At 47.3% G+C, this 275,851-nt stretch overlaps 1 protein-coding gene across 4 annotated transcripts; it reads left to right on the top strand.

The window, feature by feature from the left end:
• The first annotated feature begins 32,665 nt into the window (after positions 1–32,665).
• On the top strand, positions 32,666–185,530 carry LOC142839679 (unconventional myosin-Ib). 4 transcript variants are annotated; one of them, XM_075955911.1, is made up of 31 exons: positions 32,666–32,846; positions 63,249–63,392; positions 78,962–79,077; positions 105,602–105,696; positions 116,227–116,331; positions 120,171–120,217; positions 124,916–124,979; positions 136,401–136,499; positions 138,070–138,173; positions 139,540–139,687; positions 139,956–140,074; positions 144,324–144,410; positions 145,052–145,117; positions 154,725–154,829; positions 157,883–157,945; positions 159,978–160,178; positions 161,205–161,431; positions 163,999–164,199; positions 165,703–165,796; positions 166,610–166,759; positions 168,866–168,934; positions 170,228–170,314; positions 170,595–170,681; positions 172,350–172,436; positions 175,448–175,522; positions 176,824–176,958; positions 178,040–178,146; positions 180,639–180,771; positions 181,463–181,615; positions 183,024–183,151; positions 184,312–185,530. In XM_075955911.1, exons 2-31 carry the CDS (start codon positions 63,258–63,260, stop codon positions 184,433–184,435), a joined length of 3,411 nt encoding a protein of 1,136 aa, XP_075812026.1. In that variant the 5' UTR covers positions 32,666–32,846; positions 63,249–63,257; the 3' UTR covers positions 184,436–185,530. The 4 variants fall into 4 exon arrangements, with proteins under 4 accessions (XP_075812026.1, XP_075812027.1, XP_075812025.1 ...); XM_075955909.1 differs by lacking the exon at positions 32,666–32,846 and adding an exon at positions 49,775–49,806; XM_075955912.1 differs by lacking the exon at positions 170,595–170,681.
• The last annotated feature ends 90,321 nt before the right edge of the window (positions 185,531–275,851 follow it).

Raw genomic sequence — 275,851 nt, 5'->3', positions numbered from 1 at the left:
ACAGGTCACTTCTGTGAGCGTGTGTAGGGAGAGACTTCTAGGATCTGTCCCACTGAAGGTCTGTCTAACCCTTCACAGCACAGAGATCTCTCTCAGTGACCGTGGTTCACAATAGGACAGGCTGGTCACTCCCATCTGGCGTTGCTTCTCCCGACGGTCAGCAGTTTTCCGTTTTCCCTGACCAAGGCACGTATGGCTTTCGCTGGCTCCTCTGTGATTGTTTCTACGGAGCTGGATGTCAGTTTGCACTCATCCTTTGCTCGAGTCCGGCGCATCTTTGAGTAGTGACCTTGTACCTGAAGCGCCTTTAGACAGTTTAGGATTTTATGTATGGACAAGCTTTGCATGTGGCTGTTTCTAGCTCCCCAGCCCCTTGACTCCTTTTTCTTCCATTATTACATTGGCTAGGGTCTTACAGTGATGTTAATTATAGTTTTTAAGAAATGACACTCTTTTCTTGTTTCCTATCTTAAGGCAAAAGAATTCAGTTTTTTTAAATCACTGGGAGTGGTATTCTCACTAGGTGCTGTGTGCATGGCCGTAGCAACCTGGAGGTCACCAAGTGGAGGAGACTAGAGAGATGGATAGGAGGAAGCCACAGAACTGTGGCAGACACCGAAGGAACCACTAAAAGGAGGAAATATTTGCCTTCAGCTTAGGGGTGCTGAGATTTTGGTCCGCAGTCAGTTTGCACAGTGGCTTTGGACCAAACTGAGGCAGAGCATCATGGCAGGGAAAGGCACAATGGAGCAGCTCGGGATGGCAGAGAAACGCAGAGAGCAAGGACCAGGAGCAGGATAGCCCCTCTGAGTCCCATTCAACCCTGTAAGGGCGAGACTTACTCTGCAGAGTCCTTGCTGAGAGGCTGACTTCTCTGCAGGGTAAGCAATGGTTTAACAGGAGGTCAGGGGAAGCGCCAGGACACTGGGGAAAGAGCCAGCATAGCATATGAAAATGGGGGAAAGGTTTAGTGGAAAAAAACAAAGATCTATAAGTTCAAGTCTTTCAGCAGGAGAGGAAGACTCCACAGTAAATAAGGAATAAAACAAGAAGTAGCTTTGGAGCCTGTCCTGGAACTAGCTCTTGTAGATCAGGCTGGCCTCGAAAGCACAGAGATCCGCCTGCCTCTGTCTCCCAAGTGCTGAGATTAAAGGTGTGCGCCACCACCACCCAGCTTAAGTTTGTATCTCTTGAATGTGTCCTCCTTCCTTGGACTCTCGTGTTGCTCAGTGTGGTCGGGCTGAGCCAGAGATTCTGGGACAGAGGGTGATTCTGGCATCACTGCCCAGGCTGGGGAGCCAACAGTCATCTCCCAGGTAAGTTCTCACAAGAACATGTTGTTCTAAAAATAGCAAGACTGATACCCGTCCCCACCTCTGTCTTCCTGTTGTGCTGCGGAATCCCTGGCACCGGCATGTATGGTGACTTTGATGTCATCCACCATGTGGAGACAGAACCAAAGGGGACTCTCACCAGAGGTCAGGCAGATGGGGTCACAGATTCTGGACTTTCAGCTTCCAAAACTGTGAAATGAGTACCCCATACCCAGCACTCCCCCTTTTAAATAAAGTGCCAACTTCAGGCATTTGCTGTAGCAACAAAATGTCCTTATCAGTGTACTGTTGACCTTTGGATCTGAGCTTTAGCTTTTGATTCCTAGTGGAAAGATCGATACAAGCCTGCAGAAAATTATCAGAGTCTCAGAAGTCAGAGAGGACCCAGATTAAAGAAGGCAGGACAGGAACAGGCAAATACAGCTACTTCCAGGTGCTCTGGTACACCCCAGTGCCTGGCGTACAGATACCCAAGGAGTCTATGATGTTATGGAGGAAGCTGCACCTCAGTCCCTGGCATCGATATACATAAAGAGTATGGAATGTTCTGGAAGAGGCTGCGCCCCAACCCCTGGCATCCAGATACCCAGAGAGTCTGGGATGTTCCTACTCCCCCACCCCTCTCTCCTCAGAAAGCCTGCCACACATGGTCCCTCCCCCAGAGATGCTCAAGACCATTCCCACGGGATATTAAACTGCCCCCCCCCCCGGAAAACAGACACATCGATTTTGGGTCTCCCCTGTTTCTTCTCTGGGGGGCTGGAAAATCATCCAGGAGCATTTTATTCATTACACCTGGGCTTTTGCTAATTGAATTTGATTTGGTCTGAGTTGGATTGCTGTGTCGGTGCAGAGGCTCATGGGGTGCAGGAACTTTTCACAAGGAAATTGCTGAAACTAAGGGGCCATTCAGAAGAAATAGATTTTATTGCATCAGCTCTTCTTTAGGAATTGGGACTGTAAACAGGGTGAGGCGCGCACACTTTAATCCCAGCACTCGGGAGGCAGAGGCAGATGGATCTCTGAGTTTGAGTCCAGCATGGTCTATAGAGCCAATTCCGGGACAGACAGGACTGGAACACAGAGAAACCAACCCTTTCTTGAAGAAGAAAGAGAAAAGAAAAGAGAAAAAGCGAAGTTGGCACTGTATGAATTTTGTAATATTGAAAATATTAAGACTTTATTTTGTTGGCTGGCATATTTTGTATCTTGGCAACTGTGTTCATGGCTCCCTTGGTTTGGAGAAAAGAGGGAAAGCAAAGCCATGGACTTGCTTCCTGGGACCTCCATTTTGTACCTTTTAAAGACAAGTGAAGGAGGCAATGTTTGCTCTGAAGTGCCTTTGAGGGTATGACCCCAGTGTGTAGCTAGCCTACTGACCATGGCTGTTTAGTTCTAAGGTAAGTCTTTCTCTCCAGGTCATAATATGTCGCCTTTTGAATTTCACCACACCCCAGCTTTGTTTTTAAACACAAATCTCATGGTCTTTTTACAAACCGTCTACACAATATCATTATTATTTTCAAAATGTCTTTCCGGAAAGCCCCAACAATTTGAGTGATATTTACAAACCGTAGTTAATTTAAGGCTGTCTACACTAAAAGAGTTTTTAACTTTAAAATAAGGGGTTGAATTAGCCAATTTTATTGAGACAAAAGTCATTAACTTGCAATTTGTGGTTGGCTCAAAAAAAGTCACCCACTGAAAGGTCTGGGTACCGCCCAAGTCTTCACACCGAATCTGATTGGCTGATTTGAGCAAAATAAAATGGTTTGGAAGAAACAGTTTCCATCAGGAAAGCCATTTGTGCCACACCAATTGGCTTTGAAAACCGGTTGGACTTGCTGGATCAGAAAGTAGCCACGCAACGGGACTTAAAAAAAATACACAAAATGATCACTTACGAAATGTCAGGGGAATATAATAATGGCCCTATTTATAAGTTGTCTTTAGGGGGCTGGAGAGATGGCTCAGTGGATTAAGAGCACTAACTGTTCTTCCAGAGGACCTAGGTTCAATTCCCAGCACCCACTTGGCAACTCACAACTGTCTGTAACTCCAGTTCCAGGGGATATGATACCTTCATACCAATGCACATAAAATAAAGTTAAATAAATTAAATAAGTTGTCTTTAGAGAGCCCATATCTTCCTGTGTTCCTCATAATTTAATCAAACAATTCCTCATCTAAAAACTGGTTATTCGCTGAAGTCACAGACATTCCAGTCGATCCCAGTGGTTCCGCACGCCAGTCCTTGGCTGCGGGCCCCTGAGCCTATCCGATTCAATTAGAGCATCATTCATTTCGTCCCGTCAAATAGAAGTGCTGAGCTAGGTATCCTGTTGGTGCCAGACTGCCTCCCCAATGGACCGGGCAACGCAGGAGGATCCCAACAGTCTGCAGCGGGGCTTCAGGCATCCTTGGGAAGGGAAGATGGCATTTGTTGTCAGAAGAGTTAAGCCTAGAGGAGGCCATTAAGGTTAGCTCTGAATGGTCCTCCGCAGTGGAAACTTAAACGAGCCTCAGAGAGCTAAGTGCGGGGAAGGGTTTGGTGTTTGGGGGTGTTTCACAGGTGAAGTCTTCAAGTCTACCCTTTGTGGTGGTTGACAAGGACTGAATCTTGACGCGACGTGAAGCATCCGGAGTTTAGAGACCGCGTCAATGGGTCAAAACCCTCTTCTTCCTCCCGTACGTGTAATGATTATTTCTACTTGAAATTGAGTGGTACTGGGAATTTCCCTCCCTCAGTAGAAGAGGAAATTCTCTAACCAGAATAAGCTCATTTCTATTTGTCCTTTCAAAAGGTACAGTTTGATGGCTTCCATCTGCAGTCTCACTTTTGGGAGACCGAGGCAGGAGGATTGCCGTTGAGTTCAAGGTCAGCCTAGGTTATATAATGAGAGGTCGTGTCTTGAAAAACAAAACAAAGACAATATTTGCATCTCTCTAGGTGACTGGTGGGTGGGAAGGGGCAGGGAAGTCGGGAAGCAGCTAGAAAAATGGATTTTTTTAAAAAAAATAATCCCACCTATTTGAGTGTTTAAATCATAACAGAAATCCATTTATGAGTTATGGTGTATTTTTTGGTACTGGAAGATAGCACAGGTATAATTACAACCTTCAGGACTAGCTGTTGGGTCCTCCCTCTAGAGAGATTCTTTAGGAGTTCTGACGGTGTTTACATTATAAAGTTGTTCTGACTTTGCCTCTTCTTTTGTACAACTGTTGAAACCATGCAGTCTAGACAGGCTACCAAAAACCCAATCCCAACCGAACTCAACACCCAGGGCCTTGAAATCATGATTGGCAGGGAGAGGGAAGTGGATTTTTTACTCCAAAGATTCCCCTTCCCTCCTCTTTTCTTTTCATCCTTCCTTTTCTCCCCCCTGCACCCCCCTCCCCATCTTCCCTCTTAGGGGACCATCTCACTATTTAGCTGGAGCTCAGACTCATAGACATCCTCCTGCCTCGTTCTCCCAAGCCCTGGGATTGCCTTGTGAACTCTGGGAGTGAAGGCACAGCTGTTGCTAAACACTTTCAACCCATCCAAACATGAAACTTTGATTTATTTTTCTTTCTCATGATCACTTTGTGGGGGTAGATGGGAGGAGAACATGAGGGAACGGGATGGTCGAGCTGGGTGACGGACAGAGAGGGAGAGCAAGGAAAGAGTTATCTTGATTGAGGGAGCCATTATAGGGTTAGTGAGAACCCTGGCACTAGGGAAATTCCCAGGATCCCACAAGGGTGACCTCAGCTAAGACCCTAAGCAATAGTGCAGGGGGTGCCTGAACTGGCCTTGCCCTGTAATCACATTGGTGACTACCTTAGTTGTCATCATAGAACCTTCATCCAGCGACTGATGGAAGCAGAGGCAGGGATCCACAGCTAAGCACTGGGGCCAAGCTCCCAAAGCCCAGTCAAAGAGAGGGAGAGGCGATAATATGGGCAAAGGGGTCAAGACCATGATGGGGATACCCACTGAAACAGCTGACCTGAGCTAGTGGGAGCTCACTGACTCTGAACTGATAATGGGGGAACCCACATCGGACCAAACTAGGTTCTCTGAATGTAGGTGACAGTTGTGTGCCTTGAGCAGTCTGTGGGCCCAGGATTTATCCCTAGTGCATGAACAGGCTTTTTGGAGCCCATTCTCTTTGGAGGGATACCTTGCTCAGCCTAGATATAGCTGGGAGGGCCCTGGTCTGGCCTCAAAGTGTTATGCTAGACTTGTTTGACTCCTGAGGAGTGTGGATGAGGTGGGGTGCGGTGGGGAGAAGGTGAGAGGAGCGGGAGGAGGGAAGGGAGTAGGAACTGGGATTGGTATGTAAAATGAGAAAAGATTGATTTAAAAAAAAATGCTCGTGGTGTTGTGGACATTAAAGCAGATTAAAGAGCAATGAAAATTGTGTCCACCAGGTGGCACTCGTCCCTCCAAATAAAGGGTACAGGCAGGAGCCCTTCAGATTGTGTTCTCAGCTCTGAGAAGATTCCAGTGCTTGATGGCCTTTAGTGTACTGCAGATACCCTCAAGCGTGCCCCACACGTTCTGCTAAATAGTGAGGGTGCGCGTGTGGACGAGCACGGCTCTCAGCTCGGCGTAGACGCCACTGCAGAGGGCGGAGTCAGGGCTCAGCTCCAAACCCAGTTTTAACGGCGGTTTTCTTCTGATCTTAGCCCTATCAATCACTAGAAATATCAATATCACTATGCCACTTAACCTTCCTGTGGCCTAGGGTCCTCGTTCAGGAAATGGTGACAATCACTAGCCTCACATTCTCCTGGAGGACTCCTTAATGGCCTTGGATGCAGCAACTTTAGTAGCTGGCTATCAAATACAATAGCAATAGTTCTCTTGGTTCAGAATACGCTGTTGAAGACAGCAACTTAGCTTCCTTTTCTAAATGAGGTTTTAGTAGTTGTTAGCTGGCCGTGAGAGCCAGAGATAATGGTTTTACATCTCCAGCAAGCTAGCTAGTCACAAGCTGAAGACTTAGGAAGGAAGATCGTGACAGAAAAGGAAAAAGTTTTTAAGTAAATAATTTAAAATTTTGCAAGGGAAGGCAAAGCAGCTGGTCCTGCCTGGTTGGGGGTCTGGGAAGATATCTAAGGCTAAGTTCAGGGTGTGGGAGAGGCTGGTACAAAGGTGGTGTTTCCCAGTTGCCCGTGAAAGAAAGGATGTGTGCATAGGCCCTAGTGTGGGAAGGAATCAGCTAAATTCAAACATCTACACAAAGCCCAGGGACAGAAAGGACAGGGTAAAGAAGTTGATGCTCGAGAGACCACTTACAGGATAGAAGGTCTCTTCAGAGGGCTTTAAACAGGGAAGGGCATTGGGTGACATAGCTCTAAGAAGAGCAATTTAAAAAAAAAATTACCGGGAAACCGAAAACAGAGAGGCCTGCTTGATGTGGCGACATTTCAAAGGGACACAGATCTGGTGGTCTGCCTGCTCAAGTCCATCTTCTTCAGTGTTCTGAGCGTGGGTAAGGCGTGAGCTGTCATCACTAACAGCGCAGTCAACGTGAGGTCCCACTGGTCACCAATGCATAGGCTCGAGCTGGCTGGCAAGGCCAGATGACAGGGTGTAAATTTTCCAGGAGACTACTGGCTGCCCCTCTGTCCCCAGCCTTTCCTTCTCCCAGCACGAGATTCCTGGGGATATTTCTGTTTCTAGAGATCCATTGTCTCAGTAGTCTGAGAGCCAAGGGAGAAGCTCACGTCTCTCTTTAAATTGTTTTCCTTCCTGCCCAGATGGTTGCATTTCCCCACTAGGAAGTTTAAGAAGCATCGTGAGAAGGGAACTGAAGAAATGAGATGGAGTTGGAGACCCTGCTCCAGAACACTGTATTATTTCAGACCTGGAACGAGTGGGACATAAACCACAGTGTCAGGAAAAGGATGGAGGTGAGAGGCGCGGAAGTCCTGTAGACTGCACAAGCTTGGTAGACCAGATGTCTAAAGGGTAGAGTCAAGGTCTAAACAGGAGGGTCGATGGTGTTGCCATCTCCCAATACAGAGTCTTGTATGAGTAGCAGTTTGGGAGTTAGGTTCATGGATTCATTTCTAGGTAAATTTCTGTTCAAGAGGAACAGTTGAGTCCAGGCTGTGCCTTCCTCTAAATTACTCCATGTTGTATAAAACAGTGGTTTCCCAGGCTGTGTCTTGTCCTCAGGACGTCCATCTTATGAAATAGCTTTTGGCTCCATTTTGAGGGAAAAAGATGCCTGTAGCCCTTGGGTGGACCCCCCCCCCCACCTCACCATCTGTCCGGCACTGCTGTGCAGAACAAACTAATAAATAATTTATTCCTGGGAGTAGAAAGAGTGGATTGAGAATGGATGGGTGGAGGAGTATTCATGTATTAAATGTACTCGAATCATATCAGGGAAACCAGGACAAAGAACTTGTCACTTACCCCAGACCATGTCTCTGGGGTAAGCCAGAAAAAGGAAAGGCTATAACTTCCCTTTGCCCCCATAAAATGCTGGGTGCGTATCCATGTGGTGGCATGGTGCCTCTGGCCTGACACCCATTGTGTGACAAGCAGGGAGAGGCAGAGCTCTCTCAGCAATTGTTCCTGTGGTTTCAGGTTAGCTACGTCCTACCTGGACCTAGGTGGAACCAGGTGTTCACATCTGGACTCCACGCTGGAGCCTTGCTCTCAGCCTAGACTCTCCTTCGGCCACTGCAGCAACTGGTCTTGGGTTGTCAAGTTAGCTGTACAGACTCCATCAACATTTACGTCAACCCACTTCTGAAACCTTTGGAACTCTGCGACCGTCCCTTTAAGCTATCGTTGCTTGTAAACCACATATATTGTATCCGTAAAGGGATGTGCCTACTGTGTGGTGTGTGATATAAGAGTTACTCCCGGTAATTAAGATTGGGACAGAAGAACCCGTTCTAGCCTCTTCCAGATTTCCAACGTAGGTGAGATTGCCTGACACATGCTACCCTTGAAAACACTGGACCTTGTGAGCTTACTGCTAATCAGTAAACTTGGCTGTGGAGAGGCACAACCATGTTCATTGATGCTTCTGGCACGGGGCGCTCAGGACAAGAATTGTTCTAAGAGGAGGGGCTGGCTCGGTTGTTATAAGTACCTGCTGTTCTTGCCGAGGATCTGGGACCCACATGGCCCCTCATCACCCTCCGTAACCCCAGATCTAGGGTCTGGTCTCTTTTAGCACCAGGCACACATGTGGTGGACAGACATGCACGCACGTAAAACACCTGGACCCATAAAAATAAAATGAAGGAGAAGGAGGAGAAGGAAAGGAAGGAAGGATGGATGCCAGATGGTGGTAGAACACGCCTTTAATGTCAGGACTCTGACAAAAGCAGCCTGTTCCAACCAGGAGCTTGAGCCTGGATTCAGTTAGGCAGGGAATGTCCCCTTCTCTGCTTGAGGCTGTCCCACTGTGCCCGTGGGTTGTCAAAGGGCAGCAGCCATGGTTCCAAGGACTGCAGTTGCACCTAGGGTTTTCCATGCTTAGTTGCATTGCAGAGCTCGGGGGCTGATGTGGAGGGGGGGTGGCTTTGGGAAGCTGTAACCAGCTGGAGAGGGGACTCTTGCCACTAGCCATGGATTAGACACACCAAGAATAATAATATTCACATTAATGTTAACGGGCGTAAAATGCGTCACGTTTTGCATTTTGGTTCGACTGGGTGGCTGGCACTGATGAAGACGATCAAAAGAGGTAGTAGTGACTCACCACGGAGGTTTGCTACCCACAGTCTGAGCCTTGTACCAGGGGAAGATGATGTCACTTCCATGCTATGGAAACATAATTCCTGCTGGTCTTTCCTTCTGCCTGATCATTGTTTCAACCAGACGCATCCAGCCCTTCAGGTGCAGAGACCGCCGCGCATTTTCCTGATTACAGTTGCTAGATTGAAGGACACAGGTTGTTCTCTCAGACGCTGTCCCTCCGGGACCTGCGGCAATCCACAGGAGCCCATTGCTTTCTTCAGCAGCTTGACTGTCCATGTGAGCAGCTGCCGGCGAGAGAATGTTGTTCCTGCATGTTCTTGTCATCTTTTGGCCCTTCTTTGTTTTGAAACTCAAAGAATAAACAGGTGTTAAGCCTGTTGGTGGTGGCGGCTCACGCCTTTAATCCCAGCACTCGGGAGGCAGAGGCAGGTGGATCTCTGTGAGTTCGAAGCCATCCTGGTCTACAAGAGCTATGCGGCAGGAGCTCCTTCAGTTCCTTCAGCCAATAGCCTTTAAGATACCAGCCCAGTGAAGCGTGGTCTCTTATACTTTAAGATGTAGCAGAACCAGGTGCTCTCTCTCTCTCTCTCTCTTGCTTCTGGCTCCCTTTCCAGTGGCTAGACTCTCTTGTTTCCTGTTTGCAACAAGAGGACTGTTGTTTGGGACGGTGATCTGTAAGTTTTTCCCCTCAAATAAATAACCCTTTTATTATCCATAATTCTTAACTGGTGTAGGATTGCTTTACGGCTTCAGAGCTAGTTCCAGGACAGGTGCGAAAGCTACAGAGAAACCTTGTCTCGGAAAATAACAACAACATAAAAAAAAAGAATAATATAAAAAGAATAAACAGGTGTCTTTCTGAGTTGAATTCAAATGTATCAAAGCTGCAGGAAATAAAGTGTCCTCAAGCAAAGCTAATGGTTTCAGCACACACCAATATTCAGGAACAAGATTTCCCACCACACAGGGTCAGTTGGTGGCTCCAGAGTCACAGGCTCTGCTCACTGTCAGAGACCAAATCAAGAACATCAGCTGCCCATTTGCCCCGGGTGAGGACAACAGAGACCTTGGGGACTAGGGTGACTATTCCTGATTCCAGGTAGAGCCCAAGGAGGTTTCAAGAAGCCAGAAGTAGATAGAAGGTGTGGCTCTGGCGTCTGTCCTGCTGCAGGGAGCTGAGGTTGCCTCACAGAGGGCCCTCTCCAGCTCGGTGTGGATGTATAGTGATATTTTATTTATGTTTTATAAATAAAGCTTGTCTGACGGCCAAAAGGTAAAACTAAGCCACTAGAGGCCAGGGAATGGTGGCACACACCTTTAATCCCAGGATTAGGGAGACAGAGGCGGGTGGATCGCTGTGAGTTCAAGGCCACCCTGGGCTACACAAGATCACTGCAGAAACAGATCCAGGTGGTGGTGGCCTACACCTTTAATCCCAGCAGTGGGAAGGAATATGAACCAGGATGAGATAGGAACTCGTGCTCATTCTGTTGCGAGATATTTTAGAGGTAAGAGCTCTTTAGTGGCTTGGCTGCTCTGCCGATCTTCAGATTGAGCCCCAACATCTGTCTCTGGGTTTTTATTATTCATGCTACGTGGATGGGAGAATGGCTCCTGTGTCCTCATCAATGGCACATTATTTCTGAAGTACTCTCCACAGCCCCCAGCCTCACCCCAGGTCCCTGACATGCTGCGACCCCAGAAGCCACTTTGATAGCAGGGTCAGGCCTTTCAGGATCCCATTAGATCTGCCCATCCAACCAGTCCTTTGGGTTGCTGGGCCTCCAAAGACCAGAAGAGGCAGTAAATCTACATCCCCCTGCCTCCAATCTTCCTCCTTCCAAACACAGAGCTCATAGAAAGTGAGGCTCATTGTTGTTTCTGCCACTCAGAAAGCTTAAATACGATATTGAGAGGGGTAGATACTTTCGGCATTAATATACCCTTTCGTTATTGAGAAATGAAACATCATTTTCATACTTGACTTTTGGGGAGGAGATTTGTATTCCACACATGCGCGGTCGCTACCTTTCCCTGCATTAACAGCTGGTGTCCACTGCACGCAACGAGCCTCCATTCATGAGAGAAAGCCCTGCAGCATACGGGTTCTTAACCCATTAGGTCAGAGCATCCAGTCTTTCAGCTCTGACTCCGTTTGGAAAATGCATTGTTTGCCCAAGTATTCATTTCTCCCATTAAGTGCTGCAAAAATATTTGTCCAGTACCTGTCTGTATTAGTCACTGTTCTGCTGCTTTGAAGAGACACCATGGCCAAGGCAACTCTTAAAAGAGTTGCATTTAACTGGGGGCTGGCTTATAGTTTCAGAGGTTTAATTCATAATCATCATGGTGGGGACCATTGTGACATGCAGGCAGGCAGGCACTATAATAGTAGCTGAGAGCTATATCCTAATTGGAAGGCAGAGAGAAAGGGAGGGGGGAGGGAAAGGAAGAGAGACCCAACCTGGCATGGGCTTTTGAAACCTCAAAGCCCATGCCCAGTGACACACTTCCTCCTTCAAGACCACACCTCCTAATCCTTCTCATCCTTTCAAACAGTTCTACTCTCTGGTGACCAAACATTCGTGAGAAATGAGCCTGTTTTTCAAACCACCACACTGTCATAGTCAAGGTCATAGTCCCACGACTTCCTGGGGGACGTGGGCCATCAAGGGACACCTTACTGGAAATGGAGACACGTGTGTTGTAGCTCAGTACACTGGCATGCAGTGACTTTAAGTCCCACGTGGGGGACATTGCGTCCTAATTTTAAACACATATATAATCTGATTGTAGGAATGATAAAGATTGAGTTCAGGAAACACACAAAATATAGAAGCAAACATATTGTATTCAGAACCTCAAAACCAGTAAAACTAGAAATAGTCCATGTTGACATTTGGCTGTGTTTCTCTGCTCAAGCCTGGTTAAAAAAAAATCACGCTCTTTGGAATTTGTTATTTTAAGAAATCTATGAAACAAAAGGTCTCCTGAGGCTCCACCGCTCCCTGACTATGGGCAGTTAGGGTTGGCTTGGTGGATGTGCGGGTGTCACTTTCTTCAGTGATGTGTAAGTCACACTACTTCACCCCAATTAAACTCAGTGGGTCACCTACAGTAACAACTCAAATAGAAGAGGCATTGTTGGGAGAAAAAGAAAGTTTTACTGGGAGAAGGAGGAGAGATGAGAGATGGCCATGGGCGTGGAGACACTAAAATTCATTGTATGCATTATAAAATTGTTAAAGTATAAAAAAAAAAGAAATCTCTAAGGTATGGTGCTTGCATATGTGTGTGTGTGTGTGTGTGTATTTGCTTTCTTCGAACAAGAAGGCGACATGATTCGAGAGTCTCAGCGATCAAATATATCCTGTGATTGAAAGTATGATGTTGATCAAAACCTGGAAAATTAATTTCGGATAATAAGCAAAGGCTTTCCTGTTTCCCTTTTGGTTGGTGGGTAGAATGGGGAAGTAGTGTAACCTAGGGCATCTCTAGCTGTGCTCTTTGGTAGCTATGCGAATTTGGACAAATTACTTCGGCTCTCTGAACTCCTGCTGTCAGCTGTAAAACTATTTCAGAGTTTCAGGTGAAAGTCAAATACGACAATATTTGCAAAATGCCGACTCACCCCAGAACAATGAATAAAAAGCGGGTATTGTTATTACCACTGTTATGGTTGTTATAGAAGGCGCCATGCGGCGCTGAAATTGCTGCGTTGATCCCGTCTTCCTCTCTGGACTGTGATTGCCTGAGTCAAAGAGTTAAACTTCTGTTCTAAGAGTTCACTCATCTGAGCAGAGCGGTTCGTGGGAGGTGAGCCATCAGTACCAGCTTGCTGAAAGAGAAACTAGCCACGGCAAGAGCCACATCTAGGGTCTTTCTCCCGCGGTCCTTTACTGTCCCTGAGGGGTCTAGTGCAGACTCCGTCAACCAGGAATACGCTAGGTACGTCCTTTACTGTCCCTGAGGGGTCTAGTGCAGACTCCGTCAACCAGGAATACGCTAGGTACGGAAGCCGGGTGTCACGTGAGCCAGGCCAACAGTTCGTCACAGAGTTACAGCACCACATCCAAACCTTCAAGTCAGCGTTGCAAGGCTGTTTCTCCTTTCAACTGAAGCTAACAGCATTGAATGAGCCGCTTTCCACGCATCTGCTTTTGCTCCAGAATTTTACATGTTACTTAAACTACTGTATGAATCAGATCCTGTTTAATAGATGAGGGGGACCCAGAGAGGATGCTGTGGGCGCTGGGATTTCTCAGGCTTTCTTGAGGTGCCAGAGTAAATTCTTTGGCCTTTGTCCTGTTTAACTCTCTGGAGAGGAAGTGAAGAAGAAAAACAACCATGCATTTACTTTTCTTTCTTTTTAGTTTAGAATTCTTTTTTTGTTTGGGTTGTTTTTGTTTTGTTTTGTTATTTTTGTTTTGTTTGTTGTTGTTTTTGCAAAACAGTCTATCTGTGTAGCCCTGGCTATCCTGGCTGGGCTGTTACACAGAAAAATCCTGTCTTGAAAAATCAAAAAACCAACCAACTGTTGATAAACTGTTAATGAAAATAAGAAAAGTCATGGAATTCTATTGCTTCCAAACTCCACACCTGTTCTTTTTTTTAATAACATTTTTTAATTAATTAATTTATTATATATACACTTTCCAGGATACAGTGCCAGATCTCATTAGAGATGGTTGTGAGCCACCATGTGGTTGCTGGGAATTGAACTCAGGACCTTTGGAAGAGCAGGCAATGCTCTTAACCTCTGAGCCATCTCTCCAGCCCCCACACTTGTTCCTACTGATCCAAAGTCTTTGACTTCAGAAAATATTTTATTTTCTGGCGAGGAAAGGAGACAGAGACAGAGACCCACATTGGAGCACCGGACAGAAATCTCAAGGTCCAAATCAGGAGCAGAAGGAGAGAGACCATGAGCAAGGAACTCAGGACCGCGAGGGGTGCACCCACACACTGAGACAATGGGGATGTTCTATCGGGAACTCACCAAGGCCAGCTGGCCTGGGTCTGGAAAAGCGTGGGATAAAACCAGACTCACTGAACATAGCGGACAATGAGGAATACTGAGAACTCAAGAACAATCGCAGTGGGTTTTTGATCCTACTGCACGTACTGGCTTTGTGGGAGCCTAGGCAGTTTGGATGCTCACCTTACTAGACCTGGATGGAGGTGGGTGGTCCTTGGACTTCCCACAGGGCAGGGAACACTGATTGCTCTTTGGGCTGACGAGGGAGGGGTACTTGATTGGGGGAGGGGGAGGGAAATGGGAGGTGGTGGCGGGGAAGAGGCAGAAATCTTTAATAAATAAATAAATTAATTAATTAAAAAAAGAAAATATTTTATTTTCCCCCTCCTTTCCCAAATGTCCTAAACAACCTGTATCAGGATGGGAAACACCTGAGCCCAAGTTCTCCTTGGCTTGGAAGAGCTAGCAGGAGCATGTGCTGAGAGGGGCCCTGAGGAGGATGCCTCAGAATGCTGTCCCCAGCCTTCCTATGCATACCTTCTTCATTGATAACTACTGCAGTCACGTGACAGACCGCATGTGATTCTAGACAGCACTGTATTCATCGTGTTTTCTTTACATACGCTACAAAAGACACGAAATCCTCAGCTTTCAGAGATCATCTGTATGGCGCTCTCCGAATTTATTCCAAGGGTTTCTTAGAGTTTATTTCCAAAAGTAAAAGAGTGGAGGCCATGATATTAGCTTGAGAAAAAGTGTGAGAAAATACGTTAATTACAGTACCAACCTTTGCCAGGTTTTTTTGTTTTGTTTTGTTTGTTTTTTTGTTTTGTGGTTTTTCAAGACAGGGTTTCTCTGTGGTTTTGGAGCCTGTCCTGGAACTAGCTCTTGTAGACCAGGCTGGTCTCGAACTCACAGAGATCCGTCTGCCTCTGCCTCCCGAGTGCTGGGATTAAAGGCCTGCGCCACCACCGCCCGGCCCTTTGCCAGGTTTTGTTTTATAAAACTGAGTTGGGGAGGGGGGGGGGATGTGCCTGTAGTATGCCTTCCGATAAAGCTCGTTCATCTTCTTCTCTAATACCAGACACTTTCCGCTTTATCTGTGGCTCGGCGTAGGGTCTGTGGGCCTCTGGCTCTCTGAATTGACACAGTACCAGTCCCACAAAGGGACGACTTTGTCAAGGAGGAGGTGGGAGGCCAGTTCCATCTATTGCTATTGGTCCAGTTTCAGATCCACCCTCTGAGTGATACACTTATGAGGGGAAGTCCCAAGCCAAGGGGCTACTGCAGCCGTCACACATATCAGATCCTAAGCATCCAGCTTGCTGGATTCGAACTCACCCTGCAGGCCCGGATGCTCTGATGTTACTACAGAGGCACGGAGGAACTCGCTTTTCAAGGGCGTCCGTGGTGTTGTACAATCCATTTCCTTTCTCATTTACCGTTCAGACTGGATCCTACAGAACAGGGCATGGCGTGGAGACAGTCACACCTCTAATGGCTCCTCTAATGGTCCACGCGGCGCTCCAGTGCTGTGCAAATGGAACAAGCATGGCTATAAGATCTTGAACGCCAGCTCTGGACCACGTGGCCAGAGGTGGGCGGTGACTGGAGACAGGAGCAGCAGACTGCTCAATTAGAAAGGAGGCAGCCCTTTGTGGGAGGAGCCTGTCTGGAAGCCTTTGAATTAAGACTCAGACACCTGTCGAAAGCCACGGCCTGATTAAAGCAAGGTCTTGGCACAATGAAAGGGTGGAGGGAAGCCCTCGGGTCCTCAGAAAAGGACATCCCTTCGGTGTCCTGCAGATGAAATGACGAGATGGTCAGGAAAGGCACAACCTGGTCAAATTAATATTGGTAAATCATGGTTGAATATTCTTGCCTTTTAATTGAATATTATTACATATCTTAGATTCCAAATCTATATAATTATATATCACATTATAATGAATCATCCACTACTATATAAGATAAATTGTCTTAACTCAAAACAACAAGCATATTCCACAGTTTTTAGATATCAACAATGAAGAAGTTTGTCTAAGCGGTTCTCTTTGGTGGTGGTGGTGGGGGCGTCTTTCAGAAGACAAGTCCCGGGGCAGAGTCAGGGGCCATCAATATTTTCAATAACTGAGACTGTGCTTGAGATGGCTTATTTACATGGCTGCTGACAGGAGACTTTAGTGCCTTACCCTGTAGATTGTCCCACGCATTGCCCGAGTGCCCGAGTGTCCTGACGACTTGATAGCTGCTTTTCCCTGGAGCGAATGACCCAACGGCTGGCCAGGGAGAAGCTGCAATGCTTCTTCGTTCCACCCTTAAAGACACACCCTTGCTTTTACCAGACCCATTCATTAGAAGGCCCGATTGGATCAGACGTGGGCGGAAATGAGCTTCTCTTTTGAAAGAACTGTGGAGGGACATGTGGGCACACACGTGTGGACACACACGCAGCAGGATGTTAAGAACTGTAGTGGAGTTAAGGCTGGTTGTGTGATTTAGAGAAACCCACTGTAAAATAAAAATGCAAAAAACTCCTCTGTAGGCATTGTTAAACATTTTAAGATAGGGACAGAATATTAAATCAAGTGTTGTCTGGACGCAGGGCTAGCAGTTTGAATAGTCTGGGGGAGTGGTCAAGGTTTTGGCAGGCTGTCTTGAGCCTCCTCCGGGAAGGGGTTAAGGCTTGGTGAGCATAGGGATGGGGCCTCCAAAGGTGGAGGCCAGAGACCGGGACTTACAATAGTGACCAAGAGAAAGGCCAGATCCACTGTTTGATAACTAGCAATTCTTGGGAACCGCATTTAATATCTCTGAGCCTTAACTCTTTCTCTAAAACGGGCGTGATTCATTACGCATCCAGTGAGGAAGGATGCTTCACGTAGAGCAATAAACGAAGTCATTCTTGTGTGTGGCTTACTGTGGGCACTTGCTGTTATGTTTTTGGCCCTTTAAAAATGCTGCCGAGTGCCAGGCAGCAGCCGCAGGCAGCAGGGCAGGGGTGGGGATGTGGGGGAGGGGGACGGTGGCAGGGAGTGGGCTTGGCTTGCCCCTTAAAGGGCCAAAACCATAACACTTGCTGACACCAATACTATAATGATCAGCCTTCAAAGACCTCTAGAGTTAGTGACGAGCCCGGCAGAGCACATAAGCAAGGCCGGTTATTTAGCTCCTGGTCTTAAGCACCTTGAAGCAGAAATAGCATCTCGGAAAAAGGTCTCAGAAGCACCATTATTGCTCTTCATCCAGCAGGGACTCGTCGGAGTGTGAAAACCATGTCCTGTACGTTACAGAAAGAATTGCCTAGGAGATGAATTTCTAAAATGGTGTGTGCTCTACCAGGCAGGACAAGGGGCTCTGTTTGAGGAAAACCCATATGGGAAGATTAGGTTTTCATTGGTTGTTTTAAGGAGAGGCACTCGTTAGCACCCTTAGAAATTGTTGCCATGAACTAGCTTCTATGAATAGCTCCGTGGATGAGACTGAATATTAAACAGAAACCCTCTCATAGCAATATTCTCCTTGGGCAGCTCAAAAAAAAAAAAGCTAAGAATAATCCTGCACGAAGCCTTCATTTTTAATAATTGCAAAATCATTTTTACAAAACACTATAGTGTCAAACTGACTTTTCGTCTTCTTTCTTTTTTTTTTTCCTTTTTTCTTTTTTGGATTTTTCGAGACAGGGTTTCTCCGTAGCTTTTTGGTTCCTGTCCTGGAACTAGCTCTTGTAGACCAGGCTGGCCTCGAACTCACAGAGATCTGCCTGCCTCTGCCTCCCGAGTGCTGGGATTAAAGGCGTGCGCCACCACTGCCCGGCTCTGTTATTATTATTATTATTATTATTAGATCTTACGTGTATTAGTGTATGCATGTGCACCCGGAGTCCAGAAGAGGGTGTCGGATCCCCTGGAACTGGAATTAGACATTTGTGAGCCTCTATCTGGGTGCTGGGAACCCCAGGCCTATGGAGCAGCATCAAAGCCACCTGTATGGGTCCCCTTCTTATGCAGTTGACAGGGCCCTGGAAGGACCACAGCAACCCAACAGAGCATGTGCGAACTGAGCAGGGGCCCGGGAGGCCAACAACAATCTCATTGAGCATGCGCAGAGTCCCAGCTACTTCTCCGGAGTGCAGTTATTGGTGCGCCTGAGACCAGAGGGTCTAATTCGTGCTGAGTAACTGGCCCTACCAAAGCGGGCCTAGGTGCTGCTCCTTCACGGGGATGGACAGCTCAACAGAAAGTGGTAAGAAGACAGGCTATGTTCTTTTTACAAATGAATCAAGGCGGGCCCAAGAGCCGCCAGGAGACACCACCATCTGCTTTGCTCCTCTTGCCTCTACACGGGGCTCCTTCTGAGCAACGATCTACTTCTTAGGGAACTTTCTTGTTTATTCCCAGCCCCAAATTAATTTGAAACCGCTATAAACAAACATCTTCTCCCCCCCTCCTCCTCCCCTCCCCTCCCTCCCTCCCTCCCTCTCTTTCTCTCTCTCTCTCTCTCTCTCTCTCTCTCTCTCTCTCTCTCTCTCTCTCTCTCTCTCACACACACACACACACACACACACATTTCCCCCCCTGCTGTTTTGCTTATTCTCAGCTTTTCCCCTTCGTTCACGACACAAGGAAGAGTCTGCGATGGGTTTGACTCTCTGAAATCCTATCACAAGTTTCTTGAAAGAAATCTCCTGAAAGATATTTCAGTTTTATTTTGACAGGAGAGACTTAAATTCACATTAATGTCAATCAATTACTTCTTAAATCTAAACGAACTTCAGCGACATCAAAGCACAGATGGGAGTTCTCCGTGGGGTTTTGAGTCCACTTGAAGCTCTGTCATTTGTTCCCTCGCCCCCCATGGCACGGGAAGCCCCTCTTCTAGCCCGCCTGGAGCCATGCCTCCTCTTTTTCCTCCTCTTCCAGTCTGTACCAAGCCTCTCTCCTTCCCCGACTTTATTCAGCTCACTCCTTTCCCACCACGTGTTAACAGACTCCCATAGCCTTGGCTTTCTTCCGACTCATCCCAACTTCATTTTCCTGGAAGGGAGTCTCTTGGTTTGCTTGGTTTCTTGGCCTTTCCAGGGCTCTGCTCTAACTCCACAGGGGACTGCAGTTTCCTGTTTCCTTGCTGGCTGGCTTTTCATAGGATAAGCCAATGGGAATCTTCAAAGAAGATACTCTGGGGAAAGGCAGACATCTCACTTCATCTTTTCTTTGAGGGGCCTATCTGGCAGTCCATGGGTGCGTTTCTCACTCCGGCACCCTCTTGCGCTGTTTCTGGTTTCTAGTCCCTGTTTACACCTTCTTTGCCTGTTTGGTGGCATAGGTGCAGAGGCAGGAGGATTGCCACTAAGTTCTAGGCTAGCCTGGGCTTCATAACAAGTACAAAGCCAGTCAAGAATTCATAGACAAACACCACAAGACAACCAGTGGTCTGGAGAGGTGACTGAGCAGTTAAGAGCCCTCGTCCCTCTTCCAGAAGACCTGGATTCATTTCCCAGCACCTGCGTCAGGCAACTCACAACTGTCTGTAACCCCAGTTACAAGGGATCTGACACCCTCTTCTGGCCTCCCCAGGTACTGCACACACATGTGCATATTCTCAGATACACACACATGCACGCGACAGTAAACAAAACAATCACAACTTTAAATACAATGACAATGGACCAGACCAACCAAACACACACAAGCAGGGGGACCATCTTAATATCGCCCTGGGGAGTTCCCGGCTTCTGAATGCTCTTGGTTCTGGTCCTTCATCAAACATATCACAAGTTCTGGGACTCCCTCTGAAAGACCCCGCAGTGTGTCTGTATCCTAATTGCATCCTGAATGAAGCAGGGATCCAGATTATAACAATGATCAGAATACATAATATCTCATATGCGAGGTTTTCAGGGGTGGGGTGCTGCCCTGCTTTATTCTATGTTCATTTTGGTTTCTATACATGTGACAAATCATACAAAAACAGCCAATAAAACTTAGTGTTAACAGTCAGCTTGGGGTGCGAAAGCAGAAGCAGCGTGATGTCTTGTAGAGCCCTGATCCTACATTCACCCGGGACGTCTGCTGTCAGCATCCTCCCACGTGTGAACAGGAAGCATCTCTGCCCTGTCTCCCTATGCCGCACTCTCCAGTGATCTGTGAGGCTGGGAGGGGTTCCCTCTGTCCTTCCTGCCCTTCCCGTCCATGCGGTCACCGTCTCAGAACTCTAGTCACGTGGCCTCGGTTGTCATAGCGTTAGCTATTAGCCGTCACTAACAGCACTGCATCCTGTTTATGAATCTGACAGTTGCTGGTTACGGCAGGGATTCTTCACGCTTTGTGTCCAAGCTTCTAGGGATAATTGGGGGATTGGCCAGAATCCTATCAAAGGATTATACACATGAGTGTATATAATTCTGAGTGAGCATACGTACTCCTCTGTGCAAATGCACTGGGTGTGTGTGCACACACGCATGTGCACACACACACACAGAGGCTCCCGGCTATTTTCTCCATATACATTTTAGCTGGCTTGTCCGCCTTAGACTTAGAATTCCACAAGCACCCACTCTGGTCTGTGGTCATATATAAGGCTTTCTGTTCCTAACCAGGATGTCCTGGGTGATGCCTATGTGTGTAGTCATATAGCTTTGTCAGGAACTTCCTTCCCTATCATGACCTTTTAAGTGATAAATTTAGCTTCCAAACACAAACTCTTACACTATTGGTCTGTCTGCTCTTTTGAACCTGTCCTTAGGCAGATAGTCGTAGGCTTTGCTTGTGTTAAAGGGTCCCCCACCGTGATACCAAGGCCCTTGCACAGAAAGCAGCCTCTTTTCTTGTGAGGTATGTGTCTTTCTTATTGCATCACGTGAGGTAAGGTTCTGGGCCTGGAGCAGACATTTCTGGTGTGTGGTTGTCATGCCATGTGTACGTGGTGAAAGGCCCGGGGTCTCGGACTTCCACTTTGCGACTGATCTGGGTGTGAGGGTAGCGTGGTGACCATAATAACTCACAACACACACTGCCTGCTTCCCCTCCTGCTAGAGCAGGGGGCCAGGCTGAGTGGTATCGCGCATTTATTTGGTCTTTGCCATGGCTTGTCAGGGGCTGGGCTTGTGTTCGTTATTCTGAGAAGTGTTCAGCTGTGAAATAAGTCCTGAAAAGATGAAGTGTCATTCATTGATCCTGATCCCCTGCGAGCTCTCAATCTCATGGAAGCAAGAAGTCAGTGTTTAGTGACTCGATCAATCTTTTGGGGTTTGAAAGTTCAGAGATCAAAAGTATTTATGGGTTGACTTGAGCAAGAAGACTAGGAAAATGTATGTATTGGCTCGAAGTGAAGAGAGAGGCCATTATGGAATGCTAATAGAACATTAGTGATAAGCCAATTAGGATCAGCTGAGCAGAGTTGTTTCTGCTAAACTGAGAATTTTCTAATATCCAGGTGTGAGAACTTCTATCCAAAGCACAAGAGGTGTCAATTTAAAGATTTTTTTTAAAAAAAGTAATAAAACAAACAGGCTTTATTCTAAACATTCTAGCTGTTTGTTGTATGTTTGCTTTTGGAAATAAGATATCACACACACACAAAAAAAAATCCTTGGGACTTTCTGTAACAAGATACAACCTTTTAGACTGTGTGATAAAAGCTATGTAGGAAGTGTGAGGGACCAGACTGGAGACACATGGCACTCACTCACTCCTTCACCTGTGCGGTTAGCAAGCCTTATTAAGTCCTTACTATCTTGGTTAGGTTTTCTATCGCTGTGATGGAACAACTTGGGGAGGATTGGGGGCCATTTTCTTTCAAACCACCATAGGTAGGAGAAGGTTCATGTGCTGACACTTCCAGGTATCAGTCCATCACCGGAGGAAGTCAGGGCAGGAACTCGAGCAGGAGCTGATGCAGAGACCATGGAGAGGTGCTGCTTACTGACTTGCTCCTCATGGCTTGCTCACTCACCTGCTTTTTTATAGAGCCCGGGGATGGCACTGCCTGCAACGTGTTGTGACCTCCCCCATCAATCACTAAATAGCTCTACGGGAAGATTTTAATAATCCCTCCCACTCACCGAGGTTACTGATACCATGGCCGCTTCGACACTTAGCGCCTGACAGGGGTTGGGGGTATGGTCATTTGAGTTCAAAAGCCAGGAATTATGGGTAAGTTATAAAATGGAAACCAAGTAGGTGTCATCTCCACAATCACACCAAGCTTAGTGAGCGACTGGTGGGTGGGGTCAGTGACATCGCTCAGGGGGCCTGCATGAAGGGGGAAGAACTGACTTTGACAAGGTTGTTCTGTGGCTTCCATACCTGCGCCGTAGCACGTGTGTATGCATTCGCATGTGTGTGCGTGTGCACACACACACACAACAATAACACAGAAGAAAAAGGAGGAAAATAAACAGCGTGTGAAGATTCCCTAGAAATCAGTTTGGACTGTCGTAATGAAAATAATGAAGACTGGGGACTTAAGTGGCTAACACTCACTTCTTGTGCTTTTGGAGCCTGGGAGGCATGGGCAGATGCAGGGTCTGATGAGGGTCTTGCCCAGCTCTTAGTCCTGGTCATTGTATTTTCTCACACGGCACACAGGACACATGAAGACACATCCTCAGTCTCCCCCTCGCATGAACGCACTAATCTCCCCGCTGGAGTTTCATTCTCACGACCTTATCTGAATTGAATGACCTCCCCCAAACCACTACCCCCATCCCCCTGAGGTTAGAGTCCCACCCGGCATAGTTGTCTTGGGGAAACAGAGACAAGAAGCCTATAGTACCATAGAGTCTTCAAGTCTAAGTGATGGGCTATACTTGAGAAGTACACACCCCTTAACCCATCTCTACTGATGTGCCTAAACTCTCGACCTGATAGGCATTTTGCTCTAGAGTCTGTCTGTTAGATTGGCAGGAGGGGCCTGAACAAAATAACCCATGGTAAATCAGAGACTCACCTTGTCTTATTCCGTCACAGAAGCCCACCAGGCATGGAACAGAGACTTCCCTCGGCCCTCGCCAACGCTCACGCCTCCCGACTCTGCTCACCACAAGTGAGCACAGGGTTTTGGGAAACAGAGAGAACTATGCATGTTTCCATTCTGCAAACACATGCAGCGTACATAAGCCGGGCACAGAAGCTCTTCCACTCTGGCGAGAGCTCTGCCCCAGTCCTCAGTGTAAACCCTGGCTCAGCATGAATTGGTTACATGGTATTCTGGCCACAAAGCTCAGTTAGGACTGGAATTTTCCGAGGGCAACAGTTTAGAACAGGACAATTCAGAAAACAGAGACAAAGATCATGGCCAGGATGGATATTTTGTTGTGTTTGGAGACAGGTTTAGCATTTTCCATCATAAAAGGAATCCACGTCCATCGTTATAAAGTTTAAAACATTATTTGAATAAAAAAGCATTAAATATGTCTTAAAATCCCCAAGTCCGTGGTGTATGGCGGGCACCATTAAGACAGCTCAAGTGCTTGATGGGAGAGGTGACCTGTACTGACTAGAAAAATGTTAAGTACAAAACTTTTGGGCTGGAGAGATGGCTCAGTGGTTAAGAGCATTGCCTGCTCTTCCAAAGGTCCTGAGTTCAATTCCCGGCAACCACATGGTGGCTCACAACCATCTGTAATAAGGTCTGGTGCCCTCTTCTAGCCTGCGGACACACAGACAGACAGAATATTGTATACATAATAAATAAATAAATATTTAAAAAAAACCTTTTGAGACCAAAAATCTTTCTGGTCATTCATTTTCCAGTATTATGAAATTTGATATTTAAATGTTTTGATGGAGAATCTCACAAACACCCTCCCTCCCCTCTCTCCACCCATCCAACTGAAATCCTAATCTCCCGAAGTGCGTGTGTCTGATCTGAAGTGCTTGGGATAGCATATTAGGGTTTGTGTTTGTTGGGGAGAGATCCAGAGAAGCCTGGGAGAAGAGTCTGCCCTGACTTGGGGAAGCTGGAAGAATGGTACTAAGGAAGGAGGGATCCCCAAAGTTCCGAAGGTCTGAAGTGGGGCCTTTCACCCTGGGGTCCTAGATCCTAACAGTTTTGCTTAGCATCCCACCCTTTGGACAGAACAAAATAAATACGGTTGGCCCACCATAGCTGCAGGTGCTGTCATCCCTCCAGTTAAAACAAGGAGGGAAGGACATATTTAGAAAATTTGTGCTTGTTGGATATATACAGCTTCTACTTCCTTATTGCTGTTTGCTAAATAATACACTAGAGTACCGACTTACATACATGGCTAATGTAGTAAGTACATTGTCTGGAGATTAGAAAGTGCCCAGGCAGAGTTTATGTGTAAATACTATGCCACTATAACTAAGTAATTAGTTTTGTTTCTCGAGACAGGGCTTCTCTGTGTAGCCTCGGCTGTCCTGGAACTCACTCTGTAGAGCAGAATGACCTCGGCGGTGTCACTTTTACATAAGGGAAATTCCCGGTATTCCTGGGGGGTACCTGGGATTCCTGGAACCAGTCCTCCGGGATTTTGAAAGATAGCCGGGCTTCTTGATGGAGGACAAATGTCGTTTGTCCTGAGGCAGTGGTGACAAGGATGGAAGGACACTAAGAAAACAACAGAGTTTTTCTTGTTAGGCTAAGTCTGAATGGCGACAGTTACATCTGGCGGATAAGGACTCATAAAGAAAGCTGTCAAGTTAGAAAATATGATGTCCAGTTTAGCAAAATGGCGGAGTTTTAAAACATAGAGGATCCCCGAAGTACCCCCAGGGAGTAGGTAGATAAATGAGAACTCTTCACGAGAGCAAAACCTTCTGAAGCCACCTAATGCTCTGGAGTGGGAGGGGCTTGAGCCTGTGAGTTGCGTCACTACAGTCTCAAATCCAGACTCAAGATGTGTGAATCCCTGTGAGGTTCGCGCTCGCTGATGTGGAAGCGGAGCCTGGCAAGAAGGCCCCTGAGGCTCTAGGACAGAGTTCTCTGCTTGCTTCTCTTATCTCTACCGAAGTTAATGGATCTCTGGAGAGTGCATTTCAGCTTGCGTCTTGTGGGAAAGGACGTTATGTGTGTGTTTCTGTTTCAGTGAAAGCCCTCCTTGTTTTGGGGACTCAGATTTCTGGTCAGTGCTCTGGCCATGGAGGGCTAATTCTTCCATGGCATAAGGTATGTTCTTGCCATGTGTTACTCTTCCTGCAAGTCCCCCTTCCCCCGACTTTATTTGAAGCCTAAATGATCGGTCACTGCTGTGATTCCATCAGCAACACTTGCCTTTGGTTTACCCCGTTCCTCATTCTCAGGAACTGAAGAATGAAAAAAGCTGCTCAGAGGTCTGCCTGAAAAACCTTTGGGCTGAGATTATGGGCTGTCCACTACTTAAAATAGTGATAACATGTGAAATCGATTCTTCATTAAGCAAGGCAGACTGAGTTTCTACTATAATCAGAGGCTCTGGGTTAAGAGTGAATTATACAGACACCAATCCCGTGCTAAGACTTCCTTATCTTTTCCAGGGATCAAGATAGAGAATGCAGCTGGACCAATGAGCAAACTTGCTATTAGCCCTCAACCAATAAGTAAGCTTGCTGTTAACCCTCAACCAATAAACTAGCCTGTTGCTACCTCTCAACCAATGAGCAAGCTTGCTGTGAACCCTCAACCAATGAGCAAACTTGTTGTTAACCCTCAACCAATGAGCAAGCTTGCTGATAACTCTTGCTTCACATCCAGGGTAAACTTTGACTGATTTCGTCAACAGTTACTGAATTGGGTGGTACAGCGTCTTGGTTGTTTAAGATATTTCTGAAACACACTGCTCTCTCTCAGTACTTTTCTATGGTGATATGTTGAAAGAATAAAGGCATCACATACAAATTCAGTTAGTTTTAGGGACTGGAGTTGACACAAAATACAGCTTCATACTCAACTAGGTTGGTCTACATTTAGTGCAGATAGCTAATATTTTTCACTTAGCTGTGCTGTATTGCTTTTCCTTGCAGTCCTCCTCATGTCTCCTCTGCAGTGGGGTGACAAGCTCCCCGGTTAACACTGGGAAACAACAACAGTGCCTGCTTAGGGCTGGAGGGATGGCGCAGTGGTTAAGAGCACTGACTGCTCTTCCAGAGGACCCGGGTTCGATTCCCAGCACCCACATGGCAGCTCACACCTGTCTGTAATTCCAGTTCCAGGGACTCTGACACCTTCACACCAATGCACATAAAATAGAGTGAAGAAGAAGAAGAAGAAGAAGAAGAAGAAGAAGAAGAAGAAGAAGAAGAAGAAGAAGAAGATCGGGGAAGAAGAAGAAGAAGAAGATCGGGGCAATCTTGGAGTTTTTCAGGGTGGCTCATGCCTCACTTCTAGGCTTTGCCATGATTGCACTAATATGCCTCCACCTGAGAGTAAATAAAATAGACGTTTTTTTTTACTAGTTGAAATGTCAAGAGAAAAAAGTTAAGCAATTTAAATTTCTGGCAGGGAGTCTATAATTTATTTGAAGATCAGCGTAACTATGACCCAATGCTGGTTCTCAATTACACCGCTGTATGTGTGTTTTCATAAGGAATTACTTGTTTTGTTTTTAATTTTCAGAGCCCCCCCCCCTTTTTTTGGAGGAATAAATTGTCTGGTGTAGGAGTGTTCTTATTGCCATGGAGCTGGAGTATTGAAGCTGGCAGGTCTAACATGCCTGCCATTCCATCAGGGAAGTCAATGTTTAAGACGGTGTCAGAAGACAGTAGGTGACCCAGAACCAGCAAGTAAGCTTGTATTTTAAAATTCCATCTCTTTATTACCAAAAATGTTAGTGAAACTTTCTATGGAGAAATTCTATTAGTTTTTGTTGTTGTTGTTGTTATTGTTTTGTTTTACCCTCTGCTGCTCTCGTTGCCATTTATCTACAGGGTTTTGTTTGTTGGTTTGTTTGTTTCTGTGTAGTCCTGGTGTCCTGGAACAATCTCTGTGGACCAGGCTGGCCTTGAACCCAGAGATCCGCCTGCCCCTGCCTCACGAGTTCTGGGATTAAAGGCTGCACCACCAACGCCCTGCTAGACACCTCAGAGGGAGCAGGGGTAGTATATCTACAACTTTTTAAATGCATAGCTCTAAGTTATATTTTTACTGCTCAGTCCCGGAGGCTGAAAATTCCAAAGAAAGGTTTTTAAAAGGCGCTATCTAATCTGAATTTCAAACAATACTGTAAGCAGTAAGCACTTATTCTCAAAGTGTTCTTTAATCATGGATAGTTTTTCTTTTGCATGAAGGTATTTAAGAATTCCCTAACTTAGGGCTGGAGAGATGGCTCAGTGGTTAAGAGCACTGGCTGCTCTTCCAGAGGTCATGAGTTCAATTCCCAGCAACCACATGGTGGCTCACAACCATCTGTAATGAGATCTGGCGCCCTCTTCTAGCGTGTGGGCATACATGGAGGCAGAATGTTGTATACACAATAAAAATAAATTTAAACAAAAGTGCAAACTTATAAAAAAAATAGACTTAAAAAAAAAAAAAGAATCCCTAACTTAGTGCTTCAGGTATGTGGAAGACTATGAAAATAACATGATCGATGTTTCACGAGACAAAAGAGGAAAGTGGCTCACAGCTCACATGGCTCCGAGGGGAGCCATGCTAGGAGGATGAGGCTGAACTCAGAAGCCAGAGACTGGAGCCCCATGGAGCACGCTGCTGTTGCCCAGCAGCCTGAGCGAGAGACTTAACTATCCTCACCTGGGTTTCTCCATCTCTAAAATAGTGGGAGAAAGACAGTCCTCTCACGTAAAGGCTGCGTGAGACAGGATGCATGTGAGGCCGCAGGATTGTTCTCTAAAACCGTGGGAGAATGACAATTCTCTCACGTGAAGGCTGCATGAGACAGCGTGCGTGTGAAGCCGGCCACAGGGCTGTTCTCTAGGGCAGGCTGTTCTCTGTAAGATGGTTTGGTTTTTGGAGTAATAAATTGTGCTGGTCAGTCTTACGTCAACTTAACACACAAACTAGAGTTATCTGAGAGGAGGGACCCTCAACGGAGGAAGAGCCTCCATTAGATCCGGTTGTAGGGCATTTTCTTCATTAGCAATTGTTGGGGAGGGCGCAGCTTGTTGTGGGTGGTTCCATTCCTGGGCTGGTAGTCCTGGGTTCTGTAAGAAAGCAGGTTGAGCAAGTCAAGGGGAGCTAGCCAGTAAGCAGCACCCCTCCATGGCCTCCGCATCAACTCCTGCCTTCAGGTTCCAGTTGTTTGAGTTCCTATCCTGACTTCCCTTGACGATAAACAGCAATATGGATGTGTGAGCCAAATACACCCTTTCCTGTCCAACTTGCCTTTTGGTCAGGGTGTTTCAACTCAGCATTAAAAACCCTAAGACAGATTTTCTAGGTGGGGGGGGGGGTCAGTTTTTTCTTCTTTTCATGAACCTGGTGTTTTCAGAGTGATTGGCTGGTTTAAAATATGCAGGCCGATATTACTCAGTTGGAGAAATCAACATTTCTACAAATTAAGCAGATATCATAACCTGGAGCAAATGCAGCATCGAGATGTTTCCATGGCAATGAATTTGAGACTGGTCTCCAACATTAAGTGAAGTGGGCGGAAACTAAGCATCAAGTGGACAGGTAAGAAGGGCTGATGTCGCAAGCACAGAAGTTTCCTCCTGCTTAAAGAACACTTAGGCAGTGTCTTTGTTATGGTCGCCATCACCGTGATAAAACTTCACGACCAAACGCATCCTGGAGGGAAGGATTGGTTCAGAGCACACTTCCACATCAGTCCACCACTGTGGGAAGACAGGGCAGGAGCCTGGAGGCAGGAGCTGATGCAGAGGCCACGGGGGAGGAGTGCTGCTTGCTGGCGTGGTCTCTGTGGCTTGCTCAGCTTACTGTGTGATAGCACCTAATACCACAGCCCGGGAGTGGCACCACCCACGGTGAGCCGGGCTTTCTCATGTCCCTTGTCAATCAAGAAAAAGATCCACAGCCTCTGCCTATGGGCCAACCTGGTGTGTGTGTGTGGGGGGCATTTTCTCAACTAAGGCTCCCTCTTCCCAAGTGACTCTAGCTGTATCAAGTTAACATAAAACTAGCCCTCAGAATTACAAAGCCAGCTCAGCCAGGTACACTAAAGGAATCCGAAATTGTGACATCTGGGACACCCCTGTGCTTGCTAAGAATAAGACAGCAGGTTTTATGGCTCTGCCGTTGTTCTTTTGTACCAGTGCTGAACTCTGTTTTATGCTAGTTTTTTTTTTAAATTATTCGTTATTGTTGTTGTTGGGCGAGGGTTGGAGTGCAGGGTGCGGCACGCCCATCTGCGCTCTGTGTGCCACCATACAGTTCGTGGCCCCAGGCAAGGGGCTGGAGATTGAAACACACAAAGGCACACAGCCATCGACACAGGTCATCCTTGAAACAGGAATGCCCCCTTTATTGTGTCCAGGGGCAGCTTATATAGGGATCCTTAACTGACAGCCATGCCCCAGTCAAAAACCCACCAGAAACCACTCCCCTGCCATCAGGAACTCCTGAGGGTCTCCTGCTCAGAGCAGCTGCAAACATTACAAGTTGTTTACCAGAAATTCAGGATCTGGGAGTTCACAGCTCCCAACAGTTGGGGACAGCGTTGTGGGGTCAGCTCTCTCCTTCTCTCTATAAAGGTTCCAGGGATCAAGCATAGGTCGCCAGGCTTGTTGAGTGCTTTGTCCTCTGGGTCATCTCCCTGGCCCCTAACAACATTTTAAGGGAGCCTAAGTAAAGACAGCGAAGACAGGAACTCCTACAGGATCGCAACATTTTTCACTTCTCTGCTTGTCACAGACGGACAAGACGCCACTGTTGGGGAGTGACCGGCCTCACAGGTCGGCTGGCCCCGCTGTTAGAGTATGAGCCTCTCCACCAGTCTGCTGGCTTCACTCTTACTGTGTGAGCCTCCGCAAGGGTCTGCTGGGTGAAGGCCAGTCCTAAGATGCCCTTGCTCCTCGGACTTGACAGTTTATGTTTTCCACTTCAAACCCTTCATGTAATAGACTTTTTTTTTTATTTCCCCAAAAAGACCAAAAAGAAAGTAAAAAAAAAATATGCCTTTGTAATTGTATTTATCAACTTTCAGCCACTGTTAGAAGAGCTTAATCTTTAGAACTTCTTGGTTGATTGGTATTTTAAAAGTACAGCCAGGGAGGTGAAGGGATCCCAAACCCTGTGATGCGCCCTCAGACTCTCTGAGTCTGTGAAAATTAGGCTAATGGTGCTTTTAAAAGTAACTGTGACACGTTTCTCACTGCTTTTCACTTGGTTTTCTAAGCTTCTTGGCTAATTTTCTCAGGTTTTTATTAGATAGAGTAACAGTTCTTAGTACTTTTTTTTGGAACCCCTTAAGGCAGGAAGAAAGCATCAATCCCCCCCACGATGGGCGATCTGAAGGCAGAACTTCCGGCCTAGCTAGCCTCCCATCCTTCCTAGGGGCTGGCATCCTCAAGACTTCCTCTTAGGTCCTCGAAACAGTCCCACTGAGAAGTTTCTTGTCCCAAATTCTTTACTAAGACCCGGTCAACGTCTATGATGAAAAATTCTAGGCCAGGAGGTGGTGGTGCACACCTTTAATCCTGACACTCGGGAGGGAGGTAGAGGTAGGCGGATCTCTGAGTTCGAGGGCAGCCTGATCTACAAGAGCTGCTAGTTCCAGAACAGCTAGGGCTGTTATACAGAGAAAGCCTGCTTTGAAAAAAAAAAAAAAAAAGGTCTGTGAATGTAGCTGGGATAGCAGAGAGCTTGCCAGGCATGAGGCATGTCTAAGCCCAGGATTCCTCCTCAACACAGCGTGAAATGGGCGTTTGTTTGGGTCTGTGTGTAATCCCAAGGGCACAGGAGGTGGACCCGGGGAGATCAGTCCCCCTTGGCTGCATAGCGAGTTTGAAGCCAGTCTATGACACACAGACTTCTGTCTCAATTTTTTTTTTGTGTTTCCCTATTCTTCAAGCAATTGACTTACAGTCTACGAACCTGTCGTTGGTATTTGCTGTTTTTAGAAAGGTAGCTTGGCCAGAGGGGTTCAGAGGTTCTGCTACTATCCAGTTGCTATAAGCACGTGGAGCCAACGATCAGGGGCAAATTAAAAGTGTGTGTCTACAACACGTTGCCAGGCGGCGGGTCGGTGTGTTGCTTCTCTGGAAGCCGAGGGCTGCTGTCTTCCTCGTAGTAGGTCGTCAAGGCCTGGGCTAGCTTTCTTGCTAGCCTGTGATGGAGGCCAGCGTGCTGCCACTAGGCCAAGCATGGTTGGTTTTATTACTAAACACTCCAATGACAAAGTCTTCTTAGGGCTCCTGTGTCTGGGGACTGACTTCACTTAGCTGCGCGTTCTCTCTAGGTCTCACCCCATGGGGTGGATGGTGACTGAGGTTAGAGTCATCTGAAAGGCTCACCCGGTCACGCCTGGAGAAGCCGACACTGGTACTCTCAACCTGGGCTACCTGGGGTGGGGTGGGGAGGCGGTGTGTGTGAAAAGACATATCCTTTAGGAGCTGGGTTGGCCACCTCACTCCCCTGTATCCTGTCTGTTACAGTTCAGCCGTATGTCCAGCCTGCATTCAAGAGGAATGCAGCTGTCCCCAATGAAAGATGGACCAAAGGATTTGTGGTTTCTCCATCGCTGTATCACTGGAAAGGAAGATGTTGTCTCTGTCCTTGGTTGTCCTGGTCTCTAACACAAAAAGAAGAAAGTAACTCACCTCGCAGATTTTGGGGAGGGTTAAATAATATCGTACCCAAAGCTCAAAATATGTTAGCTTAGACCATTATCCTGCCAGCTGAAGATCTGCCCGGTGCTGATGGTGGCACCGCGGAGCTAGAACACCAAGCAGACACAGTTTGCAGAGTTCCTGGTGGCATCTGATAAATCCCAGCGCCGGTGTTGACAGAGTGACTGACTATATAAGGGCTGAAAGCTTTGGTTCACCTTATTTTAGCGCCGGTTTCCAGATATAGGTCAGTGCATTTAAACCTGGCCCCATTTACGGCAATTTATTTCATTACAGGATAAAGCAGTTCGACTCATGAGTAATAATTACTGTGTCTGTAGTGCTTTTAACACCGCAGCAAGTAATCCTCACCTCACCCCGTGAGTAAGTTTGATGAACACCCTTCCCTCTTCCAGGATGAAGCCAGACCCAAGGTCATGTGGCTCTGTCCTGAATCCCAGGGTGGCCAGGAGAAGCTGGGGGGTCCTGATTCTACTATGATCAAGTGACTGTCAGTCACTGCCCAGTACCCAACGCTATATTCAATATCTATGTGAACGATAGAGACAATACAAGTGTCGCACCACGCGCTGTTTTCTTTTTCAGTAAATTCGCGTTTTGTGATATTCTTTGGCACCCAAACTTTGACCTAGGAGAGGTGATTACACGGAGAGGAATGTTCTCTGTCCCGGTGTTCGAGGCCAAGCCTCTTGTAGCTGTCGGGCTCTGCATCTCTGGTCTGCAATACGCAGATCTCTCAGAGACCAAGGTGAAGGGTCAGCGCGCGTCCCTGGGTGTCCCCAGCCTCAGGGTGCTCACCGGGGGGCGCTGTGAGGCCTGCGCCTTGGTGAGCCGCGGCCGGGGAACGAGGGGCGCGTCCGGGCGAGGTCGCCGCCCCCGCCGGGAGAGGGGAGTGGCCGCGCCGCCGCCGCGCCTGAAGCCAGCGCACTCGGAGCCGGGCCGGCGGACGCAGCGTAGGGACGCGGGGCGCACGGTCGGCTGAGCGGCGCGGGACCCTCGGCAGCAGCTGTGGCACGAGCCCCGCATCGGTTCCTAGCCGCGATCCCCAGGCGGCGGCCAGCGAGCAGCACGCGGAGGCGGAGAGGCAGAGCAGGCGCCCGGGCGAGGTATGCTGCGCTCGCCGTGCCGGGTCCCTTCCCGCCCCGTGCCTTTGTGCGCGCGGCCCTGGGCTCAGCCGCAGCCGGCGATCGGCTCCCGGGGCGCTAGTGTGGGACGCGGCAGCGCTCCAGCGTGAACCCACGCGCTTTCGAGGTCATCGAGAGCGATCGCTGCTCCGTGTACCTTCGGGGGGCGGCGGGAGCGGGGGCGGGGGCTTGGAAACTAAGTTGCTCTCAATATATGATAGCCGCTTCGTAACTATAGGCACCGGGGGACCCCGCTTTCCGCGGGCCCACCCGCACCCTCCCCCCTCCATCCCTCTGACCCACTGGAGTTTCCTAGCCCTGGGTTCTGTGGAAGGACAGGCTATGGCTTCCTGTGGGAGGGAGAAGTGGAGGTAGAACAAAGGGGCGTCCTGGGGAGTGGGGTTCAGGTGCGGTGTGCCATGGCCGCGGCGCACGGGGAGGGGCGCAGGACCCGGTGGGTCGCCCTGCGCGTGCAGCTGCGCTCCACTCCTTTGTTCCGCCACAGCGGTGGGGGCTGCCCCGGGTCCCGTTTCCTGCCCGGGATGGGATTGATTCACAGTCCCAGAGAGGCTTGGGGAAGGGGGCGGGGCTCGAATGGAAACCAGATTGGGAATGGGAGCCCTGGAGGGTGCTGGGCCGGGTGGAGCGCTGGGGAGGGGCGGGGGGTGATGAGAGTGCGTTGGAGTTAATTACAAACACAACCTTCTGTCTAAAGGCCTGTGGAGTTTATTTGCGGTACTTTGTTCATGCTACGGCCTAGCACTAATTGTTGCAACAAGTTCTGTTCTTCCTTAAAGTTGTAGGCTCTGGCTATGGGAGTTTGCTGAGAGCAGATCTTGTTAGTTATAATGGATGAAGAACTTTTCTTTCTTTTCCTTCTTTTTTAAGGATTTTAGAGTAAATCAGGAAGGATATTTGTGTGCTTGCGTATCTGTGGATTTCACTGTGGCTCAAATAGGCAGACCAAAACAAACAAACCAACAAACCACTTTTTTTTTTTTTTTTTTTTTTTTTTGGACACAGGGTTTATTCCCTGGCTGACCTGGAACTCAGAGGCCTCCTTGACCTGAGTGTTGGGACTAGAGGTGTGCACTACCACACCCGGCTAGGGCGTGTGTAGAATCATTTTGACTAAATAGGTGTCTTCATTATCATACAGTATAGTAAGTATGATACATTTCCAAAAATATTTGGGGCTTGGGAACCACCAGAAAACCAGACGTTGCTAAAGAAATGAATCAGGTGATGTAATACTGAGTTGAGAATTCTTTTGTCATCGGTCCCAGAAAAAAACACCCTATATTCTTTTTGGGTTTGGTTTTTGAGGCTGGAGCCATGGCTTCAAGTGCTCTGTGCTTTCCCACTCCCTGTGGACCAACCGGAGTGAGAGACAGTGACCATTTCTCTCGGGGGTTTTTATTTTTTTTGAGGAGTAGATTTGAAGGTAGCGTGTCAGGCCTTAGTGAAAGTGACCCAGTCCTAGATTGGAATCGAGAATCTCAGAAGGATTGGGACTGAGCTCGGGACTGGGGGTGAGCCTTTGGGGGTCTGAGTGATTGGTGCCTTTGAACAGGGCATTCTAAGCAAAACCAAGGAGGAGCTGACATTTCCAGGCATTGATGGTTATGCATGTGGGGTGTTCATGGCAGAGACCCAAAGCCCGGTGCAGTTTGGAAATGCTGGCTGGAACCAGCACTGCCTGCGGGACAAGTTGAGGGCCATTTGTTGTTAAGAGGGGTTGAAGCTGAAAGCCTTTTTTAGCCTTAGAAGGCGAGTTGGGAGCTTACTCTGGGGGGAAAAAATGTTTTGTGCCCACTAAGTGGTAATGGGAAAGAAGCTGTACAAGTCCCTGCTCGTCTTTGTGCACGGAAGTGCGGCCAGGTTTTCGGGCCAGGCTGTAAAGCGGTGCGTGGAACGTGTCCTCAAAAGCCATCGTGATGTGAAGTTGGAGTGGGACGGTGCCCAAGTGTCAAGCTGTTTGTCACGGTGGCTGACACACACTGCTTGGCAGTTTACAGAGGGACTCTCCTCTTCATTGCTGTCCCGCCGTTCTAGACTGTTCATTCATGTGAATTGTTTTGCTAAGTGCAGTTCCGTTGGATTCCCCCCCCCCCCCCAAGGGCTCTTTGGTCCATACATTAACGAAACGGAAAGCGTGTGGGCCTTAGTGCTGCTGCAGACGTGAATGAGAGCCTCCCGAAATAGCCGGCTCCTGGCCCGTGGCTGTCCCCCTGGATGCTGCGGGATTGTGTGATAAGTCTGGCAACGGGCTGCACCCCTTCTGGGATGAGTCATCACTCTGTCAAGCCTGGAGTTCAGGACTGGCTTTCCCCGGATGCCGCAGAGCTAAGCAGGGCAGTGGGGATGGGCTGACATCACTGGGGGAGAGCGTGGGCTGGGAGTGGGATGGGCGGTCCACAGAGAAGAGCGCTGTAGTGCCCTTGGCATCCCTTGGGCACCCATCCTTGTGCTCAGCCTCCTTTGGGGTGAGGTTTGTCTCTCTTCTGTCTCTGTTCCAATGTCTTCAGTAGTACCTAGGCATTTAGATTTTAATTGAACAGTCTAATGCTAATTATAGTTACCATTTAGTAGGTTTATTATGTGCAGGATTTTACAGGCACCGTCGCTGTATATTAATCTCTAAAATAACGTGGCCAAAGGTCTCAGTTATCCCAGGCTGGCCTAGAATTCTCTACGTAGCTCGGGGTTGGCCTTGAGCCCCTGATCCTCTTGACTCTTCTCCCACTCCCAGGCTGACTTTACAGGCATATCCCACTATGCCCGCTTAAAATTATTTTGTTTTTTGTTTTGAGGATGGTCTTACTTTGCATCCCAAGACTGTCTTAGGAATAACTATATAACCTGTGCTGGTTGTTAACTCATGGTCATCCTCCTGCTTCAGCCTCCTTGCGCTGAGATCTTAGGTGTGAGCAAACCTGCCCGCTTGGTGCATTGCCTCTGGCTCTGTTGGAGTGGTGCAGGTCTCTAGTAAGTGACAGAGTTGAGGTTTGGGTGCTTGACTCTAGCTAAACCCTGCAGAATTGCTGGGCGTGGCCACGTGATCGCTCTAGGCCATTAATCCGAGTAACCTGGGGGCAGAGGCGGACAGTGAGTTCAAGGCCATCCTGGACCTGCTGAGTCCTTGGATAGCCCCGGCTCAGAGAGAGAGAGAGAGAGAGAGAGAGAGAGAGAGAGAGAGAGAGAGACCCTGTCTGAAAAAAACAAACAACAACCAAACAAAACAATTACATGAATAATCATAATTGAACTATTAGCTCTTTGCAGATCCCGGGTCACTTTCTTGTGTATTATTATTGATCCTTCCCAAAGCCGCTGTGAAATAGGCTTAGAAGGCCAGATCAGGGACATGACTATTTTTATTTTTTTTATCAATACTTTATTTATTTATTATGTATACAATATTCTGTCTGCAGGCCAGAAGAGGGCACCAGACCTCATTCCAGATGGTTGTGAGCCACCATGTGGTTGCCGGGAATTGAACTCAGGACCTTTGGAAGAGCAGGCAATGCTCTTAACCACTGAGCCATCTCTCCAGCCCCCGGACTATTTTTAAAATATCAATTTTTTTTTTTGGTTTTTCGAGACAGGGTTTCTCTAGCTACAGAGCCTGTCCCGGACCTAGCTCTTGTAGACCAGGCTGGCCTTGAACTCTCAAAGATCCGCCTGCCTCTGCCTCCCAAGTGCTGGGATTAAAGGCGTGCGCCACCACCGCCCGGCTAAAATATCAAATATTTATTTGAAAAGTGTAAATGACTGCTTAAAAAAATACCCCACCACTCCAGAGTCTTATGTAGGCCAGGCTGGCCCAGAACTCATATGTGGCTGAGGATGACCCTGTTTCTCCTGCTTCCCCTTCCAGAGTGCTAGATTACAGGCTTGTACCAGCTCTCTTACGAGGCTGTGGAGGTTGAACTCAGGGCTTCCAGCACTTTCCCAAGGGAACTGCTTCCCCAACTCATTATTGCTGTGTAGTCAAGGCTAGCCTGGAATTTGCCATTTTTACACCCCTTGAACACTGGGATTATAGGTACATGCCGCCACACCCCGTTAACATAAACAACTTTATTTGTAAGACAAACAGGGAAGTGACTTTAGAAAAAGTTAGGCCGCCAGCATCTAAAAATAGGTTCTTCTTAAAAACCATTTCAAGCCAGCAGCATCGAGGTTGACTTTATATAGGATCATACAGTTCCTGTTTCTTGAACGCCGCGTTAGCTCTTTTTATCTGAAAGCCTGCACGAACGCAGCACTTTGCTCCTCAGCTGAGACCCAGAAGGAATGTTGATGTCGAGAGGAAGTGGGACGTCAGAATTGGAAACACGCTGAGCCGCAGGCTGAGGATTTTCCCAGCACACGCTTTTCCGCCCTGGCAGGAGCCTTTTAGAGAGGACATTCTTCCGTAGGGAAGTGTCAAGGGTCTTCCTTCCCTGGATCCTCTGAGATCACCCCATCCCTGCACTCTGTGGGAACACACATTCCACATGATTTGTGTGCTCAGTGCTTCCCCACTGGGAAGTGAACTAGTTTAGACAGCAGTGTAGAAGGGGAACAGAGGTGACCTGTGTCCTAGGGCTGGAGCAGAGAGACACAGTGGGACCTTGGGACACAGTGATCACCAGGGCAGGAGCAGGATGGAGCTGTGTGTTGACACACGTGAATTATTTATGTTCTCAGAATGTGCCTGGAGATATTAAAAGTATTCCTCCCTCCCCCTTACACACCCATACTGCATACATGTATATATTCATATACATAATTACTTCCCAAGATAAGCACGCCTTTAATCCCAGCACTTGGGACACAGGGACAAGAGAATCTCTGTGAGTTTGAGGCTAGCCTGGGCTACAGAGTGAGTTCCAGGACAGGCTCCAAAGCTACAGAGAAACCCTGTCTCAAAAAATAAAATGAAACAAACAAAGAAAAAAAGAATTTAGAGATTGTGAACCGTGCCTTTATTTGTTGAAGTGTTTCAACCCAGGATGCTACTGGGCTCTCCAGGGTCAATGGCATAGCAGTGACTTGGTCTTTTCATGTCCTTAACTTCTCCAAGACAGGCGATACACACGCCCTGTAGACCAACACTGGAGCAGCGCTTGGGGGAGAGGGCCGGAGAAAGGCGCTCAGCCGATTTCCCCTCCAGCTTCTGGTGGGCCTTGACCCAGCTGATGTGAGACCCTGAGCTCCTTCCAAAAGCAATAAAGGCCACCCGTGTGCCTCCGAGGACAGTGTGGCAGGGCAGAGTGGGCGTGGTTGATGTTATTCTCCTGGGGGACTACATCTCCCAGAAGACCCTGTGGGCTAAGAAATCTGTAGGAAGACAGGCCTTCCTTGACCTGAGGGAGATGTAGTCCCGCAGGAGAATAATAGTCGAATTGAAGGAGATGGGCATACGCTGCCCAGACGGAAGCTGAAAACAAACAAGCCGGAGAGAGGGCGGAAATGCTACCCAGGTGCCAGCTCCATCCTTGGCTTTCTTTCCTCCGATGTGAGAAGATCCGGCCCTGCGCCCTGAGGTTCCCGCCTGGAGTATTAAGTTCCATTTTGCGTGGGAGGGGAGCGAACGGCACGTGGGTTCCCGACCAGGGCTTGGCCTTGGCCACCTTTCGTCCCTGTGCTCCTGTGACATTCCCCAGCACCTCAGATATGTTGTGTTTTAAAGGCCATGGAGGGCAGGAAACGCCAAGTCCGCACAGGAGGGCTAGCTCTCTCTTAGTCTCTTTTCCTCGACCGTGCTAGAATATCTTGACAAGGGGAACTAAAGAAGAAAGAGTCCATTCTGGGCTCAGACTTGGTGAGTCTTAGCCGGGCAGTCACGGCCTCAGGAGCTGGACGCAGATGGAGATTATTGTCCACAGTCAAGAGTCAGAGGGCCGTGCCTGCCTGCTGCTGCTCCCTGCTTTCCTCTTACGTGGTCCAGGCTCCCGGCCAGAGAGATGCTGCCCACAGACCCACCTCAACGTGGTCATTTGCCCAGGGGCCGTCTCCCTGATAATTCTAGATTCTGTCAAGTTGCCTCTGACTGTCAACTTGTCTAATCATGGTGTGTTATGCTATGGGCTATTCATGATGTTCAGTGAGTACTTGATTTATTATTATTATTATTATTATTAGTGCATGTACGTACACATTACATGGCATAAGTTTTTTTTTTCTTCCTTTTTTTTATGGGGTCTGGGGCCAAACTTAGATCACATCTAAATCTGTGCCTAGCTTGGCTGCCTTTTGCTAAAAAGCGTTCTCACCACCCACTTCTCTGTTTTTTTGCGACCCTTTATCCACCTAGTTTATTCCTACATTCAGCCTGTTTTCTCTGTTCAAATCCTTAAGCCCTGATTTTGGTTTAGACATTTCAAAGCATTTGCCCAAAATAGGTGTTTCCACAAAAAAAGGAGTAGGGGGGGGAGCTCATACATTACATAAAAAAGGGTTCCTTGGCCAGTGTCGGAACAACTTCCTTTGAATTGCTTCGTTTGAAGTCAGTTCCCTTGCAGGAAGGCCCTCCTGGCCTTTCTGGATGTGGACAATGAAGTCCTGAGAAGGGGCCGAGGCTGTCACACATCCTGACTGTTGGTGCCTCCAGGACGCTCTTGAGAAATTCTGTTTCTCCGTAACTGCTGGTATCCCTTCATTGCCTGTCTTTAGGTCCACAGCGCCCTGGCTGTGCTGAGAATATTTGTCCTGCGTGGGCAGATGTGCTGAAAATAGCGCTGTGTGTCCGCCCCAGAGAGGAACTGGGATCCACACCTTTTCCCCGTACTTACCAGCCTGTGTGGTGCCCACAGCTGCCCCATTGTGTCTCAGCGTATAAACCTGCCTGTGTGTTCTCCCACGTCACTGCTAGGGCCCCACCCCCACCTGACGTGGGAGGTCCTTCTGACTGTGTGTTGCTTTTATTGGTTAATGAATAAAGAAACTGCTTTGAGCCTATGGCAGGGAAGAACAGAACTTGGCGGGAAACGCTAGGCTGTATGCTGGGAGAAAGAGGGTGGAGTCAGAGGCGATGGAGCCCGCTGCCAGAGTCAGGACGTGCGGAAATTTTGCTGGTAAACCAGTCCCGTGGCGTATACAGGTTAATGGAGATGGGTTAAATTAAGATGTAGGAGTTAGCCAGTAAGAAGCTAGAGCTAATGGGCCAAGCAGTGATTTAGATAATATGGTTTCTGTGTGATTATTTCGGGTCTAAGCTAGCCGGGTGGCCAGAAACCAACAAGTGGCCTCTCTCCCTCCAACACCCACCTTCTTCGCTCTGCCTTCATTGTGTGTTTCAGGAATTGCATGTATTGAAATGGAAGTTCAGACACATGAACAGCTTCATATCCACGTCTTGCCGCCACAAACCTGACAGACCTCTCTGTTTATATAGGTTTTTTACATCCCTCCCCACAGTGAAGTTCACTATGTGATTTATGTGTGAAAGTCTTTCCCATGTTTTAGATTTTCCTGGGTGTTTCTGGCTCTCGTGGTCATTGTGAAGGGACTGTTGAGTGCCTCTCTTATCGCTGTGTCTGGTGTATCAAGAAGGGACTGGTTCTCTGTCTGTTCATAGATGGCTCTTGTTTGCTCCCCTGAACTTGCTGTGGGAACCTGACATCATCAGATGGCTTTCAGTAGAGCAGGAATTTCAGCATGGATTGAAAACGTCACATTTAATTTTAATTTACAAACTGTATGCTTTTAGAAGCAAGGGGAGGTGACTTCTAGTTTTTTAATACATTTATAATATGTATTATATTAACGAATATAATATCCGTTGGTTTATTCATCAAGTGTTTGGATGCCTACCACGGCGTCATAATAATAGTGAGCAGAGATGATGTCACTTTCTTTCTGGAAGAGTGAGAGATTTGGGTGTAGAGATGAACAAAGATCGTCACTGTATCTCTTTCCTCCTCCTCCTCTAGTCCACACCGACAGGGAACCTACGCTCCTTCATTTCCCCCTCCTCCTAGTGCTACCAGTGGCCTCTGCCACAGATGGCACCGAGCCATCTGTCCTTGTGAAAGCGATCTGAAGGGGAAGGACAGACGGCAAGAAAGGGGTTTAGATTGGGGTATGGAGGGGGCTGTTTGAGGACGTGAACGCTCACTAGTCTTCCTGAAGGGTGATTTAGCAGGAGAGGAGGAGCAGGATTGAGTAACCCTGTAGACAGCCAAAAGGGGTGCCCACTGGGGAGAGAGAGAGAGAGAGCGCCCTTGGCAGGTAGCTCACTGATCTCCCAGAGAGTTAGGTAGGTGGCTTAGGGATGTCGGTAATGAAGCTTCAAGGCCTCTCCCCACTCCTCTCCCAATGCACACACGTGGCACATACTCAGGGACACACATACACAGAAATGAGAAGAAGTAAGGCGGGAAACAGACTGAGCGAGGCTGCTGAGGCCCGAGGGGCGGTGTTCTGCGCAGTGGGCTGAAGGGGGCTTCTGTCCTCACTGCGCTTGCCGTAAGCCAACGTGGAGGTGCTCATTTCGGGTCAGGATGCCCTTCTCGCCCGATCTGCCCGGATAGGGAGAGGAATGCCTCTCTGCTCCTAGACTCCCCACTTCCAGGTTCCCTGATACCAGCACTTTTAGTTCAGGCAGTCCCCCATGGCTTGCCTCGTGGACTGCTTGACTTTATGATGGCGTGATAGTGAGATGCATTCCTTGGAAACTGTACTTTGAATTTTGATTTCTTTCCCCCCAGGCTAGCAATACATAGCTTGTTGCTCTGTCCAGATGAAGGCCAGAACAGGAGCCAAGACTCCCCTTAGCCATGTGGGCAGCCGGGTGGAGAATTACCCTACAGTGTCCTGCATCACGATGCTGGGAACTTCTGGGGCTGGGTCTCGTAAACGCATCTTCAGCTCAGGATATTTGGAGCTTCGGACGGTCTTATGGGGACTAAGCTCCACCACCGTCAGTTCAACAATTGTCCTGCCGCTGTCCTTGCTGCTGACTGCTGTTTCTGTTGAGCATCTGAGATCCCGTGAATTAGATGTCTTTGCTTGGCGGTCTGCTCCTTCTGGGAGGGTCTGTGTCAGCAGACCCAAGGGGAGGGTGAGTGGAGGGTGGGGGGCGATCTGGAGTCCCCTGAGGTCCTCACACCTTGTTCACCTATACTCCAGCTATTTGGTCGTCAAGGCTTTGCACTTGGGGCAACCCTTTTGGAGCTTTCCATTGAGTTTAGGCATCGTAAAGAAGTGAGAAGCAGTTTGGGGCACCGGCGCTGGTCAGGGTACCCGCTTTGAACCTTGGCGTTTGTATTTAATGTTGCTAGCTCATGTATGTGGCCTCACTGTCGGGTCTATGTCTACCTGTTCCTTGTCTACAAACTGTGACACAGAGTCTTGTCTGTGCTGTCATAGGGATTGTATAAGGTGTGTGCGCGCGTGCGCCTGGGTACTGTCAGCCCAGAACAAGGACTCTATATTAGTTCCTGTTGCTCCGTCTTCTGGAGACTACTCCTCCCTCAGATCTTCAAATCTGTTCGAATCCAAGGCATGTGTACAAGCTACGAGCGGCACAGACTTCGACATATACTTCGTGGGCAGGTGTGTGCAAAGGAAGCCAGCAGAGGAGAAAATACGGACGGCGATTGTTAGGATAGTAGAACAGCACCTGTTATCGTTTACCTTATAGTGTTTTTCCCCTGACTGCTGATAACATCACACAACCATGGGAGTAAAAGAGGCTAAACTCGCCTTTGCCCAAGTGCTTCCTGCTGAGGCACGGCCAAAGGATCACTGGGCGTCCTGGCGCTGGCAGCATCTGCAAGTGGAGTGGAGCGCTTTCCCGTGGTGTTTAAGAGTTGCAGAAATGCCATGGTGTTCGGCTGTGCACAGACAGCCTCGACAGAAAGCCTTCAACATTAGCAGGTGGGCTGTGCGCTCTGGGAGCCCCTCTTCCTTTGACGGTCGCTTCTTGGTCCCTGTGTTCCCGCCAGGGCCCCCTATTCACCTGTTCCTCCTTTGCTCTCTCCCATCCCTTTCCACCTTGAATGTCTCTCTTTGAATCCCCGGCTTTGCCTCTCGTTTGTCATGCAGGAATGGTGTGTCTGCTCAGAGAGCAAATTTGGTTTCCTATGCCAAGGTAAAAATACTTTTCACCGTCTAAATCGCGGCCCTTTATTTAGTCACACCTAGAACCAGCGAGTGAGGTTATGAACCAATTAAGCCTAAGGTTCCAGTAGCACCCGGTGTCTTGCAGGGTTGGACTCTGAAAGGAGGGGCGGCCAAAGGAATGCCGGGCTTGAGTTTCTCTCTGCCTGTTTCCTTGGGGGTTAGTCAGCATTGCCACCATCGTGTCCTTATCAGAAAGTTTGAACTTTTCCATACTGGTGGAGTAGAATTCTGGAAAGTTACCCAGTGGATTTTCACAAAGAGACCATGCCAAATCAGATAAGTTGCCTCAAAAACCGCATCGCTTTTCATTGCTTTCACGGCCCCGTCCATCACGCTTCCCAGCCTCTCTTGTGTTCCTTGCTTTCTCTAATCGTGCACGGAGAGCTGCTCTTTTCTGGGAAGTTTATCTACAGGGATTGGTCTTAGTATGTTCTCAAAAGAATCCCCCCCAGGCCTCGGGGCAGCCGTGTAGCCTGGCGTCCGGGGAAGAGTTACTGACTCAAGGCATACTGCTGATTTCAGGGAACGTGCAGTTGAGTTGTTTTAAAGGACCAGAAGTAAGGAAGGCCTGCTTTTGAAACCCTGTTCTGGACTTTGTTGGTCACCTGGAATTTGAATGTAACAAAGGTATCTACATTAGTTCTTCCTCTGGCTTGAGTCTGTTGCACCTGCAGCAGGATCAATATAATCAATAGTGTGATCACAAGTAGGGTTTATTGCTTTATAGATTTCTTCATCATAATGGTTTCTTTCATCTGAGTGTGGCCACGAGTACAGGGATGTCTGTCTGTTGGTGCTGCTCAGTGGGTGGTATAAGAGCCACGCAGGAGATGGCATGGCCTTGCAGGTTGATTTCCGGAACTCAGATTCTGTGACGTTGAATTCCCCCGAGCATGACAAGGCTAAGGCGTGAGACCTCAGGAACTCACGCTTATTCTTGGCAATTTGAAACCAAAACCCAGATGCAGGGGAAGAGCTGAAGGCAAGTTGTACCATCCTGCGCCTGCCGGTTGACCTGTTTGGTATCAGTGGCCCTGGGATGTAGTTCCTGAGTAGGTTTGTGTTGTCCCAGCAGTCTCTGGGCTGCCAGTGGCCACCTGATTCGCCTTGGCCTTCTGTGTGATCTCTCCCGGCTTTCAGCCCCAGCTCGTGCCCGGTGAGCTTTCCTTACTAGAACTGTCCGTCTCACACCGAGCATCGCAAAGAATAATCGGGTGTAGAGGAAGCCGCCTTTATGGGAGTTTGTGCTGGGGTTGCAGCAATGTGGCAAGGGAGTAGAATGCCAGCCGGAGGGATTTAGGACTTGTCCCCACACCCTTGACAGTGTATGCGATTATGAGAGCTCTCTGGGGTATCTTAGATCAGAAAATGGTCTTTACGAACATCACACAGCGTTTGGAAAGCAGGGTTCCCAAAGGTGCTCATCAGAGACTGTGTCGGCACATCCTGACCTGCACAGGCTCAGACGGGACAGAATCCCAGCCCTGAGAAGGGGAAGTGGACAGAAGGTCTCGCCTGTAACCAGTGATACCTGCTGGGAGAGGGACACTTCTCTAGTGGGGTGTCACTGGTTCATGAACCTTCTGCACCCCGGGTAAGGCTCATGAGTAGTTGGCCAACACAAAACTGATTATCTTATCTATCTATCTATCTATCTATCTATCTATCTATCTATCTATCTATTATCCATCCATCTAGATTTCTAGATTATCTATCATCTTTCATCCATCCATCTAGATTATCTATCATCTATCTATCTATCTATCTATCTATCTATCTATCTATCTATCTATCTATCTCTTCCAAGGGTCCACTCAAGTCCTCCCCTTTAACATGAAAGACCTCTCCAAAGATAGTCACATATTATGGTCCTGGGACTGATGGCTTCATCATGAGAACTCTGAGAAAACAAATCTAGCCAACATACATGGTCTGTGAGCCCAGTGACCCACCCTTGCCTGCGCCTCTTATCCTGCTGACCACCTTGCTCTCGCCCACTCTGGCCCCTCTGGCAGCTTCTTGCTCATTTCTTTCCCAGTTCTGTAGATTCACATCTTGGCTCTCATCATGAACTCGGGTTCATGGGTCTCTCTTCAGCTCTTTAATCACAGCCCCAGCTCTTGTGGCAGATGCTCAACGTTCCAGTCAGGTGAACTGTAAATGTGTGTTTGGTAGCATGGGACCTTCATGGGACCCTGGGCCTGTGGCTTCTCTTACTGTGTTCCTCGGTTTGTGGTTGGAAAGAAAAGCATTGTGGGAATATCACTTGAGGTCCAGGTTCAGGAAAAATTTGTGTTTGAATTTGCCTTCTGTTTCACAAGTTAATTTTTTTCCCTCTAGAGTTCAGTTTTGAGTTCCTTTTCTTTTCCGGAGGCCAGTTTAGTTAAAATTAGGTTGAGTGGGTGTACAATCCCAGCAGAATCTGTGGGCAGAACTATTTCAGTGGGTATGTTATAACTGACATACACACTCTCTCCTTATATATAGATGCACAATCATAGACATAGACACAGAGAGACACACATACACAGATGCACACACACAAACACATACATAGACACACATACACAGACTCACACACACATACATAGACACACATACACAGACTCACACACAAACACATAGACACATATACACAGACTCACACACACATACATAGACACATACACAGACTCACACACACAAACACATAAATGACACATATACACACATAGGCACATATGCACAGACACATACACAGAGATACATATACACAGATGCATAGACACATAGACACACAGATATATACACAGGTACACACTGACACACATAAACACATACAGACACACACGTAGACGTATAGACACATACAGACACACACACACAGAGCATAGAGGGTTAAAGCTCTGTAGATATTAAGATCATGTTTGTTGCTGAACTCCATACCCAGGCATGCATATTAATAAAGAAGTCAGAGTAGCCATAGGAGTAAATGCTAAGCATTTGGTTGTTCCGGGTTTTTGATGTGTATGTTCACTAGAAACGAAGGATTTCTGCTATGTGTATGTGAGTCTTAGACTTTCTTATTACTGTTACTGTTTTCTGTTGCTGTGACAGAGTAACTGAGGCTGGGTGATTTATTTCCAAGTTTTACTCCAGCTCATCCGTCATTCTGGAGATCCTAGAGCATGCACCAGCATCTCCTTGATTCCTGGCAGAAAGTGGAAGGCACACGAGCCCGCATGGAGGGGGCGGGACCGGAGCGATCCTGCTGCGTGACAGCCTGCCCTTTGCAGGACTGACCCAGTCTTGGGAGAAGCTGTTAATGAACTAATCACCTCCCAGCAGCCCCACCACTTCTCAACATTGCTACACCAGGCAGTGAAACCTCAGCGTGAATTTTGATTGGGATAAGCCATATTCAAACCATAGGGATGAGATGGTTTTCTTCATCCAGTAGTCTGTTGAAATATATTAATATAGTAGGGTGCTGGTGGCGCACGCCTTTAATCCCAGCACTCGGGAGGCAGAGGCAGGCGGATCAGATCTCTGTGAGTTTGAGGACAGCCTGTTCTCAGGATAGCCAGAGCTGTTATACAGAGAAACCTTGTTATAAAACAAATACACACACGCATATATATATATATATATATATATATATATATATATATATATATATATACACACACACACGAGTATATATACACACATATATATGTATATATTAATATATTGATATTATTTCTACATTAAAGGTTATATATAGCTTTTATAATTTCCCTCGGCCTTATGTCATTTGGATTGAGCCCCCTTTGCCCCCATCCCACCTTACCATTAGGAATTGAACCCGAGGTCTTCATACACGCTAGGCACATGCTCTTTTTTTTAATATTTATTTATTTATTTATTTATTATGTATACAATATTCTGTGTGTGTGACTGCAGGCCAGAAGAAGGCACCAGACTTCATTACAATGGTTGCGAGCCACCATGTGGTTGCTGGGATTTGAACTCAAGACCTTTGGAAGAGCAGGCAATGCTCTTAACCTCTGAGCCATCTCTCCAGCCCCGGCACATGCTCTTCTACTGAGCTGAGGACCACATTGTTTTCAGGGCATTGGCTATCAGACTTACAAGTATGGAGAATAATACATGGTTTTCCTATTGGGCTACTCGGAGTAAGGACACCCACATTTTGCTGAGGTCCTCTATAGCCTTTTGTAGAGCGTGATGTTCTCTTTGAGGACAATGTTTGCTGCCATCGGCAGTCTTAAAGATGGAAAGTTCTGGAGTATGAAACTCAGCCATGTTTTTAAGCAGCAGTGTGTGTGTGTTTATTCTTTGCATCTTTAAGAGCCCGGCTCTGGCATGACATGTGTGACCTGGCGCTCTTGACTCCACGCTCAGCAGAGGATGTGAAGTGTTATTTTTGTACTTAAGTGACTCGAGCACTCACAACTATACGTTTGGAGCTGAGTAACTAAGACCGGATGTCGTTCAGAAAGACCTGTTCCGCTTTTAGCTGACTAGCATGCCGGCACTCTTTTCTTTTTTTTTTCTTTCTTTCTTTTTTTTTTTTTGGTTTTGGTTTTTCGAGACAGGGTTTCTCTGTGGCTTTGGAGCCTGTCCTGGAACTAGCTCTGTAGACCAGGCTGGTCTCGAACTCACAGAGATCCGCCTGCCTCTGCCTTCCAAGTGCTGGGATTAAAGGTGTGCACCACCATCGCCCGGCTTGGCACTCTTTTCTTTAACTGTCTAGGCCACAGCCCTCGAGGCGGTACCAGTGCCCGGCATGGTGGTACAACCTGGAGTCCTAGGCCTTGGGAGGTTGGGGTCAGCCTGGGCTACTTAGTGAGTTCCAGGCCCAACCAGAAGCAGGAAAACCTGTCTCTCGGGGTGGAGGTGAGGGAGGGGGGAGGAAGGTCTTCCTGTGTGTGCCAGGCTCTCACCTTACCATTGGTAAGTTTCCTGGGTTTTAATTGTCTGATTTCTTCATCTCGTCTCATTTGAATCACTCCAATTCTTAGCCCCAAGCTGCTAGGTTGGAGCCCCAGCTGGAGTCCCTGCTGCTAGCTTTGCTGTGTCTTTTTTTTTTTTTTTTTTTTTTTTTTTACAGTTAGTGCCTGTTTCCCCCGTGGCTTGCCGGCCTTTATACAGTGTGTAATCTGGACAGCTGCACAAAGCAGCCCTCCCTGTTAGTCATTGTCCCAACCTACTCAGACCGTGAGCTCAGTATTATTTTTTGCTGTCTATGCTGTAGCTTAAATCTGAAATGAATGCCCGAAGCCCACGTGTTAAAGGCTCGTTTATCAGCCCCGAGACACCGTTGGGAGGGGTTGTTGGCAATCACGACGGGAACACAAGCTTCTGCCATGATGAACCCCGTCACTGTAATCTTAAAGCTGTAGGACCATGTGTCCATGGACCCCATTCTCCAAACTACCAGCCCAGACAGACCTACCTTTCTTCTAATGTGATTACCTCGGGCATTTTGTTACAGGAGCGGAAGGCTGGCTAACCCGCCTCTGTACCCAATCAGAGGTGCTTAGGTGAGCCCCCATCTCTGTATGTAGCAGCTGTTGTCATCTCATTTCTTCAGACCTGCCGGTGGGTGCCCCTCTGCCTGTGCCCTGCAGTGTGGACATCATAGATGATGCTGTCAAAGTCCTCAACTCTTCTTCGTTCCCACTGCTCTGACAGCCAAGGTTCTTTAGCTGGACTCCCAGACCATTCTCAGCTCCATTGCCCAGTCTATTACCTGGCTATATCCACTGCTGCCATCTTACATGGTGTTTGTTAAGTGTGTTTTCCTCTTAGTGCCTAGATTCTCTGTGGTCATACCCATGTCATCCTTTCTCATCACTGGTCATCGAGGGCAACTTTTACCATTTCTCTCTGATCTGTTTGTGCACGCCAACTACTGTAGTTGGTTTTTTTTTTCTCTCTCTTTTACTCTTTGGGGAACTACCACCCAGCTCCCAAAATAAATACACAGAGATTTATTCTTTCCTATAAATGCCTGGCTTTAGCTTGGCTTGTTTCTAGCCAGCTCTCTTTTTTAACTTAAATTGTTCTGTCTACCTTTTGCCTCTGGGCTTTTGTCTTTTTCTATGTATTTTTCCTCCTTACTCTGTGACTGGCTGTGCCCTGGGTAACTGGCCCCCTTGTCTTGTTCCGTGATCTTCTCTTTCCAGATTTCGCCTCCTGTGTACTCTTTCTGCCTGATAGTCCCACCTATTTTTCTCTCCTGCGTAGCTATTGGCCATTCAGCTTCTTATTATAGACCAGTCAGGTGTTTTAGTCAGGCACTGCTTCACAGATTTAAACAAATGGCACATCAGAGAATGCAGCGCATCTTGGCATCATTAAACAAACGTCCCACAGTGTAACTGGACGCAGCACATCTTAAACTTATGTCCCCGCAAGAAACCACGCTAATCGTCCATGTAAATCTAATCTCTGTATTCCACACCTCGAGGTGAAGAGGTTGCGTGGAGCGCACACTGTTGATTGATTAGTTTGCTCTTAATCGTTGACTCAGTTTGATTGCAAATGCCTGGAAGCGGTACATAGGTCTCTTGTTCTGTTGCGCTCTGAGCAGGCGCGGTGGGTGATGGACGTCAGCGAGTTGATCATGAAGGTCAGCCTTGGGTGGATGCTCTGGGCCCCTCTGCCAACCTGGTATCGACCTACTTTCCCCTTCTTATCTGCGTGCGCAACATTTGTTGTGTTTGTTGTACCCAGTGAGCTCTCACGTCACAAGGAATGTTTGTCCCTCGCTTGCGTGTGAGTTGAGCGCTACAGGGCTGGCTAACTCGGCGGAGGAAACCATGGAGGAGAAACGTTGGTAAGCAGTTTACCTTCTAAACTGGGGGGCATTATGCCTACGTCATTTAAAAATGACTGTAGTTTTTCTAACCACCTATTAAACACGGAGAGGGTGAAACCGTCCATTTTAAAGGTTTAGCCTTTTAATTTCATGGTTCGTGTTCTCACGGGTTTTGAGAATCCTTCTTTGAAGTGCCTGTACAGGACGTGAACTTTTTTCTCATCTGGGTTTTACCGTCCAGTTTGTTCGTAGGCATTTCCTCTTTGACTAAATTGTCCCTTGGGGGACACGGTTGTGCTGTGGCTCTTTGCATAGGCAAGCTGAAGGACCTTAACAGTGGGTTTTTTTGTACCATACTAGGTATGCCGTGTTCAAGGAGGAAAATGTACCTGTGTGTGGCCTAGCTCTTGTTACCTGTAGATCATCTGGAAGTTCGGCAGAATTGTCATTCAGATTTAGTTAACGTCTGTAAGTGGACATTTTGTAAACACAGGTTTTAGGATACACGTTTGACATCATTTCAAAATTATTAAGGCATGTTCTAATGATTTGTTCCCTTGGTTCTTGATAAATACGGCCCAGCGCAGTAATAAGAGTCATGATTGCTTTGCCTCTGAAATTTAATATTACAAAGAGAAAAGACCTGGAGGTTGATACAGAAAATGCTCCCAAATTCTATTACCGTCGTTGATTTTACACAACTTTACGCGAAGCCAACGCATTGCAGCAAGTTAGCTATTTTTTAAGAAATTCTTTTCAAATTACAGAATAGCTTTGCCTTCTGAATTTATATTATCGGGGTCTTGAGGGGAGGGACTATCTTAGCTATTTTTGTTTGATCGCCTTTCAACTAATAAACATCCATGAAATCCTAATGTAAATGTATAAACATCTCTCCCTTTGTTTACATAGTTTATTAGACTTTATTTTAGGAGCTGACAGCTCAGGGAGTCTCTGAATTTCTTTTCTAAGGCCGTTTCTCACCCCAGCTACAGAGCCGTGCCTGAGGCCCGCTCTGGTAAGGAAGGAACTTTTCCTACGTTTGTTAATATGTAGATCTGTAGTTTGATCTCATAACTAAGTGCTTTCATAACTAGATGGATTTCTAAAGAGGGAGGATGTCCTTTGGGCAGCGATTGTGTGGACGGCTGTAAACACAGCCTTGCTGTGTCCCCTCTGCCCGGGTAGCTGCGTGTTAGGGCTATCCTGTTTATTTCTGCGCAGTCTGTCTATGCTCTCTATAGTTAGGCTTTTAATACATTTTTTCCATGAAGGGTCCAGAATAGCTGCTTCCCTTAGCTGCTGAGAAAATGTCATTGAGATTTTTGTGGATTGGCATTTGCTGACTTTTTGTTTCTTTAAACATTCTTTAGAATTCCTCAAATGAAGGGACTCAGCCTTTTTAGAATTGGTCGCGTCAGCACGGGAAGACTGTCGGAGCGAGCTTGGGAGACAGTGGGCTATGTTTTTTTTTTTTTGTGGGGAAACTGAGGCTTGGGGGTGGCATTGTGCCTAAGGTATCCCCGTCACACTGAGTTGGATCTGCGACTTGGATCTTCTGGGTCTGGACGTATCAGCTGTAAAGGGACTGGAGGGCTGGGGTGGCGTTTGGTGGAAGAGCACTCTTCGGCCTTGAGTGGTCCCTTGAGCTTGACAGGTGGCGTGAGCGGAGGGCGAGAGCCACCGGGTGCTGGAGGCTTTGGCAGGGTTTGCAGTCTGTGGGACCAAACGAGCCTGGGACCTTCTGATTAATAAGTGGATTCATTTGGAAGGGAAGTTGGTTTCCCTGGCGGCTGCAGTCGGTTTAATCATTACTCGTGGCATCTGTGGATCCAGCAGGGCCCACGAGAGCTGACAGCTTGCCAGTTATATCTGAGCAGTTTTACATTCATACCGGGGTTCCTGGGGCTCAGGTTCGCCAATCTAAACATTTGACTTCTTGGAATCTTTTTTATCCGCCTCGAGGGAGCGGATTGAGAAGTCTGTGGGTTATAATTAGCACATTCTCTTGTACAGCTGAGTTGGTGTTTCTGGATGGAACCGCGGTTTATGGCGTTTGGCTCCCCTGTCCCGCAGGCCTCGGAGCCCCTCAGACGTTAGCTCATTGATTCTTGTAAGGTTTCGTGTGAGTCGCGTAGTATGGTTGCAGGGCTCCTTCTTAAAACTAGCTCTCCGGACCTATTGAGCTTGCAGAAGGTGAGGGATGCTTCTGTGGGTTGTGGGAAAGCAAAGAAGTAGGGTGGGGGTGGAGACGCTGGGTGCTGCTGCTGCTGGGTGAGCCTTGGAGAGATGTCCCTTGGTGATGTTCCTGACATCACTCAGCAGACCTCCCTCTGGGAAGTAATGGGTGTTTGTGTCTGTCTGTCTGTCCGTCCGTCCGTCTGTCTGTCTGTCTGTGTACTGGCTGCGCTTCCTCCTGTTACTTACCTGCTGTCACAAATCAACTGGCGAGGACGACAGAAGGAAGGGAGGGTTTATTTGGCTCACAGTCCAAGTGCGCATTCTGTCACAGAGAAGTCACGCCCCGGATGATGAGGTCGCCGAGCAGACCGCACCCAGAGTCAGAAATCCAAGAGCTGTGGCTGCTGGTGCTCAGCTCTGAACCCCAAGTCTCGGATGGTGCCACTCACAAGTAGGGTGTGGCCTTCCATCTCATAAAACCAATCTAGGCACTCCTCTCGGACACTTCCAGAAGTTCGTTCCCCAGGCAATTTCGGATCCTATTCATTGGCTGCCAAGACTAACCGAGACTAAACCTAGAACCCAAAGGAGGAGGCAGTCACTTAGTTACGAGTACAATCTTGTCGTAAGACAGGGTAGGGAGAGCTTGTGAGCTGCTGGGGTCAAAAGAGGAAAAGCGTTTTGGGAAGGGAGGAAGCCATGTCTAGGGGGTTTCATCTCTGCCCATCTGTGTACACCTTCCTCTCATCCTGAGTTTGGGGACCAGCAACTGGAATGCATTCCCTTGGATTCCAGCCTGAGTCTGGGATGGTAAAGCCTGGATCTGGGGTCCTTCCTGGGCCCAGTGTGTGTCTCACTCACAGCCTGTGGCCCAGGGTAGCTAGGAATGTGGCCCAACACAAAATTGTAAACTCATTTAAGTGTTTTCGATTCCTTCTCCTCACGATTTCTTTTTGGTCACTTAATTTTACTGGTGCAAACATGAACTTTGCAGATGGCAGCCCCGTTGCAATGTCAGCAGGTCACGTGGCAGGTGAACGGTGGCTGCCAGGCTTGTGCAATGCGCAGCAGGACTTCTTACCTCTGAGTTGCTGGGACGTGCTTGGCAGCTTAGGACTTAGGTCAAAGGGTGGACAATGCTTTAGAACTGAGCTAGCGCAGGGCTCTGGGATCTCGCGTTTTCTCTCTGGGAAGGTTTTGCCTGGGACGGGAGGTCTATAAGCCGACTTTTTCTCTTCAATCAGAAGATGCGTGGTTAGTGCTATTGCTGCAGCCGCCACTTTTTTTTTAAAACCTCAAAAATCCTTCTAATTAGCCTGGATGATATGTTTATCCTATTCATTTTCCACAGCTGGAAAAAGCCTCCCAAACCTCTGTCTCTTTATGAATAGCAGAGTCGAGGTGCCGTTTTTTTCAGGCCCGTCCGGCCAGTCTGGCTTAGAGTGGACAGCAGCTCCTAGGCAGCTTCTTGTCGATAAAGCCGGCTTCCACGCTCAGGTGGAAAGCAGCCTTGACATTGATTGGTCTGTGGTGATTCTAGTCCCGTTTCTGGCTTTGCAGAAACACTGGGGGAGGGGGGGAGGTGTGTTAACCCTTAGATAACCATGAAGTCACAGCCCTTTCTCTTCCTTACACGGGGCTTCCGGCTCGGTGGCCGCGTTCAGGGCACGCGGGCTGACATTGGTGGTTATCTGTTTACTCTCATTTCTTATTCATATCTATCTGATCTTCACTGCCTGTGACTGTTCTCTGTGTTTTTATTCAGAGTTAGAACACCAGGCAAACGGCTTTACTCTGTGGAAATTGCCCCGAGGCCTTGCCCGTTTCTTTCCCTAGCCTACGAGTCTAACCACAGCGCTCCAACCAACAGCCCGTGAGTGTTAGCAGAAGGTTTCAGAGAAAGGCTGGAGGTGGGGACACTTTCCCCATGGGTTGACTTTAACAATGAAATAAAAGACCAGGAAGGCAGCAAACTATGACCCGTGACGTAAATGCAGGGGGTAGACGCCGCTCATATGTTTCTCTTAGCAAGCGTGTCGGTAGGAGTGAAAATTAGTACCCTCCGAACCTTCTTGCACACGCACGTCAGCCCACTTTGTCCCATGCAGGGTGCAGCAGAGATCACCCTACGGTGTGTGACACCCTAAACCCGGCCCTTTGGAGAACCATGCTGCCTGAGTAAATCGCCCCAAAGAATTCAGTTTCTATGCCATTTGCCCTTCAGGTGTCAAATCCTGAGCAGGTGTGCTGTGTTGTGGGTACTCAAAGCTGTTCTTGTGTATCCGCGGGGGCTTAGCTGATGTCGTCAGCGCTCGGAGGGGCAAGGTGATGAGTGCTTGGGGTAGAAGAATGTGCGGATTTACTCGCCACGCCACAACCTGTGTGCCAGCCGCCCAGGCAGGTACCGCCCCATTAGGGTTTCTCTGTGTAGCCCTGGCTGTTCAGGAACTCCCTCTGTACACCAGGCTGGCCTCGAACTCAGACATCCGCCTGCCTCTGCCTCCCGAGTGCTGGGACTAAAGGCGTGCACCGCCACCGCCCGACTAATTAAACCTTGCCAGGCTGCCGTCTTCAGGGAAGGAATGGGGAGGCCCACTAACGGCAGCAGGGGAGGGATGTTGGGGTGTCACGGTGTCACCGTGCCTGAGTTGCTGTGGCACACTGTAGGCAGAGTGGTTTAAGCCGAGGATATTTATTTATTTTTTTATAGCTCCGGAAGCTGCTGTCTGGCAAGCACCCACCTTCCTGGTGTCTCCTCACTCACATTTATATCTTTTATAAAGACATGAATCCCACCATGCTCTTCCCGATGGCCTCTGAAGCTATTGTTTTCCAGAGGCCTCCCCTCCAGGACCGCAGAGTTGGAGGACAAAGCTTCTGATGGGAGAACAGAAACTTTCAATCCCTACCAGCTGGCTGGCTTGCTTGGAGCGTGCTACTTAGGCCTAGTGACTTCTCCTACCAGACTAGATCAGGCTGAGTTTAAGTCAGGAAGCCCAGCTGGCCCTCCCGGGGCTCCTAAGTGGAACCACCCCTGGCATTTTAGTGTTTCTCTTGGTCCCACGTGATCAGCATCAGCCCCACTTTTCCCTTCAGAAGGGTGTCCCTTGCAAGGCTCCCTATGTGAGCCCGTGTGCTCAGCATCTCCCACGCTTGCTACCGTTTGGCTGGAAGCTGGCATTGTTCCGGCCAGTATACGGCATGGCCTGGTTAGCGGTGGTACTGTTGGGAGCCTTGGCATGTTACGTCTTGTGTGGGGTTTGGCCCAGAGTCGGGGGGTCCTCCAAGGAGACTAAGGAGGGAGACAGGAGTTGTGAGGTCCTGGCTTCTCTGCCAAGAAGTTTTTCTTTTCTGAGTAAAATATATGTAAATGAAATTTATTGATGTGGGGTTTCCCTCTGTGATCAGCATTAATAAATAAATGCTTTGGACCTATAGCAAGGCAGAACATAGGCAGGCAGGGAAAGCTAGGCTGAATGCTGGGATGAAGAAGGGAGGAGCCAGAGAGAAGCCATGGAGCTGCCACCGGAGACAGATGTGCTGAAACTTTGCTGGTAGGCCAGGACCTCATGGTGCTGCACAGATTAATGGAGATGGGTTAAATTAAGATGTAAGAGTTAGCCTTTAAGAAGCTAGAGCTATTTTTCCATGAACAACAGCCTCCTGCATTTCAGGAGCTGTCTGTACTTGGGTAAGGGGCTTGCAGATCAGAGGCATTTTTGTTTCATGGATCTCTTAGGCACATTAATTAAAACTTAAAAGGTGACCTTGGTTTTCAAATTCAAAAGTTTCACCTCCACATTCATACTGTGGCACATAGCCATACATATACACCAAATATATGTAATATCATAGTTTTCAGTAGCAGGTTGGCCTTCGCTTTTTTTAAATTAATTAATTAATTCATTAATTTATTAAAGATTTCTGTCTCTTCCCCGCCACCGCCTCCCATTTCCCGCCCCTCCCCCAATCAAGTCCCCCTCCCTCTACTACTGTTTTCACTCCCTAAACAAGTTTGAGCCAGCTGCACCAGGTGTTCCTGATCACATGTGGGAGGGAGGTATATACAAGAAATATGTAAGGCTGTATGCCTGCCCCTGAGTGGACCTGGTGGGAAATGCATAGCCAGAGGTTTCCCTTTAATCGCCTTTAATCCCAGCACTCGGGAGGCAGAGGCAGGCTGATCTCTGTGAGTTCGAGGCCAGCCTGGTCTACAAGAGCTAGTTCCAGGACAGGAACCAAAAAGCTACAGAGAAACCCTGTCTCGAAAATAAAAAAAAAAAAAAAGAAGCTAGAGATAATGGGCCAAGCAGTCATTTAAATAATACAGTTTCTGTGTGATTATTTCGGGTGTAAATTAGCTGGGCGGCTGGGAACTAACAAGCACCTCCCTCCAACAATTTATGAGTCTAGCTTTTTGTAAAAATTCTAATAAATTAAGGATTTAGGCCAAAACAAGCTTCTTGATTTGTTTTTTTTTTGTTCTTGTGTATTTTCTATTATTTTTTTTTTATAGTGGGTACACACTTCCCTTAGGCGCTTAAGAGGTCATTTGAGATGTCAACAGTGGACTCTTTGGGTTGGTAAGATTGCTCAGTGGGTGGAAGCATCTGCCACTAGCTCTGGTGATGAGTCCCATTCTTGGGACCCACATGGTCGAATGAGAGCGCTGACTCCCACAAGCTGCGCTCTGACCTCTAGACCTGTGCCCTGGCATGCGTGCGTGCACATTAAATACACGTAATTAAAAATTTAAAAATAGGGCGTTCCTTTGCCATTCTTGCTGGGCTCTGTCTCTTGGGCGTGGTGTGGGGGAAGAGTGGAGAGATCGCATGGCTGCCACTGTGCCCCAGCTGGTCGCGCAATGCCAGCATCTCAGCAGGATTCATCCTGGACATGCTTCTTGAACTGGATAGATGGGTATCTAATCCTTTACCCCCAGATGATATTCGGCGAGGACGGGAATTCCAGTTCTCAGTGCGTTGCTCCTATTAGATTCTGAACCATGTGGCCGTTTTGGGTTTGTCCTTTGCCTTTGTTTTGCCTTGAAGACTGGCTGAGAGTTATTTTGTTCATGAAGTTTTGCCTCATTGGCCCAGTTTCCTCACTTAAATGTGTTTTGCATGTCACTCTCAAAAGCCTCAGTGACTTCGTTGGAGCCTTGCGCTGCGTTTCCTGTCCTGTTGTCGGTGTTGTGATTCTTTTTAGAGAAATCACCAAAGTGGTTTGAAGTGGTTATCATTCTTCTGCCTCCTAATTGTGACCAGACTTACACGCGAGAGTGGCGCTGTCGAGAATCCCCTTTGCGCTGTGACTCCTGCCTTGGCGTTTTCCAACCGTATTTTCAGTAGACTTTGGGGGGATACCAAGGAATAAGACATGGCTCTTTGGCGGAAGAACTGGTTTTCTAGAAAAGACGCTGTCCGCAGGCAGGACCACTCTGCGTGGAGGTTATAGCTGGAGCCAGAGTCTATTAAGCAGGTTGCTACTGTTAGCAAGTCCCCTGTAGCTCTTGCCTCTGGGGCACCCTTCTGATGATGCTACAAGAGATGTGTTTTAAATGTCCTCTTTGAGTTACAGAGAGGGCTTCTGTGTTTTCCCACTCATAGCGCAGTTTGGTTTTGCCCCAGTGGCTGTTTCAGATTTAAAATGATGTGACTTAGTAATCTTGGTGCGCACTGAACTGTCAGCTCAGATTCGTCCACACTCTTTCAGTGCAGAAAGTGTTCATCGTTGCTGCCTGCGCTCCCCCTAAGAACTCAGTCCATCGTGGGGGCGGTAAGATGAGTCATCTTTTCTGTTAATTATTACTGTTGATTTTTTTTAATTTGAAATAACTTTATGTATTCCTGCTTTGATATCGAATGGTGGGATTCAGTGTTCTTCCGGTGGCTGACAGCTGGAGGGGGTGGCTGTCTTCATATTTTCAGCGGTCCCAGTTACAGCGTGTCTCACGGTCACAGTTACAGTGTGTCTCACGGTCACCACAGTTACAGTGTGTCTCACGGTCACAGTTAGTTACAGTGTGTCTCACGGTCCCAGTTACGGTGTGTCTCACGGTCACAGTTACGGTGTGTCTCACGGTCACCACAGTTACAGTGTGTCTCTCGGTCACAGTTACAGTGTGTCATGGTCACAGTTACAGTGTGTCTCACGGTCACAGTTACAGTGTGTCTCACGGTCACAGTTACAGTGTGTCTCATCGTCATCACAGTTACAGTGTGTCTCATCGTCACCACAGTTACAGTGTGTCTCACGGTCACCACAGTTACAGTGTGTCTCATCGTCATCACAGTTACAGTGTGTCTCATCGTCACCACAGTTACAGTGTGTCTCACGGTCACCACAGTTACAGTGTGTCTCACGGTCACAGTTACAGTGTGCCTCACGGTCCATAGCTTGGAATGTTTGTGGGCAATGGGGTAGAAGACTTTGTTGTACTGTTAGGTTACAATGGCCATGGGATGCTTTAGGATCCCATGCTGGGATTAAAGGCGTGTGCCACCGCTGCCTGGCTTGGATCAGTTTTTGTTTGTTGTTTGAGATACGGTGTTGCTGTGTGGTCCAACTCTAGATTGCCCGGCCTGAGCCTTGTTAGGACAGGAAATACCTGGCTTCGCATACACCTTATATTGCCTATACATAGGAAAATAAGATGCCCCAGACAAAATCATGTGTCTCTCTTCTGTGTGGCTAAAAACATGCCACCCACTGTTCTCTGAGAATGTCTCTTTTGTGCATCTGTCTTCCATGGCCTCCCAAGTGAGCACTGGGGAAAGACTTTGCCAGGCTTTCATCCTTTAACAGTTCTTGTGAGTTAGAAGTCTCTAGGGCTGGTTGTCAGCAAGGGTCAAACAATGGTATAATCAACAAGAGTTTGGCACTATTGTTCCTTAAAAATGTAGCTGTTTTGCAAGGTTAACTTGCTTCCATGGACTTGTAACACACACTGAAAATCCTGTCAAGCCTTAGGAACCTGACCTGAGAGTGTGTTGTTTGGCTGTGGCTCCTTCCCTACAGATAGTTGCCACTCTTGGTTGATAGTGGAAGAAACAGAGTCTGGTGGTATCTTCTGGTTCTTACCTCTTGGCAGTGGGAGGGCTTATCCCTTTCTCAGGAACCAAACAGTTGGCTTCGGCTTGACTGCTATAGGCAGCGAACAGAAAATTCTTGCCTTGCTGGCCTTTCATACAGGCCAGTGTCATGGACACATGGCTCTGGTATTCTGATTCCCCGAATTCAAATTCTCTAGCATTACAGCTACAAGATCTGAGTCCCCAGGGCATGCTCGGCTCAGCCTGTGGTTCCAGTAATAGATATCAAATATGATCTCTCTGGCCTAAAATGTGTACTTCCTGTGCCCTCCACCTCACACCGCATGGCCTAGCTCAGCTAGTTTGAGCCTTTGCTCTGGCACCAGTTGCTTGGATCCAATGTCAGATGCTCTCTGATGGCGATGGAAGATCCAACTCCGTGTCCTTCAACCATAAAGGGAGCTAAGGGACTCGCATCCCAGAAACCCTGAATGAGGTGCTGGGGACCTTAAGTGCAGTTTGATATAGAGGTTTGCGATGTCATTAGGATTCCATCACTAATCATTTTCAGTCATTTTCCTGCCTTGCCTCCTCCATGTGCCATTTCCTTCTGGAAGTGGCCTCTTCGATGAGAGCAGGGGTTGTTGAGCCAACCCAAGTGTCACGTCGTCAGTCCGGCAGAGGTGGACGGAACCGGTGCTGATATTACAGCCAGCATCGGATTTAATCAGTTACAGTGACTAGGAGGTGACGGGCTAGTGTTGTGTTGGTTGGTTTAATGTACATATGATATGTACTAATACCTGGAGTGCAGGGCAGAACAATAGATTTGTGTGAGAGTCTTTGGGAATGGAAACTGGATACAACACGCACACACACGTGCACACACACGCATGCATACACACACGCACACAAGCACACGCACACACACATGCATGCACGCACACAAACATGCACACACACGCACACAAACATGCACACACACGTGCACACACACGCATGCACACACACAAGCACACGTACGCACACAAACATGCACACACAAGCACATGCACGCATGCACACACACAAGCACACGCATGTACACACACAAGCACACACACACACACACACACATACCTTTGTTTGATATGCCCACACATCTTTGTGTATAACATAAAAAGTATTCCTGGTGCCTTACGTACAGTCTCATTTTTGCATGAAGCTGTGGAAATTCTTTTGATGGTTTCAGGAAACACTGAGTTAGCAAATGCTTCTGAGATTTGTTTCCATGGTTAGTCATAGCTCTGTCAGAGAGGATTTTTTTTTTTTTGGTGGAGCAAATATACCAGATGTTTTTATTAAGATCTCAAAGTGAGCTCAACCTATGCTAGAAGTCATGGTTCTAATTCTACTCACTTCAGTATGGGGAACAGTTTGTTTCTAAGGAGCCGGGGAAGCTCCCACCATATTCCCCGTGTCTTCTTTCTACCTTTGATGATAGAAGCCACCGTGATGACGTTTCATGTTCTCCAATTCCCAGACACTAAAATGACAAACTGTACTCGTAACTGAAGGACTCTTAGGTTAACGTTTCAGCTTGGATCGTTTTATCGGTATATATTATAGTTTGCAAACAGCGCGTTTTCAATTTTTGTCTGTTTTCTGAGTTGACCTGTACCTGCCTGGATGATGAAGTTGGGCCAGGACGTGGGAGCTGGCTGACAGGATTTCCTTGAGCTGTGTGGGCCGGTTGTAAGGGTGTGTCAGGTCTGGTCACCAGGGCAGGTTGGCCGCCTGATTACTGTCCCCTGCAGCCAGCTGCAGCGGTGTCTTTCCAGCTGCTTCTGTAAATAGCTTCCATCCAGCAGTCCCCCTGGGACAGAGTTCCTGGTCAGCCACCTTGTTTTACTTGCTGGTTTGAGGTGGTTATTTTTGAAACCGTTCTCAAGTTGACTTCTCCCTTAGTCCCCAATCTCTCTTCTCTCCTCCGCCAAATTAGATGTAATGCGTTTACAGACCTGGAGCGGTTTTTTTTTTTTGGCACCGCACGAGTCTGAGAACTTGAGATTTGATTTCAGCGTTAATTTATTTTGACAGAGTAGGGGCTCACAGTCTCCCGTGGACTGTCTCCTGGCTGCTGCTCCAGCCCTAGAAATGGCAGGTATCTCCCATCTGCTCCAGCTCTCTTCTGAAATGCAACGTGACCCACCCCAGTGCAGGAACCATTCCTTGTTCTCTGGAGGTTCTGTCTAGGTGGTGCTGGGGACTCGTTATTCCAGGGGTGGTTGACATGAGACTAAAGCATGTTAGTAAAACAATTAGTTTCTTTTCTCTTGAGTATTGAGTACTCACTCAATTCATATGTACTAGAGAAAGCCGTGATTCTTTCTTAGTCCCTTTTTCGGCTTTCTAGGATTCCCTTCCTTCTTTCCTTCCTTCCTTCCTTCCTTCCTTCCTTCCTTCCTTCCTTCCTTCCTTCCTTCCTTCCTTCCTTCCTTCCTTCCCTCCCTCCCTCCTTCCTGTCTTCCCTCCTTCCCTCTTTCCTGTCTTCCTTCCCTCCCTCCCTCCTGTTTTCCTTCCATCCCTCCCTCCTTCCTGTCCCCTCCCTCCCTTCCCTTCCTCCTTCCTTCCTTCCTTCCTTCCTTCCTTCCTTCCTTCCTTCCTTCCTTCCTTCCTTCCCCCCTTCTCCCTTCCCCCCTTCCTTACTCCCCCCCTCCGTCTCTCCCTCCCTTCCTTCCCATCTGTCTGTCTTTTCTGTGTCTCAGCATCATTTAAACTTGATTTCTGTGCTGGAAACACTTAGGACTGTCAGAGTGAGTTTATCTGAGGGGAAGAGTCGGTCAGACGTGCACACTTGTACAATAGACACTCCACACCCTTTCCCTTGTGAAGACCTTCGCAGGGACTTTAGTCCTCTTGGCAGCACAGAGATGGGGGCCGTGGTTGGCTTAGCTCTCCTCTGTGGTTGGCACCCTACATCCTGGGCATAGAATATGCTGCTGTTACAGGGCGCCTCTGTTTCCTCGGGGTAGCAATCCCTTCTGAGGTGAAGGAGAAATGGTATTTGGGTCTAGTCAGTCATTGTGGGTCAACTTGGTTTGGCTGTTAGGATGGCTAGTCAGGATGAGAATTGAGAATATGGAGATTTCCTTGGTTGGTTACATTGCCTAGGCAACCTCTGTTTACTTGTGGGCTGTACTCTTTGTGGAAAAGGTTTCCATGCTGGGATGAAACCTCTTCCCATAGCTATGGTGTCAGAGTAGCGATGGCATTCTTGTTTGTTTTTGAGACAGCCTCCCTGTATAGCTCTGGCTGTCCTGGAACTCGCTCTGTAGACCAGGCTGACCTCGAACTCACAGAGATCCCCCTGCCTCTGCCTCTTGGGATCAAGGGCATGCACCACTCTGCGGGGCACGCTACAGGATTCTTTAACACCACATACAAAACACTTGCCAGAAATCACAGGAGATTGAGCTTCGATTTTTCTTCTCATTAAAAAAAAAAAAAAACTTTTGTGTATGCGTGAGTGGCCTGATGAGAATGTGCCATGGCGTGGAGATCAGATAACCACCTTTTTGTCCTTAGATCCTGGGACTCAAACTCAGTGTCAGGCTTGTGGCAAATTCCTTTACCCAGGTGGCTTGCTGGCTCAATTTCCTCATGCAAATTTTTAGGATTAATATGTTTGGGGTGGGTACATACATGCCGTGGTATATGTGCACGGAAGGCAGAGGAGAAATTACAGATGTTGGTTCTCTCTTTCCACCGTGTGAGTTCCAGGCATTGGACTCAGGTCTGCAGGCTTGGTGACAAGTGCCCTTACCTGCTCAACTGTTGCTCTGGTTCCAGTTAGCTCCTATTAGCACGGAGTTAACGATGCTCTCTGTGGAGCTGTTGCGAGGACTAAGTCCATCACTGCATGCAGAGTTCTTTGGCATGGTGAGCAGGGTTACCGGCTTCGTTTCCAACACAGTGTCTCAGGCTAATACATTGCCAGTTAGTCTTGGGAAGCCGAGGTGTGACATCATCTTAGAGGAAGCAGGTTCAGGTATGGCCTAGGCTGCCTTGGCCTCTGCCTGGGAGGATGGACTCGGAAGAAGTTTGGCGGCAGGGAGGCATCATGGCAACGCCAGCTAGGTGGATCGTGGGGAGGGAGACGATGGCATTTTTTGTGGTAGGTGGGGGGGGATCATTTCTTGAGCCACACAGAACCCAGCCGAAAGAGTTTTGCGCATGGATTTGACACCTTCCCCTCTCTTCCAGCTGGAGACCATGGCCAAAATGGAGGTGAAGTCCTCACTCCTGGACAACATGATCGGCGTGGGAGACATGGTTCTTCTGGAACCGCTCAATGAGGAGACCTTCATCGGCAACCTCAAGAAGCGCTTCGACCACAACGAGATATATGTGAGTGCCTGCAGGCCCCCGTGGCTTTTAGGTCCCGGGCTTTGTGGCAGAGCTGGCTCTTACACCTCACACCCTCCTTTCTCTTGTTCCTAAGCGGTCAGGTTTTTCTTTTACGTCCTCAGAGAATTCGGAGTGTTTGCTAGCTTGGCGTAGGCGTCCCACTGACGAGTCAAGTGTTTCCCAGTGGTGTTTAAAAGTTGGCTGTGTGCCAGGTACTGCACGTGAGTGCCCCGTGTCAGTCCCCGCCTCAGAGGACATCAGCTCAGACAGTGTTGAGCCCCGTTGGTGTCTTGAATGCCTCTGGAAGAGTCTAGAACTCTGATCACTTAGATGCTCTTCACCAAGACCCGGCAGTGAGCTCCCAGAGAAGATGCAGCCTTCCTGATCCTTGCCCGTAGAGAGACTGCAGTAGGTCACTGATCAGCACATGTTCCCCGGAGACTGGAATTAGCATGGCCGCTCTAAGTATAACGGCAGGGACGGAATTACAGCCATGTTCTCTAGATGGATTAAAACACGAGTTAAAAAAATAGATCTATCTTCCGCGCTTGCGTGCGTGGACATAAAGGTGTGGTGTGAATTCAACCAACGAAGTGGGGTATTGATTTTCTATTGGTTTTTCTATGCCAGGGGCAGAGGTAGGATTGATAGATGTTTTGGCCTTGCTTCTGAGCTCTTTCCTTTAAGAAATGGGCTTCCGTGCATCCCAGTGAGCTGTATTATTGGGCCATGCGCCATTTTCTGTATCAGTGTGGGGGAGGATATAGAGATAAATAAAAGGAGAGACGTACAGGGGATAGCGAGAAAACGCCTCGACTTTTGTCGAACAAACTAAAATTTGTATCGAGTCATGGGCTTCACCGTTTCGTCACACGGCCTTGTTTCCGTGTGGTCGAAACTCCGAGTCCGTCTGGGCCTTTGTCGTATAGCATCCCGTGGATGACAGACAGGAGTCTGTTTCTCGTAATTCTAGAAAGTCCATGAGGAGAAAGGGCCGGCAGATTCAGAGTCGAGAGCTTCCCTTCTGGTTGATAGCTGCTTCTGTGTCCTCCCGGGGGGGGGGGGGGGGGGGGGAGCGAGAGGCTCCATAGGGCCACGGAGTTTACTGCATTCTTGTGGACCTGTCCACCCCCCCCCCCCCCCCGCCCCGCCAGAGGCTCCACCTCCGAACCTCCTCAAGCCCTAAAACTGCAGCTCTGAGTGTGGCCCCAGGGCAAGTCTGAGCGATTAAGTTCTGCACGAAATGAGTCGTCGCACGGACGATGAACTTCTCGTGTTCCTTGATTGACAGTGTAGGAAGTTGGGGGAAGTTTTATAGTAATGGGAGCCTTCTGAGTCCTGCTTTTAGGATGCCACTTTGATAACGGGGATGCAGAATCCAAGGATTAGTTCCGGTTCAGAGTTTATTTACAATGGTGATCCCAATGGAAAGGAGAAGGCGTTGAGTGGGCTGCAGGGCAGGGGAATGGCATTCTTTGGCTTGGCCTCCCCTCCCCTCCCCTCCCCTCCCCTCCCCTCCCCTGTGGGTACAGTACCCGCTTTCAGGTGGGAAAGCTTGGCCGTTCCGCAGCTTTAAAGTGTGGTCTGATAGCAAGTGAACGATGGCCTTTAAGCCTCGGTCTCCGAGATGAAGATAGGAGGAATCAATTATATCCTAACTAATGTTGCTGGTCATTTTTCTTTTTGGCACCGAGCAGCACAATTCACTTTCCGATGAACTGAAGACAGGAGAGCCGGGCTTTATGTGCTTTTGAATACCTGGTTTGTTGTGGCCACTGAAAACCAAAACAATGCCCCTCTTAACCAAATGCCAAACGTTAACATCCATGAGTCTTTAGTAGACAAAATGTCTGGGTCTCAGCATAATGTTATTTCCTAAACTATTACTGGAATGCCCTTTCTGGTTATAAGACAGAAGTAGAAAATTGACTTTTGATTGTAGATATTGACATTAGTTGATGTTTTCCACGGTGCTTGATGGCTACGCTACCTTCCACTGCAGCTTTAAACACGTCGTAGCCGACAAAGCAGTTTCTGTTCTCAGTGGGAAGGAAGCAGGTTCTAGAGTAACATGTGTAGCATGGTCCTGCTGTTTCAGTGGGCCTGGATTGATGAGAAAGGCTTGCTAACTGCATGCCGTGGGTGGAGCCCTGTGGGCACAGGGGAGAAATACTGTTAGCTCTCTATGTTGTCCTGCTTAAGGTAAACATGCATTGCTTTTGTAATAAAAAAAAAATACAAGAACTGCATGGTAGGCGCGGTCATGGTTGCTGGCCTCGAATGGCCAACCCAGGAGACCTATCCCTGGCTCTTATTTTGACAATATTCTTGCTTTCCTTTCCGACGTGGGTTCCTACAAAATGGTTTGACCTGCACGAAGCATTGCCTTGTTTTGTGTTACGTGTTGATTTTTCACTTTTTCTTTCTCAGAATAGATGTTGTGGTATCCTCCTTTAGCTTTGCTCTGTTCCTCGGGCAACCATTTGGGGCGCTCCATCCTGTATGTGTGTTAACACTGGGTTGACAAGGTGGCTGGGACCAGAAAGCCGGCCTAGACTTATAAAGTCTCAGTGTGGCCGCAATGTGAGCATAGTGTGGTATAGTCCTAGGGTAGGGGGCCTCTTGTTTTCCACCCTGCTGTTCCTCTCCCTTCCAGCCCCCCACCCCCATAGAGAAGGCCAGAGGGGTGTCTACCCTGACAGAGCTGTCTGAGAGGTGACTTGGCTCTGGCTGGGAGCTGCTCTAGAGTGATTGCAAACCCTAGCATTCTCTGGGTCATCAGTTAGTGGACTCCAGGGTGTGAGCGGGGATGAATAAGCAGCCCAACACCGTCAGCAACTCCGCGAGCGTGGACGAGAGATGGATGCTCAGAAAGCCCTAAAGTCACCGAGCGGCTGTGTTGCCAGTGCTGCCCTATAAGAGCTGTGCCCCATGGGAGGCATTTGCCATGCGTGTTAGTTACATGGGCATCCAACAGTGTGCTTCCCAGACCGTGAACTTCTGATGGCAGATAGGGGTGAATAGGGTTTTTTTTTGAGCATCTGAGGCAGAATTAAGTCTAGTTATGCAGCGGTTTTCACCAGCCTCGCTTCCAGAGTAGCTCAGGTTTCGTCTGTCAGCTGTGGGTTGATTTTGATGTACCACACTCCTTGCAATGCTGCAGTAGTATCATCTGAAGAGTGTTAACGCTCTTGTTTAAGTACCAACATGCTAGTTCATGTCTGTGACCCCCAGTAGCAACAGTGTTGGGGACTGGTCCAGCTGTGCTTCCCAGCGAGGGCTTTGGACTTGTGTGGTGGAGACAGGGGAGGAACAGGTAAGAGGAGATGAGGGAAGAATTGGATTGGCGGGGGTTCGAAGCATGCAGGGTCAGGGGCTGCTTGCTGTTATTCTCTCTTGGCAGAGTGCAGTTCAAGCTGGGACCAGCTGCAGGCCTTGCCTGTCTCCCAGGCTCAGTGTGGGGTCAGTGGCTGGGAAATGCTAGTTGTGACATTCCCAAGCTCTGCTGGTCTCTGTTCCTTCTGCCCTTTGTCAGCCCTTCCGGCCTCCCCACCCCCACCCTGGGCAAGCTTGCAGCAGGGGCAGGTTTCACGTGGGCTTTATTGTGATGGAGGGAGAGGCAGACCTGAGGTCAGACGGTTCTGTTTTTAGGGTGGCTGGTCAGGACTGTGGTCCTGTCCAGGAAGAGGAGACCGGCAATTTAAGTAAGAACCAGGAGGGCAGATTTGGAAGGTAGAGAGCCAAGGTGTCTGTCTGCTGACAGAAGTGTTTTGAGCATCCAGCACTAAATTTAGTTTGTTTTCTGTCTGAATTGTCAGGTCTGCATAAACAGGTCTGAATTAGTCCGGTTTCAAGATCTCATGTTAAACTAATTGCGCTTGTAGAAGTGAGAGCTTCGAAAATCTAGTACAAATTGTCTTCGCTTTTTGGGATGCGATCCCATGCTTTTGTACTGGATGTTTGGTTATTTTACAGAAATATTGCAAAAAATTATACTGGCTTACGTTTGTATATCTTGAGATTTCCCAAGCACTTTTCATTTAGACACAGGACGGTTCATGTTGTGTGGTGCTAACATACTTATGTGTGCCATAAATGATTTCTCTCTTTTTGTTACAAAAAAAATTGAGTTTCTCACCCTCATAGTGTATGTGCATCAGGAGTGCTTCCTGTGTATGTGTGTGTATCAGGAGTGTTCACTGTTTGTGTGCATCATGGTGCTCTGTGTGTGTGCATTAGGAGTGCTTCCTATGTGTGCATCAGGAGTGTTCCCTGTGTGTATCAGGAGTGTTCACTGTTTGTGTGCATCATGGTGCTCTGTGTGTGTGCATTAGGAGTGCTTCCTATGTGTGTATCAGGAGTGCTCCCTGTGTGTTTCAGGAGTGCTCCCTGTGTGTGTATCGGGAGTGCTCCCTGTGTGCATCAGGAGTGCTCCCTGTGTGTGTGTATCGGGAGTGCTCCCTGTGTGCATCAGGAGTGCTCCCTGTGTGTGTATCGGGAGTGCTCCCTGTGTGCATCAGGAGTGCTCCCTGTGTGTGTATCGGGAGTGCTCCCTTGTGTGTGCATCAGGAGTGCTCCCTGTGTGTGAGTGGCTTAGCTCAGGGTATTTCCAGGCTGGACTGAATGAAAATTTGACATTTGGACCTTTGATTTGTTAGCAGAGCTCAGAGCCAGCACCAAAGTCCAGCTTCATGTTGTTCTTATTACCTAACTGTCCTTTTGGTTTTTGTAATTTCAACATACCTTTTTTTAAAAGCCTTTAATTTTTTTTTATAAAAGTCATATGCTTTTGAAAAACATTTCAAGCAGCATCGAGCCATGTAACATGAAAATGTATTTAGTTATCTTGTGCCAGGTTTCCAGAAGCATTGGTTCAGAGACTTGTAAACTGTTCATGTAAGGAAGGATACTGTTTCTCTCCTAGAGCTGGAAACATGCATTCTTTTTCCTCAGAGATCCCAGCCCCGATGAGGTTCGAGGGGGGGCGGGATTAATCTTCAGTGCCCCTTCTCCTTCTGCCTAGACTAAACGGGGAAGGGAGGAGGAGGACCCAGAGCTGTTCTCAAGAGATGCTTGCACTGCCGTGTGTGGGAGTGGCTGGCTCCTAGAAAAGGCGGAGAGCAGATTGTGTGTGCTGTTGGGAGTTCAGAGTGGAGACCGGTCAGGAGGTTAGATAAAGCTGTGGTTGTGGTGATAAGGCACAGGGGGTTGTTGTGTCTGATTTGCGAGGACAACCTGTCTCTTGCACATTTTATGAGGACAGCCGGCTTTGATAATAATGTGTTGGTTCTTAACCTGTGCAAACTTTCATAAAACCTGCGTACCTGGCAAGTCTCTCCCACGCTGCTGCAGTGTGTGTGTGTGTGTGTGTGTGTGTGTATCTGCCAGTCTTAGGCAGTTATTCCAAGAGCAGGTATTCTTGAAATTTCTGTGTGATATTTATAAGCATTTAGCTCAAGTGTTGTGGTCACAGCCACACCTGGAGTTAGATTTGAGGCTATAAGGCCATCAGAAGAAAAGGCCTCTGTTAGAAGCGGTTTGCTGGACACCCCGGAGCAAAGACCTAACCCGAGGCCTGGCCCTGCTACTTTTGTCCGTGAGACCCAGGGAAAGTCCGTAAACTCCTGGAAAACTTTAAGTCCTTTATGTTTTAGCTCATACTTAGCATCTGTTCCATGGTCCCACAGTGGGTATGAGATGGAGCTGGGGTTTATAGCCAGGAAATCTAATGCCAGAGTGTTCGTGTGCTAATGACCTTCAGTTGATTTTTCCACCAACATCAAATGACCTCACTACTAGGAAAGCCTGTTTAGTGTGAAAAGTAGTTTCATGTGATACTGAAATTTGTAAAAGTTTTGGAATTCGGCGGCCTCAAAGTGACCTAGGTGAAGTCACAATCTGTGTTTTAGCCTTGTGTTGAGCGAGCACTCAGTGTACAGTGACGTGAACTTATTGGACACGGGGCGGGTTCTCAGCCATAGGTTATCATGGCATTGTCCTCATAAGCCAAAGCAAAGAGAATCAACCAAGATGATAATCAAGTGGCTCCCCCCTCCACGCCCCCGCAACCAAAAGCCAAAACCCAAAGCCGAGCCTAGAAGATCTCCAGGAAAGAACATTCATCATATGAAGTGGACAGCAAGTGATTGACAGCTCCTCATGGTCCTCCTTATGAGCACCAAGTAGAAGAAGCCGCTTGGCTTTGGGCTCATGGGGCCCCGTTCAGTTACACACCAATCTCCTCCTTCGTCTACAGGGCGGATGGATGTTAATGGTGATTTTAATCTTTAAAGAGAAGTTATTTTGTCTTTTGAACTTGACCCTAGAATAGGTGGGAGGTAACACACAGCGTGGCATCTTGGGAAAGATCTGGGCTTCGAGCAGACAGAACGAACTTTGGAATCGGAGTGACTCCCAGGAGCCAATATCAGGAATCGAGTACTTTCATCCGTGAAGTGGATACTTTGGTGCTTATCTTCCTGAGTTCCTACTCTGGAGACTGCCATGAACTAGGAGTGGAGTATATTGTAGGTGGAGTGGCTGTGTCCAGAATTTGGTTTTTTTTTTTTTTGTTTGTTTGTTTTGATTCCATTTTCTTTTGCTGTAACTGAATACTGTTTGTTTTTTCTTTTTTGATTAAGATGTTTTTGACAAATGATTCTGGTGGCTGATGGTTCAGACAGCATGGTATTGTTGTCCTAGTGAGGGTTCCTGACTGTGACAAGGTGGAGAAAGGTGTGATGGCAAATTCAGAGCTGATCCCATGGTGGGACAGGGAGGAGGAGGAGCAGAACTCTGGGACCTGGAGCTGATCCCATGGTGGGACAGGGAGGAGGAGAAGGAGGAGGACTCTCTAGGGCCTGGAGCTGATCCCATGGTGGGACAGGGAGGAGGAGAAGGAGGAGGACTCTCTAGGACCTGGAGCTGATCCCATGGTGGGACAGGGAGGAGGAGAAGGAGGAGGACTCTCTAGGGCCTGGAGCTGATCCCATGGTGGGACAGGGAGGAGTAGGAGGAAGAGCAGAACTCTGGGACCTGGAGCTGATCCCATGGTGGGACAGGGAGGAGGAGAAGGAGGAGGACTCTCTAGGACCTGGAGCTGATCCCATGGTGGGACAGGGAGGAGGAGGAGGAGGAGGACTCTAGGGCCTGGAGCTGATCCCATGGTGGGACAGGAAGGAGCAGGGAGGGATTACAGGGCCTGGTGATACTTTTTATAGCAACCCTCTCCAGGAAGTTACATCCTATGAGAGCTACATTAATCTCTTCGGAGGGTGGTGCCCCACCTCTTAATGGTGCCCCCCGACTTGACTCTCACATCTGGGGTGAAGCTTCTAGCATGTGGATTTAGGGGACACACTCTTTCCCACTCTCTTTCCTACCTCGCTCTCGTTTTTGCCTTCATTGCACAGACTTCATTTTTGCTCTATTTCCGTTTCCAGGTAACCATCTCACGCTATTTTCAGGACTTGTGGCAAACAGGGAGCCGAACAACTCAGGGTCACCCTGTACCCTAGTGAAGGGTTTTACTGGATCCGGAAAACAATATATATATATATATTTGGACAGTTCCTCCCTCCTTTCCGAGTTTGTCTCGGCGATGACATGGCAGCATTGCCTTGTCCTGCTAAATTAAAGGCAGCCTGGGGTGGTATTTTTAGCTGGTATTTAAGCGTGGCAGGGAATTCTTATATAGTTCTTTAATTTACGGTCTGAAATTGACTGACGGGTCAGGGCTGAAAGATTATAGTTGGTGAGGTAGGAATGTCTTAGGCTAGACCAGCAGGCCTAGATGTCATCTGCACCCACAGTTTGCTGGCCTCTTGGTGTATTTGTGGATGTCTGGTCTGAGGCCAGTGATTTAAGGCACCGGATAAAGTAATCAACGGAGATGAGTTCTTTTTTCAGATTGAAAAATACTGGAAAAATAAAAACAACAAGCAAGATGTGGCGTGGTGATGTCATGAGGATCGTGCGTGTTATGCCCAGATCACCGAGTGTCGTCGTTGCCCCCCCCAAAAAAAAGAACAACTAAGAGACCGAGTCCTGTATGTAAAAGAAGCAAAGAGCCTTTATTCTTATTCAAGTTTGGACTAGAACTCGGACTCTCTGGATTCTCCCAGAGTCCAGCGTATTCATATTGGCACAATCGGAGAGCCCCAGCTCAGTTCTGGTTGGGTTCTTATAATAGCAGAGGCTAGGGTGAGGGATTTCTAAGATTCAGGACCCCTGATTGGCTGACATTTGTCTAGGGGTATCCTGGTGAAAGATGATGGGTGTGTGCTGACAGGGGATCCTATCTACAATGTTTGGGACGTTAGGAATTACCTTTGGATGGTCTGTTCCTGGGTGGTGCCTGGGTGGTCTCAGTTTGTGGTCTTTCTTGGAACCAGGTATTGCCTTAGGGTAAACTGTTGAGACTCAGGCCTCTATTGACCTTGTCATGGCTGGGTCCTAGAGTGTGGGTCCTGAGGAAGTGGGTTTTGTGGTGGCGATGTCAAGAGGGATTGTGAGCGCCCTGCAGAAGTAGACTTCGTGGCCATGGTCATGTCATGAGGGATGTGAGCACCCTGGGGAAGCAGGCTTTGTGGCCATGGAGATGCCGTCAGGAATCGTGAGCACCCTGGGGAAGCAGGCTTCGTGGAAGTCTTTGAAACTGACTGACAGATGTGGTAGAAAAAGAAGCTAGCACGGGCGGAGAACTGGGCACATAACCGGTCTCTCGCGTCCTAATTTTCTTCTAGCTTTGTGACAGGTGTTTATGGGACTGTGGGCATACCGGATGTGTGCAGGCCAGTTGGCAAGGGCCTTGATGTACGTGTACCACTTCGGCTACATTATTTCAGCCTGCAAATCCAAGTTCTATACTTGTAAAAATAGGGTATAATTAGTGTTGTGTTTGTTTGTGTATGTGATACCTAATACATATAAGCAACACACACACACACACACACACACACAACCATGTTTACAAGAGTGGCGCTGTTAATACATACACTAGATTGCGTTTTTGTACCAGAGAGGTATTGACATCTGTTCTTGACCTCACATTTAGAATTTTGACTTAACACCATTTTGCACACTTTGAAATGGTGTAAGAAGCAACCAGAACATTTGCTAGACCACAGTGTGTCTTCTAATAAAACCCCAGAGACAAAGGATCTCTTCAGGAGAATTGGGGAAGTCACACAGATGTCCATTTAATAGCAGGGTGACGCATGATAGTTTGTGTCTTGTGATCAAATTCCCAGAATCCAAGACCTAAGAGGAGAGTGGCTTTCTCCTATGACCCGAGTTGCTCTTGTTCTGAGGATTCCAAGGACGTGCTCTGTGGCGTCATCTTAGCGTTAGCTTCCTTACGACTATCTCATGGGCTGTATGGTAACTTGGCCAGTTCCCGTATATAAAGACCATTTTGTGAAGTCTTCATGATTTTGGCGTTATAGGGCTGGGTGAATTTGGCTGAGGTCTAGGGGTTGGAGTCCTGGCTTGGCTGTTACACAGTGGCCAGCAGATTCCTAGTAGAGCCCTGTGGAATTTATACCACCATAATGGGTACTGTTTGTGGAATGTTTGCTGTGGGCTTAGTGCTTTGATACGTAATCTCACTTGGCACTCACATCTTCAAGGGGGAATTAGTAATAGTCTTCCTGTGTATACACATGAGGAAACCAGGACAGGGACAATGTAAAAATGTGCCTCGCTTTACACAAAACTGAAGACTTACCAGAAAACTTGGAGCTGCAGTTTACAGAACATTCCAAATGGATTTCAGATATAAGCAGCGGGAGATGATGGAGAGGCTGAGCTGAGGGCATAGATGCTGCAGTGTGGGTTCAAATGTGAGCACGTTCATCATCCAACCCCTTTGCCACACAGCAGCTCTGACTTCAGAGCTGCTCCTGTGCTAGCTGCCTTGAAACTCAGGACTCTACAGTCTAGTTCCCTTCCCTCCCTCCTTCCCGTCCCTCCTCCCCTCCCTCTCCATCCTCCCTTCCCCATCTCTCCTCCCTTCCCTCCCCATTCTTCCTTCCCTCTCCCATCCTCCCTTCCCATCCCTCCTCCCTTCCCTTGCCGTCCTCCCTTCCCTCTCCCATCCTCCCTTCCTCATTCCTCTCCCTTCCCTTCCCTCCTCCCTTTATATCCCTCCTCCCTTCCTATCTCTCCTCCCTTCCCTTGCCATCCTCCCTTCCCTCTCCCTCCTCCCTTCCCTCCCCATCCTCCCTTTCCTGTCCCTCCTCCTTGTGTTTTGCTGTGTAGCCCTGGCTAACCTTGAACTCCAGTTCTTTATATAGTCCAGGCTTGCCTCACACTTGTGGTTTTCAATCTGCCTTATACCTTCCAAGGCTGGCATGTATGCTTGTACCACAAGAGCAGTTAGCTCTGAACTACCGTTTTTCTGTCGAGAAGACTCAGTTTGTCTATGCAGTTCTGTGATGGGCTGAAGCCTCTTTAAAGTAAATAACACCCCAGATAGTCAAGTAAGCTTTGTCTGTTAATTGACAGTTTCCTGACGGGTATCTCTGATGTTGAGATGATTATTATGATTAATCTTTTCTGTGGAGATGAAAATGTTTTTCTTGTAACCCGAAGGCTGCCTTTCTTTCTAATCTGAAGTGGCTTCAGAAGCTGTCAGGGACAATGTAGGAACCCTCTGAGCCATGCTTCTTTCACCTCTGAAGCAGAAGTTGTTCAAAGCCAGGACTCAGGTCCATCACAGAACAGTATAAACAAACTGATTTTAATTGACTGTTGATAATGAGCAACACATTTATTAAGGGCCAATTTTATTTGAACATTATATTAAATATAAAATCCCCTCATTGTATCGAGATGAGTCTTCTATCCAGAAGACAACATTTGAAAGCTAACTGCTCTTGTGGTATAAGCCTAAATCCCAGCCTTAGAGGGTCTAAGGCAGATTGAAAACCATGAGTTTAAGGCAAGCCTGGACTACATAAAGAACTGGAGTTCAAGGCTAGCCTGGGCTACACAGCAGAAGGAAGGGAGGATGGAGAGGGAAGGGAGGATGGGGAGGGAAGGGAGGATAGAGAGGGAAGAGAGGAGGAATAGGAAAGGGAGAAGGAATAGGAAAGGGAGGAGGGGTGGGAAGGGAGAAGTGGTGGGGAAGGGAGGAGGACGGGAAGGGAGAATGGAGAGGAAGGGAGGAGGGATGGGAAGGGAGGATGGAAGAGGGAAGGGAGGGTGGAGAGGGAAGGGAGGAAGGGTGGGAAGGGAAGATGGAGAGGGATGGGGAAGGCAGGAGGAATGGGGAAGGGAGGAGGGATGGGAAGGAAGGAGGGACAGGAAGAGAGGATGGAGAGGGAAGCGGGGATGGAGAGGGAAGGAAGGAGGGACGGGAAGGAGGGAGGGAAGGGAACTAGACTGTAGAGTCCTGAGTTTCAAGGCAGCTAGCATAGGAACATCTCTGAAGTCAGAGCTGCTGTGTGGCCAAGGGGTTGGATGATGAATGTGCTCACATTTGAACCCACACCCGCAGCATCTATGCCCTCAGCTCAGCCTCTCCATCATCTCCCGCTGCTTATATCTGAAATCCATTTGGAATGTTCTGTAAACTGCAGCTCCAAGTTTTCTGGTAAGTCTTCAGTTTTGTGTAAAGCGAGGCACATTTTTTTTTAGCTTTTCCCAGTTTCCTCATGTGGATATACAGGGGGACGATTACTGATTCTCCCTTGAAGATCTGAGGATCAAATAAAATTATATATCCAAGCACCAAGCCCACAACAGGCGCATGGGCCTTCTGTAAATAGCGTGTATTATGGTATTATCAATGCTACGTGGCCCTGCTGGAATCTTCTGACCTCTGTGTAACAGCCGAGTCAGGACCCCAGCCCCGAGACCTCCGCTAAATCCATCCCTGCCTGTAGCGCCAGAGTTCCTGCGAGATCTCTTTAAAAGCTTGTGGGTGGCTGGTGCCTCCCCAGGTCATTGAGATGGTCTCTGAGGAGTGAGCTTTGCCAGGGCTCTTCTGGGAACAGCACACGTGGCCTGCCGCAAACTCTGGCTACAGAGGCTCTTCTCCCGGATTCTGAACCACCGGAGTCTGCAGAGGGAAGGCTGACAGGGACTGTCCTCCCGGAAAACTTCAGTTTTGCTGCAGGCACAAGGGGATACCCTCAGGTTGTGTTTGCTATTTGCAAGGCACGTGGTGGAAGTGCCAGAAGCATTGAAAACACGCAGCTGGGGCTGGTTTTGACTCAGGAATGTTTGCACATTCAGTGACATTTAATGTCTGCCCCGGAGAAGTGGGAGCGAAGCCTGGTGATTGACAGGGGTCCAGCCTTCCCTCTGCCCCTCCCTCCCTCTGTGTCACTTTTCCTCTCCTCTTGTCCTTCACCGACCTAGATGTTGAAGGCTGGTCGCACAGGGCTGTGACAGACAGGAGAGGAGCTTTTCATTGCCTCGTTGATGGGAGGTTGGCACCAATGGCGGACGGCGCTGTGGTTGGGAGGATGTGGACAATGAGCAGGGAGATGGAGGAAGCGGCTACTGGACAGTGAGCTTCTTTTGAGAGTTCGATGTTATAAGAAAAGGGCAGTGATAGCATTGAAGTTCAGATGTTCACTGGTGTAGATATGAGCTGCCCCATCGCTCCCCTGCCCCGAAGAGCTAAGCTTTATCCTGCAGGAGTTTGGAAAGCCCAAACCCAGAGCTGACTGTCAGTCCCCCCTCTTCCCCCAGCCAATCAGCTGCTTCCAGGACTACTTTCTGTGTTTCCGAGGAAGGGGCTTGTGACTGAGTATTTAATTATCCCTGCTGCTACCACGGGGATTTTGAAGCCTTGGCTTGTAGAACCTTGGAGGAAGGAGCCCGGCAGCATCAGGACAGCTGTCGTGGTTGAAGGCAAACCTTAGGGGTTCAAGGCTTAGGATGCAGACATGAAGGGGAGTGGGTGTAACCAGCCTGGCGGGGATGAGGTTTTTCTAGAGGGACGCAGGTGAGCTTTTGTTTGACCGTGAAAACAACTGTCCCCAAGAAATTGGAATGTCTCCAGGAGTCCCATGCTGGGAGGAGAAGGCTGAAGCTTGGTTTCAGAAGGAGGGAAGAACTTGTTTCCTGGAAGGAGACTTCACAGTGCCCTAAGAACTTGTCAGACAGCTCTGCAGGGGAGCTGGAAGCCCAAATAGTGGTGTGGGCTGGGCTGCTCCCTCACCTGGACCGTCTTCTATTACATAATAAATGAAGACCCCCACAGAGGGACACTGGGTGTGTGTGTGTGAGAGTGTGTGTGTGCACGCATCCGTGAGCGTGCATGCATCCGCGCGTGTGCGTGTATGGGTGCGTGTGCATGCGTGTGCACCAGTGAGTGAGTGTGTTTCCCACACTCTCTTCTCCCCCCCCCCCCAAGTCCCTTTCCTCCTTTTCACTATTGCTTGTTGTTTAATTGGCCTCTTGGGGGTACAGGTCAGATCCCACTAAGTCTGTTAACACCGGGAGTGCAGCAACTCTAATGATCGCTTCGGTGAGTGCGTCTTGTCCTGCTTGGCCCCTTTTCTGGTTTATTCAGGGATGCGGGAATGTCAGTTATTGGTGTGTCGTGGCAGACTGGTTTCAGAAATGGCTAAAGTGACAGTCTTCTTGGGTGACAGCTCTCTGGAGTAGAAATTTAGTCTGACTTCAGCTTTGTGTCCCTTCTGCTGGCCTCACCTGGGAGGACTCCCGTAACTTCAAGTATCTGGTGGCCTCAGTGGGGTTAATGGTGTGGACTGGCTCACTCACGTCCTATTTAATACTGGCTATAGGGCAGAACACATTGTCCCTCCTCCCCACCCATACGTCTCTGTGGATGGTTCAAGCTCGTTATATCAAGAGCACAGGTATAGGCACGTACCAGTCCCGCGTGGCTTTCCAATCTCTCTGCCTGGGTCGCATTTGCTAGTGTCTCATTGGTCCAAGTCCAGATTCAGAGACGTGGAAAATAAACACACACACACACAGACACACACCCCCGCCTTTGAAACACTCCGCTCATCCCATGGCGGGTGTGTGTACAGGTGAAAGACGGTTTTCTGGCCGTATTTGCAAGCAGCGCCCACAGTAGGGCAGGAAACCGAGGGGGAGTGGGTATCCTTTAAGACTTTGTTCCCTGGCAACGCATGGCCTACAGGCTTACTAAAACAGTGGCCGCTGTATACAGTGACTTTGGCGTCGCACGTCAACCCGAGGATAACGGGCAGTAGCGTCCACTTTAGTGCTCACTGGAGCTGGTGTGAGCCAGTTCTTCAGTTAAAGAGACTAAGCAACCTCAGTGGCAGGTCCTGTTCTTCACGACGGCCACCCAGCTCGGCACAGAAGCACAGCTTCTTCACTGTGCAGAAAAAGTTACGAATAAAAAGTAACTTGTGCATGTGTGTGTGTCATTAGTGGGGGATTTTGATGGCGGAACCCAGGCAGCAGAATTTGTTCTCTCTGCAAGAATGCCACCGTGGCAGATGGTTATCACCGCTTAGCCATCGTGAAGAGCCAGCCCAGGGGTTGGTTTCTCTGCTGACAAAATCTGTACGCTTAAATTTATTTTTATTTTGCCAAAGGATAAAGGCACAAGCACTTCCCATTGCGAGGAGGGCTCATCATTTATTCAGCAAATGCTAAAGCCACGGCCAGCGGCCACGCTCTCACATCTGACGTAACTATGTGTTAGATAGGCAGGTTTTCGTTTTAAACCCCTCATTCGCCCGTTCAGGAGAGCTCTTTCTCTTCCGTCTTCATGATGTCGAAACTAAGGAAAACCAGAGCTGCCAAGACGAGTTTACCTGCAAGCAGCCTTTGTCACCCACGATGTTGTGCTAAGCCTGGCACAAAAGGGACCGAGCCAGTCTTCCCGGGGCTGCCAGCATCGGAAGGGTGAAGCCCAAAGGAAGAAGTTCTAGTTGGCAGCTAGGGGTTACTTAATGTCCGTTGAAATACAGCGTGGACCCCTTAGGACGTCCATTTAAATTGGCCATTCGGTGTCAATTGCGTATTAAATGCATGTTGCATCAGAAAGCACTTGTAAATGCTACTACCCAAGTGTATGGTAGCATGGAATTCTGTGACGTGTATATTTCCAAGGGCGAGCTAGCTGTGGACCTAATACTGAATTGCCTGTGGTCTGTACTGCTCTAGATGGCAGGCTATAGAGAGGCCGTGCCCAAGGGAAGCCCTTACCCTCGGTGTGGGCGGGGCTGGGGAATTGGATGGCTGATGCTCCTGCTCACTTAGAAGGCTAAAGGTGAGCAAGGAGACACTAGCAGTAACTGCTTGCTTACAGTGAGCATCAGTGACGGGAACTCGGCCAGCGTGACGGGACTTTGGAGAACTCCTGTACAGAGTCATTAAGTTATGTCAAGATTTATCTGAAAACGTATTTCCAGTCTACAAACTTGTGCTCTCCATGTATGAGCAAAACGAACATGCACTATTGGCCGCCTGTCTTCAGAGAGACACAGTGCTCTTGAAGTGTGTAAAATCGTGGTGAGGGATGCAAGCGCATCACGCTGAAGTTTGAGGTGTTTGGATGTGTCCCGTTTGCTGTTAGCCTATTACTGTCTTCTTCTTCTGTTTTACAGACATACATTGGAAGTGTGGTTATATCCGTGAACCCCTACCGGTCCTTGCCCATTTATTCGCCTGAGAAAGTGGAGGATTACAGAAACAGAAACTTCTACGAGCTGAGCCCTCACATGTGAGTACGGCCAGCAAAGGCGGCCCTTCCCCTCTAGTGCGTGATTGACACATGCATGCAGCTGTCTCCTGGAATCAGAGGAAAGTGGTTTTGTTTTTAGTTGTGGTTTTTAGCTCACTGGAAAGAATGTAGAAATTTATAGTTAGTGCCTCAAAAAATAAGGCAGAATACTTAAGTGTAAAATATTTCTGCAGCGAAGTCTGGGAGCAGCAGCTGCTGCTTAGTTTTGTGCACAAAACAGAGGTACACATTGTAAGACGCCCACAGCTTGGCGTAGTGGCGCACGCCTTTAACCCCAGTTAGTACTCAGGAGACAGAGGCAGGCAGATCTCTGTGAGTTTGAGGCCAGCCTGGGCTACAGAGTGAGTTCCAGGGCAGCCTGGGCTACAAAGAGAAACCCAACAGCACTGCCGCTGTCTGGCTTCCAAGGACATTGCTCTCCAGATGTGTGGAGCGGGCTGCCTTATTTTTCTTACTAGATTCGTTTTCTAGTCTGCATGACCAAACGAAAGTCTTTGTTTGTTTGTTTGATGGATCAACAACAGACTTGGATTACTAGATTTTTTTTTTAATTGCTCATGTAAAAATGTCTGAAAAGGCAAAAATAAATAAATTATAAGGCGAAATCGTAAGCAAAACTAAAACCTTCTTATCTCTCCGGTTACGTTCTACTCGCTTATACCAGAAAGGAGTCTGTTTGCTTTTTACCTTCTCAAGTCCGCTGCCGAGTTAAAAGGAAAAGAGAAAGATCCTGTTTGGGCCAAGTTGTGTAATGACTCAAGAGCCCCGGGCTTCTCTGGTTTTTGCCTGAGCAGAAGCATTTCCTGTCCCTCCTTGTGATTTTGTGAGTGCTTTACCAGAGTTCTTACTGTTTTCAATTGCAGTAAGTAACTCGTGGTGACTTGCAGAGGGGCGTTGGTAGGTCCCATAGAAGACTCTTAGGTGGTAAACCGTTGCGTGTAGACTAAAGATGTCTGAGAACTGTTGCTGGACGCTGCGCTAGGACCGATGTCTGCAAAGATGCCTGGAGAACCGTCAAGGGCTCCACAAGGTTGGGCTGCGATTGTTGCTGTCATTACCGTTAGCTTTTAGCAGTCTTATCCTCTCATTTTAAACAAATGCTTCGTTGAAAACAACCCCAGTTTGCCATGAGATGCGCATCAATGAAGATGCTTGTTCCGCGTTCACTGCCTGTAAGCAGAAACACCGATGTGAAAACATTTAGAAAACATCTTGGCCGAGGAAAAGATTGATCTGTCATTGGGATATTGGGGTGGCGGCGGTGGCTGTATGGCTTTTGATTTTTTTTTTTAAAGATTTATTTATTATGTATACAACATTCTGCCTCCATGTATGCCCGCATGCCAGAAGAGGGCGCCAAATCTCATTACCGATGGTTGTGAGCCACCATATGGTTGCTGGGAATTGAACTCCGGACCTTTGGAAGAGCAGCCAGTGCTCTTAACCGCTGAGCCATCTCTCCAGCCCCCTGTATGGCTTTTGAAATGGTTAAGCTGGACTTCTGTGGTTCAGATGCTCAGCGGTGTCTACATCCAGACATGGTTTGGGTGACTGAGCAATTGATGTTGTCCAAAGACAGTTTTGATTGCCACACGCACAGGTGGGAGGGCTCTGCTGGTCACTGGAGGACAGGGACACTGTCTGTCCTACAGCGGTGGCACACAACAGTCCCCGATCCCTAGAACTGTCCGCGCACAGACAGTAGCGCCAGGACAAGAAGCTCGGCACTGAAGCGGAAGAACCATAGCCAAAGCCTTAGTTGTGCTTCGTTTGTGGTTAAATATCAGCTGCCCTTTTCTGATTAGATGAAAAATGAGCTCTCATAATTAAGGATATATGTGGATATGTGTACATATTTATATCTAGTGAAATAATCTGTGTTTGTCTATCTATCTCATTATCTACGTATATTTTGATTTTTTTTCAGCGATTCAGCTCACAGGGACATGCGGGGTTCTTTGGAACTAAATATTTAATTATATGAAAATAGTTATTAAAAATTGGGCAGTCGCCAGGCGGTGGTGGCGGCGCACGTCTTCAATCCCAGCACTCGGGAGGCAGCGGTTGGCGGATCTCTGAGTTCAAGGCCAACTTTCTCTACAAGAGCTAGTTCCAGGACAGGCTCCAAAGCTACAGACAGACCCTGTCTTAGAAAACCAACAAAACAAAAACAAAAGTACTGAGCCATCTATATTTTGACAGTTTACTAGATTTTTATTATCCTGTTTTCTTAGTTTTGCCAGTGGTCTAGTCTCACTGTGCCTTAAGAAAAATTAAAAATTGAAATTGCTTTTATAAAATCATTCCTCTAGCTCCCTTGCAATGAAATATTGTATTTGATGCCTAGGTTAAGTCTTAGATCTTGAAGTCACGCTCAACGTATGGTGTTTGGAGTCAACGCCAGAGTCTCCCATAGACTTACTCGGAAAACATACTGGGAAAAGCCCGACTTCAGGAGCCTGGCTTCCCGAGGGCCTCTGGGCTGTGCTAACACCCACTGAAGTTTAGCTCACGCTGCAATAAACGTGTGCTTGCAAACGCTTTTCATTCCTGCCTGAACTTCGTGCCGTGGACCGTAGCCCTTGGCTTTACTGGTAACGATTCTGAGTGTGCCAGCTGGTGCGTCTTGAGAGTGACCGTTGCTGGCACTACCCTAAAAGGACCCTGGCTGCCACTAGCCATGACAGAGTAATAAGATGGGAGACATTTTGCCAACCACGTCTCTTGCTCGTTTCTACATACGTTCTCCTCCTCCTCCGTGCTGGGACATTTCCCACTCCCTTGAGTGTGTGTATCTTCTTGCATTATTCCCTGACAATGGCAGTTTTTGACAGTGTCTTCAAACAGACTTCGTCCTACAACCCAGGCCAGCATGCTCAGATCACAGTGTTGTGACACAGGGTGATAATATGACTTTGGATTTGGATGCACCTTAACTATAATTCTTTCAAGGATTTGGTTCGGGCCAGCCGGATGGCTTAGCAGCACCCTAGTACCCGCAGTCCACATAAGGTAGAAGGGAAACCTGACTCCTTTGACCTCCACACACCTGCTCCGGCATGCATGCCCGCCCCCCATCATAAACACATATATCACCATAATAAAGTTAAAAGAGAAATGAAAGTAACATTTAGAACCGGAGCTCACTGATAGTCTACTAAAAGTGTTTTCTTACAATTCTTGTCTTTGAAAGTCTCTCAGATGTATCTTTTCTTTAAATTTCAGTCAGAATATTTACATCCACGTAAATGTATGAGGTACAGGTAATGGAAATACATACGTAGATAAAATAGGATGGTTTCCTACCTAAAGTCTCTCTGAAAAGAGTGTCTGCTGTACTGAGGGTGTGTTTGGCCCCTTCAACATTCACCTCCCTGGCAGGGAAGAACCACTTATGTTAAAGCCACACCTTTGAGCCTGGGGTCCTCGGGTGGCATCTTCAGGAAGGTGTAAGGTTCCTTTCTGATGTGATCTTAAAATTCTTTGACAATAAAGAGTTTTTCAAAGGCATCCCAAGGAGGACTTGGTCCATTTCAGACAGCTCAGGAGCTGGATTCCCCAGAGAACCACCTCAGATCTCGAACTTCAAACATGGGAAAGAGTGAGGAGGATGAGAAGTGGGGAAAAGGGTTGGACTTCTCGGCTCCTCCCAGTGCCCACAGGGATTTAGTTGCCAGACCCAACTGGACTTTTGGCCGTAGCTGTTTGGTCTCACTCCTGTTGATAACTGTTGATAATCAGCCACCCTCAGAAGCTCTGTTGTAATCAGGCTGTGTTGTCTTCTCTTGGGAAGCCTGCAGGAGCTCCTGCACGTCCTTTGACTAGAGAGATTTTTTTGGCCTGGTCTTCAAGGTTGTCTGTTGTCTGTCTCCTCTAGCCTCAAATCCTGCTCATCCTCCTGGAACCGACCACTGAAGGCTGTGCCTACCTCCTCTCCATGTCTCTTACCTGTGCGTTCTGTAGATTGTTAAACTCTGCTTTATGGGCAGATCCCGAGGGAGCCTGCCTCAGGATTGCCCATGGGACCTTACGGATTTCTTCCTTCCTCTCTGATTAATTGTGTCTAGTCTCATCTTTTTTTTTTCTTTTAGATTTGTTTATTTTTCTTTACACGTTCATGTCTCATCTACGTGTATGTGTGTGTGTATCATATGCATACCTGGTGCCTTTAGAGTTCAGAAGAGTGTGCTTGATCTCCCAGTACTGGATTTAGAGGTGGTTGTGAGCTGCCATGTGGCTGCTGGGACTTGAACCCAGGTCCTCTGAAAAGAAGACAGTGCTCTTCACTGCTGAGCCATCTCTCCTGCGCCCAGTGCCATCCTTTTAAATTAGAAACTTCTGTAAATTAGGACATTGATCCTGCTCACCTCTGTAGCTCACACTGCCCTTTCTTGAAGCGCTGAATAACTAGGAAGCAAAAGCAATGTTAAATAATTTTTCCATTTCGCTGGATCTCACAATAGAGACATCATCGAAAACAAGTTCTTCATAACGTTATCGAGGGATTTATTCAGATGCCATGTGCTGTGATGGGGATTTTTCATTTTCGCTACAATATGAGTATATATTTTATAGTGCCCTCTGACCCTAGGTTTCTCTAGCTGGTTCTCTTTGTTCATGCTGTCCATGGAGGGGCCCCACCGCTAAAAGCCAGAGTGGCTCATGCGCCTGCCAGAAGCTCTCTGATGGGCACAGCTCAGGATAGAGCAGAAACATCCTGTAGGGCACTTTTCTTTCCCACCCTCCAGGTCCCAAATAATCAACATCGAGAGTTAGGATTAATTATAAATGCTTGGCCAGTAGCTCAGGCTTCTTACTAGCTAACTCTTTAAAACCCATGCTTCTTATCTACCCTCTGCCGTGCAGTGGTACCTTCTTTCAGCACGGCGTGTTTACATCCTGTCTCCTCGTTTCTCCCAGGACTTTCGTGACTCCGCCCTTCTCCCTCCCAGCATTCTTAGTCTCTGGTTCTCCTGCCTAACCTTATCCTGTCCAGTTATTGGCCGGTCCGCTTCTTTACTAAACCAATCAGACACATCTTCACAGTGTACAAAGGGATGATTTCCACAGTGATGGCCTTCTTGGCTTGGGATAAAGTGTGTTGCTGACATTACAGTAAGATTTGCCAGCACTATTTGAAGTCAGCCGGCTCACCGTTTTTTGTAATGGAAACTTTGAAAATTTAGAAAGATGAGTTAAGACTTTGAAGGTGTTCTTACTACTCTCATCTGAAAATGCGGAAGTTGGGGGAGTTTGCCTGGGACTGATGTTAGCCGTACAGATACGTCTCTGGAACCTTTGACCCCCTTGTTTGCACCAAGCTGAGTGTTTAGGACTGCATGCCTGTCGAGTGACGTAGATGCCTGTGGGTCCCGAGCCCTCGGTTGGCCTGGTTTCCATTGCACTCCAGGTGAGCCAGGTGAATGTTATCTAGAACATTCTGATCCTATCTCAAGACTGTGGAAATGACGAAGTTGGACACTCAGAGCCTAGGTTAGGGATTCTCTGCAGGAGACCGGTAGACCCGGTGGTGTCTCTTTATAGTGAGAACTTGTGATGGTTGGATCAGGGGTGTGGCGACAGCTTTTCCTAAGGAGTGCTTGTGTGTGTGTTTGTTGGGGAGGGGGCCTTGCTGAAGTCACTGTATTGCTCCTCTCATTTTTACTTTAGAGCCATGGAAACTTGGGCTGTTCTGGTGCCTTCTAATAAACTGTATGCAGGGAGACGTTTTTCCTTTCCCGTCTCTCACACGGCCTACTTACCGCTTTACAAATGTTCTTCATTCCCCGAGTCAATATTTAATAAGCACTCGCTGTGCTCCAGGCTCTCTTGTAGGTGTTGGGAGGCAGCGGCCGGCAAAACAAAACTCTGGTTTTCATTGGGGAGATGGCATTTTTGACCGAATGTACTCAGAGGATGAGATCTTGCACATCAGCCTTTAGGAGGAGGGAAAGAAGAAGAAATAAGACCTTAGGGAAGGGAGAACGTGGTGGTTTTCAGTGGCAGTCTCACCACGGGGCTGGGGTCACAGTCTTTGGAACCATGTAAAGCCAGAGATGGCTGGTTCTGGACGGAGGGGCTGTTTCCGTGGCCCACGTGCACACGCGCATAACTTGTGCGAGAAGGAAACAGAGCCAGAGCGTTCCACTTCAGACCCTTCGGATCAATGTCTCACCGTCACAGCCCCATTTTAAGATGGCAAAAACCCTCCTTTTACGTTTACACGGGACCGCTCTGGCAGTCAGCAGAAGGCAGACACCATGTTTGCCGCCCATCTTTGAAGACACTTGTTTGGTTTTGAACAACCGAAGATTAGGAAAGTTTGCCTCAGAGGGATCTGTGCCTTTTTTTTTTTTTATGCGGTGCAGTGGCCCTGGGTCAAAAGTCAGCTGCTACCAGAGCTGTGACCACGGGTCTGTAATGAGGCGTGTCTCCTGGCCTGAGGCATTCTCTGCCTCAGAAAGTACTCTACAAGTCGGAACTCTTTCCTTGGAATCTCAAACCTTTCCTGGTGTCTGCGTCTTTCGAAGGCTACTTAGGTTTTAAAATTACAGTTATTTATTTTATTTTGGCGTGTGCATGGTAGCCAGAGAACACCTTGCAGGCAGGCAGATCTCTCCTTCTACCATGTGGGTCCCAGGGGTTGAATTCAGGTCCTCAGGGTTGCTAAGCTGTCCCGCTGTCCTGCCTGCCTGGAGCTACTTTCAAAGCCGTCCCTCTTGAGTCTGTTCTGTGGGTAGAGGGAGGCCCCAGCTGATTGCTACTCTTTCAGATTCTGAAGCTTCTTAAACAGAAATGGAAAAGTGAGCGGGATGCCAGCCAAATACGTTGGCATAAAAATCGTAGTGATGTCAGAATCTGTTTGGCAGTAGAAACTGTTTCTAAGACATCCAGGAAGTCTCAGACTCCTGATCCTAATTGTAGTTGTCTGTTAAAAAGTTGTATTGTTTCTTGTCAATGCTCATCTGGGATTTGGAAGACTTTATCTCAAGAAGGGTGTTTGTAAAGCTGAGCATATATATTCCGATGTTCACACCAGCCTAGAGGGCTCACAGCGATCCAATCAGTCTCAATGGAAAAGCTTAGTTCTCAGCCAAGCCTACCATTTCCTGCTGGTTTCTGATGGGCTCTGTGAAGTCCTTCAGTGGTCTGAGAAAAAGCCCTTTTGTTACCTGAGTGGCCCGGGCCTCTGCCCCTGTCACCCAGGCCTTGCCTTAAGGGTGTGTGTTTAGCGAGGAGGGGAGGGGGCCATACCTGTGTCTATGTTGTTGTGAGAAGAATCCTTGCTGGAGTCTGTGGCTGGCACTTTGTTGGAATTTGCCAGGATGGGGGCTGGACAGCACTGGTCCTGATCCATTTGGGGGAGGTGATCGGTGAGCCAAGGGTCTTTGGAGTCTGCACTTGGGAGACCTAAGAGTTGAGACTGCCTGGGCCTAAGAGCTGAGCAGCTCGCAGGGGCTGAAACCCATGTGAAGGGAAGTGGGGAGCAGGCTCCCGTATGCTAGCCCAAGAGGGGGTCTTGTTCCTGCTCAAAGTTTCTAGGTATGCCTTCCTGCCAGTGAGGTATGCCTTCCTGCAGCTTGTGAGGAATCCAAAGTCATTCAGTAGAAGGACTCGAACATTCTCCCAATAAACACGATTCGGCATCCCTAGTCTGTGCAAGCTTCTGTGGACGTGAAGAAGAGTTTGTCTGGAAGGCTGCCTGGTCGGTAGAGGAGACACTATACGTCAGTAATAACCAGAGAAGGCAATGGAAGGCCACAGGAAGCAGGGTGCATGCACCCTGGTTCTTCCGGTTTCGTTAGCGTCGTTACAGAGGGCTCAAATATTTGAGTATAGCAGTAATGTCACGAGCTGTTGGGATTTTGGAAGACGGGCCAATGGGCTCTTGAAGAATGAGCTTGTTCTACGCGCATAGAATAGAGTTCCGGGTCAGAGAGGCATTCTCCAGTCAGAGGGAGCGTGCGAATGCTGTCATTCAGTGTGTTATTTGAATGCCTGCTAGGTACCGAGTACCACGTGCGGCTAGAACCTTCTGTGTTTACAGCGGTGCAGATCTACTCGCGAATGGTGTTTAGTTGACAGGAGTTGGGACCGGTCAGCCCTTGAGGTATTTACTGTTGAGGGAGCAGGAGGTGGTTGTGCGACCGCCTGTCTTTCATTTAAGACTGTTGGTTAAGAAAGGATGGAGTCTGTTGTCTTGTTCTGCTGTTCCGCTTACAGTGTTCAGATGGTTACTGTGTCCTTGGTCCCCGTGGGATTCTCATATCTAACACGGATGTGGAGTCAGTACCATTTCTAACAGCAGAGTGTGTGATTTCTCCCAACGCTCTTAGGGTCTCTAACACTGTGTGCCTGACGATCCAGTCCGTTCGTGCACCCAACGCCTCAGAAATAGCATAGACCTTATAGGTCACAGAGTATCCAGCAAAGTCCAGCGTCAGGTGCCCTCTGTAAATGGGGCGTCTGCTGGGCCACGCTTCCTTTTTTCAGTAGCCACACATTTAGGGATTCCCGCGGCTACCTTGCCTCTTTCTCTTTTGAGAATTTTCTAACACTTAACATTAACTGATTTATTCAAAAGGATGCGTATAAACACCAGCTGGAAGACCCCGTGGGGCGTAGTGGTCCAGGCCAGAGCCTTGCCCTCCCTCCTGGCACGCTGCTGTCACCATACCTCTGTGCCTTGCTGCTAGAGCCCCGTCTATGCCCCTGGCCATCTCATTGTTCAGGTTTTTTGATCTGAGTTCTAGAATCCCCACCTTTCTTTGAGATGGTGAGATGGACCCAGGTTTTCATTGTCAGCTGCAGGCTGAGTCTTCCTGCTGGACATTCCGGCTTGTAATTACCAGAAGACCCACTGTGAGTCATGCAAAACCCCAGGTAAGAGGCCCTTGTGTGAATAAGGAGGTTGCAAAGGTTTTAGGAATGCTGGGGACCCGAGGCAAGGACTGCGTCGCGTTGCATGTGTCTGTCACAAGAAGCCTGAGAAAGCTGGCCTCAAGTATTTGACGGCTGGATTCCTGCAGTTGGGACAATTTCTGGAGGGCCTAAGAGTGTTCTGGAAACCGGAACGAGCCGGCTTCCACTTGAAAGGGGTTCAACAGTTCTGTCCTCGGAAGCCTTGGGTCTCTCAGCTCCCTCCTTAGGTGACACCTCACGTGTTCCCACAGTCAGGTCCTAAAGGGCTTCTCTCCATCACTCTGCTCGCAGCTGCACGCTCCCCCGCTTCCCTCCACTGTCAGCGTGTGTGTGTCAGAGGGCTTTTCTTCACCACGCCTCCCAGTTATTCACCATTTCTTTGCTTTCTTTTATTACAAGACTGAGAATATTGATCCTGGGTTTCTCTCTTTTAAGTGAATTCACTCTGAATTTTTTTGTTTCTCTGAAATAGGGTTTTTTTTTTTTAATTTAGAAAAATTATTACATGCATTTGTTTGTACACACACACCACACACCACACACACACACACACACACACACACACACACACACACACGACACACATGTTGATGTCAGAGGATGGCTTGGGGGCAGTCCCTCTACTACTCAGGCAGGTTTCGAGGTTTGAACTCGGGTCCTCAGACTTGGCCGCACACTCTTCCACCCGCTCAGGCTGGTACTAAACTAGTTGGTTGAAGATCAGCGGCCTCCTCCGTGTTGTCAGAGCCAGTGACCAGTCTTGCCCTGTCTCTGGCAGCGTGATAAACTCCTTCCTGCAGACCTTAGTAGTTTAGATTCCTGGCATGAACATTCCTGTTTCCCCAACTTCTCGCTGCCACCTCCAAGACTCCTCGGGATATCGTCTTTTTTTCGGTTCTGCCTTAGCAGAACCGTTCTTGGCTGTGGGACTTCTTCTGGCAGACTGCCGCGTAGATAAGCCGCGGCTCCGAATGCCTGCAGCGTGCCCTGTATCTCTCCAGCTGGACCCCCACACGCAGCCCTTTGGTGTCTCCCGAGGTCTCACAGGCACCGCACACGTCAGCATGTTTTAGCCCAGACTTGGGATGGCCCCGCTCCCTTCCCTCTTCCTGGCTGTGGGTGGTGCCAGCCCCACCCTTTCATTTCTCACAGCCCAAACCTTTCTTGCCTGTTTTCTGCCCTTATGCCCAGTTTATCACCAGGTCTCCCCGATCCATCCACCCCCTCCCCACCAGTACCCTGCTGGCCTCCTGATCCTGCTCTGGTGTCCCCCCTAACATGCCTTCACATGTTAGGGCGAAGAGCTAACTGCTCTTCAGGTGTTTCTATTTGCTGCTCAGACCTCTGCATGTCTTCCCAGGTGCTGGCCTGCTGCCTGACTGCCTTTCCTATTTCTCAGCCCCTTCCTCCAGTGCACTGGCCTCCATGCTTGTCACGTTGCCCTTCCCCACCTCAGTGACTGGTTTGCTCTCGCTTTGGCCAGGGCACGTTTCCGTTGTCCGCCTACGATCGCAGTGCCTGACCCCCATTCTCGTTGTGTGGTCATCCTTCTTTTCTTCGGTTTGTTATACCCTGTCAGGTCACCGTGTGCTCATTTGCTTATTTCTTTACTGCTGGTCTTCTGTGCTGGAGTGCCATTTCCACAGGAGCTAGGGAAATTTGTTCCGCATATCCGTGTGTCCATAGCAACTACCACAATGCCTGACACAGTGTAACCGCCTCCTAAAACTTACAGAGGAATGAGTACATTTGGGTGTTTATTATTAGGTAGGCGTTTGTGTAGATGTGTATTTGGCTTCAAGGATCTTCCTGACAAACCGGGGTGAGATGTGACTGTCGGCTTCTGTCATGTAACAACAGCGTACAGTCCTTCCTTGGTATATCTATGGGATCGTGGCCAGAACTCTGAAGATAATTCAAATCTGCCAAGGCTCAGGTCTGTTTAAGAAGGACAGGTAGTGTGAGCTCATAACCCCACCTCACCTCCATTTTAAATCATCTCTCGATTATTTATAAAACTTAGTATAGCATGCATGTGATACAAGCCATTGTTACTTCGTAAGACTGGGAGGATACAGGCAAGAAAGTGTGTTCCTCCTCAGTGATTTTTCTTCCAAATCCTTCCTGTTTGTGATTGGTTGAATCCATATATGGGGAAACTTGTGACCGCAGACAGCCAATCGCAAGTGTTTAGAGAAAAGGAATGCGTTGGGAGGCCCCCAAAAGTAGTGTGTCCGGAGACTTGGGAAATGCTACCTGCCTTGGGTCTTAAGGAATTCTCTAAAGAGGCGGCAGCCGTAGCTTAACAATTAGCTGTATAGAATGTAAATGGAGAACACCACTTTGGGCTAGGGTACAATTAGCCAGGGTGTTAGGAAAAGCTATTTGGGTTGACTTGATGGCTCTATGCAGAACTAGTTTTAAATTGGTATAAAATACCAATCTGCTCGAGTCATCGGGAGGATGGAAGGATGGCGAAGGCGACCCAAAAGCAATAGGAGTAGGGTTTGGATACACAGTTATAAGCTTTGGTGTCTGGAAAGAATCGCCGCCTTTCAACTCCATCACTAACTGGAAAAAGTTTTCAGACTTGTCAAATGTGCTCAAATGTGTATGCATGTATGTAATATTTTAATGAATGAGTGATGAGTGACTTACTGTGGAAATAACTTAAGTGTAAGCAGATGTTAGTTCATTTATGTTTTATGACAAAACCTCTAGTTGCCATTGGTGATGGATCAGGATATCATTCAGGAGGGGCAGCATTTGGTGCCAAATACACTGACTTCTACAGAGGTTATATCTGATTTGCATATGAAGATCCTGTCTTTGGATATCAGTGTCCAGCATCTGGGTGCACGGGGTGGGAGGTGAGCTTCAAAACTACAAGGAACATCCAAAGCCTTAGGAATGGCTCAGCCCGGCTTTACAGAATGTAGCACTGGGGGACTAAGGTAGAAAATGTGTCTTTTTTCCTGAGCATTTCCCCTCCTCTGCCCGCCTTAACAGTGTGGAGTTAGGAAGTCTCTGGAGCCAGAGGATCCTGCTGCCTTCCAGGGTGGACATCAGTGTGGGAACTGTAGGCATCAGCAGCTGCTTTGGTTTCACAAGAGGCTCTCACGTCCATGTGTCCTTGCTCAGTGTTAGCCAGGTAGCATTGCTGCTGTCTCAGTGTGTGCTCTGGCTTTGGCCAGCAAGGGCTTCGCTTACATCGATAGAACAGGGGCTAAAAACAGGCGTTTCAGTTCGAATGGTCTCACCCAAGGCCTTACAAGTACCTTAAAAATATTACTTAAGTATAGGGTTGATAAAGAAACAATTTGTAAGCTGAGCACATGTTGCTGGGATGACGTGACATGAGTCACTCATTGCTGTCTGGTTACTCATTACCTGGGACCTTGAGCAGAAGGAAGAAGGAAGTGTGGAAATGTGTGTGTGTACTTTCTGGGCATTGTTCCCTGAAACCCATAGAAAACGATATCTGCCGCTTTGAACATTGCTTCCTTTTCCCAGCGTAGTAGCTTTCATCTAAATAGCCTTGTATCTAAGGTGGGGGATGACAGGCTTTGTCCCACAGGCGTAATTGTACTATAATCTTTACAACTCGAAAAATAGTTATTATTCTCTGTTCTCGGGGACCTTTTTCTTTGATGATTACACACAGATAACATTGATAACGAGTATCTCCATGAGAATTAAAATATGCCCTCGGTAAAGATTCGGGCTCTGGAAATGGTGGTTTGATAAATGTATATGATCTGTTTCAGCATTCCGCCCGCCTCTTCTTGCCTATAGTTCCTCTCACAGGAGCCCTGGGCACCATCTGGATGAACTTCCTCCACTCTTCTCAGCCCAAGCCCTGCTGGCCTTCAAGGTCCATCTGGGGCAGCACTGCCTCAGAGGCCTCTTTGCAGGAGTGTGACCCCTTTGTCCTTACCATGCAGTATCATGGTCTTACAGTTTGGTATTGTGTACTGTCTGATACGGCTCAGAATTTCCTATTACGCACTGGCTTTTTTCAAGAGGAGACCTCTCCACGCAAGGATCGAACTCTACCTTCATTTATTGCTTCAAGATCGGTGGTCTTAGCATCTGCTCAGGATGTTGGCTCTGTGGTCCAGTACCGGTTCCCTCACGCACTGTGTACGCTATGAGATGCACATAGAAATTCCAACTTTTAAGTCACTGTGGCGGTTTGAAAGAAGATGGCCCTAAAGGGAGTGTCACTGATGAGAGGGGTGGCCTTGTTAGGAGGACGTGTGTCACTGTGGAGGTGGGCTTTGAGGTCTCACATACACTCAAGCCACACCAGTGGACAGTTCATGTCCCGTTGCCTGCAAAATACAGAACTCTCAGCTCCCTCTGAGCGCCATGTTTGCCTGCATGCCACCGTGTCCCACCATGACAGCAATGGGATGACCCTCTCAACTGTAAGCCTCCCCAGTTAGATGTTTTCCCTTCTAAGACCTGCTGTGGTCATGGGGTCTCTTCACAGCAATAGAAGCCCTAACTAAGACAGTACAGTCATGAATATTAGAAAATCTAATCTTTTGTATCCATTCTCCTGTGACTCCAAGTATCCTGTGGGGTACATGCGCCTTACTTCGTAGGCCTACTAATAGGTGTGTGGTACTATACTCAGGAGGTACCTGTATTTAATGACCCGCTAATCTGTTCTGACCGCTGATAGATTTCTATGGTTGAGTCAGAACTCAAGGTTATAATGTACTTGATCTAGTGATGGGCTATAAGGAAGGTAAACGGTTAGGACAGAGCAGTGTTGGGCTTGGTGAGTAAGACCATGCTGTGACACAAGGGTGTGCTCAGATGCCGACCTAGTCTGATGCGTCTCACATAGCTTTTCTTGGGCTTTCTTCCACATGTCAACCCAGGTATCCAACTTGCTTCAATATAGCTAGCTAACTAGCTGATAGGTAGGTAGGTAGGTAGGTAGATAGATAGATAGATAGATAGATAGATAGATAGATAGATAGATAGATAGATAGATGATAGATGATGGCTAGATAGTTGGGTGATAGATATGGATTGATAGTTGGATGATTTATAGATGATAGATAATAAATAGATGAGACAGGGTTGTTTTTTTTTAATTTACTTATTATGTATACAACATTTTGCCTCCATGTATGCCTGCAGGCCAGAAGGGGGCACCAGATCTCATTACAAATGGTTGTGAGCCACTATGTGGTTGCTGGGAATTGAACTCAGGACCTCTGGAAGAGCAGCCACTGCTCTTAACCACTGAGCCATCTCTCCAGCCCGATAATAAATAGATGATTGATTGATAGATGATAGATAGTTGGATGATATGTGGATAGATAGTTGGATGATAGATAGATGATAGGTAGATAGATAGATGATTGATGGATAGATGATAGATAGTTAAATGATACATATATGGATAGTTGAATGATAGATAGATGATAGATACATAGATTGATGATTGATAGATAGTAGATAGATAGATAGATAGATAGATAGATAGGCAGACAGATTGATAGATGATAAATACATAGATGTATGTGGTAACATCTGGAGTGAGTACCTGGCTTAGGAGGAGAAGAGCAGAGCTTGTTTGGCCCTTCCTCTTTGGCCTCTCATAGTCATGTGGGCTCGCAGCCACAGAGGAAGCTGAGAATTAACCTTCCCTATTGCCTGGAAGGGGAACTGGGCAAGATGACATGTAGTGAGCACGTCCTCCCGCCTCCTGTCTCCTGCATCACTTCAGTACGGTTGGCCGTGTTTGTCAATTTAGCTCATAGAAGCCACAGAAAAGCTTTTGCCTGCATTTAAGGCATGCGTGGGATGGTGTATTTTAGTAAGACCGTGCTCTTAAAACATTTCAGGTCTTTTTTTTTTCTTCTTATAACCGTAATCATAGTGTATTTTCACATTTTCCACTTTTAATCTTATTTGAATACATTCTTGCAAAAATAAAACCATTGGCTCGTGCTTCGCGTTTCTGCTGCTATTCTGTCTTGCACGACTCTTCGGCAGAGACACTGTGGTGACTCTGCTTTATTATGATGAGGCTTTTTAGCAATGTCACAGTTACTGTTTGCAGAATGAGTCAGTGTTATGTGATTATTTGAAGACGTGGTTAAATGCTTGATGCTTTGCCGCAGTAGCTCTGTTTTGGGCATGGTTCCTGTATTGATTTTTTTTTGGAGCTGGTATAGCTATTGGGATCTTTAGGCGATGAGTTGCTGATTTCTTCTGTATTTCCCATGTACTTACCTGTTGGGATTTTTGGCACAGTGGCTTGGAGAGTGAAGCCAGTACACCGTAAATGTTTTGAGGTCCCACTCTTCCTAGGTGAGAGGTGAATAAATGAAGGTCAATTTCCTCCACACTCAGGAGTCTAAAGATCTGTGTAGGGACAACATAAATTAAATCTTCTTTTCCAAGTATGGTTCTAGTCAAAGGCAGATGATGGAGAGGACCACAGAAGAGTTTTGCTTGTTTGTTTTCCTGGTCAAGGAAGAGGAAAAAGAATGCTCACCGAGCAGAACCAATCTTGTGATCCTGAAAGGGGCTTTCCCAGGGTGAGGCTTGTCTCTCTCACTCCAGATATGTTCCCCCTGCAGTTCCCTGAATGTGGGACTGGAACCAAACAAAGAACAGCAAACACAAGAAAGGAAAGAGAATAGCATCTGAGATTGTAGGAGAGGTGGGCTGGTTAACATGGGTGGGTGATGACGGAGTTAAGGCCAGACAGGCATCTTGAGAAGACAAGAGAATCTATCTCAGTGGACCTGCCTGTTTTCAGGTTTCCAGACACCAGTCAGAACAGTAGGTTCTGGAAGTTCTCTGCCTAGAGATGTGCTAAACCCTGAGTTGTAGTCTCTATTTGGTAAACCTGTGTGTGTGCATGCGTGTGTGCGTGTGTGCGTGCGTGTGCATGCATCTGTGTGAGAACATCCATCTGTCCATCCTCTACCATCTCCCCTAACCCCCAAAGGAGAATCTCTGCATGGAGATATGTGGTCCCCTTCGTTTTGATATACTTTCCTATCCTCTCCTATTCCGAGTTGACTGAAGACAGCTTACTGTTTTACAGTCGGTGTAATAAGTTAACTAGCCTTTACAAGCCAGAGCAGTGGGGATGTAAAAAGTAGCTGAGAGAAAGCTGGTGCCATGATGTCTCCTGCGGCAAGTGAACCCGTCCTTTTCATTTCCTGGTAGTGGAGGCAGAAAGGGAAATGTGGTTATTGTAAAGTCAGTTTTGCATAGGGGAGCAAAGTGTCTTGTTTGCTCGAGAGAATAAAAGTTTTCATTGTGGGCTAGAACAAGCTCTCTTCGGGGATATAGGGCACGCAGGACGTCGTCATGAATATCTCCCTTAACTTCCTTGTGAATATAGTATAGGAGCCTAACACCCATGTTTCTCCCCACAGGTAGAAAAAGTGAGTCTGTAAGAAGTTTAACCCAGCTTCTTGTTTTCCGCTGTCCCTTACGTCGTCCTTATAAGGGACCCTGTGTGCCTAAAGATGCTCTAGAGAGTTTGGACGTGGAGGGACGGGAGTGCTCCAGCTGTGGCCTCCCCTCACACAGCACCGTGGGGTGGTGAAGCATCTGAGAGGCTCAGAGAAACCTGAACTGCTCAGTTGAGCCACTGCCAAGTCCTCTGAATCCGTAGGGCCTAGGAGAGGGGGAACAAAGCCTAGGGCTCCAGGGGTTGCTGATGTGTGTAGGGATGAGCCCTTTTAATCCCAGCACTTGGGAGGCAGAGGCAGGAGGATCTCTGTGAGTTTGAGGCCAGCCTGGTCTACAAGAGCTAGTTCCAGGACAGGCTCCAAAGCTATAGAGAAACCCTGTCTTGAAAAACCATATATATCTCTCTGTGTGTATTAGCATATATATGTGTGTGTGTGTGTGTGTGTGTGTGTGTGTGTGTGTGTGTATGTATGTATGTATGTATTAGCAGTACTGTGTTTTGTTATACTGTGATCCAGTACTTTCTATATTGGGATGGCAGTTTGAGCTTTCTCTGAGCTTTAATGTCAAAAGTGTTCTTCCTAACAGAAACAAACCAGAGTTTAAGCATACTCCATGTCGGCAGTATATCTTGAAACACGCTTCTGTATCCATTCTCATAGGCCACGTGACTGGCTTAGTTTACCTTCTAAAACTTGGTTTGTTTGAGTAGGGTCTCTTGTTGCTGCAGGCACTCCTTGAGTGCTCCAGGTACTGGAGGATGACCTTGGACTGATCCGTTGCCTTGATTACAGGCAGGATTGGTGCCAGGATTAGGTGCCCCAGTGGCATACAGGTGATGTCAGTTGATGGAGAATGCAAGGAGCGTGCAGGTCATGGTGTCTCTTCCAGGTGCCTCCGTGACTGGTTTCGGTTTTTGTTTGCCTTCTTCCTGGAGTTAAGGGAATCAGAAGCTCACTGGAGGTGGTCTGCTATGGTCAGGACCTAGAGTACATGTAGTCTGTGGTCAGTAAAAGAGCTGTTTGTTTGTTTCCATTCATTTAGTGATGAGGTCTCGGTGTCAGTCAAGACAGGCTTCAAACACTTAGGTTCAAGCGCTCCCCCTGTCCAGTCTTCTGAGTAGCTGGGACTGCAGGTCTACCCCGTACCATGGCCAGCTCAAATCTAAGCCACACTGGAGTAGTGGTTGATGGGGAATCTCTGTCAGCCAATGAACTTTAAGAGGTGGGGCCAAGTTAGGGGCGTGACCTTTTGGGTACCCGGAGAACAAAGCTGGGGTGGCCCAGGGTTCGCTCTCTCTCTGTGGCTCCCACACTACACAGCTGAGCTTGGACGTCTCGTTCCTGTTTCATGAAGACTTATCTGAGATAGATGCTCCTATTTTCCGCGGGGAATCGGGTCCTAAGGTACTCTACAGTTAGTTCTCTCTAGACCCGCTGATAATCAAACACTTCTGCAGCCATGGGTCTCCTCATGCATATGTAGTGGACTTTTCGATATGCAGGCATCTTAGCACTCTAGGGGAATAAAATCATCAAACACAGCAATCAGATAATGGGCAGAAGAGGCCTGGAATCCTGATCTTGCCTCAGTTTGTCGGAGGAGGCCGAGTCTCGAGTAAGGGAAGCGATAGATCCAGAAGACAGGGCCACAGGAGAAGCCACTTGAGTCTGGAACCTCATCATTTGGTGACAGGCTCTCTTTTCTCCAAGTCCGAATTGCAATCCTCTGACCCCACCTCTCACGCCGGTTATGGTCTTCTTAAAATGAAGACATGAATTTGGCCATGTCATAAGGGAACTTACTTTCTATGTAGATGTCTGATTGATCTGTCCCTGATCTGCATTCTCATTCAAATGGAAGAGTATAAAACCTTGTGCGTGAGAGGGAGGGCCCCTTGGGCTGTCTACTTTCTCTTCTGCCCAGTGTGGGCCGCCTGGGAAATCCTCAGAAGTGCTCCTGAGGATGCTACCTTTGGTGACTGAGCAAAAAGCGTATGTTTTGGTAGAAATCCTTTGAACCATGATTTGGGGGATGGGGCTAAAACGAGCCTTGTGAAATGGCTACTGACCTGTTCTTTCAAAAGTTAGCCTGCCAGTCCTTCACTGAGCTTCTGCTACGTTCCCGACGCCATCCAGGATGCGCCGTGAACACAGCTCCCTGAGGTTTAAGGGGTGCAGCAAGTCTTGGTGCTAATGTGCTTCCCAACTGCGCTTCTTCTCTGCTGAGCACTTCTTAAAACCCGAAGACGGCACGTGCTTGGGCTTCTAGTTCCGACGCCATCTATCTCCACGAAGTGTCTCTGCGATAACCACGGTCGGGTCTCTCTGTGTCTGTTCCCGTGTGTGCATCTCCCCGCTCGGTGCTGTCTGCCCCTAATGACCCTCCTACAAATGACTCTCTTATGGCCCGTACCAGTGTGAAACTGTGTGCTGAGGCTTTGGACCCGCTGTGCACAGCAGCAGCAGAACAGGGCCCTCAGAGCCCTGCAGAGCAGCTCACATCTGAATGTGGAATCACCAAGGGTCTCTTTCCTGAGCAACCTAGGCATCTGGGGGGTGGGGCCTGCCATCCGTAATGTGTGCTCTACTTAATAAAGTGATTTTGTTTAGGGAGGGTCTTCCATTGGAGGCTTTTGGGTGAGTGTCCCAGACTCAGGTGGCTGTGAGTGAGCCGTCTTGCAGAGAGCACTGAATAAGTAATACATTTCAAGTTCTGAGACATTTGCCCCAGAAATTCATTGCAGCCGTGTTTACCTTGAGTTGGAAAGGCTAGTCCTGTGGGTAAAATGATTTTAATGAGTACTGGGAAGCAAAAGCTGTCTGTTAGAATTTTCTTGTTGAAAGAGGTACTAAAAATACCCACGGGCTAATTGAATGGTCATGTATTTGTTCTTTCCTCCAAGCCGTGTGTTTTGCTCATCTTTGGAGAGAGGAAATAGCGTCATTTCCTCCTCTAGCCTGCTGCTTCCTCCTGGCCCCTGGCCTTGCTTACGGCTTGGGTTCAGATCCTGCGGCTTACTGTGCCTCAGCGGCCAAAGCCACTCTTTCTCCCTCTTCATTTTCTGGGTGTCTTTGGAGGTGCATTGTCACGTTCTTACCATTCCCTACCATTCCCTTTTGTGGGACTTTGAGGGTCTTTTCTGTCTTTTAGATTCCCCTAGAGGGCAGAGCCTCGTGACCATCTTCCTCAGAGTCACCAGGATGATGCCTCTGCTTACTCCTACCTGTTAGTGACTAAGGGATGAGCCTGGCCTTAGCAGCTACCCAAGCTTAGTGAGAGAATACCCTCTCTACACTAGCAAAGACTGGTGAAGAAACGGGACTGGAGTTGATCTCCTTTTTACCTCTTACCAAGCCAGGGTGGGTGCTAACAGTGAAGGGGATGAGGGATTCTTGCCCTGTGGTTGCTTCTTAGTGCCCAGACATTTCTGGGTACTGTTTTCTTTCACGTGGGTCCAGTTTTCTGAAGGAAGCCCTAAGCAACACATCAGCTTTACCGTTAGATCCCAAGGAGCCTTCCAGGCACAAAGGCGGCTGTTTCCTTTGAGAGCTGGATCCAACCCTTTACCTTCCCTGGGGCGCCGCAAGCCTCTTACCTACTTCCCAGACAGGCCCTGACGTTTGCAGTCGCCTATGAAAAGAGCCACCCACGAGGGTCCAACCCTCCTCTGTATCTGTTCGGTAGAAGGACAGTGTCCATTCTATTCGGTGAGTCTATTCGGTCAGGCTGTCGCTCCGCAGAAAACTAGAGGCTCTCCATTATGGTTTTGATAATGAGTTCCAAAGAATTTGGCTATGACCCTAAGCATTTTTCCATTAAGAGCATTGTAAGAAGAATTTCTAAAATCTCAGAAGACCGCCTTTATTTATTTGTTTGTTTATTTATTTTAGTGCCGGTAGCTGAACCCAGGGCCTCACGCACGCTAGGCAAGCTCTTCCTTACTGAGTTAGTACCCTCAGTTCAGGCTAGTTTGTTTTCTGTAACCAGCATGTGAACTTTTAATTAAATTCAATGCTGCATTTAGAAGAGTGTCTTGTCAAGTCGTTCGGATATTTTTTTAATCATTCCTCGAACTACGTCACATGTGAACCATCGTGACTTTTGCCCTCCAGTGGTTGCGTGCGACCGCAGAGATTAACCTTTATTTTTGAGTTGACACGATATCAAGAACCTGGTGGACACTGAGGTTGGCAAGCTGGCCCGTGGTGATGGGGAGGGTGTTTCTGCAAACCAGCCCGGTTCTAAAGGAGGAACCTAGAGCCGTTTGCCATGTCCTGCTCTAAAGCTTGACGTCTGAGCTTTTAGTCCATGCTCAGCTCAGTACAGGTGTCTTCTTAAAAATGCTGTTTTGCATATGTGGTGGCCAGTGGGGACATGACTTTTCCAGTTAATGCGGCCCAAAGAATAACAGCCACTTCTGTTTCTACGATGAGTATATATGAACTCAGAACTTAAAAGTGTTAAATATGTTTACGAAATTATAGATCATTAAAAATATATCTTAGCCAGGCAGTGGTGGCGCACACCTTTAATCCCAGCAGTGGGAGGCAGAGGCAGGTGGATCTCTGTGAGTTCGAGGCCAGCCTGGTCTACAAGAGCTAGTTCCGGGACAGGCTCCAAAGCTACAGAGAAACCCTGTCTCGAAAAACCATGTGTGTGTGTGTGTGTATGTATGTATGTATTAGCAGTACTGTGTTTTGTTATACTGTGATCCACTACTTTCTATATTGGGATGGCAGTTTGAGCTTTCTCTGAGCTCTAATGTCAAACGTGTTCTTCCTTACAGAAACAAACCAGAGTGTAAGCCTACTCCATGTTGGCTGTATATCTTGACACACGCTTCTGTATCCATTCTCACAGGCCACGTGACTGGCTTAGTTTACCTTCTAAAACTTGGTTTGTTTGAGATAGGGTCTCGCGTTGCTGCAGGCACTCCTTGGGTGCTCTGGGTACTGGAGGATGACCTTGGACTGATCCGTTGCCTTGATTACAGGCAGGATTGGTGCCAGGATTAGGTGCTGCTATACCTGGTTTACACTGTGCTGCATTCTTGTTGGGCAGGCTCTCCCCACCGAGCCACACCCCCATCTCTCATTTATTGATTTTGTTTGGTCTGGGTATTATTGTTATTATTATTATTCTTTCTCACCCAGTATTTTATTTTATTTTATTTATTTATTGGATTTTTTGAGACAGGGTTTCTCCATAGCTTTTGGTTCCTGTCCTGGAACTAGCTCTTATAGACCAGGCTGGCCTCGAACTCCCAGAGATCGGCCTGCCTCTGCCTCCCGAGTGCTGGGATTAAAGGCGTGCGCCACCACCGCTTGGCTTCACCCAGTTTTTTAAAAAGTAATTTTTAAAAATTCCGGTTGTGGTACTGTATGTTTTTAGTGGTTCAGGGATTTGTGATACACACCCTTAAACTCAGAGAATCCTCATAGACTCGGTATTGGAATGCACGTCAGAGTGCCGTGGCGAGGCGCGGACCCTCCCCACCGGCCCCAGGCCTCCCATTTCCTTTTCTTTCTTTTTTTTTTTTTTTGACTTATTTATTTATTATGTATACAACATTCTGCCTCCATGTATGCCTGCACACCAGAGGAGGGCACCAGATCTCATTACAGATGGTTGTGAGCCACCATGTGGTTGCTGGGAATTGAACTCAGGACCTCTGGAAGAACAGCCAGGGCTCTTAGCCACTGAGCCATCTCTCCAGCCCCAGGCCTCCCATTTGCATCCTTCCTTTCTCTTTCACTTCACATCTTGCTCCTCCCATCTCTTCTGAGAAAGGCTCATTTTTGCTCACTATCTTGCTCTGAAGCGTAGGTCGTCAGGGTTCTAGCCAGTGTAGCTATGAGGAGATAACCGCATTGTGTCAATAGTTTAATCCTGAATGCTTGTGCTGGCATCGGCCAGAGTGCACTAAAACTGTCCAAGACAAAAGTACCAATAGCTGGAAGAATGAAGTCGTCCTTCACAATGTGATAGAGTGACTAACCTAAGTAACGCTGACTTATAGCAAGGTGACATTTTCCAAGAGGGTAAATATTCTGCATTATCAGTCCAAAGCAGTTAGGTATATAAGGCCTTTACAAAGTATTTTACAATGAAGGTCAGCTTAGAGACTCCTTTCTCCCTTTCCCTCTCTCTTTTTATTTTTATTTTTTTTTGGTTTCTAGGTAGCTTTGAATCCTGTCCTGGAGCTAGCTCTTGTAGACCAGGTTGGCCTCGAACTCACAAAGTGAGTTCTCTGCCTCCTGAGTGCTGGGGATTAAAGGCGTGCGCCACCAGCACCCGACATCCTTTGTGTCTTCTTGTGGGCTGTCTTGTCCCTTGATCGGACTCAAAATGAAGTTAGATTTGGACATTTTGAAGCACATTTTTTTGGGGGGGAGGGTAACTTACTTTAGAACCACTTAGATGTCAGGGCTGGGCTAGGGTTGGAAAGGTTGGAAAAGAGACAGTTGGCGTTTTAGCTCTAGAAGAGAGCGTTGACACAGAGAGCTATTTGCAGGGGGCTGAATTGAGAAGGGATTCCCCAGTGTGGTTGAGCGTCTCTGGGGTTCAGGATCACATGGGAGGGAATTCCGTTCTGAGAGCCCCTGAAGGAAATTGTTGGAGACAGGGGGGCAGACTCGGTTATCTGAGTTTAGCAGAGTTTTCTGAGACAGGTTGTATTCTGTCAGACACTGGTTAATAGAGAGGTCCAACTGAGAGAGCGCTCAGAACTGACTGGGCACATTTCCAATCTACCCATTAGAGGAGAGCCTGAGGCAAAACCTGGGTGTTCTCTGGTGGGCGCCCGTGCTTAGGTGGTGCGGGGTAGTTCATGCATTTTAGCCGTTTTGCACTTGAGGTGAAACGAACTTAGGGAGGAGATGGTAGGGTGGAGGGCAGGATGAACGGAGAAGGAAGCCCTGCCTTTGGAGAGGGAAGGCTCCCCTTTCCCCTTGACGACCACGCAGCCAGAGCCACTGTGATGAACACTCGGGGTAGAAATAGGTAGAGGAGGAACATAAAACACCAGCCGGGCTCTTCCGGACGTGCAACCCACCCTCCTCCCTCACAGAAAATAACAGATGAGCCCCATACCAAACTTTTGAAACTGAAAACATGGTACTAGACGGAGCTGTTTGAAAATGCTCAGTGTCTTGGTGCTTGCTGGGAAAGTCCGGTGTGCTCCGTGGGCAGCTGTGTGACTAATCTGAAAGTCTTGGGAACACCGGGTCACCCTCATTCTTTGGGCTCCACTTGGAGCTAGAAGAGGTTCAGAATCTCTGCTATTCATAGGGTGGGGCGGAATCGTGCCCCTCCCCCAGGCTCTTGTTCTTTAACAATCCTAACAGTTCCTCCCCGTGTGTGTGTGTGTGTGTGTGTGTGTGTGTGTGTGTGTGTGTGTGTGTGTGGTAAATAATGCTGGCATGTCCCAGAATAATGAGGAGCATGAGAATAATGTGGACCATGACTGCTTTTAGCTAAAACTTCTCTGGAGATTTAGTTAGGCTCCCTAATGATAGAGGAGAGGCTCGGAGGCCTGGCATATGGCTTCAGTTTACAGTTACAAATGGTGGCCTCGGGGACGAGTGTGTGCAGAGTTGGCCACGGAGGAAGAAGAGCACGTCCAGAAGAGGGTTTGTGTTCTTTGTGGCGTTCCTTTTGTCGTTAGAAGAAAAGGAAGTCGAGCGCGCTCTGTGTCTGTGAGAGTTAGGCGAGAGAGAGCATGATTCTGACTCCAGGTGGGCGTGTCATAGACTAAACCAGCTTGCTTCATGCTTGAGTATTTTGGTAAAGTTTCATGTTGCTTTCCACGGGCTTAAAAAGAAATTATCCCTTTCATCTTTTTATTTATTTTAATTTATTTTATTTATCTTAAGTTAAAATTACACCGCCCATCAGATGAATCAGGTCCTTATGCAGTTAGGTATGGGTACTCTTCTGTATCTGTGGATTCGAGCATCCTTGGATCGAAAATGCCAGGAAAACACGTCACATTTGCACTGAACATGTGCAGACTTTCCTTTCTCCATTAGCCCACACCCGATATAGATCGCAGCTATTGGTGGCACTGGCTTCGTAGGAAGCATTGCCGTCACCTAGAGATGGTTTAAACTGTTCCGGGAGATGTGCAGGGGCCATTTGCAAACACAGCATCATTTTATAGAAGGAAGGGGCCTGAGCATCCACCGTTTGGGTGGTCAGGGAGAGTCAGGGAGGGGAACGACAGGAGGTGACAAAATGACCGCACTGGGTCTAAGCTCCCCGGCACCCTACCTTACCTGCCTCCAGCTTTCTTCCTGCATGCTGCCCTGTCTAACTGTGCCCCAGCCCTATGCAGAGACATTATAAGCGAGAGTAGGGTCGGTTCATGCTGGCCGTCCCTTGCTTGAGCTAGTCTTACGAGATTTAAAATGAGGAAACATAACAGGTTGTGGAAAATTCTAGTGAGTGGAACCGCTCATAGCTCCCAGGGCTGACCTTTCCACTCCCATCTATAGCCCTATAGCAGGACTGTTAGCATGTCTTTTGTTATTAATTTGCACCCTGGGTAGACCCCTTTCGGGTCCCTTTCCTTGTGCCTTCCCACTGTGTGGACCTGCTCCCAACCCTGGTGTCTCTGGCCTTTGCTTATACCCGGAAGCTCTTTGCCTTGCAAATTCATTCTTTGGAACTAACTTTCCCACCCTTGGCATTTCTCCACCTCCAATGCCTTCCCTCTTGGGGTTCCTATCTAGCTCTGCCCTGCCAGCTTTCTCCATTATCACTAGGCTTGAGTTATTCCTGTTTGCCTCTTCTCTACTTTCAAATGAGAGCCTCGCGGAAGAGGCTGAGGATTATTTTGTGTCCCCGGTGTGTTCTTGACACACACTGAACTTCGAGTAAATGGCTGGTTAACAAATGAAAGGTAGGAAGTTGGTAAAAAATATTTATCATATCACCCAGATTTTTTTTCATTTTTTTTTCAATGACTAAAAAAGGGGGAAATTTACCTTATTAGTACAATTCGAGAAGGGACAGACCAACAGGTGAATTAGCCTGGCTGTCTTGATAGGGAAGTTCTGTTGTCGTCATAAGGTAGGATGAGAAGCTAGGCACCAGACAGTGGACAAGAGCTGCAGAGAACTCCACGGTACCCAGTGGTACCCAGTGGTACCCAGTGCAAGATGCTGCATTGAGAAGGTCACTGCTCTGTATTTAGCTTCATAGTAGTGACAACTATGTGATGTTTGAGTGTTTGTCTCACCTTTGGAAAAACTTTTCTTTTTGATTATTATATTGAGGCTTCTATCAGTTGATAATGGCTTCCTCTTTATATTGGAAATGCTTAAGTAATGCCCTAAACAATATGATTTCAATATTCTCCAGTTATGGACATGCAATGTAGCATTTTCTCCTTGCTTCTTTGAATAACCTGGATTTCAATAGAAATACACACACACACACACACACACACCACACCACACCACACCACACCCACACATGGGTTAAATAAAACAATTTTAAACTACAATAAATCAATGTTATTTTCTTAGTCAAGAATGCATGGGGGGGGGCTGGAGAGATGGCTCAGAGGTTAAGAGCATTGCTTGCTCTTCCAAAGGTCCTGAGTTCAATTCCCAGCAACCACATGGTGGCTCACAACCATCTGTAATGAGGTCTGGTGCCCTCTTCTGGCTTGCAGGCATACACACAAAACAGAATATTGTATACATAATAAATTAATAAATAAATATTTAAAAAAAGAATGCATGGGGAAAGGTAGATGAGTTTGAAAGGATGAGCCGGGTGGTGGTGGCGCACGCCTTTAATCCCAGTACTCGGGAGGCAGAGGCAGGCGGATCTCTGTGAGTTCAAGGCCAGCCTGGTCTACAAGAGCTAGTTCCAGGACAGGAACCAAAAGTTATGGAGAAATCCTGTCTCGAAAGTCCAAGGAAAAAAAAAGAGTTAGAAAGGATGGATAAATTGATTTATACATTTTAAAAATTGGGAAGAAATAAAATGTGACAATCTACCGTTCTTTGAAGCCAATCACAGAGGCCCTTAAAGGACGCAGAGTTATCTGCTGGTCACTCACTAACTACCTGAATGCTAAGGCTCTTTCCCCACATTTTTTTCCTTGCAGCTTTGCTCTGTCAGATGAAGCGTACAGATCCCTCCGTGACCAAGATAAGGACCAATGCATACTCATTACGGGAGAAAGCGGAGCAGGAAAAACAGGTGAGGCCACCCCCAGACCCACCTTTCCCATGGCGGCTGAATGACGGCAATAAAGAAGGCAGGTGGCCCGCAGGAGCCAGGTGGCCGTAGCTGCTGTGCGTGGGTTTGATGCCCACAGTTGGTGTTCTGTGGATAGTGCCTCTCTCACGTGAGGGGACAAGGTACCATCAGGTACCAACCAGTATATCCCAGCCCTGGATTCTAGTGTTCATTAGTGCTATCTTTGGCCCCAATCATGGGCTTTATCTCTCCTTGACTGCGTGGCCTTAGGAGTTGACTCTTCCCAATGAGATGCCAATTTACTCTGGTTTGTTGCCCCTACGGCCATCCTTTGCCTCCATTAAAAAGCGAGGGAACGTACCAGCAATGCTTGGTTTCTCTCCAGAGTCTCATGGTGCCCACAGATTTGAGATCATGTGGACGATGTCCCATATCTGTAGGGACAGGCCATGCTTCTTTCTTGTGCTTACAGCACAGATACCTGGTCCTGAAGGAGGAGATGGATTTGATCTGGTTGCTTTGGTGAAACAGAAGGGCAAAAAGGGGGATTTTCACGCTTCTTTGTAAAATGCTCAGAGACGAGAATCTCATAAGTAGCTGTTCCTTTGAGTGTGCGGAAGTGTGGTTTCAAGTGTTTCCATCTTGCTTGGCATTTAATGGTCGGATTGAACACTTTTTGGATCCTCCTTGATCAAGAAAAGAAAGTCAAAAAGAAAAAAAGAAAAGAAACTCTACCACAGAGGTACAGTCGCCTCACTGAGACCATTTGAGCCAAGCCTTGAAAACGTTACCCAGCTTTGAAAGAACCTTTCCCTCTGGACTGACCCCCTCCTACCCTTTCCCACAAGCTCTGTCATGAACTGCAGATGTGAGGTGCCCAGACTTTCCTCTTGAGTCCTGAAGATACAGTGCACAAACTCTTTGAGGACTGTGGGTGCTGAATGGACAGAAATTCAGGGAAAAGGACCAGTTTGCAAGAATAAGTAAGCATAGTATCTTATGGCTGGAAGACCGTTATAGGCCATCCCGTGTAAAATCCTCCACGTGGGGCAGCCAGACTCCTTTGTGGTGATGGAGAGATCCCCAAACTGCGTTTGTCAGTTGGATTCAACCAGGAGGTTTTTCTTCCCCTTGAGTTGAATTCTCTTTCTGCTCATTGATCTTCAATCCTATGTAACCTTCCCACATTTTATTCTTTCTTCTTCCCGGGACAACATTTAGTCATTTGAAGCCGGCCAGGATATCTTCTTATATCGTTTTAAAAATATTTTTTTTCCATACGATAAACGTTTACTTATTTATGCAGACTTCTGAGTGCCTGCTTGGTGAAACACTGCCGTAATTAGAGAAATCACATAAAAAGAATGAACACAGCGAAGGAAAGAGACCCGGAGCTTCCAAGAGAAGATGGTTAGGAGAATTGGGTCTTTCTTTAAAATCCCACACGGTTGAGCTTAGAGTGTTTTAGAAACATCTTGATTTGTAGAGTGGTTTCATAAAATGACGTAGCAAGAAATAAGCAAACACTTTCGGTTTGGGTCCTGTTTTTCGTGCTGTTAATTCCTTCTCTCGATGTGGATCCTGGGACTCTTCATACAACACACGTATCGACCCCTACGGGTCTTCCTAGCAAGCAGAATCGTTGTGGTTGGCACCAACACTTCTGTGAGCCACGCCTTTTCAAGCTCGTATTTACTTATTTCGAGCCAGTCTCTTGGACATCAGGCTAGCCTTGAACAGTGTGCACTGTCGTCAAGGATAGTCCTGAACTCCAGATTTCTCCTGCCTCTGGCTCCCAAGTGCTAGGGGTGCTAGGATTGCAGTGTTTGCCACCACACCTGGCCTCAAGCTAGGAGCGATGCATAAGGTTACTTCAGATCTACCCGTAGAATCTTGTACATCGAAACGAAACAAAATAACACACACCTTTGCTGCTGTTGGCGGTTTGAACCTTTTGATCCTTGCTTTGCCCTCTCTTAGAATTACTGTCACCCTTGGGTGACTGTCGTAGTAGTTATTCTACACCGAGTATTTATTTAGGATGTACGTATTTGTATTGTGGGGAAGCTGAGACACAAAATGGTTCAGCAGTTTTCCTAAATATCTTAGTTTGCACTTACTGTGATAAAAATACCTTAACAAAAGCGCTTAAGGGAGAAAGGGCTTATTTTCACTGACAGTTCCAGGTTATAGTCCGTCATGGGGGGGTGGTGAGTCCCAGGGTGGGGAGGAGTCCCCAGCAGCTTGAGGGAACTGGCCACATTGTATCTACAGTCGGAGCCGAATGGAATGAATGATGAATTCATGTCAGTGTTAAACTCAAGTTCTCCACTCACACAGTGCAGGATCCCTTGCTTTGGGAGTGCCGCAACCCTCAGTGGGGCAGAGATCTTCCTACCCCAGTTAACGTAGGTCAGTTTCCCAGAGAATGACGGATACATGTATATCCCGGCAACCTGCTCTGACAATCTCTTCCCGGTGACTACACTGTATCAGGTCAGGGCTGCAGCAGAGCTGGGATTCTGAAGGTTGGTAGTATAGTTCTGGAGTTCTGGCTTTCACACGTTACCTTTTCTAATGCCTGCCTGTTTGTGTCCTGATGCCTCTTTTTGGTAAGTCCCCTTCACCTCGTCTCTGAAGTCTTTCGTAGTCAGGTAATGGGATAAATCAGAGGAGCTAGCCTCTTGTCTACAAAGTACCAGTTCTCCTGGAAATTGTCCAGAATAGTTATTGTAGTTCTTTAGGAGGTCTGTCCCAGAAGCCAATTGATTGTCTTGTTTCATCTCTTTCTTTCTCCCTTCACAGTCCCTCCTAAGGTTGTTTCATATTCTTGCTGGTTATGCTCACGTCTTCTGCATTTATACGCCCACCTGCTATTGCTTATTTGATCTCCGAATGAAGGTAACTCATTCCTGCCTGACTCATGCACCCGATACGTGACAGACTCACCACGCACGGAACAGATCCCATTGTCCTTCTCCTTTGACGGTGTTCAGGATAAGTTAGACCAGCGTTGTGGCGTAACCTCTTCTAAAGCTACACCTGGGGGTTGTTGTAGCTCCGTCTTCTCCTGTAGCTTACACTCAGGTCCACATCGAATCCCATCCGTTCTCTCTGGAATCAATTGTTCTTCCCGTTCTTTTTGTTCACATGGAGCCTCTGGTCCAAACCCAGAATTTCCCGTGAGTGCTGTCCATAGCCATTCTAAGAGCCTGTCACCCCCTTCCTGGGTACCCCAATCTCTTTTACAGACCTTGGTTCTGACTGTTCGGGACAGGGTCACCTTGGGGGATGATTTCCTCCTTGCTTGTCACTTCTTCTGTCTTGTGACACAAGGTTAGTTCTGGGAGCAGCCACAGCACCCCATCTCCTCAGAGTGGCCAGTGGAGTTGGTGGTCACCAGCACAAGCCTACGTAAGCGTTGATACGCTTGTTTCCTTCCTTCCTTAGCTTCAGAAGCATAAGGTGCTTCCTTCTGCATGCTGGCTCCTTTTGTATTGTATTTGGGGGTGAGGCAGGCCTTCCCTGCAGGTAGGCGTCTGTGTTCTTGCTGCATCTCGTGCCTCTCCCTCACCCCGTGATGTCCAGCAGCCCACCTGTTCGCTCCTCAAAGCCTCCCTTCTGTTTTCTCTTGAAAGAGATGCTTTATCCCACCCTCTTCATGACTAAGGCTTCGTGTGCTTTTAAGGCATTCTGCCTATATCGGTTTCTTCCTGAGTGAATCACTGGATGTGGGCTGCGGTCACTTTGATTGGTCCTGGCCAGTTCTTCGCCTCCTTTTGGAGCATATGTTTCCCAGGAGTCAGCAGTCTCCTCTTTAGCCCCAGCAATGTAGGGCATCCTTCTCGGAACTCAACTCTGCCGTTTGTTTCCGGAGCCAGGTCCTGTTGGTATTTGCACTTTTCCAAGAGCAGGAAAACAAAGGCTAGAACACCCCTATTCCATCAGCAGAACGCCTAGCCGCGTGGTTTCATGTCCTCGATCGTCACCTCTAGTTCTTTGTTCCCTGTCTGCTCTCCTGGCTGGATTCCTTCCTCAGGCACCGGAAAACAGCGTGGCATTGCGGGACCATCCTGTTTGCTGCACACACAACACAGTGCTGCTCCAGCTGGAAAGCTGGAGGAACTCTCAGACCTTAGTGGTAAGGCCAAGTCCATGCCCACCAACTGTACTAGCAAAGATAGGGACTCTGCTCGTTCGTGTTAACGCCAATAGAAGAAGCAAAGTGTCGTAACTAGGACGTTTAGAAAGCTCCTGACATGGACTGGGAGTGGTCTATAGGCTGACTGGCTCTCAGCCGTGCGGGTGCCTGGATCATCCTTTAAGATGCCCCAGGTCACCACGTTTTGTGCTTCCGTGTCCATTGTCACCAACCTCCTGGTGTGGGGAGGTGGTGCCGAGCCCCAGAGCCCCTGGTTTCCCAGCCCCGTTCAGCTACTCTCTGGGGAGCTGCTGGCCTCCAAGCCCCTTTCATCACTAAGAGACATCAGTGACATCTCCTTCCACCCGATCCCCAGAGAGCGAGCCCAGTTTTCACTGTTAGCTTCTATCTTTCCCTGTATTTTCTTTATTTTCAAAACTGGCCATACAAAAACCGCTTCCAGTTTGGCTGATTATAAGTTGTCATCGGACTCTAACATGGAATAAAGCCCAGGATTTGTGTGTGTGTTTAAAAGTCTCTGTTTCAGCCGGGCGGTGGTGGCGCACGCCTTTAATCCCAGCACTCGGGAGGCAGAGGCAGGCGGATCTCTGTGAGTTCGAGGCCAGCCTTGTCTACAGAGCTAGTTCCAGGACAGGCTCCAAAGCTATAGGGAAACCTTGTCTCGAAAAGCCAAAAAAAAAAAAGTCTCTGTTTCACGAAGTTATGAGAAAATAAAATGACAGAAGTCAATGCGGAGATGTCGTGTGGCCCTGTGAGGAATCTGGGGAGGGCTTTTCATCTCGGCTCTGAGGGAGGAGAGAAGAAGCCAGACCGCTTTCCCAACAGCACGTCCTCTCAGTCACAGGTTTAATACTTTGAGTTCCGTGTGCCTGCCGCTGTTTAGCTTGTGTTAGTACACACATGACAGGGAACAGACTTGGCATTTCCCGAGGGCCTGAAATACACGGTGTCCGTTACATGGAGTATTTTCATTTCGGATCTGTGCTTAGCAGTTTAGATAGAACTGCCGAGCGGTGTCAGAGGGCTTATTTTATATGAAGTAATTAATTTAACTGGGTCATAAAACCCCCTTGGCAGAGGATGATGTTATTGGTCGTAAACACTGGAGACAGTCTTCTGCCGCCGCGTTGTATAATACGGGCTCTCAGGGAGAGGCGTGAACTCTCTGAGTGCTTTGGGGGTGCCGTTTAATTCATCACCGCTGTGCTAAATAAAAAATTCATCATGCCTTTTAAAAGGGCCCAACTCTTTCGAGACGGTGAACGAATTTGGAGTACACGCCTGTGAATTCAGCCTTCGTGGCAGAGGCAGCACACGAGGGGCCCATCAGACCTGCGTGTCTCCAAGGATCCCAGAGTACATAGTGCACCTGAGAACATTACCCTGACACGAGCAAACACTCTGAAGCTACTCAGTTCCTAACTTCACAGTTCCATACGTTTCTAGGAACTCATCAACTCTCTGCTTGAAGAGTTCTGGAGCCTGCCTTGCTCGTTAAGACCTTCGGGTCTAAACCCCCACTGGCCTCTTTCCAGTTCATGTCTTTGGTAGCTCTGTGAGCTAGCCGTGAGGCTCCCGCTTACTGTGTGTGGCCTCAGCACTGAAGCGTGTTTCAGAGCCCTGGAAACACGTGCCGAAGCAGGGCAGCTAAGCGGGCTCAGGGCCACAGTGCACCCAGCTCTGTTTTGTTTCTTCCTGGCACACGTATTTTGTAGGCATCACCAGCGAGTCTGTGGCTCTCTTCAAAGGTAGATTACATATGATTTATTTCAGTGAAAATGTCACCAGGCAGCGTCTCCTTGTAGTAGCCTGCATCTCTCTGTTTTCATTCTTTCTTAAAATATATATAAAATTTGTCACAGGGATCGAACTCTGTCTGCCAGGCTTGACTGCAGGCACCTTTACCCACCAAGCCATCTCGCTGGCCCCATGATTGTATTTCTTATTGCAAAATTTTGGCCTTTTGTTTTCATTGATGGAGTTCCTGGTTGATTTAGATTTGCCGTAGCTGGACTGTGAAGCCCTGGGGATTCTGAAGCAGGAATCTTTTTAAGTAGCAGAAAGGTTGTTTTATTAGACACAAATGTGGCCTCGTTGGGGCAGGCATTCTTACTTTGTTTTGTTTTGTTTTTTGAAACAGAGTTTCTCTGTGTAGCCCTAGCTGTCCTAGAACTCATTCTGTAGACCAGGCTGCCTTTGGACTCAGAGACCCACCTCCGTCTTCTGAGTGCTGGGATTAAGGGCATGTGCTACCACCACCACCTGGCAGGCATTCTTACTCTTAATTCTCAAACACCAGACCTTTGTAAGCTGAGTCCCTAGAAAAGCTTAGGTATCTTAATCAAGGAGATGGCGAGCTAGATAAATCCATCAGAGTGAGTCTGTCTGTCTGTCTGTCTGTGTATTCATGTAAATGTATGGCCCTTTCTATTTGCAGTCTGATATCCATGACTTGTCTGTGACATATGTTATTGCGTGCATCGATGACCACAACTGTTGCAGATGTCTGCTAACTCCTGGACAGATTTACTAGGCTCTCAAGATGAGTTTGCTCATCCTGACAGCTCCCACCCACCCAGTGCTGAGACTCAATCCAAGCAGTGCCTCTCAGTGAACATGGAGAGAGAGGTTTTAGTGCCTGGGGAGGCCCCATGCTTTGGTCTCAAGATCACAAGTGTCTTTGTAGTACCCCTTCTCCATCACCTCCACCATTATAAAAATACATTTGTAATAACGTTATTCAAAACCCAATGCCAGATGCCAAAGAATACAGACAGATCAATTATTTTGAAGTACATATAGTACTTCAAAGACTCCAGAGTTATAATCTACCGTCTATAAGTCCTTTTGGTTCCTTATGGGAATTAATTATGGCATAGATACTCTGATCTAGCGGTAACTTACTATTTGTCTGTTGGTATGTGTTAAACCTTAAACACCCTACCTACTATGTTTTATGAGAAGTGATTTTGGCCTTGAAGATTGTGTTTTTATCTGACTGCCAGCGGAGCTGAAGGTTCAAATTTGTGCACACATAAACGTGAATATGCCGGGGTTAGAAATGATACATCCAGAACTGATTCTAAGCAGTGTGGTTACACTTTGCCAAGTTTAAGAATCTGTATTTGGGGGCTGGAGAGATGGCTCAGTGGTTAAGAGCACTGACTGCTCTTCCAGAGGACCCAGATTCAATTCCCAGCACCCACATGGCAGCTCACAACTGTCTAAAGATTCAGTTGCAGGGGATCTGACACCTTCACACCAATGCACATAAAATAAAGTTAAATAAACCATAAAAATATTTTTTAAAAAAGAATCTGTATTTGTAGGCTTAACAGCCAGTGATTAAAAAACTCGGTTTTGAACTCTGGAGATTGCTCTCCAGTTTTTCCTTATCAGCAGCACTGCGTTTACAGGGGTTATTATGTGAAGATTTGGTTTTTTATAAATATATAAAAGATTTGAATGCAGATTCAAATTTATCTGAACTTTAGAACCAGAAGGAAATGAAGCTGAAAGCCTGTGTTAAGCTTGCATGGTCATACGGGTGATCTGTTCCTGGCCTGGAGAGGCATGGAAACATCCAGACAGACACATGGCCGTGTAGCGTGTCCTGTGTTTGTTGACTCTTTCTTCCAAAGGAGCTGTGTCATGAACTCCTTGAGTTAAAGATCAGATATTATGTCAGCGATAAAAAAATGTAGGCGTTAAAAATGTAGGCGCTATCGCTTTTAGAAAGAATGGCTCTGTTGGAAGAAATGTGCTCATATTTGCATGCGAGGGCATGGGCTCTGGCGGTCAGAGGGCAGCCCCACGGACTCCTCCTTGTCCACCTTGTGACTTCTTCATGGGCTCCAGGGATCCCAACCACGGCTGTGAGGCATGAGCAGCAAGCACTTATACCCCCTGAGCTTTTTGAAAAAAAAAATATTTTTAATTCCTGTTTCCAGAAATTAATTATTAAAATGAGCCGTGGAGAGGAATTCCTGATGGTAATTAGGACTCTGAGCATAGATAACTTTCTACCAACTTAGAAGTAAGCTGTTAAAACATGAGCCGCATCCTTGAATTATACTCAAAGACTATTAGGGTTTCTTAAAGAAGTTTTAAAGCTAGTAAAAGTGCCTACATTCCTATTTAAATTAAACCATCTCTACATGCCAGTGGGTTCTGTAGGCTTATAAACATTTCAACAGTCAGGTGATGTAAGCCCAGTGGACGTCCTGAGAGATCTGCCCCGAGACCCAATCCTGTTTCTGTTTTGACCACACAGGGGTCCCCATGAGGCCACATGGGTTCTAGCACCAGGCACCACCAGTGGCTTCTCTCTCCCCACCAAGGCGGTCTATCCCAGGTTCATCTGAACCAAAGCAGGGTTTCCAGTGGAGTCAGTGTAGCTGAGTCTGAAGTGTGAGGCGTGGCTGAAGAAAGCTCCATGGTTACCAGAATAAACAAAACAGCCGGACCTTTTATGTTTTCTGTCGGTTTGCCTAACAGAACACTTATCCTTTTATCCTAAGCAGCGTCTGTTTAAGACTGTTATTTTTGTCTATAAATAGATTCAATTTGCTAGTTTTGTAAAGACCGGAAAGACCAGAAATTGGAAGCTATAATGGTGAGGGGATGGGCAATGAGGAAGAAGGGCCAGGCAGTGTGTGAATTGGGCTGCAGATGTAGAATATAGACATCATTTGTGGAGATCCTGGGCAGAGCCCAAGACCAGCAGCGGAGGATGTCGCCATCCAGAAGATCTAGAAGAGGGGGTTCCCCTTCAGATCGAGGGTAGAGGGAAATGTGGCCACTAGAGACTCAAGAGAATTGGAATGTGTAGTTTGGAGACTTTAAATGAAGGCTATTTCATGTGATCTTGCAAAGATAAAAAGATTCTCCTTTCTGGCTGCTAAAGGGAGAGGGTAGCAGCGGATCGGATCATCACAGACTGCTAGAGAACTTGTAAGGATCCGTTTAGGTTACCCGGAAGAAAACTAGACCCAGCTTTATCGCTAGTTGCTGAGCGAGTACCCCGGTTCTAGCTTTAGTTCTTAAGGCTTGTCCAGTTGGTTTCTTTCCTTACGTCATAAGTGCTGGGGTTCCCAAAGGAGTCGTCTTAGGAACTGTGTCGATTCTTGCTGTTTTCCACATCCGTGTTAGTTGACACTAGCATGTCGTTCAGGAGTCTACGTGTACATGACAGCCAGGGCATGCAAAATGCTGTTGGGCGCGTTCATCCATTGTTTCCCCTGTGGGGAGAGAGGATGGAATCCCACGAGAAACAGTCATGCCAGGATAGCCTTATTTCGTTCCTGTGCAGTGGCATCTTTATATACAAGAGAAGGCCTTCTTCCTCCTCCTAGACAGTAGCACTAAATAAGGATTTGACAAAGTGCTGGATATTAAGATTGGTCTGTTCTCCCTGATTGCCCGGACCATGCTGTTTTGTTCTGATGGCACTTGGTTGAGAAATTCCTAGATGTTGACTGTGGATCCTTGGAACCAGAAATGTGGACAGGAAACAGACTCGATGGCTGAGAAACTTGAAGGAAATGCAGAGCTGCAGACACAGTATCCAGGCGCATCGGAAAGGCTCTGAGAAGCCCCTCGACAAGGACACTTGCTTTCCTGTCCCCCCCCTCACGGTGGACCTGGGATCACCTTCTCTTTGAGCACACGCTGGTGTCCTTTGGAATGAAGTGGTTCGGTGTGGAAGATTGTTGAGGGAAGGGTCACTGACTGGCAGGAAGGATTAAGCAAACAACACAGCACCTATCCCTGTCCCCACATGAGCTAGGAGTGGTCTGCTCTCCGCGGTGGGTTCCTCAGCAGCCTGACCTTTGTTTTTACTGGTAAAGCCTACAGCAGTGACTCTGCCCTGGCAGACTGCGAATCCCCCATTCGCTGCTCTCTTTTGGTGTTGAAGAGTAATCAGTCTGGCCCAACTGTGAACAAACCAATTTGCCTCAGAAACCGTTTTTGAAGAGAAGCCATTCTTTTAAACTTCAGAGATATGTTTGCCAAAGGCACTCAGCTGAGCAAGTTTGGGTTTTTTTTTGCCTTGCATCATGTACAAAACATAGTTGTATGTGCTTAATCACTTTGATAATGCATAGTATGATTCTCCTGCAGGGACTTTTGTTGACCATGTAACTTAGCCTTCATTTTAACAGCTCAGAGGTAAACTTCCAGAGCAAGCCCTGTCTTAACTGAATCGATGGTATGCCAGCTGAAAATCCACAGCTGTAGATAGATATGCCTGAAACACGGTTTCCACCCAGAAGCAAAGACCCGTGGGATCCTAGTGAGTCTTCTCTTCCCATGGGATTCAGAGTCTCTTTGTGGCTGAGTAACAACAGGTCTGTTTCCCTCCACAGAGGCCAGCAAGCTGGTTATGTCCTATGTGGCGGCCGTGTGCGGCAAAGGAGCCGAAGTGAATGAAGTCAAGGAGCAGCTTCTGCAGTCCAACCCTGTCCTGGAAGGTAAGGGTTGAGCGAGTGTGTGCTTATTGCCGTTCAAACAGCCAACTGTGTTCAGGATACTTCAGCTGCCTGGTGAAGTCAGGGAGGGAAGAGGACACAGTCCTGGCCACGCTCTGGAGGAAGTAAGCCCCACCCTGGCGATGCTTGACTTTAAGTACTTAACAGAGGGCATAGCTAACCCACGGAAAAGGAGCTTTCTCGCATAGAAATCCTTCTTGCCATTCGGTCTTCATTTAACGCCCTTTGATTTGCTTTTCAGAAATGGGCTGGTACTCACTGTTAATGGTGCAGTGATATTTTGTCATTCATCATAATGCCTTTGACCCGTTATTTTTGTTTCCAGGGAAAGCCAAAGGCTGCAGAAAGCCCAAACCTGGCTATAGAGGCATCTCCCAAGCTCTGTTCTTAGCTCTCTGGTATATGTATATACATACATACAGATATAACACACATACACATATATAATACATACACATATAAATATACCCATATGTGTGTATATTTACACACACACACACACATTGTGCCTAGGCACTGTTGTGCTGAGCTTGTCTTTGCTATGAGCACAAGGCCTGCCTTGTACTTTTATGACCTCTCCTTGGCAGGTGCCAGTTACACCTTGTACTTGTTAGGGTTGAAAATATCTCCAAACATTGGCACCTGTCGCCCCCCCCCCCCAAGTCAAAAGCATCCTTTTAGAATCCGGGCTAGAGGAACAGTTTGGGTCCAAACATTGGCACCTGTCCCCCGACAAAGTCAAAAGCATCCTTTTAGAATCTGGGCTAGAGGAACAGTTTGGCTCAACCCTTTGCTCAGAGCACAGGACAAGATTGGGGTGGACGAACGTGGAGCTGTCTGGGGGTTGGTAGGGCTGGCATGGAGGGTCAGAACCCCTCCCTGTTATCTTTTCTGCTCTGGCTCAGCCCCTCCTTTTCTCCTGGAGACGGTCTTTCTTTTTTTTTTTTTGGTTTTTCGAGACAGGGTTTCTCTGTGGTTTTAGAGCCTGTCCTGGAACTAGCTCTTGTAGACCAGGCTGGTCTCGAACTCAAAGAGATCCGCCTGCATCTGACTCCCAAGTGCTGGGATTAAGGGCGTGCGCCACACCCGCCCGGCTTGGAGACGGTCTTGAACCGTGAGCATTACTCTGAAACTCATTTTTCAGAGGAGACGCCATGCCTGCTGGCCTGGCTGGCAAGACAGGAAAGACACGAAGCTCAGGAAGCCGTTAACGCTTCGATCTCTACTTCGTTCCGTTCCTTGCCCGGCAGGGTTCATAAGAAGTGGCATCTCTTCCTTTTTCCAGTCTGAGACTTGGGCTTTCTTGCTTCCTGCCCCTGTGTGAGCTGTATTTCTGGCATGCTTGTCTTAGGAATGCCGTGGTGGAAAGGGGTGGCTTCGCTTGCATCTTTTTCTAGAGCTGTTTTATGTGGTGGGTATTTGCAGCTAGGCTGCAGCGCAGGATGTAGAAGAAATGTCCACCGTGGGTATTCTTATCTTTTCTGGGAATGCTTTGCCGCTACTGTAAATGAACGTTTCCAACAAGGAACTCAAACACACACACACACACACACACACACACACACACACACACACACACACACAGCAGCTGTGGAATGTGTCTTGGGTGTTCTAGAATGGAGCGCTTGTTTCTGATTACCAGGCTCCCGGTAAAAGACTCGAGTGTTTAGGGTTGTGTTTGATAATGTGCAACTCAGGCTTCTCTGATGAGAAGATGGTTTATGGTTTGCAGATGGGACTCTGGGCGCATCTTCTGGAGCAATCCTTCGCTTGCCCCTGACCTTTATGTGTCGGCATCTTGAGCTGGGCTTTGGACCTGGCCTAAGTAGTTAACTCGGCAAGCTTACACGATACCAAAGACTAGCCCACCAAAGCGTGGGGAATGTCATGGTTTAATGGGGGCCAGGTCAAGTGTCCCCTGTCATCAAGGTTGCCTTCAGGGAAGCCTTTGGTTGGCAGTGGATATGTGAAGAGAATCGGATCCCGCCCCCTCCACCCCCACCCCAGCCTGCTTCCTTCTTTGAGTGTTGGCAGGGTTTCTCCTCTCAGGGTCCTAGGTATCAGTCATCCTGTCTTCTTCCGAAGGGAGAGATTGGTGTCAGGAACTTATCAAACCATACTCGGCCCAAGCTTCTCAACATAAGGAACCTTCTCTGTTGACTTTGTCAATCTTGTCTTCATCCATCTTGAGCCGACTATATATATATATGGTGTTTGAAACAGGGTCTGGCTGGCCCGGGATTCACTATGTAGACCAGGCTGGCCTTCAGTTTACAGAGATCTCCCTCCAAGTGGTGGGATTAAATGCTTCCACCACCACACCCAGCCATTAATGTGTTTTTAAGCAAAAAGCACAAAACGGGATGAGTGAAATGGCTCAGTGGGTGAAGGCACTTGCCCTTAAGCCTCACGTCCTGACTTCAATTCCCAGCATTCATTTGGTAGAAGGAGAGAATCAACTCCCTTAAGTTGGTCTTTGACCTCCACATGCCATTCACAATAAACAAACAGGCAAATAAATGTTTTTTAAAGACACAAAACAGTGGACTCAATTTTGGGTTTAGCTGCTGACCCTCATTGTGCTCCCTAAGAATGCCCCCTCTCTCCAAGGTGCTGCTTTCAGGACGAGACCCCCTCCGAAGTGCTTGTGTTCTGTGACAGTTAACCCTAGTCCTCTCTTCCACTTAACAAAGTCATGGAGGCTTCCAGAAATGCAATATCTAGCCTCGTATTCAAGAGGGTGGTTTCATTTAGCCATGTCCTCGTGAATATTTCCTAGCTAGTTTCAAAGGTGGCTCCCAGATTCCTGAGACAGCTTCGGGGCAGGGTTGGATGGAAATGTAGGATTCTGTGTCTCTTCAGAGATGTGGGTTCACCCCGGGGTTTGAGGCGCACCGCCGCCTGCAGCACACCCACAGGGATGTGCATGGGACTTGTGTCTACGCCCCTCCCCTCTGTTCCCTGTTTTCATCGTCCCAGGATGGTTTGTCAGTCAGTATCTGTGCGTGGGCTTGGTGGAGCAGTCCATTTGCCCCATAACTATGCTGGCACCTGTGTTAAACCGGCGACACGGTTGAACGTTCTGTGCCTGGACAGACTCACCCTGGAAGTGCTCCCTCTCCTTTCCAAGGGAGTCCCAGGGCAGATGTCGTCTTGAAGCAGCTAAGAGACTTGGGCTGTGCTTTGTGGGTCACATCCGTTTCTTTTATTTTCTAGATTCCATGGAGGTCTGCCTGTTGGGCATAGACTAATAAATTATGTATTGCTTGTGTCTTATTTTAAATGACTCTGTTTTGACTCTCGGTATCGCTCTTGCTGTATTGGACTTATGTAATCACGATTATATAAGTAGCTTTGCTTCAAAGTTAGAGAGTTTAAGTTTTGCCTGCCTCTTGTGATCTACAAACCTCACCCACTTCCATCAAGCATACAGTAATGGAAGATTTCTGAAATAGCCTTACTGACAGTTTTGATGGAGGAGTAGAAACCTTACCTGTCTCCCACTCATTAACAGCTCATCTACAGGAGTTAAAAGATGTTGAATTAGGCAAGATAACGTTTAGAGTAATGCTCGAAACAGTCCCGAGATTCAGGGCTGTCACATGTTCCACGTGTGTTTCTAATAACTGACAGAAGTTTTAGCGGCTCACTAAAATCGCTGTTGGATACGTGTGTTTGGTAACTGTGGGCAGAAGTGCCATCACCGTGAGCTGTGTTTGCCAGAGTTATTCCTGTCCAGTACTACGGCGGCTTTGTGTTTCTGCTTGGAATTATTTGTTTTTCTATCAGCTTTCCTGATGCATCTGTTTCTTTCTCACCAGCCTTTGGAAACGCCAAGACTGTGAGGAACGACAACTCGTCCCGATTTGTAAGTATTTGTAGAAGCTTAAGTGCTAACACTAATGTTTAACCCATGTGTGTTTAAACAGGCAGATGTTTAATATTTAATATGCACATTTTTAAGGTCAGAAGAGGGCCACCCCCAGTCGGGACCCACTGGAAGGTCAATAAGAGCTCTGTGTTTGCTTATTTATGTTGCTTTCTGAAATTCTTTCAGTTTTTCTTGGAATGACAAGCTATTTTTATCATGTTTTCTCCTCATCTTCAATCATAAAATTCTGTGAATTTAAATAAGACTATTTAGAATCATTTCTTTCTCATCTGGAGCTTGGCCTTTAGAAGTCATAATTAAGAATCAGAAACTCAGCCCGACAGTGGTGGTGCACGCCATTCATCCCAGCACTCGGGAGGCAGAGTTAGGCAGGTCTCTGTGAGTTCGAGGCCAACCTGGTCTACAGAGTGAGTTTCAGGACAGCCAGGGCTGTTGCACAGAGAAACCCTGTCTTGGAAAAACCAACCAGCCAAATAACCAACCAACCAAAATAACGAAAAGAACCAGAAATTCAGGTAAAAAAAAAAATAGATAGCTCAAAGTGAGTCGTTTGTATATATGTTGCCCTCTGCTCCTATTGTTGGTCTCAGGAAGGACAAGATGTGTTTTTTTTTAAAACCCCCTGAAGGTAAAATCACTAGGACTGATAAGTGCGAGGGGCTGGGAGATCTGGATACTGAGAACCAGAGTTAACTAATGTCTTGTCATGATTGAGCCTGAAACACTGCTTCTAGTCGAGGCCAACCCTCACTGCTCTTCCAGTCTTCTGTCCTGTAACCGTCCAGCTTGTGCCTGCTTGTTGGGGGACTTGGTTCTTGAGCTCCTTTGTTCTTCAACAAGACATGGACACCGCCTTGGGAGCAAATGTGTTGAGTGTCACAGTGCTGTGTCTGCTCATTGCAATGCAGGGGGCTCTGTGAATGCCAAGCCGTACACTCTGGCACCCCTCTTTTCCTCCGCTTTCCTCCCTTTCTCTTGTCTCTGTTCCTTTTGGTTACAGGACCTTGTTAAGGTACTCAGGTTGGTCTTGAACTCATTTAGTAGCTCAGGTAAGCGTTGAGCTCTCTGGTTTTTACCAAAGCCTTCTGTTTTGTTTGTTTGTTTGTTTGGTTGGTTGGTTAGTTTTTTTGAGACAGGGTTTCTCTGTAGCTTTGGAGTCTGTCCTGGAACTAGCTCTTGTAGACGAGGCTGGCCTCGAACTCACAGAGATCCGCCTGCCTCTGCCTCCCGCTTGCTGGGACTAAAGGCACACACCACCACTGCCCGGCCCAAAGCCTGAGTAGGTGGGATTAAACATCTGTACCATTTGGCCTAGCTCCATGATGGTACTTTGAGATTGTTCCTTTTTTTCTTCTTCTGTTGTTTAGCCAAAAAAGAAAAGGAAAAAAAAAAAGATCATTCATTTTCTGAGCCATCTTCTCCCCTCATTGCTTGTACCAGTAGGATCAGTTTTGGTAATCTTTGATGCCTCTCTACCAGGGGTTCTCCCTTGCTCCCATCTTAGATCCCTGCTGGCCTTCTCCATAGACGGGTTGTCCGGAGCTTAAAGAAAGAAATGGTCTCAGACAGAAGTAACTTAGGAAGTAGAAGGCTAAATAAGATCCCAAACCCAGGGCTGTGAGTTTTTCCATCGGATTAGCCCGTTAACAGTCTCATAACCAGTTTGATGCAGGCCTTGTCTTGTGTGGTCACCTGGATAATCTCATTGCAGAAATAGAGTCTGAAGTGAAGTAATTACAATGATCAGGCTTCGTTATGTGATAGAAATTTAATTTTGTTCGCCAATTGTGTACACATGCACTTTTAAACATATTTACAAATGTGTGTGGCCATGGCGATGCAAAGACAGGAAACTGAATTGCTTAGAAGGTCAGGTGTTTTTTAATATTTTTTTTTATTGCAGTGGTATTTAAGATCCTGCAAATGGCTTGGCGGGCTGTTTAGCTTATTAAATAGCTTCAGAGAAATCCTCTTATAACTTGGGTATTAGGATATGGGATTAACACTTGATTATAGGCTAGATCATTTCGTGCCCAGCTTCTAGTAATTCCTCTGTTTGTGGTCTATGACTTGATTAATAAGACACCCAGACGCGTGGTGTCATTTCATAATTGGATTCTGTGCCATCTCGTGGAATTGTGGTGTTGCTCGACAGAACCCTTGGCTCTGTTTGGTGAATCTAGAATGAATTTGTTGATCGCTTCACTGAGAAATCTGACAGAGTCTGCTATGCAGTAGTTAAGACACATTGGTCATAGCTGACACTGGTAAAAACGTGTTCAAGGACAGCCCTCACAAGCCCTCACAGTGTGTCCCGTATGCCCCAGTATTTCTGGTTTGGCATATGGGACTTTTATTTTTTATTTATTTATTTATTTTTAAGAATGAGACGGTGTTTTAGGGCTTTGTTGATTAGTGTTCTTCCTTAAGCAGCAAATAAGCATCTACCGTGTGTAGACTGATAACTAGGCACTGGGGGACAGAGGGCAGCGCCTGTACTTTTGCTTTTGCCCAATCTCTCATTCATTTTTTTTTGAGACAGGGTTTCTCTGTGTCACAGCCCTGGCTGTCCTGGAACTCTCTTTATAGACCAGGCTGGCCTCAAACTCACCTGTAATAATTGCTTTTTGGTCGTCTGTTCAAGTACCTTAAAAAGCCAGCCTAGGAAGGATTTATTTTGGCTTATAGTTTGAAGAGAAACATCCGTCATGGGTGCCAGGGCAGGTCCTGACACTATGCTGTCCATCCAGTGGTCCCCAGGTCCAGTTGCTTCCACAATGTCCCCAAGCAGCCCCACCAGCTGGGACCAAGTGTTCAAACAGCAAACTGTAGGGAACATGTCCCATTCCGGAGGTGACACTGGGACCTTGGAAGGTGTCCAGCTCCTGTCTCGCTTACCCTTCTTTCCACCCACTCTCTGGATCCTGTTGCCCCTTGGTCCAGGGACTCCTGTCAAAGTTATCACCTGCAAGGCCGATCCTTCGCTCCCTCTCTGCTTTTCTTCCCTCATCTCCCGCTGCCTTGTCTCCTCGTCCCCACCATTCTGGAGGTTCTCTCTGTCAAGCCCAGGACTGTCCCTGCGACTCTGAATAGCTATGGTCCTGTTTCGCTTCTGCTGGAAGCGCTCAACGGTTTTCTCCCAATTGGTGTAGCCAGCCAATGCCCGGATCCCTTGATTGCTACAGCATCCAGCCTCCTCCTTTCCAGCCCGTTGCACGCTGGTCAGGTGATCTTGTAAAGTGGCAAATCTGATCCTGCCTTCTTCTTTAGGAGCCTTCAGTAACAATGGCTCATGTCAGGAGAATGTCAAAAAGTCATGCTAACCTGACTTCGGTCTCCAGCCTGAAGCCCCACCTCACTGTCCCTAACAGCTGGTTCTTGGTTCTTATGCCTGCTCCTTCTCCTCCTCCTGCTCCCCCACCTCCCAGCAGACTTGGCATTTGCCGTGAACTCACTTCTTCTGCTCCCGTCCTCACCCCTGGCATAGCCGTCTGCGTCCATGAGCTGTGGTAGGCTTGTCTCTCCACCACCGTGTTCTGTTTACCAGGCTATGAGCTCCTTCCCAGCAGGGACTGTGTCTGGTTTCTCGCTCGCCTTTCTCAACGTAGAAGAAATGATTTGGAGACATTCGCTCGGGGCCTAAGTGACGATTTCAAAGGGTAGATGGCCCTGGGAGAGGAGCTGGTGAGGGAGCGTCCATAAGCTAAGAAAATGGTCCAAGTTGCATTGTTGACCGAGTGCCATGCAGTCAAGTCTTTTCTCTCTTCCTGTCACATTTTGAAAATAAATATAATTCTTAGGGAAAATTCTGTACATAGTATCTATCTGATTGTGATCGAGGCAGGACATGAAACAAAGCAAAAGAATTCCTTATTAAATACACATACTCTTTGCTAAGCACAAAGCAGATGCCACGGCTATTCTGCTCTTCCTGGTAACTCTTCATCAAGACCATTGGAGGCTGCTTCTAAAATTTACGAGATTTAACGCCACGTGTCTTATGATACTGCCCGTGGAGTGTAAGGTGACCCTGGGCTCTATACAATCTACGTCAAACGCCTCTCAATGGGATACGTAGGCTTTCGCTCTGAGCTTGTGGCCCGCATCATTGTGTTTTGATTTGAACAGTTGGAAATCTGGGGGGAGGGATTGCGTTTCACCCGCTGCCTAATGCGGAGTTTGTAACAATGACTTCAGACACATTCTGCCTATAAAATAAAATGAAATAATTTATCTTTCCAATCAGTTTTCCTGCCAAGACTAGTGCCCTTGTTTCTCAGTCTTGATCTGAGACTGTCTCCCCTTCAGGAAGTTTGGAAACTATCTGAAATGGAAAGGTCACATGATGGAAAGGACCCCCCCCCCGCCCTCTCCCCTGCCCTCCCCCGTGTGCGTGCGTGCATGTGTGTGTGTGTGTGTGTGTGTGTGTGCGCGCGCGCGCGCCTGCGTATGTGCATGTATACAGAGATCTGTTTTTAAATTAGCTACAGGCTAGATGGGTTCTAGGTGGTGGCTTTGCAGTGTGAATTATTCATGGAGGCTGGTTTGCCTTATGGGTAAATGAGCTGCCTTTCTTGATTACATCCATACAAAGGACTGAAAATGAGTTAGGATGCTCCCTTCTGAAGCACGCAGGCTGTTTTGGGATGCACTGACGGAGTCTCTCTTTGACAGGGCAAATATATGGATATTGAATTTGACTTTAAAGGTGACCCGCTGGGAGGCGTGATAAGTAACTGTAAGTATTTTACTTGACTCTTTTATCAGTCGCTTGAGAATGCTAAAACAGGCGTTTGTAAGTGGTGGACTAGTCTAAATACTTCGATTGAAGAAAGGGGAAGAAGAGCATTTGCTTTAATAAGAATTGTTAACCATGGCATTCCAGATTGCTTTAAAATATAATGTAAAACATATATGTATATGTGTATTTATGCATTCATATATATATATAAACATATACACACACACACACACACACACACACATATATATATATATTGTTTGGTTTGGTTTTGATTTTTTGAGAGAGAATTGTACTGTCTCATCCAAACAGGCCTCAAAAACGCGTGTATCCTTATACCTGGCTAAGTGTTATAAATTCATTTATTGTTACCTTTGGTAAACTGTTCAGAAATCTGCTGAAGTATTTGTACTTCATTCCTCATGGGCCTTTAAGCCAGCCTAACAAAAATATATTCCGTGACTAAAAATAAAACCGAGGGAATTTATTAATTAATTTTGTGGCGCTAAGATAGAGCCCAGGGCCTCATACACACTGGGCAGCCGCACTGAACTTTACCTTAGCCCTAAAATAGAAATAATGGATTTAAATTAGTAACCTTTTAAAGGAAGCTTTTCTCCTGTACCGTGAGTAGGCCTTTATCTCGAATGTTATTTTGAGAACCGTGACCTCTTTTTTTAGGCTTTCTAGATCATGGAACTGTAAATCTAGCTGTTGGTAAAACATGGACGCATTAGCCTCCTTCCCAGTGTGGAGTGAGGAACACAGGACTGGGTCCAAGGCTATGACATAGCTCCGGGTCCAGGACTTGTGGACTAGCCGTGAGTCACACCAGCGTGGCTGGCTTTGTGTGCCTTATTAGCCTCCGAGCCAGGGAGCCCGGAACTCCCCTGATGTTTCTTTCTCCTTTGATTTCACATTTCATTTGTTTGGAAATTAATTCTAATGCAGGGGTTTATGTGACCCCAGCTGTTACCTCGCTGTCCTCTCGAATGTTCTGGGTTTTAGGGTCACGTGACCAGACCAGTGCCTATAGAGATGAGTGAAAATAACTAGTCTACACTAGACACGGAAATGACAGCTGTCTAAAGTGCCCAGAACACTGTCATTGGCTTGTTAGAGTAATGGCGTGTGTCTATATATGGGGGTGCAGATACTGGGAGAGGCCGGAAGAGGGCGTCGGCTCTCCTGCAGCCGGAGTTCCAGTGGCTGTGTAATCCTCACATAGGCGCTGGGAGACTATCTCATGTCCTCCAGAAGAGCGTTGGGCATTCTTAGCCACCAAGCCGCCTCACCAGCCATCCTCTTTAAGTGTTCTAAGACCTAAAGTGGAGAGGAACTGGTTCAGCAGAAGAGGAGATGGGTAGCCAAGAACCCTCAAGCTGCCGGGGAGCAGGGGTGAGCTCCCTGATGCTGTGCAGAAGTTGGCGTTAGGAGTGATTTGTGCATACCGTGTAGCGGAACTTGTGGCGTGTGTTGGGGGTGGGGGCACACACACGTATACTTATGATGTCCGCAACTGTGCGGAGGTCAGAGATGGGTGCCATTGTCTTCCTCATTCACTCTCTACCCTGTATTTTGAGACAAAATTTCTCACTGAACCTGGAGCTCATACGTCTGGCTCTACCACTAGCTAGCACATCCCAGAATTTTTCATTTCTTTGTCTCCCTGTTGTTGGGAGGCTGCTTATTCGTTCTGGTCACCCAGAACCGAAGTGTATTATTTAAGGCACTGCTTGGCCCATTAGCTCTAGCTTCTTATTGGCTAACTCTTACATCTTAATTTAACCCATCTCCATTCATCTGTGCATCACCACGAGGTCGTGGCCTACCAGCAAAGTTTCAGCACATCTGTCTCCAGTGGCAGCTCTGTGGCTTCTCTCCGACTCCACCTTCTTCCTCCCAGCATTCAGTTTAGTTTTCCCCGCCTAGCTCTGTTCTGCCCTACCAACAGGCCAAGGCAGTTCCTTTATTAACCAATGGTGTTCACAGCATACAGAGAGGAATCCCACATCATCTCCCCAGTGATATTACAGGCACATGCCATAGAGCCCAGTAGTAGCTGAAGGAGTCGCTGAACTTTAAAACGAAATCCTCATCTTGGTTCATAGATAGGACTAGCATTTCAGGACTAGTATTTCCTCATCTTTGAAATAACGGGGGTGGGTGGATGGACTCTGGTTCTTCCGCCTCAGCATTTTTGCAGTACGTAACGTGATTTTCCTTTTGGTCTGCCTCACTGTCTAATGTGCCGTGCTACGCATGGCGACGGCGCTGTGTGCTTGTAGGAATGTGGCGTTGTGAGGGAAGTAGCTTGAAGGGGAAGTTCTAATGCAATACTCCCATTTCGATGATACGATTTTATAGTCTGAGTATGGCAACGGAAGTATGGCAGCATGCATCTCCTCCAGCCAGAAGCAGATGATGATGGCCCCTGCCAGGCTGCCGAGGCAGACCCCTTGCAGGGTACAGCAGCTAATGAGAACTGTCTCAGGAAGGGGGTGGCTCAAGTTTAAGGCCACCATTCTCAGAAGCAATTCATTTTAATTCGGCAAACTATTCATAAATCCTTAGTGCTTTCTTTTTCTAAGGCGAATTAATGCTAGTTATTGCATCATTAATGCCACTTATTACAGTGGCTGGGCATTACACCGATGGTAGCATTGGACTTGTCCTTTCACTACGGAACTTGCAGCTGAACATTCTGGAATGGTTTAATCTACAGTGTTCCCGAGGATTCTGTGAAGATAATTGGGAGTTAGTTACTTCATTATCAGCATGAGAAGATAACTTTGGATTATCATTTAAGTTCAAGTTCTAAACATAAGTCTCTTCCTGACGTAAGAATCAGAAGATTCTTACAGTATCCATGGAAAATAAATACCAAACACTTGGTGTCCGTTAAGACTAATATGCCTGTGTGAATGAGTTTCATATGGTCTTGGTTACAGTTTGTTCCCACAAAAAAAAAAAAAAATTACATCGAAACTCGTAAGCGGGAACACCCCGGTGGTTAAGAATATCCCTTGCTGTAGAGAGGGAAAGCACACATTAGTGGTGGGACAGGAAATTTCACCCCATACAGCCAGGGCTGACTCATGCTGGCCCTGAGAGCTGCCAGGCTGGCTTTGGTACATGTAAAGCAGTGGGTGAATCGCCGGGGTTCTTGCCAGACCCTGACGCCGTTAGCTTCTTGCAGGCTGGAGAAGAGCACGGGCTTTGCTTTGTCTTGCAGAAGAGGTGCGTTGCTTCCTTTCCCAGCAGCCACTAGGAAAAGCCCAACTTGTCAATGGCTCAAATGATCACCCGAGTGCTTCAGGCACCCTCTAGACGGTTGTACACCTGGGAAGTGGAGAACAAAGGCCTCCAACTCATCTCCCTCCTCCTAAAGAGGGGTGCGATACAGTCTTAGTCTGGAGCACACTTGAGAGTTCCAGAGGCCCGAGGGCAGTGTCCTTAAGAAGGACGTGCAATTAAAATGGGAGGTGGCAGAGGCTTCCTTTAATAGAGAAGATGAGACACGGGAGCGAGTGCAGACGTCCCACTGACCTGGAGTGGCGCCTCTAGTTGGCTACGGCTTGCTGCTTACTTACTAATCGGGTGCTTGTGGCTGAAGATTTCTGTGTCGTAGTGTTCTGAACTGGAACCTTTGAGAAACTAGTTTTCTGCTTCTTTTATAATACTCCCAGGCATCTTCTCAAATCTGTGATGCTTGGAAGCAATTTAGACCGTGGAAAAACATGATCTAAATCTGCTCAGAGACCAGCACGGAGAGGAATCTGCTCTGGAAATAGGTTCTGATTTCAAGTCTAAAGTGTAAACCAAGGTGAAAATTCTGGCTGCCCTCACCCCCGCTGGGTGTCACAGAAACGCACCCTGGATGTCGTGTTTCAGCATTTGGGTCTTCTGCTTCATGCGCACAATCCACTGGTTTCTCATGCGATCACCGATGTCTATACAAGAGACAGCAAGTTACTGAAGTTCTCTGGCCCTCCCTGACTTCATCCTTGCAGTGGGAATAATCAAGCGTGTGTCAGGCTGGACCAGGGTCAGTTCTGTATTTATAGCTCCATAAAGTGCCTGGCACATAGTAAACCCTCGATAAATGTCTATTTCCCACTATTAAATGCCGACTTGTTTATTGTCTGTATGGCCTTTAACCAAATACAAATTCTGTAGTACAGAGACAACCTGTCTATTGCTGAGTAACTAGCAACTGAATAAATCTGACATCTTTCTCTCACACACACACATATACACCCCACATATACATACACATAACACATACGACCCCCCCATAAACACACACCTCATATACACATACAGTGCACATACACACATACCCCACGTATACACATATACTACACAAACATACACTCATATACCACACACACACACACACACACACACTGAATATCATACGTAATTTTATGCGTTTGAAAATTTTAATAAGCAGAACTCCAGATTTAGTGGGTAATTTTATCTATATGCCTTATTTTTGGGTTTCTGGGGATTGAAGGTAGGGCCTTCTTCTTATGCACTCTACCACCAAGCCAAATTCCAGCTCTTTCTTCACTGTTTTCCATGCTCACATGGCAGGCAGAACAGGAGAGATGCACTCTGCGCAACCTGGGGATGGAGCACAAGTTTCTAGACATGGTGTCTTACACCTTTTCCCCCTGGGCCACCTCACGGCCCAGCAATTTTATTTTAACAGCCTCAGTTGGATAGATTTTTCAGGAATGGTCCCACTAAATTCTCATTCTGTGTCTCACCTTTGGATTGTCCCATCGTCTTTGACTCAGGACTTGACCGTGAGGTTTGTTCGATCTGGGGGGGGGGGGGGGGCTAGCCAGACTTGGACTGGCTGTGTAGTGGAGTATGCCTTTGCTTTCTCTGGAGTCTCTCTTCCCGACAGTGTGCACAAACATCTGTTTGGTACAGAAGAGGGTCATGAAATGGGCTGCCTGATATGTTTCTATCAGGTGTCACTCGGAGAGCCAGGAGCGAGCCCAGGACCATCAGCCTTGCTGGGTTCAGACCAGACAGAGCTACTCAATGCTTTAAGCTACTGAGATCTAGAGTACTTTCTCCCATATAGGCAGTCCGGACGAGGGAGGCCAACTGGAAAAGAGAAGACTCTGTTAGAGATAAAGCTGAGGTCGAAGAGAGTGGCTTTGGGTCTGTCACCTGAACACATAGGTGTGCTAGTAGCCCCTGGCTGTTAGAAGTCAGGGAGCCAACGATGGCACTAAGTGTTCATGATTTCTCCCCATGGCCATCGCCCCAACTATCTTGCTGGACTGAAGAGCAAGGTCATTGTGTATGTGGTAAGCAGAGCCCAGAAGGACCCCGTCCGCGTCCATGCACCTCAGCCCTAGGCCTTACCGTGCAATCGTCCCTCCGGTCCTGGGGAGGACCGATGAAGATCTAGAAGTTTCACTGGGGACATCCTCTGCAGAGACATGAAGGGCAGGAAATGAACCAGCCCTCCACAGAAGGCTCTTGACTGCTTTTCTCTTACATTTCTATAGAATTTATGGCGTGGTTGCTTCCTGCTTTTGTGTGTTGTCTCCCTTGGGGTGTATTGTTTAGCCTCTGTGCTGTATATTGGTAACACATGGAACATGGTTTGTTTATTTGTTTTTTTACATTGTGTGAGATTTATAGCTTTGTTCTTTTATATCATATCTTTGATTTCATCGATGGCAAGCCATTGAGAAACTGCCTCATCTGATTCATCCTCGAGGAAACTGATCTTAATTTGTTTCTTGACAAGCGTATGCGTGAGATGGATTTGGAGAACCCTGTAGGTCAGCGGTTCTTAACCTTCCTAAGGCCGTGACCCTTGGATGCAGGTCCTCACGTGGTGGTGACCCCCGACCATAAAAATTATTATTATTATTATTATTATTATTATTATTATTATTATTATTATTATTGGTTTTTCAAGACAGGGTTTCTCTGTAGCTTTGGAGCCTATCCTGGAACTCCCTTTGTAGATCAGGCTGGCCTCGAACTCACAGAGATCCACCTGCCTCTGCCTCCCGAGTGCTGGGATTAAAGGCGTGTGCCACCAACGCCCGGCTAAAAATTATTTTTGATGCTACTCCATAACTGTAGTTTTGCTACTGTTCAGAATTGTAATGTAAATATTTTTGGAGATATAGGTTTGTCAAAGGGGTCGCGACCCACAGGTTGAGAAGCACTGCTATCGATGAGTCAATTAATTCTTGTGACCTGATTAATATCTGCCTGCCAGTCAATAGTGTCTGCTTCTAATCTGCCTTCTTCGGGACCACTAATCAGTAACAAGTTAGGAGAGCATGTCATCTTATTTGTAATTTTGATTTCATTTCTCTGTGTGTATGTGGTGGACACGTGTGTGTGCGTGTGTGTGTGTGTGTGTGTGTGTGTGTGTGTGTGTGTGTGTGTGTGTGTGTGTGTAGACCTAAAGTCGATCTCGGTAATCGTCCTCAATTGTTCTTCCTCCTTATTCATTGAGACAGTGTCTCTCAATCAGACGCCAAGCTGGCCAGCATAGCTACCGGAAGCCTTCTTGGCTATAATTACAAGCATTTGGCTATGCCTACCAACCCTTACGTGAGCCTCCAGTATTCCAGGATCTTTAAAAGGATGATATTGATTTAAAATCTGTCCCCTAAAAGATAAGTAAACCCATGTTCATATTTAGGATTTTCCAGTAAAAATACTGAGTTCTGCTCAGTATTTCCTGGTGATTGGGTAGTTGGAGGGAAGGTCTCAGGAGCAGTCAGCATTTTCATTAATGCATGAGCTTACAGCGTTATCCCGTCCTCGCTGGGAAAACTGAGACAAAGATGTGTCTTCATAGGCCTCTTCAAGAGCTTGAACACGCCCTTATCCTTGTTTTCTTTTTTCTTGTTTGTTTTCTCTTCTTCTTTGATATTCTTTTCTGAGCTAACTGTAGTAGCAACCACCGATGAGATATTATTTTTTTCCTTAACTTCTAAACATCCACTGGCTTGGATGGACAGTTATAAATAAAACCTTCACGTTCCCTCCTGTCCATCTGGACAGTGACCGGAAGGGAGGGACAGCAAACACTTGAGTAAAGATAAGGGACCACCGGGGACAGTTGGAGATGGGGGGCCACCGAGGACAGTTGGAGATGGGGGGCCACCGAGGACAGTTGGGGATGATGGGGGGGTCACTGAGGACGGTTGGAGATGGGGGGCCACCGAGGGCAGTTGGGGATGATGGGGGGTCACTGAGGACAGTTGGAGATGGGGGGCCACCGAGGACAGTTGGAGATGGGGGGCCACCGAGGACAGTTGGAGATGGGGGGGCCACCAAGGATGGTTGGAGATGGGGGGTCACTGAGGACAGTTGGGGATGGGGGGACACCGAGGGCAGTGCCCACAGCTCCTGCTTTTTCTGTTCAGGGGCCCTGCTTTTCCTGGGAGAGAGATTGTGTATAAAACAAAGACACTTTTTTGTTTCTAGGCTTGTAATCCTTTCATTATGCCCCGGGGTAATGAGAGTTCTTCTTCCCAGCCCTTCTATTCTTTTTACTCATTTTCATTCTTTCGCCTGCTTTCAAAAGCTTTCGTTTTCAGTGAGTGCAGTCATGGGTGTCTCTTCCTCTGACGGTGTGCTCAGGGAAGGTGGTCTCCCAGATGAGCGGGCACCTGTGCATCATCTAAATCTTAGCTGCTAAAATGTCAGAAGCAGAAAGCCCCTGAAGCGCAGAACAGGTCCTTCTGTTGGTCCTTCGTGGGTGATGGCCTGCTAGGTAGGAGGGCAAGTTCTGGCCCAGTCTTCCTTTGTCCCTATTCCCGTATGGCTTAATAAGTTTATCTCTCTCTAATCTGAATTTATGATGATCTTTACATCTTGAGATGCGGCTGCATTGGGGGTTCTGGACATTCTCACGGATGCTGCTGTACCAGGGATCTGGCATTAAGTCCTGGAAATCTCCCTAGCAGAGGCCCGGCCCATGCTGCAGGCGCTCCCCTGGTGGAGAAGAACCGTGCTGAGTTCTGTTTCCCCTTCATTCAGGGCACATTTAAGTAAATGAACATGGTCAGGTGAGAAGTCCCTCCAGTGAATGGAGCTTATATCCTCTGCTTTGAGTAATTATTTGGTATGATCTCATGCTGTTTGATTATGTTGGTACATGCACATTTAGCACAAACCACCGACAGGGAGTGGCTTCAAGGATGCGTGAATTATCTGGGGGCAGGCATCTCCTCTAATTCCTTTTCTACCTGGAAGCTTATGACTTACGTGAAAAGTCGTAAAGAACCCGAAACAGGCTCCAGGGTAATAGAGTAAGCCTTGTGAGTAGTAAAAACCTTCAACTGCTTCGCAATAAAAGCTGCCTCATTTTGTGAGACAGTTGCTTAGTGAATTCCTGGATTTCGTATAAAGTCCATCATTTCCCAAATGTTTAAGAGTTTTGCGCTTCCCCTCCCCCAATGACGACAGAGCCTAAGTATGAGCCTCAGTAACTAAAGCTCCGGATTCACACTCCGATCAGTGCAGCATGAGCCTCCTTTTCTTGTCTACAGGGTGGAGGTGACAGAGTCAACCTCAGGGCCAGCACTCAGGGCTGCGTAGGCTCACAGGCGGAAAGGAAGTTGAAGTTCTGCCTCGGTTTCCTTTTTGTGCCTCTCCTTTTAAACACACGCACCGTGAGTCTTGTTTGAATACGGTGATCACTTCCGACCATATCAGTACATTTGTGGGTCCGCGTTCTTTGTCACATTGCTGGCCTTTAACTCGCTGGCGCTAATGGCGATGGATCCCACAGCCCTTTCTACACTGTCATCAACATTTTCAAAGCGGCCGAATGCCTGGCTTAGTAGCCCATGGCAGCCGCACAGTACAGCCCATGAGTCACGTGCTTTCTGAAGGTCTTATTTTGTGTCTCGATGTGTAGGAAAGAATGTGTCCATGCTGCCGAGAACGTTCGTCTCTGTAACAGCGGTGCCACTGTTACTGCTGGGTGAGAAGAGCAGGCTTGGGAGGTGTCCAGTGTGTCCAGGGTGTGGCCAAGCTCTTAGGGATCTGTAAAACCTGGGTTCTCACTTACTCTGTCTTCCTTACCCTCTCAGTCATGAGCAACTTGTCCTCTCTGTCTGGAAGTGTGTGTGTGCGCGCGTGCGTGTGTTTGTGCTCACATGCACGCGTGTGCCATGGTGCTTGTGCGGAGGTCAGATTTCTGGAGTTGGTCCTCTCCTTTGTCTGAGGCAGGGTATCATAGTCATTGATGGAGTACCAGGCAGTTAACTCCTGAGAGTTTGGGGATTCTCCTCGCTCCTTCGATCTCACCGGACATGCACTGCCACATCCTGGTTTTCCTTGCCCTCCGGGTATCCGAACTCTGACCCACATACGTGCTTGGCATGTGCTCTGTCCACTGAGTCATTCCCCAGCTGTCCATGTCTCATCTCACCTGGAAAGGCTGTTGTATTGGTGTGTGTGGCGCGGTCACTGACCAGAGAAAGAAAGCCTTCCTGTTTGCTGATTGCTGAATTGTTCCCGGTGCCGAGTGGGCGGTGATTCCGCTGCAGGAATCTGCGTGTGAATGAACAAAGCAGAATATAGCCCTTGTTTGTGTTCCTCCTGTAGTCAGTCACTTTCTTCAAGGCGTGGGGACTCCTTTGAGGATTCGCTTCTCTGTGAGGAATCTGCCCCTGGCTTCTTTGTTCCCAGAATTGCACACTAACTTCTGCCAGGATCTCTCAGAAGCTTGACCACTTGAGAAATAGAACCATACTGTCTTTTTAGTTGTTTATTTTTCTGCACTCGTGGATACATGTTAATTGTCTAAAATTTCTTTTTTTTTTAAATTTATTTATTATGTCTATAGTGTTCTGAGCACCAGATCTCATTATAGATGTGTGTGAATCATCATGTGGTGGCTGGGAATTGAACTCAGGACCTCCAGAACAGCAGTCAGTTCTTTTAACCTCTGAGCCATCTCTCCGGCCCAGAAATTCCATTTCTTTACAGATGGCGAATATTATACGCTGTCTTTACCCCTGAGTTGTATTGATCTGTGCTTCTCACTTTTTACCCCTTCTTTTTGCTTTGCCACAGTTTGGGGAGACCTTGCGGTCACCCAAGTCTTGTGACAGCTGGAGACGAACGTAAACTAATCTGGAATAGATAGGTTTTTGCCTCCCATCTCTTTGTTCTCTTTGTTTGTTTTGTTTTTTGAAACAGGGTTTCTCTGTGTAGCTTTTGGAGCCTGTCCTGGAACTACCTCTTGTAGACCAGGCTGGCCTCAAACTCACAGAGATCCTCCTGCCTCTGCCTCACAAGTGCTGGGATTAAAGGCATGCGCCACTACCGCCCGGCTTCATCTCTTTGTTCTTATAAGCAACCAGATGTATTTAGAGCCTTCTAGGTCCCCGTTCACTGTGGCTCTGCAGTGTTAAATTCTTCCCTCCCTGCATCCTCAAACGCCCTTGCAGATGCCACAAACACAAATGAAGATCAGTGAGCGTTCCCTCGGGAGCCTTCACGGTGCTCTCCCTTTGACTTCACACCCAGTTCAATAGCATCTGGGTTTCAGTGTGTTTAGGACTAAGTGTGTCGGGAACATCAGTAGAGAGAACCTATGGCTTAGAATGTCATCGCTACAGTGTTGTGTAGCTAAAAGCGTGCGTTTATAAGGATACGTCTTAAAATTAGCTTTTGCCAGCAGAGCTTGGCTGGGTTTCTGTGTCTCTGGTGAGGGGTTAGCGGGACTCTAGGCAGGACGACGCCTCCTTTCTGGTTTGTTAGTTTGTCATTGCTGAGTGTGGAAACTTGACGAGACCCTACGTTTAAGAGAGGGAAAAGTGTCTGGACTCAGTGACTGAATAGGGCCAGGTGACACAAGATCCTCAAACTTTGGTGATCTAGAGAACTTGCTCTAATTCTGCCGAAAGGCAAAGGGCATACGTGGAGCCCGGAAGCCGCGTGTTGTCGGGTGGTCTGATTTCAAATCTGGCTTCCCCAGATAGCCTTGCCCGTGTGCTCAGCTGTGCAGTGAGATCCACTGAAACAAGACACTATTCAAGAAACACTCACACCCAGGGCCCAGCAGTTTGTCTGTTTGCTTCATAATTATGATGTGGAATATGAAAGGATGCATTTCGGTGCTTACATTTGCGACATTATATTTTTGAAACTTTAATGTGACCATTAAACGCCTAGTGTTAAGAGCTATTATCCTGAACGGGTCTGTTGGGAATAACTGCCTCCGTGGGTGATTTTAGTCGAGTTGTGCTTCTGTTTCGAGGAAGCCCTTAAAATATAACTTCTTTTATTGTTTTATTTTAGTAGTATAAAATAACGAAAGAGGAAGCAAGAATTAAAGCCATAGTTGAAGGCAAAACGGATTTTATACAATTAAATTTTCTTCTTTTTTTTTTTTCCTGTTAGATCTCTTAGAGAAATCTCGTGTCGTTAAGCAGCCAAGAGGCGAAAGAAACTTCCATGTCTTCTATCAGCTGCTCTCTGGAGCCTCTGAGGAGCTGCTCCGTAAGTCTGCGTTCCTATTTGCTTTTTATTGTCGCAGCGATTCCTGAAGCCTTCTCTACGCCACACGTTCCCATATGTTTTCCCTGTTGGCATTCTCGTTGCATCTTCTGTTTGCTCCTACCGCAGCCCAGCATCTCTGTCTTATGTCTGCATCTCACCAGGGACCAAGTCATACGCCTCAGGCGTGTTAGGGGAGCCTTCTGGTCAGGGAAGGACCGCTCACACATTTAAAAGTGAAACAGAGGACCAGAACACTTACGGGAAGAAAATTGGCCACGTGTAATAAAGGCCTACGATCACAGAAGAATTTTCTGAGTGAGGATTTTAAAAACCATGGGGAACGGGGTGAGCAAAATGTCTCAATGGTAAAGGCACTTGCGTTCAAGTCTGATAACCTGAGTTCTGCCTCCTGGACTTAACGTGGTTTAAAGAGAGAACCAGCTCTCACAAGCTGTCCTGACTTTACCCCCTTGCCACGATGCTACAAATGCATGTACTTACCATACATGCCCTCACAGTGTCAGAGAAAATGGATAAGTGTAATAATTTTTAAAGTCCTAGGGAAGATATTTGAGGCCATACAAGAGTTAACCATCTGACCTTCGGAGATTTTGTGGCATTAACATAAGTTCACAAGGAAATTATTAATTGCTGCTGGCTACGTACGTCATCAAACAGTTAAAGCGAGAAGAGCTATGGAAAACCACTCACACTCAAGAGAGACACTCTCTGTCCGTTACTTTTCTTCTTTCTGTGACTGAATACTTAGGAAGAAGCCGTGTAAGAGCGGGAAGGTGATTTGGCTCAGGGTCCGAGGAACACAGGGATGGCAGTGGTGGTAACCGTGTTGGCACTTGTACCAGTTGACTGTATGACTGCTCACATCTAGGCAGACCAGCAGCATCGTGAGGTGAATGCTGGCGTTCCTGAGGCTCGCTCTGGGCCCCATGGATGCCTCCACCCACATATTATCCAGTCTGTTCTCACTCTGTGAAACCTCTCTCAGAACACTGAGAGGTGTCTGAGGCGATCTAAATTCAGTTGACAATGAAAATTAACCCTCATCACCATGGAATAGTCAACAATTTTGCTAGGCAGTGGTGGTGCACGCCTTTAATCCCAGCGCTCGGGAGGCAGACGCAGGCGGATCTCTGTGAGTTCCAGGCCAGCCTGGTCTACAGAGCGAATGCCAGGACAGGCTCCAAAGCTACACAGAGAAACCCCATCTCCAGAAACAAACAAAAACAAGCAACAGCAACAAAAAGTCAGCAAATGCACCCTAAAACACACTGAGTTACCCGGATGGTCAGTCTGTAGCCAGTTGCACCACTTTATGGGGTATATATCATAATGATTCATGTGAGCTCAAAGCCAAGTTCTATGAAGGACGTTTCCCACCCCCTTGTGTTTAGCTATCCTCCATCCCAATATTTGCCATGCAGTAATAAATGCTCAGCAGTAACAAAAGTGGGCTTGGGAGAATCACTGCTATTGATCTCTGTCCATATGGTCAGTCATTTGAAATACATTTCCTGACCTAACGTATCGATTTGCATGCCTGACTCCACAGAGAAGCTGAAGCTGGAGCGGGATTTCAGCAGATACAACTACCTGAGCCTGGACTCCGCCAAAGTTAACGGTGTGGATGATGCCGCCAATTTCAGAACTGTCAGGGTAAGAGGAGTGTGCCTTCTCCGTGCTTGAGAATGGGCAGCCCCGTTGCTTAGCCAGAACTGCTGCCGGTTCAGTTTTCTCTGCATTGTCGTTTATCCCGTCCCGTCCGGCGTCCCCCCCCCCCCCCCCCCGTTAGACGCGCTCATTGTGCGTCCCCCAGGTTAGAGAATCCATTGCGTTTTCATTCATGTGGGTTTGCACCTGCTCACGAATCACCCCAGGTTGTGAAGGCCGCGTTTACTAGAGCGTGCTGTTTTACCATTGGTGAAAAGGAGCCTGCATCTTTTGTTCTAGGACTTGACTCTCAGTGTGTGCTGAAATTCCATGTGTTTTTATAGCCAAAGCTAATTTCACAAATATGAAAACTGCCCTTGGGTCCTCTTAAGTCCAAAGTGTTTTCAGGCAGAAAAATCCTGTTTTTCGGGAGATTTACGCGTCAGAAGAGTCCGAGTTCCTCATTCTAGAAAAGAAGCTGACTTCTGCGTAATCCTCTCTTTTCTGGCTTTATGTGGCCTACACTCTCTGACATCATGGTCCCTGGGCTCTACTTCGCAGTGGGACAGCTGGGGCTGCGGGGAGGAGCAGGGCTGGGACAGATGAAGCCAGATGGGCACCAGTTAATGTTGAGGCAGAATGGAGGGGATGCGGGGTGTTTTCCTCATTCCCGCTACTTGTGTATACGTTTGGAGATCTCCATAACTCTCACCGCCGTATAAACTAGTGCCACACGTCCGGAGGAGAGTAGTACCAGCTGGTGTCAGGACGTAAGCATTTGTAGAGCTGTAGACACACCGGCATATGGAAGCCATAGTCCGGACGTGATTTTTGTTTTAAGGCTTGCATCCAAGGCCAGCTCTGTAACCACTCTGCCTGGCACATGCTTGGCATTCGGTGCACATTTGTGAATGAGTGAGTGTCCCTGGCACCCTCCGGGGTTCTTCACCTTTGCAAGCCGGGGTTCTTCTCATCTGTGAAATAAGCAAGGGCTGTTTCTGTTGTTGAAGGCTGTAGAGACATCTTGTTTGGCTTTAGTTCTAGAATCAGAATCCCTGTGTGGAAAAAAAAAAAAAAAGATGACATGTATGGAAACCAGCTGGTTGATTTGAAATGGGGGGGGGGCTGAGGCTCAACTCCCAGCCTCCTCTTGTGTACACAACTCTGCCATTAAGTGTGCCTGGAAGGCTCTGAAGTCACAGTCTGGAACCACGGAGCAAGATAATTGTTTTGTGTTTTAATTTTTTTTTTAACCCCAGAAGTAAATCTGTAGTAGCAGTATTCATTAGGTTTCATTATTTGTTGAAAACAAGCAAACACCCACAGGCACAGAGCTGCAGAAGGCAAACAGGTGCCCCTCTCTCTCCTTCAGAACGCCATGCAGATCGTGGGCTTCACGGACCACGAAACAGAGTCTGTCCTGGAGGTCGTGGCCGCTGTCCTGAAGCTGGGGAACATCGAGTTCAAGCCCGAGTCGCGAGTGAATGGCTTGGATGAGAGCAAAATCAAAGATAAAAACGGTCAGTCAGTGGGGCAGCCGCTTGACTCGGGGCTCTTGCTTTGAACTGCTGCCCAGTCTCTAGTCTAGAAAGCCAACCTTGGGATTCCCATCAGTTTGAAAGAACTTACTAGCGAAACTAAACCGAAACCCCGTGGCAGTGACGTTTGCCCTTCTCAAGTTCGTACCTGTTTACGTGCCGAGCGTGATGTAGAAAGAACAGCCGAGGGCTTGATAGTAACCACGGGTACCTCACTGTTTTGTGCCTGTCTTCTTCTGCTCCCCAACAGAGTTAAAAGAAATCTGCGAACTGACCAGCATCGATCAGTTGGTTCTAGAAAGAGCCTTTAGTTTCCGGACCGTCGAAGCAAAGCAGGAGAAAGTTTCGACCACCTTGAACGTGGCTCAGGTGGGTGAATTGTAACATGCAGAGGAAAAGGTTCCTTACGTGGTGATACTTTTATGGCTTATGTTATTTTGCAGACAGTTAGTTACCTCATGGTCAGGCTATATTCCACATACTGTTCTAGGCGTTGGCAACACTAAGGAAAACTAAACAGATTAGCGGGGGTGTAGGAGAATAGGAAATAGGATAATGGTCAGTAGATGCCGTAAGTAATCTAGCGAGCAGCAGTTGCTAAGTACAGTGACCAAGAGAGAGAGAGTAGAACGGGATGAGGAAGATCGATGTCCATAGGGACAGGAAGGAAGGGTGATTCTTCTGATTGAAAGTGATCTGGGAACCGCGCAGAGAGAGCATCCTGCAGAGATGGGTACGATCTATGATCCTCCTCGTGTCCCAAAGGGTCCCTTGGACTTGCTGTCAAGAGCAGAGCCTAGGGGAAACAGAGCAGAAGGGCGGTTGGCAGAGCGCTCGCCAGTCCAGACCCAGATGGTTGCATTGGAGCCAGGGCATGGGACCTTTCTGGACCGGCTTTGAACTTGAGGCTACGAATTGCTAACGGTTTAATGCCTGGTGGGAGAAGAGTGAAGGGAGGGTGGTTGATTCAGTACGGTCGGAGAAGAAACAGGTAGACGGGAGAAGCCCAGATGGTCAAGGCAGACTCTCTGTCCTCTATGTTGTACCCCGACTATGCCACTGGACTCTTCCTAAGACCCGAATCTGAGTTGCTTCTGCAGATGCGTGTGCAATCTAAGCACATTCAGGTGGCATCTGGAGGCCCTCGTGGTGTGAACTGTTTGGTCTGTTGAGTTTGACATTTTTCTCCCCGTCAGTGCTGATCCGGGCTGTAATCAAATGGCCAACTCAGGGCTTTTCACTTGGGTCTGCTTCCTTTTCACACTATTGTGTATTCTGGTCTCTCTTCCTTACACCTAGCCGCCAGCCGCTGGGAGGCCGCAGAGTCGGACTTATCCAGTCCGATCTCATTCCTGTAAGTGATGGCTTCAGCCTTCCAATCTCTCGGTCAGGGAGAACTGACCTCACTGAGAAAATGTGCAGAGTGCGTACCCCCACAAACCCATATTGGAGAAGAGCTCTGTGGACAGATAGGATTTACCTGGGAAAGAATATCCATCCGCCAGCCAGCCTGGGCTCCGGTTTAGTCAGGACTCACAACATGCCTGGGAAGGTCAAGTTGGGCCCAGAGAATGCCTGCAGTGGGGCTCAGACTTGGACACTCGTCATAGTTATCTGGGTGGCTTGTCTTAGGATCCTTCTGTCTGTCTGTACCTCCCGAGAGGTAGGTCCTGCGGTCTGGTCTCGAACTAAACAAGTTGGGATTCTGATACAAGCCAAGGTACACTGCCTGCCGCAGGCTCACATTTGAGAGAGGCCATCCAACTAGGTTAGCAGCCAGAAGGGTTGTCCTGTGTGAAGTGAGGCCACGGAAGGCCTGTGTTTCAGAGGCCGTGGAAATACGTGGACTAGGGGATCTGCTTTTCTGGTATTACCTTCTTGCTTTTATTCATCCTATCCAGAAACCAGACCCAGTTCCTCTTTTAGGCTCTCCAGCGTCTCCCATGATGCTCTGCTTAGACTCAGGCCCTCTGTAATCTGACTCCACTGATGTGACTTATCTGAGTGTTTTGTTTGTTTTGGTTTTTTTTGCAGGGTTTCTCTGTGTAGCCCTAGCTGCCCTGGAACTAGCTCTTGTGGGCCAGGCTGGCCTTGAGCTCACAGAGATCTGCCTGCCTCTGCTTCAAGTGCTGAGGTTAAAGGCGTGCGCCACCACCACCAGACCCGAGTTTATTTTTTTCTTGGTGTTTTTCCTCTTGTTTGTCCATCATCCGTACGCCATTGCTCCTTGCTTCTGTCCGTCTGTGGGGTTCATGTGACTGTTCTCTATCCAGAGAGATTTGCCTGGTGAAATAGGCTCCTAAACCCCCATCTCCTGACCTCTTTCTTCTCTGTACTGAGTGAGGTCTTTGTGGCGATCTAGGTGATCTCCGCTGCCCTGCGGCTGCCTCCCCATCTGTATCCCACCTTGCCTACTTAGCACTTCCCACCCCAGCCTCTCGGAAGTAGATGGCACCAGGGCTTTTCCTCCCTGGGCATCCAGCAGATGCAGAAAAGCAGACTGGAAAAGCAGACGTTTTCCCTGTGTGCTTGGGGTCTGAGGGTGTGCTCCTCCTTTCCATACAGCACAGTAGCGATCCTTAGATGGGGGCCGGTGTCCCTGCCCTCCCTGCTTTTGGGTCTCTGGCGTAGAGCACGTGGTTTGATTCCGTTTCTGGGGCGTCAGCATAGCAAGAGTAGCGGCCCACGGCATCAGGCTCAGCATCAGAAGCAGACTTTACTTGGGCACTGGATAGTTTGGTTTTTATTTTAACTGCTTTTTAAAATTGAGAGTTTGCGTGCCTTCATCTAGAATCCGTCCTCCGGCCCTCCGGATTCTCCCCTCCCCACTTCCTGTACATTTCTGTCACGATCTAAAAGCATTTGAATTTGTGACTTCCGAATTAGAGCATTTGTTTGAAAGCTGAGAAGAAGAGAGTACTGGCTGTGACTTTACCCTCAGAACTATACAACGGCACTTGGGAGCATAGTGTCACCCAGTTCCCGCAGCCCATCACAAGGGTGCTTTGTTGGGGCCAGAGGGTGGGCAGCTGGGTGACTTTCAGATAGGAAGGATGTTTGGTAAGTGAGAGGTATTTGGAGATGACTTGGAGTCACAAGAAGAAGAGGGAAGGGATTAGGAAATGACAGTAACGGATACTAGTTATAGAACTGGATACCTCAGAAGTTCTAACACAACTGTGTACCAGCACCCCACACTTAAATCACCTGTTTCGGGGCAGTGGAAACCCCACAGAAGGCTGTTAGACACGGGAGATGCGCATCTCAGTTCTCTTAGGGCTGCATACTTTGTTTTAGATTTCTGCTGTAGAATCTCACCACGACCACGGGCTCTCTCCATTTTCCCTTCTTCCTCTACCTTTCCCTCCTTCCCTTCCCTTCCCTTCCCTCCCCCTCCTTCCCTTCCCTCCCCTTGCTATCGCTCCCCTTCTCTCTCCTCTCCTTCTCTCCCCACCCCATCCCTTTTCCATCCCCTACCTTTCCTGCCTTTCCCTCCTTCCCTTTCCTCCCCTTCCCTTTCCTGTCTCTCTTCTCCCTTTCTCTCCCCTCCCCTTTCTTCCTTCTCTCCTTCCCCTCTTCTCTTCTCCCCACTTTCTTCTCCCGTTTTCTTCCCTTCTTCCTCTTCCCCTTCCTATCTCGTTCCTTCTCCCTGCCCTCCTTCCTTCTCTCTCCAACTTCTAGCAGATTTTCTAGGTTTATTCCTCGTTCCTGCTTTCCACACTGTCTGAGACACAAGGGATTAAACCCAGTCTGGTGGGCCTGGTGGGGCGGAGGGCTTTCTTTCCTGAGCCGACTCTCTGTCGGGCCCCAGTTTTTAGAAACTTTATATCTCTCTGTGGCGTCCTTCTTTCTCTGCTTTTCATCTTCCGAAATATTCTAAATTCTTTCCCAAGTATTCCATCAATTATACTTTCTCTTTCCTCTTTTTGTTGTTTCGTTTGTTTGTTTGTTTTTCAAGAAGGGTTTCTCTGTAGAACAGTCCTGGCTGTGCTAGAACTCACTGTGTAGACCAGGCTGGCCTCAAACCAGGCTGTCTGCCTGCCTCTACCCCTGAGTGCTGGGATTAAAGGTGTGAGCCACCACCACCCAGCGCTGGATTTCCTTCTGTATCTCTTCGGTTAAAGAATTGGGTTTTAGCTGAAAGGAAAAAAAAAAGTTAATTGATTGCTTTAGTCTGAGCTGTTTTGTTTTCTTTCCTTTGTGTTTGTATCGGGACTGTATTAAGGATACAGCTTATTCAATTCCTTTCACACAACGCAATGTTTAGTTCCTTAATTCCACAGCAGTTCTTCTAGAACAACCGTGTAATACATCTCTTCCACAAGCGTTTATTTTCCTATTCTTGTTGTGCACGCCCGGTTTTCCTTTGTTGTGTAAAACTGGGGCAAAACTGTCTGTGATATTTGGAATTCATTTCCTGGAATGCAGAAATGGAGACCTGATGAAAAGTCTGCCTGATTCTCTTACGCTTCAACTACTCATCCAGTGTATAATAAAAATTGCCCCCAAAGAGAAATTTGAAATAAATAGCCTAAATATTTTTAAAGTATTTTCGTTATTTTATAGAAATTAAGCATTGTGACAGTTGTGTTAAATGATTCTTTTCTTTCTTTAATAGGCTTATTATGCCCGTGATGCCCTGGCTAAAAACCTCTACAGCAGGCTGTTCTCGTGGTTGGTAAATCGCATCAACGAGAGCATAAAGGTACCGAATCTCCGGAAGATGCCAGTCGTGATATAGAAGTGGTATTCACAGTGTCAACATTAACTTAAAGAAGCCGAGTTTTACACCCGAGTAGTCGATTTCCGCTTTCAAAGCTGATTCCTTAAGATGACTCCATCTCGCTTAAGTTGGAATTTGCCAGGGTTTTGTTTCCCTTCTCAGCCGCGTGCTCCGGCTTCTCACTAGTGACCAGACGGGTCTGCCGGTCTTGGCAGAGCAGCCAGCAGCTTTCCGAGCGCTCGCACGCAGCACACTGAACAGAGATGGCTTCTCTCTTAGGGGCTAAACGTTCTTCCCTAGAGGGAGGGAGGGAGGGAGGGAGGGAGGGAGGGAGGGAGGGAGGGAGGGAGGGAGGGAGGGAGGGAGGGAGGGAGGGAGGGAGGGCGGGCACTAGACAAGGTGAGCCTGGAAGCTCTGCTGGCCAGAGTTGCTGCAGCCTTTGGCGACTGCACTATCTCGTCTGGGTTTCCGAACGATTCCACACCGGTTCTCTTACCTAAGCTTTAACGGGGCAACCGAATCATTGCTCTAATTCAAAACGAATACGTAAATCTGTGCTTTATGGTTTTTCCCGGTATTGTATTATGGCTGTATTAACTCATTAACTTGAAATGTTTTCAAAGGCACAAACCAAAGTGAGAAAGAAGGTCATGGGTGTTCTGGACATTTATGGCTTTGAAATATTTGAGGTAAGATTTTTTTTTTTAAATTAGTACCACCGTTATTAAAGTAGAACAATTAGAAATGAAGTCATATTGTAAGGGCAATATGTAAATAACTATATTTATATATAACTATATAAATAACTATACTTTGAATCTGCAGGTAAGCTCTGTGTACGTATATAGTCACAGGTGTGTATACGTGCAGACACACGTGTTCTCAGTTTCGAGATTTCTACTCAGCGGTGTGTCTGCTGTGTTATGTGAGCACTGAGGTCTGTGGCCATCCCATCATGTGTAAGGTTGAGACATGAAGCATCAAAAACCGTGGAAATGGGGAAGCCTGCCTTCCGTGGCGGCGTCTCCTGAGTCTCATCCAGGCCACGTCCCGCTGTGATCTGAAGCAGTAAATGCCACGGCAGAAGAAGCTCGAAGGCTCTTGCCTGCCCCAGACTATGTGGTTAAATATTAACACATTCGTATAGAATTATTCCGTTTGGCTTTTAGCGGCAGGTTTGGAGTACTATTCTAGTCTGGTTTAAGATGTGTTTTTTCGCTGTCCCCTCCCTGAATTCTCACCCACAGTAATGAGTTCTGCATGTTTATGAACCAATCCCTGCCTAGAATAACCTCCCAAAGAATGTACGCCCTCCAAAAAAATTAAGATCATAGAATCGCAGGGAAGGCAACCAACCAGGCATTCCTGTGCACTAACCCAGACAGTCCTCGGAGATTCTGTTAGTAGTCTTGTCTAGAGTGGTACCTTCTCCCTCAGTCTGATTTCGGCCCTAAGGACTGTTTGTAGGAACTGACCGAGGACTGACTGAATTCAAACACTGTTGTAGCTACTGCAAGGGTGTTGCTGTTATTCCCCTTTGACAGATGAGGAAATAAAATCCTGAAGGTCAGGTAACTAAACAGCCGACACAGGGCCGAGTCCCTGGCTTCCTGATATTTTCTTTATTGCTCCTCTTTCTTATTAGGGTTAAGACCAAGGTCAGTTCCTTACCTTCCTCCCCAAACTCGTGGGTTTCCCAATATTTGGAAATTGAAAAAGCCCAAATGTTGTTAACAGGCCTCCAGTTTCCCTGATTTTACCGTCGTTCCCAGTTTCTGGACATTCTGGGATCCTTCCTCAATGGAGGAGTAGGAGCTGGCCCTGCCCTCGTCTGGAATGCTCAGCCATTAGCACAGTTCCTGGTTTGCTGCTGCCTCCTAGGCTAAATCAGCAAAGGAAGCTGCGGGTCTCTTGATGAAAGAACAGGAAGTTTGTGCTTTGGGAGAATTCTTGTGTGTGTCAGAAATCACCATACTGAAATTTTCCTTAGCACGATCTCAGATTACTGCCACTAAATAGGCAGGAGTCAGGGTCACTCTTTGCCATTGGTAAGGGAAGGGACCTCTTAGCTGGTACAGCCTTGATCGACACTTAAATAGTTTCTTGAATTGGCTGAGTGCTAAACATAGATATTAATAGAAAATTAAAAGAAAAAAATATAGTTAATGATGCTCCTAAAAATAAAGACTGCGGTTTCACATTGATTTTGCCAGAGAACAATTTTTTTTTTTTTTTGCTCTTAAGCTAGGCTCTTAGTGTCATGCCGCACAAAACCGTCGGATGGCCTGAAATTTACTACAGGCTGACAGTAGACTTGAGCTCCTGGCAATCCTCCTGCCTCTGCCTTCCACGTGGTAGGATTACAGGCATACACCACCATACCCAACTGAAACTATTTTGAGAGGATAATGGGCTTATATTGAGACGTCCAGAGAGCTTTGTCCTCTAGGATGTCCTAAGATGTAATTAGCTTTGGAAAGCTAGCCCTAGCAGCTCTCAACGGACACAGTACACCTCATAAGCCATATAAGACAGTCGGCATTTTTTTATTGACTGCCTGATGTGATCCACGCACTACAGGCAAACACGGCAGGGATTTCCCTGTCTGCTCAGAATTTACAATTTAGCTTAAGGTCTTGAAAGTCAGTCTCTGGTGAAGAGAGAGACACACCCTCTTAGGAAGTCAGGAAACTGGGTTGGACTCCTTTTTTAGAGTGTGCTTGCTCTGGGCACCTAATCCTTCAACTTGGTCCTGGATGTCGCCTCTTCCAGCAATCCTTTATTTCGGGTTTTTTCCACACCTTGCTGTCCTTGCCTTCCAGCCTCAAGTTAGCCAGCACAGCATCTTTTCAACACTCTAATTATGAAGATGCTCACACTGTCTCTCTAAACGCTCTTCTGGGGAAGACCCTGCTTCTGTACATCTCAGGCTTAGCTACACAGTGGAACCGCCTGGGCACTTTCGGGAATTCCTACCTCCAGATTGTACGAACAATCCTATCAGACTCGCCAGCCTAGGACCCGGCAGTAGTGTTTCCACAGCCCCCTGGTGATGCCAGTGTGCAGTTAAGGTTGAGCCCAAACGCTCAGTAGACACAACTGTCAGTGTGAACTGAAGCTGCCTGCCACTCCTGGAGCTAACGCCGTCAGTGCACTCTTTAAACAGAACTTTCTGCTTTGTGCAAATCAAGTAGTTATAGCCACAGCAAATTGTTAAATGGCCACTCTCCTAGTTTCTTTTCCTGTTGCTATGATAAAATATAAGCCACTTGAAGACAAAAGGTTTATCAGGGTCACAGGTCTAGATTATAGCCCTTTACCATGAGGCAGTCAAGGCAGCAGGAGCTGAAGTAGCTGGTCAGTATGTCCACAGGCTGGTGCTTGGCTTAATCCCCTACCTAGGGAATGGCACCACCCACAGTGGACAGACAGGCCTGCCCACCTCTATTACCATAATCATGACACCCTGCCTAGGGAGTGACACCACCCACAGTGGGCAGGTATTCCTTCCCACACAGGGCAACCTAATGTAAACAATCCTTTATTGACTCTTCCCATCAGGGGAATCTAAAGTGGGTAACGTTGACCACCCAAACTGACCATTACAGCCATATAAAGTCACTGAGTTTACTTTCTTCTCCATGACATTGATGCCTTTTAAAAATTCAACATAATTGACTCAAAAAAAACCAGAGATCCTCTTACAATTAAGAGGACAGCGATCTGTACAGTTTTTTAAATCAAACCTTTATATAAAAGAGCCCTTTAGTTAACAGATGTAGAGTGGATGGGTTTGAACAACAGGCCGCCAAGATGGCCCAGCTGCTTGCTGTCAAGAACTGGTGACCCGAGTTTTACCCCTGGCTGGCCCCATCTGACTCTGTAGACCAGGCTGGGCTTAATGACGGAGTTCTGCCTGCCTCCGTCTTCCAGTTGCTAGGATTATAGGTGTGTCGTGCTATTTGCTGTTTTCCATTCCCGGTCTTAGTTCCTTGAGAGAAGTAAGACTTGTGCGTTGTGATTAATGGCGTGCTCTGTCCATTTCCCTTCGAAACCGTCTCAGTTTAATCTCCAGCTATCGTGATTTTAAGAATTTGTTTTAATTTATGAACGTTCATTTGGAGGCGTTCGGAATAAAAATATGCCTGGATAATTTTAGATACTTTTATCTACTTTTTATTGAAAATCCGAATGGTTCCTTTTTTAATGTTCTTTCAGTAAATTATTCACGTACCTATCCCAGGTAGTAACCTTTGCTTTCTTGGATTCTCGGCAGTATGATAACATGGAAATGCCTGTATTGACCCCAGAAAGCCCAGCTAATCAAGATTGAACAGTACCGCAACCCAAAGTAGGAGTCAGCGTGAACGAAGTGTTTAGACTCCATATCAGTGAAAACGGGTGTTTCTGTAATCTCCACCCAGGTGTAAAAATAACAGAGTATAAATAGAACGCTGCCTGGTTCTGTCAAGACTGACCACAGGAAATAGGGCTCTGCTTTGAGAGAGCACTGTGAGTTTCACGTTGAAAGTAGACAGAAAGGGGCTGGAGAGATGGCTCTGGTTCTTCCAGAGGTCCTGAGTTCAGTTCCCAGCAACCACATGGTGGCTCCCGACCATCTCTTGTGGGATCTGATTCTTAAACTGGCATAAAGCTAGGCATGCTGATAGAGCACTCACGCATAAAGTAAATAAATAAACCTTTTTTAAAAAAATGTAAGAAATGGAGAGTAAAGGCCCAGGACGTTTCCTGAGCTGTCCGATTCTACCTCTGGCTCCGCGGTCCCTTGCACAGAAGCACTTTTCAGCAGAGCAGGTGGAAGCCCTTCGTCTCTTTGGTACCTCCCTGAATGGAGGGGAAATGGGAGCATTAAACCTTGGGATGATGATGTTTGGATTTGCCCACGAAGCAATTAGGACTGGAGGGCGAATCTGTCTGCCTTGCAGGCTGCGTGTAGTCTGGTGTCCATTTGGAAAACAGATCAATGAAACAGAATAAAGAAAGGTGGAAGACTGTATTGCGGTGCTCAGAGGAAAACACTGTAGCCCTGCACCCTGGTAGAACAGGAAACCCTCTTTCCAAAGGAAGAAAATGTGTCCAGACGCCCCGCGCAGTTAAGTTTGGGCTTTGTTTTATCCGAGAGTTTGGTCTTGGATTTCTGAGACATTTTTATAATTTGCCCATTAAGGACGAAGTGGGCTGGCCAGGTAGGAGGGTATGAAGGCGATCGGCATAAATGCCTTATACGAAAAGGGGGGAAGGAATAAGCGCTGTTAACTTTAAAGATTATATTACATTCAAAAGTAAGTTGGGCAAGTGAAACTTTCCTTAGGGCTTATCTGATAGGAAGTTATTATAACTGGCGGTTAGTTTACTGGGAAAGTTAATTAAACATTAACAGTGCCTTGGACATGGAGGCATCACGGGCTGGTAATTCACATCCTGTGTGGCTGAAATGCTCCCATCCAGGCAGAAGGCTGGCTGCCAATTCAGTGTCCACCTTTTGTTTCCTTGTTTTGTTTTTTTCAAGACAGGGTTTCTCTGTATCACAGCCTTGGCTGTCCTGGAACTAGCTCTTGTAGACCAGGCTGGCCTCAAACTCACAGAAATGGGAATCTCCGGGAATTCAAGGCCAGCCTGGTCTACAGAGCTAGTTCCAGGACAGGCTCCAAAGCCACAAAGAAACCCTGTCTCGAAAAATCAAAAAAATAAATAAAAATAAAAAAAATAAATAAAAATAGCATTTTTTTCTTAAAGTTTACCATATTTGATACTTACCTAGAAAAAAAAGATGTTAGGTATTTAAAGGGAAATTTGTTAGTTACTCAGTTTTGTAAATGTTTAGGACAGTGAATAGCTAATGCTAAGTGCTTTTCTTAAACATTTTGAGGAATTTTTTTTCCCTGAAGTTTACTTTAAAAAATTAGTTACTGCTTTAGAGCCTATTTCTTGGAGTGGTGGCTTTAAAAACTAATGGTGGCTAAGTCTGTTACCCTCTTCTGTGAAAATGGTGTGATACTCGGGGACTACCAGAGGCCCCCCGACAAGGATGTCATCGCAAGGACGCATTTACAGCAGCGTTGTCTCCATCCCAGGGTCTCGAAGGTGCGCGGATACCCTGGCTTTATCCACAAGTGAGCCATTTCATTATATAGAAATGTGAAACTCCATCTCATACATTACATCCAGATGCCAAACGTTTGGCCTCAGCTGGGAGAGCAGACCTGTAGAAAACACCGACAGTGTGTATTGTAGAATTAGCGGCACTTTTTGTTTGAAAAACTCATGGTTTCCAGAGCATGTTTCCTGCAAAATGCACTGTCTCTTGTCCTTAATACCTGGGATATGGAGTTGTCTCTTGGATTTACTTCTTAATTTTAATATTTAGATTTTATAAAGAGTTCAACTTTTTAAAAATATGGAGTTGCCTTTAGAAGCGTAAGATATCCTTAGCTGCTTCTCTTGCAAAGGAGATTGTAAATAGGCCAATATTTAGAAATCAGTCATGGTTGGTACCTGAGGTAGAAAGCAGCTCTGACTCGTGCTGGGAGCACAGTCAGCTCAGCTCAGAGTCTAGAAGATGTTTTAAGAAGCCCCGGGGTTGAAAGCATTAGTTTGTTCTGCCGCTATAAACAGTGGGTGCTGGCCGTCCCCGTGTGTGGTTGGGGGGCACTGTAAAGTAGCCCGAACCCCTGTACCATCCAGTTCCCTGTATCCCCATAGCTGTCTCTTTGGGGCAGAGGATGTTCCGAGCTTCCCTGGCGGGGGGTCATTCACTAAAAACTGAAAACACTTGTTTGAATGCGTTCCCGAATGTTTCAACTTTTTCCTCAGATTTTCTGAGTCAATGTGGGCACAGCAGTAAAGAAGACTAGGGAGGGGGTTAAGTCGTGACGGCAGCTCCTTCCCTGGAGGCTTGATTCATGAGACTGGTGTGCGGGGTGCTGGCTGCTCACCATACTCTCGCCACGCAGAAGAGTATCAGATAGACGCTTGCTGGGGACGTTCAGGTTCCATGAGGATTTCTAGACTTGCTTTGGACATTGTATAAAGGGGAGGGAGACCCACGTTTGAAAACCTTGTGTTATTTTAACCTGGAGAAATGTGTTAGAACTAGTAATTCATATGAGAATTATTTTGCCACCAGGCCCTGCCTTCCCGTCTCCCTTTCTCCCTCTCCCCTCCCTTCCCTCTTTCCTATCTTCCTTCCCTATAGGCTTTTACTTACAATTTTCCAAGTTTTAATTCTGTCCAAGAAGTTCTATTTCTTCCAAAAATTGAGCAGTGTCAAGAGCTTAAACTTAGACCACAGTATATATATATATTATCATCCTCTAGTTTGGGCAGTAATAATTATTGCTCCGTCCATGATGTGTTTTGGAGTATGTAGAATATAATTGTAGTAGATGTTGATTTCAATGTGGGGGAATACATTCATTTCTGCACTGATGGTTGGGTCTTCTGGTTTTGTTGGGGGGGGGGGCTTGGGAGGGTGACTTTTGTCATTTAGAATAAGGTTGGAGAGTTTAGCTTTTGTTCTTAGATCGTCTCTAGGTGGATACTGTCTCCATGCCATCTTAACTGTTTTTTTTAAAGATTTATTTATTTATTATGTATACAACATTCTGCCTCCATGTATGCCCACATGCCAGAAGAGGGTGCCAGATCTCATTACAGATGGTTGTGAGCCACCATGTGGTTGCTGGGAATTGAACTCATGACCTCTGGAAGAGCAGTCTTAACCACTGAGCCATCTCTCCAGCCCTTAATTGGTTTTGAAGGAGGAGCTAGTTCAGCGTGAGCCCACATAGCACACAGAAGCAGGTCACGGACGAGAGGTCCTTCTGGTATGATTCTTGTGTGATTTTTCCAAATGCCTTTTTTCCCTGACTCTGGGTAGACGTAGACCGTGGGTCTACACGTAGATTTTCTTTACACAGATGTTACACTGAATCAGGCAGCCCTGGACTCTGAGCGCTAGGGCTTTCGGGAAAGTTTTATGATGTGTGAGCAGTTCAGCGGGGCCCCTTTCATCCTGAAGAGCCCCCTCTGTAACAGAAACATAGTTGAGCTACAACATCCAAGTTTAGAGACGCTCCCTTAGGTTGGCTGTGTCTTCAGCTCAAGTTTTCCACCGCTTAGCTGTGCGAACCCTGGTGCAGGTACCAGTTAGCCCAATGAGTAACCGACAAAGTGCTTACTACTGAAAGTCTGTTGCTAATTAGGAACTGACTGCATTTTATGTCTGTCCCCACCCCCTGCACCAGAATGCAGTAAGTATAAACCGTTTGCAGTGCCGGTCTGTTGCATGTTCCTGTGCTAATAGCTTCTCCAGTTTGCGTGAGTTTCGTAGCAAGTGGTCGCTGGCTAATTGCGTGGATATGAGGTGCAGCACCCAGGCAGGGAATTAGAAGGGTGGACAGTAAACACCCCTTAGCTCGAACTGAATCCGCAAGCTGTGCTGTAATCGTGACGCTTTGCCGCTGGCTTCTAACCTGTGTGTGTGTGTGTGTGTGTGTGTGTGTGTGTGTGTGTGTGTGTGTTTCATAGCTTTGTTTTGAAAGCATCCATAGCACGTACTGTATCCAAGGAACCAGTCATTTCCCTCCCCTGCCCCCACCAGTGGACACTTGAGACTTTAGCATCGCTGTGTTGAAACTGCTCCGTCAGCACGGATTCTCAGACGGGAGACTCTCTCTGTTTGTTTTCCAGTCTAAGAGGGGTCTGCTTGCATCAGGTACTCAAATGTTCTTTTTTTTGTTTGTGATCGTAGCATTATGTCAGTACCTGTTCTACCAAACCAAAAAATCCTGATGTTTCTTGTATATGAAAGGACTTTGTGGTAGGTAAGAGCAAGACGGCGTCCAGCAGCCGTAGTGGACTGACTTTAGTTTCTAGTCGAAATTGTTAGTGCTGAGATTTTAAAGGGTGTGTACGCACAAAGGCACCCGGGGGGGGGGGGTGCCCTTTGCGTCTAAAACTACGTTTGTGGAGGTATTGCAAACCCATGCTTGCTTCTTTAGTGAAAACCTCCAGGACTGTGGAAACCATTGCTGCCTCACTGAATCTAGCGTTAGCGAGGTCAGTCGGCGATAGTGCACGCCCGTGTGTCATTTGTGGTTTGGAGTTAGAAGTCTCTGTCCCTGCACTGCCGTGATGACAAACCGGATGCCAGACAAGGATGTAGTTAGGGGCTTTGGCATGAGTACCCAGTTCAGGTCCACCCAGGGGAGGACCGAAGTCAGAGTAAAGATCAACTGTCAGAAACCTCAGTGGCTTTTGTGCCTTTGTCATTGGGAGAGAGACGTGAAGGCCAGTGTGTGCTTACGCCCACGGAGTGATGAGCCTCAGTCTTCCCGTATGTGGGGGTTCCTTGTCAGAGCAGGACCGGCCAAGTTTCCCGGAGGTAGACTCTTTGTGTCTCTTTGCCCATTGCCAAGAATGAGAGGGAGAAGCAAAGCAGACAAGCTTTGGCACCACGTCTGTGTCATTCTGGAAGGTTCCAAGTGGAATACGTGTTCCTTTAGCAGATGACATTGGCACCTTCAGCGTGTCCACTGAGCTCTGCAGATTGTCTGAAAATGATTTCAAAGAGCTTCCATCAGAGGATTCCTAGGAGATGATTAAAATGAGGCCAGACTCCTGGAGAGAGAGCATGGGGCCCTTGAGAGTGTGACGCAGCCTTCTGATAGGAGACATTGTCTCTGACTAACATGTGGTCTCGATGCTTTGACTTCCCTGGATTTCTGTTCAGTTGGGGCATCTGCACTTGCTGATGCAGTACGGCAGGCATCACGGTGAGCGAGAGGGTTGGGTCAGCTCTTCCCCTTAAGTAACGTCCGATCAGATACATCTGTGAACGTAGCCAATACGTGCATATATGTGCGTGCACACACTTAGATAACTGTGCCGAGTGAGGGACCTGATTCCGGCTGGAGGGACCAGGTGTGGCAGGAAACCCTGAGAATTAATGATTGGGTAGTCGCTGACAGGGATTACGGACCTCTCTGTGTCTTTACTGAACTTCACCGGGGAGTTTGAACAAATTGGGGGCCTTTCTCAAAATCCCCACCTGTAAGAACTGCGACATCTGTGCGTATTTCGTTTGTTCGCTGACTCATGAGCCATCCCTTGAGCGCTTACAAGGGACGTTGTCTGTTGTGGAAGCTTGTGTGGAGCCTCAGTCAAGTCTGAAGGGAGCGTGTGGCGTCGCATACGGAGTGAAGCGTGGTGTGTCTTTGGTAGGGAGAGCTGTGATACGGTCTTATGTGTATTCGTTTCCTTTTCTCCCCCTAGGACAACAGCTTTGAGCAGTTCATTATTAATTATTGTAACGAGAAGCTTCAACAAATCTTCATCGAACTCACTCTGAAGGAAGAGCAAGAGGAGTACATACGGGAGGTAAGGCTGAAACTGTTGAACGATTGCTCCTTTAGAACCAAGAGTCTGTGTCTGGGAGACTCCCTCCACGTGGCCTGAGTGAGAGTCAGCTCTCAGCTTCCTTCTATTGTATCTCTGTGTTTTGTGTTTGCTATGGCAGCTGTGCTGACTGCAGCTTTCTCTGGTACTGCACCGCTAGTCTGGAGAGCAATACCTGGTACGTAGTAGACGGGCCGGGCGTTAAATAGTCGTTAATGGCCTTCAGTCTTGTCCGGATTCCAGCGTAGTTATGTAAAATAACGTGGTGTTAAAATGGAGACCAGTGGCTGAGTTACTATGGTCGATCCACACACTGGACTAGAACTCCAGCGTAGAGAGGAGTGAGTAGTTCATACACACACACCGTGAATCAAATGCATGTTGCTAAATGAAGAAACCAGAGTCCATCGGTCTTAAAAGTGACGAAGCTATTTATATTGCCTGTAGAAAGCCTTGGTTGGTGGTGCCAACAGGGTGGTTCAGAGACTGACTCTTTATGGTTGTAGATTTTGGGTGAGTTGACACTAAGAATTATATACCAAAAAAAAAAAATTCAGCGTCACCACAGGTGGACTGAGGATTCTTTGAGATTTTGCTCAATCTTAAAAAGCAGAGGTTGTCAAAATTTATAATAAATAGCATAGCATTTGTTATATAGTCACCATATTCCAGATGTTATTTAAGGATTGTCTCGCTTAGCCGAGTGGTGGTGGCGCAAGCCTTTAATCCCAGCACTCGGGAGGCAGAGGCAGGCGGATCTCTGTGAGTTCGAGACCAGCCTGGTCTACAAGAGCTAGTTCCAGGACAGGCTCCAAAACCTAGAGAGAAACCCTGTTATCTCACTTAACTATAGTTTTAAAATAACCAGAAATAATTGTTTGTAAAGTCCTTTCATCTTTAATTCTAAAACAGCCTTGAATTTTTATGCTTTCATTTTTTTAAAGTAAACATTCTCCTTCAGTGATTATTTTCGCGTTCCTGTCTTTGTTCGCTTTTGATTTCCCAGTGTTTTAAGAGCACTATTATTACCTCTTTTCCTTCTTTTTTAAATTAATGAAGTTGCATCTGTTTGCTGTGGCTCTGAGCATGCTGTGGTGTGTGCAGAGACCAGAGTACAGCTTGTGAGAGTTTTCTCCTACGATGTGGGTCCCAGGGACTGAGCGCAGGCTAAGCCTTCTTAACACAACACTACTCTTCCTCTTTAGAGACAAAATTAACAGTGTAGCCCAAATGAACTTCATACTCAAGACAGTCCTGTCTCAGCCTCCTACGTGCTGGGATTGCGAGCGTGACGTCCTACCCCTGGCAGATAGAAAGGTCAATTGATGATAAATAATGTGACCGTATCTTGCTTGTACTCTAACAAAGCTCTCTGGAAGATCTGAGAGAGAAAGGAGCAAGCCACAACCAACTTACCTTGCTCACTTCTCAGCCATTAAGGGCTGACCTCATGGCTCCTCCTGCCTTATATTCTTCTCTCTGCCCAGCCGTATCACTTCCTGTCTGTCCTGTCTATCTGTACAGACCTCCAGACCTCCGTAGATAACCTGTGGCTAGCTCCACCCGCTGATCTTTGGGCAAGCTTTATTTGATAGAGTATAAACAAGGTATCATTCATAGGTAGATAGGTAGGTAGGTAGGTAGATAGATAGATAGATAGATAGATAGACAGACAGACAGACAGACAGACAGACAGACAGACGGGTGATAGACAGACAGATGGAAGATAGATGGACAGACAGATAGATAGATCAGTAGGTAGGTAGATAGATAGATAGATAGATAGATAGATAGATAGATAGATAGATAGATAGATAGATAGATAGACTGACTGACTAGATAGCTAGATCGGTAGGTAGGTAGGTAAGTTGATAGATGGATAGATAGATAGATGATAGATAGGTAAGTAGATGGATAGATAGATGGATGATAGATAGATAGATAGATGGATTGATAGATAAGTAGATAGATAGATAGACGATGGATGGATGTTTGATAGATTGATAGTATATAGAGCTATGTTTTCCATGAGCTCATATTCTCGTGTGTGTGTGCACGCTCACAAACTTGTTTTTAAACAGTATCTTGCTGTGTCACCCAAGATATCCCCAACATCCATCCATCTGCCTCGGCCTTCAAGTTTCAGGGGTATAGGCATGCACCTCCATACACTCCTGCCTGTATTTTCTAATGGGGCTGCCAATCCCCACTAAACCAACTTGTTAATACTTCTTTGTTTGCAAATGACCATTTTACTTAGAACAGTTCCGTGCTTGTCCGGCAACCTTTGGTCACATAAACACCCTCAAAGCAAGCTTTGTTCTCGTCCTGTCTCTTCATCACATGCAGAATGCCAGGACATTAATGTGTAGATTCCCTGAAACATGTCTGGGCAGACCGCTCACTTGCTATGTAAACCTTTTTCTCTTAGGAAGAAAGTTCAGTGACTGTGCGTAGAAATGGAGGTTAGGGATGATTGCAGTTGGCTTCACAGGTTTGGCTCTGGCACTAGTGTTGAGGCTCGTGGGGTAGCTTTCCCATGATTTGGAGAAACTGCTTTCTCTTTTCTGGGCTGTTTTTACACTGGAGATAGTTAACCGACTTAGATCTCAGCATTGCCTCTCCAATGACTTTTTTCCCTCATGGTGACAAATAAAATCTCTAGGCCTTAGGTTGCTGGGATCAAGTTCTGCCCTGTTTCCTTATAAAGATCATAAATATACACAGAGCAATATTGACCCCAGGGCCCCTTAAGTAAATATTTGGCTTCGAGCCCGTGGAGTGCATGGGAAACAGCCACAGATGGGAGCGTGGAATGGGAAGCAGTCTTGGAGCAGGTCCAGGGCTGTGGCTTCGTTCGATTTGTCCATGGTGGGCTGCTGTGTTGGGGAGGTTTGGGGAGCTGGGAGGTGATCCTCGCAGCTCTGGTTCTGGAGAGAGAAAGTGAGATGGGGGTGGCGGGGCAGCTGTCCCTTTTCAGATGACGGTACGCGTTGTCACGTGGATTTGGCTTTGTTGTTCTGCTCTGTTTTCAGGACATAGAATGGACTCACATTGATTATTTCAACAATGCGATCATTTGTGACCTGATAGAAAACGTGAGTACTTACGGATTCACGAAGGTTTGAGCGGTATAATCTCACACTACACGCAAATGATCTCACTGTGGTTTCCGCCTTCCTCTGTGGCACTACTCAGCTGGGAAGACGTTATGATAATCCTCTTCTTTCTCGGCTCTTGAGTGTGTGCATGGCCAGCTTTTCTCACCGTACTTAGCCAGGGTCCCCGGTCATGTCCTATGGCAGCCCTTTTACGCCTTCAGATGGCAGGGCCTCGCGTAGACCAGCATTTGTGTGATGACAGCTGGTGGCCAAGATCCCTAGAGTTTTTCAGAAGACTTTATTTGAGTTTTATATAAAGTTTATAAGACTGTGAAAAGGAGGAAAGTGGGGGAAATTGCAGGGCAGTTTTAAGAAAGGTGTTCGGGTTTAAGGTTTTTGTTTTTAGGCAGTATTAGAGAGGTCATTGTAGTAGCTGTAGGAAGCTGTATCTGTATGTGGAAACTGGAAGCCCCTTTGTTTAACCTCAGGTGGCTAGTACTTCTGACCTTGAATTAGTAGTTTGAGATGACAACATAAACTTACCTCTCCTGCCAACTTTTTACCTGCCCTAGAAACGGGTGCTGTGTTTTCAGAATACCACCGGTACTCAGCACTTTGCTGCTTGTCTTCCTAAGCCCTCGTGGAAGTCATGGGCTTAGCCAGTGTTTTCCCATCAATAGGCACAATCCTCCTGAAAACCTCCCCTTGGATGGAGTTGAACACAGAAAACGATATTCCAACGTACCGCTCCTTCCTGATCAAAGGGAGCTTAGTTTTGAAAGCTCCGACCAGGGTTGCGGGGGAAGCGTTGCCATCCAACACAAAGGATTCAGAGTCCTCACCTCAAATCCAGAGATCCTAGATCCTCCTGGAAGTTGTTCCTAGGAAATTCTGTTACCTGGGGGCTCTGCTGTGGGAAGTCTAGCTTTCCTGATGAGTGTTTTCCTCATAAACAGCAACACTTAATTATTTCTCTTAATAGAGGGAAATGTAACACGCTTCTATGCAGGCTTATCTCCCAGAAAATCCCTTGTATATATGATTGAAGAAACTCGTGTTGGCCGAAGAGCCCGGGGGCCCAAAGGAAGCGTTTCCTTCCACTGCCACCGCACAACAGCGTCTATTCTGGGATGTTGTGAGCACACTGGAGAGCCCAGTCTTCCCTTGGGTTTTGTAAGGAATGAATAAACTCTGGCCAAAGGCTACCATAGCCTCGAGAGGACAGGGCCTTTGCTTCAGTGGAAGTGGGTGGGGTTGAGGGTCAGTGGCTTGGATTGTTTCTGGAACTGTGATGTCGGAGCCCTGGGGACAGTCGGAGGAAGGGCACTGCACTTGTCAGGGAAGCAGGAGATTCCTGATTTCTGGCTCCCTCTCGGACTGGCTCATCTTGAAATAAAATGATCCTAGAGCCCGAACGCACGAGTGAAATTACATTCATAATTAATACCCCTTTAGAAATTTTATCTGGAACCAGAGCTTTATTCTGCACGTGGTTTTGCAAAGCTCTTGATTGCAGGATCATTAGCGTCCCGAAACACGGCACCATTCCCCTCCCTCCAAGAAACCCAGCTTTACCCTGAATCCATGAACAGGCTGGTAACGTGAGACCAATCTGTTGCCTAAGCCGTGAAGCCAACAGAAGCCTTAGGGGACAGTGCTGGTATTGTAACCTGTTCTTGACACCATTCTCCCCTGCCACCTCTGAATTCACACTTGACTTTGGACTTGAGGCCCACGCACACGTGTCTGTGAATTCCATTTGTACTGAGGGTGAGGTGACCGTGGCCCCTTCCTGTCTGCTGGACAAAGACAAAGACTTTTTCCTTTGTCCACCCCCAGCACACCTGGGGCATTCTGGAAAGGAGCTGGCTTCCTCCGTGGCCTTGTGACTCTTTGTCTATTTTCTGTAGCAGCCGAACAGAATTTTTGCATGTGGCTATATTGATTTTGCTAGGGGTTGTCATTAGGACTAATTGTCAGAGCAGAGCAGCAAGGAAGGAAGGAAACCCCTTCATTTCTTTTCTCTCAGAACACAAACGGAATCTTGGCCATGCTGGACGAAGAATGCCTGAGACCCGGCACCGTCACGGATGAGACCTTCCTGGAAAAGCTGAACCAAGTCTGTGCCACCCACCAGCACTTCGAGAGCCGGATGAGCAAGTGTTCTCGCTTCCTCAACGACACAACCCTGCCGCACAGCTGCTTCAGAATCCAGCATTACGCCGGCAAGGTACTGGAAAGCTCCCCAGCTCCCCCGGGCACACAGTTGTCTCCAGGGCTGCTGTGGCTTCTGGGGGACCCGTGTGCTGAATGAACCCTGTGGCCACATGAGGTCCGTAAGAGCAACCCACACTCACTGACAGCTGAGTCCGCACCGCATCGAGCTACATCTCACTAACAAATCCTGGGCCCTGAATGAGCGCTAAAAAGTGTTCTTAAATCGTTTTATTATTTTCAGCTGTTAAGCTGTTCTGTCAGAAATGCCTGGCAACAATAACAAAGAAGACCTTCCAGAAGAAAGGCCTACAGTGTGGCTTTAAATGTACAAGTTATTCAGCAGAAATAAAGAATTCTTAGATGGAGATTTTTGAGAGACACTGGGGAAAATACCTAGTTAAATTTTCCTCAGTATTTGAGGAAGTTAATCTCAATAAAAAAAATTGGATAGGAGGCTGATTATTAGAATCTCCAAAGATTATTGATTGGGTCAAATACTGCCTTTTTAAATAAGAATGAGAGTCCTTATTTGGACACTGAGTGAAATGGCTAATAGCTGGATTACCTTTTGTTTTAGGATGCCCCAACATTGGCCCTTTTTCTCCATTGGGCCGTGAGAGTGAAGGCCACATTCCTGCTGAGTTTCCCCGCCACTTAGGGTGGCTGTGGAAATGTCAGTGTTATCTCTGTTTTCCCTTTTCTGCTTTGAAATGAACTAGACTGGCATGCGACCAGCAAATAAAAAGAAAATCCTCAAATCCGTTCAGACACATACACATACCAAAACCCGTCTGAAATCCTTTGAGGATGTCATAACATGTTGGCGTCTATTCTTGCAAACCCTGAAGGACGTTGGAATTTATTTTGATCTCTTCTGCACCTCCAATTGATGGACCTCAAAGTTGGAGGCGAGCTGGGTATCTGTGCGACTAGCGCGCTGGGGGCTTGTGATGTCGAAGGAGTCTGGATGCCGTCATCATTCTGGTTTGCCGCTGCCCCGCGCGGTGAGCCGGCACTGAGTCCCGTGTGCTGTCCACAGGTGCTGTACCAGGTGGAAGGGTTTGTGGACAAGAACAATGACCTCCTGTACCGAGACCTGTCCCAAGCCATGTGGAAGGCCGGCCACGTCCTCATCAAATCCCTGTTCCCCGAAGGGAACCCCGCGAAGGTCAACCTGAAAAGACCCCCAACGGCCGGCTCACAGTTCAAGGCATCCGTGGCCACCCTGATGAAGAACCTGCAGACCAAGAATCCCAACTACATCAGGTACTTCGGGAACACAAGCTCAAATCCAAGCACACTTACTGAATCTTATTTTCCTGTCTGTTTAAATTTAAATGCAGCCCAACTGGAGAGTCACAAACACAGCGATAGGTCAAAGAATACAGCGTTTGGTTGTCCTAAAAAATCCACAGCTGTATTTCTTTCCAAAAAATGGGGGGGAGGGGGGGTGTATACTAAAGGAAAAAAATGTGGCGTGGCCTGACAGGAGACAGGAAGCTGGCGGCAAGTAGGAGTTCCCAACTTTCTGTTTTTATGGTTTGTTTTTTAATGACAAATCACAGAAACAAATGGTAAGATGTTTTCCTGAGGCTGTGCATGCTTCTCTGTCCGTGGCATCCACTTGGATGCCTGTAAAGTCGTATCAGAGTATAGCAGTGAAGTAGGCAGCGTGGTAGTCACTCTTGGGAGAAACCCTTCCCAAAGCAGCCCAGTGTCCTCGAGGCAATCAGAAAGATGTCCCTAAAACCTAGAGTCACTTCAGTTTTCTTCCTTTGTTTTCCAGCTCCTAGGTCATCTTAGATGGGGCTTGCTCTGGATTCGGGAAGGTCCCACTCGAGTTAGGATCTGCAGAAGCAGCAGGAAGCGTGTGGGCTGTTAGAACAGAAGCCAGCATGCACCTTGCCCTTGTAATTTCAGCTAGGAACAAACCAGAGTGAGGGACAGTTTCTGTATGTTTGGTTCATTTACCCGAAAATCATATCAGTAGAAACAGAAACAGGCAGGGTACCCTGCTCTCATTTACCCAAGTTAGAACATGTGTCGGGAGAAAAACCTCACTTCTAGGAACTAACCCCGGCATCTTTGATCGTTTGTTTGCGCTCTTCTCAGTGGAGTGGGGTTATCGAGTTCTCTCCAGATGCCGTTTACATGAAATGATCCACACAGCTTTGAGATAGAACAGTTCGATTACTTTATAATCATGATGTTTACCTTGGCGGCATCACCCGAGTGAGCCGCAAAATACGCACCATCAGCCTAGGGACTTTCCTGTTCTCTAGTTCTTGTGTGTCCTGTAAGAAATTGGGATGAGTCCCAAGACTGTGAGGTGGTCCTCGGGCTCGCTGCTAGAATCTGGGCAGCCTTGGACTTCAGACGTAAGACTAAACTCTTCCCGTTGGTTGTCCCTCATCCTGTATCCATAGCCAGTTGCACGTGTGTGTTGGAGACTGCTGGAACTTAAGACTTTTCTCCTGAGCCGTCTGTTGCCGTCATTGAATGCGTGCAGTAGGCATTATATGGTCAAAGGGAACGTATGCAAACATCAAGACAAAACGAGATGAGATTTAGCAGTGTATGTGCACGTGTGTGTGTGCGTGCGTGTGTGTGTTAGGGAGGTCACGTAACAGTTGTACAGACATACCATTGGTGTGTGTGTGTGTGTGTGTGTGTGTGTGTGTGTGTGTTAGTGTTAGTGTTAGTGTTAGGGAGGTCACGTAACAGTTGTACAGCCATACCATTGGTGTGTGTGTGTGTGTGTGTGTGTGTGTGCGTGCGTGTGTGTGTGTGTTAGGGAGGTCACGTAACAGTTGTACAGCCATACCATTGGTGTGTGTGTGTCTATGTGCGTGCGTGTGTGTGTTAGGGAGGTCACGTAACAGTTGTACAGCCACACCATGGATGTTTTACCGTTGTGCTAGGCAGCCCAGGGGTGATGATCTTGTGTGAGCCAAGCCCTTGTGTGATCCAAGACTGATAACAAGTCTGGCACCTGTTTCTACATCAGGACGTTTTGTGTAAGAGCAGCTGTAGAGCTAACAGGGAAGTTCCTGCTGTATTGTCATTCCACCATTTCCAAGGTGCGTTCTTCACCTTCGTGGTCAAAGATGGCTGCCCACTGTGTTGACACCCACAGCCCACCGTTGACATGGACACCGACCAGAACACAACACATTAGCTCTGCTTTGTTACTAAAATCTGATCATGTGACTATACCTCCTTACTAGGAAGGGAGTCTTAAGGACGTAGTCCTTCCTAAGCAACAGAAAGCCCTGCTACAGAGGAACAGAGGCCCAGGAGAGGGAGGGGAGGGGGTGTTGATCTTCTTATCACCATTCAGGGTCTACCTGTAATCCTAGTGCTGGGAAGGCGGGGTCAGGGATTCCTGAAGTCATTGTCCCATTACTCTACCTGAACGGGTGAGCTGGGGGTCCAGAAGTATGGACACACACATACATAGACACATCTGTCACCATAAAAGGTTTCCTTATGCGTGTCTTCTGTGTGGATCTCCACCGCCACCTCTCAGAGGACTCGAACTAGGAATTCAGACGGGTTTTGCGTGGATGCCACATAGACATAACTGTGCAGCGTGTCCCGTTTTCATCATTGACACTCACCAGGGCCATCGCACGTCCTTATCATTTTTTAATTGTAGTGTGTGCAATATTACATTCATTTTTAGTTTATTGTGAAAGGGTTTGGAATAATTAGAGACAAAGGTTTGGTTTCCCAAGAAGAGCAAATAATTACCGTGGAACCGTTAGACATGAAACGCCACTTAAGATCCACAGAGGCAGAGTTTAAAACCTAAAATACTTGAAATGTCCTAGGTGCATCAAGCCCAACGATAAGAAGGCAGCGCACATCTTCAACGAGAGCCTCGTCTGCCATCAGATCAGGTACCTGGGTCTTCTGGAGAACGTCCGAGTGAGGCGGGCAGGCTACGCCTTCCGGCAGGCCTATGAACCCTGCCTAGAAAGATACAAGATGCTTTGCAAACAAACATGGCCTCACTGGAAAGGACCAGCAAGGTAAGCAGCTCTGTCTGTGAGATCATCAGCTTTTAAGGTGTCCGAGTAGCATTGTGTTCTTGGTTTGGCTTGGATGTGTCTCTGTATGTGAAGTTGGCTGTGCCCTCTTCCATTGGGGTACCATTGGAGATAATTCTCCACTGACTGTAGAGGCGTCAATTTTCTTTGACGTTGAAATGGAAGAAATGAAACTCGCATGCCGATGAATGTTTCAAACGTACGTGTGGTGAGCTCATAGGTAGTTGGTAGTTGCTGTATGAACTCGCGTGCTGGAGAGCAGCTGTGACAGGAGAGGAACCTCCACTGTCACCAATCAGGATGGCCCTGGGGACAGTAGAAGTCTGAGCACTGCAGAAGAGCCAGCATGCCTGAGACAGGCACTTGGGGCGTTTCATCTTGGGCCAAGGCTGTGTGTCCGTTCTCAGTGGGACCCAGCCTTTTAGAGGAGATTGAGTAGTAAGTAGACATTCATCCTGAATTACAGAAGAGACAGAAGTCTCATATGCCATAGTCTCGTGTGTCTAATGCAGACTCAGGATGTTGTCTCTGCGCACCGTTAATTTCAGGGATGTTGCTCTAAACACGCCATAGCACAGAACACTATTCATTCCCTGTCTGGCAGGCAGTTTGCAGGTTGGTGGAGCCAGGCCGGTTTTAGAAACTGATGTTGCAACCAAGGTCAAGGCCTTGTTCCTTCCACAGGAGGCCCTGTTCTGTAGCATCTGATTGGTTTGGCTCTCAGCACTGATTTAGGCTCCGCTCACCCTCTGCCATGAAAGTGATGATGGAAGTGTCCCAGGAGGGCCCGCAAAGGTGGCTCCGTGGTTTCATAGCGCTTGCTCCTTCTGCGGGACTTGCGGTTGGGTCTCAGCGTCTACCATGCAGGTCCAGGGGATGCAGCACCCTCTCCGGGCCTCCCTCAGGCACCAAGCACGAGGGTAGTACCCAAAAGCACTTGCACCCAGAGTTAACTGAGCTGAGTAGGTTCAGTAGAGGCCTGAGGGTTTTTTTGCTTTCATTCTTGGTCCCCATTGATACATTAATTGACTATTTTTTTTGTATTAGTAACGAACTCAAGAAACCTCTGCATTTCTTAGTGTGCATAGTTCTGAACCTAGATCTGCTTTAGTAATATTTATCAATCTGGGTTAGTTTGTGGAAATCCGTCTTGGAAATCCTTTGGTAGAAAGATGCTCACCGGATGAGTGAGCACCCTAAGAACATGGAACCATGTTGGGCCTGGAGAGGTAAAGGTGCTGGCTGCATGGCCCAGCGACCTGAGTTTGTTCTCTAGGGCCCACGTGGTGAAAGTAGATAATCACTTCCTACCGGTTATACAAACACACACATACACGCACACACATACACGCACACACACACACACACACGTAAAGTTTTTATGTAGCTTTTTCTGTGTATTAATGAGAACCTGATATTATAGACGGTAAAGCTATTTTCGTAACTCGGGGAAAACATTGTTTGGGGTTTTGTTCACTCTTCCAGGTCTGGTGTGGAGGTTCTGTTCAATGAGCTAGAGATCCCTATGGAAGAGTACTCCTTTGGCAGATCCAAGATATTCATCCGAAACCCAAGAACAGTATGTAACCTTTACACTCTGAACTCAATTCCCCGCGCATAGAAGCTAATGGCTGAGGTCCTCCCCACCATGAAGGCCGTATTCCTCTGTTCGTCTGAAGTATCCTAGAGCTGGTGCACGAAAGGGATAGTGTATTATTTCCACAACACCAACACTATACATAGCTACCAAACCTTGGCTGAGCCGCTCTCCCTGATTCCCAGAGATTGGGAGGCGAGCCTGCCAGTGTCTGCTGTGTCTAAGTTACACAAGAGTTTTAGGGATCACAACTCCATGGGTGCCCGTGGAACGTGGAAGGAAATATTTTTTTTTTCAAAATTCATCAAATTTATAGACCTCCTTAGAATTCCTCAGAGTCTTTGTCTAAAGAAACAGATGGGTGAAAAGTTTATTATTATCACCCAACTCAGTGGGGTGGCAGTTTAGAGAACTTGAGGGCGCTCAGGTTGTTGAAGAGGAAGAGGCAGCCAGCGCCTACATTAGGGGGAGTTGTTCCCTTTTGTCTGAGCGTCCTTTGTTTGAAGATCTGAACTCCCGCCTCTCAGACTTCTGGGCATCATGTTGGTCCTGGAGCTTCACCCTGAGCTGCTTTGCATCCTTCAGAGCAGGAAATTGGTTCATTCCAACCTCCTCTGATTTGTCATGAAGCCTGAATAACTGGATCCTTCACGGATCTATCCAGATATTTCCCTCATGCACCATGGTCTGTAGCATGCACATTGAAGGAGCTGACCTCAGCACCCAGGGATGTCCTCTCATGTACGCCTTAGGCCTGGGGAACTTTGGCTAAGTCTGTCTATCATTTCTTACTAGTTATTCCAATTAGAAGACATAAGGAAGCAGCGGCTGGAGGACCTGGCCACTCTCATTCAGAAGATTTATCGGGGATGGAAGTGCCGTACGCATTTCCTGCTCATGAAAAAAAGCCAAGTTGTGATTGCGGCCTGGTGCAGGAGATACGCGGTGAGTCCCGAAGCTACAGCTTGACGTAACCAGCTGACTTCTCACTGCATTATAATCTGATGTAGCCATACCAGCTTCTCAGTACAGCCTGACATAACCATAGCAACTTCTCCATACAACCCAATGTAACCATGCCAACTTCTCATTACAGCCTGATGTCATGATGCTAACTTCTCGTTACAGCCTGATGTAACCATGCCAACTTCTCAGCGTTCTCTATGTGCTTACCACGTGTTTGCAGCTTTTCCATAGCTAAAATATCCCAACAACCTCATGAAATGCATATTGTTATTTTTTTTTTTAACCTGGGAAAACAAGGCCTAGCGCTTCTGAGAACCTGCCCACAGCTCTCAGTGGCAGATCATGGATCTGGACTTAAGACAGTTCCAGAGCTCGGGTTGAGTGTTCCAGACTGTTTTGCACTGATCTCGGGAACACTGTAGCAGGAAATCTATCTTGGATTTTTGTCGTTGGCTTGAGGAGATTGTGTCATTTGCTTTTACGACGATGGGGACAGTTGTCTAAAATGATTGGCTGGCTGCATAAACCACCGCAGCATTGAAGAGAAAAGGCTTTAATCTCAGAGCACCGAAAGTTTGTTTTAGTACAGCTATGGTTTTGGTTAAAGAGCTGGATTGTCTTTAGTCCTCGGATAGAAGGCGTCGATAATAATATATATTTGCTTAACTCATAGGGAACTTCTTTGGAAGTTTAGCAGTGGGGTTGACAACTTTGCTGGAGGCAGGCCACGGATTTGGAAGGGCCTGAAGAAGCTTTGCCTCTGCCTTCACGCAAATTTAAGTCGTGTTCTTGAAGTGAATCGTAGTGGTCAGAAGAACACAGCCTGTGAATGTGTTCGTTCTGTGCTTCTTCTCCTCAAAGTTAAAACGCAGGCTAAATTTGCAATCAGGTCTCATTTAGCGCAATCTTCCCTCTGCATCTAAAGAGACATCTTGCCCTCAGATAAAAATCCGTGTTGGCTTACTTTCATGAAATGCATTTTTAGCATCTTCCCAACTTTTGGGAACCATTAATGTATTGAAATGATTGAGCTTAAGGTGCGCTTGGTCTTTGAGTGGGTCTTTAATTGCTCGTTCTAATTAGCAAGGTTACAGACACCATGCAGGTCTCAGGAAGATTAGACACCATGCAAGTCTTTGAATGACGACTTTTGAATGAAGGGCCTGTTCCTGTCCACTCAGCTAAGACACGGTGGACTGTTGTCTCTCTGCCTGGTGGTCACGGATCCTCCGAGCACACAGCAGCACACTTCTTTTTTTTTTCTTTTTTCTTTTCTTTCTTTTTTTTTTCTTTTGGTTTTTTCGAGACAGGGTTTCTCTGTAGCTTTGTAGCCTGTCCTGGAACTCCCTTTGTAGACCAGGCTGGTCTCGAACTCACAGAGATCCGCCTGCCTCTGCCTCCCGAGTGCTGGGATTAAAGGCGTGCGCCACCACCGCCCGGCTAGCAGCACACTTCTTAACTCTGCAAGCTTAGGATGCTCTTTTATCCCGAGATAGGGAGGACCAACAAATAGCCTATCTTTAAGGTGTGCTTTTTTTTTTTTATCATTTCTTATTTTGAGGTCATTAAGAAAATCCAAACCGGGTGGTGGTGGCGCACGCCTTTAATCCCAGCACTCGGGGAGGCAGAGGCAGGCAGATCTCTGTGAGTTCGAGGCCAGCCTGGTCTACAAGAGCTAGTTCCAGGACAGGAACCAAAAGCTACGGAGAAGCCCTGTCTCGAAAAACCAAAAAAAAAAAAAAAAAAAAAAAAAAAAAAGAACACAAGAAAATCCAGGCTTGGGCTTAATCATTTTGTCTTGAATTCCATAAAAAAGCTCTTAAAAGCCTGTTGTGCTCTGAGAGCAGTGAAGTGTACCCAGCAGCCGGGTTCCTGACTTGATAAGGTTCGCATTTAGCAAGGGGAAATAGGCATCCTTCCTGCTAGGGTTACTATTGCCGTGACGAATCCCTGGCCAAAGCAACTTGGGAAGGATGATCAGGCTTCCACTGCTCCTGGCGAACAGACGCCCTTTCTTTGACCCTGCAAGCTCTACCTTTTAGCTCTGCAGAGATGACCGTTCACCTCTTCCCCTTTATCCCACAGCAACAGAAGCGGTACCAGAAGATAAAGAGCTCAGCCCTGGTGATTCAGTCTTACATCCGGGGCTGGAAGGTGAGTTATGGACGTGGGAGCTGGGCTTCTCTGCAGAGGGTGCTGTCTTCAGGCTCGCTCTGCAGGGGACGGTTTCCCCTCTCCTACACCTGTGCCGCAAACAGCCACAAGGAAAGAGTAAATATTAAGGGGCCAAGCAGGGAGCCCTGGTGATTGTGTCTTGGCTGCTTCCTTCTCATTGCTTGATTTATTTATTTTTTTAAGCTTTGTTCTCTAAGCAGGAAGTCCCTGAAATAATACTGTCTGTAATTGCGACATCCTTGCACCCTGTGCTTTTGAGAGGAGCCATTGTCCAGAAAGGCGTGGTCCAGCCAGTGCTTGATTCCTGTGGATTAGCCCCATGTCCATGACTTCCCAGTGATCCTCTGCATCCCCTTCATAAAGACTAAAGGCTCCTGGTCCTGGCCTGGGCTGTGGTAGGAGGGAAAGTGGACAGCCATAGTGGCTGCTCAGGTTCCAGGTCCTTCCAGCTAAAGCTTGGTTCAAGGGTCAGTGAACTTGGGGCCCTAGGCAAACTTAAGCCTGTGTTCTGATTCGTACAACCTGCAAGTCAAGAGTGGTTTTTATATTTTGAGCCATTGTAAACAAAAAGCAGAAGAGAGTTTCAAGCGCATGAAAATTATGTGACATGTGGATTTTAATATCCATCCATGAAGATGTGGCCATATTCACCTATTTTAGACTCTAGGTCCGTAGTAGCCAAGTCCTCCAGTAGCTGTGGCGCACTGTGTGACTTTCAACACCAACCATTTACCATCTTACTCTTTAAAAAAATAATTAATATTTTAGCCGGGTGGTAGCAGCACATGCCTTTAATCCCAACACTTGGGAGGCAGAGACGGGTGGATCTTTGTGAGTTTAAGGCCAGCCTGGTCTATAAGAGCTAATTCCAGGACAGCCAGGGCTGTTACACAGAGATACCCTGTCTTGAGAAAAAACACAACAGTAATAATATAATTATTAATATATAACAATATAATTAATGATTATAATATTAATAATGATATTATTATTTTGTTAATTCTTTGAGAATTTCATAGTGTTTTTCATGACTGAGCCTCCACGTTCATGTGAATAGCCCGTGTTGCTGTGGCCATTGTTTTCCTGTCGTATACCAGGGTGGGAGGCTGCCTTTTCCCGGTGTGACCTCCCTGCCATGCTGGTGTCTCTGGGCACTTGCTTCCGTTCTCCTCTGGTTCTCACTGGGCCGTGTGTGTTGGGACTCTCCCCTCTCTGAAGATGAATTTCTAGTCGCTCTTTAAGTTCATTGAGGGGATGATTTCTCTACCGTAGGCCCGCAAACTCCTGCGGGAGCTGAAGCATCAGAAGCGCTGTAAGGAGGCGGCCACCACCATTGCAGCCTACTGGCACGGAACCCAGGTAGGCGAGGGGCCCTGCAGAGGGAGGTGGGGTCGGATGTAACTTGTGGAGCCGAGCACCCACAGACTCAGGGACGGAGAAAAACGACTCACTGGCTTGAGCTACTGAGCACACGTGCCTCTCCTGCCCTTGGCCGCGTTTTGGTGCGGGTGGTGGCACATGCTTTTGCGTTTACTGTTGGTGACCGGTGTCTCCTTTTCTGTCTCCCTTGGGAAGCAGCAGCAGCAGCAGCCTTTCCTGCCTTAACCCTTTCTGTCACTCCTTTTCAAACGCACCACAGGCGCGAAGGGAGCTGAGGCGGCTGAAGGAGGAGGCTAGGAATAGACATGCTATTGCAGTTATCTGGGCTTACTGGCTTGGATCGAAGGTACTTGATGCACACGTCCCATCGTTGCGTCCGGGAGTTTCGCGGGGACCAACCCTGGTCTCTTAGCGTAGCAGGGATGAAGGGTGCATTTGTAGAGACTCACCTCTCAGTGCATGCTCTAGCAGCCAGATTAATAAGCCCGGTGATGCTGGACGGTAGGATGCCGTGTGGGAGCTTTGGCATGTACAGACCGAAACACTAATCTCACTAATAAGACTGTAGCGTAGTTCTTCTTCTAAAATCCTCCTGATAATTTGCATGTTAAATGCCCACTGTTTCCAACTGTTGAATGCTGGCCAATTTGGGGGGGCGGGGAGTACTTGTATGCAGGGGGCATGTGAAGAACGTTAAGGTTGGGGTTCGGATCGGTTTCTGCAGGGCGTTGACAGATGAATGCCTTTAACACGTGCTTTGAAAGAAGTCATCTTTAAATGAAATCGCGTTTCAGGCTGACACCTGTTGGTTCCTGGAAGCCAACGGTGTCGCGTTTTCAGGGGAGGGGGCAACTGTGATTTCATAGGAAGCTGTGCTCCTGTGAAGCTAGCCATACTTGCCAGAGAAGAATCCGAGGAATTCCAGCACTGCTGTTTGTTTTCCGGGACAAAGGCCTCCTGAAACTCTCGCTAATTCCAGGCAGAGTCATGGGCTCTGGGAACATTTCATATCCCCCAAGGAACAAGAGTCTCAGATGTTTTTCTTGCTTAGGCATCAAAGATCATCTCTGCTTAAAGTGCAGTTAGAAACACACAACTCTACAGAGTCCTGTGTTTTTGTTAAAGTCTACCTCGTTAGCATTGTAAGCCCGTCTTGTGAGCTAGATAAGAAGTAAACCGTGCGGGATACACAAAAGCTTTGTCCAAAAACTGACCGAAATTGTTCATTTGTCTTTTTTTCTAAGAGTCTATAAAAACCAACCTAGTTCCTTAGCTGGTTAAGAGAAGCGTCCCTGCCGACTTGCTGCTCCTGACGGGGCTTCTGCAGCGAGCTTATTCCCCGGTCTCAGTGCCGGGATGTTTCAAAAGTCAGTGCCTGCCTAAGGTTCATTTTTTCTCCCAGAGTCATCTTTTCAACCTGTCAGTTGTACCATTTCTTTTTGCCCCATTTTAATTTTTAGTATATTTCACTATTTGGGATCTTCGCCAAGTTTGGTTTTTGGTGACGTGAGGGATTGATTCCAGGGCCTTCTGGCGGTGACTTCGCCCCCATGCAGTTCAGTCCTTAACACCGCTTCTGGCTTGGCCGGGGAAGGACCTCTGTGTTTTATTAGTCTGCCTTCTTGCTTGCATTCACATCCTCACAGCCTTTATTTTTTGCAATTTTCCAAATGGTTGTTCACCCAGATAAAGGATCTCGAGAGGTTTGCAGCCAGGGAAAGGATAGTGAGCTCTCTCTGTGAGGGAGCTGAACCAATGTGGAGGCAGGAGTGGGGACCGAGGAGACAGGAGGGGTGCGCGTGAGAGGTGATCACAGTTGTCCTTGCACCGACATCCAGGCCGCTGTGCCGGCTCTACGCCGAATCCTCGGGTTGAAATGAGTGTACACTGTTCCTCCGCCATTCTGCAGCCCTGCTCAAATGTTGGCTCTCCTGTTTGGTGGGGGGTGTCTTTTTCTGGTCATTTGTGCTGTCTGCAATGGGCTCTCTCTTACTTACTATCTAAAACGTTCTAGGCTCGGAGGGAATTGAAACGCTTGAAGGAAGAGGCTAGGCGTAAGCATGCAGTTGCTGTCATTTGGGCTTACTGGCTTGGACTGAAGGTACTTCCATCGTGACTTCCTCCTGCCCTGGGTGAACACCCCCCCACCCCGTAAAGCCTCGCACCTACTAACCCGAAAAACCTGGCGGCGCTTGCTGCTGTCTGTGCAGCCTTATGAAATGTCAGCTTGCCTAATCTTGTTTCTTTTTAGGGGGGGGCGGGAATGAAAGCAACTACACATTAAGTTTCTCATTTTACTGTAATTTTAATGTAAATAATGAGTGTGATGCAGTATATTTTGTCTAAGACATGTAGACCAGGCTAGCCTCTGGCCTCGAACTCACAGTGATCCACCTGCCTCTTCCTCCCAAATACTGGGATTAAAAGCAATTGCCGCCACCACCCAACTTTGTATGAGCTTTTAAATCATGAGGCAGAGTGTGATCTTTGAGTTCGAGTTCGAGGCCGTCTTCCTTCCACAGTAGCCTGAGAGGGAGTGGCGGGCTTTGTTCCCCATCTTCTGGGCTGCCCCACAGAGGGCTGGAGCAGAACTTTCTTCCAAGTGATCATGGCCCCCAGCATGGATGAGTGTGTTTGCTTTAGGAACCTTAGAAAGGCTGCTGAATGAGACGATGGGGATCCTGAGATGGAGAGAACCACATGCTTGGTCCAGGAGGGAAAGGCACACACAAGGAAATAAGAAAATGTGGCCCTGAGCACTGAAAACCTTCAGGCAATAGGAGGATTCGGTCTACCTGCTTAGTGATCATCGAGCGTAGTAAGACATCCACATAGCCTGTCGAGGGCGATCAGGGTCTTTTTCACACGAGTCCTCCTCAGCGTTCCTACCAGTCCAGGGACACTAGCTCTTATTCTGAATATTTGAAAATTAGCCGAGCGGTCATCAACTCTGCACCTCCATCTTCCCCTGAAAGTCCCTCCTACGAATGTTTAGTTAATTATCCTTTTTGAGCAGCCTGAGTATTCATGCATAAGATAATTAAGACGTACCGTCAACAGAGTTTAGAGGATGTTCTATTGGACAGATTCTGCATCCGTTCTATGCGAGTTCTGTTCAGAAGCCCAGCAAAACGAAACATTTCGTGCTTTCGAATTTGCATCCTAATTTTAATAAGAAGAGGGAAACAGGCAGGTTTGGATCCGGACCTTCTTCTCCGTGCTGACTCCTGCCAGTCAGATCTGCGGTTTTCCGGGTTTCAATGCAGAGTCTTTCCAGCTGCTTTTGCACTGGGAAGGTGTCAGCCCCAGCTGGCTGAACACGCACAGCCTGCAGGTGAATTCTCTGGGCTCGCCCCAAATGCAATTCACCCCCCCCACACACACACACACACACATGCCTCAGTTCCTCATGAGACAGAAGTAGCTTATTCTGTTTCCATTATTACTGTTAGGAAATAAGATTAAACCTTTTTTTGAAGTTTCCGATTGTAATAATCTTGTCATTTTATCCTAAACACAAGTTATGTTGATATGAGCATTGTTTTGAAATGTCCTTTGAAATGAATTGCTTTGCTTGTATAACTAAATACAAAGTACACTGGCCATTTTTATGATGCCGGTGCCCAAGAGGATCCCCACTGTGAGAAGAGTGTGATTTCACCAAGTTTTTATGGTACAGAGCATTATTCGTCGGAGCCGCCATTTATCCCGTGGCGTGTCAGAAGCCTGACGACAGCTCCGATCCAGGACTTCGGCATCGCCTCTGGCTGTGCTCCCAGTGACAGACTCCTTTAGCTTGCCTGCTTTCTTCTGTATTCCCCTTGACCATTGGAAGCTGGAGGTCTGAAATGGTTATGAAGTCCTGAAAGAGACATGACAGTTAGGACATGGATTTTCAAAAAGGGCTGGTTGTGTGGAGTGTATGTCAGAGTGTAAGCTTTAGCTGTTGTACAGATGCCTGGAGGGTGGGCAGGTGGTATAGATGAGGAACACAGCAGGCTGGTTAGGTATGATTGGCTATGTACATTTCAAAACCTGGGGTTCCCCTGTCCCGCAGAAATGGGGATCACTGTTACTGGAACTTTAAAAAACATGAGAGCCGGGCAGTGGTGGCGCACGCCTTTAATCCCAGCACTCGGGAGGCAGAGGCAGGCGGATCTCTGTGAGTTCGAGACCAGCCTGGTCTACAGAGCTAGTTCCAGGACAGGCTCCAAAGCCACAGAGAAACCCTGTCTCGAAAAATAAAAATAAAAAAAAAAAGAGAAACCATTCTGTAAAAACATAAGGATAAAGTTACCCACAGACTGAGCTTGGCTTATAGGTCTCTATTCCACAAAGCCCATTAGACAGATATGTTAAGCATATGTATTTCAGCCCAGGAAAGTGGGAAGGGAGGGAGAATAGGTAGAACACCGAGGTACACAGAGGGGTTGACGTTTTGCTAATTTCTAACTCCCGTTCATAAGTAGGTGATGATAAATACTTTCTATGTCCCCCGCGGCTTCAGTGTTTAACTGTAATACCCATTAATTCGGTGGACGCCGTACTTAGTTATTAGACATCAATATATGGAGTAGATTATTATCATGTCGCACTGTGGGGGGAGTTTCTGTGCAAAATGGCGTGATGCCTTCAGTGCCGCGATAAGAGGTGTGACATTTGGCAATTAAGTGAAAGACAGCGATGGCCCGGAGGCACCTGAGATTCTTACTTTTAGCTGTTGTCCGCTAGTCAGGTCCTGGGTTTTTATGCGGGATCCTTGGAAGCTTCAACCTAGTTCTTCAGATAGTTTCTCAAAAACATCTGAAGGAGAAATTGCCTCATAAAATACTTTACGAAACGTGCTCTGATTTATGACCAGCTAGCCCTGTAGAGGGTTTCATGTCCAATCATCAGCCTGTATAAAAACCAATAGGATTTAAAGTATTGGTTCCCCGAGTCTCTTTCCCTCTGACGTAATCGCCACTGCCTGAGCGTGTACCGTCAGTTCTCTCAACCCAGCAAGGACGTTGATAAATATATGGGTTCCGTACGCTTTGATGTGTAAAGAGATTCGCCATGGTGAGCCCCCGCCAGCCTCGTTCTAACCCCTCGCTCTACTTCCTTTGAAAGGTGCGCCGGGAATACAGGAAGTTCTTCAGAGCGAACGCTGGGAAGAAAATCTATGAGTTTACGCTTCAAAGAATTGTAAGTTGACCACCCCCCCCATAGCTAATTAGCCTTATTCAATTAACCACTTAATAGCACCAACTCAATCAAATCTGACTTTTAAAATCTGACATGAATCGTAGCTTTAAAAGACCATTAGTCGCCGTTTGGGTCTTCAGCGGGTTCAAATGCAGTTGTATCAGGACTGTCAGGGGCCTGTGATTGATAGGATTGATCAGATGCTTATTTTATTTGGCATAGAAAACTAAGAAGGGGGCGTGAGGAGAGCCAGGCTTTTGCCCTGTTAAACTGCTATGGGCTCTGGAGGGCCGGCTTTGTAAATAGGTTGATGGCAGCAAGGCATCCGGAAGCAAAGGCGGGTCAGGCTGGATTTTGGAGTTGCCCGGCTAGAGGGTGTCCTGTGGCGAACCTGTAAACGCTGGTGTCAGCCAGGACTTCTGTTTATTTATAACACGGGTGGGCGAGTAACTTCTGTGGTTCTCATTTGGTCACGGGAGGTGTTTACTCTGAGCAATGATAAGGCTTTCCCAGCGCCTGGCCCATGGGGAATGACACATCATATATATGCGACATCCTAAATTGAGAATATCTTACGCCAAGCGTGCTTTTGCCACACCCAACCTACCGAGTGTGCAGCTTAGCACCATGGCCCGTGTAGAAAATCTGTCAGTGGTCAGTCGTGATTGCTTGACTCGCTGAGCCCAGGACTCGCGGCCCAGCTTCTTAGGAGAGCCTTGCGCTGCCCCCACCGGCCCCTCCGGACATCAGACTGTGAAGTGTGGTTTCTGCTGAGTACGCCTTGCTCGTGCACCATTGTAAAGTCAGAATTTCATCAGCTGAAACCTCCCAGATTAGGGAGCATCTTTGTTGGACAGTATAGCTTTGTCTAGAACTTGCTACAGTGATGAATGTGTTCCATAACTTCAGTGCGTAGCCACTATCCATGTACGGTTATATCCAGCGCTTGGGAAGTATGGCTGAGTCCTTTATTTCATTTTAGCTCTCTAAAATGTAAGTAGCCACATGCTGTGAAGGGCTCCCTGTTGCACGGAGCAGCCCTACCGTGGTGTAAACCCGTGCTGATAGCAGTAATTCTGTCTGTCGTCATCTTTCCTGATGACTGTTGGGTGCAGATCACAGATCTGCCCCCGCCCCGCCCCATAGGTATAAGAGCATTAGGTAGAATTATCAGAGGAGATACACAACTTTATGGACTCAAACTGATCAACTCTCTTAAAGACTGGTTTGAATGATGGGTGCGTACATCTCTCTGGGGGGTATTTTCCACATGTGATATTTTCTTGTCCAACCCAACGTAGGTGCAAAAATACTTTTTGGAAATGAAAAGCAAAATGCCTTCCTTGTCGCCGATAGACAAGAACTGGCCACCGAGGCCTTACCTGTTCTTGGACTCCACGCACAAGGAGCTGAAAAGGATCTTCCACCTGTGGCGGGTAAAACGCGTGACGTTGTCTTTTTCAGAGGTCATATGATTTCTGCCTCAGACCCCCCCAAATGCTGGGGTTTGAGTGTTGACAGACATGTCCAGCTACTGCCAGCATCTTACAATGAAAAACAGTAATTCAAAAGTAAGAATGCAGCCGGGCGGTGGTGGCGCACGCCTTTAATCCCAGCACTCAGGAGGCAGAGGCAGGCGGATCTCTGTGAGTTCGAGACCAGCCTGGTCTACAGAGCTAGTTCCAGGACAGGCTCCAAAGCTACAGAGAAACCCTGTCTCGAAAAAACAAAACAAAACAAAAAAGTAAGAATGCACACTCCTGGGTTAGAGGGGTGTGTGTGTGTGTGTGTGTAAATCTGCATGGGGTTACCATACTGTCCCCTATAAGTGCTATTGCTTGTGAGTGTATGTTCAGGAATGACAGCCAGGCCCTGAGGTCCTTGGGGTTTCCATTGTAGCAGAACGAATCTAGCCTCCCTGGGCATAGGCCACTTAGACCCTGTTGTTATGTTTTGAAGAAGCATTCTAAAATCTGCAACACAGATGCCTTGTAACATCTTCTTAAGACCAACTTTTAGAAACCAGAGTGGGTTTGTCTTTTCAAATGAATGGTTTTCACTGCTCTTCTTAGTTTAGCCTGCTTCAGAACAGGACATTGGGGGCTGGAGAGATGGCTCAGAGGTTAAGAGCACAGACTGCTCCTCCAGAGGTCCTGAGTTCAATTCCCAGCAACCACATGGTGGCTCACAACCATCTGTAATGAGATCTGGTGCCCTCTTCTGGCCTGCAAGTATACATGCAAGCAGAACACTGTATATGTAATAAATAAATAAATCTTTAAAAAAAAAAGAACAGAGGAAATTGGCCAGGCATGGTGGTGCACACCTTTAATCCTAGCCCTTGAGAGGGAGAGGTAAGCATCTCTCATCTCTTGAATTCAAGGTCAGCCATGGTGAGATCCTGGACAGCCAGGACTCTGCAGAGAGACCCTTTCTTGTCTCAGAACAAAGCAAAAGCTGAAACCCCAAGAATTTGTCTCATTGGTTCTTTGTGTATGTTCTTCTTGTATCTCCCAGTGTAAAAAATACAGGGACCAGTTCACAGACCAGCAGAAACTTATTTACGAGGAGAAGCTAGAGGCCAGTGAACTCTTCAAAGACAAGAAGGCTCTGTATCCTTCCAGGTGTGTATGCTCGTGCTTGCTCAGAAATGCCTCTGCTGTTCTAATTGCTTTCTCAAACATGTCTCAGCATCTTTTCTAGGTTTCATTTCAGTAATAGATGCATGGTACTTAGTTTTGTGAATGACTTCCGAAACCACTGGGTATCAATACACCTGACACTGGGGAGCACCCTCCATGTAGAAAGATTACAGTCATTGGCTTTGCTCTATTCACCTTAGCTTAAATCGTTTGGTAAACAGGAGGTCATGCCAATTGAAAGTTCTGTGGCTGTTGGGATGAATTGTCATCGGACACCCTGTTTTTAAGGCTGTTTTTGCATTGAACCATAATCGGTGTTCAGATCTTCCTGCCAGTATGAAGCCAGGTCAGAAACTCATTTCTAAGGTCAACACCAGGACAGACCGGTCATTACTCTTTCTTGTTACTTAAGCCTGGACCCATGGTGTCCTTTGGCTGCTAAATGGTTAGTCATAACCTCGGTGACCTGTACAAAAGTTCAGGTCATTCGCTGTGGACACCATGAACTCCGGAAAAGAATAAACACATTGCAGATGCAGCAAGTCCAGCCCGTGACAAAGGACTTGGCATATCCGAGTGTCCCGTGAATCCTACATCCATCCATCCATCAGTCCCCCCACATTCCTGTTCTGCTTCATCTAGTCTTCATATAAACAAGTGGTTGTGTAATTTCAAACCAGAATCTCCAGTGATTTGTAGCTTTTCCTAAAGATCTAGAAATGAAGGGCTTGGTATTGCCTACCAAGTAGTCCTATGTAGTTCATGTACCTGTATTATTTTTATCTGTATATATGGTTCAAAACTCTACCTTTAAAAGGGTTAAATTAGGCCGGGCGGTGGGGGCGCACGCCTTTAATCCCAGCACTCAGGAGGCAGAGGCAGGCGGATCTCTGGGAGTTGGAGGCCAGCCTGGTCTACAAGAGCTAGTTCCAGGACAGGCTCCAAAGCTACAGAGAAACCCTGTCTCGAAAAACCAAAAAAAAAAAAAAGATAAAAAGGTTAAATTAGCACAGTTGCCAGGCCCATTGGGTTTGAATATTCTAATTTGCAGTATTTCTCCCATTAGCTGCTTACTTAAATGCTTGCGTGACTAAATCCAAAGTTGTCTAACATGCCTACTGTGTGAGCGCTATGCCAACCAACAGAAAAGCGGTGTGCTTTCTTCAGGAACTGATTTTATTCATCCTTTTCTTTATATGTCTCAAGTTAGACAGCAGCAGCAGCAGCAGCAGCAGCCTTCTTAAACATCTCCCATAGAAGACCCTAGAATGGCAGGGGGGCGGGGGTGGACTTAGTGATAGAATGTATCGCTAAGAAAACGGACTAAAATCAGGCTCTTAGCGCTTTTTTTTATTATTAAAACCACAATTAGGCCGGGCAGTGGTGGCGCACGCCTTTAATCCCAGCACTTGGGAGGCAGAGGCAAGAGGATCTCTGTGAGTTCGAGACCAGCCTGGTCTACAATAGCTAGTTCCAGGACAGGCTCCAAAACCACAGAGAAACCCTGTCTCGAAAAACCAAAAAAAAAAAAAAAAAAAAAACCACAATTAACTGAACACAAAGTGAGCTTCAAGGCAAGTCCCTTCTGGCGGGGAGGCGGTGTCAGTTTCTGGAGGAGGTGGCCCGCTCTCTTCACCTGAGGGCAACGTGGAAGAATGTACCTTCCCGAGCTGTGAAGCAGCAATGCCTCTAGGTGCCTCCTCACGCTGCTGCCATGGAGCTGTAAAGGGCCGGCCACTTACTTAGATTTTTCTTCCCTGAGCCTCTACACACACACACACACACACACACACACTCTCTCTCTCTCTCTCTCTCTCTCTCTCTCTCTCTCTCTCTCTCTCTCTCTCTCTGAGCGACCTCTGGGCAGAAGCAAAGGGTTCTGGCTGTGTCTGAGTGCCTGTCACCTCCAGGACATCTTAGTGAGGTGGTCTTGAGTCTCCAGAGTCCCATAAGAAAAATCAAGAACTGTATAGTTTTCCGTTACGTGATTGACAAGCCCTAGGTTTAGCCTGCCCCTGCAGGTCGTTGACTTTCTTACTCTCTGTGCGAAAATGATATTTGTCTTTGGAGCAGGATGGTGGTGATGTCGTTCTTTGTCATTGACTTACGTTGTTCACGTGGGTTGGTGTGCCCTGTGTGGGCAGCTGTTAACTTTCTGGTGTCCCTTCCTTCACACAGGGCCCGGCGCTTGACTCTGGCCGTACAGGGTGCTCTCTGTCCCGATCATGACCAGTGAGCTTTTTATCACAGCCCCACCGACCAGCTGCCCCTGGCTGCTTTAAAATAGACTTGACATAGGTTTAGGGCTTCGTTTCTAACCCAGCTCTAAAACAGGTGCTTGCGCAAAGAGTAAAATCAATTGAAGTCACTTTCCTGACTTATTTATTCCCTAAGATCCCCTGGCCTGTCCCCCTCTGACCGTGTCGCCCGTCTGAAGCCATTTCTAAGGTACAGGATTTGTTTCTCCCCTCTAGTGTTGGGCAACCATTCCAAGGAGCTTACCTGGAAATCAACAAGAACCCCAAATATAAGAAACTCAAAGACGCCATTGAAGAGAAGATCATTATTGCCGAGGTCGTGAACAAAATTAACCGCGCAAATGGGAAGGTAAAAGCGTTAACCGCCCGGTGTAGCCGAGTTCTTCCCCTGTTTCTGCTTTAGTCCAGTTTGCATCGCACGTTCTAGTAGTGTTGGAATTTGTGGAGGAATCTCTCCTCTCCTCTAAACGTAGGAAAGGTTCTTCTGTTTCCTGGAATTCCCAGAAATTGAAAATATAAGCGCGGGGGAGATGACTCAATGGATTAAAAACCCTGCTCTGCAAGCGTGAGGACCCGAGTTCAAATCCCAAGCTCCCATATCAAAAAAAAACAAAACAAAAGAAAAAAACAAAAAACTGGCCGTGTTGTGGTTGCTTATTACCCCACACCAGAGTGTGAAGATCCTGGGAGCTGGACCAGCCAGCCTAGCAGAAACAGAGAGGTTCAGATCGCTGAGAGGCTCTTTCTCAGGGGAATAAGGGGGAGAGCGGTAGATGACACCCAGAATCCTGCTCTGCCTCCACGCGTGTGCACCTGTGTACACGACCACAGAGACATGCTCGCAAAGTTTCATAGCACACATACATGAAGTTTTCAGAATGCATTGTTTAAGTGTGTCTGTTTACATAAATATGCCTGCTGAAAGACAGCAGAATAACATGTTTATTGCTGGAAGTGACTGCTGCTTGATTTGCACATAGGCGCCATTTTGGAGTGTTTTGGGTCCTTGGTCCTTACATGCTTTTGTGTCTTTGTCTCAGAGCACATCCCGGATTTTCCTCTTGACAAACAATAACCTTCTCCTCGCTGACCAAAAGTCCGGGCAGATCAAGTCCGAGGTGCCCCTGGTGGATGTGACCAAGGTCTCCATGAGTTCACAGAACGATGGCTTCTTCGCCGTCCACCTCAAGGAGGTAAGGTTCCCCCAGCAGTCTGACCTGGAAGCCGCTCCTGGGGTCCTTTTTCCCATCTACTGACTAGACGGCCCCACCTTCCTCGCCCTGCCTCTCTCTCCGCTGCTGACTTATAAAGCTTGACTGTTTACACCCTCGTCTAAAATCTCAGGCTCCGTTTTCAGGAATTGAATTACACACGTTCCATGGCTTGCTCACAGGACTTCCAAGAAGTAATACTTAAAGATGTCCTGTCGAGACGTTTGATACTATGTTTCTTCCTGGTGCTGCTTCTGTGTGACAACTTGAAAAATGTGGCCTTTGTTCTTGTTTACCTTTGACTTGGGGGTTTATCACAGGCTACAACTACCAGAAAACCTTTGCCATTGATTTTGACCTAACTTTTTTTTTTTAATATTTTATGCTTTTTACCTACGAAGGACCACTGGCTTGAATAGAAAGGCTAAAGTGTAGGCACTGGATTTTTATTTTAATGGCTGGGGCCATGCTATTTGTAACTCTTCACTAATCTCAACTTTAAAATGATTGTATCTACTACATAGCATTGGTAGCAGGCTTAACACACACTGTACGTACGTGCTTAACAGAGTGATTGTCACACAATTGGCATCACCAAATAAACAGATGTTAGCATCTACTAATACATATAGAAAAAACCCAGAGACTTTCCTTAGCCCGGTCACCCCACTATGGATCCAAATCCAAATGGAGGCATATCAAGCCATAAGAACAGCTGTTCTTAGCATCAGTAACACAAAAGTGACAGCTCGGGGGTGGGGTTTGGAGATCTGCTGCTCTCTTGGCCACGCCCCCATCTAATCCCTGCACAGCTCTCAGCCTGGGACCACAGCATCCTGTCTCGCTGTGACGCTCCGGGCAGCTGAGTGTACTCAGCTGCTCTGGGAGTTTGTTTGAAGGATTTTTGTTGTTAACTTCCTTAAAAAGAACTGGTTGGTTTTTCACTATTTTTTATAATTATCTATTGTGTGTCTGTTGGTAGGAGTCAGTACAACTTGTGAGAGTCGGTTTTCTTTTTCCACGGTGTCAGTCCCGGGGATCAAACTCTGATCCTCGAGGCTTTGTGGCAAGCCCTTTTATCCACGAGTCGTCTCGCTGGCCCCTGTGTGGCTTCTTAAAACCAAATCACTGAAAGGTTTTTGAAGGGCGCTTTAAGCATGAGTTGTAAGTTGGGTCGTTGCCCGTAAAGCTTGATTATGCAAGCCCACCACAAACGACTCTTGTGGCTTCTTCTCCAGGGCCTACAGATTGCTGTTCTGGTCCATGACCAAACTGAGGTATCTAGTCTTGTCCTTGCCACTCATCTGGAGGATGCACCCCAGCATCAGAGGTTCCCCTCAAACCCGGGAGCCTTTCCCTCCTCTCTCTGACTCGTGACTTGTCTTTGCAGGGCTCAGAAGCAGCTAGCAAAGGGGATTTCCTCTTCAGCAGTGACCACCTGATTGAGATGGCCACAAAGCTATATCGTACGACCCTCAGCCAGACCAACCAGAAGCTCAATATCGAGATCTCGGATGAGTATGTCCATGTCTTGTGTGCAGTACACTCTTCGCCTTCTGCTTTCCTGTTGGGTTTGGTTCTCCAGTTTCATCAACGAACCCAACTAAGAGTGCTTGCTCATTTCCCAGCTTCCCTGACCCGAAGAATCACACAAAAACTATATTAATTTCAACGCTGTTTGGCCCAGTGGCTCAGGTGTATTTCTAGCTAGCTCTTACATCTTAAATTAACCCATTTCTATAAATTTATATATCACCATGAATGAGTGCTGGAGAGGTGGCTCCCTACTGGTAATCCTTAGAGTGCCGGGAAGGCATACTGTTCCCTAGGGTTTGCTGGTAAGTCAGTTTCGCATAATTGGTGAGCCGTGAGTTCTAGTAAGAGACCTTCTCTCCAGGGGCAAGGTAGATAGTTCCCAGAGGAACTCTACCGAAAGCTGAACTCTAACCTATGCAGCAAATACACACACACACACACACACACACACACACACACACACACACACGTGCCCCTGAACACACACAAAATAAATAGAACAGTGTATGAATTAGAAGCTGGCGTAATTCACCCCTTGAGATGGTATGTGTAAAACACTGCCTTTTAACTGGGGCTCGCATATACATCGGAACCATGGAGTCCTTGCCCTTGCGGTTGCTGTGGGTGTCGGTACCATTAACCACAGGTTTGCTAGGTGAGTCACTCAGGAATGCCCCAGTGCTTTAGGAGGCTGTTCCCCCAGGTACATGGGGGAAGGTCCTGAGCCTGCTGATGAGGATATGCAGGCTGAAAAGACCACTGGGGTAGGGTGCCTGTGGGATAGCTTTCTGAAAGTCCACATTTCGCGTGTCTGATTCGGGGAATGTTTAATTTGACCCTTTAAAAAGTTGGCCATGAAAAAATGAGGAAAGGTGGGGCTGCAGCCTGTTAATGTGATGGCCCCACTAAACACAAAGCAGTAGCTGTCTCACCTCACCCTGCTGGAATACAGGAACTTCCTTTCCTTGGGGCTGGTAGATGAGGGGCGTGGGTGTGGCCTGTAATGGGCGTGGCCTATAGTGGGCGTGGCTTGCAATGGAGGCGAGCGCAAGTACCTCCCACGGGAAAAGGGAAGCTGGTGTTCACCGCACCCTCACCTGCTTTGTATGTGCCTCTGAGTGTGTTTGGTTCTCTTCTCCTAGGTTCCTGGTGCAGTTCAGACAGGACAAAGTGTGTGTGAAGTTTATCCAAGGCGCCCAGAAAAACGGGAGCGTGCCGACCTGCAAGCGGAAGAACAATCGGCTCCTGGAAGTCGCCGTCCCTTGAGCGAGGGACGCCTCTGCCCTCCACGGACTTGTCTCTCTCCGTAATAGTGCAATTTGATTTTGTTTTATTTGGGGCTCGCTGTATGTTTGGGGGTTGCCAAAGGCAAGCTGTTAGAGTCCTTTGGCAAAATTAAAAGTATTTGACTAATCTGTTTTAATTATTGGAATAGTTAATCCTTAAGTCCACAGTCTGTCCTGGGAAGGATTTTAGAAACTGACAATGTCCGCTTCCACCTCCTCCGTGTTTTCTCCTCAGTTAACGTTCGAGACTTGTGTCCTGTAAACCCACGTTACCCGTAAATCATTAGCACATGTAAGCGTGAAGAGGGGGCTTACGTTCATTTATCAGATATTTATTGAACGCCTACTTTTTGTTGGGCACTGTGCTGAAACTTAATTCGGAACATTTTTATTTTTAAAACATTTGCCTTCTGGCTGATTTGTGCTGGCGAAACAATAGTTAAGGAGGTAGAGGAGATTGAGGCCAAAGGATACCGCTAGCCGTGATGGCATTAGCAGGAACCCTGTAGCGCGATGCTGGCGGCCCTGGGGAATTGGAGACGGACGATTGGGTGAAATTCCTCTATGTTTTGTTATCTATTGGAAAAAGAGAAAACTGACATTTAGACGTGCACATTTATTTGTTCAGAAAGCAGAAGTTACTCTGACTTGAGGGACGGTAACTGAAGCGGAATGCTTCCTTGCGGTTCCAAAGAAGCACAGGATGGGACTCGAGAAGCCCACGGTGCTTTCACGGAGTCGGCAGCGTAAGAAAAGGCTGAGAGCCGTTCTCAGAGGCAGACCTTCTCTTCGATGTGCAATAAAGCATCCAGGATCGCCTTTGGAAGTTTTATTTATAATATACATTTTTTTTTTGTATGCGAGAGGTTCAGGGTGTGTATTTTAGTCAGAGATCAAAATTAGAATTAGTTTTCAGGGCTTCTTTTTGTTGTTGTTGTTCTTTAAAATTGACAATAAGAATTCACTTTGGAAACCACATCTGAAATTCTGGAATCAAACTGTTTCTTATTTGGGAGGACACTGTATATACATCGGGATTATGTTAAATAATAAAATTGCTCTAAATTTGGTGCCATGTGCTGGAATCACAGCTCTAGTTTTGTATCTCAAGCTATTTTCATATGTGACATGTCTAACGTACCACAGAAAAGTTTTCCGTCCGGACATTGTACGGTCTCCATGTTGACGACTTTCACTAATCATTTTGTATCCGTAATCAGCCAATGAGAATATTCTCCGGGGATTTTCTTTTGATTTTTGTACTTTAAAAAAAAATTCTGATAAAAGAAATTGTCAGACGTCTCTGTGTTTATTGGCGTAGGTGGAAGAGATGTGTTGTTTTCCGTTCCTGAGGTGCTGAGTTGATAGTTCCTGCTGTAGGGGAGCGGGATGCTCACCGATGTTTCCGACCGTGTATACGTACAGTTACTAACCACACTTAGGACATTCAGGGCACTGGTCTGGGTGAAGGGTCATGAACTTCATTCATTCACTAGCTGGCTGTCCACTCCGTGTCTGCCTCCCACAGTAACTAACCACACTTAGGACATTCAGGGCACTGGTCTGGGTGAAGGGTCATGAACTTCATTCATTCACTCGCTGCCTGTCCACTCCGTGTCTGCCTCTCGAGGTTACCCCTTCAGCGGCTCTCACAGTTCATGACATGTTGACTTCACGGGAAAGACGGCGTAGTTCTGTCAAAAGCTCACGTGTCCATGGACACGTTGTTCCTACCTTTTTCTCCTAGCAAGACGCCACAGAGAGCAAGTTCTCACAGCGGCACCTCCTTTTGCGTGAGGCATCCCGTGATGTCTCCTCTGGTTAGGAATCACTTCTTGAGTGGAACTCAGCGCAAAGGGCCCATAGTATGAATCCACTTGGTAACTTTTCCCACCTCACGCCAGATTCAGAGATGTGATGTTCATCATGGTGCCTTGTAAGGATAGCGTTGACAGTATCTGCTTTTGTCGCAGAGCTCGCTATGTGAACTGGGCCTCTGCTAGGGAAGTCTTGCTTCCTTCTGTGTGAAGGTGAGGAGTCTATAAAAACCTGAATTTAAGGAACGATGAAAGTGGATTGTGGAAGTCATATTTGGAGATTTTTTAATTAGATCGTTGAACTCTTGCTCTTGGGTTTAGAATGGTTCCCAGAGGAACCCAGACGCTGAGAACCACTAAGAGAAATACTGGCATCCCCTTGTATTTTAAATCCTTCTCCTGGCTAGCATAATCGTGCACACCTTTAATCCCGGCACCTTGAAGACAGAGCCACTGGATCTCTGTGAGTTTAAGACCCACAATGAGGCTCTGTTTCAAAAGTAAAAGGCCTCTAGTGTCTGTCCAGAGGTTGTCACTTCGCTGTCACTGGGCCCTCAGAGGACGTGCCGGTCCCCTGCAATGGAGAGAAGGTGCTGGCAGGACTCAAGTTCTTAGGCGTCCTGGGTAGGCCACATAGCCCCAGCTTGTTCCCAAGCGTCACTCAAGATTGCCCAGCCCCCAGGTGACTAACAGATGTAACAGACCAGAAGGCAGGCAATGGGTCCCCAAGGCGTCGTTGCCAGTGTGGGCAGTGTGCTAATGGAGTTACTCCTGACTGATCACCATCGAGCACCCATGAGGAAGGGGCGCGGACATAGATGCACTCCGCAAGATCGATTCTGGCTTTGTAAGTCAGACTTTCAGCATAGCCCTTTAGAGCCAGAGCCCGGCTATAAGACCGCCAGCTCATCTGAATGTCCCTGATTAGTCTCCAGAGGGGAGGGGCCTCAATCTGTAACAGCAGCAAGCAGGCCAAGTGGTCAGTGAATCGCAGGCACACCCTCTCAGCCTGGAGGACTCTGAAAGCTAAGACAGTGAACCGTTTTCCTGTCGCACCGTTACAGCCGTGTGCTGATGGCAATAAAGCTCACGTAATTGAATATCCTCACAATTAGAGCATAGCTCATTAAGATACTTATCAGAACAAATGGAATTCTCGAATCCCTTTGTAATTAATAGGCAAGATATTTTACAACGGGCGAACTTTCAAATGGCCACTCTTCTCTCGGGGAGGGTTGGGTGGCCTCCTTGCTGTGTCTCTTCTGTTATGTGTTTAGGATGGCTGTGACGTGTCTGTAAATACTGCAGCGTTGAGACTCACTAAGATAGACACAGGAGAGTGGAAGGGAAGAATCGGGGGCTCTTCTGGCCTGGAGCAAAACAGCTGTAAGTTAATGCCCATCTGCACATCTGCGGCCTCTCTGCAGGGCACACAGGTCTGCACATCTGCGGCCTCTGCATCTCTGTTCTCTCCAGCCCTTCTCTCTGCTCTCAACAGCCACGAAGGGGAACAAGCCTGTTTCTAGTGCATCTCATCCAGACCTTTGAGGGGCCTGCTATCCTTCCTGGTGTGAAGATCATTTATTAATAATCGTAAATTAGTCACGATGTAGCTGCCTTCGTGTTTCTGTGGCTGGGAAGACACCGTGACCACAGCAGCTCTTGTAAAGGAAAACATTTAACTGGGGCTGGCTTCCAGTTCGGAGGGTTAGCGCATTATCATCATGATGGGACATGGCAGCATGCGGGCAGACATGGTGCCGGAGACATGGCTGAGAGTCGGGAAGGAGCTACAGGAAGTGAACTGAGACACTGGGCGTGACTTGAGCCTATATGAGATCTCAAAGCTCACCTCCCCAGTGACGCACATTCTTGAACAAGTCAACACCTCCTGATAGTGTCACTCCTTATGAGCTTATGGGGGTCGGTTACCTTCACACAACCACAACAGCATAACCATAGATTTCTTATTAACTTTTTCTGCTGTTACGGTGGACAGATCCTCTCCACCCAGTTCCATAAAGTTCAGCAAAAATCTAACTTCATAACCAAGAGAGATAGTCTTGGCTTATCCGTGTGTTGAAGAGAAAGTGGTCAATGAACTTAACCCCTGTTTACCTAATACCCTGGCGAGCCCGAAGGCACCAGATCAGTTCCTATCAGATTTTATGGTCACATAATTTTAGGAGCTCTTCCCCCTCCCCTTCCTTTTTGAGGTGAGATTAACAGAGCTGGCATATCCTCTCAAAAGATGATTTTGAATGCCCTGCACACAGAAAGGCACACAAAGAAGTTAGCACAACCTGTACCCAGAACTCAAAACAGGTCCCAGATAACAGCAGAAACTTTATCCCAGTCAAAATCCTCCGCCAAAGTCAACTTTGTCTTTTGATGCACAATAATCTTTCCCATTTTCAAATGCGCTCTTGTAGCATGTAGTCATCTTTCTCTCAGTGTGACTGTGAGGGTGTGTGTGTGTGTGTGTGTGTGTGTGTGTGTGTGTGTGTGTGTAGCTAAGTTTCTCCCATATTCACCAGTGTGTAACTCAGTGTTAACCCACAGTACCCGCTTGTTCGGCTATGGGGTTGTTGCAAACGTTCTTGTGCAAACGGGCAGAGATCCCCGCTGCGTTAATGGCTGCCTCCTAACAGCTGAATCAGACAAAATAACCTGTCAGCTACAGGCGACTCGCAAACTGATTTCCAAAGACATTACCCCGCAAAGGTCTGCACAGGGTGACGTTACTGCCACACCTGGTAGTGGAAGCCCTTAATTCCGCTCTGGTGAGCTCGGCTTGGATTTGTGATTTCCTTGTCAGTGTTTTCCGATTATATCTTCTGGCAAAGAACCTAGTTATATGGGTTTTCGTCGGCTTCTTGTAATGTAGTTTTCCTTTGTGGTTTGTATTTCCGTGCCTGTTTGGGTGAGGCCTGTGTGTGTGTGTGTGTGTGTGTGTGTGTGTGTGTGTGTGTGTGTGTGTGTGTGTTTGTGTGTGTGTGTGGCATGTCTTCTCACAGTCTGGTGACTTTGCCGTTGCCTTATTACGGCCCTCAGGTGAGCAGAAATCTGTCTACTGCAGTCCTGGTTACGTGAGTGACCTCCCCTCCAGTTGGCGCTTGGTTTCCTATTTTGGAAACACTTGCTTACCTGAGATTATGTTTAATGCTGAAGAATTTGCTGGGACATTTAGCCCATTGGTCTGGTTGGAATTGTTTTGTTTTGTTTTTTTATGGTGTAGCATATCAAGACTCCTTCCTGTTTGTTTTCCTCGCCTAGATACCCAGCAGACACAGCCCCCTTTATCAAAAAAGCCCACCTTTCCCTCTCCCATGTTTCTCTATCCTTCCATCTGTTGATTTGTGTCCATATTGTCACTGGAATATAGCCCTTTAAGGGACATTACTTATCTTTAGCCATCTTGAGCATTTCTGACAGGAAAAGGCATTGAAACCGGCAAGTATGCTAATTCAGTGAACAAGTCAAGTAAGTAATTTCAAATATGGGAGCAGGGACAGTTCATCACAATTCTGAAACAGTGAAAAGCCACGGGGGATTGAGCACAGGCGTTCCCTGGGGTCGTGTGAGGAAACCGTGAACCGTTTCTATAAAGTCAGTGAACACCTAATGCCGTGTGATTGGGTTATTTACTCTGTGTGCGGTTTCCCATCGACTCAACATTCTGTCCATATTATGAATTGTCTCGTTTTATGTTTCCCTGAAATTGCTGTCTCTCATAAGTGTGTGTGACTACCTTCGTTTTAGACTGAATGTTCCTCTCTTCAGCCGAGTTCCTTTGGTAGAATAACGAGAGACCTTGGCAGGTTTTTCTGCCTCTGTTAATGTTCCGGTTGGTTTTCCGGCGCCGTGGTAACAGCTTGACAATGAGAACAGATGGTACCTGAAGTGGCATTCAGATCTGTCTTTGGCTTTTCTGCTAGGTGCACATTTTTAAAAAATTAATTTTAAGTAGGTCTAAATCATGTCTCGTTAATCACCCAGTCCGCCCTCTGCTTTGCAGTTCTCAGCTCGCTAAATTCAGAATTGCCCTTTGAAAAGTAGCTTCTGCACGCCGGGCTTTTCTGAAATTGAGAACTTCACTGAAAGAGGAACAGGACCAGAAGGGAAGATGAAGTAGGTTTGTATAGTGTGTAAAACAGCGTGTAGGTCCTGTTTCCAGACTGCGGGCAACGGAAAACAACGCAGACATATTGTGGCATTTAATTGCCTTCGAAACTAACCAAGTCCTATAGGAAATGTTTTGTCGGTGTCAACCCTTGCTGAGGAAAGACGAGGGGAGTTGTTGTGCCGTGGGTAGCAGAAAGCAGTGTCCTCAGCAGAAACCTGAACGTCGTCCTTAGTGGCACACACGGTGGAGCTGACTCACTTCGCCAGCCAGCATCACTAGTGTGATACGCCATATGCTCTATCTTGAATCCTAGATCCTAGAATGAGATAGCGTCACACTGAAGGGGTGGGGTCATGGAGACTGGCTGCCCTTGGTGGAGCCCCTAAAGGGAGCCAAAAGCAGCAACTCCTAAGTGGAAGGTTTACGGGATGGGTGTGTATAGCAAACAGGCCTCAACATGGTTTGGGCTTATTTTTATCCCCAGACTCTATCCAATACTTCCCGATGAGAGAAGCTTAGTGACTTTCTATACAAATAAGGGATTTGCACATTTAAAGCAAGCACCCATAACTTAAAAAGTGAGAAAGCTCCTCCCCTGAGCATCTTGTACGCAGAAATAAGAAGGAAGACGCTCGTAGGGATGTAAATATTTTGTTGGATAGGGCCTTTGTATCTTTTAGCTTTCCCATTCCACTGGGGGCAGAAGTTCTCGCTGTGTGTTATTATTATGGGCAGATGAATGCAGAGATCCAAAAATACTGGCAATAATTGGAACCCACTCTTTTCAGTGCTTTCCCAGGCTGGATGGAACAGCTGTCTTTATTTCCTAGTACAAATTAGACTTGGCCTTGACAAAGGAGATCTGGTAACTTGACGTGGAGCGAGCTTAAGAGCTACCGCTGAGACATTAAAGAGGAAGAAATCCACCCACCAATTTGTTCTTTCCAGCTAGGAAAAAATCTCCACAGATGACGATGCCATGTGTGGTGTCTTGAACTGTCCCCAAACCACACCCGGACACTCAGGCAGAGTGTCTTAGGATTTATAGGTGTGGTCTGACCCGTAGGATGTAGACACAGCATCCATGTCTTGTCTAAAGGCACTGTTTCTGTGGGAGTGCTTACTGGCCTTAGACATACGATCGCCCCTCCCCTCCCAAAGCAAACCTATCTTTTTCTTTTTCTTTTTAAATTTTCGAGACAGGGTTTCTCCGTAGCTTTTGATTCCTGTCCTGAAACTAGCTCTTGTAGACCAGGCTGACCTAGAACTCACAGAGATCCGCCTGCCTCGGCCTCCCGAGTGCTGGGATTAAAGGCGTGCGCCACCACTGCCCGGCAGCAAACCTATCTTTGTATATATCTGTGGGACAACCATTTTGGGACTTCATTGTTTTCTGCTGAGTCATGGTGTATTCTATTAATAACTTCAGATGGAGTATAGACATTTAAATTTTATTTTAATACTATTAAATAAATAGCATTTTCCACTTACTCTCTTTGTGGGGTTGATAAATTGCTTTTGGAAATCAAGTCCTCGAATGAGATATTTTGCTTTATATTAGATTTCGCTTCAGCTGGTCTTGGCAGTAAGTCTGTCATTGGCCAGGGTTGCTGGGTCATGGCTTGCCAGAAAGCATCCTCTCTGATTGGTGGAGGCACACTGAGAGGAGAGGAGGCTTCCATCTTGACTTAGAATCGGGATGCAGAAAAGGCTCCTGAAAAGAAAGCCGTTTAAGTACCTACCTAAGAAGAACAGGTATATTCTCCACCAATTCTGGCGTGAGAAAACCTCCATCTTTGGACTTTTCAAAACGTGGCCATGGCTGACCATCTGCCCTTGAGAAAAAGTAGGCGTCCCCTACCCCTGGATTTTATCCTTTTGCTATTATATGGGTCCTCTCTAAGCTAATAAGATGGCACCTCATCTAAAGCAATATTTTAATATTATGTTATTCTGCACATAAACTCCTATTTTAGAAACACGGTTTTTGCCTCTGTTGCTAGAGGATCTGACAAGGCCAGCTCTGTTTAGAGAAGCGCGTGCTTGCTGGGGGCAAGGGCCGTGACGGCTTCAGTTGGAAAGCACTGGCTGGCTTTTCTCGACACCCACGCGCTCATGGCAACCCTCTAGGGACAAAGCCACACAATCATGGAGTCTCCAATGACAGAGGAATGCAGCACACGGGTGCACAGGAAAGGGCTGTGGTACCCAGTGCTGCCTCCTTCCCAGCCAGGGCTATGATACCCCGCGCTGCCTCCTTCCCAGGGCTATGGTACCCCGCGCTGCCTCCTTCCCAGCCAGGGCTGTGATACCCCACGCTGCCTCCTTCCCAGGGCTATGATACCCCACGCTGCCTCCTTCCCAGGGCTGTGGTACCCCACTCTCCTCCTTCCCAGGGCTGTGGTACCCCACTCTCCTCCTTCCCAGGGCTGTGGTACCCCACGCTCCTCCTTCCCAGCCAGGGCTGTGGTACCCCACGCTGCCTCCTTCCCAGCCAGGGCTGTGATACCCCGCGCTGCCTCCTTCCCAGCCAGGGCTGTGGTACCCCACGCTGCCTCCTTCCCAGCCAGGACTATGGTACCCTGCGCTGCCTCCTTCCCAGCCAGGACTATGGTACCCCACGCTGCCTCCTTCTCAGCCAGGACTATGGTACTCCACGCTGCCTCCTTCCCAGCCAGGGCTGTGGTACCCCGCGCTGCCTCCTTCCCAGGGCTATGGTACCCCACGCTCCTCCTTCCCAGCCAGGGCTATGGTACCCCACGCTGCCTCCTTCCCAGCCAGGGCTGTGGTACCCCACGCTGCCTCCTTCCCAGGGCTGTGGTACCCCACGCTGCCTCCTTCCCAGCCAGGGCTATGGTACCCCACGCTGCCTCCTTCCCAGCCAGGGCTGTGGTGCCCCACGCTGCCTCCTTCCCAGCCAGGGCTGTGGTACCCCACGCTGCCTCCTTCCCAGCCAGGGCTGTGGTGCCCCACGCTGCCTCCTTCCCAGCCAGGGCTATGGTACCCCGCGCTGCCTCCTTCCCAGGGCTGTGGTACCCCACGCTGCCTCCTTCCCAGCCAGGGCTGTGGTACCCCACACTGCCTCCTTCCCAGGGCTGTGATAACCTGCCCTGTCTCCTTCCCAGCCAGGGCTGTGGTACCCCACACTGCCTCCTTCCCAGGGCTGTAGATTTGACAGAGGCCGTTCAGAGCGGAAACATCCAAGCCACCTCGGAGGTGGGAGAGGACTCTGGGCCAGATGTCGATGGTCACATGTAGGGAATTGTTTGTGGTTGGATTCTGCTTGAAAGCGGGTGCTGATGGTCTCATGAGACCTACTGTGACAAATTGTATAATAAAAATGTTAAAAATAGCATATTTATTCCCCGGAAAAGCAATTCCCACAATGCAGTGAGCTGGGAAAATTGCTGAAGCTTTTGGACACTGAGTGCTGATCCTGTGTCCTCAGACCCTACATTACCCAGAGGCCTTTTCACCTTAGGTTTTGTTTTCCTGAACTAGCCAAGCTCCAGCCAGCCCTTAAAAAAGACAAAACGAAGCAAAACATGCCCCTCAACCCCAGCAAGTCGGCTTGTGTCTCTGAGGGAAAATTCCAAGCCCCAATGAAATGTACATATAGTAGCATTTGAAGAAATTCATTATAACAAGCCAGTGTCTTTATTACCAAATTCTCTCCTGCAGGTACCACATCTAATGTGATAGAAATAGCACATGCCATTGGTAAAATATGAATCACGTGTTATTAGACTTTCCCAGTAGCCTTATCAGAAAAAATAATCCAATGAGATCAATTATATATAATACTTGATAGCCACCATCCCCCAAAAAAATCTTAGTTTAACGTGAAACCAATGTGAACACTGACATATTTTATGCTCTTGTTCTGGTATCAAGGGTTCAAAATTCACTTGTTATCTGAGTCTGGTGGCACTTGCTGTTGACAAGCTGGGGCAGCAGGATGCTAAAACCCAGGGGATTGAAAAGCACCTGAGCAACAAACTGAGACACTATTCTTAAAAATGAAACTGTATTTTATACTCTTAGAGCCAACCTCAATTGAACTAGCCCAGTTGCCTCGTGTGGCAGCTATTTTAGATATCATGACCATATCATCGTAACATTTGAATAAAATCGAGAAAGGATATATATCTTCTAGCAAAAAAAAAAAAATCTGTAACTCTCTGCGGCTGGAGAGGTAGCCCCGTGTTTACAGTGCCCGCTGCGTGAGCGTGAGGACCCGAATCCCACTTGTCTAACTAAAGTCAGGCACGGCCCTCTCGTGAGCCTGCAACCCCTGCCTGCGCTGCGGGGGATGAAGGCAGGAGACCAGTGGGGCTTGCTGGCTATCGGCCCAGATGAAAATGCTCGCTTCAGGTTCGAGGAGATGCTCTACCTCAAAAGGGGAAGGTCGGGAGTGACAGCATGGCCGGTGCCATCTGCTGGCCTCTGCACGCATACGTACATGCCCACCTGTCCATCTCTGTGCACATCTGGGGGACGGTATTCTTAAATTAAAAATTAAAAACTGCGAGGGGCCTGGGGCTTGGGTGAGGATTCGGGAGGGGAGGGGGAAGTAGGGACAAGCCACAAATTCCTTGTGTGGCTGTGGCTGAGGGGAGCCGTGGTGGACATGGTGGTAACCCGGTGGCTTCATAGATTTCCAATGCACCGTGTACCCTTGGCTCCTAGTGACACACGCCTGGAACACAGGATCCTCCAGGTGTCCTTAGCTGTCTGCTGCCGGGTCAAAGATGATTGCGGAGGTGTTTTCAAGAGGCCGAGTGGAGTGAGAGCAACGTTTAAAATTGGTGGACTCAGTAAGACAGTTTGTCTTCCCTAACGTGAGGAACAAAATGAGCAACAATCGTAACATTTTAACGGATACACCAAAAATTCATTAGTTTATATTAATGCAAATAACTGAATGGAGAGATATATGGGTGGATATGGAAAACACTGTCTCAAGGCAGAATAAATGCACTAAAAATAATAAATATGCAAGTAATAGAGACAGATGGTGCTGCTGGCAATCTCCGGCAGAAGTTACTGCAGAAGAAAGAACCAGGGGATGCTCAAATTAGTCACAAGTGGACAGAAGACAAGAGGTTATTTGCAGGATCTTATGTGACATTGACGATTTATTAAGAAGGGAGCAATAGCCCAGCTATGAAGCGCGGCAGCTTGGCAGAACCCCCTTCACCAAGAGATCAGAAGTTGCTGTGGCTGACACTGAACACGCTGGATCTCCTGAGGTGATGCCAGGCACACGGACCAGTCCCTGTCAAAATGCCAACCGGATTAGAGGTCTCAGCTGCTGCGCATGTCTTCCCACACCAAACAGCGTGTAAAGCTGATCTGTCGTGACCCTGGTGTCTGGAGGAGCGCTCGTGGCCCAGGACACGGTTGCAGTTGCCGTAAACACAATGCCAGGCTTCATAACTGTTAGTGTCCGCGGTGCCAGAAATGCCAAGGTGGAGGAACCCCGACTTCAGTTTAACTGAGAAGAGACACCAGATAAACCCAAACTGGGGGGCAGACTTACAGTATGGGGCAGCACTTCTCCAAAGAATGGCGGTAAAGGGAAGATGGAGGTATAGTGGCAGACGGTGAGAGGTGCAATGCATGATGGGCTGGACCCGCTGGTGGAGAAGAGGGCGTGGCTGGGAACTGTTGAGTGAGGTCCACGGAGCACGTGTTCAGTTACTCTGTGTTTCATCCCTGACTTGGATCCTTAAGCCGTGAGTGCGATGGTGTTGGTGCTAACTCTTTAGAAAGCTCGTGGTACGTGTTTGTCTGTTGGGTTGGTTTTGTATGTGTGTCGGTGCACTTGTGTATATGTGAATGCGGAGGCCGGGGGTTGATGTTAGAGACCCCCCCCCCATCCCTCTTCCATCCTCATTCATTAGACGGCGTCTCCCGATCACACCCGGAGCTCACCAACGTGGATAGTTTTGCCAGCTAGCTCGTGCTGAGAATCTCCTACTTCCGCCTTCCAAGGCTGGCAATTTCAGAATCATGGGCAGACGGCCATAGCCATCCTGGCATTTCCGTGTGTTCTGGGGATTGAAATGGGAGCCTTATGATTATCTGGTAAGCACTCTGGTGACTGCGCCATCGCTGGGGCCTCTGTGTTATTTTTGTAATTTTTAAAAAATAATCTATTTAGCATTCTGAAATTATTTCAAATGAAAATAGTTTAAAATATAAATATTTCAAAAATTGGAGAAAGAAATATAAAGACACGAAGGTATTGAGACAAGATAGTAAATACTAAAGATGGTCCAAGGAGATAAATTTTGGGGTAATTTAAGAACACTGAGACCAAAAATAAAACAAAAAAGAGCAGCAACAAAAAAAGATTTGAAAGTAATGTTGAAAAGGTATACCATCTGTCCTGACATTGTTGACCTGGACTGCCTACCAAGATAGGATTCTAGAAAACTACTTAGCCAAGAAGAGGAGGAAGAGAAGGAGGAGGAAGAGGAGGAGGAAAAGGAGCAGGAAGAGGAGGAGAAAGAAGAAGAGGATGAAAGAGGAGGAGGAGGAAGGAAGAGGAGGAAGAGGTAGCTACGTAAATGTACAGAAGGCAGGGGTGTTTGACTTATAAGGAAATGAAAACCAGACTCTTAGACTTTTGTTTTCCATGCCAGGACAAACCGAGCATGGCTCTAGGGATGGAACTCACCGGGGGCAGGGAAGGAACGAAGAAAAGACAGACACACAGGCACGTAGACAAGCTGGGATCTGGTAGACAGGGCTCTCTGATGGAGACAGCAGCACAGAGAAGCTCAGCTGTATTTACTGTTTACAGCTGAACCCCACCCTGGGGATAAAGCTTTGCCGTTTTCTCATGGGTCCTCGTCATGGCTGTGCCCATGTCAGCAGCACACTGGCACTCAGGACTTCCCTCAGGCATGCCTCTGCTCCCCCCAGTGCTGGCTCATGGTCCTAGACAGGTGTTATACTCCTGATGTACACCCCAACCTCGTTATCTCTCTGGACACTAAGGCCTTCTGCAAGGAAACTGTAAAGGAATGTACTTGAGACCCTCAAGGAAGCAAGGGTGCAGCGAAGGTATCATGTCTAACATAACCTCAAGCACAGAGGTCACAGATCACCACCCGGAGAGCACCGTTTCCAGGTCACCCAGAAAACGAGCCCCACACCCCAACAGCCCCATGGCTACTGACTGACCTCTGGTGAGCACAAAGTATGCCGTTCCTCAGAACTAAGACTGACGGCTGAGGGAAGGCCTGAGGCGGCGTCCTCTGAGGTCATATTGTACAACCACTTGGAAGAGAGCAAAGGAAGATGCTGTGGGTGGTAACTCCATCCAGTGATCTCAGCATTCGGGATGCTGAGGCAGGAGGATGAGGCATTCAAGTCAAAGCCAGGCAAGACTGTGTCTCAAAAAAATGTGAGTAAGTAAGTAAGCAAATGGAGCATTATCTCCTGTGTTAGTCTTCACTTGGTAGGAAATGACATCGTTATCTTGGAAAGCAGTAAACGGCGCTGGAGACCGAGCACGCATCCTGCCCTGTGTGAACTCTCCCACCCTGTAAGGAAGCAGAGGGTGAGGATATGTGTCTCTGTTAGCATGACAGTGTTCCAGGCAACAAACCTCGCAGCGTTAGCATCAAAGTTCTCTAAATGCATTGAGTCAATGGACCAGGGCCCGATCCTGTGTCTCTGGAGTCGGCTTCCAACAGGCAGACCAGAGACCGGAGGGTCAGGCCGGGCAGCAGTTAGGTGATAGGCATGAGGCTGTCTTGGGGCACGCTAAGGCATGTCTGGGGACGGGGATGAAGTACAGCTTCGTAACCTTGGAAGCTGACCTCATAACGCAGCCCTCTGTGCATTTATTTCGAGTGGTTCTCTGTAGTAGCATTTTATTTTACTACGAAATTAAAAAGGAAAGATGGTGGGGGAGGGGGAAACAAAGCGATCAAAACGCTGAGTAAATTTTTCCATAACTTCTCGGTTTGGAAAGACAGTACCCGCAAGGGTCATTTGACAGAAGAAAACTCGCGTCTCCGGAACGCCGGGTTAAGTTTCCTCCCATTTGCGGTAACCTCTCATGAGCAGTGGGCTTATTTTTGAACAGCGAGTAAACAAAACAGTGATAAACTTGGTCCTTTGACCTCGCAGGACTGGTGAGAAAACAGACTTGTGGGATTTCTCTTGCAAAGATGTTGCTTAACAGTATGTATCAGGGCAGTAGATGCCTCTGAATTAGTCAGGCAGGCCAACAAGATGAGTGACGATTGCGTTATTTGTTCTGTCTAAGAATCCCTATCACCCCGGTGGGCATGCTAAAGCTAGCACCGTCAATACCTGGAGATACCGCCTTGAGTGTAGACGAGTCTTACTTAATAAAGGCTGGTTTTAAAAAATTGAGGTGACTCCAGGTGACTATATCAGATGGAGAACACCGTACATTTCACCGTAAGTGTGTGGACAGCCGAAACCAGGTTGCAGGTCTGCTGGCTGTCCGTAGGAGCAGAGTACTAAGGTCTTATTGAAGAATGTCCCCAAGTTTGTTTTCTTTGTTAAGTTTCCTGTATTATCATGGCTTTGAAAAACCTGGTGGCTAACAAGCTTTGTCAGCATTCTCTTCTCTAGATCCATTGCCAGGGTTACCAAGAGCTCCTCTGGCTTGGCAAACAGGCCTTTCCAATGTCTGTCTCAGACCAAATTCCTGATTCCCACCTCCACAAACTTTCCCCGCCCACAGTTTTCCCATCTCATGAATGGCTCCTTGTTCCTTCCGATGGCTTTGGTTCAGGTTGGGGATCTTCCTTGATGGTGTCTGCTTTCCATACCATTGTGAGTGTCCTGAGCAGCACCAGGGTGTTCTGAAGGGACCCTCATGTCCTCCCTCCTGCCATCAGACTACTGGAACAAGGCTCCCAAAGGAACCGAAAATTACCCCAGGAATCTCATGCAGGGGAAAAGAAAGACGGAAGCCAGTTAGAGAAAAGTTGCCTGGAGAGAGAGCTCACTGGGGCCTTAACAACACCCAGACCAACTCGAGGGGAAAGCAGAGACCCCTAGTGCTGGGGCACAAGCTGACTGAGACTCCTTAACAAGGTACCACTCCGCTCTGGCTCTCTACTTAAACCTAAACACCATGTCAGGACCTAAAGATGGACTCCGTGTGGGGTGGGGGACATGGGATCTCTTTCTCCCTCTTTCCAGAGTGGCCACATTAAAAAGTTCCTTCTACTTTCCACTATTAATTTGACTCTTAATCAGTCTACTAGTCAAGAGTGGCCAAGCCTGACTGACCGATCTGTTAGAACACGGAGTCCGACCCAGTCGTTCCAGTGACGTCACGTCCCATCCGCAAGCCAAGCCTTTCGATTCTACTTTCAAAATACACTCAGCAATATGAGTTTCTTACGAAACACGCTGTACTCACACCATTTCTTCCCTTCCTTTTCTTCCTTTCAGTCCTTGCTCTGTTTCTCCTGCTCCCTTTCAAAGCCATGGCCTCTTATTATTCAATTACTATTGGTGCATATGTATGTTAGTAGACACACCAGTGCAACCTACAGAGCCATTTATAGAATACTTTGAAAGCTTAGAGAAGGAATAGTCCTAGATACATACAGCCCCCCAAAACTTAAATCAAAGTTGACGCATATGACCCCCCAAAATTAAATCAAGGCTACACAAAGTTTGTCACAAGCAAAACGATCAATACACAAATTTTAAATTTTCCTCACGAAAAGTATTTTTTACAGGACGAACTGCCAAATGCTACCAGCCTTTTAAGGAGGAGCTAATTGTCTCTCCTCAGACTGTTTCCACAAAATGGGAGAGACAGACAACGGAACTCACCCTACAAAGTCAGGGGTCCCCTGACACCAAATGAATAAGCGCACGATGCAAAAGGGAGAATGGAAACCTGTTTCTCTGAAAGTAAACACGAAAATTCTCGCAAATTGTATTGAAGGACATGGTAAGAAGGTCACGCGACATAATCCAGGTGGATTTTATTCCAGGGATACAAGGTTGATTCAACGTTCACAAATTTGCATATGTGATTACCACATAAATGAGAGTTGAGGAGAGAAATCGCGTGATTGGATATGTGTAGAAAAGGCGTGGGGTAAAGCGCAGGAACTCAGCTACACCTCTCTCGACCACATCAGTGGAGGAACCTAAGGTACAGCCCTTCCCCGATACTAACACCCATGTTTACTCAGGGTCACTGAGAAACGGAATTAGCCTAGATGTTTGTCCATGGATAGGCATACACGTATTAAAAGTGTGCTACGTATGCGCGATGGAATTTTTATTAGGCCATAAAGAAAAATAAAATCATTGTGTTTTGCAGAATAATCGATATAATAAATAGAGATTATTTCATTAAAGCAAATCAGTCTCAGAAAGATAAATAGCATGTATTCACTCATATGTGTATGTGTTTGTATGAGTGTATGTATTTGTGTATGTATGTATATTTGTGTGTATGTGTACTTGTATATATGTGGTTTTTTTTTTTTTTCGAGACAGGGTTTCTCTGTGGCTTTGGAGCCTGTCCTGGAACTAGCTCTTGTAGACCAGGCTGGTCTCAAACTCACAGAGGTCCGCCTGCCTGTCTCCCAAGTGCTGGGATTAAAGGCGTGCACCACCATCGCCCGGCTTTATATGTGTTTTTATATGTGTGTACATATATGCTTATGTGTGTTGTGTGTGTATATGTAAATGTGTTTGTGTGTATATAGGTGTATATAAATGTGTGTGCATTTGTGTATGTGCATGAATGCATGTTTGTATATGTGTGTGTGCATATGGATATGTGTGTATATATGTCTGTATGTATGTGTATGTATGCAGACATGTATACAAGGAAAGACACAAAGAAAGAAACAAAAAGAAAGAGAAAAGAAAGTAAGAAAAATTGTAGCGGCACATGTCTATAACCCTAGAGTTGAAGAGACCGAAGCAGAAAGATAGCCAGTGCAACATATGTCTACATATTGTATACTAGGACCCTGTCTTTATGAAAAATTAAAATGTGGATAATGGATCGAGGGTTTGGTGGCTAAGAGTGCTTGTTCTTGCAGAGAGCCAAACTTGCAGGTTTGATTCCCATCACCCCCATGGTGGCTCCTGACCACCTTTAACTCCAGTTCTAAGAGACACAGCACCCTCTTCTGACCTGCACAGGCACCAGCCATGCACACGGTACACATACAAACAGGCGAACAAAACACCCACACACATAAACTAAAAGAAACAGAATTGCACCTTCCTTCCCAATGTTACTATTATTGCCATGCACCATCCCCAACTCCTCTTCTTGAATTAATTCTCTATTTTTTAAAATTATTTATTTATTTATTATGAGTACAATATTCTGTCTGTGCATATGCCTGCAGGCCAGAAGAGGGCACCAGACCTCATTACAGATGGTTGTGAGCCACCATGTGGTTGCTGGGAATTGAACTCAGGACCTTTGGAAGAGCAGGCAATGCTCTTAACCACTGAGCCATCTCTCCAGCCCTTAATTCTCTATTTGACACTTACCGCCCCTAAGGTACTTTCGGTGGACTGCCACTAATAACTAATAATTTATGATCTTCCCACATCCAGGACTGACTTAGGGTGTGCGTTTTGTTCATTGTTTTCTTCCAAGTGCGTGAACAATACCTAACAGTTGAGGGTTGTTAATTAGACACTTATTCAAAGGAGACCAAATGAAATTGAGTCATCTCATGCCAGGCAGGTCTCTACCTGACCAGAGGAACAAATTCAATAACGAAGTTGATTTCTCCTGATGAGGAGTGAGCAGTAAGATGCAGGATGAATCTGTTTCTTTTTGTCTTTTAGATGGACGATAGCGATGACACCCTCATTCAATCACCAGGCTCTGTAGGAATATGATAAATTAAATGTCAGAGAGTACAATGGGAATGGGCTCTGGCACTTCATGAAGAACATTCAGAACTGTATTGGCGACTGTGCTGGCTGCTTTGATATCAACTTGACGCAAGCTAGAGGCATCTGAGAGGAGGGAACCTCAATTAAGAAAAGGCCTCCATAAGACGGGGCTGTAGGCAGCCATAAGACATTTTCTTAAGTAGTGATGGATGGGGGAGGGCCCAGCCCATTGTGTGTGGTGCCATTTCTGGGCTGGGGGTCCTGGATTCTATGAGAAAGCAGGGTGAACAAGCCATGGAGAGCAAGTCAGTAAGCAGCACCCCTCCATGGCCTCTGCATCAGCGCCTGCCTCCAGGTTCCTGCCCTGTTTGAGTTCCTGTCTTGACCTCCTTCAATGTGTAAGTCAAATAAGCCCTTTGCTCTCCAATGTGCTTTCGGTCACGGTGTTTCATTGCAGAAGTAGAGATTCAGAAGTAGGATAGATATGTATCAGCTAGGTCTCAGCTCCCTCGTTTGGAAGGAGAATGGCTGTCATGCATTGATGGGAGTTAGTAATTGTAGATAAAAACGGAATGCGGAACCCCAAAGAATGGAACCTCAAACAAGACGGCTCACTTGTCTCTCCCCTATGAGTGTGACGGTGGTGGTTCCGAGCAGGTGGAACACTCCGCGCCTTGGCGTCTTGGGATTCCGTTCTCACTCCGTAGCCATCTGATCCAGCAGCAATAGCAGGCCCTAGTTCAGCCATTAGCTGACTTTCCAGACAGAAGCAAGGAGACGCAGAGGTCACCAGCCTCCGAGTTTCCCAAAAAACATTTATCTCAACCATCACTGAAGCAAAAGGTCGTATACAAGCCGGGAAATGTAAGGCTTATCAGCCGTCCCGTCAGCCCAGCTGACAATCTCATTATCATGGGCCAAAAGAGAAAAGTCAACATTTGAGGCCGAATCTTAGCTCCCACTGTTACTGATCAAACAGTAAACGTACGCGCACATCTTGACGTCTAGAGACTGATGAAATGGCCTGTTCCCCTCGTCTGCATTACGTCATCTCTTGATGGTCCCTTGGAAGGAAACAAACGTCCTTGTCTTTCCACCTTCCCCGTTTCTGCTGTGCTGGTCTCCTCCCACGCTGACAAGTAGAGACCTCATCTCATCCCTCAGGTCCAAACAAACATCACGCATGGTACTCCTTCACTGGGGGCCATCCTTGGGCGGGTGTGTCATCAGGATTGGGGGTTCCTAGCACCGAAACTGTCTTGACAGCTTGTTTTCAAGGGGGGGAAGGTTCCTTAGATCCCCTGAGTCCTTGTGGGTGCTCTGAGAAAACAAACAACATTTTGTCTGTATTCGTCCTTGTATCTGCAGTTCTCAGCCCTGTGTGGGAAACGATGCTCTTGACGTCGCTAGCACTGCCTTAAAATCAAGGCTTTTAAGACGAGAAGTTCGTTTTTTCCAATAAAATCTCATGACTCGTTTCACACACACAGAAGCGGAACAGCGTGTGGTTGGGTGTGTTCAGGGCGGGGCTTTTTGCGTGGTTCTCAGATACTGTGGATTAGGACAGGGATTGTCAGGCATGTGGGTAACTCAGCTATCCTCTGAGAGGCCCGGTTGCCTAGCAATTCCGCCTCAGCCGGGGCAGATTCTGCCAGAGTTGTTCCAAGAATCCACGGCTAAAAGAAACAGTTAAGGATTACACGTCAGGAAACTAATCCACAGGATTATAAATAAAACAACCCAATAAACCACCACAGGGCCAATGCTGGGGTTTCTAAGGGCAGAGTGGGCAGAATAGCCAAGGACCCTGGTTTCCCAGCGTTCTCAGTCCTGCCCTGTAGCCCCGTGCCTTCCAAGCTACACTTTCTTGCCCAGTCTTTCTTCTAGTTTCTGTTTTTAACACTCTTTCTTTGCTTTGCCAAAAGTCCTCTCCTTTCTTTCTCTACACCTCTGTGAGCCTGCTTCTTGTTTATTATGTATTGATGGAAGTAATGTGGGCTGGGAATTTAGCTCGGTTGGGTGGATGCTTGCTGAGTGCGCATTCCACCCCCAGCACCACATAAGCTGGGTGTGGCCACGTAAGCCTAGAATCCCAGCATTTGGGAGCCTAATTTCAGGGTCATCCTCAGCTGTGTAGTAAACTTGAGGTCAGCTTGGACTGCCTGAGGCCTAGACTCAAACAAACAAACAAACACCAAACAAACAAAAACCACCAAACAACAAAAAAACCAATGAAACTAATGTTGACTCCCATAGGACATCTGCTAAGGTCTGGAGATGTTTTTCACTGCTCCAGGTAAGGGCATCGCATGGCAGCTAGTTCATAAGTGGAAAGTGACCTCTTAAAAATGGTGTCAAAAAGAGAGAGAGACTGTACCACAGAATTATTGTCTGAATGAATTCTCGCATCTCGAAAAGTTTTATTAAGTACTGTAGTTGTATAATAATAACAAAATTAAACGAGGCAGGAGTGGGAATGAGAGGAAGGCCTTTTTATAGGCAAAATAGAAGTCTTATTGGGTTTAGTTCCAAAAATAGAACCCCTAGGTACAGCTGTGTGACTATGGCTGAGCCCCCAGCCACGAGGCCCACAAAACCAGTGGGCTTCCACGCATGTTCTATGTTCATGTTAAACCTGCTATGGTGTCTGGACGGGAGAAGGTCTTTTGGCTTTTTTGATTCCTTTGAGGGCAATTTAATAGGGTTCATGTCTTCCTAATTTTAGTATCCCAAGCACCACGAGCTGTTTAATAACACGCAGGGCACGTATTCTCTCTGCTGAAGGGTGGAAGGGCCTAGCAAGTCACCTGCTGTGGCAGAGAGCAGTGCACAAAGTTTTTTTGTAGGCTCCTCTCTTCTCACTCCCAAAGAAAGTGCAACCAAGAGAAGCGTACGATTTTCCAGTGTTAGCATAAATTACATATAATGAGTGTACTCTGATCTTGATAATGTGACCTTCGATGTGGGCAGGCCTTACCTGTTTTAAAACCATTCTGACACGTGTGTTATCCCATGTGATTTCCCCTCATAGTAGGCATGGCTTTTGTACAAATTCAAAGGATGAATAACTAGAACTTTAAATTAATTTCTGCCCCTTGGCTAGTGAGAGAAGATAAATCTCATGCTTTCATTAACATAAAATTTTTCAACAGCTCCTCTTTTAGTTGGTAGGACCACAGGACACACCCTGGATGGGACACTAGACAAAACCCACTTTTCTGGGACGGGGCTCAGTTGTGGGCCTGGAGAGATGACTCAGTGGGTGATAGTGCTTGCCGTACAAGCAAGAGGACCCGAGTTCAACCCCCAAGCACCCAGGTAAGAGGATGGGTGTGACCATGCAAGCACCTCAACCCCAATACTATAAGGAATGAACACAAGGGGACTGTTGGAGCTCGCTGCCCATCAGGCTAAGTCCGGGTTCACGGAGACCCTGTCTGAAGGGAATAAGGTGGAGAGAGATCGGACAGGACGCTTCTCTGTTCCCCCAGCTTCTGTGCATGCACACAGCAAGGCCTGTGCACCCACATGCGTGCACCACGCACACATTTGCACAATAAAAAAGAAGCTTTAGTTTCAAGTTCAAATTAAGTTTTATGGCATTGAATGTATCTCATATCTTCAGAACGATGTGGTCATATTTCCATTGAGGGACGAATCCGAATGATTTCTGCGTATCTCTTACAACTCCCTTTCTTCTGTAGATGAGAGGTGGGTGGCTTTTGTGGGCACTTAAACAGGCATTATCAACACGAGAGGCTTTGGAGACTTTGGAAGGCCAGGCTCTGTCCAAGCAAAAGGAGCATATGTGTCTGCTAAAACTGCCCATTGGCAGAGAGGACAATCAAATTCTATATTACCATTTAATTCTGATCCACAGCACTTGGCTTTTTTCAGAAAAGTAGCAATCGGCTGTTAATTATATCGAAGTCGTGAGCTCTAGAGAGTTTTGAATATAGCAAAAATTTTGAATATAGCCAACATGTTGAATATAGCAAGCATTCAAGTTAGAGTTCGGTTGTACAAATGTGCAGTTCAGCTTTATGGTGTTATTCTCAAAATATATGAAATAGGCCTTTTTTGGTAAATGGCGAAGATTGTTAAAGCCTTTGATTTATGTGGTTTGGGAGACAATGGTTAAGCACAAGGCAGGCCTGCGAGGTTGGCTTTCGAGATGTGGCATTGGGAGAGGAATTGGAATTCTCTCCTGGGCCTGGGGGGTATTGGGAAATCTATGAACTTCCTGTAAGTACAGAAGAGGCCCCTCAGGAGTCACGCCTGGAAAACGTTTTCAAAGCGGAAAAATATTTAGCTTTCCTAGTTCAAGTGATTCGGTGAAACAAGGCTAAGCCATAGGCTAGAAATACACATCAGATTCTTTCACAGTGAGAGCGAATATCGGCACCTGTGTCTGTTTGTGGAACTGGGTCAAGACGCACCTCGAGGCCGTTCTTATGCTCTTGTCTCTCGATATCAGCTTGAAGCCAAGGCTGCCTGTGCCCTGGGACCAGCATAAAGTGGGACTGGCAGCAAGAGGCATCAGCTCCCCAGGGACCCTCTGTCAGCTCCCTGCCGCCTTTTGTTTCATGAGACCCTAGTTCTCCACCTATGCCCTGTGTCTCTCCTGCATCTCCCTAGCATCCTTGGAAAGCCCACCCCACCGCTCAGCTAAGGTCCCTCATACTGTTCTCTTTCCTGTTTACTTTATTGCCAACAGAAGCTGAAATCCTGGCCGGCTCTTGTCCTAGGCCTCTTGATGCCTGGCCACTGTCCACTCTCCTCCCTACTGAATTTGGGGTATGCAACTATTAAAACCAGCCGTAGAATCATCATTCTTTTCTTTTTTTTGGGATTTTTTCAAGACAGGGTTTCTCTGTAGCTTTTGGTTCCTTCCTGGAACTAGCTCTTGTAGACCAGGCTGGCCTCGAACTCACAGAGATCCGCCTGCCTCTGCCTCCCAAGTGCTGGGATTAAAGGTGTGTGCCACCACTGTCCGGCCCGCAGAATCATTCTTATCCTGTAGGATCAGAATGGGAATTAGCAGGAAATTCAAAAGTTAATTAATGCATAAAACCATGCAAACGGTAGGTGCACATTCTAAGCACTTTATTTCAAATAAAGACATTTGAATATCTATTTATTTACCGGTCTTTTGAGGAAGAGCAGATTCTCTTTGGAGACATGAGTACGTTTTTCATGTGCTACTCCTGATTTCTTTTGGAAGAGTACGGTAGAGGATTCTTAATCTAAATTTTGTATTTCTTTTGTTAAAAAAATACCTATTTTTTGTTTTACACGTATGAGTGTTGTCCTGCCTGTACGTATGTATGTATGTATGTGTACCATGTAGAGGCAGTGCCTGCGGAGGCCTGAGGCGAACTCTGTGGAGTTGATCCTTCCTTCTGCTATGTGGGTCCTGGGGATTGAACTCAGGTCACCAGGTTTGTGTGGCGAACACCTTTATCCCCTGACCTATCTTGATGGCCCCTTTTCCCTCTCAATGATTGTCTGACGATCTGGAAGTGTGGCTCACTAGGAGAGTACTTGCCTACAATGCTCCGAACACTGGATTCAGTCCCTTGAACTCACAGAGATCTGCCTGTCTCTGCCTCCTGAATGCTGGACAAAAAACATGTGCTACAACCACCCAGCCTAATTGAACTTTGCTTTAAATCAAGCTCTCGCCACATCGCTCTGGACGGGCTAGAATTCACTATGTAGATGAGGCTGGTCTCATATTTTCGGTTCTCTCTTCCTTTCTCACCTAAGTGCTTGGATTAAAGGTATGTGCTGCTACTATTGGCTTCCTTTGGATTTTTGTTTTGAATCCGGGCCTTGCTGCCTTGCGCAGGCCTCTACCTTCTAAGACCTTCCAGTCTCAGACTGTGGAGTAGGTGTAATGACAGACCTGAACTCTCCAATTAAGCCTTTGCTCCTGCATACCACCTGAGCTTTGTTCTCAAGCTAACTGGGGAAGTGTGTTCATTATTTTGTGTTGCTATGATAAAGCTCCAGGACAACAGCAACTTGCGGAAGAAAGAGTTCATTTGGCTTACAGTTCTGGGCAGGGGGGATTTGTAATAATTGGGGAAGAGCATGGCCTCAGACCTGGGACAGGACGCTGGCTGATCGCAGGGGAGTCGAGAGAGAAAACCAGGAGTGGAGCGGGACTTTAAACTCTCCAAAGCCTGCCACAGTGAAGGGCTTTCTCCAGCAGGATTCCACCCTACAAAAGTCATAACCTTCCTCAGCAACCCCCTAAGCAGCTCCACCTCCTGGGACCAAGTGTCTCAAACCCACACACATACACACACAAACGCACAAACCTAGGGGAGGCATTTACCGTTCAAATCAGCACAGCGTAAAACCTGTGTGTAGCTAAACTCAACAGCTGTTCCCCTTTTCTTGGCCCTCTCATCAGTGCCCAGCAAAGAGGACCAGGCCTTCCCTTTGTTTCTTGAAATCCTCTCCTACCAGCTACACTTCCTTACGCGCCTTTGTGATTGTTTTGCATCCCTCCAGCTCTGAAACATTGGGAGACTTCCCTCTGCCTCTTTGGGGTCTCTGTCACATGCAGTGGGGATCCTAAAAATACGACCCTGAAGGGTTAGATCTGCCCCCAGGAGGTCCAGCACAGGGGGAGAGATGAGCCCATAGCCCTGGTACCAGAGGAAGAGCAGGGCTCCCCGGAAGAGACTTAGTCATGGTTACGATGGATAGCTTGCCTCACAGCTAAGTCAGTGCACGTGGTTTCTTAGTCTTGGTGTTATTTTTTCTGTGACACCTTTCTCTGCTACAAGGGCAGGTAAAGAAGACAGGGCACTTTCTCTCCTCGGATCCAGACAACCTGCAAACAAGTCTGTTTCCCCTCGCTGATTCCTATCTCCTAGTTGCTTTTGAGACAGGAAAAGTAAAGCGATGAATTTATGGATCCAGGTGTCCGTTGACATTTGTATTTTATACTCAGACACAATGATTTTACAGATTTATATGTGTTGATAACGTGGCGTCTTGGTTTATATCTCTCGCTTTGCTAACTTTCTTGAGCTCTAGAAAAAGGCCAGATCGGTATGGTCAGCACGGAGGATCAGTACAGTCAAGATCTTTGGAGGTAATATCAGCTGTGCTTCAATACTTTGAAACTGTGCATGTTCCGACATGATTGATGAGTTGGAAATAATTTAGACATTACCCTAAACGTCCCCTTGCCCGTGATGAATTTCACCTGTGAGAAACGCCAGGCGTGTGGAGGAAAGTGCACCCAGCTGAGCCTCAGCGGAGCACAGGAGACTCACAAGTGTTCATCTACCACCCACCTTGGTTTCCATTGGGTGTTAGTCCACAAGACTTCACACTTGGCCTCGATGAGATCTGGAGGTTATACATGGTTTATTCCCTCCACTGTTCCTCTCCGTATGTTTCCCAAGCCCCTCAATCACACATGTGATTTCTGCGTGGATCCTACCGTGTCAGAGTCCGCATTAAAATGTAGAGTGTTGTACAGCTCTGCCTAGAATGTCCACTGTACCACGGATGCGCTCTTCACGGAGCGGCAATTCTGAGACAAGGCCCCCTACTCCTCAGATGCTGTATCCGACTGGTGCAGACAAGCCCTTTCAAACTCTTTGCTTCTCGGTTGCAATATTGGCTCAAGGCTCTTTTTCCCATAAGCTCCCACTTGCTACCAGAGTTTCAGGGCAAACGCTCTGGCTCTAGTAATCCCAAAAGACTAGGCTCAGCCACCCATCCCACTACACTGTTAAAGAGATAATAGTAGCCAAGAGTAGGAAGAAATAGCCGAAGTGGCTTGCTGGGAAGAGGAACAGAGAAAAGAGGTACCAACAAGAGCTTTAGTTTTAACTAGAGGAGCAGTTGAGTCAGGGGCCAAGAAATACACAGAACTAGGCAGTCTTGATCAAATCGTGTTTTGATTGGTCACTGTCTTTGTTCCCTTTCTGCCAAGTGGTAAGAGGTCCTTGAGACTTAGGTGAGATAGATGTTTCTTGCAATGAGCACTCCTATTGGGGGAGATCTCAGCATGCGTGAGTTATCTTTGAGGCTCTGTTGGCCCTGGAACCCACGGTACCACCAGGTTTAGGACAACAGGGACAGTTTGGGTACTTTTGCCATGGTGGCGGGGATCTGGAGGTAGACGTAACAGCTGGCAGTGAGTGCCCCAGGTGCTATTGTCTTTGTGACTCCAGCTTGGAATGATGATCGGCTGCCAGACGGGCATTCATTGAGCAATATCATGTCTGCATGTTGGACGTGGGCAGATGTAAAATGAAGGCTGGGTTCGTGGGCTTCTAGCTTGCTTTTTGCTACCTTGTACACTTGAGGAAGTCAGTGATGCTTCGGAAACGCAATTTCTAAATTCTCATTCTATTATTAATCCATCCATGTATCCTGTTTTAGGGGTTTATGAAGTTGTTTGAATCTAAATGTCGAACTTGGCATTTGTTCAATTTATTCGTATTCCTAGAAGCACTAGCATAGCTAGTCAATAAATATTTGTTGAACTGAATAGATTTTCATTCTGCTCGAGACTGTCTGGACAACGTAAAAACGTTTTGAAGTTTTAGCTCTTTTATAGTCTATAATATTTAAACCTTTCAACTGTGGAACGTGATTAGACGTGACAACCCTGATTCTCTTTCCTCCCCATATGTGTCCTTTCCGTAAAGGAGACAGATGTTCTAGTTCCGAGTCCACACTATGTTAGAACAGGGCATTTCTTGAACCTGGTATTGTCCATGCTTTCTTCTTTAATGAACAAGATGCGGTCTTGAGGCAAAATGAAAGCAATGCGGGGCTGTCCATGTGACTTTAAACCATGGCAAATAAGAGTACGATTCTTCGCTTTGAGAGAATCACCAGTGTGAATCCTGCCCGAGGCAGGACAAGGACAGACAACTCCAGATGCACCGGCTGGTGCTGGCTGGCCTGGAATTCCATGGCGGAAGTGGGCCCCTAACTCCTGAGGCGCTGGCTGGCCTGCGACCCACTGGGTTGACTCTCAGTTTCAACTGACGCTAACTTGTGTTCTGGAAACCATTTTCAACTTTATTCCAAACAGGATTGTTCAATGCTGTTTCCAAGCACGCACAGAAGAGATGCCCTGCATCAGCCCCAAAAGAGAAGCCCTCAGAAGAGGAGTCCCCCATGTCTCTCTGGTAAGGACCCCTCACTCCAACCTTCCAAGGGATGATGGAGGTTACTGCCCCTCCCCCTCAGCAGAGGGAGGGTGAGGAAGGGGGGGATGATTGTAGGTTTCAGCGGGGTTTTTTTTTTCTCCTTTTCATTCTGTGAGAAAAGACAATGGGTAATGGGCTTTCCCGGGGTTTTAATGTTTCTGCGTCTTAAAAATAATCCATTGTAGGGAGGATAAGAAAAGAACAGAAGACAATAAAAACCAGCGACAGTATTCACGTATTCACGTAAGCGCTAAGGTCTTGCATCTGATTACCACTGACTGCAGAGTTGATCTATTAATCCTTCTGTAGAAAAGGGCGCAGCGCCCCACAAACCTTAACAAATAAAACACAGCCACGCAGGGAGGCGCACGAGGAGAAATCCAAACAGCCTCGGGTGCTAAAAGGCTCTTTGTCATTTACCGAGGGACGGGTTGAGTTTTCTGAAAGGAAACCAAAACCGGAGCCTGACGCTCAGCGCTAATCTTTTTTTCTTCCCTCTTTCTCGCGTTGCTCAGGAAGGAAGCCATTGAGGCCACAAGCAGGCTCTTATCCAGGGCTTCTTATCTTCAGCCAGAGCAGCCTGCCCTGGAAATGAAATTCTGAGCCACCACCAGGAAAGGCTGCTTCCTTAATTGAGCGTCTCCCTTTTGATGTCAGTCTCCCTGCAGAGCCTGGGGCTGGTAGGTCCTTTGGCCAACATCACCCCTGTGTAATCTCTCGCTCACCAGAAGCAGATTCTCCGTGGAGGGCGAGGCTTTTGTGCAAGGCGTTTAATAAGGTTTCTCAACCTTGCACGTGCCGGCCAGGCAGAGGGAGGGACGTTTCTCAGAAAAGCCACTAATCAAAAACATCAAGATTCAGGCACTGGGGGCTTTCCAGCAGATACACCCCAGTCTGGAGTCTGAAGTCCTGGGAGTGGAGGGTGGGGGGTGAGGGGTGGTAGGTGTGTGGGTGGTTGTCTTTCCCCCTGAAAAATCTTACCCAGCCCTCTTGCTTCAGGACCAACTCTCCCCCAGTTCCAACGCCTGAAAAATCAAAGCTAATGATCTTTGAGATTTTTCTCGATCTATTTTGGGTAATTTGAAACACAGGCTTGTCAGGGACTCTGATATATTTGGTAGCTAAAGCAATTGGGGGTGGGGAGGGACCCTTAAAACCTCAGCCAAAGCCATACAGCAACCCTTTAAACTAGGGTATACGAATCCTTTAAATGAGCGTATCACTAAACACACAACATCATTGTCATGGAATTGACAGATATAAAACCTGGACGGCCCTGGCGCGCATATTCTGAGAAGCTCAGAAATGTGTATTAATGCTTTATTGATCACTTCCGCTGAAGCCTGAGTTTGCCTCCAAACTTCAGCCCTCACGTACCAGAATGTAACCTAGCAACTGCTGACCAAGTTGACCAAGCAACTGCCTAACTTAGAAGCTCAGTCTTGTAACAAGTGGTTTATAGCAATCAACCCCCGAGAAGCCAGCTCGCTCGTATCAAAGGCGGAACACTGACCTGTGGCCAGTTGAGTATGTAGTCACTTTCTTGGCTGGCCCTAAAGCTGTGTGATCATGTTACAGCTCAGAAGTTCTGTGAGCCTCCTTTGGTCCTGAGCACTCAAGGCTGACTTTCCTAAGAGTCTGCTGGAAGACGCGAGGGAGCTAAGTGGATGCTTTCAGGCTGCTTTTACTTCCTCCTGCTCCTTTTTCTTTATTCAACTCTACTGCAATTTATTATTTTTATAAGACAGAAACATTAAGAATTTTTTGTGGATTTTAAAATAAAAACTCAGCCAGGCGGTGGTGGCGCACGCCTTTAATCCCAGCACTCGGGAGGCAGAGACAGGCGGATCTCTGGGAGTTCGAGACCAGCCTGGTCTACAAGAGCTAGTTCCAGGACAGGCTCCAAAGCCACAGAGAAACCCTGTCTTGAAAAACAAAAAAAATAAAATAAAATAAAAACTCTCACAACTTACTTTTTATATTTTCTGGTCATCTTTTACATATGCTCAACACTCAACATGAAAGGCAAAGTGGCCAGCGGTAATCATATTTATCAACCTTGTCTAAATACTCTCAGGTCATAGGAATTGAAGGGCTTGGACTGGCAAGCTTCCCCTGCTTTTCTTGCTACCTTCTCGTGGTACTCACGTTAAACCTGGAGCTCCGAAGAGGCAGCAAGGTTAGCACTTGCCTGTGATTCTGGGCTTTGGACCTGGGGTTGTGGCCCAGCAGAGTTTTTGCCTAACATACATGAAGTCCTGGGTTTGATTGCCAACACAAAACAGGGTATGGGGATGTGCTCCTGTGCAGCTAGCTCTAGGGAGGCGGAGATAGGAGGACCAGGGTTTCCCAGCAGCATAATGAGTTCAAGACTAGTGTGCAATGCATGAAATTATCTTTGTTTTATCATCACTAGGGCAACCGTGGGCCAGTTATTTCACCACCTTGTGACTCAGCTTCTTCCTACATGGTTCAGTTTAAATGACATTTTACATGCAAAGGGGAGAGCAGAAAATGTATGAAATAAACACGTTAGAGAAAATAGACACTATTAATTAACATTCTGGGTCTCATTCTCCATGTGGTACTCTAATGATGTCATCGTCCAAGGGTGGCCTTGTAACTGTAGCTATCATAGTACTCAGGTTCATGAACACAGTCTTGGAGTCTCAGCTGCATAGAAAAAAACCTTCTTAAACTGGATGTGTGTAGTGGGATGCTGCGGGTTGCATTCCGCCACCCAGCTCCCACCACTGGCCAGCTTTACCCGAAATAACAACACACAAATTGTATTCATTTAAACACTGCTTGGTCCTTTAGCTCTAGCCCTTACTGGCTAATTCTGATATCCCGATCAACCCATCTCTAATAATCTGTGAGCAGCGGTCTTACCGGGAAGATTCTAGCCTACGTCCATCCTGGGTCGGAGCTTCATTGCGTGTGTCTGCCCGGGAGCTTCATTGCGTGTGTCTGCCCGGGAGCGGGGCATGGCATCTCTCTGAGGCATCTGCCCCCGAGAGGAGAGCTGTCGAGTCTGAGCTCACTTCCTCTTCCTCCCAGCATTCTGTTCTGTTTACTCCTCCCACCTATGTTTTAACCTATGAGGGCCAAGCAGTTTCTTTATTGCTTAACCAATGAAATCAACAGATTGATATATGACACTCCCACATCAGATATGCCTCTCTATGACGGTGGAGTGGGGAGGATCAGGAGTTTTAAGGTCAGCCTACATACCAACTGGCTAACCTAGCTATATGACGCCCTGTCTCAGATAGATGATAGATAGATTGATAGATGATAGATAGATGATAGATAGATAGATAGATAGATAGATAGATAGATAGATAGATAGATAAACAGTTCTTCTTATACTGGACAGACAGAGCAACCGCTGGGTTGAGGATAAGGCAGGATTTGGACAGTTTAATAAGTGGTCAGAGCATAATTCTCTCCGACTTAGATATCCCAAGGAGAAACAGGGCACACCAATATGGTCCTCCAAGATGGCAGCCTGAAGCCCCGCAACTCTCTTTTCTGCCCTTCTCTCAGGCTTACTACCCTCCCTCCACTGAGTCCTGTTCTTCTCTCGGCCCAGCATGGACATCCTGCTTGGGGCCTTTTCTCTACCCTTTTTCTTCCTAGAAGACCCTTTGACATGCTTCCACTTGCCAGACTGACTCCTTGATCAGCAGTCCTCCCCAGCACCATCTCAATTGGTTCTCTTCTTCCGGATAGTTCAGTCAGCAGCTTTATATCCCACAAAAGTCATGACTCTGGTGTATTTCTGCATAGACTCAGAGGGACAGACTCGTCTCTTTGTGTCGCTGGCGCCTAGTACAACGAGTAGGTGTTTGATGCTTGTTATTTGGATATTTGAAGAGAAGCGCAGAAAGACTCAAAGTGCATGGGCAACGTAAGCAGTTGGAGGAAACCGTGTGGACCAGAGGACCCAAGCTGTGCTGATTAAAAACAAACAAACAAAAACAGCGGGTAATTCAGAAGTAAATGTCTGGGGACAGCACAGGACAAGGATAACGAAGAAAGAGACGGTGACAGCGGTGGTGCGTGGATGGCGGTGTCATAACGTTTATGGTAATTTCAGTCACACTATAAAAATTTCATCCCTCAGGTGTGGTGGCGCACGCCTGTAACCTTAATGTTTGAGAGGCAGAGGCAGTCAGAGCTCTGTGAGTTCGAGGCCAGCCTGGTCTCTAGAATGAGTTCCAAGACAGCCAGAGCTACACAGAGAAACCTTGTTTAAAAACAAAACAAAACACAACAAAAAAGAAAAGAAGAAAGAAAGAAAGAAAGAAAGAAAGAAAGAAAGAAAGAAAGAAAGAAAGAAAATCTCACCAACAAATTCTTCAAACTGTTTTCTGTCATCTTCTGTTTGGTTTTTGTTTTGGTGTGTAGGGAGGGTTAGTACCCATCATACATATGTGGGGGCTGTAAAGATTGTTTCCCCTTTCCTCAGGTTTTTTGAGTCTTTCTTCCGCCACCTCAAATCCACTGAGCCTCTCTAGTGGATTTTTGTTCATTTATTGTGCTGTTTAATACTGGGATTTCACTGACTTTTTGGAAACAAAGCTTCTTTCTACTGATAGTCTGAGCAAGGGGACACTGTCCATTCTCCCTGTATGCATGCCTTCCTTTAGTTCTTTGAACGAGTTCTAAATGGTGGCTCTGAAGTCTATATGTAAATTCCAACATTAGGACCTGGTCCAAAGAAGTGCGCATTGCCTAGCCCGCACCTCCGCTACACACTGACCGTCACCTTTGAAAGTTTTTTGCTGAAATATTGATGAGGTTTGTAGCAACTCCGGATATTGATTCCCTGTCCTCGTTTCTGGAGCTTGCCCGTTTGTCTAATTCCTCAGACAGACTGATTCGTGAGGTGGTCTTCCTCAGAGTTGTACACATGAGTGTGCGTGCAACCTCCCTGGGGTAGCAACTGTTTCCCAAGAACTCTCCGACTCTCTGACTTTCTGTCCCAGTCCCTCAGTTTGCTCTCTCAATTGATATTACACTCAGTGGTTGGGCTCACTAAGTACTCACTGATTGCTCTAGTCTATTATGAAAATGCCTTAGCACACAAATTGTTCAACAGTCTGAATCCAGACAATTCTTAGGAGGGAATTTTTGTAGTGTTGTTAAAACCCCCTGGAGAACTTTTCTTAGCTTTCACCGAGACTTGGTGAAGGAGGTAGCCCATGGTCTAGTCTAGCTTTTAAGCGCTGTCTTCAGATGGAATCCAGCTTGCTCTGGTGAAAAACTCCTAAGTGGTCTCTGCTAGGTAGGGTCATTGTCTTGCTCTTGCCTTGCTTTTCTTAGGGTGGGACTTCTGCTCTGTCACTGAGTCAGGGTGATGGCTCAGGGTTCAGGATTCATGGCCTTGCCTACCTAGGGCAAAGTGTGAGTGCTGTGAATGGGGTCCACTCAGTGGGAAAATTGTCTCTTCCAGAGTTAGAAGGAATAAGGAATGCTTCGAGCAGTGAATGGTAACCCTTGGCTGGAATTTGGCAGGAGAGAGATCTTAGTCTTTGTCATATCTGTGGGCAAGGAAAGGGATATAAGGGAGAGGAGAGGTGGTCATGACTCAAATGTTGCCGAACTGCTTTCTCCTTAAAATCAATTGTGGATAGATTTTTCTTGTAGAGACCTTCTTCATTTGCTATGTGTTTCTAGGACAATTTCTAGACCTTGAGTATTGTTTTTAGGAGTGCCTCTACTGTCCTACTGAAGAAGGGGCCTCATTCACACGACTGCTATTGTCTCATGCTGATAACAAATGTTCTCTGGTGGGCGAGTGTAAGAGAATCTCCTATTCTAGCACACTCAGTACTTTCTAATAATTTAATGAAACTCAAGTGATTTCTTATTTGCTCCTTCCTTCAAAGCTCTTGGGAGCAAGCACTGACCTTGGTGTTAAGGCTGGGGAATGGCAGGCTACTAATGCCTGGAGGGAAAGGGAATCAGGGTCATAGAATGGTTCTACAAATGGTCAGATGGTAGCGAATCCTGGTTGTCAATTTGACTACATCTGCAATCAACTAACACCCAAGCATCTCAGGTGTGCCTATGATGGATTTTCTTGATTGATGTATTTGAGGTGGGAAGATTTACCCTCGATCTGAACCACACCTGCTAATGGCAGTGCCCTGGAAGGACACAGAAGAAGGATCAGAAAAATTAAGAGACGACCCTGTCTTAGAGGAAGTGTGCCACTGGTGGCCGTTGAGGTTCTAAATGTCCACACCAGATCCGGCTGGGGATCAAGAAGTTGCCCTTAGCTACTGCTCTGGTGCCGTGAGTGACGCCATGTCCCCGCCATTTAGCTGTACAGTAGAAGTCAGGCAGAGGGATGCTCTTCCCAGTCTTCTTCGGGCCAGGCGGAAGTGTAGTGATATTTTGTTTGTCATCTAACAAATAAAGCTTCCTGAAGACCAGAGTGCGGAGCTAAGCCACTAGTTAGCCATAGAGACCAGGCAGTAGTGGCACACACCTTTAAGGGAGGCTCTCAGCCCCTAACATCTGACTCCGGGTTTTTATTATTAAGACCCATTAGAAACTGTGCTACATAGAAGCCTGGTAGCCATTCCTGCAGGTCTGTATGTACCCCTCACTGTTACCCACCTCCCTTACCTCATCCGTACTCAAACCGTAAACAGAACTGCCAAGTCCTGACTCAGTCCAACAGAAGAACTCTGCGCTCCCTGCCCCACCCTCCAATCCAGAAGCTTCGGTTATTTTCAATTGAAAAACCTGCCGAAGAGCGCATGATTCTCTTCCACAGCCTAGGAACTGTGTGCCAATGCCAGATCTTCAACAGGAAAAGCTACAGAGGATAGAGCAGCTGCGTACTGAGGATGCGTGTCCCTGCATCCCCTGGCCTAGCAAGGACAGGCTCTGGCTGCTGGTGGAGAGAGGAATCCATATTAGTGTTTGTACATGGTCAAGCCTGGGTGAAAGGGGGACAGGTCACCACAGAGACCTTCTGAGCGGGTAACGGGGGACGTGAATCCCACACTGTGCACTGAGGATATATGCCCGGTACACAGCCAGCCCTGTTCTCCTTCCTGTCTTTTTGTCTCAGCCCTCCTCTGGTGAGCCCCCTTCCCCCCCACCCCCTGTAGACCACTTCACCTCTACCTGATATAAACCTAAATGATTTCATACAAAACCGAAGAACCACAAATGAGAAAGATCATGTGAGATTTACCTCGCTGCGGCTGGCTCCGTCTGCTTTGGTTCCACCATTTTCCTATAAATGGCCTAATTCTGTGCTTCCTTGTGGCTGGGGACGAATCTCATCGAGCATCTTTACTGCATTTTCTGTAGTCATTGCTCAGCTGCTGGACACCTAGACTACTTCCATAACTTAGTCGCTATATACACTGATGCAGTAAGCATTGGTGTGCAAATGTCGGTGTGATCTGTTGGCTTAGAGGTTTGGGGATAAATCCCAGGAGTGGTATATAGGTTATACGGAAGTGGGTTGTAGTTTTTTAAGAAACCTCCCTGCTGGTTTCCGTAGAGGTTGGATCCGTTTTCGTTCCCACTAGCATCTGTCAGGGGTGGTCCTTTCTCTGTGCCCTTGCCAGCATCCATGGCTTTCCCAATGACTGTCACTCCGACGGAGTAAGATAGAGCTTCAAGGCGATCTCAGTTTGCATTTCTCTGATAGTTTAGTGCAGCTGGCGTTTTTACTCATATGCTTGCTGGCCATTTCCCTTCCCTGTTTTGTAAACTGTTCGCTTCACCAGCTCACTATTGATTGGGTTGTTTTACGTGTGGCTCAGTCTTCTCTCTTACCTTGTTCTTTGTGTAGTGTAGACAACAATTCTCTGCAAAACACGGCTCCCGTCCTGTAGGCTGTCTCTTGACATGATGATCACTGTTTGCTGCACAGAAGCATTTAGATTTTATGAGCTCCCATTTGTCGGTCGTTATCCTTGAGAAACAAAGTACTATAAATAAGAAAAGAGTCCAATTACCTCTATTTGTAGATGTTATGATTTTGCAGGTAGGAGGCTCTAAAGAATTTATTAGAAAACTCCTAGACCTGGTATACACACAAAGCGGTGGGATACGAAATCAGCATACAAAATCGGCAGCCTCCTAGATGCCAATAAAAAGGGGGGCTGAGCAGGAAAGCGGGGAGATGCTCCCATTCAGTCACAGCTGCCTAACCCAAATCCAGACAAACAAACAAAAAAAAAACTTGGAATCTAATCAAAAATCTAATGAAAGATCTCTACAATCAAAACTTAAAAAACAAAACCAAATGGAAGAAGACACTAGAAGGGAAGATGGAAAGTTGTCTTATAATGAAGAATTCATATAGTGAAAATGGCTTTAAAAAGAAAAAAACAAGCAATCTATAGATAAAGCATAATCTCCAATTTACGCCATTCTCGACAAAAATCGAAAAATATCATTTTATTATTTATTTATTTCCTTTGAGATAGGGCCTATCTTTGTAGTCCTGGTTGTCTTAGAACACATTATGTAGACCAAACTAGCCTCAGACTCACAGAGATCCACCTACCTCTACTTCTTGAGGTCTGGGATTAAAGGCATGTGCCTCTAAGCTTGGCCTAAACATATATTAAAAATTCACTTGGAAAAACAAAAACCAAAACTCAAGCCAAAACAATCCTGGGATGGAGGGAGCAACAAAAAATGCTAGAAATATCACCACACGTAATTTCAAATTATATTATGGAGTCACAATCATGAAAACAGTATGGTACTTGTTGTGTGTGTGTGTGTGTGTGTGTGTGTGTGTGTGTTTTATCAGACAGGTAGATCAATGACGCAAAATAGTTCTAGATGTAAACTCACAGAGCTCCAGCCTCCGGGTTTTTGAGAGAGCTCCCTAAAAGACACACTGAAGAAAGGACAGTCCTTTGACAAACGAGGCTGGGAAAATCGGATATCCACATGTAGAGGAAGGAAATTACTACCCTCGGCCTCTGTCTGGACTGGGCGTTCCTCACTGTGTTTTTCAAAGACCTGAAGAAAGTAGACATAAATAGCAAAGCAGCCAGGAGGTGTCTTCAGAAGCAAAGCAAAAGCATAGGGTAAGACAGTTTGCCAGAGAACAGTGGGCTCTTGACAGACCAGCTGATGACTGTCCCGGGCGTTGCTAGGCAGCGCCCGCTTTGCTGTTTTGATTGACAGACTTTTGCATTACCTAAGCCTTTGTTCGCTGCTCACGTCTCCCAGGATTTATCTGATTTCAGTCACACATGCATGCCCAGACGTGCATCGGCATGGTAAGGGTTTTCCCCTCAAAGTTCACTCGAAGGACAGTTTGCCCTGGAGCACCTGCGTGTAAAACCGGTCCAGGCTGGATTGGCCCACTGCCCGTTAACTCTAGGACGTGTCCCAGCACGTGTTTGTCCACACAGGGGCTGATAGGGTATTATTGTCGGTTGCTGTGTGTGGAGAGTGGGGTGCAGGTGGGTTCCAGGGAGCTAAGCAATCCTGCAAATTGCCCACCCCCAAACTAGATCCTTATCTCTCCCTCGGCTGCGCAAAACAACTCCGAGTAGGTCACGAATAAGGAAAAAACCTTGACGTTCTAGGCACAAGAAACGACTTCCTGAACAGGACCTGCTGGCCCAGGAAAGAAGGCCAGCAGTGAGGTTCTTTTTTAAGAGGACCAGTCTGACTTCTGTATCGCAAACAGATGCTGGAAGTCTTTGGTGAGTGTTAGGACTCGGGCATTATTCTGCCCTGCCTTCTGTCACCCGGCGGGATGTACTCAGGAAGTACCCTGACCAGCCCAGGGCCGTATGGCCGCTGCCTCACTACGCAGTCTGTGGTCACGGCATAGCATGCGCTCTGTCCCCCTTTACATGCTTTGCGGAGTGAGGAATGTGAACCGGGAAGGAGAGAGTTCTGGCGGGATGACTCCAGAGTTTTCTGTTGGGCGTCCGGAAGGATTGGAGCTGCAACCCGTGGGACTGGGGAGGCTGTGGTGGATCTGACTTGGGAGAGAGACCGAGTCAGAATCCCGTTTTGCATGAGTGAGTCTCAGATGGTTTTGCTAATCAAGAAGAATTGCAACATGGCAGCTGGAGCGTGAGTTCCTGAGACTCCGTGATCCATGGGTGTAGAGGAAACTGAGCAGGAAGCTGCAACAGCTGGCCGCAGCTTTTGCTCTAAGTGGGAATATTTTTCCTGATACAAGGGCTCTAAATTGATGCTTTTGATGCTTTCCAAAGGCAACATTGAGAGATGCTTGCATTTGCTTGAACGATTTTAATCAAGACGAGGCGACTAAGTTACCACGAAGCGTGGTCCAAAGCATCGGTGGTCCTCAGACCATCTTGTATTGTTCGGTCTGTCTTTTGGCTGAGTTTTGAGGAAAAGCAGGGTGTTGAATGATGGGTGGGAATTGGGTAATGCGAATGGCCGGGATGTTTCCAGGTCTCTTCACTTTGCAACTGTGTAGCCTAGGGCAAAGTGTTTGACCTTCATAAAGTTTATGAAGTCAGGAACAATTATGCCATTGACTGTTACCGTGTTAAGTAATATTCTTGGATGGCTTGAAAGCCCTTCATTTGTTTAACAGATGCTTAGCTACTTGTTCCATAGAGGACATTATGCTAGGAAATGAATGGCTCTCATTGCCTGTGTGCTCCAGAAATGACAGCATCAGAAGTGAGTGCCCAGTACAGAAAAAAGCAAGCAGAATCCCAGAACCGCCTCATGCCTGTCAGCCCTGTCTTGCTACCTGAGGATGAAAAGTTCATACCCCTTCGACGGAGGAGTGGAGAGATAACAGCGAAGTTTGCCAAGGGGAGGGTAGGAGCAAGAGCTCCCCAGTGACCAGTGACGGCGGGAACAGGATTGGAGATGAACGAGCATGCGGCGCCCTGGAACAGGAGCCCCCGTAGCTCGGAAGTCCCACTTTAAGGCTGCATAGCAGGGACACTCCCGCATCTCCTGCATATGTGCTCAGGGATCACAGGGATCAGGCTCACAACAGCACTTGCCTTGAAAGAAGGATGTCCCAGCAACCACAATGACCAGCAGTGAGGGATTCAAATAATGGCATGAGATTCTGGGCTTAAAGAATGACACCTGGGGGCTGGAGAGATGGCTCAGCGGTTAAGAGCATTGCCTGCTCTTCCAAAGGTCCTGAGTTCAATTCTCAGCAACCACATGGTGGCTCACAACCATCTGTAATGGGGTCTGGTGCCATCTTCTGGATTGCAGGCATACACACAGACAGAATATTGTATACATAATAAATAAATAAATATTTTTAAAAAAGAATGACACCTGAAGTTGACCTCTGGCCTTCATGTGCAAGGGGGCGTGTGTACACCTACATATACATCACACACACACACACACACACACACACACACACACACACACACACGCGCGGAACACACGGAATAGGGGACGTTTTTACCGTATACTAAGTAGCTTTTTCTAGATCCACTCAGGAATGTGTGGCACGTGTGCCTATCAATTGTCCTTTGTTGTTCACAGGGCACAGCAGCCTGAGTCCTTCCCACCGCCCTGTTGTTGGCAGGACCGCCTGTGGGTGGCAGCTGCCCTCTGTCCCGCCGCCACCATGGTCTGGCTCAAGTCTAACAGTTTCCTTCTGGTGAGAGCTGACAGAAGCTAAGATAGAAAGCAGTTTTGGGCGACTGGCAAGCAGTTAAGTGCTAGAGGGTTTTGAGCCCCGTGCTAGGGAGTTGACTGGCCAGAGTCAGCCCCGGCCCCACCCAGTTCCTGCTCACAGACCTCTTGTCTCCTGGGCACCGTGCCTCCCCAGTACTGCTTGTCTGAGTGTTTCCAGATGCCCTCTGCCAGGGCTGCCTGGATGGTCTGAAGGGGTCTGGCCTCCCCGCCCTCCCCCTGTTACATAGACTCATGTAATATTGATAATTCAAATAGAAGCGATCTGTGTTGTCTGGTTAGATGGTGTGTCAAGTCAGGGAGTCGAACCCCAGAGCAGCTCTGTGGAAGAGCTTGAAGCTGGCTGCATGCAGTCAAAGACTAGAAACCCTGTTCTAGAGAGCATTGGCAGAGGGGCATGTGTGAAAGCAGAGGAAGGTTCTTATCCATAAAGGGTCAAGCCTGCTGATTCCTGTGTGTCTGTGTCTGTCTGTCTGTCTGTCTGTCTGTCTGTCTGTCTCTCTCTCTCTCTCTCTCTCTCTGTCTCTCTCTGTGTGTGTCTGTCTCTCTCTATGTCTGTGTGTCTGTGTTTGTGTGTGTGTCTGTCTGTCTCTCTGTCTCTCTCTGTGTGTCCGTGTGTGTGTGTGTGTCTGTCTCTGTGTGTGTGTGTGTGTCTCTGTGTGTGTGTTTCTGTGTCTGTCTGTCTGTCTGTCTTTCTCTGTGTGTGTGTGTGTGTGTGTGAAGGTAGAAGTAATTCATTGCTGTCTCCTGCTCCCTTGTTGCTATGCTGGTTTCTTAGCTACATCTCCTAGGCCCTCAAGATTCCTTAGGGCATAATCAGAATATCCCTAATGCATCTAATCTCATTTAATTCTTACGATACTCTACAAACGGTTAGCGTCTCTATGCACGGCTGGGTAGAGACCTTGCCTAGCATGCACGAAGCCCTAAATTCAATCCCAGAGACAGAACACGCCTGTCTTCCCAACGAATGGCAAATCCCCAGACAAAGTCCCACAGAAAGGAAGTGGCTGAGTGTGGAAGGCTCCTTCTGAGGGCAGGGCCATAATGGCTCTCTCGTGTGGTTGGTCTCCGCTGCAGGAGCATGCATGGCAAGGCTTCTTGGTCACTGCAGATTAACTGCCCTGTTGTGGAGGCCGACGCTGGCAGACAGAAACGGCATAAGTCATTGTCACTGGGATAGCAGGTAAAATCTGTGGTCTGAACCTCAGCTGCTTTTACAGCTCTCTTCTGGGGGATTCTCCTCATCATCTGAGATCAGAATCTCCTCCCCAGCCAGGAGTCCCAAAGACTGTTGGATGTCTAGCAGAAAGCACAGCCGGTGAGGCTGCTTGGGTTCTGGGGGTCTTTGAAGAAAAGATCTGGAGAACTAGTAGCAAAGGAGAAAACAGGGACTGGGTGGCCAGCGGAGAGAGACGTCCCTGGGACAAGGACTAACTGGAGGAGCAAAGTCTTCACTGGGGAGACGGGTGTGGCCTTTCTTAAAAAGGTTGACTTGGGAAACAGGTTTGGATCTGTTGAAAACAGTCTTGAAAAAGGGCTTCTTTGGTTTGAAAAGACTAACCCTAAAGTGTCTTGGGGGAATTTCAGGAAGTTCTGGAGCAGAGTCTTGTTTTGTTCCTCTCTGGTTTCCAGAAGGAAATTGAACATGAGCCTGACTCCCCCTTGTGGAGTAAGCTTCACGGCTTGGTACAGTATCCCACACAGGCGAGGGGAGCTCAGAGGTCTGAACTGCATCTGTTACTCTGTTGTTCTTGACCCAAGAAAGGTGTTTGGGTGGAGGCTCCACCCCTAGCCCCCTCCCCTGGAGTTGCTTCAGTCCAGATTCAACCCCGTCCCCCCAAAAAGCCTGCCATTGGCGGCTCCACCCCCAGAGGGCATTAAAAAGCCCCCACCTCGTGGATTCCCCTCGTGATCGTCTCAGCTTCTCCTGGCACCACCCAGGAATGCTTTGCTCAGAATTATTATTTATTAATAAATCATTTATTATTTATTAATTCGGTTTGATTGACTTATTACATCAGTGGCGGCGGATTCCCTGTAGCCAGGGATTTAAAACTTAACAAAAGGAAGTACTAGCTACCCAAGAAGAAGATTTACTTTTTTGAATTGTACAAGTACTTTGAATCAACCTTTTATTCCGGCACTTCGTAAAACTAAACTTCTGCCTGTCGGGCTTCATGCTTAAATACTTAGACTCTAAGTATTAATATTAAGATGACTGAACTCTATGTAACGGTCATTTCCACCTCTGCTTTATGCTTAAGGAAAGACTATGGTAGACGTGAGCTTGTGTCTCTGTGGCCATGTTCTCTACATAATCCTTAGCAGTGATGGCACATGTTATAATCGTCCATGTTTATTGACCATCTCCCCTGCATTCCCTTTCCAACTCTTGACAGCAGAATTATCAGTTGTAGGTTTACTGGGATATTAACTGGCTTAAGGTCAGACCACTAGCTGCTGAGGCTTTAATGGAATTAATACCCATGATCTGAAAGAGAGATTTAAAAGAGACAAGAGAGGAAAACGTATTAACTTGATTTCCCAAATTTTGGCCTTTGGTAGATCTTCTGTGAGGATTTTAAAAGATAGTCAGTGTCAGCCGGGCAGTGGTGGCGCATGCCTTTAATCCCAGCACTCGGGAGGCAGAGGCAGGCGGATCTCTGTGAGTTCGAGGCCAGTCTGGTGTACAAGAGCTAGTTCCAGGACAGGAACCAAAGGCTACGGAGAAACCGTCTCGAAAATACAAAAAAAAAAAAAAAGTCAGTGTCGTGTAGCCATTTCCTTCAAACATCTCTTCCTGCGAAGAGACTCCAAAAGACCCAGGAAGTAAAAGAAATTGACAAGGCCCCAGGAAGCATCTGAAATTTACAAGAATTAGCCCCCACCCCCTTACATAAATAGGAATGATGGCTAGGGATGGGTGCAGACTAGCAAAGCTGTTTGCCAGTCTTGCAGGAAACAGTGACTTGCAACCCTGCGACTTCAGGAAGAGAGAGAATGAAAATGACTGGAGCGTGTGACAGGAAGAAACTGCCTGCAGCAAATCTGGAAGATGTCCTACCACAGCGCAATCAAAGGGATTTCAAAAGCATCTTCATTTCAATCAGAGTTATGGACGCGTGTCCTTCTTTCCTCATCCCGGATCTCTGTTGCCTTGTCCCGCAGGCCGGTGTTGCAATGTTTGAGAGAAGTAAAAGTGGCTGAATTCCACATCTGGCTCAGTGTGGGGAAGAGGAAGCATGGGCTGTGGCATTTGCATCAGGTCGGAGAAACCTAGCTCTGCAAGCAACTGTCACCGAGTTCCCTGCGGATGCAAAGCTGTGTTTGAATGTGACCATTACAATCCTCGGGGAGGAGGTAGCAGCCGGCACTGGTGCACCGTGCAATGAAAGAGAAACCGACGATGCGGAGCTTGGCTTGTGTGCTTTTACGTGTGTCTACATCAGCATTTTCATGTTTTGAAAAATATACTCCATCTAAAAGGCTAATTTCTCTTAAAAAATAACTTTGTCTTTGTTATTACATGGCGAGGAAGAAGTGTAATGGGGAGAGAGGTTTAAGTCGGGAGAAGAAGGGGAGAGTAGGCAGAGGTGAGGATGGGGGAGGGAATAGCTACCACTAAGGATATTTGATAAAGCTGTATAGAAACTTACTATTTTATAGTGTATATGCATCTATATGTATATATGTATATATATATATTCATATAAAGAGTTTAATTGGTGTATAACCAAACTAACTTACACAGGGTTTATGCTCCTCCCAGAAGCCATAAGTTGCTAAATAAAAAGCCCAGAACAAGGTGTGCGATATTTCTCTTTAAGTTTAGTCCCAGGTTGTCCCAAAGACTCCCCCCAAAACAATACAGACCATTGCTTACTGCTCTTGCCCACTAGGGCTTGGTGATAAGACCCTATGGCGGAAGATAACACACACATTGGTCACAGCACAGGACGAACTGACTTGGTACCAACCAGGAAGCTCACTTCCTGCTAACTAGCTTTCCAAGGACCAGAAGGTGCTGTTCAGGCTGTCAGAGGGAAGTTTGGTGTAGGAGGTCTTTTTGTTTCTGTGTTGCTTTCATTGGTTGAATAGAGAAACTGTCTTGGCCTTTTGATAGGGCAGCATTTAGGTAGGTGGGGTAGACAGAACGGAATGCGGTGAGGAAGAAGGGCAGAGTCGAGACGCCGTGGATCTCCTGCCTGGGGCGGACACCGGTTAGAATCTCGCCCGTAAGCCACAGTCATGTGGCAATGCACAGATTGATGGAAATGGGTTGAATTGGGATGTAGGAGTTGGCCAATGGAGGTTGGAGCTGATGGGCCAGGCAGTGTTTAAATGAAAACAGTTTCTGTGTGATTATTTCGGGTTATGCTAGCTGGGTGGCCGAAACAAAAGGACCTGCTCATAACCACATGAGTTATCCACAGTCTTACTCATCTGTGAACAGTGCGAGTTACAAGAACATGGTTGTTCTGAGGGTGACCAATGCTTTCTTGAGCTCTTGACCTGCTCTCTTCCAAAGAGGCACGTGTCTGCTGCTGTAACGATGGCCCCAAGCCCCGGCGAGGGACTGCATAGTCCACAGGAACAAAACTACTACTATCAATCTACTAAAGGGATGTGGCGTTAAATGGTCCTCTAAATTTGTACCCCTTCATCTGCAGGTCAGTGTAGCCATCAGACTGCGCCAAAGAAGTCTCTTTGGACACAAATGGACATCTATGCAGCTCCTCATTCCCAGATTCCAGAGACCATCCACGAGAGATCTGGAGGGATCGTAAGAGCCAGAGGCTGGAGAAGACAGATGGGAAATAGTGTCTTCTGGATAGGACGGTTGGGTGCACTCATGAGCTCAAACCATGAGCAGTTGTCTGCATGAGACCTGAGCGGCCCCAGACAGTCAGCATCCTAGTATAGAATGGGAAGGGGTTCATGGGTCCCTACCCACAGCGAGGAGCTTTGGAGTGTGGCTTCTAGGGGAAGGAGTCTTCAAGTTTGTGAACCTGTTATGTGGACCAGGGTCTAGCAGAGGCTCCCATACCCGAGACTGAGCCGGAAGCTCAATGTCTCACGTGTATCTTTATTAAAATCGAGTCCAAGTTTGAAAGTCCCCACACTCTTTAAAAAATTTACAACCCTTTAAATGCCCAAAGTGTCTTAACTGTGAGATCCCCTGAGATAAAAACAAACAAACAAACAAACAAACAAACAAAAAAACCTCATATCCTTCCAATATACAACGGCACAGAACGAACATTCATATTCCAAAACTTAAGAATTGGGTCATAAAAAGTAATCATTACATCAAAACATAGCCCAAATCCAGCGTGGTAAATGCCGACTTCTGTAGCTCTATGTCCATCCTCTAGAGAGTATAATGAAGTGAATTGGTCTCCAATGGGCTCAGGTAGGCTCAAGCCCCCAGTGCTGCCACCTGAAGGCTTCTCTAGTAAGCTTAGGCCAGCTGCACTCCATAACTGTAAATATTCTTGGCTTACATCCTGTGGTCCTGGTGTCTCCAGCATCCTGGCTTGTCTGTTGCAAGTGAGGCTTCACCTTCACAGCTTCCTACACTGATCTCTCAGAGCATCTCCACAGGGATGCCAGACTTGCCACACTGCTTCTGGCTTGAGCTGCTCTCTAAGCTGTCCGTGATACTGTTTCCTCCATGATACCACATGGATGGTGCTTAAATACTGACAAGTCCTCCTGCTTGGTGAAGATGCAAGCCCAGCATGCTTGGTGAAGATGCAAGCCCAGCCCCTCTTGGTCAAGATGCAAGCCCAGCCCTCTTGGTGAAGATGCAAGCCCAGCCCCTCTTGGTGAAGATGCAAGCCCAGCCCCTCTTGGTGAAGATGCAAACCCAGCCCCCTTGGGAAGGCCAGCCCTCTTGGTCAAGATGCAAGGCCAGCCCCACTTGGTAAAGATGCAAGTCCAGCCCCACTTTGTGAGATGCAAGCCCAGCCCCTCTTGGTGAAGATGCAAGCCCAGCCCCTCTTGGTGAAGATGCAAGCCCAGCCCCTCTTGGTGAAGATGCAAACCCAGCCCCCTTGGGAAGGCCAGCCCTCTTGGTCAAGATGCAAGGCCAGCCCCACTTGGTAAAGATGCAAGTCCAGCCCCACTTGGTGAAGATACAAGCCCAGCCCCACTTTGTGAGATGCAAGCCCAGCCCCACTTGGTGAAGATGCAAGCCCAGCCCCACTTTGTGAGATGCAAGCCCAGCCCCACTTGGTGAAGATGCAAACCCAGCCCCCTTGGTGAAGAGCAAGGCCCAGCCCTCTTGGTGAAGATGCAAGGCCAGCCCTCTTGGTGAAGAAGCAAGCCCAGTCCCCTTAGTGAAGATGCAAGTCCAACCCCCCTTGGTGAAGATGCAAGCCCAGCCCCGCCGTGGACCACTACTAAATCAGCTTCTCTATGCTGACCTGGGGGAAACACTTACTTGAGCAGTTTAAGGAGAAGAGAACCCCTTTATCTCAGGCTGTTTTCCTTTCAATGAACATGGACCTTCACAAAGTAGAGCCTCTTCTGAGGGATAGAGTTTTGCCTTCAGGATACCCTTTTAAACCACTGTTTCTAAGCGCAGGGAGTTTCTCTACAACGGTACCCATCTCTTCATTACCTACAGCTGCTGCTTCAGCACCAGCCTGACTACCATCTTGTTTTAAAATGTTTCTCTGCCAAACACATCAGCCTATCACCTTCAGATTTAACCCCAGTCAAGCTTTCGGGACAGGCAGAAATCGCCAGATTCTTGGCTAATATACTACACGAATGGCATTATCTCAGTCCTCAGGAGAGTACTTACTCCCTTCCGAAACCTCACGGACGGGCCCTTCATTGTCAGCGGTTTCTAATTTCAGCACCGGTCTATTTTACGCTCCCTCTAGGGTGGCCCATTAGGCTCGTAGAGCATCCAAGCCTTTCCTAGCTCCACCAACAAAACAGTTCCAAAGGCTTAAAAGCCACCTGGCCAGCAACCCTCACGAGGACATTTGTCTTTCTGGGGGTGGCTTATTTCCTTTCATAGGACAATCTCCACGATCGCCCATTTTCTTAAATGTTACATGACGCGTGGGCAGATCACTGCCAACACACCCATGCCCGCCCTTTAGAGGGCCAAGATCACTGTAGCTTTAAAAGCTGAGGAGTTGTTCCCTACCTCTGCATCTACACGAAGAATGTCTTCTTTAGACCAGTGCTACAACCAAATCTTTCTCACCTATGGGCTGAGGGCCTCTGACTCTGCCCAGAACACCCTGTGGGCTGTCTTCCTGTTTGTTTGTCTGGCAACTTGTGAAATATGAACAGACACCGTATGATTAATATAAATTCACTGAAAAGCATCGGAAAATTCTTGATCCTAGAAGTCAACGCAAATGAGGTTTCCTGATGTTTCTTTTTATGTCTAGAAAAGCTGAATAAATACCTAAAAATCCCCCAAAATTCTAAAAGCACACGCTGGGAAACTGGTTAAATTAGGGAAAGGTCATTATAATTGAAATATTAGACAGTCATTAAAAATAATGAGTTTCAAATATTGAGAAACAAGGAAAATGTATTACCAGGATATTACTGTGTAGAAAAGTCAGGTTATAAACCGATTTTGAATATGCATAATGGCCAACACTCAGCAAATAAATATCATATAGAATAAAAAGATGTCTCTTTTAGAATATGATTGTTTATCTCTGGGTAGTAGAGTTACCTTATTTCTTCTTTTTCTTATTATCTAAAAGCTCCATTACTCAGGTAAAAGACGAAATTTAAATATATCCTAAGGGTCCTCTCGTTAAAGAGTTTTACCCCGTGAGCAAATCAGCGTTGGTGACCTTTGGCCTTTCAACCCACCAGGAAGGCCGAGATCATTGATACTTCGGACGTGTGAGACAATCTGGCTCCGCAGTTGCTGGCCGCCCTCTCCCTGACCAGTCCTCTGCAACAACCTGCTAATGACATGTCTTGACGGCTGTCACCTGCCCCTGGGGAGGAGGCGCAGCTGGGCGCTTCTCTTTCAGGAATAGGAAAGGATTTCCGTAATGGCCATTTGGAGCTGTGGACTCATCCAAAAGGGGCGTGAAATTATAAAGATCTTCCTTCAGCGTCAAACAAAATACAGGTCCACGTAGGGATGTGTATAGAAGAGATCTGTATGGTGTCTTTCGATGGGAGAATGTTGTAATGAGAGCCCCACGTGACTCCGGGCTAGCGTGAACCATTACTGCCCCCCCTTTTTTTTCTGAGCTCGCAGATGGACAAAATTATGTCGCCTTAATAACGAGACTCTTAAGCACCAGCTGTCACCCAGCGTCGCAGCCTGCCACGCTGACAAAGCCCCTTTAAACGGTTTGCTTGGGATAATTCGCCTCTGTTTCTTCCCTCGCCGGCAACTGACAACCTGGTCCCTCCTCTCCTCACCGCCGAACACCTTTAATCACCGCCAGAGAAGTCCGCGTCACGTGACGGGATGGCAATTCTTTAATCCTACATGCCTTCGTATTATTATTATTATTTTTTACGGCCTCTTTCAGAAGTTTTGAAATGAGGTTGGTAGCTGACATCCTGTGCTATCATTCCTTCGGTGATAAAATAATAATTGCTAATTTTCCTCTTCAGAGAACCAGGGCTTTATCGGGAATACCATTATGCAAATGACTATGCAGATGTCAGCCAGTGGAGTCTCAGGAAAAAACTGGCAGAATATATCCAAAGTTGGCTGGAGAAAAAAGAAAGAAAAGAAAATCCCCAGCATTTTGAACTATAAGGTCACCATGGTAGCAAAGGGAATTCTTGACTAAAAAGAATTTTACAAGAAAGCTATATCTTCTTTATAATAGAATATATATTATATATGATATAAAAAGGCGGGTCATATATCAGTATTTATTGTAGTTCAGTTCACTTATGATACGATGGGTTGCCCTTGACAATTGTCAGATCCCTTTGGGCTGAGTTTCTTGGGTGGTGTCCAAAAATTCAAGGCAATTAGCATTCCACCTTCCAACCTTACGAACGTAACCCTATTTGTTTTATATTCTGTTTTTCTGATCACGAGGATCTTTGTCTTTTTCACGTAGGAAATTGTTGGAGAAAAGTTCATCCGCCGACAGACGAAAGGTGCTAGATTTTTTTCAAAACTGAACTTTTCTGGCACTGGTCAAGAAACAGGGGCCGTGAACGGTCTGTCACCTGCAGGACGTGGCCTATCTAGCAGCTGGGAAGGAGTTTTAACGAGAGTCACCCACACACCTTCGTGAGTTCTGACTTGGATTCCTTTATCCATGTGATGCATGAGATATTTAATGACCAAAAGAGAGAAAATTGAAATTCAGTAAATTCCAGGCAGTAAATGTGAGGTTTTATTTCGTTCTGTGGTTTATTTTAAAGATCACATCTTGAAGCCTAACAAGAGAAGAATGCTCGATACACTGTTTCCAGACCTCACACATCAGCAGGAGAAGCAACAGAGATGGACGAGCTCTGAGGTATCTGTCTCCCTGCCCTGAAATTACCACCAGAAAATCCCTTTGATGAGCTCTATGGAGACAGCCTTAGGATGCTCGGCACAGGAAGCTGCTGCCCCCAAGTGGAAGACTGAAAATCCCCCACCCACCACAGTCCAGGGCCCTATGTTCCCGTTTGTAACAGACGTGGCGTTCTAAGCAGATGAAACCGTGGAGCATTATAAGGGATTACTTTTGTAGGACTCAGCCAGGACAAGCTCAATAGAGGTCCGAGTCTCAGTAGTTTACCCTAAACAACACCTGATTTTGAGAAAGACCACAAACCGAGACCCCCCATGCTCCGCCCAGGAACAGACCCTCCGATGGAAATTCCTAATGTTCTAGTCATTGTAGATAGGATCACCTGCCAGCACACACCCATCGCCTTTCACCAGGACACCCCTGGACAAATGCCAGCCAATTAGAGGTCCTGATCCTTAGAAACCCCTCACCCCCCCACCTTTGCTACTATAGAAACCCAACCCCAGCTGAGCTCGGGGGCTCTCCGATCACCCCAATACATCAGACACACGGAGAGTCCGAGTTTGCAAACTTGTGTAAGAATAAAGGCTCTTTCCTTTACATATAAAATTTGGTCTCCTGGTTGGTTTTTGGGGGGCTCCATGATCTGGGCATAACAACTTTATTACCACCCTGTTGAGCACCCCAGCTACCCCCACCCTGCTCACCCAGAAGGATCCATAGGAGAGCTTTCAGATGAGAGGATTGAATACTCCCGGGGTAGGGTGAAGGTTGGGGTAGACTCGTGGTAGCTATGGTAGAAAGCTTTGCCTCCTCTTCAAGGTCACACAGCTACCCAGGGTTCTGGAGGGACAGAACTCAGGAACTGAAAGACAAGGCCGTGGGGGTCCTACGGACTGGAGGAAGAATCCCTATTGTTAGCCATTGTTAGCTTGTATCTTCGTACCTCTGTTTCCTCACCTGTGAAGTGACTGTGAAAGCAGAGTTGTTCTGAGCAGCCAAAGAGCTCCACAGGTTGCTTAATCTGTCTTTCCCATGGTTTCCTCAGGCGTTTGGTGCTGAAGTATCAACCGCTAAGTTACTGAAGACTTAGGGATGAAAAGCATCCAGGACGGCTTAGCTCTAACACATAAAAAACCAGTGCCTGCTACCTGACATCCATATCTTATAGATAAAGCAGCTGGTGCCTGCCGGTTGTGGTGGCGCACATTGGTAGGATTTGCTGAAGGAGGCAGAGGCAGGAGGATCACGAGTTCGAGGCCAGCCTGGGCTACACATTTTAGGGGTTGGAGAGATGGCTCAGTGGTTAAGAGCATTGCCTGTTCTTCCAAAGATCCTGAGTTCAATTCCCAGCAACCACATGGTGGCTCACAACCATCTGTAATGAGGTCTGGTGCCCTCTTCTGGCCTGCAGGCATACACACAGACAGAATATTGTATGCATAATAAATAAATAAATATTAAAAAAAAAGCAGCCGGTGCCTGCGGAACTTAAAGAGTGATAGCTATTCTTACCAATCATAATCATTCCCGGTTTAAGACAGCCCAGAGCCCTATCACCAAAGCCTACTTACACAGCCCTGCCAGGGTGTTCCCGAGGCCTTGCTCCTAGTCGGTCTTAATAGTGCCGTGAGGTTATTCGAGGCACCATCTGCTTGGGAGATAGAGTGGGCAGTGTGGTCCATGCACGTGTCGTTGAGTAGAGAGGAAGCTCCACATGGTTTCTGAAGGTGTGTGGGTGGCAGGGTTGACCGCCCAGGGGAAGCTTCAGAAGGCCTTCCGTGAGAACACCTCAGCTGCATCAACAGGGAAGGCCAGGGAGCAGGGAAGGGAAGGGACACACGTGTGAAAGGAAAAGTTCGGAAGATACCCCAGAGTGAATTCATCTGAATGAAAGCCTAGCGCAATCCCTGAGGGGATCCGGCCTGGTTTATCCTGCTGTGTTGAGCTCTTGTAGCGGCGTAAACGAATGCAGACAGTTTGTAAGAATATATATAGTTTTAATGTAGAAATAGACTTACAGAACCACCGTTCCCGCGGAGACCAATAGGCAGACATTAGCCCGAGGCGAACACGCCCCCTAAGGGGCGGGACTTATCCCTACATCTCTCCTCGCAACTACCACACTCATAGGCTCCTTTTCGAGGCTTGTGACTGTAGGCCCATATTTCTACATGGTATGGTGACCCTGTCGCCATCCCTAACAAAGGGTTAGGATGTTGTTCTGCTCCTTTTTTCGGAATTTGGAGGATGCTAAATAGAGATGCTAATTTAGCCTACTGGACAGAGCTAACATACAGAGCAGAAAGAACTCAGGATTTCATGAGGGATCACTAAAAATCTCCCTCCCGATAAAGTCATGTAAGTTGTGTCTTTAATCCTATGTCTCCTCTCTGGTCCGGAGAAATAATTTATGGGTCCCGGCTGGCACCGGACCCCGACACGTGACAACTGTAATCTGCCTTCTAATGTCTTCCTCTCAAAATCCAGAAATCTGGATTCTGAGCTCAGTGCATTGGTCTTTCTCCCCACCTAAGTCCTGCAATCTTTGCCGAAGCATGAAGGGTGTGGGAGCACTCTCCGGTCTTTGCTTCCTGCTGTCCATTGCTGGTAGTTGTGTGAAAACTGGCGTGGAGACAGCGAGGTGTTCACGGATGACTGGGGTGAGGGGGTGGAGTGGGGCGACGTGAGGGACAGACAGGACACTAGCGATCCTGTGTGTCAGCTGCTGATTGACGCACAGTGGAAAACTCTTTGGTACAACCCCCGCGAGCTTGGATGCTGCGGGGCGACCTACGCGCTGTTGCGGAAGTGAAGTGCCAGGGCTACGTTATTTGTGCCTCGTATGCTTAAGGTTGTCGTGGACATTAGGGATAACGCTGTTGGCTGGGGGTTCTGAAGAAAACAGATCAAAGTCTTTGTTCAAGCGGCTCTGGCAGTGGATAAAGGCCAATGGCGCAGGCTGACTAGCGCAGGCGGCTCCCGTTCCCTAACCACAGGGTGAATGGGTCTGAGGGTGTGGCAGCAGCTGTTTGTCTGCTCCAAGCGTGGCTGGCTCTCTTTCTACTAAAACAGCCTACTTGTCACTCGGTATGGGGACAAGAAGCAAACGTGAAAACGCACAGCATAACTACCGGAAACGCCGTCGAGAATGAGAGAGTCTTCGAGAGGGAATAAGAAGGCTCCCACTCTGTCCGCGTAAACACTCCAGAGCGGTTACTCTCCAGATAAGGCTAAAACTGACGTCATCGCGAAGGTTCCAGATAACTTTACACTTGAGTTTAACAAACACGTGCCTAGCCCTACTGTGTTTAAGGACACAGAGGTTGGGTTCAAAATCCCTGCATTCTAGTGGGGAAGAGGGAAACCCAATAGCTCTGCCATGTAGGACGTGCATCCTCCAGGAGGACATGGCCTCCAACTGCCTCTTTGTAGGCTATATAGTAGGAGCTTCAGAGGCTTCGTGAATATGATTGGATTTTAAAAAAGGCTTATGTCTTCAGCAAAGGAACTTCTTAAATCAGGCGCGACTGTGGTGGGTAGATGGCTCAGTCAGACTGTGTATCGGAGAAGTGAGAGGCCAGCAGGAGTCACGTTTGAGAACTGGGACTTCGTGGAGATGAGCAAACCACTAGGCATAGCCTAAGGTAAACTGGGAAGTACACAGGGATGGACTGAGCCGGAAGACTGCAGAGGAGGGGGGCTGGAAGGCAAAGAGGGGATCCTATTGAGCAGAAGAGAAAAGTCTGGGGTGAAATGGGAAGGGGCCGAGCCAGGAGGGGGTGCTACTCCATAGACACAGGAGGAAACTGTACACAGCCAAACTCGATGAGTTAGAAATTAACGGATTAAGTCAAAAAGGGTTTTTATTTTCTCCTGGAAAGCATCCAAGTAGCGTTCTTAGAGTCCGAGGCCACAAACTAGTGGCTTTATCTGATACAGTACAAATAGCTACACACCTGATATTTTTATGGTTAAGGGAGAACATGAGCAAGGAAGTCAGGACCGCGAGGGGGGCACCCACCCACTGTGACAGTGGGGCTGATCTATTGGGAGCTCACCAAGGCCAGCTGGACTGGGATTGAATAAGCATGGGATGAGATCGGACTCTCTGAACATGGTGGACAATGAAGGCTGATGAGAAGCCAAGGACAATGGCACCAGGTTTCGATCCTAATGCATGAACTGGCTTTGTGGGAGCCTAGCCTGTTTGGAAGCTCACCTTCCTGGACCTGGATGGAGGGGGGAGGACCTTGGACTTCCCACAGGGCAGGGAATCTGGACTGCTCTTCAGACTGGAGAGGGAGGGGGAATGGAGTGGGGAGAGGGGGAGAGGAGTGGGAGGAGGGGGAGGAGGGAGAGGGAAATGGGAGGTGGGGAAGAGGCAGAAATTTTTTTCAATAAATAAATAAAAAATGGAAAAAAAAAGTTTACTCTTTTGGGAAAGCTTTTAGAGGCCTCATAAGCCCAAACCTAAAAACACGTGCGTGCCATTTGGCCAGGTCTGGGTATATTTCTGTGTTTTAGGAGCATGTATACTTACCGATTTCCGGGTGTGGAATTGCTTATGATATAATGTTTGTTTGAAAATGACGATCTTGGTGGCACCTACTTGTAATCCCAGCACCAAGGAGGTTGTCCCAGCAGGGCCACAAGTTTGAGGCTGGCTTGGGTTATTTAGGAAGATGGTGATGATGATTTATGTTTTGAAGAGACGGCTCAGGGGGTAAAGGTGCTTGTTGCCAAGTCTGGTGACCTCAGTGCCATCCCTGGCATCGTTCCACGCGGTGGAAGGGGAGCAGTGACTCCTGCCAATTGTCCTCTGTGCCGTCTTACCTGTCACCGCGTTTCCAGCACCAGAGAGGATACCAATGCTTGCGTGCCGCAGAAGGAGCACAGGCTGCATTGCGAAAGTCCAATCTTATAGTCAGGGAATCTTCAAGACCAGGGCAAATTCAGATCACCCAGACACTTGGCAATCTATGAAGAAGCCGAGGTCAGGCTTCTGTTTACCTAACAGACGGTTTCTACAAGACACCCTTTCAACATAGGAATTAGGGCACAGCAAAATCTAAAGATCACGTCTCATAATAGAGCCACCAACAGTCCCCATGACCTTTTGAGGTTGCTACTACATTATCAAGAGGTAGGATTTGAAAGTCCGTTCCAAGCCCACTTGATTTTTGCATAGGTAAAGAAGCAACAGCAAGTGTTTTACATACAGTTTGGCTATGGGAAAAGCAGAGGACCCTTGATAAATAGAGCCATCCAGTTGATTTTTGAGTGCATGTAAGCGGAGAAGTATATATGACCATCTTCCAAATCATATCGTCAGACGGTAAGATAATATATAAGCTCAGTGCTCCTCATTCCAAATGGTTGGGGCCATCGTGATTTGGATCTGGGTCTTTCTCAGGTTTTGAAATATCTGCATAGACAGACAGAGGGGCTTGAGGGTGAGACTTAAGTCTAGGCATGAATTCATAACATTCTACACACGCCTTACATGCACAGCCTACTGATAACATTATCATGTAGTTTTAGTGTATTGTATTTTTTTTCTGTGATCCCATCATGTTAAGTGTAGTGTAGAATTTTCTGGAATGGTATCAACTTAAAAAAAAATCGGGGTAAGGGTCACATTGGTACATCAGGTTTTCAGATCAGGTCGGGTCAACATGTCATTAACCCTGAGTTGTAGACCCATCTGCTTGTCTGTGCCCTTTTGCAAAGCTTTGACAACTGACTTCTCTGCTTGAAGGTGAGTTACTGGTGAGCGAGCCCATTCGCAGCATAATTTAATTTTTCTCTTGCCCATTTAAAAAAACAGACAAAAAAAATTCTAATGAAAATTGCGAGTTTTCTTCCCTCAGGATGGCTATTAATAACCACCGAAAGCAAGGAGGATTTGAGTTATTTTAAAATATGTAACCCGTAGTAATGAATTAATTATCATATAATATTTAAAGCTTTGATTATTCGTACATGAGAGCTTCCATTATTAATGATTGCTTATGAAATAAATCTTTGTAATTTTCATTATGATTCAAATTAACTTCATTAGTTGGGCTCACGACTCTCATTTTCTATCAAACTCTACTTTTAATTTCTGAAGCACTAAATGACATAAAATGTCTTTGGGGGGGGAAGTACTTAAAATTAAGATTTTACTTTGATCCACTGAAGTTAACGAATTGAGTGAGCAGAGGAGCCGGAGCGGTTCTCGTACACTGCCCTCTGGCGTTTAAAGGCCTACATTGCATGGCAAAATGAAAACCCAAAGCAAAGGCGGAGCTGTGACCAGCTTCTTGCATCTGGGGTGGCACCTTCATGCTCACGTCCCGCTTGCTCACGGTATTGAGGCTGCGGTTAAATGGATAACATTTAAAATGACGACTGAAAGAAACCCAGATGCTGGCAGCCCCGGAGAAGGCTGTGGAATGCGCATCTCCGCGACCGTCTTCCCACCGCGCGGAACTCACTTAAAGTGAAACCACCCAGTACTAAACCGTTTGTTCTCTTTGTCTCTAGATTGTCACGTTTATTAGCTCCCTAGACGGGTTGACAAAGGAGGCTTTAGTGAGGGTCTAGCGCAGATACGAGGAGTAATTACGCCTTCAATTAGGGCTTTGTGCCTGTGTTTGGATTCTGTAACGCCAACAGCTATTCTCCATTTGGTTTAATTGAACATTTTTTTCTTAGCCTTGTTCCTCCCTTAATCTGTACTAAAATTAGATTTAAAAAAAATTCCAAATGCTGTTTGTGCTTTAGTTTAGCTTACAGCTTATGTGTGACCTTCAGGTATCTCTTGGAGTGGTTGAAGTCTGACCTGCTTGAAGATTTATTTTAATTACCATTTTTTCAAATTCCAAGCAGTGTTTTGACACCCTCTCCATTTTTTTTTTTTGTCCTATTTGATGATTGCAACCACAACCCCTTTTTGGGTCACGAACCTACTTTTGTGTGTGTGGTAAAGCTGCCTGAGGAACCCCGGGAAGGCTCCTCCTGACCAGAGTACAGGCTGCCTTACTTGGCCGCTTGAAGAATCCAACATTGGCTGACATTGTGTTTCTCAGAGTGAGTCACAGCCCGGATTAGCACGACACCCGAGGGAGCAGCCGATTTTTTGAGGAAGATGTGTTTTTGCAGGGAAAGGATTTTTTTTTCTTTTTTTTTTCTGAAACTGGGAGGAGGCTTGTAGACATATTAGTGGGGCTGGTCCCTCACTGAGAACGCGGTTGCCTCGGTGATCTCTTGAGTGACAGTTGACGCTAGCTGTCGGTAACTCACCACAGCCCTTCACAAACTTTCCACTTCAGTGAGGTGCTGAAAGGCACTGGGCACACATCTGAGCGCTCGCTTTCCAGACTGTGGGAAGATTTCCTAGAGAGAGCTGTGCTAGACTTGGGACTAACTGGCTTCTAATGCTTATTTTTGGAGGATCCTTAGGGGTTTATACAGAAGGAAAGGGAAGGGCCTTGCTAGGGCTCCCCTACCTAGAGATAGTACAGCCGTGCGGTTAAACTCCAGGCCGTTCTGGTTTTGAAACTTGTGAGTACAGGGAGCTCACTCGAGAGGTACAGGGAGCACGGTTAGCCAGGCTCATTCGCGAATATAGGGAGCACGGTTAGCCAGGCTCCTTCCCGAACATAGGGAGCACAGTCAAGCTCATTCATAGAGTACAGGGAGCACGGACAGCCAGGCTCACTGATGTCCTCTGCATCTAGAAAGCAAAAAATAAGTACTCAACAAGCATTTGTTGAGGAAGATAAACGAGTGAGAACTGGCGGGGTAACTCAAAAATATTCAAATTAAAATGTTAACTTTCAACTTTTAAAAAGTGACAGGGCCTGTCCTCGTTGCTCCGATCAGGCTCGAACATACAGACCCGTTGTCTTAGCCTCTCAAACAGCCAGTGTCACAGGTATGCGCCTAGCATCTACCATTGATTGTCTGTCTGTCTGTCTGTCTGTCTGTCTGTCTGTCGGTCGGTCGGTCCGTCCATCCACCCACCCACCCACCCACCCATCCATCATCTGTGTATCTCTCTATCCATCTTTCCTTTATTGTTTATCTATATCTTTCTGTGCCTATTTCTCTCTCTATCCCTACCTAATCTTATACTTAAAAAAAATTGAACACTCTAAAATTTGTAAAAAAAAAAACAAACAAACCTAAAACCTATGGCTTTATTTAAAATATACTGTTTTTAAACACAAAGCAAAGAAAGCCAGCCTACAAACCACAATCCCAGAGAACTTAGACAACAATGCGGACACTAAGAGAGACTTACATAGATACAATCTACATGGGAAGTAGAAAGTAGAAAAAGGCAAGATCTCCTGAGTAAATTGGGAGCATGGAAACCTTGGGGGAGGATTGAAGAGGGGAGGGGAGAGGTAGGGAGGGGAACAGAGAAAAATGTAGAGCTCAATAAATATCAATTAAAAAATATACTGTTAAATTTGGTAGTGGTGGCCTTTAATCCCAGCACTCGGGAGGCAGAAGCAGGCAGCTCTCTATGAGTTTGAGACCAGCCTGATTTACAAAGTGAGTTCCAGGATATCCAAGGCTACACAAAGAAACCCTATTTTGAAAAACAAATAAAAAGGCACAGCGCAAGCGCACGCGCGTGCGCGTGCACACACACACACACACACACACACACACGCTGTTAAAATCTTCAAGTAAAGACATGGATGATGCACAGTGGAAAGTCTGCCGATGACCGATGCCGATGACTGACGCGCCCTGGTGAATCAACGTGGCTAGACTTCTGCCTCTCAGCTCTATAGATTCAGAACCTAAATTCTGCAGTAAATCTCGGATGTTATCACTGCCTCCCTGCTTGCTATGACTGCTCTTCCCCTCCCTCCCCACCGTAGTATTTTTATAAATTATTTGGGAATTCCACACAATGTATCACGCTTGCTTCCCATACCTCCCAGGCCCACCCTCCTATCTTTGGGTCTTCCCAAGAAAACACCAAACCCAATTTGTGTTGTTGCCTGTATTCTCACTGGAACATGGCCAAACTCCCAGTGGCCAACCCCTTAAAGGAAACCGAGTCTTTCTCCACCCCTACCCCTACCAGAAGCAGTCAGCTGTGGAGAGCTACGCGTCAGCATCTTTATCCTAAGCCACAAGACACAAGGTCATTGATGCTCAGAAGATTGCGAGCGGAAAAAAAGGCCCATTTTAAAGGTGTGGTCTTATGTCTTGGGAGCGATTAGAAATCAGAAGCCAAATGAAGCTTTTTTTCTTTCTTCTAAATCAGTTTGTTTTCGGGTGAATGCAGCTGACTGACTTATAAACACAGTGAAATGGTGGTTTGGTTTTTTTTGTACGTCTAACAATCAGTGTGAAGAACAGGATGTTTCTTTCTTTCTTTCTTTCTTTCTTTCTTTCTTTCTTTCTTTCTTTCTTTCTTTCTTTAAAGATTTATTTATTATGTATTCAGTGTTCCGCCTGCATGTCTGCCTGCACACCAGAAGAGGGCACCAGATCTCATTACAGATGGTTGTGAGCCACCATGTGGTTGTTGGGAATTGAACTCAGGACCTCTGGAAGGGCAGCCAGTGCTCTTAACCTCTGAGCCATCTCTCCAGCCCCAGGACGGTTCTTGAGTGAGGCTGAGAGGTGAGATTCCTGTGCACCAAAACCACCACTGTTGTTACCGCAGGGTGTGGCACTCTTTCCCGTGTTCACATGGCTGTTGCTATAAGGAGCAGCAGGCTACGTTCCTGGCACCCAGCTGCCCGCCCGCACGGCTAGCATTATACCCGAAATAATTACACGGAAACTGTATTCTTTTAAACACTGCTTGGCCCATTAGCGCTGGCCTCTTATTGGCTAGCTCTTACATATTGATCTAACCCATTTTTAACAATCTGTGTAGCCCACAAGGTGGCTTACCAGGGAAGATCTTAATCTGCGTCTGTCTGGAGTGGGAGAACCATGGCGACTCCTGACTCGGCTTCTTTCTCCCAGCATTTTGTTCTGTTTACTCCACCCACCTAAGGGTTGGCCTATGAAATGGGCCTAGGCAGTTTCTTTATTAATTAACCAATGAAAGCAACAGATTAGAAAGAAATCACTCCCACATCACATGGTGTAATCGTGTTCTCCTCTTCCATTACACAAACATCCCCTCAGAGCTATGCCACATGCCGTATGGCTCAGAAAATGCGAGTTAAGAACGTAGTTTTGATGGCTTTGTTTTCTCTGTCTGCTCTTAGTCAATTGATCTGCAGTTAATGGAGCTGGGATCAAAGGAGAATTATATCTAGAAAATTCTCGACCTTTCTTTTAAGTATTCACCCAAATTAGAATATTTCTGGCTTGCATGTAGGTTTGTCATAAACCTCACGGAGCCGAAGTTTTACAGGCTTTCATCTGCCAAGCTACTCCAGGCCCTATATTAAAATTTCTTTCTTAAATACAATTCTTTTCATATACAGGTCTCCATGTTGTTTACAAAGCTAGATTCAGCCCTGTTCAAAGAAGCCTCCCTTCTCTGCCAGCTGTCTTAAAACCATGGATGAACGGATGATTACATTTATATAGTGCCTAAAATACACCAGTACCTCAAGCTATTTAAAGAGACAACAAAGGAGAACAAAGGAGAAAACCTTACATGCTTGTCGAAGTCAACCTAAAATCCAAGTTACCCACTGACCGCCTGGACCCTCGCTGCAGACCTACAATGTATCGCAGAGAGAATGGCTGAGGTGCGGTGCCCTGTGTCTGGAGAATGGGGCTTTGATTTGAATTATGGAAAATACAATTCTCCCTTTCTAGGTGGCTCCATACCCTATCATGTAGGATGCTGCATTACATAGATGTGAATCTGTCTTGCCTCCCCCCTCATGCATACACATACACACACACGCATGCACATACACAAACGCATGCACACACACGCATGCACACACACACATGCACACACACATGCGCACACACACACGCACATGCACACACACGCACATGCACACACACGCACATGCACACACATGCACATGCACACACGCACACACACACACATGCACACACACGCGCATGCACACACACGCATGCACACACACGCGCATGCACACACACGCATGCATACACACACACACATGCACGCACACACAAATGCACGCACACACAAATGCACACCAGGGTTGGAGTTTCTTCATGTTAACTGGCTAACTGGCTTTCCTGCTTAAAAGATGCCAGGTCGTTTTAACTAAGTGAGACAGTCTAATTGCTCCCAAGAAATAAGACCACATCTTTAAAACGTGCCTTTTCTCCCCCCTCCATAATCTTATGGTCTGAGCGACCTCTGCAGGGATCAGAGTTTATCTGTTTGTCTTGTGGCCCCCAAACTTTACGCGGGGCTTGGCGTTCAGTAAACAATGACAGCATGCCTTGCCTCACAGCCGGCGCCAAGGTTTCTTTCACTGGCCTCGGGTATTAATCGAGTACTGCTAATATTTTGATGGCAATCTTAATGCATTACACGGATGAGTATCCTGCTCGTGGAAGTCTGGTGCTGGAAGGAAGACGGAGGAGGGACCGCACCAGGACACCAGTCTGGCGGAGGCTCTGCCGTCCTAACAGATGACTTCCGGTGTCATCAGTTTCCCGGGTCTGAGACAGAAGGTGGAGAGCCTAAGGGATGCAGAGAAGGCTCCCATCCCACAGGGAACAACTTGATCGTTGGGCAGCATCCTACTAGGGGGTCTGGGAAATGAGGTCCAGCGGCCGGAGACATCTCTTCAACCTGGAAGAGCAACACCCCGCCCAGCGCCTGGCCTTCCCCGCTGTCGGGTAGACTCAGATGAGAGAGGGGACAGGTGGTCCAGGGTAGAAATGACAGGGCTTGTGAGAGGCGCGAGGACGTGAAGGGCTTCTAGAACATCTGTTAGCCAGATGAACAGGAACACAATGTGGGCGCGCAGTAAAAATAGAAGCAATTAACGTGGAGAGGGTCCTCTGATCCTTTTTGTTCAGAAACAAAGCGGCTTGCTTCCCGCCTTCTCCATTTCTCTTCTAGGAGTCCTTCTGTTCGTGTTCCACTCTTCACTCTGTCAGACAGACGGTGAAAACCTTTCAAGCGCTGTCTTCGCCTTGACTCTGAGTAAGAACGCTATATAATACGAAAGCCTGGACGCGTCGTCTTATTCTGGCTTTACCTCAGTGATATACTACTCTGAGGAGCTTTACGGCTATGGAAAAAAAAATACAGGTGCCATACCGTGAATAAATAGCTTGTCATCCATTAGCCATGGATTTTTAAGAACGTGTTAGACTGTCAGTGACCTGAGAGTCTCAGAAAGAAAACTCATTTCTAAAGAGGAAGGAGTCACACCACAGCAATGAAGGCTTGCTGAAGAAAAAAAATTCAGCCACAATGCCTTCCAGGGAGTCAACCTTGGCGAGAAACAAATTGTTTAACAGTAGACTTAATTAACTCGCGCCTGTGTTTTCCATCCCAGCAGGTGTGAAGTCCCAGGGCAGCTGCTGCCACACCTGAGCCGGAGCCCGGGAGGAGCTTCCCGAGGACCTGTGAAAACTGACTAGGTATTCAGTAAGGCCGTGATGGGCTAGCAGGTGCTCTACCGCTGCCTGCAGGGAAGGCTCTGAAGGGAAGGGAAATGCAGGGCTGGGTCCTCCTGTGGTGTGTCTACTGAACGTCTTTTAACTTTCAAAGGACATTTAGCACTCGTGGAAGTGCGGTTTGGCTTGCAACGCGGTCAGTCTTCATTAGTAGATGCGTGCCGCTTCCGGGTGATAAAGGGGAGGGCCAGGATAGTAAGGGTGTAGCTGAGGTGCAGATGGCCCTTCCTTGGGGCTGGCCTGGTGGAGAGGAATCTCTCGGGTGTACAGTGCTGGGCATGAGGGAGATGATTCCAGAGCCTTTACTCAGAGTTGGCTTTCCGGTTACACAGACTTAAATGCCTCTCTCTTTGGAAATTGTTTTGTTCTAGGTTGAGCTTGCCTTCATTAAATGCCTTTTCCCCTTAGACTTGGTGCTTATTGGAATGTCTATTAAATATGGCAATAAAGTTCCCAGGGACAGAGCACAGAGCACAGACATAACTTCTTGTCTCGTTGTTCTTTCAAGCTTGGTTTCCTCCACTAATGGCTGGGCTATGAAATTCACTTGGGTGTCCTACATATAAAAAAAAAAAATACAGTCTCCTTGTTATTAATCTTACTGATGAGACTGACTGCTTTCAATATTTATGATGTAATACCCGCTTGGTAGAAAATTAACCTCTTCAGGCCCCATACAGTTTCTTTTTCTGTGAGAGAGGTTGCTGATGTATGATGGTTTTTAGAAGGATAGAACTTTTTGAAGCCTTAGATGGATTTCAGCAGAGGCTGACCGAATATAGCTATTTTCATTATTTTGATTTGTCACCCATATCAACATGCTGAGTTATGATATATGTATTTTTATGTATGATTTGTTCATTCCCCCAATACCTGATCGATAATAATGGAGTACCTGCGGTATGACCAGCAGTGTGCTGGCAGCTGTTAATTCAAACACAAACACATGCACACACGCACATGCGCACACACACATGCACACACGCACATGCGCACACACACATGCACACACACACATGTGCGCACACACACACACATACACACCACTCACAAGCAGATCAGAGAAGGACTCTGAGCGCATAGGTTTGTTGGATCTATCATTTTGGGGATACGTGACCTTGAGAATAGATTTTCTGAAATCGTCTTTCATTGTCCCAGCTGACAATCTTCACAGACTGAGGCTAAATCCATGAAGTCATAGCTCATCCTGTGACCCAGGCAAAGTCTCCCTGACTGTGACTGAACCACACTGCTCTATGCGAGAAGCAGTGATGTGGGTTGGGGAGCCCATTGTGCTCCCCAGGAATCATTCGCGGTTCTGGGGGGAATTAGCAAGGAGTAATTAGCAAGTGGGAATAGCTTAAAAATGGGAAGTGCAGGGCTGGAGAGATGGCTCAGTGGTTAAGAGCACTGGCTGCTCTTCCAGAGGTCCTGAGTTCAATTCCCAGCGACCACATGGTGGCTCACAACCATCGGTAATGAGATCTGGCGCCCCCTTCTGGCATGCGGGTATATGTCTGTTGTATACATAATAAATTAAAAAAAAAAGGGAAGTACAAAGCAATGCAATCTATTCTGCCTGGAAAGACCTACGGAGGTAAAGTTACATTTGACATGGGAATTACAAATAGGGTGTTAGTAGGATGGGGAGAGGGTTCAGTCCGCAGAGTGCCTGCCATGCAGTCATGAGCACTTGCGTTCAGATCCCCATGGGGGTGGAACAGAAAAACCAGGTAATGGCAGTGTGCCCTTGGGTTCTCAGCTCTTGGAGAATGCAGACAGCTGGGTCCCTGGAGCTTGCCCACTAACCAATCTAACCAGTAGGTGGACACTGGGCTCAGTAAGCGGCCTTGTGTCTTGTGTCAAAAAGTAGTGTGGAGAGTGATTTAGGAAAACCCCTGCTGTCAGCCTCTGCCCTCAACATATGTGAGTGTGTGCACACATAAACAGAAAAGCACATGTGATCACGTGTAGGAAACACGTGATCAGGACAGAAGGAGCGATCAGGATCTGAGTTGGGGGCGAGGAGGGGGCTAGTAAAGGGAAAGAATGAGGTGGCCATGGCTTTGGGGGTGTTTAGATAACCCTGGAAAACCCTGTATGGCCAAGGGAATGGCGGACAGTGGCTGGACAGGACCACAAAACAGGGATAAAACTGGGCGGCAGGGGTGGGGCGAGACGGCTAGGCTGGCTTTTAAGCAGGCAAATGAAGATGCAGAGGAGACAGCTGGCCCGCCGGTGTGGTGGCTGTGAAGGAGTGAAGCTAACGTTCGCTGGTTTTGTGTGTCGACCTGATACAGGCTAGAGTCATCAGAGAGGAAGGAGTTTCATCAGAAGTGCTTCCTTGAGATCCAGCTGTAAGGCGTTTTCTCAATTAGTGATCATTGCGGACGGGCCAGGGATAATGCCAATGGTGGGTGGTGTTATCCCTGGCTGCTGGTCCTGAGTTCTATAAAAAAGTAGGCCGAGCAAGCTAGGCAAAGCATAGCTTCAGTAAAAGCAGCACGCCTCCATCCCCATGGCCTCTGCATCAGCTCCTGCCTCCAGTCATTTTATATTTTGTTTATCTCTTAGTTGTGAAAATTGGAGTCTGCCCACCCTTCAAGCCCATGTGAGGGGAGCCCACAGCCAACTCGTTGCTCTGGCCTATAGTTAAGATACCTCTGACAACAAGCAAAGCAGTAAAGTGATTACAGACCATTGGAGTTTTAAATTTAATTGAAAAAAGGAATTTTCCACTGGGCATGGTAGCATATTCCTTTAATCCCAGCAGTTGAGAGGCAGAGGTAGGTGGATCTCTGTGGCTTTGCGAACAAATTGGTCTACGTACTGAGTTCCAGACCAGGAATGGATACACAGTGAGCTCCTGTCTCAAAAAGCAAAACAACAATAAATCTCAAACTCCCAGACATAAAAAGGCATTTTGTTTCTCAAAAAGATTTCAAGGAAAGTAGTAAGCTGCCGGCTGATATTTTTGGTTTTTGTTTTCATCCAGCAGGACTTTGGAGTGTTAGAGACTGACTGGGTAGTCACCCGGGGAAAGACCAAGGGACAAAGCTCAGAGGGGCCCCAGGAAGAACACTGTATTGCAACAGGGTAGAATTATGGTCCCCGACCTTCCAGAGACCCTCCAGGTGCCATGGCAGCATAGAAGGCCACTGACGGATATTTTCAACGTTCCAGAAAACGCTAATAAGCCAGACATTGGGCAAGTTCCTACTGTTTACTTGCCCAAACTTTGTATGTGAGGTGGGCTGGTGGACCAGTGAGTAGCGCAGGACCAAGGGAAGCCTGCCACATCGAAGGACTCCCTGACCAAGGGGCCATAGACCACCTCTCTAGGGACTTAACTACTAGGAAAGGATAGGTCAGGTCCGTGGCTTCAGTTTTTACCTTTGAAGGTGGGAGATGGTGGCTCACAGAATTATTTTATAGCGACTGTCAACCAGTCCAGGATAAGAACCATGCAAGAACTATGGTAGTAGGTAGTGTATACAGCCAGCACACAGGCAGTATTCAGGGTGGGTGCGGTTTCTGGCAGTGACTTTGGACCTGGACAGCTCTCCTCTGCGTGTCTGTCTCCCAAGATCATGGTTGTTAACAGCTCTGACCTGACATTCGTGGCTTGAGCAAAACTGAAATGGCCAGCTAAAGACCAATTATGTTAAATATTCCAGCAAGAATAACCACCAGTGTTCTGGTAGGGGACACAGGAAGGAGCATCTTGGTGTGTCCTGCTTTTGCTTCTTTTCCTTCCTCTCTCTCCACTCTCTCTGTTCTCAGTCTTACTTAGTGAAACTGAAGCCAGAGGTTTCTTCCTCCCTCCCTTCTTCCTTCTGTCCCTCTGTCTCTCCATCCCTCCTTCCGTCCCTCCCTTCCTCCTTCCCTCCCTTCCTTTTTCTTTTGCACAAACTCTGTGCGAAAGTTTAGAGCTCCTTCATTTCCATGCAGCAGTAAATGTTGGGTTTTGCTTTGTGAGAGTCTTTCCATTCAGAGACTAAAGAGATCACAGAGAAAGCAAAATCTTGGCCCAAGCTCCGGGCGTGGGGAGCTTCTGGGTAAGAGCCTCTGGACTTGCAGTAAGGGCCACTGCCATTGTCGTATAGAGCACATGCTTTTCTTGGGGACGGCCTTAATTGCAGAGGCAGGCAGGAGGGTGTGCGCATATGTTCCTGCAAAATTCGTTGCTGTTGTTTTTTTCTTAATCAAGTCAATAACAAACTTGAGAAACAAGCTTTTTCCAGCAAATGCTAATTATATCGAAAACCTCCCACGCAGGGGCAAAGCAGGACACGCACTACTAGATGACTGAGCTGTGATTGACTGGGGATCACGGTTGGCAGCGCCGGCAGCGCGAGTCGAGTCGAGGACCTTATAGGCAAGATTATCTAGAAAATCCCTGGCTTCCAAAGCTGCAATCCTTTAAGTCGGCTGTATTTAAATGCAGCTGCAGCACTGATTAGATGTCAGAACTGGGGCACACTGAAGAACTCTGTTTAGTGATTAGCTCAATGGACCAATTTTCCTTTCAGACATTCACAGGGAGGAAGGTTTTGCATACAAATCTGGAAGCAGGCCTGTCATCTGCCTTGTCACTCAGAGTCCCTCAGCCTTCTCTGCTTTATCTCTGGCTTCATCTCTGAGTGAGAGATTCTCGTTTCCAGGAGTGTAACCACAGGCTTTGTTTCTCAGCGCCCTGACTGTGAGCCGGTCCCTAATTGCTGTGCCAGGCGTGAGTCCACCCTCATTCACAATGTGAGAGACTGTGAGCATCTCATGTCTCTGGATATTTCAAAACGCACGGGAAGGGAGGAGCAGCAGGCTTATTGGAGGCATTAGCAGACAGCCAAGGTAGTTAGAAAAGACTAGAGTGCCACCCTGACCTGGGACTCCGCAGGCAGGCGTGTCCTGCAGGCAGGCGTGGCCGGCAGGTCGTCAAGTGGGGACCCATAGGAAGAGACAGTCACGTGCATTGGTAAGGCTTTTCAACAACAGGTTGCTATGAACGTTTGCAGGAGCCAGGACAAGAGAACAATGGGACTACACCCCACAGATATTAAAATGTTTAGAAATGGATAAACAAGATACACTCCACTCTTTCCCTGACAAAATAATCCCATGATGGCCTTCAAGACAAGGTCCACTTGAAGATCTCATGTCCTTGAGTCTATGAGCCACCTCTTTCTTTCTTTCCTTCCTTCCTTCCTTCTTTCCTTCCTTCCTTCCTTTCTCTTTTTTCTTTCTTTCTTTCTTTCTTTCTTTCTTTCTTTCTTTCTTTCTTTCTTTCTTTCTTTCTTTCTTTTTTTGGTTTTTCCAAACAGGGTTTCTCTATAGCTCTTGGAGCCTGTCCTGGAACTAACTCCTGTTGTCCAGGGTTGGCCTCGAACTCACAGAGATCCGCCTGCCTCTGCCTCCTGAGTGCTGGGATTAAAGGCTCGCGCCACCACCGCGGGGCCAAGCCACCTCTTTCTTAACCTTGCCGCCTTTCCATTTTGGCCAGAGAACATAGTGGATCCGTTCCTAGTGGGCTGCCCAATATTTTATCACTTGATTATGAATCACTTGGATAATCCCCTCACATTTTTCCTTCTTGACAAGTTGGACTCCCTCTGAGTGGCCCAGGAGGAAACTGGCCACTTCCGTGGGCTGAAAGGGACCACTCTGGATGTGATTGACTCATCTCCTGAATTCACAGGTCAGAACCCTCTCACCTCTTAGGAACAGCACACAGGTAGCGGAGTGTTCCTTGGGAATGAAAGTCACCATGCTCCGTGGAAGTTCTAGTGGTGATCTCTAAGCTATACCTTGCCGAATGGCTTCCAAGAGCTGACGATAACGGGTTAACCAACGACTTTAGGAGCCGTGTGTAGTTCTCCCTGACTGTGTTTGTTCCACAGCTGCAAACAAAATATTTAAAAAGCAATGATCTCTTTCTAATGTTTCTTAATAATACGATTTTGGGTTCTTTTTATGGCATGTTGCTCCTGCCTGCTTCACTGTAGGCTCGCTGCCATTTTTGCAGCGATTCTGAGCCCCACCACCTGCTTCCAGTACTTCCTTGGCATATGATCAAAAGATAGATTTAAAAAAAAATGACTGAGAATAAACCCTAGACTCAGGAAATTTACCGTGGCAGGTGTTCTGAAATAGTCTCCATTGCCAAACTTACTTTTGTTCTGCCCTGATTTCCTGTTGCTTTGAATTGATTCTAGCGGTCAATAGTCCCTCTCTGAGGCTGCGTGACCTCCCTGACCCGGGGGCTCAAGGGAGATACACAGAGCGTTGTCTGGGAAGGAGGGCACCGTCCTTGCTGTGACGCCTCCTGCTTTGTTAGCTCTGTGCGTGTCCCCGTGCGTGTCTCCGTGCGTGTCCCTGTGTGTGTCTCCGTGCTTGTCTCTGTGCGTGTCCCCGTGCGTGTTCCCGTGCGTGTCTCCATGCGTGTCTCCGTGCGTGTCTCCGTGCGTGTCCCTGTGCGTGTCTCCGTGCTTGTCTCCGTGCGTGTCTCCGTGCGTGTCCCTGTGCGTGTCCCTGTGTGTGTCTCCGTGCGTGTCCCCGTGCGTGTCTCCGTGCGTGTCCCTGTGTGTGTCTCCGTGCTTGTCTCTGTGCGTGTCCCCGTGCGTGTTCCCGTGCGTGTCTCCATGCGTGTCTCCGTGCGTGTCTCTGTGCGTGTCCCTGTGCGTGTCTCCGTGCGTGTCTCCGTGCTTGTCTCCGTGCGTGTCTCCGTGCTTGTCCCCGTGCGTGTCTCCGTGCGTGTCTCCGTGCGTGTCTCCGTGCTTGTCTCTGTGCGTGTCCCTGTGTGTGTCTCCGTGCGTGTCTCCGTGCTCGCTGCTCGTTGGCAGCTTCTCGCTATTGTCCAGAAACGAGCGCCCTGAGAATGCACCAGCGGCATGGAGGGGCAGAAGTCAAGACCAAGGCCTGAACTGTAACAAGTCCAGGCGCATTTCTAGTTCATTTTCTATTCCCAAAAAAGGGACTGAGAGAGGTCAACTTCCTTTCGTGGTTATTTGTGTGTGTGTGTGTGTGTGTGTGTGTGTGTGTGTGTGTGTGTGGTTTTGCTCAAAGTGATCCAGTGGTCCAGAGAAGACAAAAGTCACCCAGCTCTCACAGTGACAGTGCTCGAGGTGGCTGTAGAGGGTAAACCTGGCCTGCAGCATCGGCGCGACTCTTGGCCAAGCTACCCAGTGCTTTTCTCCCTGAGTTGCTTAGCAATTTCCCATCGCGTGCAGATACACACCCCGAGGAGAAGTAGCTCTCTAGGAAACCTTCCTCACGCTATTGAATTTGACCTTGGTTCCCACAGAGCAGCTTCTACCAGCTTTACAAACAGATCAAAGTTCCTTAAGCCCACGCTGTCGGCTTTTCTTTTTCAGTAAGGCCTGCCTTCCTCTCCTAGCCAACCCAGCCAACACGTACCTACCGGTTGGTTAGCCTTGGTCACAGCCACTGCTCCGGTTCCTGCCCACATGGGACTAGCGGCCATTCGTGAGTCTTTGGATCAATCCTCAGAATTATATGGTGAAAACAGACTGGATCTCTACACAGTCTCAATCGTCAGGCCGCAGGTTTGAGGAGGGCGAGGTGCCAAAGAATTCTGCTTCACTTTCTTTTCATTGTGAGGGACTGCTAGCTCCGAAGACTGAGCTGAAAATAGGTCTGTGTAGGTCTGGAACATTTCCTGCCATGCTGATGGGGTCAGAGGAACGGCAAATGTAGCCCCTCTGCAGTGGGCACCCTTGTCCTATTTCTGGGTGGAAGACCCCCCCCCCCCGGAAGGAGTAACGAGAGGTACTTACTGTCCAAACTTCCGCTTGCTTCGTAACCTTGGATAGGGTATTCCGCCTGACCACACGTCAGGTTCCTTATCTGTAACGGTAGCAAGGCAGTTTCCAGGGAGGTGATAAGCAGTAAGCGAGGTGATGCTGGCAAGAAGGCCTGGTGACCCTTTAATGGCACTAATTAGTTTAAGAACCACAGCTGCCTTGAAGCTCCATTGTCCATAGCTTTAAACTCACCCACGCCCGTGTCCTCATCAAATTGTTCTGCTTTGCTCGTTTCTCTGTAGACCCGGATAAGAGCAGTGGGCAGAAACCAGGACACAGCCTGGATGCCACCCTACTTAGAAACTTCCTCTGACAAACACATCAGTCCATTACCATTAAATTTAGCCACACTGAGGTTCTCGGGACCCAGGCAGAATGCAGCTGAACTGTTTACCAAGAGATAACAGAAGCACCCAGTACTGTAGTTCCTGATGGAGTCCTTGTTCCTCTCTAAAACCTGGTGAATCACATCTCCACTGGCCATACTTCTTGGACAGTCTACTCTTCGAGAATGTCACCATAATGGCCTGGTATGGTAGTTTGGATACAACTGGCCCCCATAATCTTATAGGGAGTGGAACTCTTAGGAGGTGTGGCCTTGCTGGAGGAGGTGTGTCATTGTAGGGGTAGGCTTTGAGGTCTTGCTTGCTCAAGCTTCCTTCAGTGTGGCTATCAGTTGACTTCCTGTTGCCTGTGAGATGTAGCACTCTCAGCTCCAGCACCACGTCTGCCCGCGCACTGCCAAGAGCCCCAATATGATGACAATGGACTGAACCTCTGAAACTGTAAGCGAGACACCCATTAAATGTTTTCATTTACAAGACTTGCTGTGGTCATGGTGTCTCTTCACAGCAATAGAAACCCTAAGACATGAGTTAGCTCTTCTTGAAGCTCTCCCTGATGTTTCTAATCCAAGAGGACAAATCCTCCCCCATTTCCCTGAAGGCCTAGAACTGTACTGTCAGATTTAGTACAGCGATGGTCCTAGTCTCCTTACTGTTTGAAGCTTGTGGTCGGGAGCCCACAGCAGCAGGAGCCTGAGGCAGCTAGTTATGGTGCTATTTCCTCCTTGTAATGTAGTCCAAGATCCCAGCCCACGGAATGGTACCACCCTCCTTCAGGGGATCTCCTCCATGAGCTCAGTCTAGAAACTCCCTCGTAAACATGTCCAGAGGATTCCACATCCTGTCAGGTTAGCAGTCAGTGGCTTTGTGTTCGTTTTATACCCAAGCCCTGTGGAGAGCCGTTACCCATCAGTCTACAACAGGAAGAATTTATTAGAGTCTCTTGTAAAGCAGGAAAGAGACACACTGCAGCCATTTCTAGTTATAAAAGGACGTGCCGAGTCCTAGGGTCCCCCTGCAGAGCTAGGAGCAGTTAGCTGGCGCTGGCATGTCCCCTAAGCTCTCCCAATATCAGCGATCACTCTCTTTGACATTTCTGGACTACATTTGGGATGAATGTGGGGGCGCAGGCAGTGGACGTAGTCACCCGGATGCCCCTGTGTGTTATGGCAAAGGGTCTCCTTTCCTTGGTCTGAAGACTGGCAAACCCCCGTGGTGACCACTGAGAGATACTCAAGAAACCGGGAAGATGCATTTTATGTAGAAATCCCAGCTCAGAAACACTGTGTGGTTCAAAGAAGCGGGAGCCCAGCCCTTCTGATCTATTTATGTCGGTTTGAAAGGCAGGAAGGTGTCTTCACGCTGCTTCCAGGACTCTAATCCCGGTAGCTGACGCTGCCCTCTGGAGTTGGCCTTTGTTTGGGAGCTTCAAATCCCTTTCTGTGTGGCCCTTCCGAAGCCACCTGCGCAGAGCCTGCATTCACGCACAGACACTTTGATGCGTCTTGCGTTTTTCCTGATCGCACGCGCCTGAATAGGTCTCAGGTAGCCATTCACTCTCAGCCGCTCTCCATGCTTTTTCGCTTTTCAATAGCAGCCCCTCTATTCAGGGACCTTTGAGTCCTCTGAGAGCGAGATTAGCTGGTAACTTTGTCAGAGTGTAGGTCGGTGTGATCTTGTATTTCTGCGAGACTTGCCAGGCTGCTTTGTGCTGTTGAGTGGGCTATTGTAGGCGCTTCGGTTCAGATTCCGGGGGTGCGAACGAGGACTATTCCAAGAGGTGGGCTCCACCCATAACCCCATCTCCGTTGTCTTTTCTCAAATCAGACGAAGGAGAGGTGTCAATGCTGAGGCCTCTGAAGCTTGACTCAAAGGGCTCAGATTAGGAAATAACAAACTATGGACAAAATCCTTGGATCAATTTACGTCTCCTGGTCTCCCCACTCCACCCCCACCAGTCCATTATAAGCATTTTTTTTTAAAAAAATTTGAGTGCTCAGGAAAGCAGAAAAATTATTTTATAGCATATAAAAATTAGATGAACCTCAGGCCCCATTGCCCAGAAGAAAAATGTTATTGGAACACTCCCTCCTTTACAAGGGGCTTGTGCGCACTCTTGCGTTATTGAGTTGAGTGATTGCTATAGATATCATATGGCTCACAGAGCCTCAAACAGAGGCCATTCATTCATCAAATCCCCACCAGTCCCCTTCTCTGCGCCAGGCACTCTGCTAAGCATTGAAAGTTGAAGGATATGAGAAACAAACCTTCCTGGAGGGCTCAATTTATCAACGCGGAGTAAGGTAAATGGAAAACACATAATGAGATAAATAATGCAGCTGGGATGTATAGAAAGTGCCAGAGGCGGGGAAGACAGCCTTTCCTGGGGGTGGGGAACGGACCGTCTCAAACACTGCACGTTTTGTGTTATTTCTCACCGATCTTCCTTCTTATGCATGCTTTAGGTGGCTGTAGAGTAGTTAGTCTTATGTGTATCCCCATAGATACAGCTAGGTATCACCTCGTGACCGTGGGGCTACTTCCTGGAATGCGTTGCTAGGCAACCTCATCATTGTAAGGCCATTGCAGAGTGTACTTCCATTAGACTAAGATGCCTTCAACGTCTAGGTAGTGTAATCTTAAAAAAAAAAAAAAGATTCATTTTATATGTGGATGAGCATTTGCCGGAGTGTGTGTGTACCACAGGTGTGCCTGGTGTCCGTGGAGGATGGAGGAGGGGATTGAATCCCCTGCAGCTGGAGCTCAGACAGTTCTGAGTCACTACCTGGGTGCTGGGAACAGGACCTGGGTCCCCTTGGAGAGCCGCGGGTGCTCTTGACTGCCGAGTCTCGCTCTAGCCTCCAATGTGGTCTGCTTGGTCTGCCGTAGCAAACCGCACGGGACTCTCTTGCTGCTGGACAGACATAAATGAAGTTTAGCGCCTAAATGAAGCAAATAAGAGGTCAACAAAAATAAGTGTAATGAACTAGAACACGCAGGACAATGTGAAAGTTGTTTAAAACACGAATTTTTATTTCTCGATTTTTTTTTCACTCAATGTTTTCAGCCATATAGCCCATCCGCAAGAGGCTTTAGTCTAACAAAATTCTTTCTTTGTGCGTGTGTGCGCATGCGCACCACACGGTGTATGTATGGAGGTCAGAGGACAACTTTTAGGAGTTGCTCCCCATTTCTCTTTGCCGATGCAGGATTTCCTTGCTTCTGTTGCACAGAGTAGCCCACGCTAGCTTCCTGGGAGCTTCCGATCAGTTCTCCTTTCTCGTCTTGGAGCTTTAGGAGTGCCGGGATTACAGATGCATGCCGCCAAATCCGGCATTTCAACGTGGCTTCTGTGAACCAGACTCAGACCGTCAGGTTTTTGTGACAAGCCACGTTCACTCACGGGGACATCTTTTCACCCCAAAGCTATGGGGAACAAACAGAAAAGAGAAACCCAGCACCAAGTTGTGGACTATTACAGGGGCTGGCAAACGGACACAATACATTTGGTTGAGTTTTCAAGGTTGCATTGCACCCTGGCCCCCCAATCTTACTATGTAGGCTTACCTGGCCTGGAACTTACTACGTCGCCCAGGCTGGCCTTGAACTTACAGAGGTCTGTCTGCCTCTGCCTGTCCCGAGCACTAAGATTACTGTGTGTGCCATCAGGCTGAATAAGGGTGTAGCAATGTGATGAGCTGGATTTCGGGGGCTCCCAGGGCTCAAGAAAGCTGCTCCTTATACACAGGCAAAATACACAGGGAAGAAAGATGAGAACAAGAGAAGCAAGGGGAAGAATCTGGGAACCTACATATTGTGCCGTGCACAGAGGGGCATGACTAATAAAGAAGAGAGACGTTCAGAAACCCAAGGCTGGGTGAGGTGGGTGCCACCCACTGGGACCCTAGCACTTGGGAGGTGGAGGTGGTAGGAGCGTGAGCTCAGAGGTTACACAAGGCCCTGTCTCCAACCACAAACATGAAAAGCCAACCCCAAACAGCCAGTATTCGGAGGCTGGATGGATCAGCAGAACCAGGGGAGGCAGCTCAGAGGGAGGGAACAAAGAGAATAATCGGTCTTCATTTCTTTGAGCACCTTTACATGTGGGTGTCCTAGCAGAATATTAACACCCTGGGGATTTTGCAGCCCAGTGGGTGAGAAGGAAGGAGCACCCCTCAACACTTTCCCTGAGTGTTTTTCCAGAGACTCACTATTCAGTCATGAACGTGGGTTTCATAAGCACCAGCCTAGGAAAAGACAGTGGCTTATCATTGTCCCCTTCTCCGGATCCTTGCTGGTTCATTTGCCCAAGGCTTCTTGTCCAGTCCTGAGAGGGAGCAGCTATTACCCTGAGGAACGGTACCTAAGATAAACAGCTGTAGCCATGAACTGTTAGTAAATCATGATTCCAACCAGCAGAGGCTGCGAAGTCCAGCTAAACCCAAAAGGCGACAAGTACCATCCCTGTTCTGTGCACCATGTAGACGTAGATGTCTTTCTGGCTGTGCATCAGGCACCAGGAGCTAGACAGAATACCCCACAGGCGACATCTCTTTTTATTGGTTGGAACAGCAAGAAATAAAGACTAAGATAAATCTAATATTTAACTCTAAATCTTTAGTCTCCCTCATTAGCTGGCTTGCCCGCAGCCATCTTGCTGTAAATTAAACTGCCTCTGTTTGGTGTGTTGCCAAAAACTCACACTCAATGAATGTTATCGATGAGCTTTCTAACACACAGTCAAGAGAAAAAAAAAAAACAAAGTAACCGGTTTGTTATCCAGAGAGGTCTTTAGGAAGGGTGCTTAAAGATATACACTGTTACCTTCTTCTCCTAGTCGGAGTTAGGGGGCTGGTACTGTTGTCAGCCCCAAGATGGGGATGGTGGGATGCAATCCCCAGAGCTGGAAAGAGAAAGTGTTCTTTGGACCTCGTCACAGGGAATCTCAGGGAAGCAGGTTTATGGTTCTCCAGTCAAAGCCTCGTCAAAGCATCATCGTTGAGGGGGGGATGAAGAAGATGCCTTCTGCCAGGGGAAGGCAGGGAAGATAAACAGTAGTGATGCTTTGTGCGGGATGCCGCAGAAAAGGCCCCACAGGCTGATCTGCAGACGGGGAGCCACTGGGCCAGGTCAGAGAAACAAACCCCTTCGTGTGAGTCGCTGCTGGACATCAGGTCTGGTCCTCTCTGCACCTTTAACACATTTGCCATTGTCTTCATTTGTATGTGTGACAGATAATAAGAGCTCCGATTCTACAAACACTTGCGGGGTAGCGCAGACTGCTTATTAGGCAAGCAGAAAACCCCTTAAACGGTACAAAGGGTTAGCAGCGAGTACCCTCGTGGGGGATGCTTGCCCACTGTACCGTGTGCACAGAATTCCTGTACTCAGAAAGAAAACCAAGGCAAGGGAAATGCAGACAGGGAGAGGAGCCACATTAAATCACATCTGTGCTAAAGGGCAAACTAGCACATATTAAAACATCTTCACACAAACAGGGGATTCACAAGGGGGCGAGAGGCCATCTTCAGGTTTCCCACCTCTGTCAGAATCATGGCACAAGCAAAAGACACATCCTCCCCCCTGTCAACCTCCCCTGACTCCATTCTGGGGGTATCAGGAGGCTGAAGCATTTATCTAAATTGTTCTATTTTTATTGAAAACTCGGGAGTCAGATATCGGGGTGAAACCTGACAGATCAAGAAAGTGGCGGAGAAACAACCAGTTGACTCTGTCTCTCTCCATCCATGCTTCCCTAATGGAAAAGACCCTGAGTCTTCCAAGCCCCTCCCTACACTTTCCTGTGCCTCTCTATCCTGTGGCGTCCTGGGTCTTCTAAAAATCTCTATAGTTAATCCCAGTCTGCTAGTCACTCACTCCACCCCCTGATTCAAGGTTGGCTTTATTTATTTATTTATTTATTTATTTAATTTTTTAAAATTATGTATACGACATTCTGTCTGCTTGTATGCCTGCAGGCCAGAAGAGGGCACCAGACCCCATTACAGATGGTTGTGAGCCACCATGTGGTTGCTGGGAATTGAACTCAGGACCTTTGGAAGAACAGGCAGTGCTCTTAACCGCTGAGCCATCTCTCCAGCCCCAAGGTTGGCTTTATTAACAGTCTCAGAGTGTCACAGTGCCATCAAACATCCCGCTACGGTAGTCTTGTTCTTAGCCCAGGTTTTCTAGACCTTGGTTGCACACAGGGGTTGCCCGGGTAGCACTGATGTCTCTCTACACCCCAGCACCACCCCAGACCAAGTACAGCCTTGTCTGCCGGGCTGTGGTGCAGGCATCGGTAGCTTTTAATGCGGCACATTTGAAATCCACTGCTCACTGCCGGATTCCCCTGGGTCATCAGAGTGGCCCCAGACTGAGGGGGTCAGAATAGTGCTCAAAAGTCCCCCCCACCACCAGGTGATTCCCATTACACAAATCCTCTTGCTTTAAACAGACACTCAAGTGTGGTTCCACAGGCCCTGTTAAGGACAGTCATGTCCCTCATTAAATCTGTCATCCTCAGATTTTCTCCAGACCTACTCAATCAGAAAGGGATCCACCTGTTTTTGATTCACACCCTCGCTGTATTTGAGGCCCACATCCTAAAACTTCCCCTCAGCTCCCATAGAGAGTCCTCTACCCTATGGAAGCTGGCGTTTACAGTTCTGTGCACCTACAAACACCGAGACAGAATAGCCAGGTTACACGGGGCACAGGCAAGACGATTTTGGACAGCCGCTATAGCCTTTGCAAAAGGCTGTGCGCCCTGTAGGCATGCTCGGGATGCGTTCAAGTGCACAGAATTCCCGTTACAAAACAGAAACAAATTGACTGGAAATGCGAACAGGGAGAGAAGCTCCACCAAACTTCGCTCGTGCTAAAGTGCAAAGTAGGGCCTACTGAAACGCCAGAGAGTTGATTCGGACAAATACCAGGCCACAAGTTGGGCAGCACCAGATTGCAGGCGCTCTGAGGCCCCTGTCCAAGGCCAGGGGAGCAGGCTTGCTTTCACAGGGGCAGGTTGGATGGCTTCTGTGGCCCCATATTAAAATCCTGCCAGTGCTGCTGGCAGCTCTTGATTAATAGGTAAGTCTTTTTGCTTTTAGAATATGACTGTGTTGGAATGGGTTTTATTACGTTTATGTAGGACCCGGACACGGGTACCACCTTAGTCGAATGCCAATTAGTTAACACTAGATACCATTTCCGAGACTGAATCGTTTCATCAGACTCCCCCTCCCCCAATATCTTTAAAGTCAGGAAGAGTAGAATACGTAAAAACAGGAAGGAGACGCAGTACACCAGTGTTGGGAGTCAGCCTTTGCCGAGTTTGTATTTGCACTCTTGTTCAATCTCGGAACGATGGAAAATCAGCGGGCAGGCCGCTCTCCAGATAGGGACAGCCAGGAAAGGGAGGCTCTTGCCCTCACCAGGGGCTCTGTAAGGGTTCTTCCTTACTTATTAAGGTCTCCTCCAGGGGCTCAACAAGCTCTTGGGAAAAGCCGCCGCACGTCTCTGTGGCCACCAGGGGGCAGCAGCAATCCAGTTTGTGAGCTAGCTCAGGGAGGAGCTAAGATGGCTTTCCTTCGGTTAGTGTTCTGGTTTATAGAAAATCGGGCTACTTGAGGCAGGAATCGGTGCATTGTAACAATCCCACTGACAACCACAGATGTTTAAGCGGAGGAAACACACGAACATGGTAGCACTTGATAGTAAATGCAACAAATTTAATCTATAGTAGGGGAAGACATTGTAACATTTCCAGACCTACTGTGTGTTATCTCATTGGATCATCAACGAGGCTGCGGGTGATGTATATTAACGCTTTCATTTTATAGTGGGGGAAATTATAGTTACAGTTGGTTTAGGAACTTGCCTAAACCCCAGCAAGCAAAAAGCAGACGTAGGGTATGGATACAAGAACAGGCAGGATTCAGCCAGACATCTAGGATCGTTGCATCGTGCCAGCCTGGTTTTGGATGGACTGGAATTGGATCACAGTATAGGGAAAGGTATGTGTAGGAGCACTGAGTGCCCAAATAGCAGAATTTTGATGAGAGAATGCTGTTATTTGCGGGCCTGTTTTGGGTCCCAGGGTTTCTGGCGGTTGTCAGAGCCAAGGGTGCGTTCTAAACTCAGAGCGTGGATACTCAGCGGGGTTTCTTGGAATGGGAGGAGTTGGAAGAGAGCAAAGAGTGTTTCTCCCCGCACAACAGGAGCCTGAAGTGACAGGTTTTATGGCACATGAAGTGTCAATAGGAAAATGTGTTAATGTAAGCTTCCTCCATTCCCGTCGTCTCTATATCTGAACGTACGCGTGCACCTCTGCTTTGGGGTACAATGAAGTCACCCTTCCTTAGTTTCTGTCCTTTTCGTCCCGGCATACTTCACAGTTGGGCTGGCTGATCTTTGAGTCTGTGTCCCCGAGGGTCATTATTTGCACCGCGTTCCCCGACTTTGGAAGGGGTGGTTGTGTTAGGACTGAAGAGGGTTTGCTGTGAACCGAGTGGTGACTCATCTCAGGGAGAGGTCTTCCTGGCTGGCTTTGTGAGGGTAAAGGTCATGCCAAGGTCAAGCAAGGTCAAGGGATGCTTATCACTAGCGTGCTCAAAATCCGCACTCACTCCCACCGTCCAAATTTTAAAAAATGTTAAAAAAAGACTCCTAATCTTATATTAATTTTGAGTACCATTTGCACTCTTTCTTTGAAGCAGAATAGTTGATATGAAACCATGTAGGTCTCAAACTGAGTGAAACACTTGTCTTAGGGCGAGATTTAGAAAACAGTCTTCAGTTGGCTTAGAAGCCAATCTACATGGAGATCCAGGCCTGATGTGAAGATGCTGGTTAGCTTCTACTACAGAGATGGATACTTTGCATTGGTATGGATCTTGGTTTATCGATACAAATTTATTATTTCAGGTCTAAGCTAGCCAGGTGGCTGGGAACCAACAAGCGGCCTCCCTCTAACAAGCTTCAGAACACATCTTTGCCTCTCAAGAAAAAGGAGAAGATGGTGGAGGTTTATAAATTATGACCTAGCCCGTTGTTATTTATAGAATAAAAAGACCAGTATTTGCTGGGCGTGGAGGTACAGGTCTTTAGTCCCAGACACAGAAGCAGGCGGATTTCTGGGAGGTTGAGGCCAGCCTGGTCTACACAGTGGGCTCCCGGTCAGTTAGAACTGTGTGGTGAGAGTCTTAATAAAGAAAGCATACAAAGAAAGAAAACGACAAAACCCTGATTCTTCAGCGGAGAGAACTCAAGATACTTTTATGTAAAGTGGAAATTTGTTCAGGTCATAATGTTTGCTGGATTTTATGTCCAATGATTCTAGTGATTATACCATCATTTCCTGGGCCAGGGGAGTAGAGCAGTCCCCCGCCTTCCCTGCACCTCCACACACGAGGGCAGCTTAGTTCTGCAGTCAGGATGTGGCTGCAGGGTGGCAGATACAGCCCCAAGATTGTACACTTGCCTAGCATACATGAGACACCAGATTGGGTTCCCAGTTCCTATACCCTCTCCCATTGCTTTCTACCTCCAAGGGCATGGCTCTCAAGGCTGGACTTCCTGAGTTCAAATTTTGTCCCGAGTAACATTGGGCCATGTTGCCTACATTCCTTGAGTTTAAAGACATGTTCCCTTGCTGAAGACGCCCACCTTTGGGAATGAAGATAGCAGTACATATATGCTGTAGGACTATTGTACAGAATCAAGTGACTTATCCTCTGCTGAGAGCCAAGAGCAGGGCAGGGTCCCTGACAAGCCTCCTGTGCTGCCGGGATCAGTATCACCCGACATATTGTACCTTCTGGTCATGTTCAAGTCCAAAGAGAGATGTAGACATTTAAGGTTTACGGCGGAGAATCTCAGGGAGTACAGGGGCCTTTTACAAAGTCTTGTGATGGAGTAGAGGAAATGGATTTAAAGTAAAAACAAGTGATTTTGACATGGCCTAAATGGCTATGAAAACGGAAAGGGGAAGCTGGGTAACATTTGAATCCACTCAGGTGTGTGATAGGGAAAGACAGGGGTACCTCAGAAAGGCAGAAATCTGTATGCAGCATTAAAAGGATACAAAAGGGAAACCTTAAAAGTCAAGGAAGCTTCCAGAAAAGGAAATTCACCTTTACATTGGTACATTAGCTGTCTCCCAGTACTTTCCACGGACCAGTTCAGTGGTTAACTGAAAGAAAGGATTCAGACCGGCAGTGAAGTTTCATCTTCGAAATAAGGCATTGCAGTTTCCTCCCAATTAAACATCCTCTCCTTGACAGAGGCAGAAAACTTATCCATCCCAGAAAACTAGGGAAACACACAAAGCCTAGCAAGCAAAGGAAGCTTACAAGACTCGTAACACTCCTAAAAATCCAAGATTCTCAAGCCTCTGTATCCCCAAAGTTATATAAGCAATAAGGACTTTTCTATGGAGAGGAAAGTACCTTTGAGTCATTCAGGGAGCTCCAGAGGTGGAGCCCATGCCTAGGTGGGCTTTTCCTTTTCTTTTCTTTTTATCATGTAACTTCCTTTGAGTCATTCATATTTCTATAAGCAACCTTGTACTCCTAGGTAGCCCCAGTTAGCTCGCTGGTTCACTAAGACGTGGTAAGAGTTGTTCCTTTGGTCTGCTGTTTGGGGTGCCCTATCCAGAGTGAATGCATTTGTTCCGAGCTCCTTAAGAAAATGCATGCAGCGGGCACAGAGGAGATTGCCCAGGGCTTGTGAAACTTGAGTAGAATCAATACTGGCTTGAACGGTGGCCGACGAAGGGTGAAGGGGTGCCCCTGACAGGCACCTGTCCTTCACACCGGGCCCAGTTTGTAGACAGTAAAATCAGGGGGTTTGTTTAATGGGGTGTCTGTGCGTTTCCGCCATGGATCTCTGAGCTTCATCTGCACCAAGGCTCTCTCCTTTGCTTGACAAATGTGTGAACGTTAAACAGAGACAGGTGTTTGGAGGACACCCAGGACAATGTCCCTGGAGAGGTTTGTTCCTCTATTTCCACGTTTTAAATGCTAGATGAAGGAGAAAGAAAAGAATTTAAGTACAGATCAAATCTAGCACCTAAAAAACAGGACTTGGAGAGAGAGATGACTTACAGGGACCCAAGTTCAGCTCCCAGCACTTATGTCAAGATCTCCAGGGGATCTTGATATCACCGGTGCACATGTGAGTGTGCACGCGCGTGCGCGCGCGCACACACACACACACACACAATCTTTTAAAAGTCTTATTACTAAGTAAATATTAGGCACATTCTTCAGTGAAGTCCAAGGACGTCTTTGTGTGCTGATGTGATCACATTCAGAATAATTCTATACTTTGCTGGGTGGTGGTAGTGTACGCCTTTAATCCCAGCACTCAGGAGGCAGAGGCAGGCGGATCTCTGTGAGTGTGAGGCCAACCTGGTCTACCTACAGAGCGAGGTCCAGGACATACACCAAAACTACACAGAGAAACCTGTCTCAAAAACAAAACAAAGCAAAACCCCAAACCAAAGAACAGAGTAATTCCATACTTCAAGAAAAAAATTCTTTGCCACCCATTTCTACCTGCGTGGATAGATTAAAGTTCTTAACACTGACCTTTAGACTTCTTTTAAGAACCTAGACGTAAGACCTGTTATTCCTCGTGTTTAAACAATTACTTGTGGATTATCCTAAATTCACTGACCATGAGTTTTTATTTTATTAACTTGGTTAACGACCCCTAGACTGTGTATAGTAGACAGGTTTTGGGTAATTCCCTTGGAAGCAAATACTCAAAAAGATCCTTATACAGACTGCATTTTCTTCCCTGAGCTGAAATGGGATTGGTGACGCATTGGCCTAGAACCGTGAATGTCAGAGAGGACGGCTTATCTTCCGTGAGACTCCAGCTCAAGTGGCTGGCCTCTGGCGCTCCAGTGTGCACCCGACAGTTGGCTGAAATTCTAGTAGGCAGCTCTGCTTGACAAAGTTGCCTCTCTGTGTGCAGATGGGAGAAACTAGTGGAACAAAACTACTCTTCTCAAGATCAACCATGCCAACGAGGGCTTTGGCAAGCACGGCACATGAAGAGTTGAACAGGAGAAACCCTGGTTTCTCTGTGGTCCACACAGTCGTGAGGCTAAGACAACGTCTCCTAGACTCCGTCTTTGCAGGAAAGCAGTAGCAGAGGCTGCTGGTGGCTGGGCTCTACAGAGATGCTCTAGGGTTATCCTGACTGGAGCCCACTGTTAAACTGGTTATGTGTGTGTCATTGCTAGCAATCTCCAGGTACCACAGCCACAGCCCAGTAGTTGTGCGTCCCCAGAGATGCTGCTTCCCTCTCGGATGGTGCCTCTGTCTCCACTTACCTTCTCTGTTTAATTAAAGCATGCGTCATGAGTTCTGATATTCAAAATGGCCTTTATGTATGTAAGAGCTTTCCTTGAGAAAACACATCTTTTTCTCCATCCTGTTTTCCATATACAACTTACCTTAAAAAATAGGCAAATATCTTGTTAGGCATTGATAAGACAAAAGTATAAGAAAGTAGCTAAGTATAGAGATTTTTACAGCTAATTGTCCTTACTTGATGTTTCTAAATTTTATACAGAAATCGCCAAATTTCTATCAGCAGCCTCATTTTGTGACACACACAGCCACTGTGGAATACAGCCCAACACACACAATCACTGTGGAATACAGCCCAACATACACAGTCACTGTGGAATATATAGTCTGACACACACAGTCACTGTGGAATACAGTTACGCACACACACACACACACACACACACGCAGACACTGTGGAATACAGCCCGACACACACATACACAGATTCACTGCCATAGCTTAGGGTCATGGGAATGAAAGACAGTTCAAGGCCTTGCACATCTGGACATAGAGCTGGCATTCTTCAAAATTGTCTTAAATATTAGTATTATAACTAGGGGTCATTATATCCCTTTAAAACTCTCACTGAAATATAGTTAACTCATCCTTCTAGCCATGCAGAGTGTATCCTCAAGTATGTAAGAGTTGGCGCATCAGGAACCAAGCCAGTGCTGGACCGGGGGGGAAGGGGGGGCACAGTGGTGACCCACAGAACAATGGTTCCGGTGACAAGGCAGTAGCCTTGACATGGCACACGTGTTTCCCCTGTGAGAAAATCAAAAATCTGTGTGAGCCAGGCGGTGGTGGTGCACGCCTTTAATCCCAGCCCTTGGGAGGAATAGGCAGGTGGATCTCTGTGAGTTCGAGGCGAGCCTAGTCTATAGAGCCGGTTCCCAGGACAGCCATGTCTGTTACACAGAAATCCCGTGTTGAAAAAAAAATCTGTATAAAAGGAGGGGAAACTGAGTCAGAAAGTGGCTTAGGGTAGATGAAAGGGAGCCGTGAGCACCTACCTGACCCCACCCCTCTATAGGATCCACAGCTGGCCGTAGTACCAGCTCCGTGCCTCATCTGGAGACCAAGGCAAGGGTGCCAACCCTTCCTCACCCCTAGCTGAGTCCAGGGCCAGTGAATCTTAAGAACGGCTGCCTGAACACAAGGGGAACAAAGCAAAAACAATAACCATAAAAAAGCTTCAAAGCTAAAGCCAAGCGAAATGTCATGATTTGTGCGTTTCTGTGCGAAACCGATTTGTTCTGTGGTAGCGGCTGGAGCCTGCGTTTGATTTCTACAAGATATGCAGTAATGGGTTAGGTACTCCAGGGAAAAGCCGTTCTTAAGGGAGCCCGAACGTGATGGATTCACTTCCTCGCTGAGGTTTATAATACGTGGCAGTTTTAGTGCAAGCAGGTATTTGGTCTATAGACCAGGGGAGCTCGGTATTAGCGGTCGCTCGTTTCCAAATGAAGAAGAATGCAGCTTCCCCTCTCCCCCTGGTTATTAATCCTTCTGGGGATAAACAGGAAGATTAAGTGTTTTCCTGATGTTGTGTTTGCCTGCCTCGGTAATGTGCACACGCCCCATCGCCGGCACCTGCGTGCGGCCTGCAGCCCTGATGTTTCTGTAGGGAAAGGAGCCCTTCACGGCTCGTCCGGGGCCTTGTTCTCAGCTGAATGGAGTCAGGGTTATTTCTGCTCCTTGTTCCAATGCTCCCTCTCAATTAGACGCTCTACGATTAGCTGCCTTGCAATTAGATGCTGGATTTCTTATTTTGTGAACAGCCAGTTTCGCAGTCCCTTGAGGCCATTTCCCGTCCTTCCTCCTCAAACTCGGCTGTTCCGCTTGTTTCGGTTTAAATGGTGCTAAAGAGAGTTAGAACCGTCAGACAGCTGGCCTCCCAGAGGGCTTTGGAGACCACCCCCAGCACTGGGGGGAGTCTCTGGGGATGTGGGTCCGGCTTCTGCTGGTCATGGTACCACATGGCATTCTACACGGGACGTTTCTTGGTGGCAGACTGATTAACTCAGGCGTACTGTTCATTCAGAATCAAGCGATACAGCTTTCTAGAAGACAATCTACATTTTAAAGATTAATTTTATTTTGATTTAGGTTTATATGCCTGTGTGTTTAGTGTGTGACTTGTGTATATGTGCCTGTGGGGGCTAGCAGAGGGTGTTGGATCCCCTGGAACTAGAGTCACAAGCGTTTGTGAGCTGCCCAACGTGGGTGTTGGGAACCAAACTTTTGTCCTCCAGAAGAAACGCTAGGGCTTTTAACTGCTGGGTTATGTCTCCAGAGTCTTGGAATGCAATAATCTATAATAAGGGAATTTCACACTGGATACACATGATTCCCTTCCTTCCTTCCTTCCTTCCTTTCTTCCTTCCTTCCTTCCTTCCTTCCTCCTTCCTTCCCTCCTTCCATCCATCTCTCCCTATCACGTGGCATTACCTCTCTTTCATCTTGCACCCCCATTTCCTCTGTGTCTCTCTAGCAACTCCTCCGATGCTGCCCTCTTCCCAGTGTCCTTAGTCTGGTTCTTCTGCCTAACCTTATTCTGCCCCACTATTGGCCAGCCCCCTTCTTTGTTAAATCAATCACAGCGACATATATTCACAGAGTGTAAAGGAATCTTTCACAGGGCCAGAAGATGGCTCAGTAGGTAAAGGCTCAGCTGTGCAAGCACGAGGACCTAAATTAGGATGTAAACATCCATGGAACAGTTGGGTGCAATGACTTGGCCTGTGATCTCATGGCTGGGGAGGTAGAGACGAAAGGCTCTCTGGAACACTTTGATCAGCTGGTCTTGCTGAGTCAGTAAGCCCATTCAGAGTGAGTCCCTATCTCCAACATAAGGTAAGATGACAGAGGAAGGGGTTCACATTGACTTCTAGCCTCCACACGTGAGAGTGCGTGTGTGCATGCATCCTCACACAAATGCACGCATGAAATGTTTTTCATGTATATACCACACATATAAAAAAACAAAGACAGAACAAAGCAGCAGCACCAAACCCTATTTGTCTAATCACATCACTAAACAGCTGTAAATCCAGAATTTAATTCAGACAGTCTGACTCCGGCATCCACTGGGCTCATGAACACAACTTCAGTTCTATGAACCTAGTGTGTGGAAATACAGATAAACATAAAAAATAGTGTACCTGGATTGTAGCTACTGTAATTCCTAATAATTTGAGGAAAAAAAAACCACAAACACCTCAGTCTAAATAATATTCTTGGTACCGGGAAGTTAGCTGAGGCTTGACATAGCCGTATGCTGGGACCAAGATGGTTTAACCATATTGTTTATTTTTTATCTGTTTTTGAGACAGGGTCTTGCTATATGTCCTGCTCTGGCCTCAAGCCTGTCCTGGTCTCCATCAGCCTTATGAATCTGGGTTCCTTGAGTGCGTTTGTGGTTGAGGAAGCAAGAACGGAAATGAGAAACAGATGCAATTTTCTGCCTGTCAGCAGGCAAAGCCAAAAGGGAGCCATACCGGGAGGTGCAGGCACAATCACCAGAGCCGTCCGTTCCTCCAAGCTGATGGGAGCGGGATCCCTTCCAAGAAACTTCTGAAATATTTAAAGCTCTTTGAATAATGGTATTTTTGTGAGGCTCTGTATTATAGATAGTAAAGCTTGTACGGTAAACAAAAGAAAATGTTAAGAAAAACCGTTTCTAGCTTGTGTGTGCAGCAAGGCCACATTTCATGAAAACAAGCAAGGATCTTTCTGTATTAGTAGAAAAGTTTTTGTAAGCTTGGAGAAATGGATGGTTACAAACCAGGATGTTAACTTGAGTGAGGGGCCTAAAGGAATGTGTGTGTGAACATACACACTCACGCCTTTACACGTCTTTGTATTGTCTTATGGGTTATATCAAGCATTTAACATTTGGAAATTAAATTCCATTAAAGAAAAACATAAAATTACAGTAAATAATTAGGACCTATTGCCAAATGAAAAAAAAATTACACATGCATCTGACATTTTAAGAATAACCTAGACATTCACACAGTTAAAAAATGAAATCCACAGATAAATGTATGGAGCTGGAAAAAATCATACTCACTGAGGGAACCCAGACCCAGAAAGACAACCGTGGTATGTATTCGCTTATATGTGCATGCTAGCGGTTAAGTTTTTGGTAAGCAAGCTGCACAACGTATAACCCCAGAGATAGAGAGTAAGAGACTAAGAAGCAGGGGTGGATATCCCTAGGAAGGGGAAATAGAACAGACGGTTATGGATGGAGGAGGTGAAGACTGGAACGGGAGGACCAAATGGGGAGGGCGGAGAAGAGGAGGTTGAGGAAGAGAATATGGACATGGACAACTAAGTGATGGAGGAAGGTCATTGGTTAAAATAAAAGAAGCTGCTTGGCTCTCATTGGTTAGGAGATAGGTGGGAGGAGTAGACAGAACAAAACGCTGGGAGGAAGAGGAAGTGAGGTCAGACTCCACAGCTCTCCTCTCCGGAGCAGATGCTTCAGAGAGACACCATGCTACCTGCTCCAGGGAAGACGCACGCTATGAAGCTCCGACCCAGGATGGACTTAGGCTAGAATCTTCCCGGTAAGACCGGTGCTATACAGATGATAAGAAACGGGCTAGTCCAGGTGCAAGAGTTAGCCTAGAAGAGGCTAGATAGGAATGGGCCAAAGCAGTGTTTAAATGAATACAGTGTCTGTGTAATTATTTCGGGTAAAGCTAGCCGGGCGGGCGGCCGGGTGCCGGGAAAATAGCCCGCCGCGCTCCTAATTACTACAACTAAGGACCATTTGAAGGATCGTATGGGAACTTAATTCAGTGGAGATTTCCTAAAATATAGACATGCATGAAGATGATCTAAAGGAAAATGCGGAATAATGGGGGAGACAGAGTCCCAGCTGGACAGCTGTTGTCACCAAATGGAGCACTCAGTACCGAGAATGGGTTACATCTAATCAAATTTTTGGCCAAAGGGGTCCCATGGGAGCCCTAAAACAACTTAAGCGATTGCCAGGTACCAGCTACTTTCCTGGTAGTAAGGTCCCCTTCCTAACGACAACATCTACATGACTCATTGAACACGGAGACGCTGAATACCTTCCATATCCTCTGAATCTAGGGGCTTAGTGCATTCCTTTGGTCCTGGTTTCCCTAACCCAGGAGCTATCTCCAGTTGCTAAATGCTTGCAAAGAAAAAAAAATTAATCTTCTCCATTGGAGTCTCTCCAGGTATATAAACAGCTCTTAAGGGCAGACCCCACGCTCCGCGGTAGTCGGGCAACACAGAATGAGCTCACGGTAGTCTTTGGAAGTTTTTTTTTCTTTTTTAAATTCCATAATGTTTTTTTGGGGCTTCTTCACCCTTCTCCCTCCTCTTCCTTTTCTTCTTCCTTCTTTCTACTTTACAGGTTCTTTCTGGTTTTGTGTTTTATTAGGGTTCCTGTGTGTAAACATTGTGCCTGTGAGTCTGTGTTTTTCCGTGGACTCATTTTCTGTCTGCTTGTTTGTTGAGTCCTATCCTGTTTTGTCTGCCTTTGCTGTCTTTTGTTCTTCTCCAGACATTTGCTTTCTAACGAGAGACAGAAAGAGTGTTGATTTAGATGATAAGGGAGGTATGGAGAATATGGGAGACATTGGGGAGGAAGAAACCATAATCAGGACACAGTGTATGAAAAATTATTTTTAATAAAATAAAATGGAAATGGAAACAACCTAAAAATTATATTAGGTATACTCATTCGTGTGGCAGCAGAGAAGACAGTTTATTTAAATGTTCCTGGGGATATAGCTCAGTGGTAGAGTGCTTGCCTAGAATTCATGAAGCCCTTTCTTTGATCCTTGGCAGAATATTAAAAAAGAAAAGGTCAAGATTACTTTGAGTTATGGAAGGTTTTATTGCTTTCATTGGTCTATATTTTCGGAATAGCAACTTAATAGCTATGAATGTAATTTATAAAAAAAAATTCCTTGAAGAAACAGAGAAGAAACAAGAGAGGAACTTGTTCTCAAGGAAAAATATAGAATTAGAATTAGGTTTGAAAAAAAAAAGAGAGAGAGCATGTGATTGATGAGACGCTGTCAGAGCAAGCAGCTCACTGACCCCGAAGATGACACAGTCGAGCGGTTAAGTGATTGAAAACGTCTTCTCCACTAGAGGGCGGCATCTCCCGTGTCGCTATCAAACCAATCTTGCCGCAGTCCACGACCTAGAAAGACTACCGGGAAAAGCTGCAATTGAGAGATTTCTTTTGTCTCACAAAGGCTAAACTTTCCACCTAGAATGTTCTGGTTTCTTCGAAAGAGAGCTGATCTGCAAAAGGAAAGAGAAAAGATTTGAAATAGAAGGGAAACGGACTAGCCAAAGAGGCCAAAGGAAGATGTGGAAAGCAGGCCATGGTGTGTGTGGGGAGGGAATTCGAAGAGTTAAGGTCACTGTCTCCTGTATGCAGCCAGACAGCCGCATGGTGGTATCTGTTGGGAGTTCTGGAGCTCTCACTTCTGCGGCTGTGACAGATACCCTGATTTAAATTCGACCCAGGGGAAGAAAGGCATCCATGAGCTTATAGTGTCTGGTACTATCCACAGTTGAGGGGAGGAATCTGGCAAGCGCTTGAAGATAGGCGTGCTTGATATTCCAAAGAGCATTTAGCTCCAACCCAGGAATTCACGTCTCAGGCAGAGATGTATGCTGGGAACCATGGAGGAGGATGCTCGCTGGCTGCCAGGCAGGTTTGTACTCGGCGTTCTTACACAGACCGGAGCCAATTGCTTAGGAATGGTTCTGCCCACACTACGCTGGGCACTCCTACAAGAGTCAACGGTTAAGATGATCCCCGAAGGATGTGCCCACAGGAGTGGTCCGATGTCGACAATTCCTCACACCTGATTCTCTTACTAGATAATTGTAGGTGGCCAAGTTGACAGCTGAAGCTAACCAGGACTATTGGGGACTGAACCATGGGTTTGGTGTTAAGATGCGTTTAGCTGTTTCAAAGTAAAGGCAGCTGGTGCATGGCACACCTGTCCCCTGCCATTTGCGGGACCGTGTAAGGCAGATCCATCTGAGAGGAGCTGAAGGTGGGGGCTGTGTAAACGGGGCACTTATCAAGGGCCCATGAAGGCAGATGATTTAGACAGAAAAATACTTCCAATTTTTTTCACCTTGATAATTCTCCAACCAAAGCTTCAGTTATATAGAGAGCCAGATCTAGTATTTTCTTACAATAATTATAACAACATATACAGACAAGGAAGCAGTCGCCAAAATATTAGAGAAATAATTCTTCTCCATCAGTCTATGTCATAACACTAGAGTGGAGAAGACCAAAGACTTGGCTTGCTTTTTCTTTTTCTCTCTTTTTTTTTTTTTGGCTCCTTCTTGGGAAGAGGACTCTGAGGTGAAGCGAAGAATAGGTAGCAATTTATTTTTTATTGTCTGGGATGTCAAGCGCACAGGATTGAACTCTGTTGTTGCAGGGGATGTCAATGGCCCCTCATTGGCCCAGTGGAAGCAGGAGGTGAGGAGATGAGGGGAAGGCTGTTGAAGGCTTATTGTAGTTGTTAGTGGTCCTATTTCCTGGAAGGCCGAACTAATGATGAAATAGAATGTGTTTCCCTTTTATGTCCCTTTGTGTCTGATGTTTTCAGTTGTTAACTCGAGGTTGAAAGGGAACAAAATAAAAACCTGGAAATAAAAGCAAGTAAAACTCTCTTTGGTCTGTGCTGAGTAGGGGAGGAAAGATTTAGGCTTTTCAACTTCCAGTTGGTATGGGTATATTTGGAGGGGCCTCTGCCTGGGCACGTGCACAAGGTACGCCGTTCCCATGAGCCAAGATGCTGATCTTACAGGCACACTTGCTGTTTCTGTTTTCCTTTCTCCTCTTATCTTAGAAAAATGGAAGTAAGCAGTTGTTGGCAGAAGTGATTCCATACCTCCTCTCTCTAGTCTGACTTCACCTATCCTGGCCTCTTTTTGCCCAGAACCTCCTTTGCTTTTGTGCTTAAACAATTTAAACTACTCTGGCGTGTGAAATCACCCACCTAGCCCTTGGTCCATCACCAAGTCTTCCTCCTCCCTCAATCCTTTGCCCCCTCCTCCCTTGGTCCATCACCAAGTCTTCCTCCTCCTTCAATCCTTTGCCCCCTCCTCCCTTGGTCCAGCATCAAGTCTTCATCCTCCCGTTGGCCCTTTGGCTCCTCCTCCTTCAGTAGAATTTGCTTTTTTCTCAGCTTTTGGCTAGATATCTTCTGCTTTCCTCAGAACCTGTGTTTCTCAGGTTCTGTCTTTCTCTTTTGTCCCTGACTTTGCCATACCAGAGCTGCTTTTTTTCCCCCCATTTCTGGTACTAGGCTAAGACCAGACATAAGCATGCCTAAAACATCACCCTCTACTAGGGACCAAGTTAGAGACAGTATCCAACATTTCTGAGCTTCAGTTTTCTCATACAGAAACGGACCTATGGATCATGAGGACCAGATCTGTCTTTCCAATTCCCTGTAGTTCATCTCTAGGTGCAAATGCCATACGACCCAATGCAAAAGCCCCAGCATCCACGGCTCTCAACCCTCTCTGAATGGTGTCGTGCGCATCTTCCTAGTGTAGACACGGCAGGAAGCCCGGCAACAACCCCCTTGCTTCCCTCAGTCTCTACAGATTGTAGATCTGCTGCTGGAGCACATGCCTGTCAGAATTAGTGTTTCAGAACCCGTCAGTGCTCGTGGTCCGCCCAGGCTGCCCCACTCACCTGGAAAAATCTTATTTTAGCTTCTGCTTCTCTTCCCCTAGGCTCTGCGCTACGCTCCTTTTCTACCCGGCAGGTTTCTCGAGCCCCTGAAAACACAGGCCGGACCACACCTTACCTGTCCTAGCAGACAGTTCCCCCGTTTATGAGGGTGAAACTCAGCCATCCGAAGGACGCATCTGATTTTGTCTACGCCTTGTCCGCGCTGCCTCATGCTGACTCCTCCATCCCAGACGCCTCTTCACTTTACCACGTGCTCTCCGGAGTGTTCCTTGCGATGCCTCTCTGCCATGGCTCAAGCTGTGTTTTCTGTTCTCAGTATTTCCTTCCTGCTCTCCCACACGGGTGCTATCTTCCTGGGTGTTAAGCATACCCTCAAGCTCCTTCTTTGATCTTTAGGGCTCCATCTTCTGCCTCCTCCCTGCTCTCAGAATGCTGTTGCCTTTGTTTGAAGTCTTACCGCATTGCGTGTATTGCGTAGCTGCCTGATGATTGAGCAAGGCCTGCTGCTCAGCCATAAAACCATCTGAATGGCTTATCGCACCACTGTGACCTGAGCTCAGGAACTATGTACGGCATGAAGGCGATGGGCGCCAGTAGCAGGTCGGCAGGACCAGGGTCACATGGCAAAACTAGCTTTGTGTTGGTGTGAGTGCGAATGCTGTCCATCCCAAGATAATGATCACTGTAAGCAATCCCAAGCCTTGTGCCTGGAGGGTTCCAGGTGACAAAAACCGCTAGGGGGCAGCAGAGTCACTCACACCTCTATCCATGGTTCCAGATTGTTCTAGCTTTCGTGGGTAGCTGGCTCACACCACAGACCCAGCTTCCCTCTGTCCAGGGCTCAAACTGGAGGCCCCACTTCCTCAGGGTTGTAGAAGGACTTAATGTTGCGGCCGATCAAACCAATAAAAACATATGAAGAAGATGAACCGAAAACTGTTGGTTGTTGAACACGGGAGTAGGTTTACATCTCACTGCAAATGAAGGTATTTCCCATAGCAACATCATGCACAGGGACAGGCAACACCTTCTCCTGATGTCCCCTGGCTGTGCGAGAGGAGCCTGAGACCAGCCATTGTGCTCCCGTGAGCTCTCTGCTAGCGTAGGACAAGGGCGCAGTTATTTCTCACCCTGAGCACTAATAGGAGTCTGGGCTTCTGCGCTTTCCTATTCTCTCCGTCCCATCCCTATTTCCGTAGGCAGCCGTGACTCTGACAATATGGCTTACGTTAGTGATGCCTCTTTAGTTGGTTCATGAGAGAGACTCAACGGAGGTTTTTTTTTTCCTTCTTCTTTCTGTCTTCAAAAGTATGTATCACTAAGCAATTCGACTTTTAGATTCT

The sequence above is a fragment of the Microtus pennsylvanicus genome, chromosome 22 (genome assembly GCF_037038515.1).
Source record: "Microtus pennsylvanicus isolate mMicPen1 chromosome 22, mMicPen1.hap1, whole genome shotgun sequence".
Classification (NCBI taxonomy): Eukaryota; Metazoa; Chordata; class Mammalia; order Rodentia; family Cricetidae; genus Microtus; species Microtus pennsylvanicus.
The sequence above is the reverse complement of the archived record's forward strand: the minus strand, read 5'-3'. Positions and strand labels throughout refer to the sequence as shown.

Bases quoted from the DNA above. Each gene is read 5' to 3' on its own strand.
- LOC142839679 (XM_075955911.1), top strand. From the start codon at position 63,258: ATGGCCAAAATGGAGGTGAAGTCCTCACTCCTGGACAACATGATCGGC. The intron at 154,830-157,882 runs GTAAGGCTGAAA...CTCTGTTTTCAG, and splicing joins AAGAGGAGTACATACGGGAG to GACATAGAATGGACTCACAT. The intron at 160,179-161,204 runs GTACTGGAAAGC...TGCTGTCCACAG, and splicing joins TCCAGCATTACGCCGGCAAG to GTGCTGTACCAGGTGGAAGG.